Here is a 247485-nt window from a genome sequence, read left to right on the forward strand (position 1 = left end):
AGTATTTTTCTTCCTCTTCTGCAAAGTTAAGCTGACATTTTATTCAATGAGATAAGGAAACTTATCAAGGTCATGAAACCAATCAAAAACATTGGATTTATAGTTTCAACCTTTACCTTTACAGCAGCTGTTGTGATTTCAGAGTCTGTTTGAAGATCCACAAACCAGCCTTCTACACTGACTTTCAAGTAGTTGTTTCAAATCAAAAAACAATTTCCTGACTGAGTCATCAAACTAGGTATCAGGACACCTGAGTTTTATGCCTTCAGGCAAATTATAGCCTAATGTTTAGGTGTCATGCACTTTTTTAACTCCCACTTATCTAAAACAGAGTTGCAAGAGCTCAGCACCTCTGAAACTTGTTTTTAAATCATTTTGGCAATATCTTCTTTACAGATGTGTTGGAAAGCTGTTTTAGTGTTCACAATACATTTTGAAATGTTTAGTAAGAACATTACAGAACTGCAGTCATTACTAGCAAATGTTTCATTGAAACAGTCTTCTTGTTTTCTCATCTCAGTGAAGTACAGTTCAAGTACTTTTACTTTTTCAAGTACCTTTGAAGAATCTCACAATTAAACATTACAGTTCATTAGACAGAATAGAGCAAGAGACAGAAGGAGCATGTGATGGATAACAGGCTTTTAGGATGAAAGCTGAAGGGTGGAAGATGATGAGCAAAAGGTGAAGAGCAGGTGGTGGCAGAAGTAGGACCTGGCAATCACATAGGTTCCCTATGCTTTAGAACACCCCTACTGAAAGGATCCAGAAAACATGGTGAGAAAATAGAAATACTAACCCCACCTTTGGTAACATTAAGAAGCTAGACAGAGATCAGAACTCAATGGGTTTGCAGAGCTGGTCAAGGAATTAGCCAGAAAAATGAAAGTCCCAATTCTTTGTAATGAATTGCATTATATATTAGAGGTCTCATATCTTTTGGTTTACCAGTGTAGGTAGGCTTATTTGTGACAAGTAATATTTGTGTTTAGGAAAATTACATCAAGAGAAAAAACAACAGCTGTTGGATAGACCAGAGAGATTTGGGTCAGCCTGTTCATGAGTGTGTGGAGATGGGTGCAGAACAAAGGGTTGATTTTCAAACATGATTTATTTAGAAAATAAAGATTTATTAAAGGAGAGAGGCTGAAACTTACCAATAAATGTATCAAATGCAATAGTTAGAATAAATCCACCAAATCTATGAATAAGAAGTTAATTAAAATGATCAACATTCAGCAGACCCGTATCTACAGGATCCCTAATTAAGGTGACCATGAATCAAAACAGTTTTTACTGGAACCCTCAATATTACAAATATCACTTCATGCTACAAGAGTTAAACCAGGGTCATTTGTAAAACTGTTCAGCCAAGAGTGGGCATATGCACCAGACTGGTGAATTAAGCAAAAGGAGAAGTGATTGTTTTTCTTTTACTACCTTTTTCTGCATGAAAACCACCATGATAATTTTTGCATCCTCCCATTCCTAGCTTATCCAGCCCACTCTGCAGGACTTTTTTGACAGGGAAAAGAGTGCTAAATTCGTTTGGCCACTGTTTTTTTTTTTTTTTTTTCCTGTTTTCTATTCTTGCTGATTTGCAAAGCCTCAGGTGACTGAGTTATGAGTTGTTTGTCCAACAGCTCCTTTGTTCTCATCTGTGCTTCAGCAAAAACTGGAAAAACCTGTTCACTTGCTCTTTTTATTTTTTTTAATCTTCCTCTCTCCAATTGGTAGCTGCAGCCTGTACTCATGCAGACAAGGTGGTGCCTACCTTTCATGTGGAAAGCTGCCTTACAAAAACTGAGGTTGCATTTTCCATTATCCCAGAGTTTTTCTAGCCTCATACAGGCTTTGGTGGATGTTCCATGACCTAAACCCCATCCGTTCTCCACAAAATGTGTTTAGGTCATTATTTTATTTTTCTTCAGGCTAAGGGAAGGTGTTTGAGTGTGTCTCCAGTGCACTCCTTTTAAATAATAATTTATGAACTCTAGGAGATCTGCAGAAACCAGCCTTGCGAAATGTAGCTTTTTGGACACAGAAGCTTGTCTGCCTTACAGCAGCTGCACTTGGTGTGGTGTTAGCATCTGTAAGACAGAAGAAACAGTGAGGAGGCAAGCTAGTGCAAAAACCAGACAAATTGAGACGAAACTTTTCTTCCATCTCCTTCCTTTTCTTCTTGATTTGTGCTGCTGTTGGAACAAGAATGGGTCAGCTATGTGGACGATGCATGCAGCTCCTGCGGGACTTCGTAGGCTTTGTTCAGAGGATGTCCTCTGACTTGGTGCAAGGCGTCAAGGAATGCTTAACTCTGATAAGCAAGTGCTCATGCTTAAAACAAAACAGCTCTAAAACCAGACAGCTGTACAAGCCCATCCTACAGCCTCATGAGAGGGTGACAGCAGAGGAGTTTCTGCAGCATATTGAAACAGGTAAGAGGACTTGTCTTTTTCTAAAGCATTGTGAAAAAGCAAGGAGATTGATTTTGTGGGTTGAGAGCAGATTGCTGGCTGATCTGCTCTGGCATGGTATTGAGCAGCTTGGTGATAATGAGGAAAGGCCAGAGCTATAGAGCATTTTCTTTGTGTACAGGACTCCAAGGGCTCGAGTGGTGCAGCAGTTGGATCTAGGTAGAAATGGTCAGCCACTCTCTTGCTCTGCCACTGTTAATATATAACCCATGTAAATGTGTTTCATAAAAGTGAGTCCTTCTAGAAATTAAAGTTACTGCTTTGAAGTCAGTCAAAAGGAAGTGACCAAGCTGGACACAGGCTTTGCTAAGACTGGATGCTGAGCTGTGAGTGGGCAGATCATAATGTGATGTGCACAGCTGTGCACCTCTCTGTTGGCTGAACACTTTGACTTATGCTAGGAATGTCTGGGCTGTACATGGGGAAGATCGAAGTCACCCTGGGAGAAGCATTACTGTGCTCTCAGTATTCCAAGCAACTGTGCTTTTGTGCAATTGTTTTAGACATCAAGCTTAATCACAGTCATGGGATTCTGCTTGAACCAAAGTAGATCCATAACTCTTCATCTGTCTCCTTTGCTTTACAGGTTATCTGCCCAATTCCCCTGCTTTTCTATTTGTGATGTCCTGTTTGTCCTGTCCTAGGGTACATTATCAATAGGAAAACTTTTTTTTTTTAATTTCACTCCTACAGTCATCTTGGATGAATGTATTTTGTTGGTTGTCCAATCTAAAACCAGTCCTCATGTCAAGATAAAGGGTCATTGCTTGCTTGGTTTTGCTTTGTCTCACAACTAATTTGGTATATTGCTTTATGTTTAGCAGCTTTGGGCTAAAGCTACTACACAAAATTGCACGGGCTCCTACTTTCATTTGTGTGAAGGGTGTGGAACTACCATTTCTTTACTTGCCTCTTTGGGAACATGAAACAATCTTGTGAGGGGAGCCAGAAGAGACATTTTTCCTTGGTGTGACATGGTTAATGGTGTTTGAAATTCTGTCATGGAACAACCTTTGGACTAATTGCTGTGACGCTGGTTGTTGGGAACATGTGTGAATTAACCTCAGCTGGTGTTAGCTGGTGTCATTATCCAATGAATGTGGTGTGTCCTGTGCTGCTGAAAAGGTTCACTGATTGTTGCACCTGTAGCAGTGGTTAAATCCTGACATTCATATCCAGAATAGGGACAGATCTTTCAGCTTGTTATACAGTGGAGATCTTCCAGAACTGAACTTTTTCTTCCAAAGGCTAGCATGCTCCTGTCTCTATAGGAAACTGTCTTGTATCCCAGCTCAGTTGGTGGACGAGTTGTAATGAAGGGGAGGCCAGAATGTCCCCTTGTAGCAGTCACTGGTGCTCCCTGAAAAGACTAAGTGGATGTTTTCTTGAGAGATCCTTTCCTCTCTGAGATCAGTCTTCAAAAGACTGATCTGTCATGGATCCTTGGGAGTTGGGGTACAGCAGTAGGAAGCCTAGAGCTTCTCTGACAGCAGTACACAGATGACAATGTGGGCTTTCAGGGAGGTCCCACTCTCCACCACAGGACACATACAGCCCCCAGGAAGCAGAACCAAGGTTAAATCTCTGAGTGGCCAAATCTTACTGCTTAGACAAATGGAGGCAGGGAAGCCTCACAAAGAGAACCAAGACACATCCCTCTTTAACACTCACCTGCGTATTTTATTGCAAGAGGGAGCAAGCCTATCCTCAGTTCTGAACAAAATATAATAAGCAAGAAGACAGTATTTGGACAATTTGAGTGCAAGGAGAGACTTCATGGTTGATCATGACACTCATCTGTTAGCCAGGGCAGCAAATTTTGATATTTTAAGCAAGTGGAGATTTTGAGTGGTTTCAGCTTTATCACTCTCCCAAACAAAACCACAGATATGTGGAAGAATCAGATAGTCAGATTCAGGTTCAGATAGTGACAGGAACAGAATTAAGCCACATGAAGAGATTTTTGTTTGTTTTCTCTAAAACCTTGCATACACAGGTAACTCCTTCTCTTTGTATTACTAATTATTAAATAAAATTGATCTTTGTATGGAGCAGTTCTGTGATGCTCACTTTCCTAATCCTGAAGGTAGGAGTTTGCTAGTCTTGACATGTCAGCAGCTTCTAATGGCTTGAGATATTGGCTGTGTTTTGCACTGAGGCATGAAAGCTCATGCCCCTCACATCCCTCACATCCGTCCCATGGAAGGTAAAGTAGCTAGATATTTTTCATAGAGATATTTCAATCATTAATGCACAGCTGTTATCTATTGCCTGCAAATATATCTTATAATTGTGTGCTCCACCAGTCAATCATACATTACCTTTTTAACTCTGTTCATTGGTTCAATGTCCCGTTCATTTTCCTCTCTGCTGCTCCATTCCACATATTATATTGTACAGTGACTTATAGAAGTCACGCATGACTGCTATTGCTTGATGACTGTTTTTGAACATCTAGTTTATTCATAGGGGAGCTATCATACTCGAGAACAGGTAGACTCATGCTAGAAATTTGAGGCTGAGGCAAGCCTGTTTGCAGTCCATGTTGCTGTTCCCTTAAATCCTTTATTTCAATGCCCAAGACAGGAAACACAGCGAACTTCAGATGTGGTAAATTAGAAATATATACTCTTTCTGTGGTTCTTAACTAAGAACACTGTGTTCAGTAGATATATTTTAACAAAGATTCAGAAAAAGATAAATATTTTTATGGAGAACAAGAACACCTGCATTTATATCAGATAGCATAAATGTGTCTAAAGGTTATAATTTATCTTGTTTCCAATCACTAGCTTTGTGAACTTTACAAGAGGCATTGCCATGGACAGGTTATTCCCAGTTCATCTATTGCTTCTGCCCATGGAAACATGAATAAAGATAGATGGGCTTTATAGAGTTGTTGCAGTACAAAAACCCTTATGTGTTTGATTGGCTGTAAATTTTAATTTCTTTTTGTAAACTAACCCTTTTCAGATGTAATCGAGCCTGTGCTGTCATTTTATATCTTTAGATTTTGAAATGTCTCCACTTGGAAAGGACCCTCTGGAAGCCTTGAGGACCTTATCCTTTTCAGAAAACCCAGGTTTACAGCAGTCAGCTGCCCTCTATTACTTGCATATGAGTCAGCACAGTAAGTTATCTCAGTGCATTAGAAAATTTTCATGTAGTTATAAATAAAAGTATTGTTTCAAACTGTGAAACTCCTTTTGATTCATTAAGCAAGTTTTTATTTTGCTTTCATGCTATGTTGTTCCAAGGAAAATGGAAAACTGTCATTGCCATGTAGGCAGAGTCAGTTCTGGGTTCTGCTATAAGGAGATATCACTCATGATTATAAAAGACTGTTATTTATGAAATTGTTATACTTCTGTAAAACTCAGCAGAACCCAAAGTATTTAGAGTCAGTGTGTACTGAATCTCCTGAAAGCAACGCAGTCATATATGGTGAAAGGAAATGGACATAGTGACCAGTTAATATTTTATATTATATACTTTTTGAAAGAGGACGAAGCTCTAGAGGCCAGATTGTAGTGAAGATTTATGAAGGAAACGTTCTTCTTTGTTCCAGCTATTCTGTGGGAGCACTTGGCTCTTGAGGTAATTTGTTAATGGTTAGGAGTCTGCCTAGATATTCCAAATAAAATACCAGCAAGCGTTTGGATTCTACAAAAAGATATAAATACTAGCAACAAGTGGGTTTCAATTTATTTATCTACTTGTTTATTTTAATTTTATTTCAAAGAGAGTATTCTGTCACTTGGTGTGATAGCTTTATCCCATGTATTTTTTGCTGCATAAAAAGTGCAGGTAGCCACAACACAAGGACCTGCTGTGAGGCAGAATGAGTTGTTTGGTAGCAAGGCACACTGCTTCCCTTCCCGTGATGTTTTTGAAGTACTTGATTATTAAAAGCCTCTTCAGGAAACTTGCCCTGTTTGCTAGTAAAACTGGAATTTTAATGAAGATGAATACCACTCAGACTGTCTGTGGGAGCACCTGAGACTTAAGTCCATCAAGAGAAAAATGTGACTGTGGTGAACAATGGGACTCATGAATATTTCCTCTCATTCTTGCAGTGAACATCCCCCTGCCTGTGGAACATCTGGAACCCTTCTATGCTTTACTACGTTCTGCTGACCTGGAGGTGCAGCAGATGTCCTCCTTGTCCCTTGTCAACTTCTTGCTGGAAGGAAATAGTGAGTAATTAACAACACATCTCTCTTGAGGTGAAGAAGTATTTCTTCAGCCAGACTCAGGCAGAAGGAGGGCACATCTACACAAATCCAGATTCCTTTTTTTTGTTCCTGATAGGACAAGTGTGAGTCTCTTTCTGACTGCAAGCTACATAGCTTCTGCTGGCACCAAGATATATCAGATCCCTCTAGCCAGATTGTATCATGTGGCAAGAGTTCTTGGATCTGTGTGCAAAGGCTGATAAATTATTCCCAGATCAGTGTGGGAATTCTATTCTCATTCCTGGATCTACAGCCAACAGTTTCCCTTTCAAACAACAGATATAGCTCTTAGAAATAAACTCTGTGTATGAGACAGTGCTCATTTTCTGGTAATTTATGAACTGGACCTTAGTCTTAAATTGCTTGCAGAGAAAAAATAAATTTAAATTCTTAGTAGATTCACTTGCTTCTGTAACTAAAGGGGAAAATAGATTTGAGATAGAATCTGGGAGATGTGGAAGAAAAACTCCCTGATAAAGTTTATGTTGATAGACAGGGCATGAACTCACCACACCTCATCAACGGAGTCCTTGTTGCGTCTACTGCTGCACTCCTTGGCATCTGGGCCGCAACAAGTATTCCATCCCGCAGTCTGTAACAGCAGAAGACAGGGTCAATCTTCAGCAAAGCTGGCCTTTTTCATTGATTTTTTTTTTAATGATTTTGCTTCAAATAAGATCATGTCACTATTTACAAAGAAAAAATAATATTTAAAGGGTAGACCTCAGAAGAAAAAGAAAAGTCAGGGGGAGTCCTGACTAAACTGTGAAAGCTGCAGTTGCTCTTTCCAAAATTAACCTTATTTGGTACCTTCTGGCCAAAAACTTCTAAACATCTCTTACACTCTTTTATGCATCTGAAGAGGAATGAAGCAAACCAAGCTAGGGACTGAGAGTGGCTTTCAGGCTGTTTCCATCTTAGGTCTATTTTGTATTATCATAATGTGGATCTCCAAAGCAGTCAAGGGATGATGTATTCTTTCCACAAAATCACTAACTGTTTACTTTTCTATTTGCCCATTTTTTTCTTGAATTTATGAATAGTTGACAAAGAATTAGTTGTCCAAATGGGTTTACTTGAGCCAGTTCTGGATCTGCTTGAGTCAGAGGATCCCACTGTCCAGTGTAATTCCTGTGCCTGCGTGATGACTTTGGCTGTTTCAGGTGAGTGTTTTCTTTGCCTTTAATCTCTGCAGTCAATTCATTCAACTCTTCCATCATATTTTAAGATGAAACAACCTATTTGCAATTGGTTTAAGAATCCTAAGATGCAGCAGCAAGTTCTGGTATTCCCATATCATGAATTCAAGCTCTTGACATTCCAGTTATTTTTCCCAGTGTTTCTGACCATCTTGCTCTTATGATTACAGACCTTTTTCTGATTTACATCCTAAATGTATTCATGACCGGCTTGTCTTAATTAATGTCTACATTGGCTTTTGTTTCGGTAGTTCTGTCTCTCTGATGTTCACGCTGATGAAGTTCCTTCATTTTAACTAGACTGAGAAAGCCAAGCTCTTTTAAGACTCCTCTTATAAGTGAGGCTCTCCATTCATCTTCAGAGTCCTTCTGGGTGTAAATGATATGTTCCAGGAATGGAACATAGCACTTGCATGTACTGTATCATGATACCACAGGCCTCAGGCATTGTTACAGTCCCAAGATATAGATAAATGTTGCAGGAATTCTGTTTTGGATTAATCTCTTCTGAACAGAAGTCACCAGAAATGTGCAGTATTTCAGCTGGGGTCTCACCTGTGCCTGTTATTGTGGCACATAGGGAAATACGTTTTTTGGTACATCTTATGGTAACACTTGCAGATTTGGTGATTGTGCCATGGTGATGTTGTCATGCTACAGCTGACTTAATCACTTAGTCCTGCTGCTATTTCCAGCAGACACCAAGTAATCAAGGCTCTACCACAAATGTTTCCAAGTGCATATCCCTGCATTTTGTACAGGTTTCATTCTGTTTCTGTTGCTTCAGTCTTCTAACTTGTCTGTTATTTGTAAAATATTGCAGTCCTCCACTGCATTGACAGTTCTACATTCACATCTTTGTATTCACTTTCTGGTTCAAAACAAGTACAGACCAGCCCTCATGGAATCCCATTTGTACTTTCTTCCCAGGTGGTCATTCCCATTCAGCAAAACTTGCTGCCAGCTTGCATTCAGTCAGTTTGTAACCCATCACGTACTACTTTCATTTGTCATCAACTTCTGCTTAACCATGCATATTTCATATAATGATATTAATATTTTTCTGGTATCCAGACAGGTTAGTTCAGCCACAGTTACCAAAAGAAAGGTTATCATGTTAGTCTGTCTTATTCTACCTTGTGCAAACTTGTAGTTCTACAGTACAAATTGTGTAAAAATCTGTAGAAAAGCCATGAATAACATTTATTTCCCTCCCTGTTGCATTTATTCTGCCAGCTCTCCCTCTCCAGCATGGGAAGTTGCAGTCTGGTGTCCCAGAAGGCTGAGGGAAGCATGATGAAAGCATTAATTTCTCATTTAGGTATTTATGTTGCAAAGGGGGAGTGGATAAGCAGGATCCAACCACATGAAAGTGCTGATTTGCATTTTATCCCACCTTTTTGTTTTATTTTCAGGTTTTTAAACACTTTTCCCTTAGGAGCCTATTTTTAAACATTGTATATTATTACAGTCAGGTTAAGAATTCTACATACTACATAACTTTGTGTGGAATGCAAATTGCCTCATTTAAATGTCTTAATTAGGCATGGCATCACTAAAATTTTAGGTACCTGCCATTAGAAGGACTTTCTTTGTGTACAGTCAGTGAAGCTAAGTCCCTGAAGATTTATAGAGAGATGTCCTTTTAAACAGTCCATGGAGAAAGTGACTTGAGCACCTAAAGATGTTACTTAGTTCTGAAGACACTCTTACCCTTCTAGATGTCTTTAACCTGGAATATAGGGAACCCTCAGCTACTCCAGATCCAGTCCACCTTCATTCCCTGTGGTCTTCTAATGCCTTTGAACACTCCCTTAAGTGCAAATGTCCTTCTGAGCACAAGTACTCCAAATTAAGCACTCAAGGAGCTTTCAAAGCTGAACATAGGGTAGGCATTCCTGCATAGGCTGGGTTGCTGCCTGGAAAGCAGTGTTGAGGATCCCTGTCCCAGTTTAACCAAGATTTAAATGGGCTGGATCCATTTATTTGGTTTTCAGACTATATTTAGCTACCACAGGAATGAGACTAAAGCAAGAGGCAATTCTCCAGGGTTTATTTTAACTCACAGACTGGTATTTTTAAGTGTCTGCTTGAGAAAAGTATCCTGTTCAGTTATATCCTTCAAGATAGCCATTTATGCAAAAAAGATAGATATGGAAGCACAACCAAATTAGGAATATCCTTAGATAGAAGGTGACTAAAATTCTGCATCTAGGAATGGTCTCAATTCTGCTGCAACGAGCATGCAAGACTATGTGCAGAGTGAAGCTGTTTAGCGATGTTACTGTGGGTCATGTGAAAACTGTGTTGTCTTCCTGCTGCAATAGGGAGCTGAAAATAAGAAGAGCAAACCAACCCATTCAGATGAAAATTATTTGAAGGTTAGTTTGTTCCAACACCAGCATTTGTCCATGCAGCAAAAGGACACATGCATATTTGCAATTATCTGCAGCTTTTCAATCAGTGAGTGAAAGCAATCAGTTCTGGGATAAGAACTCAGAGTACTTCAGAACAGAACTAAATGTTCATAGCTTCAGGGTTTAGGGGGGCCTGAACATCTGCTTTAAGCTAAAAAAGGAGGATGCGCTGACTGTAAAGCACATTCAAAGTTGTTTTGACTGGGAAATCTTTAAGCACACAAATGTCAGAGAGTGGAAAGAAAGAATTTATAAATTACTGAGTTATTCAAACACAGCTTGAGTAGATGTTGTCAATTATCCCACTTTAGAGTAGCATCTGAACACATGGTTTCCTTCTAAAAGCATTCAAAGGGGCATCAGTGGTTGCAGTGGCATCAGTGGAAAGACTGCATTATTTAAGATAAACAGGTGGTCTGGGGAAGAAACATGATCTATCCTGCCACATCTCTTACAGAGATGGTAATAAAGTTACGCATCTTGGTGAGATAGATTTGCCCATCCAGTCTGTCATTGTAAACTGGCAAAACAAGTATTCAGCCTCAATATCTGATAGAAGAAAGAATTTGCCCAAGTTTTGTCCAAATGTTCGTTATCCCTTTTCTCAAATGTAAGATTCTTTTCCACATTCACAAACATTCATGGAGTGTATTGTGTACGAGAATAAAGGAAGCAGCGATATCTGAATCCTCAATCTTTTTACCTCTGTTTTTCACTCAGCAGAGTAGTTTGCATCACACCAGACTGGTTTCCATCAGTTGGAGCCATACAAAAGACTTTCTCCTTCTACTGAAGAAAACAAAAGAATGATATATAGGCAAATTAGATTAGAGAAAGGCTTGTCTACGAAAGGGACCTGAATATTTCACCAGAATAATAGCTTTCCACATGGAAAAGCTATTTTTAAATACATTAGTCTTCCCAGAACATTTATTTTTCTCTTTTTTTTTTTTTTTTTCCAGAATAAAAGTTACTTACTTGAGTATATACTCATAGGAAGACAGAAAATTACTTGCCCCGGAATATTAAACTGATACTATCTGAACTATACTTGAATAAATATCCTGGATAAACTGTTTATGTCAATTTCCACTAAATAGGCTCCAGGTGTAAAACTAACAGCTTTGTTCTCACAACTCTCAAAGTTAGTTAGCACCTAAAGACTTGACGTCATCCAAATACCTTTATTTTTTTGCTCTGTCTGCTTCGTGTTCCTCTCAGCAAGCTTCCACAGACTGGCCGTTGTTTAAACTGTCAATAAATATTGTTAATTTTACAGCATTAAGTGTTACAGTTTTTCTTCTTTTTCACCAGTTTTTCATCCAAGAGTCTTAAGGGATTCTGCAGATCTTTTTTGAGTTCTCCTTGTACACCAGGATATTGATTACAACTGTACAACTTAATACATTCCTTAATACAAGGAGTCACCACCAAATCAGAGAAGCATCATCTTTTCAAATTCCAATATTTAAATCAAATTCTGTCTTTAGAAACCTCTGCATTATTTATAGCAGTCAAGTGAATGACACAGGGACATTCCAAAAGAGAAACTGGCCCTGAATATACCCTACTAAATTAATTAAACCTTACCCTGCAGTTAATGATATAGCTTTTGGTTATCACACTGTGAGTAGCTTGATCAGACATACCAAAGGTATGAAGCAAGTACAGCACATTGTTAACCTGTTTAAAGGGACTTAAGGATATTTTGATTATCCTAGTCACAAACCAAAAGCATTAAACCAGCTGTGATTTATGGCTAATCTGGAAGTCATGAGTTGGTTTCTTTCCTGTTAAACTCTCTGAATTTTTAATAGTTTCCTTTGAGCATGCAGAGAAATCAGAGAAGGGAACACCAAAGAACTGCTCCTGCTAGTTGTCCTGCTTGTGGCTCACAGTAAGATGGCAGTAAGTATTTCTTTCTTTCTCTGATTCTTTTCTCCAGAGTCCAACCGAGAGGCTATTGGTGCTGCTAGAGGAGTTACACCGCTCCTGTCTCTTGCCAAGTCCTATGATCCCAGAGTCCAACAAAATGCAGTTGGTGCTATTCTAAACCTCACACAATCAGGTACTTTCAGACTAATGGTTTACCTAAATTGCCAAAAGAAAACTCACTGATAAAAAAATAATCCAAAAGGGTTAAGGCAAGAATAAAAGCATATCTGTGCAATAAGTTATTTCCTCTGCATATGGCATTCATGTTGGTACTACAGGCTGATGATTTAAGTTTAACTGATACAGGCCCTGTTTTGCTTAGTAGCAAAACAGGAAGACTTGATTTTCAACTCCAAGGGGCTAGTGTATGAATATTTAAATAATCAGTCAAAGAAATAGAAAAATAAAACCCCATTTGTTAAAGAAATAACTTGGCCTAAAAAAGTTAGCAGCATATTTGGTGTACTTTAAAGCAATCTCAGAAATTTATCCAACAAAGTCGAGATTTAGGAACTTTTTGCTTGTTCTAACTCAGTGCTGGAATATGCTAAGTATAACTATCATGGGTCAGACAATAAAGGCTACTGTAATACCTGCCAACAGGTTTGTCAAAAGCAGTACTTGGTCCTCTGCAGTTATATGTAGACTACCATAACTAACTCTGAAACAAACCAGCATTAAATCTCACCTACCAAGAAGATACCATTATTCCACAGAGCTAAATGATAAAGTCATGAGTAACATCTCTGGACTCTGTATTGTGGAAGGAAACAGTTGGCAAGAACTTATACAGTTAGCTATTACATTTCTGGTATTATTCAGAATATTTTAAATAATTTCTTTTTCAAACACAGAAATCATAGTGAAGATCATACCTGAGGCTTTTCAGCTTCTCCAGCAATTCAGATTCTCAGAGCAGTTTTTAGCATAAAACCATCAAAAGCTTAATCAGACAACCTGCTAATATTTTTGCTAAAATACCTGCATACTGCTGCATTACACAAGTTCTAAATTATATACTCTCCAGTCACACTGACTGGCATATATTTGGACAACATCAGCACTCCTTAGAACCCAAGGACTGTGCACATCCCTTTTGAATAGTGCTTCCAGCTGAGACTGAGGGAAGAAGGAAGACACTTTTACTTTTTCTTTTTAATGGCAGACAAAATCCAAGAAGTCCTATGCAAGGAAGGAGCCCTACCAGTTCTTGCCTTGCTGCTGGAATCTCCCGACTCAGAAGTCCAGGTATGACTAAAATAGGTCAGATTTTAAAATGGTAGCATTGTGACTGTAAGGAGAGCACAAACCACAGTATGCAGTAATGAAAATGGGGAGAGGAGGAAAGGTTTCTCTAATGAAGAGGAGAAATGTGTGAGAGCATCTTGGTGAAACTCAGCTCATTCAGATAATGTATATTAAAAGACTCAATTTATCTAACTCCACAGGAGAAAGTTATGACACAAAATTTTGTCTGCCAGCACACATTAATGCATGCACAGGGTTGTTATGTGGCTACCTTCTTGTGTCTTTCGGATCATCAGACAAGTTGCAGATATGTCTCTTCCTCGGGGTTGTGGTTTTTTATTTTGTTTTGGGGTGTTTTTTTGGCATACTAACTTTGATCTTCCACTCTGAGCAATGTTACTAAGTATTCTGAGAAGACATAACTTGAAAAGATCTTTTTCTTGTTGTTGTAAATATCTGCAAATCTTCCTATTTTATGCCTATTACAGACACCTCTTTGTGATTCTGCACACTCAGCAGAGAGCTCATCTTGATGCAAAAGTATGCTGAAAAATAAGCTATGAATTAGACTTGTACCCCTTACACCCTGCTAGATTGTTCATTCAGTCCTTTGAGTAGCACCGAGTTGTTTTCTCCATCAGTTTAATTATCTCTATTCAGATGTTTTTTTAAATGTCTGAAGGGATGGACCCTCTGGAATTGCTTTCTGCAAACTCTTTCAGCATTTTTAGATTTCTCTGAGATTCACCTTAAAATTTCCATCTCTGTAGCTCAACCTGTTTCTTCTAATTATACCTCCCTAGTAATAGATACTCTTGTATGTGTAATCCTCCCTAGCGTTAATGTTTAGATCCTTTGGAAATTATCTTTTGGCATGCTAGGGCAATAGCTACATCCAGCTTCAGTAAATAAATGTAAACATATAATACAGTAGAAGCAGATGACCTAACTTAGGTGCCAGCAGCAATGTCATTGCAGCAGCACAGCACATTCCCAAACAGCCAGGGTCCTAATGAGTTTGTACATGTCCCAGCAGGATGGCTGTAGTAGCTACAGCATGTTGTGTCTACCCCATAAACACCCTTAAGGTGAAAAAGCACTTTATTTTCATCAGTTTTAAATCTGAGCATTTCTCCAATTTAGTTATATTCTCTTCAATGTATCATTACTCTGACCTCTCTCTCTCATTTTTTCTTGGTTCTTTGCAGTATTACAGCTGTGCTGCCCTAAGCAACGTGGCAGCCAATGTTCAGCACCATAAAGCCTTGCTGAGACCCAGTGACAGATTCCTGCTGCAGACACTGATCTCTCTACTATCCTCTCCTGTGGACAAGGTAAGGCTATAGCTTTCCCTTTGTGAAAAGACTTAGCATCTGAGTAGAGCTATAAACTTAGACTTCCAGTTTTAGCCTCACATCATTCTGTTCGTCTACTGTTCAGGTACCTATGCAGCATCTTTCCCATGGGAAAAGATACCTATAATAGAAAACATATGGGTTCTACAAGGTCAATGTATGAAGAAAGCAAAGGGAAATTATTAAAGTTGTTCTACAGCCCTGGACACTTCCTTTAGACTAGGATGGCCTGTGTGCTGTTAACTTGAAACATCATGTGAGAAGTGCCCTGTCCAGGCTCTGTCTTTGATCATTGTGTCTGTGACAGAAGGTGTCTGACACATCTGTTATGCTACTTTTTTTTTTTTCTTTTTGGTATCTGGAACTTTTACTGTATGGCTTTGAGGAACAGCATCTTGAAAATTTGGCTTTGTTGGAAACCACATCAAAGAAACTTCGAGAAACCGCAGTTCAGGGTGGAGCCTAAAATTCTGTGTAGAAGAGAGGTGAAAAAAAGGCAAAGCAAATAGGACAATTTCTTTCCCTTCCTTTTCCTATAGCTTATCAGATGTTCTGAAATAACACCAACATTTGAACCCTATTCTTCATCAACAATATGATGATTGGTGCTAGGAGTTTGAAAAAAAATTCATCAAAACTTTGGAAAAAATCATGTGCCAAAATTTATTCTTGAAGATAATGTAAGAGCTTGCTAGTGTTGTCATGTTTATTTTGTGTGCAATAGGCAAGAACATGCATTACTGAAACTGCTCTTTTTCCTCCTCTCTCTCATTCTTTTTTTTTTTCCTTCTTTGGCACAAGCAGGTTTCAAGCCAGGCATGTGTTTGCCTAAGAAATTTGGCTACCAGTGGTAAGCAGTGTCTTGGAGATTGAAGAAACCACACTATTTCTTTCGCTCTCTGCCTTTCAGAGTGAGCACAGTGGGCTGGGAACCTTTCCTATTAAAAGCAAAGAGACACCCTCTTTTCTACGTTTTAACTGGATGTTAAGGGAAGAGGAAGGTGCAGTGCATATCCTAACTAAATCTGTCTTAGAGCTCCCAGGTAGCAAGGGGAGTATCTGGAGAAGGTGAGAGAGGCAGCAGAGGTGTTCTTAGGCTCAGAGCCTTATGAGTTGCTAAGTTTTCATCCTTTCCATGTTTCCTAAGCATTAAACCCAATTAGGACAGACTGTCTCCTGAAATTGCTTATTGAGTGGGGACCTGTCTTCTCCAAGGCATGATTCTGTCTATCATTAAATGTAATTTTCTCCCATGCATTTGTCATCCTCTTAAAAAACCCTATCCTATTAAATGCCCAAGATTCATTTCTATGACATATTCAGGAGATGGTGGCAGAGGACTAATGCTAAAGCCCCAGACTCCAGGGGAGAGTTATTCATCTAGAAAATGTAGAGGTGCTTTATTTTCAAGCAATCACAATTCTAGAGCAGCTGAGAGTGAAGGATGTGCTGTGCTGCTGCTTGGCATGTTTGAAACCCCCTGGGGTGCTTGACCTTTTAGATCTGCCACTCCATCTGCTGGCTGCTCTGGCACTGCCTTGTAGTGCACTCACTGAGGTTGCAGGGCCAAGTGGGGTATAGAAGCTCAGTGGGATGGCTGGTCTCTCTCCTGGCTAACCTAGGCTAACTGGGTTAACCCTGGCTAACTCTGTGAAATAGGTGGTGCTTGGGAGGTCTTTCTGTTTGTGCAGTAGAAGCTGCCACCTTCTTACCTGGTCTTATGCCAGTGAGGGGCTCAGAAAATTCCCCTTTTTTTTTTTTTTTTTTTTTTTTTTTTTTTTTTTTTTTGAGGTTCAGGTGTGGACTGAGGGTGCCCAAATCTACATTCTGCCATCAAGCTTGTATTAATCCCTCACCAAAAGGAACCACAACAAATGAGGGTTTATTCTTATAACCAAACATCTGGCATTGCCCCATCCCATGGAGATGGGGAGGTCCCCTTTAATTTGATTACTGAGGCAACAGTCAGCTGTTTGAGTCAGAGCCTAAATGCCTCCCTGCAGTGCTCTGAACCTCCCTGACCTCAGTTGTTTTCCCACACCAGCAGACATCCAGGCCGAGATGGTTGCTGAGAGTGTCCTGCCCAAGCTGTGCTCTCTCCTGGCCTCTGGCAGCGAGGATGTGCGTCGTGCCTCCATTGCTCTGCTCTGGATACTGTCCCAGCACCCTCCCAACCAGGTAGGGGAGGTCATTTCCCAAAAACAGAGGGGAAAGAGTAGTTCTGGCCACCACCTGGGGTAACACTCTGTTATGGCAAAACTGTCTCTGAAATGCATTGTGAGAATGACCAATAGACTCTGGGAGAATTCCCAACCCTTCTCTGTCCCACCCAAAATAACAAGGCTTTGTTTACTGCATCTGCACTGCCACTAACTACCTGAGGAGCCGTCTGTTGTGCTGAGTGGGATCCAAAGGAGAGACCGGTGAGAGAGTAGAGGGGGAGATGGGTGTCAGATTCATTGGATATGCAGATACTGCCTTACACTCCCTGCAACTCCCTCTAGTTCCCTCAGTTCCCAGACCACAGGTGTCTAGATAGGTGTATGAGGGGGAGGACATACACAGCACCATGAGAGACTGCCACCATGGGGGCAGCCGAGGAGGTTATTTCTTGGCTACAGAGCTTCTCCACACACTGAAAAGCAGAGAAACTAATTTAGAGCACACATTTAAAAATGCATAAGTGCAGAATAAAGGGTAAATATACATTACTTACCTGTATGGACAGTTTTATTCAAAAGTGCATTTGAAAAATACTAACATATTTTGAATTAGCATCAAAACATAAAGGGGGACTAACAGAATTCGAAATCCTGTCTATCTTTAGTTAATGCATTAGGACTTTCACTAGGACTGTGTATCCTCATGTCTTAAGTTATGGAATGATTCTTTTGCCCACGTTCAGGGTAAACACCCCCATTAATAGTGCAACACTAGCAAATACATGAAGAAGTCATGTATTTAGAAATAAATTTAGAAATAAATTACAGCAAGTACTGACAAATTACTCTTGTTTTTAAATAAACTTTTCTTTATGGTAGTTAAAGACATCCTTAAGAACATAAATGTGAAAGGTTTTGGTAAGAGTTTTAAACTAACAACAGCAATTGAAGGTAGTCAGGGGTTGGGTACATAGGGCAAAAATATGTGAGAATGTTTCCACATTGCTTCAAGCAGTAGTGACAGGGTCTGAGTAGCCTCAGGTGGCCTTAGGTGCTTCTTGTGCCTGAAATACACTCAGCCTGATTGGAAATTTACTCTGAGTATGGAAAGCTTGGTGCATTACAGTTCAGTTGCCTGTACACAAACCAAAATTGCACCTCCAGTACCTCTGGGACGTGGATTGAGAAAATGGGTGAGCTCAAGGCCTGCAAAGAAGCAACTAGCGCACAGAGCTATTTAAGGCACAGTAGCTGCATGAGCACTAAACATCCTCATTGCTTGTCAAACTGCCTCATACAATCAAAACACAATTTGCTCTCAGCAAGCTTACAATTCAGATGCATTAAGTTAGTTGAAGGCCATTTGCACAGTAAATATGTTATTCAGTATGCAACATTATGCTGGAACATGGTCCTCACTCACTTTTGCTTTTCTTGTCTCTGAACACCATTTACATTTTTTGTTCTCCCAGCAAAGATTATCCACAACTCCTTTTCTCCCTCGTCCTGAAACTTGTCTTTACCAGTGTTTCAAACCCCTGGCCACAAAGAGACATGGTCAGTGTCAGTGGGAACAAAGGCACTGGGAACTCAGCTTTGGTACAACAGTGGTAAAACAGCCCATCCTTCATGAGGGAAAAAGGTTCAGCAGCAGGAGGCTGGAAAGCAAAGCATCACCCTCAAGGCTTTATTCTCCAGTGAGAAGTATCTACATCTCTAAATTTGTTTTAGTGAGCAAACACGGCTGTCTCTGACTACTGAATGTTGCTGCTTTGTGCGAGCAAGCCCTGGGCACTCTGAGAAGAGGCTGACCTCTCCGTATTCATATCCTGCCTCTCCATCTCCATGCCTGTTCTGGCCTGTTTTTCAAGTCTTTTCAAGGTTTCTTTCTCCAGCTCAGGCTGAATTCTCTGTGAGTGAAAGAGGGACTTCTCCATGGGAACAACTGTTGGAAAACAAACCACTGAACAAAGCTAACCTTTACAACCAAGTCAAGTGATGCTTGAATTATTACAAATGCTACCCAGGATACAATGGGGCAGAATCCATCTGCCCTTTTGTTACCATGAAGCAACCCCCCAGGAATGCTTCACAGGAGCTCCTCGCGCTGCTTCAGCCCCCTTTTTGCAATCTCCTGATCAGGCTGTTGATGGGGATTCCCAGCAAGAGCTGGAAAACTTCCCTCTTGTGGGGGGAATTTTATTCAGATTTCCCAAGGACAGCCCAACCTTGAAAGAAAACAGTCTTTTAAATCAAATTCCTTTGAGCAAAAGACCTGGAAGTCAGGGTCTGTCTGTTCCAGGTGGTGCCACTGACTCTCCACTCCAGGTACAAAATAACTTTGCCTTCCCTTCTTGCTAACTGGTCAATGGGATAATATTTACCTTTTCAAGAAATCCCTGTGTAAGGAGTGTGAGTGCAGCATTACAACTGTAAGCACACTTGCTGCTGGAATGCTTTTGGTTTTTGGTTTTTTTTTTTTTTTTTTACTATTCTAGTCTTGGGAGAAGTTAGATCAATATCCATCTGAACCACTCAATCTATTTTTACTCACAGTTTTCTCGTGATTCTCTTGCACTGTACAAGAGATTGAGCCAGGAAACAAAATCTGGATCTATCTGTATTCCAGCCAAAAAAAGAAGTTCAGCAAAATTTGAGTACTGTCACTTACTAATGTGGGTCCTAAATAAACAAAAGATCTTGGCAGAGAAGTCATTATATATTACAAAGTTCCTTTATGATGCATAGAAAATTTCCTCCTCCCAGGCTTTAGCAAATCAAATACAAGTTTTGTAGTTGATAGGATTACATAGAAAAGAGGACATTTGGCCCAAAAGCATAGAGAACAATCAATTGTAATTTAATTGGATTATCTAAAACTATATTATTTCTTCCTTTAAAGAGAAGGAAAAATAAGACCAAGGAAAATTTACTGTCATGTCTGCATATAGGATTCTTTAAACGCCCTGTGCTTAGGCATAGCATTGCCCTTTCCACTTATTTTCACATTATATTTTAGGATTGCTGGTTGTGACAGTGCTTAGAGTGAACTAAGTGAAGATGTCAGCTGATATTAAAAGAAAATAAGATACACTTTTGCAATTTAACCTAAGTAAAAGAAAGATTCGAGTTTAACTAACTTTTAAAGACATCTGCCTTTCAACACTGCTTTAGTGATCCTGATATTTCACAGGTTTCAGAATAATGTGGTTTTTTGCAACTGTGTATAGGACCAATGATTTGTTTTATACTGAACTCTCTTGCTAATGCGTCTTAGTTTCCAAGTAGCACAAATAATATAGTTCATTGTGAACAAACAGAAGAACTGCATAAAAAACTCCTAAATTCTTATGGGAAGGAGACTGAAAGAAGAAACACGCCCAGGAAGAAATCTTTTGCTTTTAGCTGTAGGCCTAACCCAAAGTCTGTTGAAGTCAGGTTTCTCTTGCACACAGCAGTGCCCCCTTAATTCATATTGTTATTGAGGTGACCATCTGTGCAGTAATCCAGACTCAGATCTGATACTACAGGACAAGAGGTAATGGCTTCAAACTGAAAGAGAGTAGGTTTAGATTTGATATTTTTTAAAAAAATTCCTTACTGCGAGGGTGGTGAGGCACTGGAACCGGTTTCCCAGAGAAGTTGTGGATGCCCCATCCCTGGAAGTGTTTAAGGCCAAGTGGGGTGGGGCTCTGAGCAACCTGGCCTAGTGGAAGGTGCTCCTGCTCACAGCAGGGGGTTTGGAACTAGATGATGTTTAAGGTCCCTTCCAACCTAGGCCGTTCTGTGATTAAATTAATATTAATGGTAATTGGAGGAAGACTACATTCAGAGAGACATACCCAGTAAAGTACCTCTAAAATATCACCATACAGCAGAGATATGTGTGTAAAGAAGATGTTGCTCAGAACATACTTACTAAAGAGGTGCCTGATCACAAACTGATCTAAACATACAACCCATTGTTGTAGCCAGGTAAATCACTGAGGTACTCTAGGACACACTGCTGCTGCTACTTCGCTGTGTATTTCTGCCTTTCACACCTACCTTGGGCACCTCTCCTTCCAGCTGGGATCACACATCCTTCCCCTGACCAGCAACGACCCCAGTGAGGCATTTGATGGAAACAAAAATAAACTACAGGACCTTAAAGACTTCATCCTTCCATAGCAAGTGCTCTATAGTCAGTGCCAGTGAGACCCCACTTTAGAGAAGCAGCACTGGACCCAGCCACATCCTTGGTTTAAATAAACAAACTAGTGCTCTTCTTGCAGAGCTAAATTCGATCTCTCCATAGCTCACTGCAAAGTCGTGTTGTTTTGTCCATACTGGATGTAATTGGTTATGTAATTGATGATACTGGTTGCTCTTAGGACACTCTGGCATGTGCTGAGCTACTGCAGAGCCTGGGGACATTACTGGCAGCACATAAAACAGACCCTGTGATTGTCGGACATACTGCTTGCATCATCAAAAACCTGAGCCTTTCCAAAAACCATCAGGTAGGTACCCAATGTTTGTCATTGAACTATATGCCCTGTGAGGTTGCCATTGTGTTTATGTCAAATCAGCATTTAAAAACAAAAAAAAAAATCTGTGGGTAATTAATGTTAATGTAAAGTATATAGCAAATATGCCAATTTGCTGTATACTTTGCACAAAATTGAATGTATGAACAAAAAGACCATAATGAAAGGCAGTTTTATTCATATTTTCCCAATATGAATAAGCTAATTAAAATAAGAAATATCTAATTTTTGCTATAAGTGATGTGGTTACCTAATTTGACTGCAGCATAGGTATAAAAAGTTCTTCTAGCAAGGACATTTCTTATGAATTAAAGGAATCCTTCAGGAAAATCTGAGGTCTGTTGTGAATCTTTATTTCCTGGCTCTCATGTTTCAGCTGCCCTTCATTGTGAAATAGAACCCTAGCTACTGATGTACCTTTTGCCTCTTCGGCGAGATATTAGTTGTGCCAAAATTCTATAAAGATCTATCTTGCTGACTTTGCTTCGAAATCCATATGCATATATGCACTTCCTTTCTCCTTGCCTTTTAAAAGTACCTTGATCAAACAGTACCACCAGTAGCAATAAATACTGAGGGAAAAACCCCACCTAAATCCTCATTTCTGCTTCGTCCCACTTCCTAGTACACACTTTTCAAGACTCGGTTCTTTTTTTGATCTCTTTGTTCATGATCCAATTACTACTAGTTCCAGAGATTTAAACCAGCAAGAAGGAAAAGTATGGGTTTTTTCACTAAAAAACGAATTATATAAATTCCTAATAGCTGTGAAATCAAGTTTTGCAGGGAACTAGATTCCCTCAAACTCAAGGCCCACAGTAGGAGTAAAAACAGACCACTCGTTCAAAGTTTGACAAATATGGTTGTTTTTTTGAAGTATTTAAATTCTGTGACTTTATCCTGTTATCAGTTGAGAGCTGCTTCACCTTCATAAAGCTTTATAATATAGAGAGTATCTAGCTCTCACAGCATAAGTGAATACACAGACACGAGTGGGAGTGCCAGGTTTCCAGGGTCTATTCTAAGGAACGCTCCCTAAAACACTTCAGAGTCTTTGGTACAATAGGAAAAAAACAGTGCTGTTTTTATGCCAGCAGGACACAAACAGAGTGTGGGAGCTTGAAAGGTAGCAGTCTCAAATCCATCTTGGACCTCTAAGCAGTAAGTTAAAAAACTGCAGCATAAAATAAGTGAATACAAAAAAGGATACTCCCTTGTGTTGATAGGCACCTGAGCTCACTTTGGGAGCCATGAGCAGCCTCCACTGTTATGGCCTCCCAGAGAGCTGATGACTTTGTGATTCAAGTTCACTAGCAACCAGTCACCTCCAGCCAGCTCATTCAGAAGTCATTTCTTGGTCTCATGTGCTTTTAATCCAGGTCAGCACATGCTAAGTCTCCTATCTGTTTTCAACTCAGTCTATAAAATATTTATCTCAGTACAGGTGATCTCTGAACAATCCAAGGCGTTGTCACCTGCTTGTGGTAGATCTGGGAGGATCTACATTTCCATTATTGATGGTCTAGCCCTCAGTACTGTTGAGTACTTCTGAAGCCCCCAGACACCACTTAACCATAATGGAAGTGCTAAACATGAATCTCTCTCTTGTGGCAGAGAATCACGGAGAGCTGCTGTGTCGAAGGTCTCCTCCAGACCATGCTTTTGACTGACACTCAGGAAGACTCCCTTCATTATGTGACATCCTGCCTTGCTGAGCTAGCAAAGCAAGGTAGGACAGCAACCCTCCATGAATGGCTGAATCAGAGAAGTGCACGTCCTTTATTAACTCTAATAGGAGATGAAGCACAACTGGACACACAACCCAAGTCTTTCCCTTTAAATTCATTGTGTTGTAAGCTTCAAGAAAAAAATACAAATCACTGGCAGGACCTGTGGGCTTCATTATCTATGCTTTTGTTCAACTGCTTAAAATTCTTTTATTCTAAATTTTTTTGTACTGAACTTTTCTGCTGTACATGGCCTGTCTACTTCTATTTGTAACATTTCCCAGTTTCTTGGGGTGAAATAATTTTGCCGTAGCAGAAACTAATATAAAAAAAAAAAGACTAAAATACACAGTAACCCTTTATCTTGAAATTTTTTGCACACGAGTTTATCAGAGATACCAAATTGGCACTCATGAAAGGTACAGCACTCTTCATGGCAGAAAGGACGCGTGTAAATTTTCCCAACACGCCCCAATACTGGATATTTTCTGTCAAACAAGTCATCTCTTGTATCTGGTGTAATGGCTGCGCAGCTGGCAACACATCACATTTAATTTTGCAAGCGGTGCCTGGTAGCTGCTGGACAGTCTGAGCCCAAAAGGCCAAGAGTGTATCTTGCACATGAAGTGATTCATTCTTGCAGAACATAAAGCCAACAAAATATGAATCAAATCCACGGCCTTACCTTACTGAGAGCATAACCTCAGAACATGACCCTTTTTTACAACCTAAACGTACCTATTAACCAAGTTCAGCACTTTTTTGCTTCTCCAGTTGCATAAAGGATTCCCTATTTCAGCAGTTTCTGGCAGACCTCTCACCTTTATTTCTTTGACACTGGAGTTCCTGTTTACCAACTACTCTCTTACTTTTCTGCCTTCCAGAAGGAGCCATGTTACACATGGTCCAGTGGATGGATGAACCTTTGACAAAGTGCTTGGTGAGACTGGCTGGCCAACTGGAACATCCTGAGCCATCCTTTCATGCTGCCTCTGTCATCCAGCACATGATTGGTCACGGTAACTCAGGATTAACTGTGCTTTGAAAGAGGCTTATGGCTGTCTGGAGTAAAATTAGGCTTTTCTCAAAGGAGTTAACTGTCAGGCACTGAACAACCTTTAATATTCCTGTATCACCCCCCAGTCTGGTCTCTACAAATTTATTAAAGTGGCTACAGTCACCCTTGAAATAAAACAGTCCTTGAGTGCATGAGAAAGTCCAGGGATGAAAGTGGACCACAGATAAAGGTCTGATTCTTCAAGCACTGCCATTCTGCAGGGCTGGTCCATAGCCAGTGCTGAGGTCCTTAAAAACAACTTAAGTAGGAAGGTGGGAGACCATTAAGATACTACTCACCATGGGAGAGATGAGAACCTGTTGCAGACAAGGGTCACTTCAGGCAAGGTTACATCTTTCTGTTTGACCACCTTTCTCAGTATGTAAAATGTGATGGCATTCCCCACAGATAGCAGAGGTTATGTTCCAGAATTTTAGATTAACTCTGCTCCCTAACCAGCAGGAGAAAATCTCTTACTGAACCAAATCCTGCTTTTATGATTCTAGACTAAATTAGCAGGAGCAGTGAAGTAAAGTGGCTTTTAAGAATGTAGCCAAAACTTTTAAAGTTTCAATGTGAGAGAATAAAAAAAGCATTATTTTTACCTGTAGAAAACAAGCAGCTTTATGCTTAATATACATGTCCCATGAAGCTGAGAGCCTTTAGGACTTGCAAGAAAAGGCATTCAGATGATTCTTGCCATATTCTCTAGAAAGGTATGGTTAGATTTTAGACCTTAGACATAAGAAAAACTGAAATCTGTAGTGAGTCTCCAGTAAGGGTAAATGCAAATCTGTTTCGTTCTAGCATTGACGATTTGCAACAGAGTAGACTGTCTCTCAGGTAGGGAGCAGAGTCCAACAGCACAATCACCTCATGGAAAGGGTCGTGTAACAGGCCAGCTTGTCTGTGAATCAGCAGGCCCCTTGCACAGGGATCAGATTCCCAGCACAGCAGCCCACACAGCTTTTTATTTACCTAAAGTATCAGCAGTATTGTCAGAAGCTGTAGTACAGGGAATTCCCTTGCCAGTCTTTGCAGTAATGTTGGTTTTATCTGAAGATGGATGAGTCATTGATCTTACAAATGTTGTTACAAAAATCAGTTTTCAAAGTGTTTTAAAGGCTTGTACTGATCTCCAGTGGTTCTCCCGTTTATGCAGAAAAAATGATGCTTTTGTGGAAGCATCACATTGGAGAGATTCAAGCCTACCTCAAGAATTTTCTTACCCACCAGGAGGTCCGCTTTCAGCAGCTGGGCATCTCCACATTCTGCAGACTACGAGCAGGTACATCCTTCCTGCTGGGCTGGGCCCCCAGGGTGCTGCCAAAGCTGCCTGCACCCATCAGCAGCAAACAGGCAGTGCTTTGTAACAGAGATCACCGAATTATTAGGGTTGGAAAAGACCTCTAATATCATCGAGTCCAGCCACTGACAGTGGAAACTCCTCCTAGCTAGGGGACTAGCTCTGCTCACTTAAGCAAACAGAATAATCGCAAGGGTGGCTGTTACCTCACCTGTTTTAAAGCAGCTGTTTAAGAGTATCTCCCAATAAAGGCAAGAGGATTTTGTTTGCTTTAAAACGTAAGGCTTTCTGAACAGCAGGGAAATAGGACTTCAGGTACAGATGCTTTTATCCAATATAAGAATTTTTGGCACTAGATGCAACCTAAAAGTTTTTCAAATGGGATTTTAGTTTCTTTTGGTAAAGCAAGCAAATAAGGAAATCACATGATTAGCTGACATTAAAGCTGGGAATTCTCACATTTTCATACTTAAATGTCCATTCCTTAATATTTTTCTGGGTTTGGTTAGTCTTCTTGTCTTTGGATAAAAGTCGAGTATTTATGAGAGTTATAATGTGGTAGTAACTGTATACAGCACGTCTTTACATATGCAGAGCCAGAGCCAAAATCCTGCTATGACGTGATAGGCAGCTGCTGCATAAGGCTGAATTTGGCAACTGAGATTTATGCATCTGGATCATGAGAATTTAGCAGCAGTCTTGAATGGTTGTAGGGATGAAAACTGAATTTGTATCTGCTTTTTGTGGTAGAAGATTATTGTTCTGCCTTCCCTATAGTAAGAACCACCAACCAACTGTATCTGACCTGAAAAATAAGCTTTCTATGCATCTGCATTAGAACACAGGGAAAGACAGTGGGTTGACTAACATCTGTTATTCCTCTTCAGATCCAGAATTTTCATTAGCATTTGGAAAAAGCCAAATGGCCAAACTCCTTGAGCAAGTCCGTCAACAAACAGAAGAAACTCAAGAGCTCCTTAGGGCAGCTATGTGCTATGAAGACAGTTAATATTTGAGCCAAACTGCTTATGAAAATTTACCATATCCAAGGGCCTGAACTTTCAGAGGAAACAACTCTTTTTATTGGTTCCTGTAATTTTCCTGCTACTTGCAGTTGCATCATACAAGAGAGATGTCCTGATAACAAGAATTGGAGCAGGTCAAAACAGAATTCCTTGGACCATTTGGCTGGCTGCTTAAGTGTGCTTGAGGACATGGCTACACTGAAAAGCAGCCGCTCTGCTTGGTTAACCTTCCATGGTTTGTTTTTGGTTTCCTCAACCCCTCCTTCAGAAAAACTAGCACTGTATTAATGAGGTTTTATTCATGCAACTGGCTGATTCCACTGAAGAGGTATCTCTCAGGTATGCAGGTGACTCTGCATTCATCTTCATTCTGTTTCTGTTCCAAGTCCTGTATTTCAGAGCACACTCCAGGGACTTTAGAAAAGAATTGAATCAACCCATACTGTAAAGGTAGAAAACTACAAACAGGTTACTACAGAAAGTAACTGCTGAGGGACAATTCAGAAAGTGCAAGAAATTTGTAAGAAACAAGAATGGGTGAAGCCTTACAGCTGATCCTTTTCCACACTATAGGCACTACTCTCCAGCAGAAGAGCAAAGGCACATTAAGGCAAGCAAATGTTGCATAGAGCAAGTGCAAAACACAACAGGAAGCATGAATTATTTGTGTTTAAGTACAGAACTCTGTGTTCTGCAAATGTTAAATTATTTCCAAAGCTACTTGCAACAAGGAAAGAGTGAAAATATTTGGCAAAATTAGGATTTTTTTGTTATATTTTGAATTGATACTTCATTTTAAAAGGAGTTAAAGAACAATAAAGGTAGTCATGTGTTTAATTTAAACTCATTACATGTATACTTCCCATGGGCAGGCAGATGTTCAGCCGTCTCCAGGAAAGCTGGGTTCCATCATGTGTAATGGTTACTTGGGAAGACACACACTGTAACTTCAAACATCCCCCCTTTCCTCCTCCTTCCCCCAGCTTTACATGCTGAGCATGACAATGTAAGGTATGGAATGTCTCTCTGGTCAGCTGGGGTCACCTGTCCCAGCTGTATCCTCTCCCAACTGCTTGTGCCAACCCCAGGCTGGTGGGGTGGTGTGAGAGGCAGACTCTGTGTAAGCGCTGCTGAGCAGTAAAACATCCCTGTGTTACCAACCCGGTGTTCAGCACAAACCCAAAACACAGCCCCCTTCGAGCTACTGTGAAGAAAATTAACTCTACCCCAGTCAAAAGCAGCACACTGTCTTTTGAGGTGCTTCTGACCGTCTTATAACTCTTATGTGCATGTAGAGCTTTAGAGCTGATATTGGTCACAAACATGGAATAAAAGTGAGATTTTAAAAATAGTTTAAAAAAGTTATTCTGTCAGTTAAGAGCTCAATGTTCCATTTTATTGTGGCTCAAATCTGTGAGCTTAATTTTGGTACTTGGGGGAGGCATTTTTGATAATGATTTATTTTAATATCTGCAAGTTCTTTACAATGGTACTGTTTGGGAAAAAACAAAACAGCATACCGCCACCCCCCCCCCCCCCCCCCCCCAAACCAAACGAACAAACAAACAAAAACCATGTAAAAGCAACCAAAACCATGCTCAGTGCAGTAAAAAGGCCTATTAAAGTACAGGGTAGACAGAAAATTTGGATAAAGCGATATGGCATTTTCAATATTCATGCATGACAGGAACTTTGTTTTGAAATTTCATGTGACAAACCATGTGCTCAGCTTTGTGCAGGTGGACTTACTAAAACAGAAGACTGACTGAAGGACAAACCTAGGAACAAAAAAATCTCAATTTCAAGCCACCACTGTGGGTGTTTTAGATCAGTTTCCAAAAAGAAACAGTGCAATATTACGTAATGATATTAGAATGTGTCCTGTATCTGTATTCTTAGGTATTTAATCGCAAACATTGTTTCAAAGTCTTAGCAAGAAAGAAAATAACAAAGCATTCTTCATCAGGAAGGAGGAGATAAAAGGCATGAAGCAAGCACAGCTAATGGTGAGCAATGCAGCAGTTGTGATGTACTGAAATATCTTACTGAGCCTCATCCCTGTGAGCATAAATGCTCCGCTGTGGAGGCGTGAGCATGGAAATGAGCCTTCCCAGAGCACACAGCTCTCTGCTGGGGAAGGCCACTGCTCTGAACCCTCAGAACAGCTGTCTGCACCTGCTACACCGGCTACTTCCACCTCATGGAGTAGTTCCCCTTGCCCCTCATAGTAGAAACAACACAACCAGTTGCATAGCAGGCAGAGGAGCTGGCCTTCCTCCCAGACCGTATTTTATTGTCAAGAACAACACTCAACAGAAGAGAAACTATTTTCCCTGCATTAAAAGATGCTTAACCAAAAGATTTAAAAATTCAATATTAAATCCTTTTCTTAAAAATTCATACACCTACTTCCACTCTCAATTCCCTTGGTTTTATTTTGTATGTCAGGCCCCTGAAACAGGAAATTCTCTCTCTCATTTGAAGCAAACCTAGATTGACCATAACGATAAAATGGTTTTAATCCAGCCCTGTTAAAAAATTCAAAGCAAAAACCAAAGTACATATGAGAAATAAAGCAGGCCCATTTTTGCTGCAAACAGTGAAGGAAGTGTGCTGAAATCTCCCAGAAAACAGACCAGCGTAATTTATAACCAATCCTAAATAGCTCAAAATCAACACAATTTACACTTGATCCTAAATGAATCTTAAGACTTCAAACTGAAGCTAAATGTTACTGCCTGTTTCTTTGCTCTGTTTCTAATTGCAAGTGACTCTGTGCTGATTTTCCAGTAAAGAAATTAGAGAAAACCTGAAGCAAAGTTTTAAGCAGACCAGCAGTAGATAGAAGAGTCTTCCATCAGAGACTGACTCTTGCTTCAACTATGCAAGAAAATGAAAATATAAGTAGAAATAAATATTTCAAACAAGTTTTATTTGGTACTTACATGCTATATATAGTTTTAAAGAAAAACTACATATTTTGGACACTTCAAAATATTGTGGCTATGTACACGGAAAACTAAAGAAAGCAAGAAAGGAACCCAATTCATTTTACTGTGTCACAAGTTACTAGTGAAAGCACTCTGACTGAATGGCTGTTTTTTCCCTTCCATAAATATTCTGGCAGATGAAGTCTCTTTCATTTTATTTCCATTGCTTTTATCGCATCTCCTCTATAAGATGAACACTTGGCAGCAGCAGAAATTTCTTCAAAATTCTTCGGCTTTTGTCTCAGAGGATTTCTTCTGCTAGCACAGACTTTCTGCACAGCTTCCTAGAGGCCTCGCTCAGTGCTCACTAAAGGCAAGTGCAGGAATCTTAATGGTAGATTCTCTGTTAGCAGGAGCTGAGAGCCCATGAACCTCCATTTCCCCTACCCAAGGATCTTCTCACTGATTCAGACAGCAATGCCTCAAGCCTTCAGCGATGCTTCAAACTCAAATACCCAGAGCAAGCTTTGCCTCCAACAGCATTGTTTAGCAAAGCACAAAAATGTGCAAGATTTTACAGTTCTGCACAACAGCAACCAAAAGTGTGGGATGGAACAATGAATGACAATAGAAATCAGCATCAAACTAAAGAGAAAGCAACCTGCATCGTTCCTCTTACCACTCAAACCGCACTGCTTTATAAAAACCACACACTACATAAAAAGCACAATGACCATTTTCCATTTGCTCTGAAACGAGCAAACCCCAAAAATCCCAAAACCTGCGTCATCATTCAAAACTCAAATATTCCAGGTTTCACACAGTCTTCAATAGTCTGATAAGGCAAAGGAAAAGTCTTCCATCATTGGGAACAGCAGCAATTTACAGGACTCAGAACAAGGTATTTCCTTGTATGTGTGTGCACACATGTGCACATATGCATACACATCTTTTATAGTATTGTGAACATGGATGTAACTAAAAAAAAAAATCAAGTTTGCTGTATCTTTTTACCACATTTGTCTAATTTATTCAATTAAATTTCTGTACTGAGCAAAATTCATAAATACATCATCTAGGAGAACAATAGGTTTTCCTCTTGTCCATGAAAAAATAATGCTTTCAAATTTTCACATTTTAAAACCTGTCTTGTTTTGTGTTTTTAGAGAAAATGTGAGAAGATCATAGTGACGTCTCAATTTACAGAATGTCCCTGTAGGAATTACATTTACAAGAACCTGATACAGAAGCCTATAGTGTGCCCCCATAATTAGAGTTCTCTGCAATAACATTTAAACCAACAGGTTTAAATAAAACACCCCATTAACTCTACTTGTAGAGCAATGAGGCATTTATTTTTCAAGTATTAGAACCACAAAGTGTAAAAGATTCTTTGCCAATTTTAAAATTATGCCTTTTAAACCAATACCCACCTTTTTAAAAAAACAAAAAAAAAAATCAGTCCCACCACCCAAATCAGCCCACTACTTTCAGATTCCAGTGTCTTGTGTCTTAAGGAATGCAGAAATATTCATTTACTAACAAAAAAAGCTTGTTGGAAATAGCCATATTAAGTAATGCACGTGAAGCATGATTTTTTCTAGTGATGAAAGCTATTAGAATGGTGATCCAAGTCTATTCCTCTCATTTCTTCTGCTGGTTTTACTAAAGTCCTTCCAAAAAAGATATTCAAGAAATCTTTAAAAAACTGGAGAGAAAAAAATAAAACACTCCTTCATTGCATGGAAGAAACTCCACTGACTGCAGAGATGCTCATGTCACCTTTGGTTCTTCAGAAGAAACAATCAGATCACTTCTAAAAGAGAAGGTAAAAATGACAGGTCAGAGTGGCAATTCTTACTTCAAAATGTTATGTGCTTATGCAATTATTTTACTGTAAGATGATTTTCATTGCATTTTTAGGCCAGAGAAAAATAAAGTGCTATCCAATTTAATTTGCTAGATTAGTATTTGTTTACCAAACATTCTTGAAAAGTTATGATATAATTCAGAAAAATCCAGTGTCCTGCAAACCATCCCTCCATGCCTGCAAGAACTTAATGAAGAAAGCACATCCAGAATTTCAAAAAGTAGTTTTTAAAAAGTAGTAGCTCCCCTTCTGCATGTGCATGTCAAGCACTGCACTTGCAAAACTGGAACCCAGTGGCTGATCATAAGGCCAGAACAACAGCTGTCACCTATCACTTCTGTGTGAAAGTACATGCCATACCTTTCCAAGCAACCTCAAATGGCAGAAAGTAAAATATATGTGAGAAGCCCTCCTCCAGGAAAAGATGAGGCCTCACAGCACCATTTGCACTGCATCTATATGTGTTTGGCATGCGTAGCTTTAAAAAGAGGACATGTGTCCCCAAATAATGTGGAGTTTAAAAATGCTTAAATGAATCAACTTATATTAATTGAGAGCTCTGGGACCTCTGTCAATTACAACGCATTACAAGTGTTAGTGAACCACAGCAAACCTACCTGCTGTTTGATGTGTTTGAACACTATCTACCTGAGGCAAGAGAGTCCCCTTATCTTCAAAGGCTAGAATAGGATTCAAAGGAATTTCGGGACTATTGTTTCCATCATTGTTCATAGCATCCAGCCGGGATGGTTTAGAGCCAAGAGGCAGGTTCATGATCTCTTCAAAGTTATCATTCTGCATAGACATTCCATTTTCATTTGCGTTTTTCTCTGGATTGAGATTGCTGAAAGAGAAACATAGAAATTTTTCCTTACATACTTTATCTAGAACAGAAATTTAGTCATCCTCAAAGCTATAGTACAAATGTAAGAGAAGTCTTCATCAATCCCAAGCATTCTTTTAGCCAGAGAAAACAAAACTATGCTTCTACAAGAGTAGGAAATACTCTTTTCACAGCCAAGTACTTGGTATTCCTTCCCTCAAACCCACGGGATAGTAGTTACTTTTGACTACGTGAGAGCCAGAACTACAGGGTGCTCTGTCACCGCAGTCTGAGAAGTGACTGCAATGCGAAGCAGTAAGGAAACCCCTGCAGCACCACCACTACCTGGAACCATGCACATAATGCAATTTACAGCCTCTATCATCTTTTTCAGATCTCATAGTCTTTGCTGTACCCTTCCTCTTATTGCAAATCAATGTGATTGCCCTTGGATAAGATCACTGTAATTTTTATTATTTCTTGGATCACCTCCTGCCACCAGTTCTGGAGCAGCCTCTTCTATATGCCACTTATCCAGAGAAAAAACTCCCTTGTCAATGCAGTGCTCCTTTCAGTCCCTCCTCCCATACAAGCTCTGAGGGTTTATTTCCAAGACACTACACAGCTCCACACTTCTGTTGATCATGTCCAAGCCAAAAGCGCCTCCCTCCCTCCTCCTGTCAATCTGCACTTTCATTTCCCATCTCCCACATGACAGAGATGCCTTATGAGTGAGCTCTTGTACATCTCCCCCAGTCAAGAGCAGCACAAGCACAGACGCTCTGCTGTTACACGTACTCTCCCCTGATGATACTTGCTCATGTCTCGCAGCCTTGCTCCTCCTCTCCCAACCCCTTTATTAGGTGCTGCAATTGCCAAATCCCTCTCACTCTGCAGGTGGCATGTCCTATCCTGTCAGAGGGGAGAAATTAAGGTGCTACTTCAGTGAACAGGATGACAGTAATGGGACCATAAACTCCTCAAGCAAGAGCTAGTACTCAACAAATACTCAAAAATCTTATGATCTTTCACAGGTGCTTCTTAAGGCCCTGAACGGTTAGATCCTGAGAACCTTGAGTACCTATTCCCTATTTGGACCACATCATAAGTGTTCAGGTTGTTTGGAAATGTTTCAGTCACAAAGGCTCAGATGCAATTTTCCTAGATTGAAACTTGGCTATCAATTTCCTTAGGCCATTTCTCAGTAGGTGGCTTGGTTTCACAGGCTAATTTTCTCCTGACAGCACATTTACTAGTCTTAAAAAGAAACCTGCTTATAATTGGCATGCAGTATATTTTCATTTGCTGGCTTCTTTGTGTTTACAACTCTGCACCAACAATTAAAGAATCGTTTTACAGTATTCCCCAAGAGACAGAAAACAATCCTTGCTCTTTTGGAAGTGGCAATACTTTATCCAAAGCCCAGATTTCCTGTGAGAATCACATGCTGCTGTTCATATCAAGCCTTCCCAGATTTTTCAAACCATCACCAGTTCTTTCTCAGAAAGGCACTCCTTTTTTTTCAACTGTGGATATGCTGGGCAAATTTCAAAGTGAAAAATATGTTTCACTGCATTGAAGTTGGGAGCAGACACAGAAACCCTGCTGGCTGCCTGGAGAGCTCCTAAACCACATCAGCCTTTTGTGCCAGAGATCCACATATGTAAGACAAAGAGCAGAATCTGTGAAATGCTTTAGGTCTATTAAAACCTGCTCTGTAATGTACAGTCATTAGGTTATTATTCACTATAAAGTATCCTATTACTTATTTTATCCCCATCTACTGCCAATAACTGTACTAGAGCTAGGATAACATGCCAAGTTTGATGAATGGGGTAAGCAAGAGGTACGAAGAGAGCAACTGCTCATTCAGATAAATTAAACAGCACAGTAGTTCAACAAGTATTAGAGCAATGAAGAAGCCTCTTGCTTCTGCAAACAGAATTTTTCTACCCAATTTATCAGCTGACAATGAAAAAATAATTCTTCATATTTAGTATTTGTCATTGCACTGCCAGTATTACACAGAGTTAGAGCAGGATTCATTCAGACTTGAACGATGCCTTCTGAGACAGAGGAGTCTCTGCCATCACAAACAAGGTACAGAAAAGGAAATCAGGACTATAAATACTCTAAATTTTGTGGTATAAAATCTTTTAGATTCTATGCTGCTTGATCCATCTAATTGCTAGAGGAGCAAATTTAGACAAAACAAAGGAGAAAATAGAACAGTGGAATTAATTTCCACTGGACATCTTAGAGGCCACAAGCTCAAAAGAAGATTAGATAAATTCCTAGGAGATTGGTATGCCCTCCAGCTTCTGGTAATTAGCAGCTTAGGGACTCCTTGAGCCTATGGTTGCATTTGGACCACAACGCTTAGCAACCCTTCATTGGCCAGAGGATCTCCTGGTAATTACCTTTTTTTCCCCCTTTACATTGTGCTACAGGCCAGTAAAGCAAAGAACACAAAAAAATAAAAAAGGGCTTTTGACCCGCTACAGCTGTTCTTTCTGTCTTATGTTACATTCTTAATGTTGTCTAAGTGCCTAATGCAACACCAGAGATGTCCTTTTCAGGCATACAATTCTGCAGAAAGAACTGGATAATTTTGGCATTCTAATATATTCCATAAGTATGCTTGTAGCAAGACACTTATGTAATAGAGGGGGGGAAAAAAAGTTGCCTGAGTTGTTCAGAGTGCATTTCCAAACATAACAATCTTGCAAGCATCTGAAGGACATCTCCATGGCAGCTGAAAAGCATCTCTGCAGCTTCAGACCTGGACACATCAATATTAACAAGATAGACTGGAAGATGTTGAGAAAAAAGAAGCCAGTTTACTTAGAGGAACTGGAACATCCAAAAAATTTACAATTACCGAAAATTAAATCTGTTGTAGATAATTTTAGCCAAAACTCTATGTAGACACAGACAGAAATTAGAATTACAAGAGACTAAAAATAAAGAAAGAAGGCCAGAATTCAGTATATCTGTTTCCCACCATTCATCGGAATTCCTGAATAGGAAAAAATAAAATACAGACTTGCGGGCCTCTGAAAAATGCCAAAATATCTTCACAGCTGGTATTTCTGATCTGAAGGACAATCTCAGTCACCTCATTTATCGAGAGGATTTTTGAAGAGGAGACATAGATAGATATTAACAGCAAAACGGACGCCAGACTTTTGGATGATAAATGGTGCTTATTTTTAATCCACTGAGACAACAGCACTGAAACCAGCAATAAGGAGTTTTCTTTTCCAGGACAAGATATGAAGGCAATCACCCAGACCAACTGTATATTTCTAAAAACCGGTTATCTAACCTACCCAGACCCAACTCCATGCACACAGGATGGAGACATGAGGTGACTGCACTCACCGAGGCGTTTTGCACTGCATTGCAAGTGTTCGTAGGAAACAGCACAGAAAAGAGGAATTACAGAGTAAGTACCATAAGGAAAGTACTGTCAACATAAACCACTGTACTGAAATAACTTTTTCTAAGAAGTAGCAGACATGATCTATCATGGGCAAAGAATTAGAGAATGGAGTACAAGCAAAAATCTGCAAGTGGGCTATGGATTAGGCAGCTGTAGGATTCTGCATCACTCTGTCCTCTCACCCACACAAGCACATGACACCAGTTCCCCAGGAAACAGCTTTTTAACTTCTGGTCAGAAATCTCAGCACTCTTGCCCTTAAAAAATGATGAAGTCTTTTTCAGAAAAAAGCCAGATCTTGCTGAGGGCTGATTGTGAGTGAGGTGCTCACTCAGGAGACAACCTGCACCCGCTGCCCCCGTGAGTGCTACCGTGTCAGGTGTATCTGGCTGCCAGACAACCACAGCACACAAGTTGCAGTAGCAGTGGTGTTGGCATCTGTGGCTTTTACCATGTGACAAAATCTATGGGACACTACCAAGTGCTTCAGGCTTCACCTTCCCGGTTACTGTGGATGCACCTCTGAAGCAGACACATTCCAACCTGGCATGCCAGTTCTCCCTTCTACAACCTTACATGCTCTTCCTACTTTTGTCAGTGCTCTTTGATCTCATTTATTCATTCTTCACTGTGGGCATTCTGAGGTTCCTTCCACACAGATTATAATGGCAGAGGACAGCACTCATTAGCGTGGCACATTTTGTATTTCAAACATCAAGGTGCTTGTAAGGCTGGGAGTGATTAACATTTTAATAGCTGCCCAAGACAATTATGAGGCAGCTCTCTGCAGCTCATCCAATGTAGCTCAGTGTCACTGACAGAACTTCCCTCAGCAGGAGCATCCTTGTCAGCATGACAGCAGGCTGAGATCCCCCAGGCATATGGAGGGATCGAGAAAGGGCAAATTCCTCCTTCAATTAGTGCCAATCACACCCTGAAGCATACTGTCCATTACAGACTGCACAATGGCTTCCCACATTCAAGTTTTTCCATGCATATTCTGGCACTACCTGCATAAAACATGAAAGGACTGTGAGATTATTTGGCTTTCTGCATCACTAAAATTAAAATAACTGACAGCTCATGCTTATGTAACAGATGTCACTCGGTTCAATACTGAAGTTTCAAGTGTTTCGACAATTTCTCAAAGTCTGAGTGACTTGTTTCATGGCTACAGAGAGCTCCCAACATACAATATCTGCCTCCTCAAATACTCCTTATGAGGAATAAAGCTGTTTTCTTAAAAAGCATAACCAAAGTGACTAGTCCCGTATCTCACACAAAGGACATATCTACAGCAACACTTGCTAATACTTCAAGCAGTTCAGAAATCAAAACATCTAGGCTGAAAGCACAGTAGTCATTATTCCAATTACAAAAATCAGCAGTGCAAGCCCAGAGTGGGTTTTACAAAGCTTAATTCAGGGAAAGGAACAGAAAAAATTTCCCTTTCCATTAAGTTTCAATAAATGTAATAATTGCTGGCAAACACACGTTGTTCCAAACACTGCAAAGAACATGCTCTATTTTTTAAAAGTTTTTCCCTATCAGTTAACTGCTATTTGAAATATGACAAAGCTCTTTTCTGAAAACAGGACAAGATAAAACCAGGAAACAAGGCAGATTGAACAGCTGCCTCTTATTTAGTTAATGAACACATGGATCTGAATATAATTTATTACTCTAGTAGCCCTCATCCTCCAAACACTTCCCCTGACACTTGGCAATGTTTTACCTGTCCACATTTATGGGGGGCTGGTTTGGAACCAGCACGCGCGTGCAGGCGGCCGGAGTCCCATTGTGCGGAGGTGGCACTGCGTGCTGGAGCTGAGGCCCTGCTGCAGGCTCCAAGGGAGAGGCAGGACTGGCTGCGACTGGACAGAGAAAATAGGCTTTCATAAAACCAAGCAGCAGCATCTACCCTGTAGGTCAGGGTAAAATATTTTCTACAAAAGCCAGCAAAGCCAAGGAGAGTTACAGTTTTAAAAAATACACAGTTCCCACCTCCCTCCCCTCTCTCTCTACCCAACCCTATCTCCTTTGTCGAGTTTTTGGGCACATAAACCCTTTTTCAGGTCCAAACTAAATGTCACAGATTTCAAAGCCATAGCTTTGTGAACAAAAATAAACATTTTACAGTCATATGCACAATTCCAACACATAAGCCAGTGGACAAAAGAGGCTGATATCTGATAGAATGTTATGCTGGCACTTTTCAAGCAGCAATAGAGAATGGAATAGAACAACGCTGGGACATTACTAATTCCACACATTGGTATTTCTTGATTCCAGTAACTCAAAAAGAAATCAAGAAATAAAATCTCCATTGGGAAGGATACTTCTTTAAATAAGTACCAAATTACTACTCTAAAACATTGCAGAGAGCTACATAAAATTAGGTTATCTGTGTCCCTCGTGCTGAGACCACGTGATAAAAGTTTCTAGCCTGCCTCCTGGTTTCCTTTTAAAGTACAAGTACAGCCTTCTGCATTGTGTCTAGAGTCCCTCCAATTCATACACAGGTCAGTAAAAGGAAACAACTGCACCCCACCCATTCTAGCATCTGCTACAGTAATTGCAAGGACTATTCAGTATTCATTGGCTTGGACACATTTATACCCATTACCCAAAACCTCATCGGAGAAGCCCCTCCTTCAGCTGCTCTGTTTTGCTGTACTCTAAATGTTTGGGCTGAAGACTTCTACACCGAATGTCTTAGTCTGATCTTTGGCAAGTTTTTATATGGAAGATACTGGAAATAGAGATTTCTGTGCTTCTACAAATGGAATAACAGGAAAATATATTTGCTTTATTATTTAAAAGGAAAAAGCAGAAGCAAAAGTTGTTCTGCTTTAGAAATGCGAAAGAACCTCCTATTTTGAAGCAGAGGCCAAACAAATGACCAAAAGGTGATGGATTTTTTCATTGTATGATTTGGCCATTCCCATAAAGGTCTCCTCAGGTTTTGGCAAAGAGTAAGACTTAAGAAAAAAATTTTAAAACAATCTATTTGTGGATAGTCAGAGGTCTGTTAAAGTGCAATATGAAAACTCATGTGGCCAGAATGTGCCCATTAGTCCATACCTTTAACTCAGTGGCATATATAGATAATGAAAAGCCAAACAGTAGAGCAGGCCTGAGGCTGAGAGCAGTTTTCTCTTTATTCAGTCACTCAAAGACTCCAGCCTTCCCTTGGGCCTAGGGAAATGGAGATCCAAAGTCTCCTCTGCCTTAGGAAACTGATAGAAGACTACTTCTCTTCTATTTCTAGAGGGAAAATACTAGCCAAAGGTTATGGAGCCCTTTATAGTTTCAGGAATTATTTAAATGGCTTATAACACCTTCAACAATACCCACAGACAAAGATGGCATCCCAGATGAATCCTATATTAGTAGCTTGCAAACTTTTTGACCCAAGATACTATGTAAACAGATAACAAACACATGTAATGAAATCTGCATTAAAAGGTTTCCTGACAGTGCTAATTATAGTGTTCACTTTAAACATCAAGAAAAAAAATCATCCATCAGCAGTGCTGCTATCTTCCCTGTTACTCAACCCAAATACAAAGGAGAAAAAGATTAATGTAATTTAATTTGTTATACTACAATAGGATAAGCCATTTGATAGCGTGACTTCAGTAGCTTTTAAATGGTGCTAATTCACACCTGGCGATTGTTGAATATAAGCTGCATTTTCTTTTTCTTCCTTTATTATAAGTATTAAAGTCTTATATAGAAGATTGCCTAAAAAGAAATAAAGATAGACAGAATGGAGTAGAAGGAAAGCATAAGAGTGTGGGTGTGACAAGAAGACTAAGCTTTTGTAGTAGCTCAATTTTGTCAAAAAAAGAAATAAAGACCAAGTGAATAAGGCAGCAGGTGTGGAAGAAAGAAGTCACAGGGAGATGTTTAGAACAATGAACACTTTGTTTTGATGACTAAGAGCAAATAATCTTTTAAGCAAGTGAAGTAAATCTGCAACAACTACATATGAAATAATATAAGAAAGAAACTATAGAATTGGTTTCTTTTGTGATCCAAAGCACAAAATAATTTCCTTTCACTTTATAAATAATTAAACTTGTCTTAAACTTGTTAAGAAAATTTCTTTTGCTAAACACCAATGTGACAAAGTTGCTAAAACATTGGACTCATTTAGTAATGGCTAACTACCTATACAGAAAGGCTGAATAATTTATGTCTGCTAAGATTTCATTTATACTCCTCTCATAGTTTACTGCAATCAGCATGCCAAGTTTCAGAACTGTTTCTCAACTCCCTGTGCTCAGTAGGCACTTATTCACCTGTTGTGCTCAGGGCACAGTTAAACACAATACCTGCTTCTCCAGTGATATTTGCCTTTGCTATATGTCCATTTTGCTGGTCATTGGATTTCTACAAAGGAAGCACAGTTTTGCAAATTAAAAATGGCACTAGGGAAAAAAAACCGAAATGTGTTCAATATTTACACATGTTGAATAGCAGCACTGACCTTATCTACAGCTTCTACACGCCTAGTTCTCTTCATGATCTCCTCAAGCCTCTACAATGAAATGTAAAGGGGTAAAATAATGTTTGCTGGCATTAATTTGAATATCTTTCTCCCAAACCACAACTGCTTGTCATTTATCAGCTGTATCTGTTTATTGCAAAAAAGATGAATTATTCATTACTGTTGGCAATATTCCCTTCATTGTCACATCAGGCCAGTGAGGACTGCAGCTTTTATGAGAGCACATTTATATAATTTACTTCCCATTGCTGAGGTGGAAACAGACTGCTAAGGCAAAACCAATCACAGTTTCTCCTCATGGACTGAGTTACCTTCTTCCTTTCCAAGCGCTCTTGCTCTTCTCTTTGGAAATGTTTTTCACGTTCTAATCGAATCCGCTCTGCCTCTTCCCGCAGGCGAGCTTCCTCTTCTTTCTACATTGGTGGTAAAAGAAAAAGAAGTGGGGAATAATTTACTATTTGAGGACAGTTTTATACTCTATGCGTAATTATGCATATCTACAACACCCTGAAAAGACACTTTTGGGGTTTACAAGTCACCAAAAATCTTGTCAGGTGGAATTGCACATTTCTTGATTAATCTCCATGTTTTGCGTAGCATTAGGAGAGTGGAACTAAACAGCGGACATCATGTTTGGTTCTGTGCCTGTTCCAGAGCACACCAGATAACAAATAAGGAATAAATTTTCTAGCCCTCAGCATTAAAACAGCAGCCAGGAAAATATTAGAGAGAGCTACGCTTTGTGTGGTGGATGTTCTTGAGAGTAAAACAAATGCAGTAGAATGCTTTGTTTGGCCAACAGAGTAACTGTTTAATGAGACCAAGGGCAAACAGCCACAGGCCCGTTTGCACAAACTTTCCATTCCTGCTTTTTTAATTAAATGCAAAATTTGTCTGGAATATACTGTAGAGGGGCCTTGCTCCATGACAGTGACATTGTTGTATGATGGAACTACTACAACCAATCATTTGTTGCATCTGTAACATCCAAAAAAGCCTTGACCGTGTGCTATTTCTGAGTGCTGAGCTGAGTTAAGCCTCAGTTTAACATTTCAAAGAAAGTAGCACACATCTTCTGAAAAAGGCGAATGGAGCTTCTCAGCCATATTCACTACCACAATCCTTTGCCATCAATCCTTTTATTTATTATCAGAAGCATACATTTACACACCAGAAGAAAAACTCATGTCTACAAGGCAAATTGAAGTGTTGGATTGTGGAAGAATAAAGCACATGCAAGAAGTAAGAGGACATGTGAGAAGAGAAGAATCCTATCCAGAATGCTTACCACAGCCTCTCCTGAAGTCAGTCATTATGTCCATCAAAAATGAAAGTACTTGAAAAACTTAATTTTCATTTATATACTCTTATGTCTTTTGACTAGCTACTCTGATTTCAGGAAGACTGTGCCACATAAAAGTTCTCCTTGGTTTGATTAAATCTCCCACTTCCCACCAGCCCCAAAAGCAGTATTTGGCATAGGATTAGAACTTAGCAGTACTGTATCTCTAACACAGTGAATAGTTATCTTTGCATCTGGACTTTCTATAACTGTTGGGACAAAGAATTCTCTGGCATAACAGCATTTATCAAAATTCCCCAATACAACTGTATTGATTTTTTTCATCACAATTTATGAGGAGTAAGAAAGGATTTGTTCTAAATACATTGTAAAGGGAGAGGGAAAAAACGAAACCAAAACTCAACTCCCTATCCCATGGTTTTGTCAAGTAGAAATACCTCTACTCTTTGAACTACTCTATGGAATGAATTCTGTCCCAACACTTTTCAGATAGAATTTAAATTTTAGATATTGCTCTAATTTAGGTACTGTGTAAGAGGTGCTGCTTCACCCACTTCACTGTCAACTAGATTGGCCCAGAAATCCCAAGAGGGAAGCATACTTGTTTCTGAATGCGCTCCATTTCTTCTTTCTCCTTCTGCTCCCTCTCTTCTGCCTGGCGGCGCAGCCGTTCCTCCTTTTCCCGCTCCTCTGCATCCTTCCTTTGTTTCTCTGCTTCTTGTCTGCGAGCTTCCTCCTCTTCCCGGCGAGCTCTTTCTTCAGCTATCCTCTGTGACAACTCTTCTTTCTTTTGCCTGCAATCATTAAATAAGCATAAGAAAAACAGGTTATAAAAGTAGGGGGAAAAGCCAAACCACCAGATTCCTGACCCAGCACTGCTATCCCAACTGGATAAAGGGTGTACTGCTGTCTTATTCCTAAATTGTCTGTTCTGCTTCCCATAGGGACCAAACATGAAGCCCTATGGAATATAAAAAACTTTGCAATGCAACACCAATACTCCTCCAGCATACATCTGCCTGATCTATGACTCACATACTTTCTGAATCAGAAATAGTATCTTTGATTAATATATTTTGCAAAACACTCCTTTTTGCTATCTCATATAATCATATTTTGAAATAGTATGCACTTTTGGCACCCATCTCACCTCATGGCAAAGATTAAGAAAAAGTATCTAATTCTGCTGGTTTTTGAAGGTTACTTCCTAACCTTACTAATGGCCCCTCATCCTTGTATTATGGAGTGAGTAGCTTTTCCTCTTAACCTTTGATGTTTCCCAAATTATTTAGGACTTTTTAGCCTATCTTCCCAGCTGAAGAATCCTCACCTGTTTAGTTGATTTTCATATGGGAACTGTATGGTACTTGTGATCTTCCTTGATGTCTGTCTGCACTTAATTTTCTAGTTTTACTGATTTTACTATCTCGAAAAAATATAAAACTCAACATTCAAAATGTAGACTTATCTTGATTAGTTCAGAATGACATTTTCATTTTGTTCTTGTTTTCTATTAATTTGTAACAGTTCATTTACTTTGTCAACTGTGGCTCACCTGATACTTTCATATATTCAACCCCAGACAAAATCTCTTCCGTCAGAAATAATTTGGCCAGAGACCACCACCACAGGAGTCAAGTTAGGATTATTTCCTATACACATTCCTTTATGCTTATCAGTACAGCATTCCAGCTTCCATTTTGTATCTCAGCAACATAAGATATGTCTCTGTTCACAACTGACATATCACTGAAGACCAACATCATCTCACTGGCCTTGACTCCTTTCAATTTCTTTTATGAAGGCACTGCACAGACACTGGAAACTCCTTTCACTGTGAAAGCTGATTATTTTTTACTTTTTATTTTTGATCTTTCAGTCTTAGTATATATTCAGCATATTACTCTTATACCACAGCAGCTTTTTGTCTTTAAAACTCTTTTTGAGAGTGTTGGTATTGTGAGCCTTTTGGAAAGCCAGGATATTCTAACTGGTTCTGCCTTGTTCCTATCAGCAAAGTGGTTAAAGAAGTCCAACAAATTCCAGAGGTATGGTAGCCCTCTAAAAAGCACTCAACTTGTGCTGTAGCCACAGTCATAAGTATCCAGAAGGGCTACTCATTTGCTAATAGGAAGTGAGATGCAACATCAATTACCCTCCAAAACTGTTGGGAGGTTGGGGGGGGTTCTTTGTTTTAAATGAGAAAACAAAGAGGTTTAAGTCACAACAGTTGGGCGCCTAAAGCACCATCCACAATGGAGATCTTACAATTCAAAGTAAGAAACTTTGTGCCAATCACAAAGTTAAAAACAGCCATGCAGAGTTCTCTAGCTGGAACAAACAAGTATAGCTTTGTTAATCTCTGAGAAACCAATGAATCACAAATCCAAACAAGGATCTGCTCTCTCCTCCTGTCCTGTTTTAAAGCACTACTTAGAATAAGTTTTAACCTTACAGATCTGCTTAGGTATATATTGCACCAACTGAAAAACCCAACAGGAAAATACGGTTTTGGGGAGTAACTTGTACCTCCTGCAGTTCAGTGCTGTGCTTCATATATAACAGCAAAATACACACAGGAAGCTGCTAAAAATGTATATTCTCTACTGCAGAGAAGATATTACCTTTCAAGCTCTTCTCTCTCCCTCCTTTCCTGCTCCTCCCGTTCCCGCTGCTCACGGGCAAGACGCCTCTTTTCAGTCAGCAGCCTTGTTGCTTCTTCTGGGTCAGTTGTACCTGCAGAGGGCTTGGGGGCTGCTGGGGCTGGAGAAGGAGCTGGTGGAGCAGGAGGTAGGGATGGGCTGGCTGCTGAAACAGATGGGAAAGAAAATTAGTTTGTCCAGACACAGTAGCTGAGATGTCACTCTAGAAAGGAACAGAAAATACTTTTAAATGCACTGCAAAGTATTTTCAAGCTTATGTGTTTTTTTAAATGATTCAGAGGAGGAAGAGGTTTCTAGATGCTAGAGGTTCACATACCTCCAGGGAAGTTTGGTTTTACAGGGTATGTGAAAGCAGCTGCAGCTGAAAGGGTAAGTCAAGTTTTCTGTCAGAACAAATGCTGACAGGTGCTTAACAGGAGAGTTAGGCTGACTCAGCTAGTCCCTACCATCCCATTTCTTAAGCTTGCCCAATTCTGTTTGAAAAGCAGAAATGAAACATTGTGAAATTATATTTTCTTCTGTCTGATCATCTACATCTGAAGATCAGAGCCAGACTGTTTGGGGATAGTCACTTTTGGTGACTTGGTGATCTCAAACATCAACTGTGTGAAGTGATCTGCACCAAGGGTAGGACTTCAGATTTCATCAGTTTTGCAGGTGCTCCAACCTGAGGCAACTCATGGGACACAGCTTTTTAAATTTTGCCACTATTGGTGAACTGTGGCTTGTATTCAAATTGCAGTAGTGCCTTCGTATCGATTCTTTATTGAGGGCCAGCTTTGTCCATGTGACAGAGAAAATGTTACAGGTAACATTTTTCAAGTAAAGACTAGTTCATATTTCTGTAAGTTTGCCTGGCATTCTCTAGCACAGGTACGTCACTTTTTCTCTAGACACCAAGGGACCATTACCAACATACAAGCTAACTTAGGGAAGCATTCCCAGAGTAATCCCATCTGGGAAAGCAGACAAACAAGGAGAGAGAAGACTTTGAACTGTCAATGAAATCAGATTCTGACCGTAGGAATATATATGTAAAATAAGTCATAAGGAACAGCAAGGAGATTATTTTAAATCTGCATTTCCAGCCACCCACTGTGTTGTGACAATTTTCCTCACCTCACTAACAACTTCCAAAGAGGGGTTTCCTCCCTGATTCCCCCCCTTTTATACCTCATCATGTAAACAAACAAATTCAGTTGCTTTCTGTGCTTAATTCCCATCTGCTGACCTTTCTGCTCTCCTCTTCTATCAGCTAAAAACTACAGAGGTCTTTCTGTAACTGCTTCAGGGCTTTCACTGTGAATTCAAATTATATTTCTACACCAGTAATTTAAAGAGTGCCAGGGCCTGTTCTCTAACCTTGAAGTGAGCTGGCACAGTTTAGCACTAGTGCAATGGAGGACTATTCTCTCACGTTACCAAAGCAGGTATTCAGCCCAACCCCAGGGAACAGCCTGGGCCTGGGCTAACCTCCAAGATGTAGCTGGGAACTCAGAAAATTCTGGGATGTTGAAATATAAAAAGGTAGGCAATTTGATCACTCTAAATCTTGGGAGCCCTTTAGAGCCATGCTCTTAGTAGCCTTGGGGACAGTAGGTAAGAAAATGAGAGGCTGCAATTACAGCCTGGATCAGAAACATACCAGAGAGCCTTTGTAATTGTAAACAGTATAAATGACAGAGCTCCTGTGCCTCAGCCCTTTTTAATTTACTAACATGGGCCAAGGCAAGGCTGTTGCTTTGAAGGGAGCACAGCTCTGTGCTGCTTAGGGCTTGCTTCTTGCCTCAGGTGCTGAAGTTGACAGCATAACAAGTAGCTTAATGCACACCTGCCCTGCTGAAAAGATAACACTCAAAAGACCTTTAAAGCTTCATTGGTATTAGTGAAGTTGTGTAAGATTTGCCTGCAAAAGCTGGAACAGCTTCATCAGCAATTGCTACCTGCTGACCTCCTGGCTCCTATGAACACAGAGCTAGAAGGCAGCTGAGCCAGACCAGTGAAAGGCCAGTGCTGTTACCTGTAGGGAATGAGCTGTATTCACCTGCAACACAGTCCCAGGAGAATCAGCAGCATTCCTCTAGCCCCAAATGCCGTACTTGCACCTCTCTTGATACTTGAATTCAACCAGTGAGTAAGTTTTGGCATCTGGGGCCTCCATTGGCAGTACAAAGCCATCCTGTAACCTCACATCTAAAATGCTCTGTCTGAGCTCTCCATCTTTGGTCCCAACCACCACATCCTCTGGCTTTGGGAAAAGACATTCAATTTGAAGGGCTGCTCACCACTTTGACTGTAGTATCCTTCTCTTTCATTTGTCTCCACTTTATATTCTTGTTTGTATTTTTTGCTGTGAATAGAAACTTTTGAATACTTTTATCCCACAAAACCTGTTTCAATACTAAGAGACCTCATCACGAACTCAAATATTGACTGATGCTGCAAAGAAGTGCAAAGAAGTCTTCTTCCTGAACTAAACAGTCAAGCAAGCATGACGGTTTCTCTGGTCTGTGCCTTGTACTGGGGAACTACAACTTGTAAACACTTGCAAAGTTATCTCAGCAGTATCCCTGAAACAGTTTTAAAAGGAAGCTTTCTCCTCAAAGGGAAGCAGGCAAAAGATGGCAATTAAATCTCCTCTACATGCCTATGACCAGCAGATACATCCATTCAGTATTGTAAATATCTAGCTTTTTGTGGGGTTGCACCTTGTGTGGTAGGACCTGCGTATCAGACAGGAACTGCTGTAACAGAGTTTAATAAAAGAGAATAAATCAATTCACATGAGGTTTTTTCACAGAACAAGCCCAAACTACACCTGCTGCAGTTAAATGCAAGATTACTAACACTTAAAACTGTTATCTGAAAGATAACTACAGGGGAGTCTACGAATTTTAAGTTCAGAATCCTAACTAACCCAACTTGTGGATCCCAGTGGTCACATTGGCCTTTCTATGTCATCTGCAAGAGACAGTTTATGCCATATTTAGAATGAACTAAAATGTCTGCTAGAACAAACATATATTTTTTCATTTCAGATTTACCTTTTGCCCTTTCTACACTTTATGATCATTATTTTATTTTTTGTATGCATCCTTTTCTGCATTGCTGCTTTTCAGGGTTGGTACGGTTTGTTGTGGGTTTTTTGTTTGTTTGGTAATTATTTTTAATAACTCATTTTCCCTTAAAAATTCTCCCTATTCCTTTTTACTCTTCTCCTTGCTTTCTGCATTCCACTTTATTCTGCTAATCTCTCCTATGATGTGGTCCTCCTGTAATATTATCCATAAGCTAGCAGTGTTATCAGCACAAGTGCACTGTGTCTAGCAGAGCTGGACATCCTCACTGCTCACACTACCTTATGTGGTGTCTTCTGGTACCACTAAGTCTTCAGACCTTTATTATTCTACTTCAACAGTTTGTAAAGAAGCTATGTTATGATAAGGGGGACAAAATTCCAGTCCAAAAGGGCAGGGAAGAGTCTTGTGAAGCCCCACTGTGTGAGGCAGCTAGGTGTGTTGTTTTGACTTAGAAGCAGGAGGGCTTCAACCTGTCTACAATTTCCTCATAATGGACACATATCTGCAGCAGTGTTGTGAAGAATTCAGATTAACCTTTGACAGAAAACTACTGAAAGCTACATCATCTCAGAGAAAGGGAAGGGAAAATATAAGAGGCTCTGACCCATTCCTTATCTTAAAGTAGTATGTCTCCTTACCTTGAGTTGGCTCTGCTTGGACAGTGAGCTGTTCCTGACTTGCAGGTTCTCCAGCACCTGCTGAAGGTCCTTTACTCTCTTCTGTCCTCACCTCATTGGCCTTTTCAGCCTCCTTTTCTGGTCTTTTCTTCTCACCCTCTGGTTTGATCTCTTTTTTGACGGGCCGGATGTTGCCAGGAGAGGGAGGACGTGTCTGAGCAGAGGAAACTTTGGAGGAACCAGGTGGGGAAGTTATCTGCTTGGGTGTGCCAGGCAAAAAAGGCAACGACTTTGACGCATGCCTGTGTAATCAAAGAGTGACAATGCTGGTTTCCACCTATATGTCACTTCTACAACCACAGCAGCTAAAAATAAAACCACTTCTCTGCTTCTCTATCAAGCAGGACTGCTGGCACAACTAATTTGCTTTCATGCAAAATGCCTCTCTGCAGCTCTCCAGATGTGTGAGTACTGAGCTCAGCCAGGAAAGTATTTTCCTGCCCTTGCTCCTTCCCCAGAGTAGCAGCAAGATATTTTTATAAGCAGGACTGTCTTTCCTTTTTTTTGCAGAGAGAAAACATCTACATCATAAATAAGTTTGCCCTGTTTCACATTTAATTAATAGAACAATCAGAGCTGCCTATAGCTCATGTCCAGCTAAGCGTGTACTTGACTTACCAAACTGGAGAGGGAGCTGATGATCTAGCTTTGAGGCTGGAAGTAAAATGACCTCCTTTAAAGTTGGCTGAGAAGCTGGATGACAAATGGTCCTTTTCTCTTTTGTCAGTCTATAGCTCAGCAAACAAAAAGACAAAGTCAAGCCAGAGTTCACACAGCTAAAGAAAGCAAAGCAAGCTCAGTTAAGAATGAGGAGTTGGGGGGCTGAGAAAAAGCAGTGCTGAGTCAGTGGTTTCTACAGCTTGTTTAACAGGTTTTTTAATATAGCTCCTGTAACCTGACACCATCTTTGTCAGTAGATATACATTTGACAACAAGAATCCTTCTTAATCATTCTCTACTGTCCTAAGATGCAATGGGCTAATTTGCAGAGGCTTATTTTTACACAGGCAAAAAATTACCTTTTATAGTTTGATCTTTGCTGATTGCCACAGAATACCTTCCACTACTTCCCATAAACACAGCATTTCATTCGAAGAAAAAACAAAACAAACTCCCCCTCAAGTATGACTCAGCTCATACTTGGTCACAGTCTTCCTGTATAGCATAACATTTTGGGTTCATGCTTACAAGGGAACACCAGAGATGTCATCAAAGCTCTCAAATATGGTACACCAGTTATCCTATTCTTTCTTTTCTTGGATGATTTTACAGCACATAATTTTTGCCATTGGTTCTTATACATGAAAGTGATTTCCTTTTTCATTCTTTACTTTTAAAAAATAAAATCCTAAGTTGAGAAACATTTCTAACAATACAAACCAGAGCTATAACAGAACTACTGATTTAAGGGAACATATCAGAATTTAGGCATCTATATACTTCCCCTATTTAAGTATAGACTAAAAACTTCATGGTTTTGGAATAATGAGCTGAGACTCTAGGAGTCTGAAGAATGTGAATACTGGAAAGTGCACTGAGCTGCCATTCAGCCAGCATAATGCAGAGGCTGCTGCTCACCACCTTGGCTGGGGCTTAAACACAACCCCTGCAGCAGGTGTATCGTGAAGTGTGAGCGCCTCATCGGCTGAAAGCTGTGCAATGCTCGGCCCCTGAACTAAAAGCCAGGTTAACAACTGGAAAAGAAAGGCTGAAAACAACTTCATGAGCACATGATGTGCTGAGTTATCAAAATAAACATAGCCAGAATAAATGCATTACAATGAACAAGAGCTTTGGCTTGCTAGCAGTAACTCTCTATTGGATCTGCTTTATTAGTACTGAAAGCAGAGCATCAGAAAATTTTTCTTTATATCGATAAAGTAAAAAGCTGAATTCATACAGAAGTTTGCAGAAGAATAAAAGATTGTCCACATCATACAAGCTACTGGAAGCAGCTCTTAACTCACTCATTTTATATTAACAACATTTTTACATCACCTCCTCCACCAAAAAGTAACAACCTTTCTTCTTTTTAATTCAGAAGAAAAAAAAAAAGCCAAACCCCAAACCACTTGTAATGAGAAAGACTCAAGAGGAAGAACCAATAGGCCAGGAGACTGCAATGCACGTGCCATGAAATTTCTCTAGAGATACATCCCAGTGCTATGCCTTAGCTTAAACTTCAGTATACTACCCTCTGCCTGAAAGATTAAGTACTGGCTATGACCCATGCCACTTTGATTAACACTGCTTCCAACAAGGATGCCAACAGCAGCACTGCCTCTTGACCTTCTGCCCATCAGGCTGAACAAAAGTGCAAGCACTTCTTACACAGTCTTTTGCAGAGATGACTTCAACTCTTCTTGCACTCTAAACTAACTCAGGTTGTAGAGTACCAGGAAAAATATAACTGCTCAGGTTCAGCAAATGAATTTGAACTGGATCTGACTGCATCCCATTGGCTTGGAGCACAGTCAACATGAGTTTGTTCTACCTGTATCACATTCTTCTGATTTTCCTGAAAGCTCAGATCAGTACTGCTGCTAAATTGTTCAGAAGGAACAGAAACCTGTGGAAAGCCTTGCTTATAAACCATGCTCCTAAACCAACTTCTTCCTTCCCAATGAGGAAAAGTTTACTAGCCTGGTCTTCTAAGAAAGTACAGATGAAATAAGAGTACTCTGTGCACTTGTGTGTAGAGACATGTGAGGGCATGCATTCCCCCTCTTTATTCTAGGGGCTCAGCTGAATTTTCTAGAGGTCTCAGACAACATCAATTTCTGGAACCTTTGTGAAAACAGCCTGCTGGGAAAGACAAGTTCCCCTCTGAGGGAAAAGTGGCAACACCACCTTGGGCCTTAAAAGGCAAGAAAGAAGCCACTTGAGAACGAAGCACTGTGACTGCCTCTGTGAGAAGCTAAGGCATCTACTCCGCAAACATGGGTGTTTGGAAGACATCAGTGTTTTCCACATGGATTCTTTGGTGCATAATCAGGCTATGCCACCATGTAACATGGCATGTTTCAGTTAAAATCCAGCCAACAATGACACAAACTGGAGAGAGTGAGGACATTGCAGAGGCTAGGAAGCATCCCTGCAGCTATTCCAATCCTAACAAGCAGTGCAGTCACGTGGTCATGGCATGGGACACCAAGCACACGTGCCAAGCTTACCCCTGCAAGGTGTGTTGTTCTCCGACGTCCAACAGCATCAGTAGAAGCATAAAGTTTTGCTCGTTCTCCTGAATTCCTGCAGTTCATGGCCTTGTAGGACAGAGGACTGAGGGGGCTGCAAGATGCTGAACGGGGACAAACGGGGATAACTACGGTGTTGGTTGGGTTTGTTATTTATTAGTTTTAATTACAGAGTAGCATTGGAGAATTGACAGAGGAAAGCCAGCAGGAACGGAAAAGACCGAGAAAGACAGAAAAGAAAGAAGGTATTAATACATAGAGATATCACTAATTATCAAGTCAGAACCATCATTTGACACGTTAGCTTGGCCACACATACAGTAAGGATGCAAGTTCAGTAGGTGCTTGTGCACTTTTCCATTTGTAAACTAATAATTTCTTTTTTAAAAATTAAGAATTATGCCATGATAGTGGGTAGTAGATAGTATCAATATTTTCCTGTTAAGATTTTGTACAACTGATGGTTCTGAAAAAGCAATAGAAACAATGGCTGGTCTGACAGGTTAGCTTAGTATATGCATTGAAATGAGTTTCAATTACATTCAGAATAGAAAACAATCAAACTAAAATCAGAATGCCTACGAATTGCATTGGAAGTGAAGAAAATTTAAAGGAGACATACACACAAAGATCAAAACCCATTAACAACACAAAACAGTTTCAACTAGGAAATAAATGAAATTGCTGTCTACAATTTTTAGCAAGTGATTTGGTTTTAAAATTCCTTCCTTTTAGGATTATTTTAACTCATCATATTTCTTGATACTGCTAGAAAAACAACTTACTCAAATACATTCTCGACAGCAAACTATTTTACACATTTAAAAAAAAGCAGGCTGGCAACAACAAATCAGCTTGGCAATTATTATTTGAGTAACCAGGATGGTAGCTTTTGTTGGTTTGCACAAGGGAAAAGATTATTACCAAAAGACCTGACAATAGCAGATATCAGATATACAGTGTTCTGATTTTATCTTCAAAGAGAGCTTTAACTGCAAAACATAGCATGGGAAACTTCTTGCAGCAAAGTGTTCTTGGACTTTCTCTTGATTTAACTGAAGGAGAAGATTGGGAAAAACTATATTGTTACTGCAGAGTTTGATTTGTCTGCTCCTGTTTGTCTCTTCTGGCCATTTAATTGAGTCTTAGCACAATTATTATCCAGCATGTTACTTGATGAAAAAAAAGGGGCTCTATATAGTATCTTTCCTATTCTTTTTTTTTTTCCACATCAAAGAAATGTAAATCCTCTGCTTCCTTCATAAGAAAACCCAAAACAAACCAATATTTCTTGCCTGTATATCCCTCTCTGAGCACACTTGAAAGAAGGCAGTTCCACATACAGTTAATTCTTCTAGTCTTACAAAAGTACAGCTGCTGTTACAGGAAGAGCTCATAGACTTAACAGTACTAATGCTGCAAATTCTCCTGCACCAAGAGATTAACATTATGAATAAAGAGTCTCATGTAAGTGTTACAGCAATGGCACTAATGCTTGCCTTAGAGTTTATAGAGATTTATATTTAATGAGGAATTATGACTAACTTAAAAACAAGCAAGAAGAAAGAAAATAGGGATTTTTGTTTATGTTTTTATTTTGGTTGAGGGCATCTAAACCAGATAGGAGGCAGCAGCATAATTTATGTTTTACACCACTTAAAAATTTATGTGGCTTCTGCTCTGTGATTAAATTCCCCTCTGCATGCTAATTATCTGAAGTTACTACCAAGGATGACATCACAAGTATTAAAAGACAAACAGTTCATTTTCATTTGTGATGTTGCCAAACAATGCTTTAGGCAGCACTTCCAATGAATCATGTACTAACAGGATTACATCTATTCAGAGGAGCTTTTTGAAAGCCATTGAAAAAACATCTTGGTATTGAAGGATTTATTTAAAAAAAGATCCAGATGTACTCTTATGCTGGATGTCCCTAATAGCTCACTTAAAATTTAAGGACATGAATCCATATTTAACTCAGTTTGGATTTTTTACCTTGCAATTTATTTTTGCAGCCAAAGGGCAGGGTAATTTTCTAGGGAATAATGGCAGGCTGGGATGAGTGGAGTGCTCAGAGCACAACTGTGAGCCATTGCTATCACCTGATCATTAATCTCCAGGAAGCATTCTGTATGAAGGTGCTGAAGCTATTGCTCCTAGAGAATAATACCTGGAAAACAATGAGCAGCTGGATTATGTTTCTGAGGGGTATGGTTCCAGTTAGCATAGGGAAGGCATTTCAGGGAATCACCTCAGACTGAACTGACAAATCAGTCTTTCCTGCTACTTGTAGCCTTTCTCAATATTCCACTCAGTTTAGACTTTGTTGTTCAGTATAAACAACAGCAGTCACAAAAAGCTTCATGCTTGCTCCAGGAAGGTAATCACTTGCATGCTATCTTCTCAACTATTCCCTAAGGAAGAGCTGAATTTCCAATATCCTGCTTGGTAGGTGACATTAAATATTAATTTTACAAGGTATCATTTTCAAAGAGCAATAAAGAATTCTGTGCTTGTTAATTCAACTATTTGCAGAATATCATCCACATTTTTGCTCCTACAGCACTACCCCTGTGGAAATGTACTGCAGCCTAATTAGTTACAAGAGTTCTTAAGTGAAAGCTTCTTTAAAAGTAATCTTAGCAGATCTCTGTTCCTTCTTACCTTCTATGTTCTTTAATTAGAATAAAAATCCTGTCCACATCAGACAAGAAAGACTTGCCTAGACTTACAGTAATATATTGTTGCACGTGCTGTGTGTAATGGTAAAGTTCCCAGTGGATGATTATAAAACATCCTATTATAAAACATCCTATGATAAAAGAAGAGGCAGCTGTCACCGGCCTAAAATACATGATAAGCAAGTATCCCCTGGTTGTCTTTGCAATACAGTTTTGCCTGGGCCTTCAATTACCCCTTAGTAATATCATCACATTTCTGCACATTAATTTTCCCTCAGTAAGTACCATCAGGGAGCTGTTCTGGGGTAGGCAGACAACTTCACAAATATTATAACCTCACTAAACCTGCACATTTAACTTCGCATGTATTAAATGCACAGTAGCCAGGGCCTATCTTCATACAAGTCTAACTTTCTCCATGTGGGAAGTGCTCTGGTAGGGGCTGAAACTCTTTGGCAGCAAGCAGCTGACAGCTTTAGCAGTGGATGTGCTGAATCAGCTCTTTCCAACGAGGTGTGCATTTCCTTATACAGCCATGGTCATCGTGATGTTGTTGCCCTGCATGTTTTGTACTCATTTATTGCATTGATGAAGAGGCAAAAGTAAGAAAGAGGTGTTAGGAGAAAGAGAAAGAGGCATAGCAAACAACTGTACAAAGGAGCTTTCATGCTGTCATGCACACTAATCATGGATATTCAAGTTCATTCTGGGATGCTACCATACACTCATAATTAGATCAACGACTTTACAACATCCTGCAGGGAATCTGCAAAAATAAGTGTCTGAGACATGAAGCCTCTGTTTTTATAGGATTACCTGCATCTCCAGACAATGCAGCTGTGCTTTTACTCCGAGCCAGGAATGAGTGAGTGGGCGTCAGGAGCCTGCTAACGATGCTGCTCTCCCATGGACTGAGCTGAAGACGGCGAGCTGAACGTGCACCATACAAGCAAGATGTCAGATCAAACACTTCACAAATAACCACATGCTGCAGGAGTATTAGTACTATTTCCTCACTGCTGCATACCATGAAAATCTTGAAACTATCCTTCAGAGATCAAAAGCATACAATAGTTCAGTGTTTTGCATTTTATTATTACTCCTTTTTAGCACAAGAATTCCTATAGAAACATGTACATCTGAACATTTAATTTGTGCTACTGCCTGTGGCATTATGGCAAATTGTTACCAAACTAATACAGATATTTTGCACATCTGCCACATTCCGCGTTAGGAATGATAGGGTAATTTCCCTACTAGGAGAACAGTTGCCACTCCTAAATATAGACTTCAACAGAGATGTTTGTGTCCCAAACTCTTCCTACACAAAAGATGTATAAACCTTCCAGTTACACTTAAACACCTTCCAAAGTTTGCCAGCCTACCTAGAATAACCAAAGAAGGTTGCTTACTGCTATACAGAGAATTATGTCAATGAGGTTTTATTGAAGTGTTGCAAAAGGATAGTGCACCTCAACTGCCAATACCAAGCTCAGCAGCTACAGTTGTGTCAGTAATAGGTGAAGCCACAGAAAACATTAAATATATTTGATCATGAATTCTCTGCCCAAAGATCCTGCTAATGATCACTTTCCGTGTAGAACAGTAAAAAGAATCAACTTTTCGCATCGTTGCTCTGTTTTGAAAATGCACTACATGTTGACTTGGCTGCAATCACACTGTTGCTTTGCTTTTCCCAGTGTTGTCTAATGCAAACATAGCTTGTCAAGTAAGTCCTTTTATCTTGTAGGGTTTTTTAAAAAATACTAATTAAACATTTATCATGGTGAAGAATTAATCAGAAAAACTGTATAAGTTACTTTCTGTATTGAATTGGGTATTTCCTTGATATTCCAATACAACAAAATGTTTTATAATGAGCATCACAAGCCAAAACATTCAAGTAGTTCCCAAAGTAGTTCATTATAGCAAGCTTACACTATAGCAATAACCTTGATATTGCAAGCGAAATCACGTTGTCTTACATCTTAGCATTCATTTGCCTTAGTTTAGAGTTTGCAGCAACAAAACTGCAGCTTGAATCCGTAAGGCTCAATCTCTGTAACATTCATTGAAGTGACTGGCTGTAATAAACCTGACATTCATTTGCATTTTTAAAGGAAGAGATCCATCACTTTTAATAGACATAAACTCTGAATTTCTCTTTAATCTACTCCTTGCTGAGCCCCATGAAAAGACAGGCTGATCTCAATCTCTTCCTATGAAAATATAATTGCTTAATCTGCCCTCAGTGCTGTTTTGCACTTCTCAAATTGCTGCCTTAAATTCTGCTAACTCAATAAGGGGCATTACTATAGAAATATAAGACTCTCAAACACAGCAGGCTCTCTTCATGACTGTCCTTTTACACAATGTACTATTGCCAAAGCTTTTTGTGATTAATGGTTCCATTCTGCAATGGTACAGATCATACAGACACAGAGAATACCCTACAGAACCTCCATTACAGCACACACATTTATCATTAAGCTTGCAGTTTAACAATGAAGAAATCACAGAACTACCATTAAACTGGATGCAATAACAGTAAAGCCTTTGCTTCCTTTCATCTCCAGGCACCGTGCTCAGTATGATCACTGTTTAAAGCTACTGTTGCAAGACAACAGATTCTTTTTTGTGGTCTCAGGGTTTAAAAGTGAGGCTCACAGGTATGATTGTGTATCAGTATGGAGAAACTCTTCTACTGTAGTTTAACATAAAGATCACACAACTTCAGAAAGCAGTCCCTGATGTTTTAGGCCAGTAAACATATAAATACTATATATACCATTCATTTATTGGAGTTTATCTCTACATTATAAGTAAATGTCACAACATAAATATGTCCCTGTGGGGCAGCTGCAAGCCTTACCTCTCATTGAGGCCACAGAGAGGAAGTAATCTCAAGAGGACACAGCTAAGAGACTGATTATTTAGAATACCAGTCTCACCTGCCATGTCTCACATGTCCCTCACCCTAAAGATGAGTATGGCTTAATTATTTTTGGCCCTAACTCTGGGGAGCTCGTATCCTATTGGAAGCAGTCACGTATCCATAGCATCTAACTAAAGCAGTGAGGCAGTGTTTGGGAGTGAGCTAGCTGATACGCACAACAGTGAGCTAGGAGAGTCCTACAAAACCTTTCTTCTCCATATAAGCAATAAGCCTGGTTCAGAGTCGAAATAGTTTTAGCCAGGATCTTGGAGTGAAGTCTCCCTGAATCTCTATAACGAGTTTAGATTAGAGTTCTTTTAGATGCACATACTGAATTTTCCAAAGGCTCAGGTCCCTGAAGGCATCATACTTGACACTTTCAATACATATTTTATTGATTAGCACCACCATTCACCTAGAACAGACAAACTTTCACCCACTTAGTTCCGAGTACAAGGGTAGTAACACCTAAATGCATTGAACAGCTTCAGTTTGGTGTCCAAACCACGCTGGAGCAAAACTGAATACCAAACAAAGAGCATACCAAAATAACAAGATCAACTTTAAGACAATGAGGGCAGGGGTTCTTTTCTTGCTCTTGTTTTTAATGCCTCAGGGTGACATTTTCAAGTTAGTGTTTAAAACCATCTGACAGACAAGAGCAAGCAGTATTTTTTGTTCTCATCATGTGTTAAGCTATCATTCTGAGGGCTGTTTCATAGAATAAAAGAATGGTTTGGGTTGGAAGGGACCTGAAAGACCATCTAGTTCCAACCTTCCTCTCATGGGAAGGGACACCTTCCATTAGACCAGGTTGCTCAAAGCCCCATCCAGCCAGACCTTGGGCATCCACTACTTCTCCGGGCAACCTGTTCCACCTGTCTCCACCAACCTATCTCACCAGCCTCAGAGTGAAGATTTTCTTTCTCAAATCTAGTATCAATTACCTCTTGGCCCTATTACTACATGTCCTCGTAAAACGTCCTTCCCCAGCTCTCTCAGAGGACCCTTTTGCTGTAAAGTCTCCCTGGAGCCTTCTCTTCTGCAGGCTGAACAAGCCCAACTCTCTCAGCTTTTATTGCCCTGTTTTCACACAGGAAGCACATTTGTGGTAGGGTTGCTGATACAAGCAATTACCCTTACCCACAGCCATAAGCAGGTTATTTTTAACAGATTAAAGATCTTTATAACTTAACTTGTAACTAAAAATCACACAAAGTTGCAGGGAGCTAGCAAAAGTAAACTGGTTACAATCATCTGTATTTGTCTTCAGGATATACAACCTGAATACTGGAAAGTTGTCTTAGCAGCAACAGAATAATTTGCAAGTAAGCAAACAGTTGATTAGTTGTAGGAACAGATGGGAAGCAGGGATTTAACAGGCCTTCTGATGAGCACCACGAAGGAGACTCTCATTGATAAATGTGGTGTTTGCTTATACACATACACAATAAGGTGACGAGTAGATAGGGGAAAACTGCTCTTTCACCAGGAAACAATACTGGAATCCCTGAATGTATTCTCTGATGGTTGCAGAAAATGATGATGCAATGATTGAGACCATCATCTGCTTGAAAGAAAAATCACTGCAGAGAGGGGGATGAAAACAACTAGGGTGCAAGTTTTGCGAAACTTAAAGTATGTAACTCATACCTCATCAAAAGTATTATCCCCTTTCTAAGCTCTCCTTAAAGAGCACAATTGCCAAAATCTAGTGATCAACAGCAGTTTTCTCCACTTGAATATGTGTGTTTATGTTTTGTTACAGTTTCAACTATTCACTAACTACAGTTACATAAAAGCACAATGAGAAGCCTGTTCTAGCTGCCCAATTGTACAACTGTGATAAAGAGCTATATGGCAATGCAACACTTGAAATGCCATTAACCAGTCTTTTAGCCAATTAGTTAATGAAAACTTTTGTCTTTTGCAGCACCAAAAATATATATATATATATATATATATATAGTCCTTCAAAGGATAAAAATGTGCTGCACAACAGATGACAAGTTCTTGTTGACAACTATAAACCAATTAGTAGGTAAGCTTATCATCCTTATCTCCAGCTCATGGTTTTGCAGGTAGGAGTCTGTATTACAGCCAAAGTGTGATTGGGTGCCCTCTGGAAGGTGAAATGGAGAGCAGGCAGTCGCAGCCTTCCTTTAAGCACCTGCCCTCAAGAGGTTGAGGCCACTGGAGAGACTAGTGGCATTTCTCCAGATACATGGCTCAACTAGATTTAGGTATCTGACTTTGCATGAGAAAAAGCATTTTTAGCATTTGGATTTACTTTCTCTCTTGGAGTCTGTGAAAGTCACAAGAGACTCCTGAAGAGTTCTGTGCTGTTTTAGTAAAAATGCCAAGCAAAGAATGCCTCAGCATTTTGACATTGGGCCATCACTTCCATATTCCTTTTCTTTCCTTACCACTAGACTGCATAGTATTCAGTTTAACTTCTCCTGAATTTGAAATGGGTGGCAGAAGCTAAAACAGTGTGTTACAGTCCATAAGAAACTATTCTCCATACTTAATGCCTGCTGCAGTTCACCTGCCCACATCACCAAGATCCTTCCTCAAAAAAAGCATCCCCTGGCAAAGAACAGCAACCATCTGAAAAAAATATACACACCTGAAAAGCTAGTAAAGTTAAAACTGACTGGATTTCAACATTTGGAGCAAGAAATGACTGGTGTTTAGGAATAAATTATGTCCTAATGCAATACTGTATTTTTCACAAGTTACCAGGCTGTACAACTAGGTTAGCCCATTAGGATGAACATGGCTCATCAAATCAACCAGATACACATGTTCAAGCAAACTTGGAACTTAGTTCAGACACACAAATAATGAATCGACCAGACAACACAACTAGAAGTCCATTAAAAAAATTGTTTTTAAAAATAATTTTATGGATTGAAATGGGACAGAACTCATTCTCAGTGGAGGACAAAAAAAATCCCTACCAAGTACTTTACTATAAAGCTCTTTGCACAAGTTACACAAGAGACATTCTTTTATGAAACTTTTAAGCTCAATGCTTCAATCTTGTAAGTCCTCAGAACAGAGGCAGCAATTCAACTATGTTAATTTTTAAAAGCTTGATGGTTTATAATTTCTCAGACTTGTAAACACCAAAAATGTACACTGAAATGAAGCAATCTTTGAGAAATAACTGGACACAAAAAGTCAATAAACAGACAATATGAGAAACACACACACCTCTTCCATAAAGATAACCAAAACTGGTAATAAAAAAATTGTAATAAAGTAAAAATTGTAATAAGCTTGAAAGCTTCATGCAACATGTTCTTAGACATTCAAGAACTATTACCAGAAAAGAAAGGAAAACAAAATAATGTCAAAGTGGTCTAATGCAAATAAAAGGTCACACAATTGCATGCACTATGGAGTGATGTATTCTTTCAACAGTTGTACCTCATTTACTAAAAACCTGACAGAAGCACTGCTTTTATTATTTGCTAAAGTAGGATTGTTTAGGTAAGTTCTCTTGTTTTAAATAACAAGAATTCTTTGTTCTCACAGGAAAAAATGTTCAACCATTTACTTGTCACATTTGAAGTCTTTCCACTGCCACTTAGATGAAATGAAAATGACTTCAGAAGCTTGTTTTATGTGCAAAGTAATACCTCAGTATAGAAAAATCTTTCTTGCTACTCTTTTAATGCTTTTTTCCTTCAAAACTGTACCTCTGTCTGGAGAATTTAGTAATGTTGCAGATGAGGAGGAGAGCCGCTTGTTAATGACTGGATCAACATGTTTCGAAAGGTTCATTGTTGAAACAGACCGCCTGTCTCGATCTAAAACAAATGGAGATAATGCTAATTGACAGCCCACATGCAATAGTGCAAGTTCCTAGCTCACTAGTGGGAGGAGGAAAACAGGACTAGGTCACTCCTGCTCTACCACAAGAACTTCCAAAATAGAATGGATTTCTCAGCAGACGTTGTACAGGTGACTCAAAGACTGGGCACAACACAATTTAAGCTTCAAATGTGTAAAATATTCTGTTCATTGTTACTCCATGGGTTGCAATCTAATGACTTTCAATATTGTCAGAAAATCTTTGCTCATGACTTACAACAGAAAGCTTCAGGGAAGGACCAAGATTCTTGGAAACACAGTTATTCACAAAAAAACGACCTTGGCATCTGAATAAAAGGTGACAGGGTACTGTTACTAGGTAGATGGTCAATATTGTGACAGTGCAATGCTGAGAGATTAGGGAAGACTAGCACACAAAGGAAGTGAGGGTAAGCACAAAATAAATTAAAAGATTTAGTTAAAAATCCCGCAGTTATGTATAGGTGCTAAGCCACCCACTGCAGAGTTATTTTCAGTGTGCTGAGAATGAAGTCATAGTGAGTCAATCCAACTCAGCACACACCTTAGCAGATTAAAAAAAACAGCTTCTGAGGGAGGTACTTAAAATGCACCTACTTGGCATACATAACACAAAAGATTTATAATTTTATTTTAGTTTCTCTGCAGTTTCTCTAGCAGTATTACATCATTTGCACAACTGCTGCAGTTAGCATCTGCACCCTGCTGAGGGGGTGATGGTTATTTCAAGAATAGAGATTGCACACACTTTGTGCATATGCATGTCACAGGAAGTTTGCTATGTCCTTTCTTTTCTCTCTCTCTAAAAAAACCCAAACAGAAAGAGCTCCAAGCTCCATGTATCGACTACACATTCTCCATTACAAATTTCCATTTGTAAATCTGACGATCAAAAGATGCTGTGAGAATCAATTCTGCTCTTGCTTATGTTTTAGCATGTACTGAACATCAGCACTACTCAGCAAAGCACTCAACCATGCTGAAATTCAATGAGGCTTGAGCATATGCATAACTGCTCTGCTGATTCATATTCTGTGTGTGCAAAAATTTGTCTGTACACTGCTTTCAAAGCAGATACAAATTTAGGACAATGACAGCATTAAGGATGCTGCTGCTGAAATATTATTTGCCATTGTTTATTTATGACATGTATTAACACTGTATTTACCTGTTCTGTCCTAATAGATTAAATTATACTCACTGTGTACAAAAAAATTTCATAGAAATAGAGTATATGAAAAATACCTTAACTCTCCCCAGTTCTATGAACTATATAGGATGCACCATAACTGGTTAGACTGAAGAAAGATTCTCCCTACCCCATGTGATTATATGCAGGCTTTAATGTTCGAATGACTTGGCGAGGGCATAGAACTGGCAGACTGGATACTGGGAGGGGAATGAAACTCAGAAATGGGTTTTAAAAAAGGAGACATCTAAATGTTATAACTAAGAACAAGACCTCTGGCTGGCAAGATGATCCCACATTGATCTATGGGGTAAATTGGAGAATGCCCTGTGCAAGTCATTACTGGAGACACGATGCTCAGGCTTCCTGAGAACATAACAATATTTGTGGGAATGGGGTGGTGATTTTGATCTCATGTCTCATCTGCCACTGAGAATCTACATAGTGTATCAGTACAGCCATAAAGTTTCTACATATGGCAGAAAGGCTGTACTGCATAAACTGGCTTTCTGAAGATGACAAATGACAATATTGAAAATCACCTCTGCTATTAGGCAGGACAACATTTCTCATGTCAATGAACCTTATTTAAATGAATGACATTCAGCATAAGGATTTACATACAAATGTTGGCAATATGAATCCTATAAACGTAGAATAGGCCAAATGCAATCTATTGCCTGGAAAATTGCTGCTTGCTTTATCCAAAAAAAAACCCAAAAAAGAAACAACAACAAAAAAGGAATTAAAATACCCATGAGCAACAAAACGGCCAACGCAGCTGGTTATGTGTCTGTGTTCATGTGCAAAATAATTGTAAATCCTGCGTGCAGTATGCAAAAAGTGTTTTAGAAAATAACAAAATATTCAAATTTCCTCTCCTTGAATTCCAGTAGATAGAACATTATGCTTCATTTCAGTGAATTGTGCCAAATCTTTAGAGTCAGCCAGCAGTAACTCTCCACCATAAAAACAAACAATAATGAAAAATCTGGTACTAACAACAGTTCTAATCTATCAGCATGGTGTTAAGCATGCATTGCAACTACATGAGGGTGGTTTAGTTACTGATGATCTCACTTCCTGAGAACTAGCTATGGGTAAGGGAATAACAAACCACAGCATTATGTACCAGGTTTTCTAGCACCACCCAGAGATTTGAAGTGGTGCTCCAGGCCTGCTAAATCGAGAAAGGTGAATGATGATTCAAAAAAATAACCTAGGGACAGAATGCAAGACAATGATTTTTCACAGAAAATAAAATAAAAATCAAATAAGTTATACAAAGTTAAGCAAAAAAGTAACCTTTTATGAAAAATAACTGTTTATTGAATTTATATATGACAAATATTTCAGAGCATTCTTTTCTCAATTTTTTTTTTCTCCCCTGATGAAAGGTTGGACACATTGAAACTAGAATAGGAAGAAAAGAACTTTAAGTATCACTTTCTGTTAAAAGAAGTAAAGGAAAAGTTCTCTTTTTGTGGGGTTGATTCATATTTAACAGGGCATATACACATTAATGATTGGCAGATTAAGTTAGAGAAGATAATTCGGGAAAAAAGCATACAGCTAAAATTCACTTAAACTTAAATTTCCAATCTTTAAGTTTCTTTAGGGGAAGAAAAGGGACTTCTATTTCCCAAAATATCAGTACAAGGCACAGATAGCTTATCACATAGAACAATTTTTCTTCCTTGTGTCTATTTTAATCTCAGTATTTGGTCATTTCCACCAGACCTACTTTTTGAGACACACAGCTAGCATCTGCCACAGTAGCTCATATCACAAGATTGACACAGCACAAGCACACCCACATATACACTCACAAACAACAGCAAAGCAGCAGAAGCGAGAAGCTGCAGCAAGGGAGTTACAGAATTAGTCAACTCCTGAAACAAGCCGTAACTTTTGCTCAGATTTCTCCTTGTTATCTTTTTGCTACACAAGAATGTCACAAACATGCCATTGCTAACAATAATAGGACCAAGAGCAAGGAATTCAAACTAACATACACTGAGTCATCCTTCCTTTCAGAAGAAGAAAAGTAAATTCCAGTTAGCTGGCGGGGAAGGGAAACTGGCAGGCAAAGCAAGCCTCCCTCTTTACCTGTGTTATTAATGCGGTTGTGTAGTGCTCCTCCCCAGGACCACCTGGTTTGCCTTTGTTTTGGCTTCTGGCTTCTTTCAATTGTGCGACGTACAACGGCTTCATGTCGTTCCTTGAGTACAACGGGATAATACATTTGGATACTACTGGGCTTTTAACTGCATCTTCTCATCAAACCCTGCTACCCGCCATCCACATGGACAAAACCAAGCTGGCAGCATACAATTGTGTTTAAGCTTATGTGCTGCCTACTGAGACACACACTAGAACAAAATTAAGCAGCAAGTAAGCCATAAATACGTTAGAATGTTAACTGAAATTTTGAAAAGGTAAGATATTGTGTAGTGGCCCCGCCACTATACAAACATATCCTAGTGCTACTTCCCATCTACTAAATACCAGAGGAGTGGGAGAGATAGGAAACCAAACACCCACAAGGATGAGGTGACTTACATAGGATCACACTGCACGTATTTCCCAGCTTAACTGAGACAAATCAGCTAAGAGCATATTTCATTACACACTGATTTTTAAAAGGTTTTCTTAGAGCAACTTATATTTAACTACTCTTAAACTGAATGGCTAAGAATTTACAGATAACCCTACAAACCTGACCCAATTTGTGTTTTTCTGCATGAGTTTGCACAGTGCCATACACTGTAATCCAGACATGCTCAAACTTCACTGCATTTGATTCATAACAGAAGCAGTACCTGTGCAAGCAAGGCTTAAAATCCTTCCAACACACTCTGTCATACTGACCATGGTTCATGTTGCATTTTTTACAACATGACCCTGGAGAAGAAGATTGATAGTACTGTATCTTATGGCAAAAGAAGTTGAAAAGTGTTTTCATGACATTCATTCTTACCTTCTCCTCTTCTAGTTTCTGCCTTCGCTTTTCCTCTACGGCTGCTCGCCTTCTCTCTTCCTTTAGTCTCTGCTCTTCCAGCTTCTTTCTGCGTTCCTCTAGGTGTTTTTCATAATGTTGCCGTGCTCTCTCTTCTCTTTCTAACCAGACAGATTCTCTCGCAGCTGTGAGAAAAATCAGAAATAAAAGTGTTAACTTGCTTTATGCAATGAAGTCTTTAATACATTTTGAATAACCAAAGTACATGGAAAACCTTTAGAACTCATTTTCTTCAGACATATATAATATCCTTATCTCTCCTCCTGTATTAAAATGTACCCTGGCCACACATTGGTATAATTTAATCTCAATTTACTTATTATGAATTACCAACAGTTAAATTATTTGAGCATACAATTTCTTCATGGAAGAAAGGATTTTTTGCTAGCTTAAAATGCCTAAATACTGAAGTCAGATGTATGCAAACAAACTTCTGTTACACAAACCATGATAATTCTCTGTAGTATTTTACTGAAAAAATACCAAAAACAGAGAGATATAGCTATCATAACTTTCACCTTTACTGATCAATACAGATCTCTTATGATAGAAGTGGCTGGAATGAGAAATCTAGCACCTGGACCAACAGAAGGAAGGAAGTTATCCACCAAAGAAGTCTAAAGGTAAATATTAATCTATCACATGATTCCAATTCTTCACAGCTTCAAACAACATGTTTCAGAAGACCTAATCAAGACAAATCAAGAAGCCCTACACAAGATCAATTTTTCTCTGTATCAGGGTCTGAATTTTCATGAATTTTGTAGAACGCAGGCTTAAGCTGCAGTCCACATGAAACCATTGATGTAGGATAGTCTGGATCTCTCCCCACTGCTGTCTTGAAAGCTTTGGGGCCCAGAAGAGTGGAACTAGATTGTTCCCTTATGCAACATCATATGTTTGCAGTGTAAGTTAGAGCTACCTTCACAAAGGAAATGCTCCAGACTCTTACAGTATTCTTTCACCATAGTGGCTCATAAGTGAATAAAAAAAAAAAAAAAAACCAAAAACCCAACCAAAGCAAACCAACCTACCACAAAAAACCCCAAATCCAGCACACAGATCCTGTTACACAGACCCTGAACACGCTAAGTAACCCAAACAATGTAGTTGTTCAAAACTGGAATTTAATCAAACCATTTTGCAGAAGTTTTGAAAAATCCATTCTCTTTGAAAGAGCTAAGAGCATCTAAGAAGCATAACTGCATGTATCTCATGAAAATCCAGCTAGCTGCAGCATGTCAGCTTTTAATGAATAGTCACTTATGTACAGACTCTAATGATCATATCAAGACAAGCCACTGCTGTGAGCCACAAGACTTCCACAGCTCCTGTGATGAACTGGCTCTTTTGTGCCTGGAATCTTCTTATAGTGGCAACCTAGCACGAAAAAGCTCTTTGGTTGTCTGCTGAAAATTAATAAATTAAGAAAAGCAAAAAGAAGCCCCAACAGCTTTCTTAACTGATGTCACTGGAATATTAATTTGCCTATAAAAGACATGGAGATTATTTGTTCTTTCTGGTCTTAATGTAAATGGTTAGACTTTCTTGAGGCACTGTTTATGGTGCTTTCCATAGGTTTCAGTCTGTAATGCTGTTTAGAAAAAGTAATGAAAATAGAACATTTGAACTTTTAAGACTAAATTCAAGAAGAGAAAGGCTGAAAAGATATTTATGTATTCTTAGTGATGGTAAGACAAACTGGATGCTGGACCTCTGGGTAGAACACTTATCTTCAGTTTTCTGCTCCTCAGGGAAGGAATGATAAAAATCATACTTTTGTGATACAGCAAGACAGCTCAATAACAGAAAGACATATTACTGATGGATTAACCAAGCAAAATGGAAGTGTTCAGCTGGAATAATTTTTAACAAAAATATTAGATCTGACTCAAAACAAATACCAAAGCTATATCTTTCCCTCATCTTTAAGCTACAGGCAAAAGGCAGCAGAAAATATGTGCTCATCTACTAACATAAGGAAGTTACTAATTTTATACTTGGACCAAGTATTTAACAGGCACATGAAGGTATGATTTATGATACATCTGTTTGCTGAAAAAAGTGTAATATCTATTTTCATTAATTTAACTTTTTTTGAAGATAGAGAAATAATCTTAACTACTTAAAATTTTTTTTCAAGTATCAATTCCTTAATTTTATCTTGTTAGAGAATCAAAGGAGAACATCTGCTTTGTTTTCACTGCTTTCTATATGCACTACTGACATTCTTCTGTGAACTTAAGGGCTCAGTTTTTACCATCTAAAAGGTAGGTATGTACAGTGAGATAAGTTAGTGTCCTAAGATATATAAGGGTATCTTCGGGGAAAATAAGAAGTTTAAAATAACATTTTTATTTCATTCTTATGTTCCTATTCATGAATTTACAGAAATGTTTTCCTGCCACCCCACACAGAAATGAACAAATTGTCTTGTAGAATAAAAAGTTTACTCTTTAGCCCCCTGCTCTAACGTAAAAAATTAGGGATATATTAAGCTCTATTCTGGATACATAGGTGTGCTTCTAGAAGCACACCATCAAATACCTTGCTGATAAAAAGAATCAGCAGATGAGCCTACAGGAAACTGAAGGTATCTTTAAAAGGTTTCATCAACCTGAAAGAGCAGCCAATTTGAGGATGTGGAAGGGAAGAATACCAACTTTTATAATGGCAGGTACGGTCCAACAAAAAGGCCTTTTCTTGGGCCTGAGCATTAACAGGTTCATGATCCTTCTCGCCCTTGTCTGACAACACGCAAGATTCATTCAAGGAAAGTTTGGTCATCATTCAGATGGCACCTGCATGCTGAAAGCTTAAATTCCATAGGAACAACTACATTAAAGCTGTAAAGTACAAACAAAAGTCACAACCTGATCCACTTTCTATTTCATTCCTTAGTACAATCAATACATTTGAACACAGTCACGTGCTACAAGGACGTGCTACAAAAGCAGAGCATAAAAACAAGATTTAGAAACTGAGCCCTAGAAATGCTGTTAAATACCTTCCGCTTGTTTGCAAACTAGTAATGCTGGATTAGATTACAAAGCAACATAATTAAGGCTGTGTTTCACTTCTGAAGTGAATAACAGAGCAAGAGAAAACAAGGTCAATCAAGAAAGAGACACTCCAATATTAAGAGACACATAAGACTTGAAACCAATTAATTTTACACTGGAATTAACTAAGGTAATGTGGAAGATGTTAGCTGCACACCATGCATGTTTCTTTTTCGGAAACAATTTTGTAGCTTCTTAGCCCAGCCATCAACACGCAGAGCTATTCTTTGCAGGGGTTTTAGGCTGTGAGGGAAGGAGGAGCATGCACTAAGTGTCAAAGCCTTTACTTTTTGTGTATCTATGTGAAGTAAACAACGTGTCCCCAGATTCTCTTTTTCTGTCCCTTCTGCTGTCTCTTCACTACAGTCCTTTGTCTTCTGGTTTACTGCCTATATAAAGGCAGATCAGTCTAGCACCATGCTTTCTCAGTCTGCCTTTTGAATCCACCTCAGATGGACAGTTTACCTGAGTAAAGATCCTATAATCTTTGTCAATCTTCCCAGCCTTTATCTTTTCTAACTTTACAGCACTGACCTCAGCAATAGCTTTCTCCTCTGACCGCTCTTTCACCTTTGCTCACTGCCAGCTCTGCACCAAGGCCGTGATTGCCTCCTTGCTGCATTAGCAGTAAAATGGATCAGTGATGCTTTAACCATACCTAAAAATGGGGATGTTACACAGAAGTGGCTGACTGAACGAATCAGAAGGTGAACTTCAGAGCTGTAATTAAAGGTGAAGTTAATGTGAGATTCTCTAATCCAACCTTTCCCCAGTAACCATGCTCTGAGGGACATACATCACAGAAATTTTTAAACTAGTCTTCCTTAAAAATTGTTTTCTTGTCGTATAAACCCTTTCGACATCCAAGTTCTCCAAGTAGATCCCAAAATTATTTATATGCTAGGGTCAATGATTCGCAGTTTCTGTGGGGCTTCTTTCTGTGGAAATGTTGGATAAAGTTCTGCCCCCAAGTGCCAAGGAAGAAAACAGACCAGAAGGAATTTACTCACAGAAAAAAATTGTAATTTTTATTAATATTACTATTTTGCCAATGATCACTTTCAAATGGGACAGGAGTCTGCATGGTAATGTGATTTTTAAAATATTATTTTAATGCTTATGCCTGTAAGTATTAAGAATTTAATGAATTTAGCAAACTCAGACACATTCTAAGAACTAAGATTAATCACTCTTCATTTAAGGAGGTGTGCTAAGTCAAAAGGCAGTATTACCATCTTTTGTTCCCAATGCCAGAAATGAAATGAACCACATGTCCTTGTCAAGATCACAATAGTGATTAAAAAAAGGTCAGACTTCAAGCAGGATTACTGTAGATAAAACGTGACACTTAAAACTGTTTTCTCAAGAATCAGGGACCAAGATACTGCTAAGTAGTAACATGAAAATTCTTCTTCTTTGCTAGGCCACTACCTAAGGTTACCAGAATGAAACCTTTTTTAAAATCCCATTTACTTTTCCTGTTGAAAAACACATTTTGATTTTTCTTTCTGGTTAGGCAGGACCAGGTCTATGCTCTGGAACCAGAGACTAACTGGCATGGAACAACTTTCACCTCTACTACTAGACTTCTACCCTCCAAAACGGTGACAGCACTTAATCGGCACATGCAGAAAAGCCCATGGACCTTCCTTGCCAATTCCCAAACCTTGTCTGGGAATCAGGAAGCAGACAGTTAGTTGGCTGGAGCCAAAACCCTGCCAGGATCCATCATAATAGCTTTAGAGCAAGAACAATTAAGTTTTAGCACCAGGGAATGCTCTTTAGCACTGTTAAATTTGGCTGTACAGATACAATCATTATAGCAGATAAGGGTAAAGTCCACATGATGAAAAAGCAGTAGTTTTCAGTAACATTTTCCAGTTTGACCAGGCCATCTACCATGTTTGCCTTCATAGACAAGTCAGTTCCAACATGTGTGTGTCTCAGCATCCAGTGCCAGAACACAGCTGCTCAGCCTGACACATGTAAAGTGCGAAGCTGGAGCCAGAAATGTGATAGCTCCCTTTGCTCTGGCCTCTGGGAACAGTCCCATTTGACAGCTATCACTCTCACCTACCACTGCCTCTCTTGGGATTTCCATCTTGCACAATCCAAGAGGGTTAGTGTTACACAGAGAGATCTGATACCTATGTTTTAAAGGACAGACGTTAACTTTTATGCATAGGTGCTGTGGGAAAGGGCGCTAGTGGAAAGAGCACAAAAATGAAAACATGGTTACTAAAAAGCAAGTGACAGCACTAGAACCATTACTTAGACATTCAAGCAAGAGCGCCCAAATAATCCTTTAAATGTCTGAATGTGCATATCAGCAATACACACATTACCAAATGGTCAGGAGAATAAAAAGATTGAAACAAACCCCCGCCCCAAAATTGATACAACTTCAGTCACGCAAAATAGACTGCACAGAAAAATGTCAGAGAATTAATATTTTAGAAGTATTGGGATGGCATTACAAAAGCAATGCCTTTCCTACAGTGAAGGAACTAAAAAATCATTCCTTCTTGATGGCGTGATTTGCTGATTGTGTCCCTGTATATCTTCTATGTTATCTAAAGAAAGGCCCAAACCAAAACGTGAATATACTAAAGGTGAAAGGGGCATTTTTGGAGAAGCTTCTTTAATCTTTTCAATTAGGTGGCTCAACATGATCCTCAAGAAACAGCAGATACCGACAGTCCCAGCACATATATGCTATATATATCCAGACAACAAAAATGACAGCATTTCCTACTCTCTGAACTCTCATTAAAAACAAGAATTAGACACCCAAGTGTGCTAAGTAGGATAAGACTGCTAAAATACTATTTCCAGGTACAAGAAAATCTTCAAGAGTTCAGAGCACACACCAACCCACTTTACCACAGGAAAGCCAAATCTATCACAGCACAGCAGAACTTGAAAAAAATTAAAACTTGAGAATAAAAAAAGGGGGGAAGAAAAAGGTCTTAAATCATCTCTCCTGCAACATCAGAATATTGCCCAATAAATAAACATAATCCTTATTAAACTGGTACTCCACATGTTCTTAACAGAAGGGTCAAACGACTTAATTTTCCTCAAAAGGCTGATAACGACCTCCAGGAGTTCAAGCTGCTGAAAGTACAAAACAAAATTACCACCAGCTCTACACCTAGGGAGCTGAACACTGTCTTTTCCTTTTTTTTTTACAGCAAAGAATAATTTTACTTTAGGTATGACTGAAATTCTCAACTTCTGCTTAAAAAGAAGTCTTTTCTAAACCTGACAGATCCCCTGAATCAAAAGGAAAGGAATTAAGTTTAAATCCAACCTAATTCTACTGAAAAAAAAAATTCCTTTCTTCAGTTGCTTTACTGTTGCATGGCTGATGTCCCAGTATTAACAAAATCCAACTTTAATTTTTAGCAAGACATATTTATGTAACAATATTATACAACTTAATGTTTAGGAGCGACAGCTTAGGAACTTCTTTGCTGTGGTTCACATGACATGAGTGACTGATTATCTAGGTTCTGCACTAAAATAAAATAAAATAAAGTTGCATGCCAATGTAAAAATCATTGCTTTGCTGTACCGGAAAACAAATCTTGAGAAACAGCTCCTAAATCATAGTAGACAAATATACAGATGAAAGTACAATGCGACTTTCAATTTTCGTGTTAGTTCAAAATAATTCTTCATGCAAGAACACACAATACACTCATACATCATAGGGACATGCAGAACTCTCCCATTTGGAAATGAAGGATTCCATGTCAAGTTATAAAAACTCCTGATGTTGCTTTTATGTTGCTTTTAAAACATGTCACACAAAATGACACATTTCTCAACAGAAGTCATGTCCCTCTGGTAACAAATACTCATTTATCAATAGCTAGAAAAATCAAAGTTGAGTTAAATTCAAAGAAAGCATCTTTCTCTACATTTGAATAAAGCATTGTTATTACACAAGGATCAAACCTGAGAAAAAAACAAATTCAAGACATGGAACCAACATCTAAGAAAAATGAATTAAAATGGGCCAGTAACATCCATTTGCTCTGAAACCTAAAGAAACGAAGCCTACACATACCATCAACCTCAACTCGAGAAGCAGCTTTTCAGGGATTTGCAAACATCCTGTCATGTTACCCTTTGAGCAACCAAAACCAAAACTTTCCTTTTCCCCTCCAAAACAATCCTAGTGCATGGCTGCTGCAATGTTATAAGGTGCTGGAAAGGAGGGAGGATATAAACGCTATCAAGACCTAGGTGACAGTTAATCATGGCTCTTCAGGTTAGAAAAAGCAGCATAACTGTCTGGAGTTATAATATAGTTCAATAAACTTCCAGAAGTTAGAAATAGGAAAAAAAGAACTTCTGTTTCTCAAGTCCTATGAACAATTCAGCATTGAAAGAAATCAGAGCAAACATATAAAAAAAGAGGAAATACTTGTATTTCCCAATCTCCCAATTACCACAGAACTTTGTGGCAACCAAACATATAAATGTTGTTCAGAAAGCCACCACTTTGGCTTGACATAATTCTTAATTCTCTCACCACCATACTCAGTATACTGCCTGTCAGTAGCCACTTGTTAAGTAGCCTTCACTATTCACTTGAACTGTGTTATACATACTCAGGCACAGGTGACATAAGATATTGAGCACATCTATTTGACACCTACTAAAGGTTCGACCTGAAAAAAGTACCCCAAGTTTACATTAAAAAATCAAACCATACATTGGCAACATATTCTGCAATTCTATTTCATGGTATTCAACATTTTAAGTAGTCTAATCTTAATTGGTAAAATATTCTACAACTTCAAAATTCCATTTACATCAGTGAAGCTCCCCTGCATGATTTCATAATTAAACCTACTTTTCATTCGCATTCATAAAAAGGGTGAGAGGTATAGTACTGATGAACTAAAAGATCTACTTTAAAGATACGGTAGTGTATCTAAAATGACACTATTGCATATCTAGCACTATCATTTTGCTGAATGCCCCTAAAAGTAAACTGGCCACAACACTGCATGCAGATGATAGTCCATTAAAAACAAACAAGCAAAAATCAGAGCAGGCCTTACCTAGCTGTTTCTCTCGTTCTTCTCTCCGTTCTCTGGCAAGCCGCTGCCTGTCATCAACCTTTAGTACTGTTGGATGATCTACAAATGGAGGAAGAGAAGTATTAGGCACATAGCAGAAAATCAAGTACTACCAAACCCAAAATTTTAGGAAAATGGCTGTCAAACAACCCTATTTATTCTGCTAAAATAGAACATATTTTCAGAAATCCATCTTATTAAAAAACCCCAGAAAACTGACAATTAGAATGCACTCGTATTTTTAAGATGTACAATATTTCCAAAGAATAGACTAAGGTGTAACTGTGAATACCCAGCCAGACTACCACTTGTGAAAACCCAGGAAGAAGCTTTGTTTTGTTTCCAAGCCTAAAACAACTTGGCTGCTAGAGAGCATTCTGAAAAAATACTGTTTATTATTCCTGTCGCTCAGAAACGGATCCACAGGAAAGCCTACTATAATAAAGCATCATCTTTCCCTTGATAATGCCTCAGGACAACCAAGAATCCCTATTTCATGACACAAGAACCTCAGCACCCAAGCAAAACACTGATCTGGCTGAGTAGTTCTAAAGTAGTTCTGGCTGAGCCTCTGGAAACAGCATGATATTGATCTCAAAAGATGTTTGTGTGCACATGTGTTAAAAACTCTGGAAAATATCTTAAAGGCAGTGAGGGCATCACATGCATGGACTGGTATAATACCAGTTGAGTAAGATGATATCTTTAACTAATCTTGTAGATTGAAATTTAGGTACATGAGTAGTTCACAACTGTCTGCAACTGGCCACTTGGATCACAGCAGTTAGACTAAGATAATATGAAAAATCTCTGTCAGAGCCCAGGCTTGACTTTAAAAATTCAGGTTTGGTTGGAAAAACATCACTTGCTCAGTGATGATTCTGGAAGACAACAAAGTGCTGAACAGCTAGCATCCGACTTCCAGTCTCAGCAATGGAGCTGTTCCAGACAAAGGGAACAAAATCCAAGTTAGCAATTCATCTCAGCATGCTGCCAAAACTAATTTCCTACTCAGCCTGTTCTGTTAAACCTGGAAAGCTCTTAATTTTATGCTTTTTTCAGTAGCACTGAAAAAGTCTGCTTTGCATAAGAACACAATAAACAAAAAACCCACAGAAAAATAAAAAAGATTTCTGGATATAAATAAATGGTCTGGTTAATTTTAGTATTGAGGGAAACTCAGTTTTAAAGTATTTTAAGATAAAGAATTACCTAGAATACTGTCACCATTAAAATGCACAAGACAACAGAGTCTTTTCACTATTCACTGTGAATTTACATGTAAGCAACTTGTAAAAACATGCAGAGTCAGCCTACTTGTGTATAGGCTGCATACCTATGAAAAAAGTTATTAGCAAACAATACAATGGGTCACAAAACTGAGGTTAAAGATATTCACAAAAGTGAGGCTGTGCTAGACTAATTTTGAAGAGTTATTTGAATTAGATTAAAAAAAAAATCAATAATGTGCATTTCATCCCCTAACAGAAGTTTCTGCATAAGCATGACAGGATTTCTTGGGTGAACCAGTTCACTAACAGCTATCTACAGTTTAATTACTCTTGAACTCCAATCAGTGAAAAACTATTATCTCAACAACTGTCAGACTAGAGCCCCAATTAAGAGTGTTAACAGCAATGCAAAGTAACAGCTGCAAGGAGAAAGCCCATCGCACAGTTGGCAGGGAGAAACTTCAAACACGAAAGCCCCAATGAAAGGCGCAACAAGTGAACAGGTCACCAGCAAAGACAAAGGTAATCCATCACCCAGTTACAGGTCAAAACTTTAATGTTGGTTGACTAGCTCATGGTGCTGCCATTTATGACACTGCTCAGCCAGGCCGTGGCAGAGATTTGTCCACTGCATGGTGCACATCAGCATTCGGCTGATGTTCAGCAGTGTGCTGCCTCGCATGCAGTCCCTTTAGCACACAGGCACAGGTCAAAGGGGTAATAATATTCCTTCTCTCTTGTGACTGGCACACAAGATTCACAAAACATGAATTTCTGTAGCATGAGTAATTAGTGCTTGTGGAATAACGCACATTTCCCCTGGAAAACGAGGATTCCCTTCAAGGGCTGTCAGCAAAGTCAATGTAACATTGAGTTGACAGAAAATGATGAGGCACTGGGGAAAAATGTAGAAACCTGCTTCTTTCAGAATATCCTTCCAGTGGGGTTTTTTTTTCCCTTTCTTGAGAAGAGAGATTTCCCTACCGGGGAGAGGCAACAATTCTTCAAAGAGGCAGGAGGGTTACATGGACAGGCAAACTGAAAAGGTCTCCCTTAAGAATTCCTAATTATAAGCAAAGGAAGGAATAAAATAAATTTTTAAAGTTGCCCTCTGCCAGTCTGTTCGAAGAGATCCAATTATCTTTCCATATCACACACCTGAGTGCGTTCACACAAGAAGAGCCCCTCTCCCAACACCCCAGGATGTTAGAACAATCCTAAAGAATTCACATTAAGTTGCAGGCTATGCAGAGTGTTAAGTGTGTCTTCAGTAACAAGCGATTTTGCATAAATTTGGGATCACAAAGAGCTAAATCAATATTAGTACAAAGATGAGGGTAACATCTTTGTAGCAGACCATCATTGCATTTGCTCTGCTACATGCTGGAGCACATATTATGGGTGCAAGTCTTACACTGATACTTAAAATGTCTCCACTAAGCCTTGAAAATGATCCTTCATAGTTTGGCTACAAGCCCAACCTCCAACATTTGCATTCTGAATCCAGATGTTCTGCTGGCACCCCCAGTGCACAGCATCAATAGTTTCAAACTGTGGCAAAACAAGAGAGTTCACTGGGACTGCTCCCCATTTATTTTTCATGTCTCTACTCATTAAAAACCCACCAGGCAAATACCTGGGGGATTGACATTTCTTATTCAGTAGGAATACCAGGACAAACACACAAAGTACTTTGTACTCTGTCTTGTTCATATCCGTCATCAGACCCTAAGATTTAAGTTACTGCGAAAGGAGATGGGAAATATGTCAGATGCAACAAATCCTGCAAGAATTTATCATTTTTTAGAGAAATAATTACCAACTGGGCATATGCAAAGCCTAACAGACAACACTCCGGGAAGACCCACATGCTGCTTTGGAAGTTGCAGTCTGGTTATGCTGCAATATGTGGGAACTCACACTCAACCACCTATTTCCCTTCACTTATGTAGCAGGCATGGAATTAAGCATTTGTATGATGGGGGTGTTTGGAGAATAAATAAGCCATAGTTCTATAAAGGAGAAATTGATTTTGTACCTGCTGCTGGAAATTAAGCCTCTAAATTACATATGAAAACAGTATATGTCCATATATTTAGAACATTTACTGTGAGTTCAAAATCATTTTAGTAAGTTAATAGTTAATTTTGAAAAGGTTAGAAGCTGTGAACAGTATTTATTTTGCAGAAATTCAGCACTGAAACATCAGTAGGTTTTTGTCCCTAATGATATCAACAAAAGGGAAAAACAAGTTTTACAAATCTTCTATAGAACTGATACTCAATAAACTCTTAAGCACAGTTGATATTTGTAGCAATTAAGTTCCTAAATTAAAAATTTTCCTATGCACTTTGTACGTATGGCCAGTTTTTGTGGCTCATAATATCAGCTACACTCGGCCTTCCCTCGCTCCAGCCCCAAGAATTTTGGATTCCTTTCTACACCCCAGCATAGATGAAGGGAAAATTGGAAGAGTTAGGACCCCCTCCTGAGAAATGAAAACTATATGGATTAAACTATTGCAGAATAAAGGGAGTATTGAACACTGTCCAACATGAAGAGCTCTGGTTTTGCTGTGGAAGGAGGTAATGTTATCTTTATTTTCTCCTTTTTTTCCCACTGCCTATCTGGTTGAGAACAGCCGTGAATCCTGTGCTTTGTGCAGGACCCAGCATGCCTGGCAGAGCATGTGAGGTGTGGTCTGAACACAGACAGCGCTGGGATTCCTTCCCTCCGGGGACATAGGCCAAAAGTACCCAGTTTGGGGACAGAGAAGAGTCCATCAGTACAAAACAGTCACTGAGCTGCCAAGCTGTCAAGGAGTTGAAAAGGGAATGTTACAGTGTGCCTAGTCCTCAGCAACACAAGCACCTCTGCTTTCTCAGGCATCTAAGCAAAATCATTTTTAACTGCATCGTTTAATCTTGAGTACCTGAAATGCAACACAACCAGAATTCAGATATCTAAGTCATCTTCTGGATCTTGGTCTAAGCATGCAAGTGGAACAGACCCATGACACCAAGGACTACATTAAGCTTTTTAGTACATACGTTTTCAACTGTGTAAGCAAACATGAATTAAATCCACACAATGTACCCGTGAGGTATGGTGAAGTAATGAGAAACATTTGCCCACTGCATAGAGCCCATTACAGAATATGGCATGGCTTTGTGGTAAGTGAAGAAATGCCTGAACAGAAGCACATTTATATAAAGCTCCAAATCTTTGCCTACAGCACATAATTCTCATTCATGCACAGATGCAAATACAGTGGCTTCTGTTGTCTTTTCTCACTTCCCAATCCTCATTCCTAAGCTATTCTAAGTAGATTTTTCCAGTTTTGCTTCATTGCAAACAATCACAGATTCCAGCCTATCTAAACATGAACAGTCACTGATACCAGTTTTGACTGAAACACTAAGTGAGGTACAAAAGCAACAAACTTTAGACGTTTCTGTGACAACAGCTCTTTTCCATACACCATTGAGGCAAACAACCTTGAAACATGGACCATGTGGAATGGTGTACCTGGTTTAGTTCCAGAGTTGCTTTGTCCTGAAGTGACTTTCTTATCTTGTGTTTCAGAACCTTCAGTTGCTAAAATAAGGAAGAAAGGAAGATATTAATTAATGATTTTACTTAATAATAGGTCACTCACCTTATTATAATGAAACTTAAATATTGCTGGATTCCCTTTAAAATTACACCATTCGAAGATGTCACCTTAATGCCATTCTACATCATTTTGCATAGAAAAAAACACCAAAGGCTACACAGAAGGCATTGAAGCCACAACACAAGTTCCCGATTCAAGTTGAAGAAAGAGCCACAAGAAGATTGCATTTTAACAACATGTTTTAATAAGATGTATAAGATGACTTGCAGATCCCAGGTTTCTAAAGGTATGGTACAAGATACCGGTAAAAAACTTCTTTACAAATTTCTAACACACCCATAATGCAGGAATGAAGAGAGGACTGTTAATGACCTGAATGAAATCTAACGGAGGAGATATTCCCATTATTTGCAATCGACGTTTGATCAGGCCCTACCAGCCTAGAACAAGATGTAATTCTGGAGCTCTGAATGCCCTTTCAACAACCCTTTATAAAGAAAAAAACCCCAGATGATTCATTACTATTATTCAACTCACAACCATGTCCTTGGTTCAGCATCTGTCTCTAATCAAAAAACAAGCCAAGAAATTAGATGCCATGATTTTTTCATCTTACTACTCATCTCTGTATCTAGCAGTTCCACTATAGGAGTGTTTGAGTCCTGAACACACCAATCTGGGAACAGCCTAAAGGCAGACTGTAGGAATTCTGAGAAGCCTTCCACAAACAGCTTGAAAATATTTGCAAGCAAGGATAAAAAGTTATAAATACAGCTTAGGGGAGGAAAGACACCGATTCACTTGAACAAAAATATCACTAGAAACGAAAGTTGGAAAAAACCCTGATTACTCCAGATTTAAAAGCTAAACAGGCATTACTGTATTAGACCCACTTTACAAAACATAATTAAAACAAGTTTTCTTCGGAAGGCTCCAAGCGATTTCTTATGCATGTCAGCTTTACCGATATACACTCAGCACTTAGTACCTCAGTGAGTTCATTCCCTTCATGCCCTCACAGAAGTCTTTGTTTCCTTGCTTACCTCCTTCCACAAGTGAGTTTCAGGATTAATTTAGGGGGTGAAAGGTGGTAGGAAGAACCCGTATGTTCCATGTACTGTAGCTTTTTTGCAGGGGGAAGGTGGGTGAGGGAAATAGAAAAACAGTGTTATCAAATGTTTAGTGTTCAAGAGCAATGTTTTTCCAAGAGCAGTGTTCAAAAATCACATAATCTCACCAATAAAAATGTGTGAAATCTTAAATAATAGTCAGACACTCCTCTCCCTATCATCTGTATTGAGTCTCTTGCAATAAACAGAAATAACCACTGTTGAACTTAATAAATACTGATTCCAAATGACAATAAGAACTGTAACACCTTAACGGCAGCCCAACACAAGATTTTAGTATTTACCATTTTAAAGGCCTCTTACAAAAGATTAGTTTGACCTGTGGGTAGATGGATTGATTTTTGGAAGATAATTTGAGCACCACTGAACGCCTGCACCACCAGGCTTGGTAGGGTCTACCGTTATCAAAATCCATACCTGGTGCTGGAGCAAGTCCAGAGAAGGCCAACAGAGTTGGTGCAGGGTCTGGAGCACAAGCGCTGTGAGAAGCAGGTGAGGGAGCTGGGGGTGTTTATCCTGGAGAAAGGGAGGCTTGGGGAAACCATATCACCCCATACAACTCCCTGAAAGGAGGGTGTAGCCAGGTGGGGGTCAGCCTCTTCTCCCAGAACAACAAGCAACACCATGAGAGGAAATGGCCTCAAGGTGCCAGGGGAGCTTTAGACTGGATATTAGGAAAAAATTCTCCCCAAAAGAGTAGTCAGCCATTGGAACAGGCTGCCCAGGGAAGTGCTGGAATCACCATCTCTGGAAGTGTTCAAAAATTTGAGGATGTGGCAGCTGGGGCCATGGTTTAGTGGTGAACATGACAGTGTTAACAGCTAGACTTGATTTTAGAGGTCTTTTTCCAACTTTAACACTTCTGTGATTCTAAACTCTTTATATCTTACTCTTTATATCTTACCCTTGAAGGTATGGCAGTAGTAAAATGAGATTTTATCCTGCATGTATAAACCATTTAGAACACTCAGAATGTAATTCAGTGGGACTACATCACAGTTCCCATCAGTCTGGCCTAGGGCATCACATAGAAGAGGAAACTGTCATAAAATAGAAAAAATACTATTTCTAAGAGTTAGTGAGTACACTGATGTTCTCATAGTGTCAGCACAAATTTCTTTGCATCTTTCATACTGTATATGGGCATTATTTTCTTCAAGCATTGTGCCATGGGATTATGCAACTCTCCATTAACTTCAGAACAGTGGTTTAAATGCCATCCAGAAAATACACTTGCAAAAAAAGCCTATTACACGAAGTAATACTTTTTTCCCATATTTCCTTGTCTAACATTTCCTTGGAATATTTTGTGACACAGTTTGAATACACATTCATATGGCCACTCATGTGACAAGTGATGAAAAGAACAGATGGCACACCATGAATTTTAACGATGCTGGATATCAAACAAGAATTGGCACAAGTATTTAGTAACCAGTGTAGGTGTGCTCCCACATTAAATACCTATTGCTCTAAGATACAAACAGATTAACCAGACAACTAAACATCTAAAATCCACACCTAAATATTGACAACACCAGTTTCAATATCTAACAGATGCTAGAAGAGTTATAATTTAACTACCTAATACTTGCTCTGCTGCTTATCTTGAACCACTACCTTTACATAAGGGAATAAAAGTTGCATAAAAAAGTGTTAGAGAAGGATAATTTTCTGTGAAGCACAGCTCCTCTCTCTCAGCTCTGCCATTACTATATGGCACAGCATGGAACAGAAAGTTGTGCCTCAGTTTCTCTGTGTGGAAAGAGAGGAAAGGGGCGGGGGAGGAGGCAAGAAAAGATATATGTATTGTTGCTGAATAATATGCATTTGTAAATGCTGAGCTTCCAAGTAAAACCAGTTGCAGGACAGAATTTGGTATATACCAAGACAAGTACAAAATTGGCAGATTACTCCTAAAAGAGCAGTTTTGTAATGGAAATGAAATCTGTTTTAGAAATCTTTGATCAGTTACGATATGTCTGTGTTCACAATCAGACAGGTTTAAACGATACTTTTATTACCAGGATAAATACAAGCTCTAGAAGGACTGACAAGCAATTTCATGTAGGATGTCAGCTCACCCCATGTCTCATACAGCCATTATAATTATAGTCAATTCCTACAGCAGTTAACAATCTCTGTACCAAAGTTTATGTCCTAAAAGGGAAAAAAACCACTTTATAATAATCAGAACTACTTCAAAAGAGCTGTTCCATGATCAGTATCTGTCAGACAAAAATGCCTTTAATAACCTTACAGTCTAAGGTGTTCCTCTTGAAGTAACAAAACCAGTTATCTCCAGATTATCCAAAGGAGGCCTGTATGAGCAGAAGTAGCAATTGCTAGCAGTGGGGAGCAAAACAAGTGCAAAGAGAAATTCTATATTAAAAAGATTCAAAGCTGATGAAAATTCCCATAGAAAACACTGAGAAAGGAGGAAAACTGTAAGCTTTTAGTGCTTCTTTACATGCCAGGTAAGCTCTTGACAAAGACTAGCCTGAGAGACAAGATAATACATTCAAGGGGAAAAACTTAGTTGAGAATTATATCCCCTGGAAGGATGTGCTGGAAAGAACATTCACCCAGACCCTGGAAAAAGCACTAATTGCCAAACATTGAGATGGGAAGCATCACACTGGCATTTTGACAGGCTTTTTAAAAAACACAAGAGCTGTGCAGAATACAAACACTTGTTTTTCAGACTGCGGCACATCAAGCACATGTTTGCACGATGTGAACCAGCTATTCCCAGTGAGGTGAATGGCAAACCAAAGGCACCACAGCAAGGCTGAGGAGCTGGAAAGAAGATGCTTAAGCTCTGTTCCATTGAAGAAGGGAATCAGCCATAAGATAGACACAGTTCTATTTCCAGAAGGTCTCTACCCCCCGAAGTGTAATCCTCAAGAGATTAAACACAGTGTGAAGGGGCACTTGGGGACCACAAGCAAGAGGTGCTGCTCAGACCTGTGTCAAGGTCAGGATGTGCACAGCAGCCCCCCCAGAACTGCATCCTAGCACGGGTCTGGAAAGGGGAGCTGTACAAGGGCTGCACAGCTGTGGATGAGAGCACAAGCACAGGAGAGCCCCAGGCCTGCAGAGAGCCATGTGTGCCTGACAGCGCAGGCACACCTCTGGGTAAAGGGTGCTCTGAGCACCAAAGGGGAGAGACCACCCTCCAGTTTCCTGCTCTAATTCTACAAGTGAGAGAGAAATACTGAGAAGCAGCCACAAGAAAAAAGAAATAGCTAAATCAGAGGAGGCGGGATTACAGGGAAAAAAGAAGAAAATCTAGCTATTCTGTACCTGCCACTTGTCATCTAATCCCCCTGGTATGACTGAACAGCTACTTTTTTTAGCTGCCAAAGAGTGCTGGGGGTGTGTGTTGAGAGATAGGGAAGACATCAGAAATGACAGCTGGAACAAACTCATGCCTCAGTAAAAAAGCGCTGCCAATACATAGCTGAGGAAATTCAGCATTAAACTGGGAAATTTAGAACAGAGCTAACTGGGAACTGATATATTCTTTACTCCTTAGCATCCAATCCTGCTACCTCCAATTACTTCCTTATGAACACTTCTCAAAAAAAAAAAAAAAACAAACCCAAACAAAAGCCCCACTCTTAAGTTCATTCGCTTATTTTATACAGCATGTCACGCCTGACATGTACAATGTAAAAAATGCATAGTTTGAACTACTCAGAATTAAGCAGAGAACAGAGTATTCTAAGTTTGTAGAAGTAATAATAGAGAAGTGGGTCTAGTCTAGGCAGTTTTTCTAGCCCAGGCAGTTTTATCTAGCCACTGGGAACAGTGGCTAGATAGCATGTCAGTCAAGTCAGAGGTATTGCTGTGCTGGGCGGAGTGTGTTCAAAGTGCAGATACAGGTCAGAGCTGACAAAGTTTATTAGCTTAAATTCAGAAACACATTAAGACCAAAGTCCTGAGTACCTGACTCACTGTAAGCATCTGAGCCTTCAGCAACTGGCTGTTCTGTTCTAAAGCAACATCACTGAACTTTAAGACTAAAGAGTCTCTCTAATGGCAAAACTGGATTGTTTATCCTACAAGCAAATTCCCATGAGCCATGATCTAGAGGCTGAATATAAGGAAAAGCAGAGTTCAACACAAGTTAAAGCTTTTCCACTGCTTGTGACTTTTGCCTCTTCTTACATCCATAGTTTATTAATAAGACATGTAGAAACTACTCTCTGTATTTACAGAAAAATATATTTTTCAAGTCTTTAGCATTTTATATTCTTTGTGTTATCAATAGTGACTATATATATTTAGACAAACAGTATACTAAGTAATATTTTAGTGCAATTTATTGTTTTAGAGTTAAGTAATATGTTCATTAGATACTTTTACCCCATACTTACCTTTTACTTGCATTTTAAAATTGTAAGCTTGGGAACAAAGGAAAGTAATATTTCCAGAGATAAAGAGGTCTCAAAGTTCTATGGCTGGCCAAAAATTACCAAGATGCATGCAGTGTAGCTGATAGATAAAAAGGTAAAAAACCAAGCATCTGGATGTTTAATATTAAAACCTTCAGAGTAAGTCAGGACAAAATTCTGATCTGCTCTTTTCTTTAGAAGTGTTGGGGAAAATAAGTTGTAAATAATCCAATTTAAAAACTCACTTGTTAGAGGCTAGTTTGGAAAATCCACTTGTCAATAATGACTCTGAAACTTCCCCTCAAGAAGAGCTTGGGTGAGTTTTGGCCTGGAAACCTGTTCCAGCACAGTTGGAGACAATGTTTTCTGGTGCTACTGCACTGTACTGGACACTGGACAGACTAAATTTCTTATGCTGCTGCTTTTGCCATCTGTGTCTGAGCTGAACACTTAGTCAATGCTACTCCTCGCTGTCACAGTATAAGTACACTGGAGTCCTAATCTTGTTCAGGGCCTGATATGATTTTTCAGAAAATTATTATAAAACAGTGCTTTGAGTGAACCAAAATTGTACTGCCACCAACACTGGCTTTGCTTTTGTAAACTCCCATGCATGCAAACATAACCATTACCAAAGCTGAGTCCTTCAAAACCAGATAGGAAGGAAATTTTCACCTTCAACTAACACATGCTACAATGTGACCCTGCTGAGAGGCTTGAAGATGGATTGGAGACCCAAACACAACAGTTTGAACAAAAAACCAAACCATCTCCTCTCATCACCAAAATCCATTTGTAAATATGGCACAGAAGAGCTGTGTCCAAGACAGTTACTCTGACCCTTAAACCACGCAGGAGCACAGGAACTAAGCATCAGCATTTTATCAATATAAAAAATCTCCTCCTTTTCTCCCCTTCTTCAACAACTTAAAACTTCCCTTCTGTGCAGGAAGTAATAAATGGTGCCTTGTGGGTTACTGCTGGCTTCCAAAGAGCAAGCAGCCTGACAGCAGTCAGCTTCTATTCACAGACCATTTTGAAGCAACCTTCATCCTTTAAAGCCCTTGCTGCAGAGCCCTTCCTGTGTAGCAGATGTGCTGTCCTGGTAGTTGGCAGATGCTCCCTGAGCAGTTGCTGAGGACAGGAGCAAAAGGGCACAGTAAGAAACCCCTGCTCACATTCACTCAGGACAAAGAGCTTCCTGGTGCTTCCAGGAAGGTTCAGAGACCAGTTCAGCAGGGAGTTCAACATACAGGCTCAGAGCAGTGCTGGGACTGAGCTCAGGATGGGAGCTAGGATAGGAGCTAGGTTGCAGGAGAGACAAGGAGAGGCACAAGTTCAACATGCATTTTGCAGAAGCTTGCTCTCAAGAGATGTAAGCTTTCTAGGGAATGGGGAAACCAAGACACTGATGGTGTACTGCCCTTCTTTCAGGTTAATCCTTTGGGGAAGAGCATACAGATAGGAACAGAACTGAAGCATCAGCTTGGAAACTCTACACATATACTGTCCACACTCCATTCCACCCAAAAAACCCCAAGCCCTCTTGAAAGCACTGAACACCAGGTTCAAAGGAGGTACTAGAAAGATTTCTCTAACAGAGCTACCACTTCAGAAGCAAAATAGAAACACATCAAAACCAGCTCCTTCAGGCTTCTTAATTTAAATTCTTCAGAAAACTCTTGGCAGGATGGGTAGGGCTATACCATAAAATAAAAATCTTTTTGTAACAAATTTTTGTTCTAATTAACACTGATAAAATTAATTCAGGAGCTTTACAAGGTTTTCCCAACTACTACAGCAGTGAGACAGTAAGAACTGCACGAATTCTGCGGAAGGCTTGGATCTAATGCACTCCAGTGTTCTAAAACTAAAATCTAGATTTCTGTTTTGAAACAATAAAGACATGTACCTAATTTTGGTTAGATGTCAACACTCAGATTCTCTTGTTAAGGGAAGTAGGTTGAAGTGATTTCTGATGGAACTAAGGTGAAGCAAGAGTACTTCCAGACTATAGATCAATTTGCTTTTTTTGATGCAGGTAATACAAGTCTTCACAATTTCAGATAAAAACTTATAGAAATTTCCATCATTAGAAAATGGAAAATGCCTGTTCTTTTACAGCCTAAACAGCACTACTTAGAAAGTACTACTGCAAGTTAGAGGTTTGAGTCAGAAGAGAGACAGAATATGTTTCATTTCTATTCACTGAACCATGAAAGCAAAGTTCATGCCTTATTTAAACACACCTATTAATTAATTTTATATTAAAATATTTTCAATTCTTAAAAGCTCAATGCTTTAGTACATCTTTTCATACTTTCAACAGTGTGGAACTTACCAGTCTGGTTTGCAAGTATAAATAAATTATATGACACCAAGCTGCAGTGACCATACCAGTTCCTTTTGCTCTGGCACTCATCATAGAAGTCTACCATCAGAGTTGGTAGCACTGTTACCAATGTTCCTCATCTCTAATGTCCTGGCTGAGCAAAGCAGAGTGAAAACTCCCCCAGCATTAGTGTTTACTACTCATGGAATGGTATAGAAGTTGCCATTGTTTTCATCATATTGTAGACTAGAAAGATAAACAGATGATTTAAAACTGTCACACCTAGTTCAGCACTCAACTGCAAAACATTAAAACTAGAAGCATTAATAGATTTCTTTGGAAAGAATCCGCAGACATAAACCTGGATGATACAACTGGCTTTAGGGAAAGGGACAACTTTTTCTTTTTTTTTTTAAAGATTAAAATTGTGTAACTGTTCCATTTGGAAATGCATATTTATAAAAGATTACTTTTGGCTGACTATGTCAGCTTTAAAAAGCATTGTATCCTAAAATATTAAATAACATAGAAGATACCAAACCAAGTGCATTGGTAGGGAGAGTCTTAGAATCTCCTAAGGATGATAAAAGGAACACAGTGTCTGTAACAGCATTTTTAAAAAAGTTGACACTCATATCCTCTGGATAATTCTATTTCATCATCTTACTGCAATATTAAACAAGGATATTAACATTAAAGGATCCCTGGAAAAAAGGTCCCTGCTTTCTGCTGAAAAAGCCTGTGCTGTGAAGCCAGGTCTGCAGCTGACCAGAAGGCTGGCAAGCTCACCCAGATGCAGATGAGACAACTGAATGGAAGCTTTTTAATTACACATCACCAAAATAAAAGCTGAAATGCCACTGAAATGCCTGAGGGCATGCAGGACAACCTCAGTTCCAGACAACCAGCAATTTGTGCTGTGCAGCCTGTCTTAGGCCATGCGCTCTTCAAACACTAAAGGCAGGCAATGTGCAAGATGCAGTGATTTATTTGTGAGACTGTTACACAAGAGCAAACACCTTCAGCAAAGGTGCAAGAGTACCAGCTGCTTCTCCTCCTCAGATTTCTCACTGCTGCAGGCAGCATTTGCTAGCACAGTGTCAGAGAGATTCCCATATCCAGGATCAGTGACAGTGTATTGCTGCAGTAGTTGTACATAGAAGGTCACCTCAGAGATTATGAAATGGAGCACCTGTACAATTTTCTAGATGAAAAACTCTTCTGGAGTTCAACTAGAGATCATTCTTCAAACTATGAGGTAATTCCTGTGAGTAATTCCAAGTCACAATGAAGCTTACACCTACTGCTGAGAAATGGAGTTAGGCACAGACCAGCCTGCTTTCTATATCACACCGATTCCAAGGTGAGATTGCTTGAGCTGCAGAAAGCAACTCAAGTTGCTTGATATCCATTATTTGATATCCTTGCTCAGAGGGCACAATGATCAAAGTATATTGCAGCCTGTGAGTGTTAGTGAGACAGCAACTGCAGTAAAGTGAATGTGGGCATGGAGAGAAGGGGAAAATGGATACTTTGCTATACATTGCTCTACTGAGCAATTTGATCTTGAGATATAGTAATTTTTGAAAACAATGCAATCTCTTTGGTCTCAGATTTGCAAAAAGTGGACATAATCACTTCTCCCCACCAAAGTAAAATAAAACGAAACATTCTTTTGATGCAATACATATTTTAATTTAAATGAGTATGTCACAAAATGAACAGTATCTACCCATTAATTTAGGATACTCCCACCAACACAGAGCTTTCCAGACTGACACAGTGTTTTCTTCTTGCCACCCCACTGACATATACAAGTCACCACACCCCCGCTGAACTCAGTGCACACCCGTGCTTTCATCTATCCTTTCAACTCTACCGACTTAGCTCCATGTGCACTGAAGTTAATAGTTATCATCTCCGTGACTTCATGTTTTAGACAGAGTACACCCATAATGGTGGTACTTCTGCCACCACAGAATCACAGAATAAATCATAGAATGGTTTGGGTTAGAAGAAACCTTAAAGATCATCTACTTCCAACCCCCCTACAATGAGCAGGGACACCCTCCACTAGAGATCAGGTTGCTCAAAGCCACATCCTACCCGGCCTTGGACACTTCCAAGAATGGGGCATCCACAACTTCCTGGGCAACCTGTTCCAATGCCTCACCATCCTCATGGTGAAGAATTTCTTCATGCATGGCAGCATACTGATCATTCAAAAGCAAGGCACTACTGTTTTTCTGTGTCACAGTAATTAATTCCTTTCTACAGCAACCAAGTGATTCTGTTGCCTTGTGGGGACATCCCCACACATGCAGACCATTTTCAAGTGCAGTCTCAGTGTGCCCTGTGTAAGAGCAAACACATGTTGTCTTCACCAACATCCGAATGCTGAGCCTTGCCCTTGCCAGGTGAGGTTTAGACCATGGAAACAAATGAGGTTTTAGAACTGTTTTCCATAGGGAGAAAATTCAGACAGGTACTGGCTTTCTGGGAATTATATAGAAGAGATGGATTTCAGTCGATTTTTTTGCTTTCATAATCTCTCTCTGCTGTGTGTGCAACTGCAGGCATACTCTAAAACTAGGGCACTTCTAGCATTTCCCACACACACACACAAGAGCAGCTGCAAGAGGCATAAGACACTTAACAAATGAAGTGATATGAACTTTCTAAGCATTAGAAAGTTCAAAAATAGGACTGTTCTCCTTCAAAGCCTTCTTTCTTTGGTTACTCTGCACTGCCACCTTACACAAGTCTACAAGTAAGAGTACAACACAGTTCTCCCACTGCATTGCTTTTAGAATACATTCACCATCTCCCTGACCTTCTGGGTACCTCCAACCACTTTTTTTCTACAGAGCTTCAACCAACAGTACAGCAGCTCTCACTGGATTCCAGGTTACTAACCTGCCACACAAATGACAATTCCCTCACTACCCATCCCTATTAAAAGATACCTACAATAAATCTTAAGAGAAATCCATTATCAAAGATTTCCCCTCCTCTGCTTTCAATTACTTTAAACTCAGAATCACTGTGTCTGCTGAAATAAATGAACTCCTGACCTTCATCCAGTAACTGCTTAAAAGCATCTTCAGTCTCATCCTTTTGTGTCTATGAAGAAGATTGGGTTGCAAGAGTAACTTTGTTCAATTACCTTATTTGGGAGGGAATAAATGGGCACTCATCACAAGAAGAGAAACAGGATAATTTCAATCCAGCCTATTGATTCAGTGGCTATTTTCATTTTACAGTCAGCCATAATAGAAGAACATTTGCACAAACAGACAAGTGACCTTAGACTGAAAGTGTTTCATGCCCATTGTGGTTTAGTTTCACAGGCCAGCTCCCAATAAACTGCTCTGCACCGGCCCTGACAACTGCCTTTGGTGAGATCTTATCAAATCTTTTGCCAGAGAATGAGTAAAAATAAGGATGTTCAAAACACAAGAAGAGAGGATAAGGGGGAAAAGAAGTAGTATTATTTAACGCTAACAGGCTAAGGCACTTAGTGGTCCATGCAAAGGAACATGGGGTAAAATTTGCCATAACTAGCTACAGAAACAGCAGAGTTTTCTGCAAGATGCAGCTTCTAAATAAAATAATGAAGTACCACAACCTTGTTCACTAAGGAAAAAGTTCATTGCCATGTGGGTTTCAGCTCCTCACTTGGCACCCTGAACTGAACATGGGAGAACCATGTCAACACCAGACTCCACCGCAGAGCTTGACTTGGCTGAAAAGCTATGCTGCTCCTGGTACCTAATTATCTTCACACAGCAACACTTTAGGCCACTTAGATTTATGCCTGGCACATTTGCTGGGATTTCTCTTTCAGAGAGATAAATTCTAGACTACCTACATGTTAGTGAAATCAATACAAGTAACACAGGTAATCATTTCACTGCTGCAGGGTTTCCCGGGGAATGCTCCCTGCAGCTCAAATTTTGCAGAGATGTTCCAAGTCCTCCTTCCGGCCTCAGAAAAATAAAACATGAATAATGCCTGCAAGTTGCTATAGCAACAACCACCTCTCAACTAAAGACAGCAGGAAGATTCACAGAAGCCAGGCTTTGTTTATATAACCTACTCTGGACAGACAATTATTTCCGAAACAGTTAAAACTACAAAGACTCCGGGCTGTTATTTAGCAGTTGAGCTCCTGGATGCACACATTCAAGCCATTACTCTAATTCAGAGTACTCTTGCCTGAGGAAAACAGGCAGTTTTCTGGTAGCCTGCCTCTGCCTTGCTGGAAGGGATGCTGTAACTACTCAGAGCAAGTGCAACACTCCGTTTGCTGTTTCTTCTCCTGTTCTTTATATAAAAGACATAGCCTATGGACTCCAAGCTAAATAAAACAAGCACTTAGTGTGGTGCAAAATACATATATACAGAAACAGTGTAGCAAAAAGGAAGGTTTCCTACCACTGCTGAGCAGGGAACAGAGCTGAAACACTGACTTAAGAAAATGTGTTTCTGTTGCATGACTTATCCTTAATCACTTCAATCACTGTCAAAAATAAAAGCTGTGCCAGGCCTACACCATCATATTTAAGGAGGCAGAAGACAAATACAGCTAATAGCAGCCAAGAGCTCAAGAAGATTCTCAGGACACCACTTACAGGAAAACTTGTGTTTCAAAGTAAACATCATAGGAAACTGGAAAATTTATTTTCAGTTCAGGGAGCCGTTCTTTACTGCTGTCCAGCTGTCGGGAAATGGAGCTTCCTGAGGAGCTACATATTGCTTGGCAGAAAGGCAGCAGAATCTAATTGCTAATTACAACAGTCCATGCACAGAACTGAGTCTGCACAATCTTAATAATTCCTGAGCTCCATGTATTTGGAAAAATTATAATAAATGAATATGTGTTTAGAAAGGCAAGGATATTATTTCAACAGGAAGGTACTTGTATGCAATCTTTAAATAACACCAATGGTTACTTTTAAAAAGTCTTTATTATGAATACATCAAATGGTTACTAGAGCTCTTTGGCCTTTGTGTTATAAGAATAATTCATCACCAAAATTCATCATCAAAACCAAAGTATATTTTTTACCCAGGTTCTCTCTCGGACCTGAGGCTGAGTGTCACACCACTAAAAAGTGCATCTTGTCTTTATACACACCCCACACTGTCCACACAAACGCACCACCTGCAGAAGTCTTTTAAAAAATAAAAACTTGTTTCTCTATAGAATCTCCATGGGCAGCTGATTTCCCTCAGACACAGACCACTCTATTGGAAGCACAAACATTTGCCCTAAGTCCAGTACTACAACAGCTCTTCATACATCATAAAAGCATAAAACATTCCAAGCCCGTGCAGGTTCTCTTTTAGTTCCTTAAGCATTGGTGTGATTGCCTTTCCTAGCAATTGCTTGTTAGCTCTCTTGCTGATTTGATTGCCTGACTGCCATTATTTGAAGCTCTTAAGCCTTTGGAGACATATATTTCACTTTTTCCCCCTCTACAGTCTTCAGAGAAACCTTTTGTCTCTGACTGACTCACTTTTATTTTAAGGACATTCCACAATTTCAAAACCAGTCTGAGAGGATTCAGCCATATTTGGGTTACAAAACCCACTGAAAATTAAGTCCTCTGAAGAAAAAACACAAGTAAGAATGGGCTGCTACTGAAAATAAATCAAACCAAACATTTCTTGGTCTGTTTTCCTAACAGGAGCAACATAAGTCTTTCCTGACCTCCTTCCACTGCTTTTAGTTTGATATATATATATATATATATATATATAGGTAGTCTATATATCCAACAAATCAAAGAGGGTCTTAAAAAAAAAGTATTATTGTCATTGTATTTGATGCCTTAGTTATGTGGATAAAAGCCACCATGGTACTGTTTGGATTGTGTCTAACAGACAAAACATAGAATAAGTGTTGAAGTTGTTGCCTTGCTTTTCAGCTCTAATTTTTAATTGTTTTATATTATCTGATGCAACAGAATATGCAATGAAAAACATCTGAGTAAATACAGCAATATGCTATAATAATAAAAAAAATCTATTTAGCACCAAGTTTCAAGTATTCAAGAATAAAAACCAAACCTAGATACTACTTTAAACTAAAACCCTCCAGTGTTCAGTATTTTGCCTCTCATTCTTAATACTAAGACATGCACAAACAGCTTTTGGACTGTTTCTAGTAACTAAACTACAAACTCTCAGAAGATGTTTGAAGTTTCCATTAAGCTGTATCATCGCAGGGATGATCAGGTATGCAGCACTACTGAGATAGATCAAAGCCTGACTTCATTCACAGTTATTTAGCCTTACTGATGGGAGGGCTATTAATTTTCAATAACACAATCACATGCTGAATTATTTGATATTATGTCATGTATAAGTTGTATTAAATCAAATTGCAGGGTCAAGTTTCACACTAAGATTTCCTAACTTTTCAGTGCTTGGACTTGAAACCCTAAAAGTTAACCAAAAGCTCACATAATGCACTGACATGTAGCAATCACCTAAATTTAAAAACATACAAGCATTAAAAAAAGGTAACTTTACATACCAGCAAAATTCCTTTCCACTAGCTGCCCTCCTGTTCCTCTCATCCTATTGAACGATATCTTTGGACCCTTTCCTCATCTTACATCCCCCTCCATGTTTCCTCAACCTCCTTCTCTTGCTCCTGAAGCTGCTACACTGCAAGTCTCTTCTCTTGCCTTTCTCCTTTTTACCCCTGTAGTTCTCTGGGCAGCATTGTTCTAACCCAAACACATCCTCATGCCCACCTCTCCCTAGAGGCATCACATCACTTTTCCTGCAAACCCAAGCAGCAGGCACCTGGGCAGCACGGGAGAAAAGCAAGCCTCTACACTCCTAGCTGGTGCACCTGGCACCAAAGCTGCCTGCAGACACTGGGACTTTTTTCCCTGGCTGTTTCCCCTCAGACCCCAGAGCTCCAGGGAGGACCACGCTCAACTCGTTCCATGGGGATCATGAATAATTCGAACACTGATTGGCCCAAAGCCTTTGAGAGGAAAGGCTGCTGCCCCAGTTCAGCCAAAAATCCTGGACAGAAATACAACACTCAAATGCTGAATGCATCCCTGACAAGCATGAGCTAGCTGTGACTTTTTATGTCACTAGTTTGAATGGCTTTTCATAAGGTCAGGAGGAGGTGTAGCTCTAAAACCAGATTCATACTGTACCCAGTTTCAAATCTTTTCATTAAAGTATTGTGACCTTAAGCCATCCCTTGAGACTGATAGTAAGATTTTTTTTCAAAAAGCAAAAAGTCCCTATTGCTTTCCCAGGCCTAATTCTTTAGCAATTGGTCCATTTGCTGACGATGAACAAAATAAAAAAGGAGGGAGAGAACCTGGAAGAAGAGAACTAGAGACCAAACCATTTAAATCTATCAGACTTGTAAAGAGATTGAAACAAGACTCTTTAAATGGGAAATGTTATGCAACCTTTATTATTTGCCATCTGCCTTGTAAAATTCAAATTAAGCATGAGAAGGATAAAATTCTCACTTGGGGTTATTTTATTATCCAAAACATCTTGATTTTACAATATCACTGAAATGCTACATGGAATTACAGCTCTTTAATACAATAAAGTGTCTTCCTCTTTATTGCAGATTGAGAAAACAAAGAATGTAGATCTCTAAGCCACATACTTCATTGCAGTAGCCTAGCCTTGACAGACATACCAACAAAGATGAAAGATTCCAATCACTCTGATAGCAAAGCTAAACATTTCATTTCATGAAAGGTCTTTGAATTTGACCCCAGAAACAATAAGGACTTGTTAATGATATTTTAGATAGCATTTTATAACATTTAGAACATTCTCTATATATTTTATATATTTTGTGTCCCTGCCTTTAAGTAGTAAATGTTTTACAAGAATGGCTAGACTAAGCTATAGTGTATCAAGTATACCTCTAGGATTTATTTTGGTTTAGACCATCTTCTTGGTTCTGATTCTTGTGTTTGGTCAACCAAAAGAGAGAAAAAAAATGGACTGTGTCTCATTACAGTGTTTATTGCAAGTGACTTATGTCAGTGCAATACTTCAAAGTCAACCTATTGCTCTCTAATGCACATCAAATATTCCACTTCAGCAAATAAAAATAAGCCTCACAGAAATATATGCATTACACAATAGGAGAAGAAAATAGCTGAGCACCATAATGCTGCAATCATAGTATTGGACTCTATGCAGAAATGCATTGTTCACCATATTGGAGGTATATTTCTGGAAGTGCAGGCAGCCCGTGCTGGATGCCTGATAGCCATTGGTAGCAGGTCCAGTAACTTCAGACAGGCTGACCACACCTCCCTTCTTTGCCCTGAACAGGGGAAGTGGGGATGGAAAAGTGCTCGAGGCTGCTTCATCTTCAGGTAAGTCACTCAAGCACTGTCCTCCAGCCCTTCACTTTGCTCACAGAGACAGTGGTTGGGAGGCTGGTTGCCAGAGCCATTAAGTTTTCTTGTGTGCAACCACTGAACGGAACTGGCTCCATACCAACAATGCAAGGGTTCCCAGAAATTACCTGCAGGATCCCCACACTCTCCTTCCTGGCTGGACTAAATTATAACATTTTTGCTTATTTGGGAGACACACACCAGGTTTTGTTGCATAAACTTGGGACCACATAGATCAGTTACTGCTGGCATCAGGCTAGTACTAAGCGCTTCCTGGGCTCTCTGTATTGAACTGTGAAAATTATTTTTAGGATGCAAATGGACTTATCTAAAAGGTTATTCTTTTAAGCCTTGCCCATGTGCATTGCCATTTCACAGGGAGACAGAACTCATTGAACCTGCTTCAATCCTTCCTAAAAGTATTTTTAGAGGGCAGTGAATAGCTCACCACCAGTGAGGTTCCAGGCTACAAGATTATTAAAGCCCTATGGATGTGACTAAAATACATCATCCAAGTCCACCTTACTGGTTTATCTTCATTCAACACAATGAACGTTTCAAAGTCAATTACTTTGCAGCATGATGCTGCTGTGTAAGAGATCACCTTGCTTCACAGCCCTTTGATAAGCACAGCCAAGCAGAACATCATTGACCAGGCTCTGAACAATTAGGATTCATATCACAACTATACAATAGAGGACACAATAACAAAATGCACTCTGTTTCTGTCCAAAACACTTTAAAATGTTACTTCCAACAACTGGAGTGCCAACTAACTTATTTTCATCAGTGCTTACCTATTGCTGTGCCAGCTTTGCAATTAAAACAAACAAAACCAAAATAAAATTGTCAGCACTTTTTACTTCCAACAAGCACTTCTCCTGCTTTTAATGGAAGATCAATGCCAAAAAGCTGATGCAACTAGAGACAAACACTGCAAAACCAAGCTAGACAGCACTTTAAAGGTGCCCTCAACCTTTTCATCACCTACCAGTTCTTGTCTGTGAGCAGCAGGTCCAGCAGAGCGTGACTCCTAGTCAGTTCACTGATCACCTGCATCAAGAATTGTTTTGGAATGTGTTAAACTCCCCTCCTGGTTTCTAGCACCCAGCTGCATTTCCCTTCCAGGACAGTGTTTAAGAGACACCCATGAACCTGTGACTGAGGCTCTCTCCAGCTACCTGAAGGCAGCAGCACCAACATTTCTATTGGCTTGTCACCCACCCCAGGCCAAGCTCCAACCATTCAAACAACTCCTTTATTAGAAAGCACAATCCCTCCTCTTTAGACCCTGAGACTAGCTCAGTTGGTGAGAATATGGTGCTAAAAACACCAAGGTTGTGAGTTTAATCCCTGTACAGGCCATTCACTTAAAAGTTGGACTTGATGATCCTTGTGGGTCCTTTCCAACCCAGAATATTCTGTGATTTGAGAGCTGTCCACTCCTTTTTTGCTTTTTTCATCCAGTAAAGGGCCTGAAATACCCCTCAATGCTCTTCAGTTGACAAGTCCCATGCTATGCATGGCCTGACAACAAGCCTGGGGGTGGATTCTCTCACACAATGAGTGTTTACTCTGCTGTCTATAGTCTGCTTTGCAGCACAGATCACAACAGATAAGTGGGGAAAATGGTATCATACCTTTTAAATAGCTTTCTTTGGGAGTACGTTTGAAGGGGATCAAGAGCAGTTTTAAGGCCCAGAAAGCAGAAAGATACATTCTGGAAAAAAATTAAGCGACAAATACACAAGATCTTCTGCCTAACAACACCATAAAGCTGAATATGACTTTTTTATGTTGAAAAAAACGTGATCTTCAGAGAGGTCTTAGTAACAGAGTGATTGGGAACTGATTGCAGCCATCACAATAAGATGAATTATTATTCTTCTCAGTGTCCTTACACAATACAATTTTGGACAGGAATTAGGCTGCCTGTAAAGCATACAAAGCATCCTAACCACCACAGCTCTTCAACAGACTGATTTTTTTTTTCACTATTTATCAAGAGAATCGGTATTCTTTGTCAATTTTTGAACATCCACACAGCTTTCAAAATCTGTCAGATCTTGAACAGATCTCTCCTTGGCATTTCTACGCCACCTTGAACAACAGCACCTGATTCAAAGCAGCACCACATCAGTGCCACTATTCAAAGCCAGAGAAAAAGAGAATTACCCTCTATTTTTAAAGTTCCAAAATTCACTAACAAAAACCAACACCAAACCCACACATTTTCAAACTACACAAATGAACAGTAATTAGTGTCACAGTGAACTGATAGTCATACCTGCATAATTAGCAGTAGGTAGTCCTAGCTGTCATCTCCTCCTACCCTTCTGCAAATTAAGAGCTGTCTAAATTTAGCTATACAAGTTAAACCTCCTGCTATTGCTACATCTAGACTTGGAAGCAACTAAAAGTATGTATATACTTATATATATTTAAGTTAATTTGAAACAGTAGCAAGAAAAGAGATTAATTTGCACCCTTATTTTGTCTATTTTGTCTACATTTGACTTTATTTTGATGACACTAACAGTCTCACAAACCAATGAGAGTTGATCCTGAGTTGGGAGTTCAAAATCTTTTTCCTGAATTCTGTTGATAAATAATGTGAAACAATAATATTAATTAAGGAGTTCCAGCTTTTATTAACTTCTGATAAGCCAGGAAAATATTATTTTTATTTTGGTAGAAGACTAGACCTATGCAATTAGATTGTGCTAAACATGCAATATGTTTGCACTTGCAGAATTTATATCACTTCATTCTTCCCCTCATAGCTGTGCTGAATGTATGCTGGAATAAAGTAGTATGGTTTTAAAACCAAAACCATTGTCTTTCTACCTCAAAAGAATAGAAGCTTTATTGAAGAGGACAGATCACTTGTCAATTCCCTATTTGGAGGAAATACAGGTAACATACCAAATCACATGTAGTGAATATGATTATTCAGGACAATCATTCTGATAATATTGTAAAAATTTAAAAAAAAAAAAAAATAGGGCTGTAAATTATCTCCCCTTGGAAGAATTAATGTTATATTTAGATGACATGAATTTGTGTGTGATGCACTCAGATCTCTGCCAGAACAATAATCTTCTATGGATGTTCCAAGGAAATCTCTTAAGGACATGCTAGTGACTCATCTGGTCAGGAGCTAAAGAACACTGGCTGGCTTTGGAAACTATTCTTCCTCAGCATCTAATCTGGGATTAGATATTGTAATGATTAGGAGACTGTAAGCAACCTGGGAGAAGGACACTGTACTCCAAGTAGTTCACGCATCACGTGGTGCCACTGTGAGTCAGGCTATGCATCTCCAGTAGGAAGCTAAATAACCTATTTGCATATCTTAAAAACTTCTTTGCACAATAGCAGTACTCAAAGCTTCTATCCTATAAGCACTTCCTCCTATGCAGAAGATCTGCAACCCTTCCTTAAGCCAAGAGACCATTACGCATAAATTTAAGCCATTCAGACTCTTCATCGGAGATGGATCTGAACTGACTGACAAATCCCTAACTGCCACAGAACAGACTCCTATTCTAGGTCTGTATGACAAAATGGGAAAGTAAGGCAACTTACCAGGACAGATGGAACAGAAAACAACCAGATTCCTCTGAGCTAAGTACAAATCAGAAGGAACCATACTAGTTGAGCGGAAAGACAATGCCTCTCCAATTCTAGTACTGTCATCCAGAAAGTCTTAAATTTGTCCCAGATTCACCAGTGTCTAATTGCTACTGTAGGACAAGCCACCATTTCCCCCCAGAAAAGCTCTCAAAACAAGTCTTATGAGAGTTTAGATTCCTAAGCACATGAAACACTGGACAAATAATAAACTATACTGTTACATGTATGTTTTTCATCTTTATTCATAGAACTACTTTCAGAAGTATCCTGTATTTTTTTTTAACAGATACTTTGTGTGCCTGATGAGGTCTGAATCATACTGGGTCCCACGGACCACTAGCTATTAACAATTCCTACCACAAAGCATTCTGAATACAAAGAAGTGCTCAAGATATTCCTTCTCTGCCTCACGAAGCCCTTAATCCTTCCAATGAAGATATGACAGCCCCTTCCCCTATGGCTGCAGCAGCCTGAGGTGGCTCTGGCTGCTCCTGTTAAGAGGTGGCCACCCAGGCAACTGCATATAATTCTACACCATCACAGGCAGCACACCACCAAAACTCACTGTAACAAACCAGACAGCCCACGTTGCCATGCTCCACCCTGCCCTTAAAACCAAATGGTGGAAAATATTTTGCATTTGTGTTCCTCGTCTTCCTTTTGTCTAAACCATGCAAGTGACCTGAAATAATAAGCATGGGCTGATTAATTACTGCATGTGTTTCCTTCTGCAGAGCTGAAAGGTCAGTTGGGGTAAAAGCAAAGGGTGACATGATGAATAACTCTAAACACTCCTGTTTTTAAGCAGCCACCTTGTTCAATGAACCACACACAAACCAAGAAAGGGCTCTTTTCACTACATGCACTCAGTCTTAAATGGACCAGCTGAGAAATAGTTACTGAACTACTAACTCTGAAGATGGAGAAAAAGCCTTATGTGGGCCTCCGTCCCAAGGCCAAGAGCTTAATGGTGTATTAAATATGTAGACATCTTAGTGCAGATTTCTAAGGATTTCTCTGTATTTACATAACAGTTGGCAGCCCTCTCATCTGTGGTTGGGGTTTTTTGTTTGTTTGGGTTGATTTTTTCTTCATAAAACCATCTGCAACAGTATACTTGTTTTCACAGCTTTGTTTGTGTAGAAGATGTGTTCACAACTGCATTTTCTCTTACTGAGTGCCACCGACATCATTAGTACTCCTCTGAGTGTGAGGACAGCGATGTAACAAATAGCAGCAACTGTCCCGAAGTGCTTTAATCAGAGACTGCATTTTAGAGCCGATATCAACACTTTCTCTGATGTGACTTTGTTACATTATTGCTGTACTTGAGTGTTGAAATGCAGGCAGACATACAGTGTATGATTTTCAGAAGCCCTTCATGTGATACTGATTGAGGTCTGAAGAGGAAATCCAGAGAGATCAGAGCAAGGCAACACTGGGTTAAGTTGAAAAATTTAAACATTTCAACAAACAAGAAATAATTCGTTCTCCTACTCAAAAGTGGTCCTCCTATTTTAACCATGAGGTAGAGAAAATTTACTGTGAAGCAGTTTCAGCTCCATAAATCCCTAACAGACCTCAAAGTCACAAAAGCTAACACTGAGTCCATTCCCAATTTTGCCATCAATAATATCAGTCTTTCCACAGAGAAAAAGTAACTAGAGAGCAAGCAGGTGTTTTGAATCTAGCAAGATGATTATACAAATTAGTTTTTCAAGGTACATAATTATCAAATTCTTAAATCACTTACTTCAGAGACTGTAACAAGAGAAGGCATGCACACAGGCAGAGCTGTGTAGATTAAGCAATGAAAATGTTAATTAAGAAAGTTACAGAAGGGAAAGGGAATAATACACTTCCTCTGCATTAGCATGTGGAGCCCTGGGCTCAGTCACAACATGATGAGGAAGACCTTTCTAAAGGAAAAACTAGTATAAAGCAGAGCTCAGGCTTTAGAAGGGGAAAAGAGAGAGTCAAATTTCTTAGTGTTGTTTCCTGTCCTCACCCTTTGCACATCCTTCTGCATGCCCAGGGGACAGAAGTATCAGCCTAACAAAAAAAGAGGGCAGATGTTGATGCTAATACACACTCCACCAGCTCCCAAGGGGCTCTGTGGCCAGTGTGTCAGCCCGCTTCAAGACTGAAGCAGTGAGGAAAGACCCTTATAAATCGAATCTCTATTTCCCTGCTTTGGTTTTATTTTACAGGTGCTTCTGTTATTGCAAATACACATATTTCACCAGGACTAGACAGAATGCATAAAATGCTTTTTTCCAGGACAGATGAACAAGCTTCATAAACCATGGGCACATCACCCACTCCAGGCTGACAAACTAGCGCACAGAAGGCACTACATCATGCATAAGTTTGCAGGCCCCTGGGAGCCTGGGGACAAAGCTTCATTAAGCAAAAAGAGCTTGATAACGCTGACTGCAAGGCTTGGGGGACCGGGTCTCACTGAACCACTGTGAAAACTACAGAAAGTACAGAAAGGGCCTAAAGACTCATTGACTGCTTTGAGCGTCACAGCCTCCTTTACAGGTTGTTTAGGTCTGCTGTAGTCCTATGGAATATCACCTTTGCTTCCATGTATGCATTCAGGCTACTAAAGTGTACATGATTAAGGGCTACCTTTGCATTACATACAGCTGAGGGAAGGACTTGGTTATGATCTAATTAAACAATGTCACTGGAGTGCCTCCTCCAAATCTGTCCTCCTAAGACTACCATACCCCTCTGCCTTGGTACAAGTACAGATCAAAGCAGCAGAGATGTTGTATTTATCAAGGCACAAAACAATGGCATGCTTTAGCACAAATACACCATATTTTCCTCAGCTAAAAACACACAAATAATCCGTGACTGCAACAGCAGCAAGTTATTTCACAATAACCTAGTTTCTGAACTACTCATCTGGCAGATGCAGCAGCAGTACTTCTTGTTCAGAACATTCCTAATGGATGTAACACATTCAAACCACCTACTCCCTGTCCCAATATCCCTCTTCATACCCTTTGCTTGCTCCACAGTTTGATGCAACAGTCTAGCTAAAACAGCATTAAGAAATTGACAATAGGGGCATGTCATCAAGATAAAACGCTCTCTCAGTAAAGTGAGTAGAGTCGGAGAAAAAAAAAAATTACTGTGCCCCATCACCAGCTTTTTAAAGATTAAATCTAGCATGTGCCAACAGGCCTAACAGCAACCTGTCACTGAAGTCCAGTGAAAATCAGCTTCTTGAGTGACTGCATCTAACAGATGAGCTCTCACCTCCTACATGCCTTCTTAAGAATCACCCAGAGTTATCCTAAATTTTACCAGGAAGCAGAAACACTCCCAGAATACTAAGACATTTTCACATGAGTATGGTCTTGCCAAGATGCCAAAGCTGCTCTTTTCCAAGCACTATTTGCCCATATTAGAGCAATAAACTAAAAACACTAAAGCAGGCTTTGCAGTAGGAGCCTTAGAAAAAACAGATGCTGTGAGCTACCAGCTTGAAGGACTTATTTGGCTTTCAGTAAAGAATCTCTCCGACATCTCTTGAAAAATCTTCTATATTCTAGTATACATTTTATCCTTCAGCTTGCTAGGAATGACCTACACTGGAAACAAGGGGAGCCTAAGGAAGTTCTGAATGTATCTCAAGACATCACATTAAAATTATACATCCAAAAACCAGGCTTCACTACCCTACAGTCCAGGTCCTTTATTACCTGCTATCAAGCTGCTTAATATTTCTCTCTCTGTGAATACTCACACACTTGCAGCCCATTGAGTACTGCAGTTGGTAACAAAACTGATTGAGAAGGCAGGTGCAAATGCTTGAGCACTCGTGGAGAAGGGATGGCAGAGAACAACCAGGGCACACGTGCATCCTCAGAGTAGTGGGTACTGCCCAGCCGAGGCTATAACTTGGGCTGCTCTCCTCCTGTCCTGGCTGAACACAATATATTCTCTTGTGTGCACTTGATAAATAGAGAGTAGAACAGTCAGAACAGGGGTTTGTGTTTATTAAGTTTCAATACATTTTAGTGCAATTCAAATGTTAATTCAAGGAGAGGCTGTTACTTCTCTGTCTGTTGGCTCAAATTAATCTCTGGTTAACTGCTGGAATGCACCAGGGATAAAAATGTTAACTACTAAGTGACTTAACTGTAAAAACTTAAATGTGTGTCAACAATTTACCCTTCCATTAATTTGCCTCATTTTACAATGAAAAGAGTGCAGGAAACAAGCACACGGACAAAGTATGTGCTCCTTTCACTAATCACCAGCTATATTAAATTATTTCCAGTTATCTGGACAAGAACACCAACATTTTGTCATCATCTCTAGAAACAGTACTGTAGTTCTATAGGTAAAAGAGGTCACTGGCCTGTTAAAAAAAAGAAAATACATGCATGTTTTAGTTCTAGATAAGACTAATACAAACATCCTCCTCTTCACACCTCAGTCCTCTCTCCTAAAGGGTTCCTGGGTTACCCTGACAGAGAGTTACAACAAAAAATTTCAGTTGGAATCCTGTCTTTAGTTAGGCATCCCAAGTATTTACAGGATTTGAAGTTAAAGATTTTAGCTTCCTATTTTTCCTTTCTCACAGAAGGAAAGGTTGTGAATTTAGTTAACACCAACTTCCACATTCCACTATAGTCTGGAAAAGACAACACAAACTAAAAGAAATAAATCTAACAGCCAACTCAATATCCAAAGGAACTCCACAGTTCTCCACAGCCCTTTTTTTTTTAACAGCTTTGAAATAAGTTTTCACCTCCAAATTCAGTGATGCATTCCTGTGTCATGGCATTGGTTTCAGTACCAGGTAAAAACCGAAATCCTAGCATGGGATTTTAACTCGCTGTAGCCATCTGTTTCAAGAGGATTATATGGATTTTTTTAAAGTGCTAGACATTTAAAATAGCAGAGAGCTATTCATTCGTTTCATTTCAAATGCTTTTTCAGCTACCTGGTGTTAAAAAATATCACTTAAGCTTGAAAGTCCAAGCTACACGACCCTGTAAATTTGCTGTGTCTATTGATGTCCTCTGACATAACAGAAAACCCCAAACTAATAAAAGTAGTAGTACAAGCAACAGCTATTTATTATCATCTCCATTTTTATTATCCATGACTAAAGGAAGCAGGTGTAGTCACTTTCTAAGTCTCAGCTATCCTCAGGCTTTCATTTAATAGCATAATTATAATTTCAAATATGGCAGAACTTCAAACACTGCTTCATTTTTATTTTGACAACTTAGTGTTAAAATTTTCAAAACCAGGAGGAGAACAGTTCCAAAGAACATTTGTCATCAAATGTGAAAGTCCCATTTTGCTTCATGCATTGACTGCACACTTTCAGGAAACAAACACTGTATATATTTCAGGCAGGTGGATAAATGTCTTTTTCCAAGATGTTTAGTTGCTGGGCAATATGTTTATTTCAAATCTTTTACTGCCTAGAAAAAAAAACCACAACAATTTTGTTTGTTTTGATTCAGATACCTGGAGCTGATCTGCTTTCTGTCTGAGCCGGGACTTGTTCTGCATACATGACAAAAAGTTACTTCTATCCTATCTCCCTAGGCAGAAAAAGGAAACTTTCCATACATATTCTGATCTATGGATTTTTTCTTTTTCTTTTTACTCCAAGAAACCTGTGCAATCTTCTTTGTAGATGAAAAAAGAGACCAAATGAAAGAAGCATTATCATTTTTATTTGATCAAATAAGTTGTTCAGTTATTGGAGATGTATGATGAGCTTCTCATCCCAGTAATATCATAACCTCCCTAACCCCAAGCAGGAAGAACATAAGTGAAGTCATACTTCAATAACATGACCCTAGTTTTGAAAAGTCATGACAAACTTTTTATTTCATAGGAATGACACCTTTAGTTGTTCCTATTCAATGCCAACTTTCTGTTGGTACAGACCAGCTTTCAACTAGGCCAGAGGGGCGGGAAGACAGGTCCTAAGGATGTGCATATAGAAATGTGCCTGTGAATGTACGAGCTCCTCCACATTCCGTACCTTCCGTACCTCTCCCCCTTGCATCATTTTATGCTGCCTTGGCCTCTGCTTTTGTTTCCCATACAAATGTTGGTCACTGAACACAAGTTTTAAGAACTGTAGCAGCTCTGACTCTGTAGCACTGCTTACAAGTACATGACAGCACTGGATAATAGCAAGAGAGGTCAAAAAACCTCACTTGGTAGTATTTTCTTATTTTAAGTACTGAAGAATTCCATAGCAGCTATATATTCTTCTTTTCTACTAAAACAGCCTCAAAATATAGGAATTTCTTGTTTAATTTGGAAATTTTATTATTACATTTATTTTTATAAATAGCCAAGTAAAGAAATTATATCAACCTAATTTATAACAGCTGAAAGACTTGCCTTGTTTTCTCAGAATTCATTCAATCAAGGCCTTATAGCAAAATCCTGACTCTGTTCACATCCTCCAATAATGATTTTCTTACTATATTATACTTCCATTTCTACTTTCCAGTATTATCTGATAGCTGCAGAATTCCACTGCTTTGGTAACCAATATTAATATTTCAGACACATTAAATTTCCAAAGATTTTGGCAATGATACAACAGATTACAACAACAGCTTTTCACATCTGAAGTTCCCAATTATGTTTGAAATTAAAGTGAGGTGGGTGGTCTCAGCTTACTTTTGCTGCTTGTTACCCTCACAATGACTCCACAGTTCAGCATCCCCATTTTTCGCTTCCCTGAACTCTCCGTTCCCAAGAGAAAAAGCCTGCAATCTAAGATCAGGAATTTAAAAAAGGGAGAAATTCTTATAACAGTCAAGGAAAATAGTTAAGCATGAATGAACAGTAATAAGCCATCAGATAGTGCTAGCAACCCTTTATTTCCAGAAGCACTAAGTTTCACTTGCCCCACTTAACTAATAAATTCAAAACCCTCCAGATTATTCATCACCATAACTTCACAACATTACTTGGAGATTAAAGAACCTCATACTCAATTCACTTTCAGAATAATCCCAATACGATAGCCATGGTTCAAGCAAATGCAAGTTGCACACATCAAATGAGGATGCATTTACTAGGACCTCTAATTGTTCAATGAGCACAAATGCATCCTCTGCTGGGGCTGTGCCCTCTGGAATGGTACCGTGATGGGCAAGGGCTTACTGGTCACTGCTGTGTGCTAAGGCAGGCGCCACAACATAAGGCAACATCTGAAGGTGCTCATTCCTCAGTTTGCAGAATCTGTGTTGACTTCCACCTCTCCACATTAACTCTAGAGTCTGACATGCCAGACAACAATTGTTGGGGGAAAAAAAAAAAACACCACTGTTGCAGCTGGCACCTGGGGTACAGAGCATGATGAAAAGGACCATCTCTGTACAGGGACTGTGAGCTGTCAATCCGTGAGGGGAGATAAGGGTCAGATGAAAGTGTTGCACATAGGAAGCACGATAGCATCAAGCTACTATTCAATTTCAGGCTACTTCTAGGTATGTTAAGTAGCACTTAGAGCAAAGGAAGTAAAAAGCAATTAAGTGATTACTTCAGAGAAAGTTCATAGTAAACAGAAAGGACACCCTTATGATATAAACCAAAGTTTACAGAGTAAACACAGCAGACAACTACGAAAAAGTCAGACATGCTGAATGACAAAATGAGGCAGCAAAAAGAGTGCCTTCATCAAAAAATGGTTTCTTGTTTGGTTTTGGTTTTTTTAATATTTTTGCTTTTTTAAAAAATGTTTTTGCTGTGTTTATTCAACAGAAATAACCTAAATGGAGGTATAAGGGAAAATACAAAATAATGTTCTTGTTTTCATGCTGTGCCTGTACAAAGTTGAATAACTAAAGAGATTAAAAGTTACAAAAAGCACCACTAATTCACCCTTCAGGGAATAACTCTGGCAGTGCTTCCATACCATGGAACATCTTTTGCCAGTTGTCTGGCCTAGAATGGATGAAGGAAAGGAAATATTCTGATACAAAAGTTGTTACTACTTTTGGAATTGGGATGTTGCACTGCAGCTGTTTTAGCAACTGCAGGCCCTAGCTTATGTAAAAGACTTCATTACAGACAAACAGGCCCCTTCCTGTTCCACAGATTAGAAGTTACAACTAATTAGACGGAACAATGTTGTGAATAAGTAGATAACTGCACTATATATCAAGAGTATGGCTACTTACAACCAAGAAGTCAACTTTAATGAGTAATCTGGTGTTGTAGAAAACAGTTAGCAATGAATTACTTAGATATTAACAGCAAGTACTGCAGAAAGATAAAACCTTCACTTTCATAATCTATCTTGAAAAAAAGAAAATCAGATTATGAGAACATATCAGAATAATATATATGTACTAGCAGATTGCTCTTCTGCAACCCCTTGTATCATGTTAGACTCCTCATAGTTAATTATAAAGTGAAAGTACAAAGGAAAACCACTACATGCGTCCCACAACTAGAGATAATTTTTTCCATTTACAAATTGTAATTGGAAAGCTATTTAAAAGGTCTTTTTCTGGAAATACGAAGAGCAAGGTGCTTACCTATTTCATCCATTCTATTCAGTACTGAACACTCATTCGCACCTCAGAGGTCTACTGTGCATCCATAGCATGATCCACGTCACCCCGTATGCCTGGCTTCAATCTCCCAACATACATTTAAAAAATTCAGGCTAGCAATTTTGCAAACCTGAAGTAGAAAGGAGGTGGTGTCACAGGAGAAAAAGGTGCAGTTTCAGAAAGTGTGGAGAATGCATGCCGTCAAGATATCCTTTTGAGGTCAAAACTGACCTGCTCTCAGCATTTCTGGCCCAACATCTGATCAAAATGGAGTTTGTCACATCCACAGCATCATGAGATTATATGGAAGGACAGGGAGGGGGGAGAAGTCTGCGGAGCAGTTCCCCGTGCTCTGCGTCAATAGATTTGGGCTTAGCCTCTGTTAAGCAGCTCAAGCCACCGGTTATTGGTGCTGGCAGCTGTCTACCACACTGCCCCACTTCCTATTTCAAAACACACTGCCTAGGAAGGAGGCCTTGGTCAGCCAGCTCCAACCTGCTTCCAAATAAAATGGAGAAGTCAAACAGCGGAGCCTCCGTGTTTGCCTTGAACAGCCCTCCAATTGTTTAAAACACACCCTCATCCCCCTTTTCAAACAGCTTAATGCAAGCATCACTTACAGCAATATTAAAAAATCCAATAAGCACTTCAAGATCAAAAACTGATTTGAGATGGCACCTCAATTTTAAAGAATTTTTGCATGTGTACATAAGCAAATTGTTTACTTAGACATTTCCAAGATTTTAGTATTAAATATATTATTTGGCATTTTAACATTTTTTGGCTAATTCTGGATGTGTTTCTATTGGCTTGATAACACATGAGTCTTTTCAACAGTCATAATGCAGTCATTAATGTCAACATTTTGCTCAATATTATGGCAAATCAGTTACTAGCAAATTAATAGCAACTTTTATACAACTTCCCTCATTCCCCCCCCCCCTCAAAAAAAAACTGCTAATAGCATATTTAATCCAGATTTTAAGAAATACCTACACTCCAGGGCCACCTTCTCTATGTCATGTTGAACTTTACACTAAGACATAACACACATCTGTGTAATATGACCAAACATAATTCTCCCCTGCAATTCCCTCATTATATATTTTGTTATGAAACAATTAAAATCGTATTTGTCACATCAACAAAATCATGGCTACCTTATACCTCCCATTTCAGTACCAACAGCTAATAAACATGCTGGTTTTACACTAACCATTTGCTAAGCCATAGTAACTACTGTGCCCGTGTGGCATAAGGGCTTCTCCCACCCACTCTGCATGCTGGCCCATCCACACGAGCTTAAAAAAGGCAAAGTCCTGTCCTGGAAAAGCAGCCATGTCGCTATGATATAACCAGGGAGCCTGGGATTGAGCATGTGGTCCATTCAGAACCTTCCCATATACTCTCAGCAATGAAAATCCCAGGAGTGCTAACCGGCACTTATCCTCTCACAACTTGGATCTACATCTTGAGATGAAAACACTCCTATTCTCTGCTCTTTTTAGCATTCATTTATTCAAATTATTTGTTCTGATGCAAACATCCTCCCTCAGTCCTACAACTGGTACAACTGAAACCGAATTTTGCTGGGGGACTGGCTACCCTGTTGTAGGAACTGTAACTAAGGCTCTAGAGCTGCTCCCATGAAACTGAGCCTGACAGTTTTATGGAATATTAGGGAAGCAGATTGCTAAACATTATGTAGTTTGAGTTGCAAACTCAAAATAGAGTGTGTTAATTACCTTCGACTGCGAATGCTAAAGATTAATTATCATTAATTTTATTATCTTTGTTCAGATGATGAGCAGGTAACTTGCTCTGCAAGCGGTGCCCTTTAAGTACAGAATATGAAATATGGAAAGCGCACAAAAAAACCCCAAAACCCAGCTCACTCAGAACCTGTCCAAAAACACCCCACTGGTAGTGACTGCAAACCAGAATTAAAACCCTTGGGAGAGAACAGGTTAAACTACCAACACTCCTCCCTGCAGTGGTTCTAAAAGCAGTGTTTGGGTATTCTGATACATTCACACACAGTTCAGATCACATGGCCCGAGGATGTAAAAGCTATTCTATCACTGACATGTAGAGTAAATTAACTTGCTAATTCACTTTCTAACGCACAGTTCACTGAGCATACAATTACATAAAAAGGGAGAATAAAAACTCATGCAGCCAAGCATATTAAATTTGTATGGGTTGCCACACTATACAGAGTTGGGTTTTTAAAAATTCTGATAAATACATATACATAAACAAAACCACATCATTCACCTTTAAATCAAGTCACATGCACAGCAGTGAGCATATGCCATCCCTCTCTGCCAGACAAAAGCTACATTGCCAAAAATAGCCACAGAGTGTGCTGGAGTAGCTGCAGAATGCCCTAGATACATTTAGGCCATAAAGATTGAGCAGCACTAATGCAAGGAAAACTTAGGCACTGAGGTTCATAACAGGCCAGGGTGGAAAAGAGGGAGGAAGATGAATTTCCATCCTTGAAGCTAATCTTTAATAGATGTTATTTTAGCTCAGTTTAAAAGGGAGAGTTAAAAGGGAGAAAGCTGTTTCCGTGCAGAGCTGGAACATATGTGTACATACACAGAACATTACAGAAAAATAATGGATTAAAGCACTTGGTAGAGGTTTTCTTTGAAAAGACCAGCTAAAAGAAAAATGTGCTTTTTTTTGTTTTAAGAAAAGAAATACATGGAGTTGATGTTACAAGAGTATTGTCCCACGCTCTGGTAGATGTTTCCCCTAATCAGTTTCTGAATTGTTTTTAAAATAGGATTTCTTCCTACTCTTCTCTTTCTGAAAAGAATAAGAAAATTTAGCAGTCTTTTTCTAGAGCACGTAAAGTACTATAAGCTGAAAGAGGTAAACAAGTAAAGACCAGTGTGCTAAGTGTTTTAGATCAGTTTCTACTGCACAGGGCTTGCTGGCAACAAACAGGCCCTGTCTGTCTCAGGAGTAAGCAGGGATCATTGGGAGAGCTGTAAACTAGATTTGAAGGGGAATGGGGACATAGGCTCAACAGAGGTTGGGTGTAGGAAGGGGAGAACTATAGCAACCATCCTAGTAGCAGAGGGAGGCTAGAGGGAATACCTCTAGCCAGCACAAGCAGCCAAAGATGTAACCACAACACAGGAATACGCGGCACCCCTTGCATTCCCACAGGGATATTGACACAATCAAATAGTTCAGTAAGGTGCCTGTACACCAGTGCATGCAGTACAGGGAGCAAACAGGAGGAGCTGGAGAACAGCGTGCAGTCACAGGGCTTTGACCTCATCGCAGTTATGGAAACATAATAGGATAGCTCCCATGGGATGGGATGACTGGAACGTTGTCATGCAGGGCCATGTGCTGTTTAGGAGAAACAGAGCAGGAAGATGCACTGGTGGAGCTGCCCTCTATATGAGACAACACTTGGCACATATGAAGCTCTGTCTTGGGATGAGGACAGACCAGTAAGAGAGACTTTGTTGTGGGTGTTTGCTACAGGCCATCTGATCAGTAGAAGGAAGCAGATGAGCCCTTCTACCAGCACCTTGAAGCAGCCTCAAAGCCACAGGCACTGGTTCTTGTTGGGAACTTTAAGCACCCCGAGACCTGCTGAAGAAGCAACACAGCAAAGAAGAGAGTAACAGTAGAGAGGGTTCCTGGAAAGCACTGATGACAACTTCCTGTCACAGGTAGTGGAGGATCCCACAGGGAATTGTGTGCTGCTTGACTTCATGCTACCAAATGGGGAAGGCCTTGCTGGAGATGTGAAAGGTCGGGAGCAGCCTCGGCCGCAGCAACCATGATATGGTGGAGTTCATAGTTAGGTGAGGAAGAAGCAGGGCAGCAAGTAAGAATATAACCAGGGCTTCAGGGGAGCTGATTTTAGGCTCTTCAGGGACCTTCTTTAAAGAATCCCATAGGAACAGGCCCTGAAGGGGAGAAGGATCCATAAGAGTTGAGATCACCAGGCTGACAGGCTCAAAAATGATGCATTCCAATGAGCAAAAAATCAGGCCAACAGGGCAAGAGACCTCCGTGGATGACTAAAGAACTGTCATTACTTCAGCATAAGCAAATGTGATCAGAGTCATCTTCATAAACTTCAGCCATTTCATTTCAACAGATTTTGGATGCACTGACAAGTGTGTGTTTCTCAGTCAAATACTGAGTGTGACCAGAGCTAATCTCTGCAGTGGAGAGAGCAGTGTTCTGTCTTCCTAATGCTATCGTCCAAGTTACCTCTGAGGAAGAAAGCTCAGTCTGAGTGAAGAGATCATTGCCTATATCAACTGACTGAGACAAAATGGATTTCCCCAGATTAGCAGAGGATTGCCCTACACTGGCAGGCAAGGCTTCACCTTTAGGCAGATGAGCAGTAGAAAGACAAGAGGCATCTCTACACATGCCCTGCCCCACTTAATGACTTGACTCTCCGGCAGACCTTGTAAAATCGACTGTGAACCCCCTGTTGGTCTTCCCTTGTGTCTATAAATGTCTCCATAATAAATTAGCCTATTGGTTATTTATCATACATGATTTATTTTATGTATTAATTTATTTTATCTATATGTGTTTATCATACATGATTTATTCAATTTTTTTCCTGTTCTTTACATGTTAAACCGAAAAGAGGATATTTTAACTGCTTGCCTTCTGGTAGACAGGAAACAATCACAATTATGGGGCAGAAGAGTCTCCTGGCAGGACATGCTTTCACTGTAGATTCAATGTCCTCACAAAATTATTTTAGCACATCAACAGAAAAAGCTTCTGAAAATCTGAACAAGCAGTCACTTCCTTCCCCCCTCCTCCCCCCGGCAGTAATAACACAACCTAATTTTATTTTTTTTCTATAGAAGTCAATATTCACTGTGGCATGAGAATAAGCAGAAGTCAGGGTTCCTTCACTGTTCTGTTGGCTTGGCTCCTGGCCCACTGTGTGAATTCTGTCCTTCCAACTGCACACACAAGGGCAATGCCCCGATGCTCAAGAGGAAGCTAGTATATAAACATCAAAAAAACAATTAAATAAAAGTATTGGTACTGAGAGCAGATCTCACATTGAAAACACTCCCCAAACTCCAAAGAGCATTAGCTGAAAACAGCTGAGTGCACTGGCCTAAGACCAAGAACAACAATGTAAAGACCCCTTTTGAAAGCTCAGTCACTTCCATGGCTGTCCTGAAATAACTTGTGTAAAGCAAAGTATAGCTGGATGGGGGGGAACTGGCTGGCAGATGACAGATACCAGAAATGTTCCACAGTTCCCATTCAAGGAAGGGGAGAGAAACCCACATCTCACTTTGTGTCCTCATGAGCCATTTGCCATGAACAAGACCTGTAGGTGATCCAGGTAGTCTGAGACAATTCATTAGATGCTGAAAAAAAGCCGTCTTTCTAAAGCCCAACAATGTGATCCAAATGTGCAGAATAATTTTTATTCTTAACCCATAACTACACATTTGATTACACAGTTTTAGCAAAGGAACTTTCTTCAACTATGTTGTAGGAAACTTAAGATGCCAAAATGATTTCAAGTATTTCTTGTAGTATAAGTGTAGTTTATGTCACTATACACATTTGGACTTCAGTTAGGCCTATGTTCACAGAATCCATATTTTAAAAAAAAAAATCATCTATTTTGAACAATAATATGGTTATGAGAGAATTTACTTGAGGGTAAGATTTACTTCCCTTGTAACAGTGTCCTAGAAGAGGAGAGAACTTCAGAGTTATTCCACACATTTATGTACCTAAGCCATGATGTCTGATACACTCTTCAGAAGGAGGCCGACAGGAGGGTCACAGCTTCCACTGTTGAGCAAAAATAGGCAAGCTTCTGTCACAAGAAGTTAACATTAAGCAGCAGTGTATATAGGCTCCCTTAATAAGAAAAGGGAGGTAGAATCCAGAAGCTCGAAGTACCATAATTTGCAGTTAAGTAGCATTAAAGAAAGAAAAAAATATTTATCTTTATTACCATCATTTTGGAGCTCCTAGAAATACAGACTAAAGCCTCTAAAATTAGTTTCACTAGGATGTTATTGGTGGAAAGACATGGGAACTTCAACTAACAGTTCCAGGATAGGCCATTTTCCTTAGGAAGCACACACCTTTTACCAAATGCTTTAGTGTAGTGTCAAAGTGTATGCATGGGATGCATGTACCCTTTAGAAACACAACCATTCACTTTTTAAATAAGCACATCTGCATCTAGATGTGACTACACACCTACACATCTTTTTTGTGAGAACTGCCAGGAATTGCACCTTGCCTGACATGCTGGTGGCACCTTTCGTTCCAGCTATGTCCCTTTCTCCTAGCAGACAAAATGCTGTGGAAAGAACAGTCTCTTCTGCAGTTAGTTAAGCTGTATGCTTGGCAACTCTTTGAAGAAACTGCTCTAGACTACGGAATTTGGGGAACAGATTTAAAAAACAGAGCCATGCTATCAAACACCACAATTACTGAACAGTGAATAGAGCCTGAACAACCATGCAGCAGTTAAGTATTTGATTCAGTAGCAGAATAAGCAGTCTCATTAGTCCCCAAAGTGTTATTTGAGGGAGTTCATAAGCTGCAGCCAAATCCAGTCTTAAGGCAGCAGCCTTGTTAGCCCATGTTAAAGTACTAGTCACAAAAAAACCCCAATACCCAAACAAAGAAAAAACAAAACAAAAAACCCCAAAACAAACCAAAACAAAACCAACCAACAACAACAACAAACCAACCAAAACAACAAACTGAAAAAGCCTCTCAAGCCTCCAAAGCTAGCCAGTAACTTTTGGGACCAGTTCACTACTAAATAATGCAGACTTCAGAGACCACATATCAAAGAATTGAGTGTACCACTTAACTTTTTCTGGTGATAGTCTCTCTGAGGCACAGGCTAACTGTATCATTACAGTCACTTCTAGCTTTTGTGTTTGGAAATGCTGACTTTATACATCTTGGATGACAAACGCAATCCATCATTTTAACACCTCTCCCTCTCTCTCTGACTCACAATGCATTGTTTGCAATAAAATAAATGCAGGAGAGTTTAATTCAGTGCCTGGTCCCCCCAGCATAAGAAGTGCAGCAAATTGATCGTATGGCTGCAAAACAATCTAGACATTTACTGCCAATAGCATAAGAACAAACCCAAGGAATCTGGACCCAGTCCAGCTTAGTGTTTCTCCAGTTCTTGTAAATGCAGCTTTGATCTCTGGGAAGCTCTGAAGCACAAGTCAGATGAGCTACTGGCACACAAATAGACACTCTTCCAAGTAAACACACATTGCAGGCTTCTGGGAAGTCCAGGTAAGTAAACATTTTGATAAAATAACATGAAGTGTGATAAAGCAAGACTTCAAGAACAAAAATACAATTCAAGTAGAAGTAACTCTTCTTTATAATGCCTCTCTTCCCTGTGCCAGACGCTCTTGACCTATCTTCCCATTAAATCCTATGGAGCCCTGTTCTCTGATGAGTAGCAGGCTGGGTATTTCAGGACTGAAGCCTTTTGTTTCTCCATACAAGTAATACCAGGCTGTGCTGGAGCAGCACTGCCTTCAGTCCTGCCAGAATGCCTCAGCCCTGACTGAGGAGAGGGATGATTCAGACCATTCATTTTATAAGTGCCTTGCTCCAAACTCCCTTTCTGCAAGTTGCTTAATCGCCTAATAATTCCCTACTTGCCAGAAAAAAAAAGTTTTAGAAAGTAACTACTCCATTGCAAAATTATAAAACTTTTTATAGTTCTACTATTTGGAGATATGACTAGATGTGACAGCAGGACGTACAGACCCACCGATAATTCAAAAGATAAACAGATCTGGGATTCAAAGGCTGATGAGAAACTTGCACCAATTTCTTCAAGGTAACGTGAAGTACTATAGCTATGCCTGTCCTTGGCAGCTTTCTCATTCTTTGAAATGGATATTGTATGGTTATTTTTTTCAAGCAAGAATTAGACCAGTAATTGTTTACTTGCAAAATGCAGTTCAGTTCAATAAAGCCAGAAAGATCCAGACAGGGCAACAAGTGCTTTCAGTCCATTAGCAAGAGAAGAATATCAGTGTTTTAAGTGTGGTCAGATTCACTACTTTTTCGATTTACTTTGCTTCAGAAGAATGACAACAGGGAAAAAGTAGGCCCAGTCTTTTTAATGGTATTGCGCAAGTCTAAGCATGCATCTTCTTGCCAGACATCTTTAAAATTCCCCACACATAGCACCTCTTAGGACAAACTGAGCTCTGCACTACCCATGAGTTACAACTCCATAGGGCAGAATTACAGTTGTGCAAAACATTTGCAGCTCTGAAAAGAGTAAACCATTCAGTTGCAACTAACCCATGCAATATTTTAAATACTTCAAGGTCAGTAAGCCTTGTTTTTACCTCATAAACTTTTTTAATTATCAGTTTCTACTCCTATTCAGAGAATTCTTTTTAAAAAGACCTTTGGAAGAGGTTCCAGAAACCATGGGAAAGGAGCACACATGAACTCTAGCTTTTCCATGCTTATAAATGGAAGTACCTAAGTCACTAGGTACTTCTTAATAGGTGGACTTCAGATACCATGGGAAATCTTTCCAGTTGTGACAGCTGACTACAAAATTCAGTGTCCATCTATTTGTAGAATTAACTACAGCAGGTAATAGCAGGAAATAGCCAAGCTTTTTCCCCACTCTCTCAGAAGGAAAGTACTTGACACAATAGAGCAAGAACAGGATCTAGAATCACTGTCTACAAGCTTTGTGCTTCGTTTTGCCAAAGCCTGGGATGCAGTCAAAAGGGTAACCTCTTCTCACACTCCACTGGCATTAATAACATGCTTATGTCTGTATTTGTTTAAGGACTTTTTAAAAAAACCCCTCAAAACAAACCATACCCCATCTTCTCCATAGATAAGTGTTCCTGCTTTGCTTACCTGGGGGTAGAGGAATGCCTTAGCAATACTTACCTATTGTTCTTTCTCAAATAATCTATTTCAAGTATTGGAAGGGTTGTCAGTGATGCCTCACCTACATCATAGTATGAGGGTGAAGGGTAGTGCCCTACTTGCACAAGGGCAGATAAAGGGACAAAGGCTTCCCTTCACATCAAAAGCACTAAGCACTTAACCACAGCACTGCTCTGTACTTTGCCACAGCAGTCAGTAGCAATCCTTGCTTGGAAAGTTCTGACACTAAGATATCCTCCAAAAGGTACCCACAAGACAGTGGAAATACAAACACCACTGATGAAAAAATCTTAGCCAATAAACTTCACCAAAATCACAAACCACACTATAATATCTTAGAATGTCTTACCTGTGTAGGACAAGAAATGGAAATACTTTAAAATTTGTTATTTCCCAGGCTGACTGAGCAGTCCTGTATCTATAGCCTTTACCAAAAGATACTCAAACTGTTTAAAAGATTGTAACAACTGTGGTACATATCTACATCTCATGAAGTCTATGAATAGGCAATCCAATGCAGTGGAAGCAGAGCCAGCAAACCAGCTTGGCATGCAGTCTCCATTTCCATCTGCTTGGCCACCAGCGCGGCAGCACACACACACCTCTTGGTTCTACTGGCACGTGACAGGCAGAGCTCAGTGCACTGTGACCATCCTGCCATGCAAGTGTCCCATTAAAACAGCCCTGCTCTGCAAGCAGCAGTGTGTGAGCAGCTCTGACCAGATACAAGCCATGCCAGTCCGGCCCAACCAGGTCACCGAGTACAGCACCAGGAAGCAGCAGAAAAGGCACAACTGCCAATTAACATAAGCCGCAACGCTCCACTTACTCAGCAGTGAGTTGCATTCAACACAAATTAGCTTCTCTTTCAGTACAAAGTCCCAATTAATCTTAAAGGCATGCAGGACACCAACAGACTCCTGATTTTCCTCATTTTATTTTTCTCCCTTTAAAAAGCAAAGCATAAAACATAATCCAACATTGCACTACTTCGCAGCAGCACAAAATAAAGGTATTTGGAATGTGGCGTTAGCATTTATAATTGCACAGCAGTGTGTTATGTAACAGAAAAGTCAGATCTCATTGGATTTTCCCATTTAAAGATTCAAGAGTGCAATAGAGAGCAAAGGTTTAAGCATATGCACACAGTGATTTCACATCTGTTAATACTTGCCAGTAGCAAAGTCTTCTCAAAAGTTTACAGGCAAAACATTTTGTTAAAAAAGTATCTGTGATATATATCTCACAAACATATATATGTTGTACTACATATTAAATCCTTCTGGAGGATACAATTAATGCTGGTTTTATTTGAAGAACATTTAAGCAAAAGGAAAGTTTGACAAAAAGAAAGGGAGAAAACCCTGTGCAGAGAATGGGAAGTAGGTGCACTGTTGCTCAGCCCCAAGTAATTAGAACCTCTTTGGCTGACTCTTTTTCCACAGAGTAATATTCAATAATCCCTACGCAGCATGAAATATTTGAGTCAGATGGGAAAGCTCTCATTATAATCACTACTGTCAGGATGTTCTGCAAAAACAAGCTCCCTCTCCCCAGAGACAGAAACAGATATTGTTCCTGTAAATGCTACTAGACATTATATTTTTTCTGTAAGTCACAAGAATTTTTATGCTAAAAGGCAGTCTTTGAAGCACAGGTCTCAGACAGACTGCTAATCAATAACTGGTTATCTTTCAATAATAAGTCTCAGAAGACAGCAGCTTTAAAACTAAAAAACAAGCTTTCCTCAAGCGAAGAGCATGCCCCAGTTTTTACAAATATATTGCTATGCCATCTGGAGAAAAAATTTTCATGAGGACACGTAGTGACAGTACAAGGGGGAATTGGCTTCAAACTGAAGGAGGGTAGCTTTAGATTAGATGTTAGAAAGGATTTCCCGACTGTGAGGGTGGTGAGGCACTACAACAGGCTGCCCATAGGAGTTGTGGATGCCCCATCTCTGGAAGTGCTTAAGGCCAGGTTAGATGGGCCTCTGAGCAACCCAGTCTAATGGAAGGTGTCCCTGCCCACAGCAGGGGGGTGAGAACTACATCATCTTTAAAGTTCTTTCCAACCCAAACCATTCTGTGATTCTCCTGACTTTTGTATTTCTCGCTCACTCCCAGCCAGCGTACACACTACCTCAGTCCACCAAAGTGAGGTCAGGTTGGATAGTCTGTGCAGAGAATTTGCTGTGAGTGAGGATGGCAAAAGTCTTTCAAAAGAAAGCAAATTACTCCCCCTCTTCTCAGCCACACATTGCAACAGGTTTTATAACCACAGAGAAAAACTCAAAATCTTACTTTTGTTAAAGGTATTGGATTCTGCTTACTCCACAGAACATCCCATTTAAGAAATATCTTGGCTCACTTTAAGGACTGATAAAACATGTTACCAACACCAGAAATGCACAAGTGAACCTTCTCATGAAATTGCTCCCTATCTTATTTCTTCCTAAAGCTATGTTAGCTTATATAATTTCAAGAGCAGAGTGCTTATGTGACTCTTTGGATGAAGTGTGTCAAATCACACTCCTCGGAGGCATGAAAAGGGCATACAAAAGTGAATGGTAATAGGGAACATAACCTCTCTCCCTAACACAGACTCCCTTCCTTCTGAAAGCTCCTGGGAACTTACTAGGTCAGGTTTACAAACCCATATTGCTGTTTCACCGACTTAAAAAATAAAACAAAAAAAAAACCAACCACATCCCCCCACCCCTCTCCTGCAACAAAGCCAGAAACACAGAAGAGGCCAATGGCATCTTAAGAGTATCCCTGCCCAAGAGCTCTACTGAAAACTGGCTGGCAGAATTCAACATCAGCAAACTCTCTTGCCTTGATGTATAGAAAAAAAAGCAGCTTCAGTTTAACCATTTGGGACTAGATTTTAGTGATAAGAGCTTGCTACTGGCAATTATCTAGGTATTTTTGAAAAGAAATCCTAAAACAAGTGTAAGAAAAGTCCATAATCCAAGCCTGGAGTATAAAGAAAGACCAAACAGCAGCACTTTGTCAAAGTGTTAGCTAAATCTTTACCGAGATTAGTTAAGAGTTCCCTTAAAGGAAACTGCTAGTGGCAGCAAAACACACTGAACTGTTTACAGCCAGGCAATAGCAGGGCCTGTTTGCAGAGCTAAAATGAGCAAAAATCACCTCTGCAAATCTTGGGGCCAGGAGACTTTTCAGAACTGCAACACAATTATCATGGAGATGTCTTCATTTCTCAGGAAAGGGAGATCAAACCATCATACTATCACCTTAAATATTTCACTTCTGGAAGGTTGTTCATCATGCAGATGCCACAAATGTGAAATCTGGGAAGAATTTTTTAAAAGCCTAACCAAAAAAGGAGGCATCCACAAGCATCTCTGTGCTGTGAGCAGCACAGTCTGCACAGTACTGCTTTCCTTTGGGCCACATCAGCTATTGACTACAAAGATTTAAGTTGAACATACTGTAGTGAAAAGCCAGACTATGCTGCATGCAGCCTTCAGTGACATCGAGTATGTGAGGTACAGTTTACAGCAGCAATCCACCTAACTCACAGGGATGGTGAGGCTCACAGAAATTCCCTGGACACAAACTATGACGATTTTGTTTCCTAAAATTGAGAATAACCGGGTAGAGAAAAATACTAGCACAGAAGTAGATCAATACATTACAGAATAATTCAGAACAAACCAGATTGGAAGTGTAAGAACATACCAAAACACTGATAACCCAGGCACAACAAGCACAAACTGCTTGGTCTGCAGCCTGATTTTATTGCCAATACCTCACTCAGCAGCTGGTTATTGCTGTCCTTTTCTGGTTTACAGATAGCAACTGCCATCTGGTTTTTTTCTTTACCTCTTATTTTGCAGTTCAGACTGCAAGTAAACCCATCACTACCATAGTTAGATGGCTAGAGAAGGCTGTGTTTAAAAAAAACCCTACTTTTTCTTCCTTTGCTGCAGGGAATAAGAGTGAGGTAAACATGTTTTCATTTTTCTAGTGAAAGGGAATGCACATGAAAAGGGGAAGTAACATTATCCACAATTTGTATGGATTGCATGTCCAAGATGGGGTGTACATTCCTCAATGAAAGCATTGTTACAATTTCCAAGGAATGACAGGAAAGAAACCTTCTTTCATCGGATTGTTCTCCATCACACTGCCTCTATAAACTAGTGCAAACTCCGCTGACGTGACATCTCTGTCTTCAGAAACAGCTCAAATGTGTTCGGTGTGATTTGTGGTGTCTTAGCACACAGGCCAAAATTCAGTACTGTAATTTTCACCTGTGCATTTAGTCAGCATACAGGCAATGAGGAAATTGACTAGGAAAAAAGGAAAAAAACCCAAAGCTAGAACTGGCTGTGTAAAAGAATGACTTCTCATGTCAAGGGCGGGTAACTGGATAAACCTGCATTTCCAAAAGAGCTTTCAGAAAAGCTTCCTGAAGCAGAATTGAGAAACAAGATAGCTTTGTACACTAAGATACAACAGTATGAATCACGTTCTGTCAGCACTTCTACAATAAGCCTTGCCTGTGCAGGAGTTTAAAATGAAGCTGAAAAAGATCAGGAATTCAAGAATGAAAAAAACTCCACCCAAGTCTCTTCAGCACATTTAACAAAATGTTTTAGACTGTTATGAGACTTTATGTGGAGGACCTTTCACTGGACTTTCAACTGGTCAGACTGTCTGCCTAGGACATCAGCACTACAACTACTATTCCCAGCAATCAAATCAGAACTCAGGCATCCTACAGAAAACTTAGTTTTGAACGTGTTACTTCCTCAATCCTTTTCCTTATTGACTGCCAGGAGAAAGACAATAAAAATTCTTCCTAATTTTTTCTGTGTCATTGACTATCCTCAGATCTTTCAGGGAGCATCCCCGTTCTTGATTAGGAAAGAGCACATTTTTAGCACAGCATACCATGCAATACAAGGTGGGTATGGCACTGTGCTGCAGCAAAGCTCTTCCAAAGACAAAATTCCACCAGCTGGAGTATTTCCTGCAGGAGTGTGCAGTGGCACCAGCCTCATTCTATTACCCTCCAATGCTAAATAAAAAGCCAGCAGCACATCACAGAAGAGGTCTGTGAGCAGCTGTGCCTGGTAGGCCAGACTGTAGAAGGACAGTTGTTCCTATGTCAGCTTCACATATGAGAGGAAGACCCAGAAGAATGTTGGCTGTGAAAATAAATCAATAAATAAATCAATCAACCTCTATGTGAAGACTAGGCCAATTAGTAGGCCTGACTGGAGGCTCAGACTATAGTGGTATTAAACAAAAGAAATAAAGACTGATGAGCAACCAAACTACAAATTTAGTCTCTAAGTACATTGAGTCCCTTCTGGGAACTCCAGTACCTTGACCATTTCTCCTGGATTGTTGAGGGGTTTGGGTAGCTCTCAGAACAGGAGGCAAAGAGTCAGTTTGCCTAGGAGTTAAATAGATCTGGCCTCTAACATGCACTATTGAAGACACTTACTGAGATTAGAGACCAGCTGAAAATCCATAACTGTGACTTCTAACTGGAAACCTACTGCTTTCCCTGAAGCCATCTCTACAGACACTAGTACCAGAAGAGTGCTTCATCTAACTGAAATTTTGTTCCTGTGTGATAGGCTTCCACTGGAAGATCTCTATAATTTGGAATCTCTGCTACTTGCCACATTTACATCTCAGCAGATACCTGTGCTTGATTTGTTCCAGCTCTTAATTCCAAACCCAGTTTCCTCTTGTTGACAAGTGCACAGGTAAACTGTATAAAAAATGTGCAGAAATATAGCTAATCTCTGAGACATCTGAGTTTCCTCCAGAGAGCTGAAGAGCAAAACTAGGCTTCAACAGATCTGAAACAACTGGATGAAAATCTATTTGTCCAGAAAAAAGGGAACAAAAACTTCAACAGACATTAAAAGACAATCTTGTACCATCATCCTATTGAAGCTACAGAAGGTATTCATCTAATTCAAAACTACCCAAGAGTTCCCCAGCACAAACACACAGAGTACAGCTACAGGCCTGTGTCAGTACTGACAGAGCAGTTCAATTTTCCACTGGTATAGCCTGCTCCAAACCCCTTGTCTCCTCCACTGCTGCAGGGACACAATTCTACTTTCTGGAGAAACCTGCATCCAGGTTAAGCTGCAGTGACCTGCCTTCTGGAATTTTGTTTACTCTAGCCATTATCAGCAAGTTAATCATTTAAAGGAGAAAGTGAACCTAGCATTCAAGTGGTCCTCCTCTGAAACTGCCAGCATAAAAAGAAAATTTATACCATCTGCATGCTATTCCAAGTCATTCCTCTTGACTTGAACTTACTAAGCAGTTATGGCTACATCTATACACTAAGATAGGGCTTGGGACAATTTAGCTATTCAATGGTTCTCATAGTCAGACCTATAAACCGATGAGTTTTATGAAGAATTTGGTAAAAGTGATTCTACTCCATTGAAAAAAAAAATTTACTTCAAGCAACAAGACCTCAAAGTCCAAGTTCTAGAATACTCCCTAATGTAATTTCTGATATTTTATCTGCATTTTTATTTGCTTATTAACCATGGCCCCTTAGTCTCTCTTACATTCACTATACAAATCTGACCCACACACATCAGCATCCACTCATGCTTTAACTCAGTGTATCTAAAACTCATGCATTTCAAGTATTGCTTGGCTGCAAAAGCAGTGCACTGTGAGATGCACCTTCAGTGACTGAAGGCAGTTCATTAAAACAGAGCAAATTGCATCAGTCATTGTGGCATTTGTTCTGGCATATTACTGTTGTGGCCTGAGGTTGGGTAGACTAGATTAAATAATATCATCACATGTCTCACCAAACAAACAAAAAATCCCACAGCCACAAATCACTTTGGAAGAGACTTCTGATAATACCACAAGACTCTTTTGAGATGCTTTCATTCTCTCTTAATTCTCAAATAACAGTAAAACAAGATCTCCAGTTGTAAAGTACAGATTGAATTTAAAGAAGAAAGAAAAAAAATTTAAAAGGCACAAAAATTACTCTGTAGGTAGGTGAGAAAGCAAAGAATGCACACATGTGAGCTTGTGTAGGAAGAAAAATTATGTACTCCCACTGAATCAGCTGATCCTAGTAATACATAGAGCTCCATCACCACTCATGGCCAGAAGCAACTCTCTAGGCCAGTGCTCATTAATTTCTCTGGAGTTCAACATGACAAGCAAAAGTTTTTCCCTTAAAAATAAATCCAGACTGCTACGTACCCAGGTACAAAGCCAACTTAGGAGTGAACAGATACAGCAGTTCCTGAGCAAGCTTTGCAAACAGCAGCAAGAGCACCAAGACTCTTGACAAAAAAACACAATCACAAAAACATCAGGGGATCAAACTGCAACATATTTCTTTTAAACACGTGTGCTTAGCTATTGCCTCAATTTTTCATTGCAAAATAAAACATGGTACTACCTAGGCATGTGTAATGCAGTACAATAGGACACAGAAATCCATTTCTTCTTGCTGTCAACTTATTCCAAAGGCATGTTACTGTATAAAGTCCTCAAAAGAGTATTATTTGCATATTTTCAGGGAAAAAAGAATGCAACAAGACCTCAGAGAATTTCAAGATTCTTGGACAGATCTATCACTTTCCAGGTTGCTCTCTTTCCTATAGGAAATGGCTATGAACCTACATTCCCTTTACATGTATTTTCCACACAGATTCATATACCAAATTCCAGGTTTTTAAAGTTACAACACTTACAGAGGTAATAGTAAATAAGGAAAAAACTCCACTGCTTGCTATCAATCTTTCATGAGTGGTGTTTCTCATACAAAGCTTTCCTGAGAGTTATCTGTAATAAACTGAACACCAATCCTTTTGCAACTTCAACAAGCACCCTATCCTGCAAGGACAGTAGTCAGATGTTGCAGCCCGTTCCCACCAGGACAGTTCTGCTGAACACTGTATTATCATTCAGATCTTGGTTGAAATAACCCCGTTTACTTACAAAAGTTATTTTTCAAAATTCAGCCTTTCCTTAAAAGGGATTATCCTCAGTTCACATGCCAAGTTAAACTGAATGCACTTTAACAACTAATTTAAACTTTCAAGACTGTCAACATCCCACTTTTTTCTTTTACTTCTGCCATCAATGTACTCAATGTCAAGTATGGTCCCTGAGCACATGAATAGACCACAGGCTGTTTCACCCCCAAAAAGTAGTCATCAAAATAACTGAACACAATCCTCCAGAATCAGCAGTGGAAGCCTCTTCTCACAGAGCTGAGCTAGAAGTGTAAGATAATTCTTACCCAGCACAGATAAGCACTGTTAAGTAATCCCAGCACACACTTTGATGAACAGGCTGTGTTACAACACAAGCCAAGTCCTCAGACCTTCCCCTTTCACTCTGAAAGCTAGAGGGACTGAACAAATCAGATTTGCTCCACTGGTCTGCAGACATATTCCCTGCTATCCCCTAGACTTCCACATAGTCTCTTTGCTTTACTGCTAATAAACTCCTTCATGCTAGGATCTCTTTGTCATGGTTACAAATGGGATGTTTCCTGCTACCTGGCATCTTCAGCTGTGAATGGGGAAACCCTACAAACAGAGGCAGCAGTATCCTGAAAAAAACACAAGTTCCTTTTGTACCCCCAACAGCTGCACTGTAGGAAATGAATATAGGGCTTTCTAAAGAATGTACCTCCCAGATACTTTGGGAGTTGTTTTTAGACCTCATTGCAGTCTACAAATGCCTTGTGAGGGGAAGAGGAGGGGCAGACACTGATCTCCTGTCCCTGGTAACCCAGGATAGGACCTGAGGGAATGGCCTGAAGTTGTGCCAGGGCAGGTTGAGGTTAGAACCAGAAAAAGGTTCTTCACCCAGAGGGTGGTTGGGCGCTGGAACAGGCTCCCCAGGGAAGTGGTCACAGCACCAAACCTGACAGAGTTCAAGAAACGTTTGGGCAACATTCTTGCGTACATGGTGTGATTCTCGGGGATGGTCCTGTGATGAGCCAGGAGTTGGACCAATGACCCTTGTGGGTCCCTTCCATCTCAGCTTCTGTGATTCTGTAAATAAATGTCCAGAAGAACCACAGATACTTTTGGACCCCTCATCTCCTGGCCTTGGCTAGCAGAAAGAAGGTGCAGAGAAACATTAGCAGAACCCACTGGAATGTGCAGGATGCCAAACCACATTGTCTGGGTTCTCACCCCTGCCCCTTTACACAACCAGCATCGTAATGAGAAATGGTACCTTTCCTTCCTTCCATGCACTCTTTCCACTCACTTTGCCTCGAATGCAGATGGGCAAGATAAGGCTACATATTGTCACAAAAACCTCCAGTACTTGATTTTGGTGTTCAGCCTTTAACAATTGCTAACTGTTTTGCCCCAAACAAACCGGAGGTCAGCCTTCTGACTAGTATCAAGAGGCCCCATTGAGAACCACCATCCCAGGCAGTTTTGCTGGTTTAAAGTGTGGTGAAAGCCAGAGACTCAGCTGTCATTCTGGATCCTGCCTGAGGCACAGACTCTGCAGCGTGGGATAAAATTACACTTCCACACCCCATGCAATACCTGTTTTGTAAGTATACAGTTTCAGTTTCCAGGACTATCAGTTTAATGCCCTTGAAGACGCCAAGTTCCCTTTTCTTTCAGGTATCTGAAGTTTGCTTTGGGTATAGACACACAGTAACAGACAACAACTGAACTAGAAGTTAGACAATCTGAGTTTAAAAAGAAATACGTATTTCACTAATACACGCAGAACATGGAGACTAAGCACCCAAACAGTCATGATAGAAGAAATCTCCTCCATCTCTCTGGAAGGACAAACCTTTCATCTGAAATGAGCAATATGCACAAACATTACCAGCCACACAACAGTGGCAAGATCTGCTGGTGATCACTGACATCACTGTCATTCACAAAAGGACTGAAAAAAGCCCTTCTCTTGTTTTCAAGATGACAAAGAATCAGTGCTACTGTTCAGACAGCTAAGGCATGTATGTCTAGCTTTGTATTAGCAATACTCAATCAGCAGATTAGAGGTACCCTCCCCCTTGATCAGTTTTAAATAAGCAGGATGGTGAAGGACTCCATTGCTGAGACTTTTCATTAATTTTTCATAAATGTCAAAATTATTTCAGTTATTAAGTATTCAAATCCATAATCCAGAAGCATGAGCATTACTTTTCCAGCCTTGTCAAATGATAGTTTTAGAAACACATTATCAACAGTTGAGAAAGTCTTCCTTCTAAGAAGAAGGAGAAGAGGCATCACTTAAAAATTTCATAAAATTGAGTAAGGTTTTAAGACTACATCCAAGGCACACAGAATTAACAGAGCAGAGGAGGGAAATCCTGAGGCTTTTTGAATTGTTTGTGCCTGAATTCAAGGAATGTCTGAAGCTGAAGTTCACACACATAGGATGGATACCTGTAATTAAACACTAATCTACTCAGTCATACCTTTGTGATTTACATACAGAACCACATAAACACACTCTCTTCAGTCACAGAAACAATATCTGTTTTACTACACAAGTTTAAAGAAACACTGAGGCTGTTAAGTTCCTGTTTTTTCTGGTTTCTTTGTGAATATAGCTACAGAACTTCTGGAAAGCTGGTAACTAAACCAAAAATCAATTCAAGTGCAAAATAAGCTTCTGTAAACCAATAGAAATTGTATTTGAAGAGTGCACTATGTAGCAAAATTTCTGCATGTTATAACAAGAAAGGAGAATAAATACTGTTAATAAAGGTAAAAAAGGATATTCAAAGTAATTTTTATTTGCACTCCTCTACTACACAACAGGATCTCAAGACCCTGCAATAGTGGGTGCCATACAGATATATAACAAAAATGCAGGCCTCGTCCCAAAGCCAGGAGGAGGAAAGGAAGTTAAAATATTTGTTGAAAAAACAGTGAATGCAGTTCACATCAAAGGAAAGGAAGTATCAGGAGCACTGTCTATAAAGGTCACTGCAGGCTTTTAATACCTCCAGACTGAAAAGAAAAATCCTTAACATTGTCATTATTTGTTTACACTGGAGAAGCAAACTCATTGCCTACCAGACTTGTCCAATTTCAATGCAGACAGCCAGACAAGCAAAGGAATGGCTGATACCAAAATCGATTTAGAGAAAACCTCGCAGGTGCCAGCCACTAAGACCCACATTAATATTTGTTTCCCAGATCACAAAAACAACTCTCATAAAAAGTCTAATCAAGCCTTAGTACTCTGACAAGACCTGAACTATGAAAATATTGTTTATTTTAAACCTTGCAATGATATTCAAATACCCTTAATGGAGGAAGGAATTTCTTTACTTTGGAGTATCGGATCCATTAAAGGCCTCTTGGGCTTTGTACTGCTGTACCAAGACAGGTCCAGCATGATAACAGAAACTGCAGATGAAGAAAACATTTAGCCTGTCTCCCACAAAAAATGACACTGACTTAGAATGTGCTAGAGAGAGAAAAAATAAAAAAAGAAACATCTCAGCAGCTTCAGGTGCTTGCTGAGCAAAAATGGCATGTAAAGAACTAAGACAAGGCACACCCTGTAAAGTAGCAAGAGAACAACAAACACTGAAGATCCACGAAAGCCCCACATGGGTCCATCACCCAGTCAGAACTGCACTGGAGTGACCTTACTTGGTACCAGGTGAGAAGAACATGCATTCTCCATTACCAGGCATTCCAGCCTAACCCACCTAATGACTGATAACATTCAAATATACAAACGTAGCTATTTACCTACGTGTATCACTGTGCAAATGGAGTTCTGTTCTAGGGACACTATGAGCTATTTTAAGTATTTAGCAAAATGAAAAGAAAATTAATATAGTTTCAGAATATTTTGTACCATTTCCTATATTATTTCTCAGCAGGAGCAGTCAAGGTAAGCTGACAAATTTTTATCTTCTTAAAACCATGTGCACTTGTTTGCTTGCTAGCTGTGCTACTGTGCACATTCATCTACTTAATTTCACAGCAAGAAGAGAAAATAAAGGAATAATCAAAAATCAAATCTTGGTTAAAGCAGGAGAGACAAAGGATAAGCACATCTGTATAACTCCTGCAAGTAGAAAAGAGTAGCTAAGTCAACAAACTGTTGGGAAACTAGCAGGGCCATTGAACAAAACCAGGAAAATTATTGATTTTTGGCTTTATGGACTGTTGACTCTGGAAGCCATCCAGTGGGTGATAAAGGAAAGTAGTATGCTTCTTAAAACATTAAGAACTCAATAACCTTACACTAGAGTTTGGATCTCCATTTATATGGGCAGTTTCAAATACATAGAAGAGCAGGTAACTATGTACACAAGACCCTAACACAATAGGCACATTAACAATGATTAGCAATATACATTTTATCATGAAGCTCTAACCAGTTAAGTTTTTTGCCATTCTGAGGAAAAAAAAAGTACAAGCAAACTCAAAAAAACCCCAACAAACAAAACTTGAGTTCTGAATTTGTTTGTAAAAGCTACCAAGCTACCTTTTTTTTCTTCAGAAAAAGAAAATAATCAGTTAGCTGTAAATTATTCAGCTCTAATAAATACACATAGTATAAATTGGCTATTTAAATGCTTTCTAGCCTCTCCTGTTACATGGTAGAATGGTGAGAACAGAAATTTAAAACAGTGTCTTGAGGCTACAAACTAACATTTGTTTTGTAAACAAAAACTGATACAATCCATCCCTTCCCTCCCCCCCTCCCCCCAAAAGGGGTGCTCATACACATAGAATCACTTGAGCACCAAGAAAAAGAATAAAAATTCCAGTCACAATTGTAAGTAGCAGAATCCCTGCCAGAGCAAGAGAATTTAAACACTAGGATCCATGTGGGAAACAGGAATTACATGATACAGGACAGACAGTGGCTACACAGGCTTGACAGACCTGCTATAAATCACTGGCCATCAGCATCCCTCTGCCACCACTGCTTACCTACCTTAAGCACCATAAATATTTTTCTTTAACAATTTGTTGGTTTTGTGTTTGGGTTTTCTGTTTGTTTTGTTGTCAGACTTACAAAAGTCAGCATTTTCGAACAATGTATTTTTCTATGCTCTGCCAAAGGCACAGTGCCCCTCCCGCACACGAAAGGAAGTATAGACAGTTTCACATTGTCTGTGGCAAAGCTGCCTTCTATAGCAGGCAGGTATTGCATTCTGTACTCTCCAAGCCTACAACCACCTTGTTTTTAACAGTTATTTATCCAGACTGTAAACAGAAATCAAAGCAAACACACAGAAACTCACTGATATATTTCTGATGCAGGACCCTTATCCCTACCAGAAGATATGTAATTAATAACTAAAAAGTGTTTTTTTCCTCATAGCCAAAGCAGCTGGTTGCATAACAAGCCAGGGGATTTAAATACACCTATCATGCACAGCACATTTGTGAGTGCCAACATGAACTGCCAAGCTGCACCAGTCACTTACAGAGGCTCTGTAGCACACAGAAGAGCTAATAAAATACTGCTGTGCCTGCTGTGCAGCATATCCCACATGCAGCCCTGACCACACTGCAGAACAGCAACATACCTTTCAGTCTTTTGGAATTCCCATTTTTTTGCTGCTCATCCTCTTCATTAATGGTGAATAAACCTGGGGGACTTGGCCTGGGACTTTTCTTCAGTCTCTCTTGTCGGAGGGCAGTAGTTGAACCAGGCATGTTGCTGTTGCCTCTTGCTTATTAAAAGTAAGAAACTCCAGCCCCTGATTAGCCGCTAGCTGCAACGCTGTCTGTTCATTTGAGCACTTGTAACAGATCCCCTATGGATAAGCAGTATGCAAACAGCTGACAAATAACAACATCCAGTCGGCAGCAAAAGGCTTGCAGTCAGTCGTTACCCGCTTTGAAGAAAAGCCCTAATTAAAGGCACATTGCTTTGGATGCTGCTCTTTGCTGTTAACCTGTTCAATCAGATCCCAGCTCCAGGTTCCTTGCGGCAGCACCTTCTTCCCTGCCACCCTCTTCCAGCTACAGCACACTAAAATATTCAGCACGCAATACAAGAGGAGAAAATATGATACGCTGCTGTTAACAGTTGCCCTGACAACACTGACACATCCTAATCAAAGGAGGGTCTATGAGTGCTGTCTCCTCAGCTGCAGCAAGCCGGCCCTGGGAATGCTGTGTCCTGCACGCTCATGGAGAGCTGGAAGCACCTCGGCAGCAGGGGCTGCTCCTTCCTCCTTGCATGGCAGCGGGAGAATGGAGCTGTGGTTGCACAAGCAGATGAGCACTGAGTGAAAAGAAGCCTGGAAGGCTCCAGGCATGAACCTGCTTTTTGCTCAGCTGCTCTGCTTATTCATGTTTAGAAATTTCAGCCTAACCTAAAATAATGAGGATGAGTCCTCTTCTATATTTGCATGTCTTGGGTGTCATGTGTGCCACCACCTCCCCACCCCCCTTAATCACCTTCCTATGCAGTACATACCTTTTGCATTAGGAATGCATACACCCACAATTACAGGCGGGTGTTGGAACTTTCTTTTCCACATGTGAAAACGTGAAAATGAGAATTTCTAGCTTGTGTGGACAACATGGGACAACAAAATTCTGAATATTCTGTACCACACCATTAGTTTTACAGTTCCAACCATTGACATACACTTTGCAAAATGAGCAAAGTCCAAACAGCCTGGGGAAGTTTTAATTAATTGATTTCCCTTACATGCTGGAATTCTGGATCTTCTTTAGCCATTTAAAACAGAACGCTTGGTCACAAGTTTTGCAATCTGAATGTTCCATCCTTCACGGCTGCAAATACCACTACGTAACATGCTGGATGTTTCAGCTGAGAGACTCTTTAATCATCATCCACTTCCACCTCAATTCAGTGTGTGCTCACCATTTCAAAATGCTACTAAAAAAACCTGCCAGCTAGAATCACTCTATAATAGTAAAAGCACATTATTTTTCCTCACTTAAGCGTTGTTTTGTTTCGGCTGGTTTTTTGTTTTGTGGGTTTTTGGGGTTTTTTAAGAGAATCTCGATGTAACCTGATCAGCCACCACAAGATGGCATAGACATCAGCTGACAAGTCTGTAGGTGGCTCATTGAAAACTGTGAGTTATACGGATGTATATGATGGATGGTAGATGATCACCTCAACGACACGGGTAACAATATTGAAGAAGGGTCAGAGTTTATGACACAAACTATGTTGACTGTCACAGTGGCCTGGGATGCCCTTTACAGAGGAGTCCTGGATCATGCTCAGCTGGCAGGATAGCTCTGTTCTTGCATATCTCAGGCTCATGATCCAGGAACACAGTGGATGGAGAAGAACACAGCACCACCTGAAGGCTCAGCTGCACCGTTCTTCCTTCTCCAGCTCAGGCACAAAACACCCAACCAAACCAGAAGCATTTTGCAGGAGGGCACCATTACTCACCGAGCCCAGAGCCCACCTCTAGTATGTATTTCCTCCTAGCTACATCCTGCTTCTTGGCTACACCTTGGACTCTGGGCGTACACGGCAGCTGTACATGATGACATCTGTCCACAGTTAGAGACACTTTGTACTACAGGGTGTGGAAGAAGAGTAAGGAAAAAAGCTCTAACGCAAGCTGTTCTTTGGCTCAGCAATTTGCCTTCTGGCGTTTGTACAGGCACTGCTACTTTATTCCATAAAGAGAAACAACTTCATTCCTCCACCTAATGCCCATCCACCTAATGCCTCCCACAAACACTACATAACAGTACACACATTGCCACAGAAAGTGGACAGTAGTTAGTACCACCATTACTTTTCATATGTGCCAAGACTTGCCAACAGAACAAAAGTAACAGAAAACAATAAGTATATGATAACTTCATTAAATATTGCTCCACCCCGTTTCACTGCTTTAAGTCATTGAGTAAGGATTCCTACCCTTTTAAAAATTATGTTTAATCATCTTTGATTGCTAGACTCCTTAAATAGGCATTTCAAAAAATATAAGTATATAACACACAAAAATACACCTGAATGGAGTGGCTTCCCAGCTTAGAGGTATGTTGACTGTTTCAACATCTCCATTTCTTATTATTGAAGGAGTCATGCAGAACAGCTACAGGACTGAGGATGACTTCCTTGGTCCTTGCAGGATCTCCTGCACCCCCCCATAAAAGTGACTTGCCCTCTGTACAAAATGCAGTAATAACCGAGTTTGATGCTTCAGGGGCTGATGAAGACAGATTTGGGCAGTAACACACAGGCAACTGAGGTGTTGGTACATATTTCTTCCTGTTGACTTACTAATGCAGAGGTGACAGAGGAAAAGTATCAACAGCACATTCAGCTTACACAGCAAGATTTTATTTCAAGGTCCCTGTGGTTAAAAACTATGCCAGCTCACAACATGTTTCCAAATGCCTAACAAAATGTGACCTTTTACCTCCAGAAGACACCTATTATAATAAAAAATACCCCATAACTTTAGGCACTTGGGGATTTTTTTTTTTAATGTGAAAAACATTCCTTAAAACACTATTAAGCATACATTAATGGTACCAATACTGCATAAAAAAAGACTGTAGTGACAACCCCCCCTTCCTCAATCCACCGGTTTAGGGCAGAAAAAGAAGTTCCTGAAGTATCCCTATCAGGAAAGCTTTTCTTATTTCAGCATTGTCTCATCTACATGGGAGCTTCTATACAAAAACTGGGATGAAAGCAACATTCCCTTGAGGGAACAAAGGGGTGGATAATTTTAGTAACAAGACTGTTAAACTCTTTAAAAAAAAAAAAAAAAAGACAAAACAAAAGGAACAATTTTCTTACATAACCACTATTACTGATTTTTTTCCCCTCTAACCATCAGTCATCATATGTATAAAAACAATCACAGCTGAGCTCTCTTACTGATGGAGTGAGATTCTCTCAGTAGATGGAGTGAGGGCAACTGCATATCTTGAGGGCAGTGGGTCATTTTGGGGTTTTCCTTTTTACAACACCTGCAAACTCACTATCAGACAAACCACTACACTTAAACACACCCACTTGCATCCACTGGATTATATAGGTATAATTACCAGCACAAAACATCATCTGATAGGCAAGTCTTAAACAGCAGCTTGAACAAGGACTATTAGGACAATTATACCATGATATGGGAAATGTAAATATTTATGACAACATGCTGAGTGATGTTTCTGCTTTACCATCACATATTAAGACTTGATACCTTTACCCATGACATGAAAAGGAAGTTGAAGCCGGTCACTTGAACTGTAGATTTGCTATCCTCTTTCACTGACAGGATTGTTTCATCCCCTGTAAACTATCCAAACTGTACATCAAGCTATTACTGTGATTTAGAGTATAATGAGTTGCATGTAAATTTACATTCCACAGCCACTGCCCTGTGAAAGGTTCCCCTCAACTTACATGTGTTTTGTATCAAGAAATAGATCAAGTAAATATATTATTTTAGCATACATTCCCTTACAGATTCATTGTTATTTCTGATTTTCTTCTAACTGAGAGGTTCAGGGCAAGGTAGGTATATATCTTATATACTTATGAAAAGAAATTATATAGAATTTTGCATTTACAGTCATTTTTTCCCTGCATGAAACAATAGGGTTCCACTGGGAACTATGTTCCAAATGTTTCTTTCTTGGGAAAAAAAGATCAGAAAAATTCATTTAAAATCTCCCATCCTGCGAAAACATTACAACAAAAAATTTTCAACATACCTACTCATCAAAACACACAATCATATTTTGTATAGACATTTTCAACATTAGTCATCTATGTCAAAAACTTTTTCTAAGAACTCATTTAAAAATACATAATACAGGCACTGCTAGATCATACAATATCTCAAATTTGAAGGGATCCATAAAGATCATTAACTCCAACTCCCTATTCCTCACAGGACTATGTTGGAATACACATACATGAGCTAAAATTCAAACTCGATCTATTCTTAGTTTTCTTCAGGAGTCATATGTCTGTTTGCTTTCTACTTCACTAGGTTTTAAATCAGGAAGTCAGGCCTAAAGGATGGAAAAAGTAGGGCCTTTTTTTTTTTCCTCCTCGTATGAGAAAACAGCTATTTACTCAGCATCAGAGGACTGGAAAACTCCTTTTCAATGGCATGTAAATCCAAGACAAAAGAAACTAGCCTTAAAAAGACAGGCAGGATTCATCCCTACACCTGGTTTTGTGTTTTTTTACAGTTAACTTGGAAATAGCAAATATAGCCACTGTATCAGAAAAAACCACTTGCTTCCATTAAGTCAACCACTGTCTCAAACATCTAACTTTTTCCACTGCTGCTCTCTATTTTCTCTTCCTTCTACCTCTTATTTTCCAAAAAAGACACATAATAACCTTGTCTTTACAGAGGTTTCTAAGTTTCTCTTGAAAGATATCTGTAAGGCCTCACTTTTATATACAAGACAATAGAGGACCAGCCAATTCTTTTACTGCAGTAACTGAATTTTTTTAAACAACTTCAGTATACAAACATCTGATATAATAATGGATTTCTTCTTTTCACCTTCTTGGAAAAAAAAACCAAACATCCCTTGAATTAATCAGTAAGAACATGAAATGCTAGAGAATATTAAGGGAAATCTTCCCAGTTTGCTGTCCCTCTGACATGTGACAGTGCCACACACTGGACTAAGGGCTGTTAAGAGCTCCTCAGAAGTGACTAAACAGAAGGTAAGTGTTAACTCTTTCCCCTTCTGCCAAAGAAAACTAAACCTGTGTGCATTTCCATGCATAGGAAAAATTTAGGAGAAGGCTGGAAGCCCTGCCCTGTTTGAGTCAAACTCATTCATCAGCACAAAAAGGCATGTGAACATGAGGAGTTCATCAAGAACTCATCAAGAACTTAATCAAGAGTCTCATCATTCACAAACACTTTGCACACATACACACCAATAAAACAATCAAATACAAGACTTACATTAACAAGTGTGTCACATTTTTTAATTAAATTAATTTGCATAGTATGACTAATTATAAACATTGCACAAGGCACACCACGATGAATCAAAAACAGATCATTCTTAGTCAATGCTCTCTATTTATATGTAATAGAATGATATTGGATTACACCCCATAGTAGAACATACCACGTAACTCCAATCAATGGTCAGTTAAATAAGGAAAGGCAGCGGGGAATTGGGAGTTCAAAGGACAGTAGGAAACATGAATCTGGTAGAAGGCAGAAGTCACCAATTTTAATTGCTCTACAACTAATAGCCAGGGCAATGATGCCACTGCTTCTCTCTTAAAAAAAAAAAAAAAGCTTATTTTTAAAAATACCTGTGTTTTATATGTGTCAAGAGAACCAAGCATTTGCATAGCACTCAAAATTAAGAGCACTTATGTACATACAAAGCTTTTCAGTAGAAATGAATACCTCAAAGAAAAGGCTCCAAGCTTTTTCACAGAAATGCAGACATGAAATAAAAGGCAATATGCCAAGACGAAATTAAATTTTTTTTCCATTGTTGTATTACTGACAGTATCTGATGGATGGAATCCTATGCACTGTGTTAATTACCAGTGCTTTCCTGACATCTTAGTTCCCAACATGTTTCTTAGAAGATGACCAAGATGTCTGGACTTCTGGATAAGGGAGAACAGAGTTTCAGATAGAGAGATGAGGAATATTTGGAGATGTCAGTATTTTATTTCTCCCCTCAATAATCTAGTCTCACAATGACTCTCCTCTTGGAGCACAAATCATTCTGTCACCTCTCTGAAGAATCTCATTGTCAACAAGAGTCAGGGTTTCTAACTCCATTTATTTGAACAGTGAGGCAGCCTAGTGCTGTATGTCATCTTAGCAGACAACTTACGGTTGTTTCCGCTGAACTCTGACAGATCTCCTAGAATACAAATATTCAAGCTTTCTCCCTAAAGCCAGGGAGAGGGATATAAATATGCCTTCTACTTGTTTTCATGAAAGCAAGTATGGCATGACTCCAGAACCAACACTACAGGAGAGCTGCAGAATTAAACCTGAACCCGTTTCACAAGTACACCATTTCTCATGTGTGTGTAAGGTAAAAAAGAATATAATATACACATAACCTGTTCTGCCATAGTTCCTAGCAGGCCACTGCATTTCTCTAATAGAAGTCACATAGAGGGGATCCTCTTCCTGAAGGAAGGATAGATAAGCAAAGAGAGTCACTACAACAGCAGCAGCAGCACACTGGGGCTTGTATTGTGGATGTAGACTTACACATACTTTTTTCAAGTGGAAAAGAAAGTATGTTGTTGCAAGGTTATGCAGTATTTACATAATTGAGGCAATTATTGCTCTGATCATTTAATTACCTTTAATACCACAAATAATTTTCAGCTCTAAAGTATTAAATTTGTTTATCTGGGATAATAATAAATCATGTGAATAAAATACTGGCCATCTCAGAGTACTGTGAATTTACAACATTTTGCAGTTTGAAACAGCACATACACAAGTACATCTCTTTTCAAAATTAAGCCCAAGGAAAACAGCAATACATATTACTTTAACTAGATTAGTAGAAGTTCTCTTTCTGTCCTGGAAGTACCACATAAGCCAGGTGTTTGACCATCACTTAACAGGCCTGATTCTTCATGAACTCAGATTTTTTTTTTTTTTTTTTTTGTGGCAGGGTTTGGCTTTGTGGGTTTTGTGTGTCTGTGCGTGTGGAGTTACTTTGGGTTTGAATTTTTTTTTTGGGGGGGGGAATTTTTTTTTTTTTTTTACACACTAGTAATGCTGAATGCTGGGCATAGATGAGTGGAGAAAGCCTGACCCCCATTACACAATAAGCACATAAAAAGGCTTGTTCATACTTTTCCACAGTGTGCAGTCCTTGCACAGACATTACTTGACCAATGAGAGATACCAAGACACAGTACTTGAACAGCTTTCTAAAGCTGAGGGACAGCTGCTGTGAGGATTTTAACCTAAATTTAATTTAGTTGTTTCATTTTCATTCTACAAGATACTGATAAATCCGAGTCTCTGTGCATTCAGTACTGCCTCAAAAATTGTTAGTGTGGGACCAAAGATATAATCATAAGCTCTGATACACAATTTCAAAGTTCGAATAGGTTTTAATCAGAGGAGGGTGGCAATAGAAGAATCGCAGACCCACAATTTATATATTAAAAGATAGAAAGACTTCACAATGTACTAATATTTAGATGATCATGGATGGAAATTGGAGCACGCCTACCACACACGAGCTTCAGCACTCGCAGCATTGCGAGCACAGACCGTCGCGGCAGTGTACATTTGGGGCAGGTCCCCGCTTCCCCACGGCACCTGGCGCTCCCACAGTCCCTGTTTACGGTACGGGTGAGCGCAAGGAGCCGGCGCGGCGGTGACCCCCGGGCGGTGCCACAGCCTGGGCTGGAGCACCAGGACACTCCCCCGTGCCGGTGGCTGGGCACGGGCATAGTCCATCCCCTCCCCCGGCCGCAGCGACACGGGAACAGCAGCGCCCTGCACCCGGCAGCTCCCCTTTGAAGGAACATAAATCTCCTGAGCCTGCCACAGACAAAACCCATGTGTCACAACACACTCGTGTAAATCCTCCCCAGCAAAACACGTTGGCACTGCTGGGAAAGAGCCATGGGAACCAGAACACGCCTTCAGCTCCCACCCACTGTATGCTCTCTGTACTTTCGTGTTTTCACTAATAATTTATCTATTTGTCAGGAAAAAAACCCAAATACAGTAAGATGAAATTTGATTTATTCTCAGATGGAGAAAATACCAGGATAAGCAAGCAACAGATATGAAGTCCCATCAGCAATTAAAGAGCGAGCACGTCAAGTGTTCGGCTTTCACAAGCCACCTGGCACTAATATCATTTAACGTGCAGATTTGTTTTGCTGCAAAAAGTACAGAGTAATACTAAGCTCACTTAGAAGAGAGCACTAACTACAACAGTACACAAAAACATGGCATTAAAGCTTCTTTGCAACATTACAAACAATTGCTCTCTCTGGTATCCCAGATTTTAAGCAAATTGTTACCTGCGCACAGAGCTGGCCAAGGCAGCCCGGAGCACGCGCGGGGAACTCCCACAGGCAGAGGCAACGTTTATGGATGGGCAGCCGTAAAATGAGGTGCCTCAGAAGCTTCTCCGTGTGGTATTCCCCACAAGAGGGCCCCTCTCATCTCAGGAATCACTGAAGAGCTTGTTAGCGCTATTAGATGCTCGAGTAGCTACGACTGAAAAATTCTAACTGGTATATGTTAGCATATCCCCTGAGCACTGTACTCATTTTGCCATTTATACATTTATGAAAAAAAACCCCAACTCTTCAGCCTGATAATTAAACCATTTACCCAAAGAAAGCTAGTTAAATGCAGCAGACCATCTGCCAATACAGGGAGCCACTTACAACATCTCCCTGCAAAACCCTTGTGGTGATGTTGAAGCTTTCCCCAGGATCAGCCCTCAAAGTCCACGTGTGTAGCCACAGGAGGCAAGGAAAGAAACAAACCAGACACACACCACAACACACACACAGAGAGCTTTGTTTTTTGAACAGAGTCAATAGGTCAACCAGTAGGTAATTTCACTAAACACGGATGGGATGTTGCCCTTCCTGACAAGCCGGATCCAGACACAGGTGTTCCGCTTGCGGAGCGGACTGCAGTCAAAGCCATCTGCATAGTCCTCCCTGGGCACACACATCTGCTCATCCATGGATGGACCAAAGAGCCACAGAAGCAGATCCCTAAGTACTTTGAGGTTGTTCCTGTTTGTGAACGCCTGCAAAGCGGCCCCTGTGATAACTCAGAGGCGTAAAAGGATCTCAACAGACAACAAACAACGTCACAGAAGTTTAACTCTTAACATTTCACAGACGAGGAAGTTTCGAATGACCTTTAACAGCACAAAGCAATTTAAATTCAAAATACTCAAGAATCTATGCAAGCAGATCCTTCTGTCTACAAGTGTCCCACCGAGTAAAAGTTCAACACAGCAGCATGAAACTATAAAGCAAACTCTGAATAAATCTAGGAACATAAGTCCTTTTAAAACAGAACATACACAAAATATGTCACCTGTTGGCTCATTTCTAGTTTTGGTAAGTCATTAGAAAAAGACTGACAATCCAGTTAAAAAAAAAAAAACCAACACATCAGCAATTGTAAGGTAGACAACTCGAAAAGATTTTGTTAGGAATGGCTCCAAAAAACCAGTCAGTTCTTCTCATGGAAAGGGAAGTCAATGCAGTTGCAAACTCTGAAGCACATAGGAACCCAGATGCACATCGTTTCTGAAGCTGAACTTTAGAGTGATGCCTGGGAGTGACTTGCAAGGATTTCTGAGCAGAGCCACGGTATTTCTAAGTCTAATGAAGACAGCACTTGGATGGGTCTGCCCACAGTCATTGCTTGTGACTGCATGCCTGCATTACATAAAGTATGTATTAAAAATATTATACTGGGGAAACACAATCAATTAGCCAACAGCCATATGGCCTATTCATATGCTGTTTTGATAGAAAAGCACACTCTTTGATTTAGAGATAAACTTAGACATATGTTAGAGAAGGACTAGCAAAGGGTGAAAGGAATTGGACTGCGGAGGGAGGTAAAAAAAGGAAAAAAGGAGAGGGCTAAAAGTTGGAGGCAGACTTCACAGTCCAGCAAGCAGCAAAAACAAACAGCATCCGCGCCTACAACAGTGATACAGCGGTCGATCCGCTTGCGTAAGCCAAAATCTCCTCCCTGCACCCTCCTCGCCCTTAGGGCCAAAATAAAAGCGGGTTAAAACACTCTCGCAGTGTACATCCCTCCTTAGAGGAGACGCAAGGACATCTCCCCGCTTTCCCTATAGGAAATAAGGGCTTGCAGCAGCCCGTCGCTCGCACGCGTTTGAGGCGCAGCCAAGCCCCGGGGCCCCGCAGCGGGCCTCGCTCGGCAGGCGCCGGGGCGCAGCCACCAGGTACCTTGACCCTGCCGAGCCGTCCCTCCGCCCTCGCCGGGGCTCACCCCGTCCCCGTTAGCAGCGTGACCTTACTGCGGCAGGTCAGTGCTACCTCCAGCCCCGACCAAAGCCCGCAGCCCGGCGGCCGTCCCCTCCAGACCCCTTCCTCGCCGGACAGCTCCACACCCCGCGTTAGCCCCGCCGCCGTGAGGGCGCCCGGCAGCACTCCGAGCTAGGAACGAAGGTTCCGAAAGCACCAGCGGCGACCCGGGAGCGACAGCGTGGCCCCGCCGATGCCCCTGCGCGGGGTCGGGGAGGGTCTCGCTGCTACGACGGGCACGGTTCGGGCGCGCCGCCCCCACCGGCGCAGCTCTGCCCGCCGCCCGGGCCGACCCTCGGCTGCCCCCGGCCGGGTCGCGGTGGTGCCCTGGCGAGGGCAGCGAAGCCTCCGCAGAGCCGGGCGGCCGCGGAGCGCCCCCGCACCTGTTGCGGACGAGGCCGCCGCCGGGCCCCGCCGCGCTCCCGCTCCGCACGGCCGCCCGCGGCCGCCCGGGAGCGCAGGGTCCCCGCAGCCGCGGGCCCATCCGCGCCGCCCCCCTCTGCCCGACCGGCCGGCGGCGGTCGCTCACCTGCGGGGCGCTGGCGCCCGCCGCTCCTGCCCGCGGCCTCCGCCATGTCTCCTCCTGCTCGCCAAGCGCGGCTGCTCCGCCCCGCGGCTCCGCGGCCCGGGGCAGGTGAGCGCCACGTCCCCCGCCCCCGCCGGCGGCTCTGCCCGGCAGCAGGTGAGGGCGGGACCGGCGCCCGCGGCCCGGGAGCAGCCGCCTCTCGCGGGCTGGACGCGCTTATGCGGCGGCGGTGCGGGGGCGACTGCCCGCGCTCCCGGCCCCCTCGGCGGCCCGGGCAGCCGAGGTGCCAGTGTTCACACAGGTGTGATTATTATTATTTTTTTCTTCTTCTTCAGAGCAGCTCCCTCCGCAGTGGCACAGCTCGTTCGGTATCGGCGAGGAGAGAAACAACAGGTTTGGGGATGCTCGCCATCTCGACAGTAGGTGGGAGGAGTGGCGGCCGCCTCGCAAGCCCAGGCGGTGCGCCGCATCGTGTGGGAAAGAGCTGCACTGCTGTAGACTCGTTCCTGCGGCACGTGCTCTTAAACAGCCGGTTTTAAAGCTGCGTGCAACGCCTTGCTTCCAAAATAAAAACGGCTCTGTGAAGACCTGTCGATGTATCAGTCATTTCTGTAAAGGTCACGGTCCTGTTACCTTTCCTATGAGTTTGCCTTAACTTGCTTTATGCTCCTTTTAAGGGTCATAAGAGTGTTCCTCTTTAAAGTGTTCCAGTCGGCATTGAAACATCATTTAATTTTGTATCTGCTTGTAGGTAGCACCAATCATCAGAACTACAGTTGAAGGAGGGTGAGTGAATTGGGGAACTCACAGGATGCAGCTGTGGATGCAAGCAAGGAGGTGGAGAGGGGCAGCTCCCTTATTCTTGTGAGCTTGGACCAAGCCAACTTCAGCCACCATGCAGAACATCCTCTTTTCACAAACTGCTAAGTTCAGAGCACAAGGTTTTCTAGGGGAAGGGAAGATTAATACTTTGTTGCACTGAGAGCCATTTATGCTCTAAAAGAAGCAGTTTGGGTCTTGGGTGACAAACACGCCTTGTAGCTTGTGGGCGGGAGAGTGTCTGTAATAGAACAGGCTGGGCTCTATGATGAAAGGTGCAAAAGACAGCAAAACCAGCACTGCCTTGGTCGAGTTTTCACTTCTGTATTCTCTTCAGGGAGGTGTAAAGGTGTCTCTAGGTCAACCTGAGCCCTGGATTACAACAGCACTGATCAAGGGCCAAGAGGTTATCCAAGTTCAAACCCACTGGTACGCCCCATGGTCAGAATGTTGTCCTCAGTAAAATCCTGCCCTAACATAATCTCAAATCCCTCTCTTGTGGTGGTCCATGTAGGCATTTACCCACCAGCATATTCTGGGAGCCAGGCTGAAGAATCCCAGGCTGACCTGTCTGATGCACTCCACCCCAAAGTGTTTCCTCATGTTTTGTCTGAGGATGTAAAAAGTAACATCTGGTACTATTTATATGAAGTAGCCTGATGTAGGGATCTTACATAAGCTTTTGTGCACAGATCTATCACCTACATGGATAAACTGTGCTGCTCAGGGAGCCACATTCAGACCAGAACCCAATTGCTCAGGGAGCATAAGTGTACATGGCCCAGCCTGGACATGGATCAGACCCAACAGTCTCACCATGGAGAATACAGAACTGATTGCTGAGCAATGCTGCAGAAGCCACCTCGGGTCTGGTGAAGCCAGCAATGAACTATAGGAGTTAATTCCCAGCTGGTGCCAGGCTAGGTTTCATGGAAACATTCAACGGAAACCTCCATCACACTCCCTTCTCTCTTACATAGCTGGCATTTCTGAGCAGCCTGAGTCATAGAGAGCAGGCTGCATGCCTTCAAAGTAAACAGACCAGTGCAATTGCCTTCTAGTCATACTGCATGACACCAGAGGTTTTCAAACCTGGACCAATACAGGATCGTGCTTCACACAAAAATCAAATTAGGCAAGTTCATTGTCCTAGGGTTACTTCTCAATGGGTAGGTTTTTTTTATGTTTTGGGCTTTACAAGTCAACCTCCACCACTGGTCCTTCTAGTGTTTACAACTACCTTGAAAATGTATTGTTTTCTGCTGTAATAGCAGTAGGAATTGGTAAACAGTAGCCGTGTTTCTCATGAAATGTAGTTAAGTTTTTGGAATGAGTTGAATACATCTGTGCCTAAAAATCAGTAGAACCATCTTCAGAGTAAAAAAAAAAAAACTGACTAAAATTATTTAATCTACTGTTCTTTGTTTTTAATACATAATTGTTGCATTTTAGCCAGCAAAAGTTACTGTACACATGTTAGAACAACATGTTTATGTTTAAAAAAATATTTCATTTTCTTTGAAAATACCTGCTAGACCTGAAAAATTAAGAGCGTAAGTCTTTTACTGGTTACCAAGGCTTATGAAGAAAGAAGCAGCTTCTTGTCCAGGCAAGTCTTACCCACAATGGAATTTTTTGCAGCTGCCCCAGAAGAATCTGTTGATACCCAGTGTTAGAATAGTGGAGTGACAATGACAGTGGATGGGCAGGGAACATCCACCACCCTTTTTACATTACATGTGAGAAAAGAATCATTGCATAAACAAAAGCAGAAAAAGAGACAACAGGCCACAATGACTATTCAGTCCATGAAGGCAGGACTTTTCATTTCACAAGTCAAGTACAGCACCCAGAGAAGAATTTTGTTTGGTCTTGGCTTGTTAGTACAGGAATTAGACTGAATAGAAAAACCAAGAAAATATTCGATGCTATGGTTATCATACTCAAATCACAGTGAGTTTAGGATGTGTCAGAATGGTTCCCTTGATACTCAGTATGAGGTTTTTTCTTTTTTTTATTCCAATATTTTCCAGCTCTACACCGTTGCTATTATTTTAGAAGTCCAAAAATACAGGAAAAAGTAAGTCTTAGGTTATTTTTATTTTCAATTGTGTATGTCAGAGATAGCTTTAGAACAAGCTAACATTACTGTGGTTCAGATGTATACAACTGGTACAGTTCAGTAGTACATAAACAACTCTAAAACAAATGCACCATAGAACTTAAATTACCAAAAATAAACAATATTAAACTACGTAGAGCAGTAGGTAAAAACAATTACCTTTAGGTCTTGAACACTAAAAGAAAAATATCTAATTATGATTGAAATTATGAAGCTCTACTACAGATAGTATTGAGATATATTACAAAGAAATCAAAAAGTTGTTGTCACATTTTGGTTTTGTTCCAGTGATGTACAGTTACATGAAATCTTACATCAGTTTGTCATGAAATTAACATCTACTTATTTTAACTACAATATTTCATGAGTTTATAACTTTTGTATGTGTGTGTTTTCTAAAAATTTTTGAAAAACTTGTATGTAAAAACATTTAAAGTAAAATAATGTTGCAGGTTGTTTACAGATTCCTTATTATTATAGGATTATAGGAGTAAAAGCAGTCAGGAAGCTGCAGTGTTTTTAACATTGGTAAACAAATACTGGATTAAAGTGCAACAGTCCTTCTGACAGCACACCTGCTCTGGCTGAAAGGAAATCTTTTCATCTCTGCAGAGAAGCAAAGAAAAAGATCAGTGTCAGGCGTGCTTCTCCCGAAAGTCAGTGATAGCCTTCCAGAGTGTGCACAGCATTCCTCCTCTGTAAAGAAAAATCATAAAGATACTCAGGTACAAAGATACTCTCTAGCCTGAAAGCCTTCCAATTTAGGTGCTTTCTGATTTTCTTGCTCTGGTTTTGATCAATGAAATTCAGTGGGAAGGCTGACCAAAGGTGAAATTCAACATGCATTACTCAAATAGAGAACAGAGTCCTTTTCTGATTACAGAACAGGGCAATCTTTCCACTTGGCAGATGCCTGCTGCCTGGAATTCAGACTTTTGGTCCAAAGGACTTGCATAACCCACATCTGACTTCCAACATGATGCAATCTGGTGACCTACACACCTGGCATGATTAGGTGAAATATATTGCTACTTACAGTCCATGAGTAAAGTTTCTGAAGTTTGATGATGATAATAAACTACTGAAAGTTTTGCTAGTTCTACATTTTTATATAAAAGGCAAGGCACTAATGGGATATCCAGTGCCTCCAGTTGTAAGGTAATTGCTTTACCTTAATGTTTTGCTTTCAATAGTTTATTTAAAATTTAAATAGTATCAGCTGTTTGGCAGGAATGTATCAACATACAAAGGCATACTGGAAAGTGTTACTGATTTTAAATTAACACTACACAATGCAATAAATAGAGACTTAGTATCAGTTAGCTTTTCTTCCTACACAGCGCAGTTCATTTAACTGTGAAGCATTACCTCAGTCTCAAACATTTCAGATCATCTCGTGTAACATAGCAGAGAACATCCGTTAAGGTATAGTCTTCAGCCAAGAACTGCAGAAAGAAGTTTAAATGAACATTTTGTTAGAAATATTATTTTAATTCCTAAGCTCATCTTCCTAGGATCATCTGCCCCTAAACATAGGAGGTTACATTTGGGAGAAACCAAAAATCGGGCTAAAATGTGGTATATGTAACAGATTAATCCACGTTGCTTCTACAAATACAATGAAACTACTTAAATTTTACACCGTATACTCTGCATCGGCATACCAGGCACAACTTGAAAGTTGTAATGCTTTTACATCTACTCAAAACCTTTGTCAACTGGCAGTTCTATTGTTACCACTGGAATCTCAGAATCACAGACTTCACTGAGCAAAAATTAGACCATAAGTAATACCACATTTAACCCATGAGAAAATTAAAAGCAACAGTTAAGACCTACCTTTTCAAAAATGGCATCTGAATTTGACGTAATTGAACTTGGAGGAACCTTTGGTCTGATCCGTAGGAGTGATAACTACATGCAGGTATTCCTAAATTAGCTGAAATCCTCAACACCTCGAAAGTTACATAATTTACTGCAGAGCAGACTGATCTACTTCAGGATATTTCACTACAGCACAGTTAGCTAAGGGTGAACATGTATCCAGAGTATCATCAGCAGGAATGCTGCAGTGTGTAAAGACACTGAAAACCCAAGAGTGTCTATTTACCAGGATATTTTATTGCTTTATTCATAATCAGATATAGGAACTATTAAAGGTACCGTATATTTATGAAGGCCTTCACATTCATGGCTCTTTCCTATCCTCTGAAGACAAATTAATCTCTCAAAATGTGCTAAAGTAATCAAAAAGGTTTTTTAAACTGAGTCACAGAACAGAACTGCAACTGTGCCAGGCAGTGAATAGAATCATTGCTACCTTGTTTATCGTGGCCTCATCAGCTCCATGAACTCTCAGCCAGTTTATGAGATCAGGGTCTTCGGTCCCTGTGCCAGTGGAATGACGATGACAGACAGACAATCCAGGAATATCTGGAACAAGCATTTTTTAGTTTTGTGTTGCCAAAGCAACCTCTTGTCATTTTTGACTCTCAAGCACTTTCTTCAGTGAGCTTTCCCTTCAAGCTTAGAATACCAGTATCCCCATAAATAAATGCCAATTCACAAAGAACACACTTAATTACAATTTATAGACAGTTATACATTAATTTCTCTACTTGGTTAAAGGTACAGTTGAACTAGTGTGAACATTGATACAGATAAGATTTTCTGCTCTCTTCTAAGAATGACTTTACTAGTACAAGGCTGTCACTGTTTCTACACTAAGGTTTTTGATCAATTAACTGAAGTGTTCAGTGTAACTCATACAATTGCTGCATAGGCAATGCCTTAGACTGAGGATCAGCTGCTTTTGGGAAGCAACACTTAGAAGAACATCACACAGAAACATCAAACTGCATTAGCACTTCCACCTTCCTCAGGGCAGACACAGCAAACTCAGCTTCCTTCAGCAACCTTTAAGTTGTATTTGCATCTCACCAATTAGATCCTCTTGAACTTAAATTGTAACAATCGGAACAGTCTTTAATTCAAGGAGCACATACCTAAACATACTAGATTATCCTCTTTAGGAATAATATTTATTCAGTAGGATATGTGCCTTGTACTCTTCCATATAATCACAAACAAAAATATTCAAATTGTACCACTCCTTGTACTGTGATTAACAAATCCAGTAATTTGTTTCCACACTGTACATTCTTACTTCAGAGCAAACCCTGCCAGAAGCAGCACAAAAAAGCATCTTTGCTGAGACTGGCTCAATAAAATGAACAGATGTTTAGCTGGCACTTTTTCATCTGTAGCCAGCATGAAATTTTTCCTTAAAAATTCTTCTCACTTACCTATTGGCTGTGACCTGAGCTGTAGGTTCCTGATCTCTTGATCTTTTTCTTCTATAGCTTGATGCAAGAGGACTTGGAATTCTCTCTCCTTTTGAACCAACTCCTCCAATAACCTGTGAAGTAATGGGAACAAAGCACTCATTTCCTTAAGTAGCTTCAAATTTTCAGGAAAAGATCTTACTATACTTAAACTGGAAACCTTCCTGACAAAGACAAGGACAGACTTCTTCAGCTTTCACAGGTATATTCTTTCACTATAGATTGATTATGATCTATATCAAAATATAAACATTCATACAGAAGCCCCAAACACACCAGCTTCCACATAAACATTTCCCCACTAAACAAGTAGTATAGCACAAAATTTCAGTGAAATTTCTACAGACAGTGCTCTGTTTTAAACAAAACTGGAACTGAGAACAAATATCAAAGTGGTTCATAAACTGAGGGCTAAACCTTTGTAAGGAAAAATGCCAGTTCACATGTCTCCAGCAGACATTTTCAAAGGTATGGAAAGGGCAGAGCTGTGATGAAAATGTGGTGAAAATATATGGTTGCATTTCTTAAATATGCAAAATACATTCTCAACCACACAAGGGCTGTCCCTTCCTCACATACAAGGCACTTTGTTCCTGCCCTCCTAAGCTATATTAAGAGCAAGAAGAGAGGAGGAAAAATACTTCCCTACTCCCCTAAGCAATTACTTTTGAGAATGTCAAGCAGAAATAAGTTGGAACTTATGTTTGACCTCCTTCATAACACAAACCCAGAGAGAAACCTGGAGAAATTTGGTGGTCAGCACTATTTAAGCTGATCAAAAGAAAATAGTCAAAATATAATGAAAAACTAGTATGTAAAACTGCTGCAATTTGTTCTTTTAGAAAAGTGGTTTAGTAAAATGTGGGATTTGTGAACAATATGTTATTAGGAACAGAAATTGGACATGGAGAGCACACTCATAAACCTATAATTGACTTCTGAGTCTTCAGAAGTTCTGCCTTGGAAGGATTGCAGCACCTTCATCCCTTTCTTGAAACCTCTCACAGCCTGAGAACTATGCAATAACTGTTCCATTTCAGTGTGTTTCCTTTTATTTATTCATATATTAAATTTTTTGTGAATTTATAGCAGTTGAGCACTGCAACTTTTTATTTGGGACACTGAAACACAGGAATTCAGTTAGAAAATGTGCCACAAAAGCCCTTTACCTGCCTTTGCACAGGGGTAAAGTGAATCCCATATGATTGCTTTGTAAAAACATCTAGCCCTACTTTTAGCTTGTATACAGGCCTACCAGAAATGTATTTGCACTTGAGTGCTTCCACACCTGAGCTAATAAACCTTAACAAGTCCACCCTGCATGGGAACAGAGCTGCTTTGTGCAGCTACACAACCCCACAGCTTGGTTGTTCTCAGTGCAGACTGATATTCCGTCCAGACTGGTCACCTTTCAGTTAAATTATGCTTAGTCTATCTATTCTGGTTGAAAAAGGCCTTCAGGGCCATTATTTTCTCCTGATAACTGCTTGCTGCTTATGCCAATAAAGCTTTCATAAATATTCAAACAATTGTCTGTATTATTTATTTCAAAATTTTTGCATGAATGACTGGATGTGGTTATTTGGCCAAAGGCTTTGCATTTGAGAAATTTACAGAAACAAAGTGCTAGCAAAAAAGTACTAAAAAAGTACCTATGCAAACTAATAACTTCTGAGGCTATTCCCCGCCATAAACTTGTGAAGTAAAGTGAGCATTTCTTTAGGTATATCAATAAGACAGTTAAATATTTCTCAGTGGTCACAAGTAAAAAAATTATTACAGAAGGACCCCAAAATACTGATACTTTATTTTAAAAAGTACAGTCTAATGAATTGTTCTAATTATGGCAACCTTCTTGGACACATGTAAAAGTAAAGTGCAATTTAACATTTTAATTTCAATTGGAACTGCAGTTCCAAAGAATGTTTTATCAGCATAACAACTGTCCTAATGAAGACATGTTCTCTTTCTATCAAGGTCACATTCAAAATTTACTGAGGTCAGTAGGAAATCCAATGTCATAAATCAGATGCTTCTAAAGCTAAATACCTACTTCAACCAGACTATTTGGTGTATTTTAATGAAAAGAAAACAAAGTATATAGAAAATCATTTGGATAAAATAATGGAGACAGATTTTTCTCTGACATTTCTTAAAAGAACAATAAAACCTCAAAGAATCACTTTTCAGGTTTAAAGTGCAAGACGTATTTCTGAAAAAAATTACAATATCCAAATTTATGGCTCATTTCTTCTTTTAAACAAAAACACCTATTTTCCCTGTCTTTCTTTGATGAAAAGAATTTATTTAATAAAAAGGTAATGGCTGCTGGTAAGGACAGATCCTGCTTGCAGTAATTTCTGTGCACAAAACAAGTCTGAAGCGGTTTCCTTGTGGAGTTTCTGTGTGGCTGTCCTAGCTTGAGCTCACTCGCTGAGAATAGCTATAGAAAAGAACAGCAAGTTCTGCCTTTATGGAAACAAAACATAACACCATTCATCAGCCATACAGAGCACACCAAAGAGAGAAAAAGCAGAAGTTTGGCAGCAAGTCAGGTTTTTTCAGACCTTCCTTGAAAGGGCACCTGAAATCAAGACTGACCTTAACTTGCATCACTATTGTTTTGTTGAAATTAACAAAACTATGTAAGTGATCAGTCACAGCTAAACAAGGATCATCATTAAAAGAAACAACTTACACTGCTATGGAATTTTAGAACTGTCACTAGTATTCCAGCATATTTATTCTGAAAGCTAACCAATACATACTGCTGTAAGCAGGCTGGTGTCCCTGTCTCCCAATGTCCAGACTTACCTGTTTGTCTCTAATTTTAGCCTGCCCAGCTGGACACTCAGTGATCTGTGAGCAGCTTGGGAGTCATGGGACACCGTAGAGCTGAGTGTGCTTACACCTGAGGTAGCTACTGCATCCTCCAAGACAATGCAAGGCTGCTGGATGGTTTGATTCTGAGGCTGTTCATCTTGATCTTCAATTTCTATATCATCTTGATCAGCTGTATCACTTTCAGATGCAAGACTAAAATGTGGCCTCAATTCTATTAAAATATAAGCAAAAGAAAAAACACCAAAGATATTAAACATTAGTTAAATATTAAAACAAAAGCAGACCCAAGTGACTATTTACAGATCATCCTATAGCTTTGTCTACAGTGGACCTGAAATTTCTGTAACAGGAGAACAGACATTTTCTAGGGCTTTAAGATCACTCAAAACAAAACAGCACCTTGATTTAGGCAGATTATTATTCTGCCTATCCAATGTTCAAGAGCTGTAAAAAACAAACATCTGGATGAATATGAGTCCAGATTTGGCTACCATTTCATGTCAAATTGTGCTGAAGTATTATGTACTGCAGAGTTACTTTTGCTTAATTCCATTCTCAGTAGCTTGCATTTTTTTATGTGTCTGACTTGAAATATTTTATTAAACAAAAGACCATTATTTTTTTTATACCCAGCTATTCCTGCTGTTGCTGTTCCAGCATATTTAGCATTCTATCATTACAAGAATACTATGTTTACCAAAAAATTGCATCCAAAGATAGAGAGGAAATTACAAAAAGCCCCTCTCCCAACAATTAAAAGCAGCACACTTTCCTTCTACTTATCAGAGGGAACACTGCCTATTTTGAAATGATGCACATCCACAAAACTGTGAACACAAAGCTATACCCTAGTTTCTGTTGTTCCCTGTTTAAACTACCTACCAGAGCTTACCAGGTATGCAAGATATGTACACAAGATCTGACACTCCTACACAATCTATTACTGTAACAACATCTGTTTGTTAATTCTAACTATTTCATATAAATCTTTCTTCCTTCCTTCCTTCAATTATGGCTTCTTACTGTTAAGAACTCCCTCTGGTCTCCCCACCAAAATGTACTTTTTTTCCCGAATTACACTTGGTTTATGCCCTTTCTGCTGAGTAATTAACAAGTACATTTCTCTTCTTTACAAAAGAAACATTTGTTCCTTGATCTATTTCACCTTTTCATTTCAATGCTACATACCTTCTTCAAGGCTGAACATAAGATCAACAGAGCTGTGCTTCCTCTAAATTAAGGAAAGCAGATTTATTATATAGCAGTTACCCAAACATTGCTAGGCAAATATGTCTGAATTTGCTTTGAACTTCTGTTCTTATTAGCAGGATGCAGAAGTTTTTTACCATTGTTCACCACCAGGCAGGATAAAATTGGTTTTGTACCTTTCCTTAAACATCCCATAACTTTTAGAAGTGTTAAGGCCATAGATAAATCTCCACATCATAAGAAAAAAAATTAAGAAAAAAGAGTGAGACAAAAGCAAGGGAAAGCAATCAGAAGTAGGGTAAGGCAATTAGGGAAGCTGTAGATGATCAGTGCCTGAAAGCTACTGGGGCACAGAGGCTTTTGTTTAAGCTTGACCATGTACAGTTAATGCTGACACTGAGCTGTATGGGAAAGAACAGACTATTGAGGAATTCCACAGTTACTCCTATTACACAGCAATGAAGTACATGCCTGTTAGAGGTGTTCAGCATTCTAGTCAGAAGACAGAGCTTCTTTGTGACTTGAAAGTAACACAGAAACCCTATTTATATCTTGTTGGTTGTGCTACAGATATGGAAAATAAGGAGAATTGGAATAGCTGTAATTTGTGATGTAATTTTCAGATTCCCTTATTAATAATTTAAGACTCAACCCACTGCAGGAAACAGGAATGTAAGTATTCTGACTTAAAGCATTAAATGACATATTTGAAAATATCACCCTTAATTCCAGCATTAGAAGTTAAGAAGCAGCAGAAAAACTAACTTTGGAAATAGGTAGAGAAGTAACAGAATGGGCTACAGTTTTGTCTAAACAGATTCCTTCCCTCAGTGAAGCCATACATTCTAATTCCACATTCAAAATACAATGTACAAAGTGCAGGCACTGCAGACCTGCTTGTTTGGTTTTGGCAGGTTTCAAGTCAAGGATTTGGGGTTGTTTGGGGGTTTTGGGGTTTGTTTTTTTTTTATTTTATTTTTTAGACAGCTTCTGACCATAAGCAATAGGCAACATTTTGCACCGCAAAAAATCAGGTCTCAGAGCACCTTAATCTACTACTACTCACTGTGTTGCAGAATAATTTAGATGACACATTGTGGAAAGGTGCTTTCCAAAACAGCTTGAACAATACACAGATTAGTTTCTGAATTGCAAAACAGACAGTGAACAGGAAAAAGGCCACTGCTGGTTTCAAAATCTTAAGTGAACCATCATAATCACAACTCTGAAGCATGTTTGAAGAGATCAGCTGATAAACATTTGCTGAGTATTAAGAAATGACTCACCTGGGACCAGAATTGTAATAGCAGTCTGCACAGCTTTTCTGATTATGCTGTCCAGGGCAAACATCCAATGTGGCTTAATGTTATGATTTCGGAGAACTTTATTGACCTAGTAAGAGAAAATTCAGTTCAGATATTACATACCCCACAACTTAAAATGAGAATATATGTCATCATTACATAAAGTGTTTAAACTTATAGATGCTGTATCTGAGCAGATGATTACAATTATTTCTTGATAGCAACATTATCAACTTCATCCATTTTATTATAAGTCGTGTTAGGTAACTTTTGATGTCGGTGGTACTTAACCCTCATGGCTGTGGAGAGAAATTTCAAAAGAATGCAAGCAAGACAAATAACAAGGACTATGTTATGAAAGGTTTGTAGCTGAAACTAATTAACTTGTTACTTTTTTTGGCATCACCTTCACTGCTTGCTCTGAGCAACACTTGTCTATTCTAAAGTACAATTGTAGGAAATATCAAAGAACTAATGTAATGCTGCTCCTACTTAATTCTGAAACTAGTTAATTAATGTTAGTTTAAACAATTAGGGAACTTCATTTGTGTGCTGTACCATTTCCTCATTCCTTCTACTTCATACTTTGTACAATCAGTATGGTACATTACACTGGGTTGCTCCTAACTGCCCACAGGCCTGCTTTCAAACCACTTTTAGCCATATTCTCAGATGCCTCTATGGATGCTCCATACCCCTTGCACAAACATCTCCACCTCACGGAACTGTTTTCCAGCTCCCAAACGACACGGAAATGCCCAGCCAACAGTAAGCAGCAATAGCACAAAACTCAGTGCTGTTTTCCAGGCACAGAAGCAATCCAAAGCAGCAAATTCTGCAGGAGCAGAACTTAAACAGTTGCAGGAAGCAAAAAATATAACTGTGCTTAGAAAATTATCAACTCACAGCCTTATAAAAAAAGAAGCAACTACTGATCACGAAAAATGTGGCAAAAAGATACTTCACTCTTCCTAAAAAAGGGATCCCTTCAATTCCCTCATATTGTGATAATAACCTCTCTGTAAAAAACGACTTCAGTTACATAAATGATGCCTTCAGAGGATATGTAAAAGTTATTAACCACATTATTTTCACTGCCAAAAAGCAGTAGTATTCAGTAATGAAGTACTTTATACAGGTACCTGCACTGGGTTTGGTTGGGATGGAGTTAATTTTTTTCACAGCAGCCCACATGGTGCTATGTTTCAGACTGGTGACTAAAACAGCCTTGATAACACACGCATGTTTCAGCTACTGCTGAGCAAATCTTGCACACTGCCAAGGCCGCCTCTGCTTCTTACACTGCCCCAGCACTGAGGGGGCTGTGGGTGGACTGAAGGCTGGAGGGGGACATGGCTGGCACAGCTGACCTAAGAAATATTCCCTTCGATATAAGGTCATGATCAGCAATAAACATGGGGCTGCTTTTTGCAAAGGAGCTGTTGCTCAGTGACTGGCTGGGCACTAGTCTGCTGGTGGTGACTGACTCCTTTTGCAACACTTAAGAGCTTTTTTTTCCCCCTTTCACTTCTTTAACAATCTTTATTTTGACCCACAAGTTTTCCCATTTTTGGTTCTTCCAATTCTCTCCCTCTTCCTGTTGGGAGGGAATGAATGAATGACTGGGTAGGGGCTTTCCTCTACCTGCCAGCCACGGTCAACCCAGCACAGCAGTACCTACGTCTCCTCATTTCTATAGCCAATGGCCACGAGATGGCACTTGGACATTGTGTTTGGATTCACAGAGCTGTCAGTGGTGCCAGGGGAGCCTGCCCTGGGCCTGACACCTGGACAGCAGCAGACCAAGGGCCCTAAAGGCTTGCCCACTGCCCTCTGAGGCAGCAGAACTCCCCTGTGCAAGCGCTTTGTACCTCCCCAAACTGACTGTTTAGCTAAGTGCAGCTTTTTTGAGAACTGAAGGAGTGTAATCTAACTTTGTCAAGATTACAACAATCCCTAGTAATATGATTTAGTTATTTATATTACATCACAAAATTACTTTTTCTTGGTTGGTCTGATAAGGATGTTGTGATTATTAAACATTGTAACCTAAGATCACGTTCTTAAATCCCAAGAGCAAGGCAAATACTTTGCCTCACTTTTAGCAGTACCTCAGTCTCTGCAGCATCTGAGGTCTTGATACTGTCCTGGATTTCAGTGTAGTACTACAGAAATCTACTGTATGGCCAAAAGAATTAAGATTGCACACATATAAAGCAAAGCGTTTCTTCTGACTTTCTGTGGGTTTAGTTAAATAGAGAGATAGTAATGAAAGAGACATTTATCACTTAAAAACAGCAACTTGTAATGATGAAGTTAACAGAAAGTAAATTTTTTACTGATAAGAATACAACCCAGGCAATTACTACCAAACAACTGATGCCCAGGAACATCTCTATCAGAGCACAAATACAAGTATTTGTACTATTACCCCCTCCATGGTTTTCTTGACTTTGTATGCTTGGTTTTTTTCTTCCTAGTGTCAAAAGAGTATTAATATGAAGCTAAATAGAGAGAGTTGAAAGCATACTCAAAAGAATCAAAGAGAAAACTTTAGATTTGTAGAAAGAGCTCTTTCACAGATTCAGTTCACACTTTTTTTTTTTCATGAACAGCATCTAATTCTTGTTAGTGTAGTCTGTGCAGCAGTTTACATGCTATGCCATCCTTCCTGACAGCTCTTCTACTTGTCAGAGTGCCGCGGGTTTAAATTCTAAAAGAATCATCCACCTCAAATGCCTACCTGGATTGTCATTTCATTTCTACTACATGACTTCAGTCTGGACAAGTGATACTCAGCACAACTGCACCCTCCCATGTTCATTATTCATCTTAATCATCAAGCCTAACTGCTTGTGAACTACCATTTAAACACATACCTTAGGAAAACATTTGCTTTTCATAAACTAGCTATTTAAAGGCTGCCCATGCATGTGTTTGGTTGCTCAATGTGAGAAATGATAAATCTTGCAATCATTATTGATAGAAAAGTAACCATTTTAATTCCTCTTTATCTGGCTTATTATAAATGAAATGAAAATTTCTAGTTTGGCAGAAATCTGCTGCTAATCAAAAATACTACAATAAGAGTTCAATACAGTACTACAAGGTAGACAGACTGCTATAGGGTCTATATGCATTAGTTTGTAAGCTTATTAGTTTGTAATGCTATATGCATTAGTTTGTAAGAGAAATTTAAGAGATCTGCATTTATGTAGGATAAGCCTGACATTCATTGTTGGTCTTATTTCCCAGAAAACCTTCCAAAATAAGATTTTTTTAAAAAAGCTTTCCTGCTTTACTATTATGACACAATATTCACACAATTACGCTGAACCCTATATCTTTAATCAGCAAAACCTCAGTAGTGTTCAGGGTCTGTGTCCTGCCAAAGGATCACAAGGCAACCAAACCAAGTCACTGCTGTGGGCTCAGATTTCGCTATTACAGGTTCAAAGCCCTCAAATGTTATTGTTTCAATAACTCTGGGTGGAAGTTTAGCAAGTTCTGTTTGGTCCTAGTTTGTTTAGGTTTTTTTTTAGTTTAGGTGCACAAATTTCTTAGTAAAAATGACAACTTACAGCATCTTGAAAACCAAACAGCACAAGCTGCACTTGACTGATACCGTGGCTGTCAAAGTCTAACTCCAGCTTCAATTTTGAAAGCGTGGTTGCAATGATTTTGCGATCAGTGGACCGTACGAACTCTCTGAGGCTGGAAACGAGCGTTGTGATGTGCTCCCATTTCAGCTTGGGTTCTTCAGCTCCCTGACAGAAGAGAGAGGAAAAGAAATAGTTTTGATAGTCATCTTCTGAAACATATACCCAGAAGGACTTCAGCCAATAATGTCAGTTGGCAATACAGGTTTTCAGAAACTCTGCTGCTATGGTTAAGTGAAAGGTGCAGCTGCAGGTCAGGTACCGGTGGCAGCATAACTGCAGCAGCACAGAGCTCTGTGGCTGAGCTCCCTGGTACCACAGGTATGATGTACACCCAATGAACAAGTAGCTGACTTGATTTTACACCAGTTGCTGAAGAATATGTACACACTACAGTGTATATGTTTCTTTGTGCAGCAATGAAAAGATATGAATAAATACACTGTGCACTGGAAACTACAAATTGCTCTTAATTGCAAGCGCACACATATTTTGCAGTGTTTCTAATTTCTCTGTGCCCCTCAGAGACAATGTGCAAAGTCCTACAGCAGCATTTAAAAGAAGGGATTAGTCAACATTATGCAGGAGGCTCACAGAGGGACTGGTTGTTTCTTATGTAATTTCCTAATTTCCCTTAATACAGAGCTTCTACACTTAGCTGTTCTTAAAGCAGGTCTACAAAGATCTCACCTTTTTAGTATAAATATTCATATGCCTATTTTTGAAAGCTTTTGTGTTTTTGCATGAGCTACCAAAGTGAAAAGTTCATCAGAAAAACCAGCCTAAGTAACAAGGAAGCAGAGCACTGTATTTGCTCTCATAAGCAAAGTTATGCTGCCTGAATGCAAATTTCAATTCCAAATCCTAAAATTAAGACAGGGTTGCTGTTCAACATGAAGTATTAGATGTTTATTCTGAAGGAAGTTAAGTAAATATTTATATAGGCTAAGGATATCCAACATTGATTTCTGTAAGAGAAGGGCATAAGGTGTTTGGTTCTATTGCATTTGCCGGTTTTACGTCATGAATGTTATGGCTGGCCAGACACCAAGAACTCTTGTTTGCCAGTAACACTGAGCTTTTAACTACAGTCAGTTAATTCTGATCAGGATGAAACAAAGATAATTCGATTACTTGAGAAAGAAGCTTTAAAAAAAATCAAAAGTTCTAGAGCAAAGATACCACTGACTAAAACATCATCTGAGATAAAAGATCCTAACCTCTGATCTTGATCTGCTTTGGAGAATCCACCTGATGATTTTCTATATGGATCTCTCACAGTTCTGCAGTAGCCCATCTTCTTTTCATGTAAATAATTAAAAAGCCATTAGGGCAGATAGGTGAATGCACACTGTAGCCCTGGACTAAAAGATCCAAGTCCATCAAGGCACTAGGCACTATGGGGACAGGACAAGCAGTACGACTTGCTAATTAGAAACAGTGCCCCATTTTGTGAGGGGCATTCTCCTCCCCTAGCCATCACACCCAATGGCTTCGTCGAAACCTTTCTTGTGAAAAGCCTTTGTGAAGAGAAAAACTTTATCAAATCCTAAATCCTGATGAGGTCCAACAGGCAAGCCAGGCTTGTTCTATTAGTAATTTCTTGCATTTCTCAAGGGAGAAAACAGTCTTTGGGAGTCAGAGCTCTGCATCCTTTTGGAGGGCAGCCAGGCCCATGAACATGAGCTTTGAACTCTTTGGCTCTAAAATTCTGTCTCTGCTTCTCACTCGGGCTGTTCCAGCCCCAGCTGAGAAAGACATGAAACACAGAGCACATTGTCTGGGATTTGTGATTGAGTTTCAGCCTCTTATGATCATTACTTGCATACACATGCAAAAACTGTGTCTGTTACAGCAACACTCTTGCAAATCACAGATCACAGGTATCTCTCTCACTGCCTTATCTTTTAACACTCTCTGTAGTTACCAGGATAGCTGCAGGTTACTCTCTTCCCCCTCCCAAGAGTTAGAAGCTATTTTTATTTGCATGGTAGCAATTTCCAATTACATTAACTGTAGTACATACATAATAATCATATTGTTTTGCATCAGTTTCTAAACATTAGTATGTTTAGAAGATGAGTTGTTATGTTTTATACAAACATGTTTTAGACCAGCAATACTTCGCCTTGAGAATGAAGTGAATCAATTAACTACTAACACACACATAAACAGGAACAGGAACAAAAAATCCTGTCGTCCAATTATAGTGTTGCAACATGGAGTAGTGTGGTCATGACCTGTTATTTCTTCAGTGTTGTCCTGAACTGATACATCATCTTAATGAATCATCCCCACAAAGGAGTGCCAAAAGGTCATTCTGCAATTATTTTGTTGTTTGCTGTAGCTCTCATTACTCTATCTTCCCTCCATATGTGGTCCCAACTGCACTGCAGAATAGCTGCAATTTGTTTTCTCCCTAGCCCCCTCTTTCCCCTGTTGTGGCTGTTGGCTAGAAGGCAATGGTGTATCAATCAGCCTCATTCTTTCTGTACAATATTCTAACATAAGGTCAGAGCAGGCCAAATGACCCAAACTTCCCTCTGTCAAACCAGTCAGCCAGAACACAGAACTTTAAAAGGGGTTCAAGATAATCCACTCCTGGAGATGATCTACCTTATGTGAGTAGGCCTGACTCAAATTTGAAATTTGAGTCCAATTTGAAAAGCACTGTCAAAATAGAGTATCACGAAAACATGTTTTTCTGTTGTCTTCCCAGCACTAATACCCAGGTATATACATAGTAATTACAAACAAAAAAGGCAGATGTAATGCAGCATAAACAAATTCAAAGGCTATTTTTAATAGCCCAAATAAAACAGTAACTGTGAAAGCTTACATGGAGTATGCTTTCTAGTTTAATCAAAATTTATTTTTTAATTGCTTTACTATGTTTAATTTCAAGAGTTCCAGGTAAGTGCAGAGAAGTCTTAAAATTCCATAAAATTCTTGCTGCCCTCGAAATTACCTGCGTCAAAGCTTCCATCAGGTTCCTCACCACCTGCTCTTGGTCCTCAGTTAATATCCTGTGGAGGGTGGCTCTCCTTTCACTATCCTTCTTCAGCATGAAAAACCCAGAATCTTTCTCTTCAGGTGAAGGAGGTGCACTGTGATCCTCAAAATGTTCATCTGGGATGCTGAATGAAAGACACTCAGTGAAAAGAAACGTTATAAAAACCCTCCCAATGCACACATTCCTAATCTACTGTGTAACAAAAATGTCAGGTATCTCCTTACCTCAGAAAAAGGGACCGGATTCCCTTCCCATCTTTTTCTCCACAGGATTTGGCTCTTGTTTTGAAAGAGAATGGATCTATTTTTAATTCTGTATCAGGTGAGACAGAACCATACTCACTGCTGCTACTTGTATCTTCCACCAGAACAGGGACAGGTAAGGATATGCTCCGAAGATACTCTATTTGTACAGGAATATTCAGAAATTAGGATTTAGTAATACCATCAGAGTTTTGAAGTGAACATTATTTTTTCAGAGACAGAAAAACTCCAGCCTTCCTACACACCAATACAAAATATTAGAAAAAATTGTCAAAAAACTTTAAAGCTTATTTATCTGGAGTAGAGTTATCTTTCAGGTATGTTTTTATTCCTGAAAGATGGAAATGCTGGGCTTCTTGTGAGTTCACTTACAGAACTTCAACACTGAAGTGAACATGCATCTCCTGTCTTCCAGCATTAGGAAAATGTTTCTATAGAGTAAGTCGTCCAAGCACCTTCCAAGATCTTAATTTTATGGGTGTATATAAATATATATATATTTATATATACATTACATGTAAGTATATATACTATAACACATATAAGATACATTTCTTCATCAGATTAACTTGAGCAAATTTAATTAATTCATAGTCTTTGACTAATAACAATACACATGCAGTTAAGTCAGAACTTTTAGTTTTAAATCGAGAGCACACTTTATGGCTGCAGGAAACTACTCATATCTATTCCACATGTGCACATTTCAAAATGTACTTTGATACCAATTCAGCATGAAGGTAACTATGTGTGTGTTCAGTTCCCTTCTGCACTCTCCCAGTTCATTTCCTGAAAGAGATGAGTATCCTGTATCCTGGTCTGACAAGGGGTCTCAAATGCATTCTGATTTTTCAGTTATAGAATTCAGTCTAATAAAAATCTGTGTTCTTTTTCTCCACAAACCTTGGCTCTCTTGCTATTGTAAAGCAGCCAATGCATTTCCATCAAATGCCCCCATAAACAACAGCACAGCCCTTCAAGCCTGTATCACCCACCTGCCTGGGCAATTAAGCCACAGGCTGGTAGGATTAAAAACAGCAGCTCAGCTATGCACGATGAATTAGATGCTCCTAACAGACAGAGGTCACTTATTTTCATAATTGTGACCACTTTTCTCTTTCCAACTTTTTAGTGTTGACAAATTATACCAGAATAAGTGATAACTACAGTATCTACACAGGTATGTCTTTGATAGAGAAGTAGGTTAAAACTCACCGTTTGTGTTAGCTGAAAGGACTGTGTGAGAAAAGCAAAGAAAAAAAGAAAGTTAAATATGCTGAAATTAACCGAGAAAATAAGCATAGTCTAAAGGGTAACTTCCCATTTCTATGGACTATCTCAATTCACTTGTCTGCAGTCTCCAAAAGTGTAATTTATCGCAATTTAATTTTATTCTGAGGGGGTGGAAACCACATTAAAATTGATCATCTAACATCATCTCCCTTACCTGATATTTTTATTTAAGTATCATGATAAAAATATATAGAAGATATTTTCCTAAGTATACATCCATACACCCTAGAACATGTTATTCCTGCTCTCAAAACTCCTTTGCTACTTTCCATAATGCAGAACACTGCAGGAAATGAAGATTTCCTGAAAATGAAATTTTATGAAACAAAAATAATGCAGTGTGTGCACATTTTCTATGGAACAAAGATTATTTTGCTCATGTAGAAAACTACACTGAGGTTTAATAGCATGTTCTAACCTACACTAAATATACTGTATATAAATATTCTTTCAATGGAAACATATGCAAATTAAAAACCAGACAAAACTGAAACAAACAAAAAACCAACAACCATAAAAGCTGCACAAAATCACAGACTTTTAGAAACCTTATTAGAAATATTTACATAAATTGACTTCTGTGACAACATGATAACTGAATTCTGCTACAAAGGTGTTTCTGCAGTAAGCTGCTGGTACAGAAGGTTACAACTGAGCATTCACCTGGGATGGAGATCTGCTGTGTTCATCTGAAAGACTAAATCAGCAGCTTCAGGAAACAGTAACATGGGCAAGAGAAAACTGCCAGATTGAATTTAGCAATGCTTACCTGAGAGCTTTGAAGGAGACTTTCTTTTCTTGCTTGAAACCTTCAAGAATTCATCTACAAGCAGCTCATGAGCAAAAGCTCGTTTATCAGGATCAGGTTCAAAGCAACGCAATATGAAAGCCTTGGCTTCTGCAGACATGGATTCAGGAATTTCTGGGTGTATTTTAAACATCCCCACCTGAGACAAATAAAGGGAGAGACAATGGCCTAAACTGTTCTTCCCCCAAACACTAAACAACATCAAAAAACTGTTCCGATTGTAGAAGTGGTATATCATTCTCAGGTTTTTATACTAACTTTATTCAACTAGTTTATTAATTCAGAGCTAAAAAAAAACCAAAACCCATTACAAACGGCATAAGGGGTTACATTTAAAAACACCACAACTGTAAGTAGAGGCTCTCACAAAGCAGAAAACTGCTTCTTTTCTCAGTTTGGTGTTGTTTTTTTCTTAAACACCCAGGCTGCTGAATAGCTGCTATCTCTCTACTAATCTACTCAAAAGTACACAGCACTACTCCCTCTCAGTTGAACCAGATTATTGTTCTTAACATCCTCACAATTCAAGCACTTCCTTTATCTTCTTTTCTTGCAACCTCGAATTCCAGCTTCTCCAAAACAGTCGTCAGATTTCCTGTGTTTAGAAAAACAAGTCTGAGCTGTAAAAGGAGGATGTCTGACCTTAAACATGGCTGCTTGTGGTTCTCCCAGTTCATAAAACGGGGGTTTCCCTGTAGCCATCTCAATGATTGTGCAGCCCAAAGACCAGATGTCGGCAGCCTTCCCATAGCCACGTGGCCCTTTGTCTATGATCTCTGGTGCCATATACTGGAGGGTACCTGTTTAAAACACACTCTTTTTTGTTTACTTAGGTGTATTAATGCTGCAAATAGACAGGTAAAGGACAAGAGGAACAAAATGACTGAGGAGTGAGCAATAGCAGAAGAGTTTAAAAAATCCGCTTTTATCCCCAAAATCAAAAAACTTCCATATGCATTCTATATGAAACTCAAAATACTACTCAAGATATTACTTGTGATAAAAGCATTTGATACCATCTGCTGATCTGGATATCACTTTTCAAAGTCAATAACAATTATTAAATGTTTCAATGAGTTTTGGATCAGATGTAGCTTTCATTTATTTTTTTATATCTTAGGATTAAAATTTGGGAAAGCATTTTGAATTGTACCCAGAGGAAAAGGAAGGGAAACCTGAAACCTTAAGCTAAGAGAGTATGTGATATGAACATTTTCTTCTGAAGTAAGGGAATCAACCTGACACATCATTCTGCATTCTGTTCCTTTTACAGAAGAAATGGAAGAGTGAAGGATGGAATTAAAATAACAGTCTCTTCACATTTTACATAATTATTTAATGCAGTGCCACTGCATGATTTAACACCAAATCAAATTATCAAGCAGAAGGAGGAGCAACTTAATGACAGGTTCTGTAGATAAGCAATTCTGGAGATGAAGCCAGGATGTCCAAGAAAATCATGAAAGAAAAAAGACCAGCAAGATGAAAAAGCCATGCTCACAAAGGAGATAGACTCAAATAAAGCACAGGAGAGACACAGCTCTTCTGTTGTAGAGGACTTTGATGTCACAAGCAGAACATCCAAAATGGCATTCTCTTTGAATGGTGCATACAAGTACAGCATTTAGCTTAAGATCATATATCCAAAAGTTATTCTTCCAGTAACCTTTTATACTGATTTGAAGTCAATGAAAGTTCAGCATCTGTGGATTCTGACCCTACATACACAGTTCGAGTGAGGATAAGAAAATCTCCTCAGGGAACATACCAGTGAAAGTCTCAGTACAAGGATTGATTCCTGCAAGTCTCTTTGAAGTTCCAAAGTCCGAAATCTTTAACACTCCACTGTATGTGTTGATAAGCACGTTATCACCCTGAGGAAAAGAACATGCAGAGCAATTATTTTTCTCTGCAGACCCTTCATCTAAGACTTTTTGCATAACCTGTTTCTACAATGCACTCTTTACTAAGTGACTTCTTAACAGAGATGAAAGGGAAATCAGCAGTGTTCCTGCCTTATGCAATCCCATTAACAGAAACTTCATCTCAAAGTGAATTTCCCCTCTTACCAGAAGGAATTCAGTTAAAGAATAGTAAAAGAGGAAAAAAGGCTATTTTTTAAGAAAACAATCCAAACATTTTTTTTCATCTGCAATCTCCTTGGAAAAGAACTTGCTAATTATCCCATCCACAATCTTCTTCACTTTGATCAGATTTTATGAAAGTTCAGTCATGTCTTCAAAAACAGAAAAAAAAGTATCTACTTTATCACATTTTAAGTTGCTATATGTCAATTTTTCCTAAAATAAAAAAAAAACCTCAAACATATTTTGTTGGTGCAAATTGAAATCAACAATGGTTCACCTATCTAATCCATGGTTCAGAATAGCAGAGAGTTTTTGAAAAAAAAGTTTTTAAATTACAGGACAAATAAATGACTATGCAGTTACATAACACTATCAGGCTCAATTCTCTGCAAATTCTTACCTTTATGTCTCGATGCACTATTTGATTATCGTGGAGGTATTTTAATCCTTCAAGAATCTGCTTGGTGTAAAAGCCAATTGTCTGCTCATTATTTTTTAATGGTCCCCATTTTGATCGTAGAAGAGCAGAAAGACTGCCTATAATTTTGGAGAGCAAAAAGTGAGATTAAAAATCCAATTAAACTCTGCTTTCCTCCCCAAAGGAAAAAAGTAACAACAAACATCAGTCCCAATCCAAGTGTAGGCATCTCATCTATAACCAAAGTCCTCTCCAATCAAATGCTTACTTGCCTCACCACTGGCCTGAGCAATTAAAGAGTGTCAGTATCTCCACTGGCCTCAGCTGCAGCAGAGAAGTGTATGCTTCCTCAAGCACACAAACCAGAACCCATTTAATCAATATGCCCACCTCCCTCCTATGCCTGGAGAGAAGTTTTCTCAGGAATGTTGTAAAAGCGTGAAAAAGGGTGGATGTGCATATGTACATACACCAGCTCCACAGTTTCAGAAAAAGCTAAGCTCAAGAAGTGGGATTTTAGTTGTGTCTGGCTGCTGTGAGTTCTTTAGTCACAAACAGAAGCAACAATCACCGATCCCGTTTCTCGTGCTGTGTACCACTGGAGGCTGGCTACGGCTCTTCTGGTAGGATGAGCACAGATCATCTCTATTTGTGTTGGGTTTGCATGGAAAGTGTTTGGTAGCAGGTGGGCTGCTGGAGGGGATTCTGTGAGGGGCAGCTGGAAGCTTCCCTTGTGTCTGATGGAGCCAATGCCAGATGCTTCTGGCCACTGGCTGAGCCCATCAGCAAGAGTGGCAATGCCTCTGGGGTAACAGATGGGAAAAAAATACGTGCAACAATTGCAACCAGAGTGAGAAGTGAGAATATGTGAGAGCAACAGCCCTGCAGATACCAAGGTCAGCAAAGAAGGAAGGGAAAGAGGTGCTCCAGGCACCAGAGCAGAGATTCCCCTGCTGCCCATGGTGAAGACCTCAGTGAGAAAGAATGTCCCCCTGAAGCCCATGAAGGTCCCTGAGCTGGAGGAGGTGGTTGCCCAAAGGAGCCAGCCTGGGAGACCATGGGAAGCTCATGCTTGAGCAGGCTCCTGTCACGACCTGTGGCCCCATGGGGAGAGAAGCCCATGCTGGAGCAGGTTTGCTGGCAGGACTTGTGACCCCTGGGGGACCCACACCATTCCTGAAGGACTGCACCCCATGGAAGGGATCCACACCTGGGCAGTTCATGAAGAACTGAAGCCCATGGGAAGGACTTGCATTGGAGAAGTTCATGGAGGACTGTCTCCCTTGTAAGTGACCCCATCCATGCTGGAGCAGAGTAAGGAAGTGAGGAGTCCTCCCCTTGAGGAGGAAGGAGTGACAATTTTGATGAACTGACCACATTCCCCATCCCCCTGCACCATTGGTAGGAGAAGGCAGAGAAAATCCTAAGTGAATTAAAGCCCAGAAAGAAGGGAGGGGTAGGGAGAATGTGTTTCTAAGATTTGGCTTTATTTCTAACTATCCTACTCTGATTGGGTTGACAATGAATTAAATTTGTGTCCCCAAGTCAAGCCCATTTTGCCTGCAGTGGTAACTGATGAGTGATCTCTCCCTATCCTTATCATGACCCATGAGCTTTGTATTGTATTTTCTCTCCCCTATCCACCTGAGGAGCAGAGTGACAGACTAGCTTTGGTGGGCACCTGGGATGCAGCCAGGGTCAGTCCACCACTGATCTGTAGGTAAAAGGAGCTCGCTCACCTGCTAGAGCAATGATCTGAGCTTTATCTGTAGCACACCCTATCTAACTACTGAAGGAGATGCCTCTGTTTGAAGACACAGTTTTCCCCATTGATTTCAGAAAGAGACACTATTACATCTGTATGAAATATGTCTCATGGCCCTATTAAAGATTTTCATACTTTTAAATGTTAAAAAAACCAAACAAACCCCTCAACCACCAAACCAGTCTCCCCCAAAACTTACCACCTGGCACCTGTTCCATGAATATTTTGATGAAGCCATTCTCACTAAGAGAACCTAAATACTGGACAATGTTCTTATGTTTGAGATGCTTATGCAAAGCTATTTCTTCATGCAGAGGCTGGGAGTACCTGGAAAGCAAAGGAGCAGTTTATTCTTCATCTCCGTGAAGAAAGCCTTGAAACAGCTTACATTGAAAATGACTGCTACATACAAAAATAATATGTAATCATATCTAAATACAAATAACATATATAAAATATATATAATATTGTGTATTCATACACAGAAAATGTTACAAATGTACATAGAGTGAGGAAAACAAAATTTATGGAAAATAAACTCCACTCCAGTCTAACTCCAAGAGAATAAACAGTTGTGACAGTGGCTGGATTCATGTTGGTGCCAAAGTGAATTAGTAAACTATAAAACTAGTGTATAAACAAAAGCACCTCAATAATGAAAATGAATCACCATTTAAATTTTAATTAAAGTAGAAGTCTTTGCTGAAGGAAAGATGGGATATCACAGTAAGAAAACAGAAATCACTAATGGAGAGATATTTTGAAGAACAAACCAAAACTATTTCATCAAAGGCAATTTAGTCCAAGGCAAAGTATTTTTTCAGAGATAAGCTTTTCAAGCCAAGAAAGTTTCTGGAGTCAGGATCTTTCTCCAGTATGGAACACCACCAGAGCTCAGCAGCTGATGTGCTGAACCAATGCTGAACTGACGCTCTTCCTAACTTAGGCCTGCCCTAACACTTCCTCTTGGAGGTGGGTCAGCTGCCAGATTTTGTGTATTTTCTGTGTATTTCTGGCAAAATGTAGACAATATGCTGACAGTCTGGTGGCTATCTTCTCTAAAGCACTAACACCTGTGGCAACACTTTCAGAGTAGCTGAAATAGATGATGGACACAGACTTCTTCTGTCAGTCCAAATGTGAAAAGTAGTTGCAGCATTTGCAATTGAAGTTGTTATGGGAAAAGTACCTGTGACTTCCACTCCCTTTTAGCACAGGTACCAATCACTCCCTCAAAGAGCATCAAGCTACTAGTGGAGGTTGAACTCTTAAAAAAAGTGTAGGGGAAAGAAAAAAAAAAGTAGTCATCTGAAAATCCCACTGGAGAAAAACTGTTGCAGAAAATAATTATTTGGCTAATGAAAAGTATGATTATGTAACTCTGAGTCTGTTTACTAAAAACTAATTTGAGTTTTGCCTTACCTCTTTACATGATTATAAAGATTCTGACAACACAAAGATTGTATTCCTGAGTTCTGTTAATGAGATATTAATTCTGAGCAGCAGCAGCAAGACCATTATAATTCTTTTCCCTGCACTTTTAAAAAGCACAGTTGAGACTTGAGCAACTAAAATAATTTTGCAAATAAAATAAAGCCATCAGAAAATTTTTCACTATGATGAAGCACTTTTTATTTTAGAATTTAGTCACTAGGAGACTTTAAATGGTATGAACAAAAATTCTTAATCATCATCATAGAGTGCCTGGAGTTAAGGAGAGACTTTAAAGCTCCAACCATCCTGACATGGGCAGGGACACCTCCCACTAGACCAAGCTGCTCAAGGCTTTATCCAAGCTGGCCTTGTCAGTCACTCTTTCCCTATCTGCCACTGCTGTAACCCTGCCACAGAAGGCCACCAAATTTGTTAGGCATGATTTTCCCTTAGTGTTGCTGTGTCTGCTGTCACCAATCACCTCATTATTTTCCATGTGCTTTAGCACAGTTTTAAAGAGGACCTGTTCCAGGATCATATTCAGGATAGAGGTGAGACTGACTGACCTTTAGTTCCCTGGGTCTTTCTTATTCCCTTTTTAAAAACAGGGCGGGGGGGAAGAGGGGGTTTATTTCCCATTTCCAGTCAGTGGGAACACATGGATGTAACTCTTCACCATGGACTTGCCCATGTTCAAGGTCCTCAGATGGTCTCAAACCTGATCTTCTACAGTGGGTGGTTTTTTCTGGAGACAGTCCACATTTTCCCTAGCTTTCCTTTTATCACCATTGTACTTACAGAATCTTTTCATGATGCCCTTGACATCCCTGGCCAGATTTAATTCTATTAGGTACTTTAGCTTTCCTAACCTGATCCCTGGCTCCTCAAACCATATCCAATTTCTCTGTATTCATCCCAGGCTACATGTCCTTGCTTCCACTCTTTGTAGGCTTCCTTTTTGTGTCTGAGTTTTCCAGGAGATGCTTGTTCCTTCACAGAGGTGTCCTGGCTTTTTTCCCTGATTTCCTCTTTGTTGGAATGCAGAATGTGTCTCTGTAGTCTAACATTTCCTGACAAGCAAATTATTCAATAGCTTTTATTCAACATATAGCAAAATTGAAGACTCACCGCTTTTTGCACAGAAATACTTCAATTTCTAGCCCTGCTCTGACACAGAACTTAAATATTTTTTACAAATTCAAAAGATGGTAATCCTTACTTTTAAAATGATACAAATTAACTTCAGAGATTGTTTTCTTTCTATAGACTTCTTTCAAAGTGTGAAAAGATCAGGTTACAATTAACCAGAAGTGAATTACCACATTTTTCTTACTTTGCCATTAAAAGAACAATACTTGAAATTAATTCTGGAAGCCTCTAAACATTTTTGAGAGCTTAGATGAAAGACTGACAGCTTTCTAGTAATCTCTTTTGTGGCATGCTTTGCACACGGAACCTGAAACCTTTTCCATTGAAAATTGTTTAAAAATGTGTATTGGAGAAGAAAAATCTGGATTTTTTTCCTTATAGTAGTTACTGCTGTATTCAGGCTATCTTTCTATTAACCACAGTTGTTACAAACAAATGTCTTCTAACATACACAAAACTTCCAACTATTTTGAGTCAAGAGATTGTTTTATGTAATGAGGCCATATTTTCTGGGAAATTATAACGTATATTGAAGTTCAATTTGGAATAGCAATGTAGAGGATGGAAGGACGCTCCATAATCTAAGTTTTAGCACCTTTAATATATTATGAGAATGGAAAAATTATTAGACCACATATCCATTTGAACAGCCAATCTATAAATGAATTCCAAAAGATTTAGAAGTGATAATTTTTAAATGTCAAAGAAAAAACCAAGTCAGAGATGAATAACCAAAGGAAAGCCCACAAGACAGACCCTGAAAAAGAAACTGAGATAAGCCTGACAGTTTAATACAGTCAGTTTCACTTAAAAGCTCTTAACTTTAGATTTCATATCACTTTTATCACAATATTTGTGGAAATCTACATATACAAAATAGGGTATACTGGAAGTCTTCAGATACAAAAATACTAAGGACTCGAAGTGCCTGGTCCTTACATGGCAACCTTTGTACAGGAGAGAGAGTTACTCATACAGAAACTTTGCATTAAAAAAAAATAATTAACAAAGAGATAATTCTACCTGCTTTAGTCTAATGTTATGAGGCTTCAAAACGGTGCAAAAACAAGAAAGAAAAATGTCTTTATCAATAATTCAGGCCCAGAATTTTAAAGGACTGCACAAATCATTAATTCCAATAGGTCCTTTATAAGGACATGCCTGAGTACGTCTAAGTAGATAGGGCTCATCACCAGGTGTTTGAGAGAGATTCTGCACTTCATGGTTCTTTTTTGTTTGGTTTTGTTTTGTTTTAAAGAAAAAATACTAGTACCAAATCCAGCAAACATCTAAATTCTCATTTGTGATCACAATCTACTCCACTGCTTGGAAATATCTAGTTACAAAGATAGGAAACACAACTATATACCACAGACAGGTAATTTACTGGCAGCTTTGTAGAAGAGGCACTACTTGATCTGCAAATTAACCGACCACATTAATGATGAAATCATGTAATACACAAAATTTGGAATTAGCCACAGTTACTTTACCTGCTGTCTCTCTCTGGGATTTCTTTAATAGCAATTCTGACTTGATTGCTCAAATCTCGTCCTGCGTACACGATGCCGTACGTTCCTTTTCCCAGAATGACCCGCTCACCATTCTCATCATACTCATAATCATACTGCAAAGCAAACAACAACATGAATGGAACAGAAGGATAACATTTATTCCATCTGACCCTGCCACCATAACTAAGGCATCTAGGATGCTAGTAGCTTTCTGCAGAACACAGAGGAGAGAGAAGAACACTTTAAGACGACAGCTGGGATGCCGTGCAGACACACCTGTGTCTCCCCAGTGGCTTCTAAGGCAGCCTTTCCAGGGAGGTGCGCCAAGCTGGGCTAGGCTGGCCTGTACGCGGCCAGAGCAGCTCGGCTCCGCGCCCCAGCGAGCAGCGCCCGCAGCTCCCGGGCCGGCGCTCTGCAGGCACGGCCGACGACAGAGGGCGCTCTGCGCCAGGCGGAGAGCGCGGCTGCTGCCCCCGCGCAGGGAGCAAGGCGGGACACGCTTCCCTCCTCCCAGCGGCTCCCCTGACCTCCGCACAGCTTCCAAAACCAGCACAGCCTCAATTCTGGCGCTGCCAGGTCTGCCGGCAGACTGTGCCAATGGAAGTTAGTCAGGGCTGCAGTGCATTGAGCGTGGTTTCGGCTGAGCTTGAATTTCAAAGGGTTTAAGGCCAGTCCAAAAACATTTGTTAGAGAGATTACCTGATCTGTCCTCTTGTGTAACACAGACATATAACTTCACAAGTTCACTCCTGTGCTAAATCCAGTAGCTTAGGCCTAGTTAAAGTATTTTTTATTTTCTTCTATATAAAGATGGCTGTTTTTTAATAAAAGAGAGAACCCACTACTTCTTTTGTATCCACTACTTCTTTGTTGAATTCACTTCAACAATGAATTATTCTCATGGTAAAGTCATGCCTCTTAATTCAATTTTTTTGGTGTCACTATTTAATTACATTTTTATTCAACAGATTAAAGAAACCATTAGCACATTGCTATTCTTCCTGTAAAAATACTTACCCGCTGTAATCAAGTCACCCACTGCTTCTCTTCTTGCTAAAATAAACAAACAGGCACCCTAGGGTTCTCAATAGAGGCTCTTTTTCTATGCCACAAGTCACCCTGGTGGTTTCCCTTTGTCCAGTCTCCGATTTCAGAGACAGAATGTTATAAAATGTGTTATAAATGTGTTATAAAATGCCAACATCAAAACTGGGACGAGGACTCTCTGAATTCATTACACAGCACTGACTCTCTCAGTTAGTTATGGATGTCTCTAGAGCTTCGGAACACCAGATTTTGATGTGATAGGACAGGGGCTTAGGTATTCTATCCTGCTCCCTGCCATCTCAAAGAAAGCTTAAACACCTTAAGTGCTGCATTGCACCCAATGGCCTGGTACTCTCTTTCCAGCTACGTGTGTGTTCAGATAAAACTCCAGGTGAGAACACAGTGCACTTACAGTAGGGGCACCCCAAGCTTCAGTGGAAGTCTGTGGGCTAAGGGTATAAAAGAGACTCCCAGCAGCACCAACATCATCACCTGATTTGATTCTGCTGCTCACTGCTGTGCTGCCTACAGACAGTTGCTGGCCAGGACAAGCCTTCCCTACTGCAGTTATAGCATTACTTGTGCAGATAATCTGCCAATAATGGAAGTGCACACGATTCCAGTGATGCATGAAACAGACTTTAAAAACAGTCAGACAAACTGTCTTTAAAACTTAAACAGATCCTAGTGCTGCCTGACTGAATACACTCTGAAGTAACTGTTTCAAGAGCTGCTCTGAAGTAAGCACGACTGCAGAACTCCAAAGCTGTGTACCTTCTAAAGCCAGTTCACTAACTGAAATATGAGAGATTTAGCTATGCTGGTATTAAAAACTACATGAGGACCTTTACAAGGAAGCATTAATAGATAAACATTAGAGGATAAAATTGTGTAAACAGTAGCTTCACTAATTTCTCCTGGAAAAGGGATTAATAATTTACTTCAGCAAAGTGCTAGACTAGAAGCCCATAATTTTGTATGTTGGGAGAAAAAAAAGTACAAATACCTCTAGAGAGTCTCCATCACATTCCCCTTCCTCTGTAGTCTTCCCCATTTCTTCAGTGATACTGTTCACCATGTCAAAAAATCTGTACAAGAAAAAAAAATAAAAGGAGAGAAAAAAAGCAAACATACACTTGAGAAAATAACTGGAGACAGGATAGGAACAAAGTAATGAATGGACGAAGAGAGGACTTAAATACAGTAAGTATTATTTTATATAATTACGTATTATGCAATAATAATGTATATATAAGTATATATATAAGTGTTATTTATACAATAAGTATAAATTCAGCGTATAAGTTTGCTTGTCAGAAGAAAAATTTTGTTTGCATGGAGATTTAACCCTCAAAATCCGAAGTTTTTCTACTTCTTTTATATGTACAAGAAATCCATGATATCTGAAATTATTAATGGAATTAATATTTCAAAATCTACAGCTCGGTTGAAATTCTTATCCTATACCACCACTTCTTTATGTCCATTGAAAGAACTGAAGCATCATGAGAAGTGCCAGGAAGTCTTGCTACATTTGGAAGAGGTTTTGTAGTGTAGGAATGCTAGCTTCAAGTTTTTCCTTGAATGAAAAGGATGTCTATTTCATAACTTTTCATTTAAAAAATACAATTATATATGACTTCTATCCTTTTGAAAGAATGAAAGTACAAAAACCATGTTGTGCTAAGGTATTGCTTACTCATCTCTTAAGAAGAGCTTAGATGTAAAGGGGAATGAACACGGCAAAAGAACCTATATGAACTGGAATGGATGAAAGAACAAGCTGGAGACTGGGCTATGAGGTGGCCCCAGTCATTAATAGACAGTACTGCAGTGATTTTAGGTGAAGTTGCAGCCTTTTTTAGCACAAAAAGACGTGACATTTCCTCTGGGAATGCCTCCAGGATCAATTGAACACCACAGCCTTAAGCTTATGGAGCAGAAACACAGATTAGAGAAACTGAGACACCCCTAATTTTGCGCAACAAACCTTTGCCAAATTTCCTGCAGGGACACAGGCACAAACTTATGTAAACACCTGCTAATGTAAAGGAAATCAAGTGTGCTTCTTCGTAATTGTAAATAAAAATGTATTTACAGAGAAATCTTGACCTTGTTACTCCAAATGTTCCCACTTCAGAAAGTCCTCCTAACGTTTAGGATGCTTTGTTGAACTGAGGGCACACACTTTTAGTAAGCTGTAGTATCGTAAGTATTACAAAACTAATCCTAGAAATGTGTGTGTAAAAAAATAATTAGATTGATAATTGTATTTGTTTCTGATGTTTGCCTGAGCTTGCTCTTTGACCCTTCATACATCAAATCTCCGGAGTACCATCTATTAAGCTTTCACACAAAAGATGCTGATCACTGAGGACGCTCAGATCGACTTTCAGCATAGTTCTGAAACAGTCAGGCCCTGTTGTGCATGCAGACACCATCTACCCCATTACAGGCCATGTTTTTTTCTGAAATAACAGCAGTGACCCACCTTCTACAATGAAGTTCTGTGCAGAAGTAGATTTGAAAGTCATCTGAGTTGTGCAGCACGTACAAGAAACAGCATCGTTCTTCAAACTTTGAAATGCTGAAAGAACAGCCAAGAAAGTTACCGGAAAGATGCATTTAGACTTCTGCCAGCTTTGTAAAACCACACAGATCAACCCATTTAACATGGGAAAGCACCAGATTAAATCTGAGAATCCATAGTTTTTCCTTATTGTAAAATCACTCTCTTGTAACCTCCAAAGTTCACATTCGGATGCTCGCTATCAGCTTGCCCCTCTTGTCCAGACATAGCCCAAGAAAGAGTAGAGCAAAAAAATTAATAGGAACATTTCCAGTGACCTGTGACTTTTTTGTCTTCAGTGCATTTAGGTAAGGCCCTTAATTTTCACTCCTGCAGCCAGGATGAAACATCCTTTCAGGATCATATTAGAAAGCTGGACTTTGAACTGAAATAATGAGTCCTTCATGCTTTAGACATCAGCCACAGCTCAATCTTGAACACAAAATTTTCTGCTCAGTTCCTTGTTGATTGGTACCTTGATAGTATGTTGGAAAAATATTTTTAAATTAAGTCAGCATCTAAATATGAGGTGAATGACTTTACTACCCTTGCCCACTCATGTCTCCCTTCAGTTTTGGTTTTATCTGCTATAACTGCAGAATAAAGATAAAGAGGAGGAATGTATGCCATTTCCTTATGGATGCATAGATGTCTCAATGGAAAAACAGAAGAGGTACAAACTCTTGTGTGGTTGTTAGTTTTCCACCCCAAGTAGGTAGCAGTTCGTGCCAAGATATTCATTCACCAGAACTGTTTTATATGCCTGTCGTTGCTCTGCTCCTTACAGAAAATATTAAATATTATTTGAAATAGCTCTTTCTGTAACTTTTTCACATATTGAATGCCAGCTCTCAAGCTGATGCAGTATGCTTGATTCTTACCATATTGGAAAAGGGCGGGGGAAATGGCTAGGGGTGTTACAAGGGAAAATAATGCAGTATTTGAGAAACCAAGGCAAATTAAGTCTCCTTACTAAGCTTATTAATATACTGGACAATATCCCCAGCCCTAGTGAAATCAATCTATTTTAGTTGGATCAAGACAGCCATCATATCACTACTTAATTTGTAGCACAATAAAGTAGAATTATGTATTATATTGTGCCAAAGGATTGATGATTTGACTAACTTAATAGGGTTTTTTTAACTACAAGGAAATGGTTTGAATTTTCAACCTTTAATAAGTGTCTAAGATTGTCTGATCTTGCTCTCCTTTATAATTCCTCTATTGCAAAACCCTGTAAGTTTTGATAAACAAATTACTCTTTAGACAAGCTGGGAGGTCTGCCTTTCGTAAAGCTACTCATGAGAAAACTGAGTTTCATTATAAGAATATTTGTCTCTGGGTGTGGTGACTCATTTATTTTTACATTAGGAAAATTCATAAGTGCTAAGTAACGTACACATTTAGGAAGACAGTCACTGTCCCAAGCTTATAAACTAACTCTTATGTTAAGCTTTTCAAGCCTATAAGTAAACTCTCTAGATATGGAGCAACTGATATTAACAGAATTACTCATTCATTTCAAGTTCCACGTGCATTTAAACATTTTACTGACTGTCAGCTGAAAGCTGATATGCCCAGAAACCACTGACTAACACAGCAGTGAATAAAAGGCTAAGAATGTAGACTGTACACAGAGGCCAGGGCAATTCATAAATATTCAAGACCTTTAAGTGAGGGTTTACATTGCTTATATGTTGCTTTCCTCCCTGAAAAAAAATAAAAGCTCAACTTAAAAAAGGAACACCAAAAACCACCCAAGTTATAAAAAGAGACAGGATAATTTGCTCAGGAAATGCCTCACTCTAACAGTGCCCAAGCAGACATAGTACCCACTGACATCTGCGACAGGAGAACTGGGGCTGAATTCGCCAAACTCTGAAAACAAATAGGGAAGCAAGGCCTTGTGCCCAGCTCATGTACATCCAGAACTCCCCTTAGTCAATAAGAAATACTGCAAATGCTGTGACTACTGATTACCAGTACTTCCAGATGAAGCAGCAGATTAAACAGGTGAACACTGGCAGGAATCACAGAAAAGGAGCTGTGTGGAATTTCAGTGTGTTTTCTAGAAGTCTAGCAGTACAGGCATCTCTCATTGCTGTAATTAAGTAGTCTGAGTTCAAAGTTAAGTTCAAAGCACCAAGAACTTGGGATGGAAGACAAATATCCTTGTCTCAAGCTTGCCTAAGTTCTTAAGCTATGAAAGAAACTGGATCCAGATCTAAATCCAGTTTTCCACTGTTTCTAATGCTACTTTCATCAGGATGGCCTCTAAGACACTCTCCCCCCAAAACAGCAAAAGTAGTGGTTATTTCATAATCCAGAACTTCTCCTGAACAGTGAGTAAAAGCCAACTTGTAGTCTAGCAAACTTCAGTTTGCCACTTTAGTTTTTATTTTTCAGTTGGAAAAACACATTTCCTATCTTCCTGCCCATATGCTGTCAGCTCTCCAGAACCAGAGGAACTTTGCTCAATAACCTAAGATGCAAAGTGCCTTGGGGAAACAGCCATATTCCAAAAGCTCTGATAAATCCTTTAAGAATAACAGCACCTTCTGACCTGATTCAATAAGAAACATTTGCATTTAAGAGGTCAAGAAAGCATATGGCAAAAGCAGAGGTATTTACACTGGCGCACAAACTGCTAATCGATGAGTCTCTTACACTAAAGCCCATTCCTATGAATTTCTGCATACAGAGAGTGATTTAGCACTGTTCTGCTCAGAGTTCTACATACTTTCCAAGTTGCTTTGCAGTCCTTGAGAGCTGAACCCCATTACTTGAGAAACAAAATGCTGATTACACTGGCTGTTATACAGCAAGCAGAAGAAGTGACCCTCTGTCACTGCTATGAAGTATTTACCAAAAACGTGAGCCACTTCAAAGCTAGGTGTCTCTTCAGACCTGCTGTCTCCTTATGGAATGCCATAAATATTTATGGCGGTCTTTGTTGAAAAAGCCACCAAGATCATGTACAAAGACCTGCCTTGTACGTTAAGGCTGCATTTCTAAAGCTGACTCTTACTAGTACAGGAGAGCTGAGAATCCTTATAAAGCTTTCAACTCCCCCATCCTACACCTCTTTAAGTCTAGGAGCCTCAAAGTAGCCAAAAATAGTCTTGATACAAAAATAGATTAGAAGTAGGCCTAGTTCTGAAAGCTCACCCACTCCAAACAATACTTGCCGTCATAAAACTAGGAAAAAGCCCTGTAAAACACTGAAACATTAAATGATCAGAAACTTGCATCTAATTAAAAGAAGAAAAGAAAAAAAAACATATTTCCCCCTGCAGCTCCTCATGGAGGGAGCCAGAGAGTTCTCCACAAATCCACAGTGACTTTTGGCTCACTGTAAAGTCATCTGAGTTGTTTTGGACATCTGTTCAGATGAACAGATTGGAAAATCAATTGACAAATTAAATGATAATTCACAGTTTAAATAACAAATGCAGGAGGTTACACCAGAAACAGTACTGACCACAGCACGGTTTAATGAGGGGTAGGAGGAAGGAAAAACCAAAAGGACAGTAAATAAATAAATAACTTCTTTCTTCCCTTTTTTTTTTTTAGAAACACACAAAAACATACTGTAGCCAAAACCCCAACCAGACTGAACTAAGCACATCATTGCAATTTTTGCCTAAAATAAGCCGAATCCCACAGGACTGAATTTTTGTGCCTATTGATAGTTTGGTGGTTTTAAGTCACTTTTTGGAAGGAAAAAGAATCATCCATCTGTGCAAAAACGTCCTGCAGACATAGCAACAACTCTGTGTATGGAACAGTTATTATTAGAACAGAGCAACGACTATTTAAAAAATGTAAGTTGCTGAACTTTTTTTTTTAATTACACTGTAAGGAAAGTGGAAAGTTGCAGGATGACAAATATAGATAAATCCTCAGGAAAAGAAGAAAAATCTACAATGAAGAATAGAAGAATAGATGAGGAGAGGTTACAGAAGTGATAGAATATCACTGTCCCTCCAAGGTCCACAGCAGCAGCTTAACACAAAATTCATTCAATTACTCCTTTCATTTCAAAACAAAGAAGGAAAACAACTTACCTTACTCCCCTGATAGAAGCAGCACAGAAGTTCCACTCATGGATACCTTTCTGTAACACACAGTAAAAAATAAAAAAATAAACAAAATAATCCTTCTTCCATATGAAGGGCCAGTAGGCATATCTTCTAGAATGAAGCTCATGGGAATGGGAAACACACAAATGACAACAGTCTGTTTATTACCTGTTAACAGCTATTTTTCAAGGCTTTTTTTTTTTTTCACCTGAAACCAAAGCAACAGAAGTTCTACACAGAAGTTTTGGGTTATTTCTTCACTGTTTATGCTGCAAACACAATTTACTATTTTAGAAAACATTCAAAAGAGCAGATCAGAAGAGATGGCAGTATAGCCTCGTTTGGATACTGAATTTGGGATCACATGCAATACTCTGAAAAGGAGGGGGAAAATTATTCCACCTCTGAGAATAATGAGAGCTTGCTCGGTACACTCAATCCCTTAGTGTGTGGGAAGGCCAGGTAGAGAGAGCTATGAGTAGAAGTCTACTGCAGGGGAGCAAAGTGAGAAATTCTTGAAAAGTAGGAAGAATTGCTCAGGGAAGGAGCAAATCTGAAGGCAAAGTGTTCAAAGAAACAGGAAGGAGACTATTTGACTAGGGATTCAGAAGAGAGCAGTAAGAATGTACCAAAGCTGCTAAGAGCTGCTGGAGTAAAAACATGTCTGGAAGAAAGAAGCCACCCTATGAAAACACAAAGGGCCAGGCCTCACTTATTTTCAGATCTTTTAAATTTACAGCTGTCACATTCAGCAGAACTGAGTTCTCTGTAGAGAGAGAGAACTCTGTAGAGTTATATTGCTCTATGTTTATGTTCTAATAAAACTTTACTGCAGCAAACAGAAGCCTTTTGTATCTGCTAAAGAAAACATTCTCCTTTCAGGAAAAGGTGGAACTACACCACGTCACAGCCCTGGCAACACTGGGATCCCATCACAATGAGCCACATATTTGAAGAACCTTTGCTTTCTGCAGCTGAATTTCATTTGGCATTTTAGTGATCTGAGCAAGGGCATAGTGTCAAACAGACACATAATCAAATGCATTCCAAAAGAAGACTCGAAAATGTGTAGCTTACAAAACTAATAGTGAAATATACAGAAGTCAGAACAGATACACCGCCGAAATAGTTGCACAATGTGCAGGAGATGACAGTGGAAATTGCTCTCCCAGCTATAACAGCTTTCTATAAGGACCTACATCAACTTTTTCCACCTCTGTAATTCTTTCCTTCCTGCTCAAATCACATTAAAGGTTGTGATGCTAATATGAAATGCCTAACACAATGGACCAAAAATACAAGCAAACATCTTTCTTGATGCACAGGTTTCACAACTATTATAAAGTACAAAGCGGTAACTTCAATATCTCTTCCATGTTAAATGGGGTAAGGGGTTCTCTCACAGAGTGAGGAATAGGAGAGTAGTCTGATATTAGGAAAAGATGAAATTGCATCTTGGAATGGAAGTACTAACTGATGCTAGTTATGGCGTCTTTGTGAAACTGTTATTGAGTTGCCTGGTTCTCTTGCACGAAGGAAGATCAACTCAATCCCTATGCTAATGAGGAGGGGTTTCTGCCTAGTCTTTTACAATTCCCTTCATATACAAAATCTGCTAGTTTCCAATTTTCCATGCTTAGAAACTCTCTTCAGAGCTAAGCTATTGGTGCTTGTCCAATTCCCACTATTGGGAATAAACTAAAATCTAAATAAGTTAAAATACACATTCTGAGACGCAGAAATGCTCACAAAACATAACAAGAAACATTAGTATTCATTTTTTACCTGTCACCTACATGCAAGTAATCTCTTAAATTTTAATTACCACACAAAGTTCTCAAGCAATGAAGTAACATAAAAGTTACGTCCCTTCATGATCTTGCCAAGTTTTGAATACATTGGAGTAAATAGATCAGGCATGCTATCCAAATTCAGCATCTGTTCTTTGGTTAAGCAAAAAAATCATCAACTACCCAAAACAAAACTCAAAATGGATTCAGAAGCCAAAGCAAAACAGAGACAGGCTGTTCTATTTCAAACTTACAAACAGCACTGCTGCATTCCTCTAACCCCATGCGGGAATGGCTGCTAAAATTAGGGAACTGCAAGGCAAAGGTAATGTGCATTCTACAAAATAAAATGCTGTCTGATTTTTCTAGGCATTTGTTTATCTTAAACTCAGTATTATTAAAAACATAAATGTCAAAATACGTTGCTAAAAAGCAATAGAAAAGAAAGAGGCTACATTATTTATCCTACGACTGTCATTTGTCTATTTAGCACAAAGTGCCAGCTGCAGGCTCCACTGAGTTTCAGTTTGGATTTGAAATGGAAATTCAGCTTCTTTGTGCATGAAAGGAAGTTCATACACTTTGTAACTCACAGATCTTACTCTTGGATCACTGACTGAACTCTGGAAAACAAGTAGAACCATTAATTTATGTGCCAAAATGAACTGAAATCTGAAGCATGAATTGCTAAAGCTCTGACAGACCTATGGTTGGTAGACTGAACTTGGATAGATGAAGAAGTTTCCAAACCCAGCTAACATGCCCTTGCAGTAGAGATAGGTGTTTTTTCTTATTAATCAGCCCCTAAAATGCTTGTTTTCAGGCTACTAAGGATTAAAGTATGAGTCTCCTCTGGGCAGTAGACTGATAGATAATACATCCTTATCCTTCACAAAATCTCTTAGCAAAGACAAATATTATACTGGTTATATTCAGCAGAAAAAGAAAGTGGAGTCTCCAAATTTTTCTAGTCCCTTTTCTCCCTGTAAGGTTTTTGATGGATCCTAACGACTTTGACAAATTGCAACAGACTATAATTGTACAGCTGAAGGGGCAACTACCAAATTGCCCATTGCATTCTTTCAAAGGGTATGATGGCTCACAGGGCACAGAGCATCAATCAGATTTCTGGCTACTCAATAAGCTCATCACAGTAAGGATTCTGGCCAGAGCAAAAGTACTAGGGAGTGCACTTAATGCCTAATGCCAACAATTAACACTAGGACAGAAAAACAGGGAAACACTATTCTGCAGAAAATACAAAGACACACAGCTCACATCAGGAAGAAGGGGAAAATGGAAAGAAATGTATAACGTGCTATAAAGAAACACCTATCTTCTAAACACCAAACAGGTGTAGACTAATACATCCAAATCCTTCTCCCAACCAAAGGGTAACTGGGCGGTCATATGACACAGCTATGAAAAATGCCATTGCTGAATGTATCAAACAAAATATCCCAGTAGCTAAATGATAAATGAATGCACCATGGAATACACTTTTTGGAATATGAGTGCACATGCTCAAGTAAGGTTAACTCAAACTGGAACATGGGAAGTCATGGCAATGAGGTGCTATGTGTGGCCAGTACACCAAGCCTACTTGTTCTGCCTAAAAAGAAACCTACACAAAAACCCTACACTAAGAGATATTAGGATTCTCCTTAAAAATACTGTCAGGTAAACATCAGAGAGAAAAAGGAACCACTTAATATAAACACTGTTAGCAAAAGAACAAATGTGTATAAAATGTCAACAAATTCAGACTGAAAACTAGAAGATTTAAAGTAACTCTTTTTTACTTCACCAGCAATATTCCTCTCTTGGCTCTTCTAGAGTTGCGGTGGAATTCTCAAACCACTTTTCAGCATGGCTGCTCAACCGTGAAACCTATACTGATACTCAGAAAGAGCTCAATCACTTTATGTGAAACATTATATGGGAAGAGTGTCTGCAACAGAGGTGAAGAGGACTCAACAGTCCAGAAAATTCCGTCTAGTCCAACGTTCCTTCTTACACTACAGTCAAGCCACTTAACAGAAGGCAAAGTATTGTTTGGAGGTGAACTAAATATACACACAAAAAAGTCCACAAAAGAAAAAAAATGCATGTGCAAGTAGTCTCTAAATAGAATATATTCTGAATAGAGGAATACTTTCAGAACAGGTATTTTATAAGAGCAAGATTAAGTCTGTAGTTCTGAAAAATAATTATTTACTGTATGGTAAATTTTTATTTTGCCTAAGAATTACATAAATTTATTTTAAAAATTATTCTCAGAGGCTGAACCAACTTCAAAAAGCACCAGTCAGAATAAACCACAAATAAATAGAAATTTATTGGTCTAGGCAAACATTTCAGTTTGCTCTCTAAATATGCTGTTTCAGCTGCCATTTATGTTTTCTCATGAACTCACAACAAAAATTCTAAGCAGTACAGCCTCAATGTATTTTGCGTTCAAAAATGTTTCTCCTTTTAGACGACTGGCAGGAAAGCTGAAGATTGGACTTGCCAGTGCTAGGTTATTGGTTGGACTTGGTGTTCTTAAAAGTCTTTTCTAACCTAAATGATTCTATGATTACAGATTCTATGAAAAAAAAGGTCTTCATTGCCCTATCCTGCAGGCAAACAAAATGGTGCCATGGAAGAATGAACAGCTCTTACAAATCACAACATCCCCAGTGATTTGCCTCCAGCTGACTCAGTCTCCGCTCAGTCTTCATATACTCCTTCATGTTCCTGTGCTGACATCCTTCTCCAAGGTTCTATGACATGCTCCTTGTCTTCCCTCTTACCAACATTTTGCTTCCTAAGCATCCCAGACTGCAATAACCATTCCAGGTTTTCCTCTCCACTTCCATCTCCGGATTTTCTAAGCTCCTTTCCAAATAGGTCTGGCTATCTCACACCTTGACATATGGACATCCCAGAATTTTCAGTTTCTAGAGCATCTATCTATCCTTCTGCCAAGTACTTCTTTGGCATTTGATTGATTCTGCTCCCATTTTAACATGTCAGTCTCTATTACTTTCATATTAAAGGAGTATTTATCACAGCTGACACATAAAACTGCAAGTACGGGGAGATGATAGTTCTGGAAGAATAAGCAATTTTCTGCTACATTATTGGTATGATGACAGTAAATTGTAAATTACTTACGAAATCTTAAGCAAAAGACGTGTTGTATATTATACAAAGGCTTAAAACAACCTGAAGGAAGACACAAGTTATTTTGAAAAATGATGGGAAACAAAAGATCCATTGAAAACTGGGACAATCTTAAGCACGGCAATACATCTCAGCATCTTCCTGTGTGTTACTAAAACACTTTTCTACTTTCCAGAATTGTAATTAGATGCAACTGGTCACGTTACATGCCTTATGTACCATGCATACTTTTAAATCATGAAAAAAGTTGAAACTACAGACATACCTTGTCATCAGGCAGCACGTGCCAGATGGATACCGTCTTCTCCTCAGCTTCACTGTTGATGGAGAGATATGAGGGCTGATAGATTTTTGTCGGTTCTAATATTAAAACCTTGTAGAGAAAATAATTTTTAATACTTAGTGCAAAACCAGTAGAACTTCAAAAGGTATTGAAATCTGTTAAAACTATTTCTTTAGTCACACCATAGCAGGAAAAACAGGAGAAATAATGAAACAATGAAAAGCAAAATTTTAGGTACTAAGCTAGTTTAGTGTGGCTGACGGGAACTTAAGATTAAAAAAAAAGCCAACTTTAATTTTTTTATACAAGGCTGTTAATTGTCAATTGGTAGCATGTATCAATTTTGCAAATTATTTTTTTGAAAAATGCCAGGTTTTGAAATCTTTCTGTCACAATTCAGTCTCCTACAATGCTACCCTAGAATGTCTATCTCCCATGTGGAGAAGATCCATGGTACAACTTTATCATCTTTTGGTAGAAGCATATATGGGCAAAGCAGAGAAACAGATTAACCTAAACTGAACTGCTTTTGATTTAGACCACCGTGACCTGTAGCCAAAACAAAAGTAGATCAAATGATTTTCTCAAAAGCAACAAGAACCACTGCAAGAGGCTGACAGCTAAAGAGTATAGAAAGTGTAATGGAATAAGTGAAATAAAAACTAGAACTATAATTTCAAAGAGATGGGATGCAATAACGATTGACTAGAGCAAGTTGGTTTACACCTATTTTAAGATGTATAGAAACACTCAAGTAGAAAGTCTTGGAGAGAGCCATGGCTTAGAGTGATATCTAAGCCATAGCTCCTCCTTCAGAGTTGGTAAGCACTCAGATATACTGGAAGCAGTGCAGGGCTAAATTCCAAAAAGTACCTACACATTTACTCTGTAAATGATAACCAGTGTGAATTAAAATGTGTTGCTTGGCATCTCCAGACACTTACAATTTGTAAAATCTGGTTTAAGCCATCTCACAAACTGCGGTCTTTATCCTACAACAAGTTATCCATGCACTGTCCTTTCTTCCTCTAAAGGCCAAAGAGAGGATGATGACACTGATGCTACCAGAGAAGAGAGTAACTAACAGCTAAGCTAGTACCCAGGGACAGCGGAGCTCTTAAGTTCAAGCTCTCAGAACCATTCACAATAACGAAATATGAAAAAAGCTTCTTTTAGAATAAATTAATTGCGATCTGGGAGAAGGGAGGGAAAAGAATGTTGCTAATTTTCATTTTGTTGACTTGTTGAACTGTGTGATTTTCATTCTGAACAGGCACAAATAGAATTTTTGTATTATGAGAAATCACGTCTGTCTGCAACACCAGTGTAGTCACAAAATCACAGAATAGTCTGAGTTGGAAGGGACTCAGAAGGATCACTGGATTCATACAGGGATCAAAGCCATGACCTTGGCCTTATCAGCCCCATGCTCCAACCAACTTCCTGTACAGCACCATCAGACTGGGTGGACACTGGGTTTATCTTTTGGCTCACACTAATGCAGTGATCAGCTTTGTTTTGCCTCTTAATATTAATAAAAATTCAAACCATTTTACTTCGACAGTTTTATAAGTTAGAATCTGCTTTAAGTATCTAATTGAACTATTTCATAATCTAAAATCCAAAAGGATTATGGCCTTGTCTTGTACAAACACCAGAAGATTCAAAATATCTTTTGTCCCCCTGCAAAACTTTCTGCCTGTTCTCCTCAGAAAAGGAAAACCAGGCTCCTTAGACAGTCTCTCGTTGCCTCAAGCTCTTGCTGTTCAACATTGAAGTCTTACTTATGGTTTATTATCACATCTGCACGTGGAAGGTAAAAGAACTGTACAAAACAACCTGTATGCACTTTAACTATCTGGGAGGCAACAGCAATTGCTATTTAAAACAAAAAGCTGTTTTTGCTGATGGTTTGCTAAAAGGAATACCCAAGACATTATTTCCTGGACATATATAGCTGATACGTACAGCAAACATAGACCTTCTTACATTAAACTTTCAGGACATAGTACAGCACTGGGGCATCTAATAAAAATTCTCAGCAAAACTTTTGTGGAAGAAATCAGAAATAAACATATATATATACATACTTATAGTGCAATGTTGTTGAAATGCATTTTCTAGTAGCTGGAACAATACATTTTGGACTGTTTGGGCTGATTTTTAATCTCTAACAGGGCACAGTCTTAACTGGCAATAGAGTACACAAAGGCTGCTGAGCTAGAAAAAGACTGAAATTAATTAAATATCTTTCCTTCAAAGCATAGTATAGTTAATATATTACCACGTGGAATACACTGTAAATGTTTGCTTTAGAAGTATGGTAGCAAACAATAAAAAGCAAAATTCTATCTGACTTTTTTACTCATTACTTTTTTATGGAGTACACTGTGCAATCCTGTTGCACCCATATGCATTCAATTAAAATCAATCTAAAATGCAGGCCAAATACATTTCTTCTGGACAGGCAGTTTATTGTCTGGCCACCTAAACAGACACAGTGTTTTGTGCTCATTTCCTTTGCATCACAATTTGTTTAAAAAAAAACCCCAGACCCCAAAAAAACTACCAAAAAGTGTCCCCAAGACCCAAAAAACCAGCTACTTACTGGAAATCGAACTACAGTCACATCTGTCTTTGTGGCTTCAACAAGGAAGTCCATCCAGAAGTCCACAAGTTCCTGTTTGGCCGTATGTTGTTCTGGAGTCAGTTTCTTAAAATGCTGATATATCAAAATAGTCTCTACAATAGACTTCAGGTACCTGTGACCATCCAAACATACACAGACAGTAAATTCAATACAGTTTGTAAGCAGTAATGTCTCTGCCATTAATCACAACTGAACTATTCACCATTCCAACACCAAGTAATATTTTGCTTCTCTAGGATTGCTTTTCATAATAACAGTTCCCAATTAGAAACAGCTGCTACATGAGGCAACTGAAATATAAAAGAGTCCTGGAACATTCCTTCCTGCACATATTCCTGATACCATATAATCCTAAACCACGAAAACATTACAAAATAACTAAATCCTCTACCTAAGGACCAAACTGAGCCTATTTCCAACTTGTTTCAGTAGTGACCTATTTAAAATAAAAACTCTAGTGAAAAGTCCACTAGTTTAACTTTCTGCACTGTTCTATCTCCTATATTGTGTCTGTGTAGGCAATTATTTAACACAGATTTCTAAAACATGATGCTTCTTGAACTGATTATCCTACAAAGGTGACAACAGCTATGCTAAGCAGTCTTTCAGCATTGCTAGGGAAGGACAACAGCAGTGCTGAATGTTTTCCCTCAGTGCAGTTCACCACTCTCTCTGTTGTTCTACTTCCTGGGGCTGATTTATGGGGCTTGTTGATAACATTGCTTTCTCCTCGCATTTTTGAAAAAAAAGGTTGTAAACATAATTCACACAATTTTTATGAATACTACAGCAATGAGCTATACATGCTAAAAGAGGATTTATCATTGCTCTCACTTTATCACAATTAGGTTATTCATGGAAATGTTTGTTTGACCCTCTAGGCTATTCATGGAAATGTTTGTTTCACCCTCAGAGGGTCTTTAGTGAATATTTCCATAGCTGTGCAATTTCTAATCATCCTTCTTAGACCATCAGGACAGCTGGCCTAAGGTACTGTGTCTACTCCCATTTGCACTGAGTGGGCCCTGCTATAAAGCAGGCAACAGCCTGGGAAGGGATTGCTCACAGGAGAAATTCTTCATGAAGCACAAATGAGTGAGCTGTATTTTCAGAGTTTAATCCACAGGCTTAAACCCCAAAGGCACTGGGGTACATAAAATCCTGACAACCAGGGGTTCATAAACTCCAGAAAATTCTACCAGGAGACTTCCAGAGAGTGCTATCCAGCTTCTTAGTAAAATATACACATAGTAAAAATGGAAAACCTTGCAAATAAATACACTGTAAATAGCATTTATGAAATCCATTTTGTCAGAAAATTAGAGTTTTTAATTTTGACAGTTTCTGTGTTACATCAACACAGAAGTTAAGCATTTCCATATTTTAGCATCCATCTGATCACCTTCTGGAGACACATTCTATCCTTTATAAAAAGATAAGAATACATATGCTGTGATGTTCACTCTTATAATTAGCAGAGTGGCAACTTTTTTAGTCAGAAAGGAGTCTTGGTTCTCCCCAGCTAAGATGATCCCAGCCCTTAATGAGTACGCGACCAGTCCTTAAGTGCTGCCTATATCCAAAGCAGGTGTCAGGAACCTGCTGTCAGAGCACACATCTCTTGGCCTTTGCATAAGAGATGTTGAGTCTACAGGGTTGCCTTTAACCCTGGATTTATAACCTTACTGTTAATTGGACTTTGATTTGCAGTCTTCTCAATCGCTACAAGATGCAGCTTGCACCATACAGCTCATTTGTATTCAGTTCCTAAAACAACTGGTATGTGCCATATCCTTAACAGTATCTAAAAGTACAGCCAGGCCTCTCCAGCTAAGCTGTCTTCATTTCCCAAAACCTTCAGGCTGTTATGACTAAACTCACAATAGACTACCACTTCTCTTCAGCAATGTAGCTGCAAGCAACTCCTCCTTTCCCCTTTGCCCTGAGAAGGGCCTGAAGTCAATGGTGAATCTGTCCTTCTCACACATCAAATAAAGACCCATATCAGATCTACCCTTGAAAAAGGGCAAAAGGGGAAGAGAGTCCCTTCTCTGGATAAAAGTACAGTACAATGCACACACAGTAAAATCTGTTAAAAAACACAAAACATATCTCCTGACAGCTGAATACAGTGCCTAATGTGAAAGCTGAAGGAGTGCAGTGTTTTAAAATGTAGCAATGTACACAGCCTTGTTTATCACCTTACCATGCTGGTGCCTTTAGTTTAAACAGCTTTTCTGAAGCCTGGATCACTCTTATATGATCATTAGCCAACATACTGGCCCCCAAGAAAGATCCCACTTCCCAATAGCTTTGCAGTTTCTCCAAGCTCCCCTTTTTACCAAGCAGGCTGCTGATCTTTACTCCTGTAGCAACGAGAATAACAAGTCACAAGAATTTGTATTAATGCAATTTTAAAATAACCATTTCCCTTATTCAAAATTTATTAATTGCTTGCATTACTATACCCTCTCCATTTTGATAAAATAAGATGGAAATCATACTTACCAGTTAATGTTATAGGCCTTCCAAACACCCTAAGTGGTAGAAGATTTTTTTTCCCCACCCCCTCTTCCTACAGGCTTCTCAAGAAAGGAACTTTAAGACATCACTGTCAGGACAAGGCCACAGTCAGATTACCTATGTTCTTGCATGGACCTCATCTGTAAAGGTAAATTGGGGCCTTAGGCTACACAACATAGCTGCAAAAACTTAACAGATGCTGAATAAGGCACCTATTATGTTTTTTTCTGCTTTGTTTTTTTGACTTACAAGCCCCAAGCCCCAAACTTACCTTTATAGACAAGGTCCCATGCAGAAGGAACAGATGATCCACTGGGCTTCTTCCAGCAGTGATGTTCTTTTAACTGCCGCAAGTCCTACCCCAATGAAAGACATCTATTAATATTCGCAAGTCCCTCAGCAACTCAAGACTACGGAGAGCCTCAGGTTTTATTTTGACTTGCTAAGTTTGCTGAGAACTACAGGCTCCCCTGTGGCCTTCAGGATGAGTTTTATTTCATATGAGCTGCTACATATAGCTAACATGAGATATGCTACACCATCCCCTGCATAAAAAAACATTTGCAGCTTACACAACAAGCCTCTTCACTACTGTAGTCTTTAATTCACTTTTCCCACACTACTCCACTATGACAGTTTCCCTCCCACATCATCTTCCATTGTCCTTGATATTCGGGCTGAGTATTCAGAAGAAATTTCAATGCAACAGTTGATCTTGTTTTTTCCCTTAACCTTCCTTGAGTAGCTAGCAGACTAAACTTCATGGTGGAAGCAGCAATAAATATTATCAAAATGGGTATCGTTACATAAGCTACACTTCAGCCTACAAAGTTTATCTTGTTTTATCACATTGCTCACATTTTTATGACATCAATGTCAGGTAATAAAGGTTTTTAAAATGTGAAATTGTATTCAAGTGGCCTATAGCTTATTTCACATCTGTATTTCACACTTTGTGCTTTCTTGCTAACAAGAAATTGCCATGCTTGAGTAACACACAGAACAAAATAGTACTTTAATCATAAACAACATTATTTGCTTGCTTCTTGGGAAATAAGTTTTTGTTATTCCTGAAGAGAAAAACAATGCCATAGATGTTACAAAGTATCTCTGATCTGCCTGAGAAATGTTGCAGTGTACATCACCTCCAGCAACTCCACAAGGTACTGTGGTGACCATCCCTGCAAGGCTTTAAGACAGGGTGCTACACACATTCACGGTCAAAGAGACTGCTTGAAGGTGTATACCTGCACTCATCAGTGGAGAACAGGGAGGGGGAATTTGTGCTGAAAGTGTTCAACTTTAGCTGGTTTCTAGAGAACAAAACCTGAATGCTAGCCATAAAACACAGTAAATGGAAAAAATTAATCTCCCCCAGGACTTTAGAGTAACATTCCTCAGCAATATCTTCAAAGGCCACGGGGCTCTACTAGAATGTCTAAAGCATTTGCACGCGTGCAATAGCAACACACAAGACAGATACCTATTAACTTCCACTGGTTTTTAATGTGACTTCATCACAATGGATGTAGGGAACTGGTATCACAAGGATACGTGGATCATTTCAGTTGGATATGCCTCTGCTGAGAGGAAGGGGGAAGGGAGGAATTTAGCTGTGCACAGGGCCTTTGCTAAGCCCTGAGCGATGGCACACACAGCTGCAGTGGCCACTGACCAGCTATCACAAGCTATTTGTCACAGCAAGCAGCAGCACCAGTCTCTGGTTCACAGGCGGACATGCTCTGCCATGGTTTACTGCACCTGCAGGAAGACACTATCACAGCCCTTCCGTGCTCCACATGTGGGAACAGAGCTAAAGCGAGGTACAAACTGAGGGTGTGGGTTTGATGAAAAGTACAACTCACGTGGAGAGGGACTGGCATTACTGGCATGGCAGGGAGAGGTGTTTGTTAGGAGGGTAGGACTGGTGACAGCAACCATTTTGAGTCTCAGCTCAGTAAGGGAGACTTACAGGAAGATAGTGGGACAATGGATGGATGTGTAGCAGCTATGATACCTGAGGACACAGAGTTTGGGAATCATTACTGTTATGTAACTTGGATAAAATGGAAGTTTTACCCAAGTATTCTGTGAAGTGGATCCTATTACCTTAGAGAAGACAACATCACCCTCTCATCAAATTCTTCTGAGAAAGGTGAAGTACTTGGTGATAAAACTCGCCGTGGTTTGCTGACCATCCTCTGCAAAGCTAATCTACAAAATTACTCATCCCTGAAAGGCAAGTTAGTTATCCCTGAGATGCAGTTGCTGTGTGATGACATTAGCAATAGGTTCAAAAGACTGTAACTCCAATTTAAAGAACTTGTGGGGGAAGGATTGTTTTGGAAACTTGCAAAGTGAACCTTCAAGAATTTAATTCTGAATTTATGGTCTCCTTGTATAATTTCCCTTTTCTAAGTTTATTTTTATTTTACCATCTTTAAAAGATTTTTGAGAGTATAAGTAAATCTAGGCAAAGTCAAGACATTCTCTTCTTCCATGATAAACTTGGCATTCACAAGGGGAGGGAAAAAAAGCAGCAGCTGAATTCCAGTATATTTTATCAAAAATATTTTGCCTTTAAAACAAATGAGCCAAAATAGAGGAACCATTAATGCCAGAAAAGCCATTGTTTTTATAACACCAAGAATATACCCACAGCTTGTGACAAAAATGAGATACACTAAGCAGATATTACCAGCTAAATATTGCTATGAAGGCTTTATAAATAAACTGCTTTCCTTGCTCAAATATTGACAGAACAATTCACATTACAGGATCCTTTGTGTGTCAAAGTTGCACAGCCTGCAGAGATCATAACTGTCAATGCAGAACACAGCATTTCTGTTCTGGTCTCAAAGTCCTTTGTATGGTTAAGAAAGCAATACTACCTAGAAAATAGAAGGAGGGGTTTTATTAATGCTCCATTTGCTCATTTAGTTGTGAACTATTATCTGACAAGTAGAGGTAGGAACTTTTAGAAGGCAAATTTTCTGATCTGATGCAGATTGCTAAAACTTCTCTTGGATTTATTCTAACTTTTACTGGAGTTATTCCAATATTGCCAATGTAATCAGATATGCATCTCCTAATTGCAATCTCATGCACCCTCTGAAGAACTGTTAATGACTACATCCTTCCTTACACCTTTCCCAGCCTAGCAATATAATTTCCATATAACCTCAACTGAACTTGACCAGTTTGTTCTTGCTTCTCTCCTAATCTCCCACCAGAAAGCAGAACTTCTCTAATTTCTGCGTACTACAGATAATGCTGTGGGTGGACACCAAACAGAAAGCATTGCCTGGCAAATCTAACTACTGCTGAAAAACAGTCTTGTACACAGAGCTCTAAACAAGAGATGACATCAATGAATTAGACACGTGTAAGAGATACTTAGGAACAGAAAAAAATCAAAACATTTTCCCACACAACCCCTGCGATTTTGCCTGATTTTGTTTAAAACATTAACCCTAGACAAAGAAAATACTAAATTATCCTCAGAATCTAGCACAACTCAAGCCATCTGAAAAACTTTGTACAAAGACCATTGTAAGGTCTTGCACCTGAGAAAACATAATCCAGGAGTGCAACACAGGCTGGGATCTACTCCACTAGAGAGCAGCTCTGTGGAAAGGGATCTGGTGGTCCTGAAAAACAAGCAGCTGAATATGAGTGAACAGTGTGCTTCTTCAGCAAAGAAACCCAGCGGGGTGTTGGGATGTATCAACAAGGGCATCAATAGGAGAGATAAAGAAGCCATTTTCCCACTCTATTCAGTGCTTGCCAGAGCAGTCCTGGAATAATGTGTTCTGTTTTGGTTCTCACTATACACAAAAGATGTGGACAGGCTGGAGAGGGTCCAGAGAATGGCCACAAAGATGAACAAAGGACTGGAAGCCTGCCACATGAGGAGAAGCTGGGTTTGTTCAGCCTTGAGGAGCAGGCTTAGGGGAGCGTTATCACCATCCAGTGTGTAAAGGGTGGCTACAAAGAAGATGGAGACCCCCTTCTGACAAGGAGTCACATGGAAAAAACAAAGGGTGATAGGTGCGAGTTACTACTGGAGACTTTCCAATTGGGCATAAGATGAAAATTTTTCAAAATTTGAAGAATCAGCCCTTGGAATCATCTCCCAGGGAAGCAGTGGATTGCTGATATTGGACACATATAAGGTGCAGCTGGGCAGGGTCCTGGGCCATCCTGTGCTTTTGCAAAGAAAGTTTGTAGCAGACAATCCTTGAGGTACCTTCCAACCCGGTATTCCATTCCGTGACTCTACGAATAGTGACCACAGTCTTATCAACAAGAAATAAACTACCAATGACACACACAAGGTCTATACCACAAATGTATTTGAAAACGTGTTTCAAAATAGCTGAGTCAGTCTGAAACTAAAAGTATTTTGACAATATTCCCTGTAACAAAAAAGAAAGATGGACACCAGTAGCTAACAGGAAGGGTTGCTATATCAAGGGTTTCCAGCAGATACTAACTAAATGTTAACATAAGACAGGCAAACAAAAAAACAAACCACCTAAGGAACAGGATACTTCTGCACTAAATAATTCATCAACTAGGGATGGAACCTTATGTAATAATGAACACTAATTTCTGTAATGTTCTCAATACAAACAATAGGGAAAACAACACTGGACAAACTCATAAGAAGATGATACCAAAAAAATAGCACACAGATTTCATCAGTGAAATTAAAATTTGTACAAATCTAGTTGGCTGTAGCCTATACACAGTTGAGAAGTTTCTTTGAAACTGAAGGATTCAAAGTAAACTACACAAAAAATATAGCCCAGCTCCATTAAACTATCTGGTTTAAACTTAGGCCAGCTAAGTGAGTATTTGTAAATGCTATGTAATATGTAGAACATATATTTTTACCTCCTACACTGGCACAAGAATTTAAATCTCAGCATAGGATGACCAGGTTTCCCAGGGAAGTGAATGCCCTATTGATGGAACTGTCCAGGGTCAGCCTGAGCAACCTGATCTAGAGAAGGATGTCTCTGCCCACAGAAGGGGCTTGGACTACATGGTCTTTAAAAGGTCCCTCCAACCCACACCACTGTTATTCTATGATTCTATGAATAGAATTGAACATGAACATATGAACATTGAGAAACCTTTAAGAATCCATCAGAAGAGAAAGATTCTTCTCTCAACCCAACCCAAGCTCAAGTCAAGTGCATTTTCCTCAGTCTTAGGATGGACTTCCTGTCCATATTCCCTACAGTGGTTTGTGTGTGTTTGTTTTAAAGAGTGCTTAGCTGGAACTGGATTCCCACTTCAGGCATTCCTGTTTCACACAAATGATGCCTTTACAAAGAAACCTGGTTTTTACTGAACTCTGGCAACCATTTAAGACCTTGACACTGAAACCAGGTCTTCATGACAGCACTCACCTGCAGTCAGGTGGGATCAGCAGTGGTGTGAGAGACCAACTTAAATATTCATATCAAAGCTTTCATATACAACCATCAGATTTTCCCCTGTAACAGTGGGTGGTAGTGTACTTTCGCTATGCAAACGTGATTTCACCAAGATTTTGCAAGTTATAATTACCAACTTTCCGCAGCTCGAAAGAAGTATCAAAGCAATGTCCAGCTGCCAGGAGGAGTACTGCATAGTTAATTCCTGCTGGTAACGTTGGCTCTGACTCAAATGCCTTCCTGAACCTAGAAAAACAAACATTCAAGTTTACTTTCTAAATAATGCAATCTAGTTTGGGCATCATTACAGTTTTAGGTACTTTAAGAGCTTATCTGCTGTTTACACAGCAAGAATCCATGGAAGCAAAAATATTTTACTGTTTTCCACACATTCTTTGTGGTTATTTTTAGGAGTCTGTTATTTATACATCCTCCTCCCATTTCCTTTCCCCCCACACAACAAGCACAGACCCTAGTCATCCATCCCAATAAAGTTACAGTACCTTACAATATTTTCCTTCAGATCAAATAAAACAGAATAATACTATCAGTTTGTAAAAGACCTGTTTCACAGTTATATTTATTAATAAGCTCATTAATTTAATCTTTCATATATGAATTTTCATTGACTTGAAACCTCAGATTCTATTGTGGATCTGCTACAACAGCACACAGAGATATCAAAATGCTTAAGCACAGAAGCAAGTGATGTAAGAATATACCTCACATTTAGCTGTGATTTCAGCTACTCCAAATTTTATTCTTTACTGTCTTATTGACACTGTCCTTATAAATCTACTCACACAAAGAAGAACTATACTATATTTCATTCTCCTCAAGAGGAACTGAGCAATCAAGAGAAATGTCAGAGGCATTCACCTAGCCTCAATCTTGTCTTAGAAGAAGTGGAGGTGCTTCAAACAAACACAGCACACACTATCCTCATGCTAGCAATGCAAGTAGTTGTGACAACAGCAACAGCACATCTACAATGCTTTAAACTTATCCTTCAGAATAAGAATACCTTTGGTTGCATGTATATACACACATATTAACACCTACATAAGTAGGAAGTAAAGACTACTATTGTACATGAGTTAAGGAGCACAGGAGATTCAGTCAACACAACTCACTACAGTAAAAGCAAGGGAGTTTAAAATAACTTTCTAAAGGATGAGAAAAATACAGACAAACAAATGGAATACTCTACAAAAATAATTAAACAGGTTGTGAGATTAGTATATAAGGAAGGAAAGAAAAACAATCGATGCAAAACCTAAGGATTTGGCTTCTAGACCACACTTTGACAAGCAAGCAAAGCTAAGGCATTTTGATCTCACCAGGCCAAAAAGATGGCTGGCTTTAAATTTGTTTGTTTGTTGTTTTTTTCTGCTCTAATGATTCATGACTTTGCATCCTTTAACATAAGCTCTGCTCTCCAAAACTGTAAGACAGGCTTCTCTTCAACCTGTATACATATATGTATACATATGTATATACATGTATACATACGTATATACATATATACATATGTCAAAAGTATACATATATAAACTTTTTATACTCCAGTTGCCCACCTCCAAAGAACTTAATCATTAGACAAGTGTCTAGTCCTCTAAAAAAAAAAAAAGCAAGAGAAGCAGAGAGTACCAGATATTTTTCTTTCATCATCTGCAATTTCCTCTCATACTGCGAGTTACAACAAAGTGAGGAAGAAAGTACATACAAAATATTTTTGTCTCACTTAAAAAACCCCAACCAACACACACACACAAAAACCACCATAAAAACCCCCATAAAAATCTGTCAACCAAACAGGACAACACTCTCACTGATTCTAAGTATATACATCTAAGAGAAGCCCTTGAGCTAGTATTGTCTGCTTGGAGACATAGTGATGCTGGGAACGGGACTACCTTTTTTGCCCTAGAGATCTTCCATGCTGTAATTCTCATGCAATAAGAAAAAGAGAGAGCAAATATTGACAGAAGAAGAAGAAAAACCCTTGGAAATGAGTGGTTTTGTTCCAATACAGGAGAGACTGTACTTTTGGAAAAATGTTGCAGTTGCTGACATTTGAGAAAATGTTGCAGTGCAGACACTGAATTAGGGAGGTAGCAGTGAAAAGATATGAATAAAGACTTGGTAGCTTTGGTAAGTCTGATTCACACTGTCAGCGTGAAACAAGAAAGTGACAGTTAATAATTACTCTTCCATCTGTTCTCTCGTATTTATAGGAAAGATATCTTTTATTCTGCTTTCTAATTGTCAGAAAAGCACATTGTTGCTTGTTTTTTTTAAAAATTGGAATAGACCAAAGTACCTTGACATCACTAGTTGTTGCAAAGCCAATGCTTTGGTTCTGCTGCCAAATTCTCATTATCTTGTTCAATTCACTATACTTCTCTCACATCCTCATTTCTCTAAGACTGAGATAATAACCTTTATCTCAACATAACATAGCACTTCCATGGAGGCATTGTTCCTGCACACACCTTGTCCTGTTGTGGCCTGCTGTAGCACTAGAGTAGGCCTGCTCCTTTCTAAGAGCTTTTCACTGAGTTATGAGTCAACCTTTCAGCATGTCAAGCCTGCTGCATGACTAACACTAGAAACTCAAATCAATATCCAGTATAAAGTACAAACCAAAAGCAACTGGCCCATCCGGTACAGCTTCCGGCCAAACTCCAGCTTGACTCAACAGAGATCACCTTGTTCTGTGGCAGCAGGTGCACAGAGCATTCTGTCTTGGGTCTCACTTGCCAGAGGCTTCAGGGATTATTTAGGGGCTGGCTGACCAGCATCCTACCCTGTGCAGGAGCTATCAGCCTCTGTCCTTTCCTAAACTGGAAAGCCTGCAATCACTTCCCATCATTGGAGCTATGATTATCATGATTTCTAAAATGCATCTATTCAAAGTGTATTAAAATGGCTACACAAACTCACCACTGTTATAGGTATAATCATTCTTAGGTCAATTGTGTTTGACAACATCAAAGTTTAACTGTTCATAAGGCACTATGAACACGGAGAAAGCAAGATGTACAATAGCAAAAGTAATAAGTATTTCATTTAGCCTGTAATAATGCCTAAAATTTCTATACAGAACTACAGTTTTCCTTTTTATCTCATTCATGACATCAGCAAAATAGAGTGTGTACAAAAGACCCTGAAAGTTTTTTATAGGCTTTGCGCCTTACAGGAAATGAAACTTTTCTTTAATCCAAAATTATGCTAGGAGGGATGACAATAATAGTTTGCATTCCTGTTATTTCAACATCTTTTAATAAGTCCAGTAAAAATTGCAAAACTGTTAAGCACGACCAGAAGTTATGAACTGCATTTGTATTCTGAGGCCATAAACAGTAAACAATTTTATCTTATCTTTTACAAGAGACAGTTCTAAGCTGAAGTTTACTGAAAACAAGTGATAAATGAAAAAGGAAGAAGAAAGCTTTCCATTTTAAGCATTTACTTCAACGGGCAGCTGATGAGCACAAGACCAGAGCTAAGATGTGATATGCAGGACACATATACGCAGATTGTCTGTATCCTCATCTGAATGCAGAGAAGCAGCTCATCCTGACAGAAGTCTAGGATGACATCCCATGTCTTCATTTTTTAACCTCTTCCACATAACAGTGTTTTAGCTCATGTCAAAAGCACTTAAAAAACCAATATTCTTGTCTCTAAAATGAGGATAAGAATTTATCTATTATTGACTAGTCCATTGCATGCTTCTTTGACTACTGATGCTACTGTAGTCCACTGCTACAGGCATATACTATACAGTGAGGCTGGGGTGATAAAGCTTTTGTCAGCATAAGTTTGGAACAGTCATGTTGCTTGTGAGTTAAACCTCAGTACCTCTAAGCCTACCTAGCTAGTATCTATCCGATTCCAGACATGCAAATCAATTCATGACTGGTTACTCTCCAGCCCAGATTCCTAAAAATAATTCACTAAACAGGAGACATCATATTTGGGAAAACTGAGTAAAATACACTCTGATGAGATACCCAAATTTCAAGTCTCTGAGGCACTTCAAGAACTTTGCAGAATGAGATGTGCGAACAACATAAATTTCTCATTCTCAACAAATACGCAAGGAAGTTTAGAAGATTTAGTCTATCCCCTAAGGATGCCAAATATTTGGAAAGAAAAACTGTTTAAATATATTCTTGTTTGAGGAATATTTTACTAAAGCTAACAAAAGAACATAGACCAGGACAATGGTACTCACCAGAATGTTCCTTTGTCTCTGCTTTCTATATCTATGAACCCAGATTCCAAAAACATGTCCTTGTAAATTCGACCAACCAGACAGTACATATCTGAAGCTACTTGGTCTTCCTGTTCTACAAGGGGAATCATAATTTCTAGAGCTTTCTGTCTGTCTCCAGGCAGATTTCGCCTGTTGAAAATAAAAGTTTTGATTAAAAAACAATAAAGTTAAGAAGAAATACTTTTTCATGACCATATTTTAATACAGACATATGACTTCATCCATGTAAAATTATTGACAGACACAATGGACTATATTATGTATACACACCCCCTACTTCTTTTTCTTTTGTCTTTTCTTTATATCACAGGAAACCTTTATAAAAGCCCCCAAACATAATTTCTCTCTCTCGTGAAGCATCAGCTAGAGCAAAGCACTGAAAATAGCACCAAAGCCTCCGGGGAAATTCTTAGAAGGATCACGTGCCACTTCCTTATAAAATGGAAAAATATGAACCTTGATTTCACATCTAGTATTTTCTTTAATTGTAATTCATGCTCTAAAGGAAAAAAGATTCAATCTCATGTTTGTGATTTTATTTTTTATATACATTTTGACTGTGAAGCAAAAAGTCCAAAAAGCACAAACCAGATTGAACTCCCATGATAGGGATGGTTTAGGAGTAAAGCCAATAAGGCAATATTAAAAGAAGTACTTCAGACAAATAAACCACGTAATTGCAAGCATTCGACACTTCCTGGTGAGTCATAGTTTTGATAAATACATCATTCAGTATCAAAAGTTTAGAATTTTAATGTGCTTGTGTACTGAACAATCAAATTACTCCCTTTTCAACACTTCCAAATCTTGTATCGACTATCACTAATCCAGATAAATGAATTTAATGAGAATAAAACCAGTACGGCAAATAATGTTTTGCAACATGGATTATTTACACTTAGCTGGTCTTCAGAGCCAGAGGTCCCTACTTTTATTTCTGTTTACTTTTCCATCATCAATGCCCTCACACTTTCTTGATTTAGGTCAGACTAATCCTGACTAATTGAGCTGCTCCATCCTTCCGTACTAGTGACCTGGATTAGAAGCAAGAGACACATTTTTTTCACAGCAAAGATTCAGAAGCGCAGAGTATTCCACACCTGCCTTAGCTCACAAAATATCCTCTATAGTCCCAGTTAGGAGAAAGTTACAATTAGCCAAAGTAATTCCTTCTTGGCACACCAAAGCATGAATGTTTTCATGGCTGTCATGGCTTCTAGTTTAATGGTCAGCCTGGAGAAGAGAGGAATGGGAAAATCTCGTCTGGACTCCTTTGGAGCTACTGTGTAATCTTTTGTCAGATACTCTCAGAGGCAACATCTTAGAGTCACAGAAACAGTGAAGTATAAAGGTATGCCTGAAAAGATGATGCTGCAGTTTTCCAGGTTTTTAGGGCCTCAATGAACTAGTCCTGTTTTCAAAGGTGACTTTGTTTCAGAAAACAGTGTCCTTGAGGTCTAAACAACATGTTTAAACTCCAAGGAACACCTAGTGACCCTTGTGAAGGCTCTGTAGAAGTGGCAGATACATGCTGGACTATTTAATCTGCAAAACTTCACATATTTATGTCAAACTGGAAAAAGAAAGGGCAGAATATTTATATCTTCATATACCTCGTATAAAGGCACAAGAAAGGATCTGCACATTTTATTCAGACAACAACAACAAAAAAATGCCAGACAGCTGTTTTTATTGTTTTCTTTTTTTTCTTTCAAAACCAGGTTTATTTTTTCAAGTAATTACTTGTGACATGTTTTAACATCACTTTCGCATGATATGCAGTTCCAAGACTCCTCAGTGAACTTGAACTACAGAATTCAAATCTGTGAGAAGCAGAACCATCTGTAGATGTTTTCTATATTTGAGAATTTCGATACCTGCTGACACCTGGTCTACTCCTCTAAAAGTCAACAGCAAAATGTTCATTGTGGTAACAGCAAGGGAGCAGAGAACATCTGTAATTTCTTCTAAAAAAGCTCCCATTTTAGTCTCTTGCCTAAATGCCAGTATCGTAGAAAGAAAATCTAGGCTTGGCTTTTATTTAATCCATGGAAGCAGTGTATGTTCTCCATGTATCACATTTTGTCCATGTTATCAGAGAACGTGGAAATTAGTTTATCATTGTAATACAATAAAATCTTCTGATGGACTTTTCATGAAAGGTCTGGTTCCTTCTCCTAACATTACCAGAACTAAGACTTAAATGAGATGATGTCTTTGCTAGCACAAATGATGCAGCACTGTCACTCACACAGCAATGTTAAAAGTGTATTTTTCAGAAGGAAAATAGTTAGGTATTCATTTACTCTAATTTAGGTACTGAAACAAAAAGTAATGCAAACCTGTGGAAAGATAAATCAAACATGCTAAAGGAAAAGGAATGAAATTTGATAGTACGAGATAAAAAGAAGCTTAGATTTACCACAAAGCTCAGAGCCCCCAAAGATGCTTCAGTCAAAATCATGGGACTGTGCATAAAGATTCCAGTAGGGAACCTCACACAGGATTACTCATGCCTTATGAAGTTTGAAGTTTTGATTTCCTGTTCCACAGAAGAAGGAAGGGTAGATTCTTACCTGTTTAGTGCAAATGCATAATGCAACCTCACATGGTGGTGGGAAGCCAAGTCAAAAGTGGGCAGTTTTTCTAAAGTTTTCACCAATTTCACAATGGAATCATAATCCTTCCAAAAAGAAAGGAATAATACAGTTTTAAGTGGCTGTACTGAGGTATGCCTATATAAACTCCTCTTCAACCTAAGCGGGTATTATTTCATACTAAGAAGTATTTTCAGTCCATTGTAAGTTTTATGGATTTCAGTTTCTTCAGTCTCAAACTGTAAATAGCCTAGCACTAATCAGGAATGGGAATATGCACAGTATTTAGCAGGGAAGCACAGTCTGGTCTCCTGTGGTGCTTCAACATGGTTCTGTGGAAATTTTCATTCATCTGTTTCATGATTAAAGTTAGCTTCAGGAGTTGAACACGTATCAGTGTTCATATTGTGCAGACATTACAAAACTAAATGCATCTGAATTAAGGCATCCCAAAACTTTGAAGTAGGCATGAGCCATGAAAACAAAATAAAAGACTCTTTAATACCACAGTTTTTAAAGTAGCTTACTCACTGACATATTTAAAAAACAAAAAATAAAAAATCAAACTCAAACCACTTCATGATTTTTAAGGAGCGACAGTTGAATTTAAAAAAGTAAAAAATTACTATCATCATTCCAAAAGCTGAAATGCATATGAACTATTTATGTTTCCATAAGAAATGTCACAAGCTTTGGTGACAAAGAATTCATTTGCCTATCAATTACAGAATGCTATCATAGCCTTTAACTACAGGCTGTTCATCACACAGCAATGCTGAGATGGAGAAGAGTTATTATATGTCATGTACTTTTTAGGTAGTGTTATAAAACCCTTTTCTGCTACAGAAAGGCAAACAGTGAAACTGCAAAACAAAATAAAAACATCAGAGAAGACACCATTTTTACTACAGTGCTTTATCCACACAGTTTGTTGAAAAAATCTGTGCAAAATACACTAAAAATTTCTGTGAGAATGTAATTTAATTTACTACTCTTAGTAGTGTGCAAAACTCTTACCTGAATGTCTCTGTAGGACAGCAGCAAGTTTATTACAATGTCAGCAGACAAGACTTCAACGTTATCTACTCGCTGTCGAATCCTTGCCAGCTCTGCTGCAAGCTCTTTGCCCGTGTAAAGTGTCCGGGCCTTCCTGATGTCATTCAGAATGGATTCCCGGAAATACTGGCTGGAGAGGAACAACTTTGCATCAGCAACTGGGGACAGGTCCCTTGCACTTGTTTTTCTGGCCCCACAGCTCTCCCACAACGTGTATGCAGAACACGTATTGATAAAGCAGTATCAATAAAGAGATTTGGTCAAGCTAAACTATTAATTATCAGTTTGTCTGAACAGAGGCAAAAGAGCCTGAAATTTATCTTGCCAGCTGGAATATTTGCATTTTACATGAGTGTACAAGACGACAACTCACCTCGAACTGGCCTGTGCCACCTTCAGGAGCTGAATAAATCGATCCACCAGAGGTAAGCATATAGGCCCAAGCAGAGACTCAAAACCAGGTGGCATCAGCTCTGTGAGTCCCTTCACGAAACTGCTATCACAGCAGTACACCTTGTTATGTGGAGTTATCATATAAGGAACAAATATGTAGTTCCCAGTGCACATCTGCAGGGAAACAAGGTGCAATATTTAGGGCAGTTATGGCTTGACAAGCCAAAGTATGAAACAACTGCATCTACTACCTGCAAATTTCCACCTGTAAAGTCACAGGGAGACCTGCTGCTTACTTCAACAAGACTAAGTTTTGACTCATAAATTCAGTTTTCACATCACATATGATATACACTTGAAATGTATTCTTTCAGATTTCTGATCTGCTTCCTGTAAAATAAGTCTTTTCAGAAGTATCAAGCTGACGTTAAAATTGTAATTGGCTCAAAAGTGAAACAATTCTCAGGGCACACCCATGCCACCCTGAAAAGGCAGATGGAATCAAAAGAAGCTCTTGTACACCCTTTTCAAGGTGACAGATGATCAAAAGAGAGCAGTACAGTTAGGCTCACAGATACTGGAAACAGTAACACAATCTAGTTGGCTCACGACAGGAAAACCATAGAGAAAACTAATCCTCACATGAACTGCAAAATGACTCAACCAGTTTAGCATTCAAAAGCAAATGAAATTCCCTACTATGTAGAAAATATTCGTCAATGGGACTTAAAATCATACATAGTTCAGAATAATCACTTACAGAACACCTTAGCATTGATAAAGTGCACTGATTTTTATATATCAATGTATGACAGATAGTTTACAAAAAAAAAGGAAAAATTAGGTATCTTCCGAGGAAGAGGGAGGCAAGATGTCTGCTGACTGTGGTATGTGTGTGAGTACAGATTTATGTACAGAGAAGGTTGCTGAATATTTGTGGTTTAAAGAGTCTTAACTATGAGACAGAATATCAACAAAATTGGGTGGAGTTCCTCCATTCATATCTCAGAGCTCAGACTTCATTACTGAAGTGCCCAGCAGCCCAATAACAAAAGCCTTAAGGTAGCAATTCTTGAGACTCATCATTTTGGTACCCCTAAAATACTTCCAAGGTTAATTACTTTCTGGTCAGCTGCTTCTGCTCTCCCAGAAGTCAATACAACAATGCAGGCATCACTTTAGAGACGCCCCTGCTTTGCTGAGCTCCACGCATTGAGAGGGCAGTGACTGAATAGTTTTTGAATGCACAATACCAGCCATGTGAATAAAACATGCATTTTAACAGGCGTTATTAGATTTTTAAAACGTGGAAGGATTGAGGTACTCAAGTCTGCAAAATGTATGTGTACAGATACGTCAGTAAACACGTCTGTGTACAAATCAGAGATTAGCTATGAAGAGTAAAGGAATTATTTTTTAATTACACCCATCACACTATGAAATTGTAAGACCTCAATATAAAGGCAATCCCACTGCAACTTCTGAGGAGTATCGACGGACTCTGTAAAATCTAAAACTAATTGGTGTAGACATTTACACGAGGTCAATTAAGTTCAACTGACACAGAAGTTGTTTGGAGATTATTGCATACAGTGCCTTGCACAAGGGTTAGTTGTCTTCTTTCCCCAACCATTGCAAACTACTGCTGCTGAAAAGCTAGGGAATATTTTTCTCTATGTGACTGCAGCAATTCCAAAGGAAAGTTGAGAACTGGGAAGCATATGACAATTTTCTTAACAAATAAGTAAGGAGTGGGATGCCAGAACCCGAACTGGTTGTCTGTGCAACACAGAAGTGAACGGATACTTTTGTTCAAGAATATCCTAGCATGTAAGGCAATCACATGCTTTCAACAGTGAATGGATGAACTTTCTACCCTGTTAAAATCTAATGAGCCCCACCGTCAAAGGCAGAAGGAAAATTATGAATTTGCTGGAACTGGTTTCAGCAATTACAAGAGATGGGTACATAGTGACTGGCCTAAGAGCCACTATTACGCAGAGGCAGACTATTCTCCAACTTTCCTTTTCTAGATAAAGGAGAAAAGGGTTGGGATGTCAGAGTCACAAAAAAGGGTGAAGTAGCTATAGATATCTGGAGGCAAGAATTTTACTTCCTAATGTTTATTCAGTGCATTAAAAATAAATTCAAGCCTGTTTGCAGGAAGACCTTCTCAGACCTCTGGCACAATGTTCCAATGTTCAGGTCTTAAATAAAAATCAACTCTGAAAAAGGATGTTCCCATCTTTTGAAATTCACAGAACCCAAGGTTTACCCTTACAAAATTTTTAATTCTACCAGGAGGAAAACTGCTCTTCCTGCAGATGCCAAGTGCTCGAGTCCATGACTGAGCATGAGCTCTTAGAAACTCATCCTGAGTGCACCGTCTGTAGGGAGTACATATCTATTTCAGAGAAACAAGAGAGCCAGCAAAAGTTAGTTTATATGCATTCTTCCTGTTAGTTGAGGTGAGGAAAAGAAAAGCTGGTTATAATATAGAGCCTGGTATGGAAGACATGCAGACCCAAAAGTCTTTGGAAGCAATGGACAGGGAAGAACTTAAAAGTTAAAGACAGGAGAAAACACTGTGGGAAGAAAAGAGAAAAGAATAAATCAATTTACAGTTGTTCAGAAGGCCCCCAGGGATCTCAGGGAATTGTCTCAAGGTAGAATTTCATCCTGAAATTCAGTAGCAAGCAGTGTGAGAACACAGTGGCCTTTCCCTCAGCCAGGGCATTACTTTGGTTCTTAACTTAACCTAGATAGTTATCTTTTGTGGGAGCTCTGTACCTCTGAAACCTGTCAAATTCAGCTGAAGTTCATCAGACAGACAAACAGAGCAAATGTGGATGATGAAAAACCAGTACAAGCTCTTAAGTGTCATTTCCTTAGGAAATACACTTTAAAAAAAAAAAGTAGAAAGAGCATAGATGCAATAAAGCCAAGATACTCTGACCTCAATTTCACTTCCCTAGCTAACGAGTACAGCAGGTAGATATTTAACAGCTAAACCTAACAAAGGCAGACATGCAGTAGCTCTAGCATCAAAAGAAAAAAAAAAAGAATCAAAAGATATATATTATTTACTAAAGGTGGTGGAGGAAAGACAACAGTGATGGTGAAACTGCTTTTGTATAACAAAGTCTATAGTCCCCTACTGTGAAGAAACATATTGTGTCACTGTCACAAATCCGAATTGCAAAGAGCCCAACTCTAACTGCATTTGGGCTGTGATTAGGGTGGGAGCTCAAGAGGACCAAGCTGTGTGGGAAGCAGTTGTAGAGCTACTCTAAATGTCAGACAACTCTCAACCATTTTCCCCAAAGCAGAGTGCGTGCTTTCCTCATTTCCAGGTAATGCAACCTGTCTCAGTAACTTATATCTTATCTTTCTCATCTTTTATTGTCAAAGTATAATCTACACTAACTTAAGTCAGAAAGGATCAGGTGGTTTTTCTGACACACACTTCCCATCTGCTCACACATTGCTTTACATTTTGACTTAGTGCATATAACTAGACTTGGAAGTTTAAATATATTTAATTTATTCTATTAAAATCTACCCTGTAACACTCCATTCCAACTCTGATCCCACAAAATCTGGTATTTTTTCTAACCCTAACTGACTTTACTCCATATTCTAAGTTTGTTAAGTACACAAGACAAAATTGTTTTACTTTGATCCATTCTTGTGACTCACCGCATCATTTATAATGAAAGTAACAGAAATGGACCTTTCCATAAAACCAGGATATTTTTGAAGGATCAGCACCTTAAATCAAATTGTAATATTCTGTTATGTCAATACCATTTAAAAAACACGCTTTGAATACAGGGGCTTCAATGGTGGGTGGGAATAGACCCCTCAATCAAGAAGAGGTGCTGCAAGTTCCATTTTGCAATCCTCCTTCTTTATAAAGCCCTCATTATTTAAGGTTCAAAAGCTCAAATTACACTAGTGAAAGTTACAAAGGGACTGCAGGGCACCTGAGTGATATGTTGAAAGACATTGCTGAAAACACCCGGGGCTGGGAAGGTGTGCATGCAGAGAGTTGATGACAGTTACTGTGGTTCAGACTGATGCATGAGAACTCAGGACATTAGACAGGTAATCCTGGCCTGAGCTCTCAGATCAGATGAACTACTTTTATCTGGGAAATATGAACATACATATCTTTGAAGGCCTTGGGCCACCACACTCAGTACCTGGCAACATCAGGTCATCTTCTGACAGACTGTCCATGTCAGCCCATTTCCTCCCATCAGTCAGACTAATCAGAAGGCAGAAGTGCTGGTTGGTGCCAGCTATACACATAAACGCTTGCAACTAAGTGACAGAATCTGTAATTAATTTTTGCAAATGTTTTAATTGTTCTGTATTTTTCTAATGTCCCTTCCTCAATTACTGAAGACAAATCTAACAATTCCAAAGTGTGAGTAATTTCAGTTAAATACAGATGTAAGATCATTCTTAATAGCTCTATAATTACAGAAATTAAGACAAGGCTGCTTCTAGTTAGACCTAGTGGTCACTGGAGCATTAAGCACCTCTTTCTTTTTCAATATCCTTTCTCAGCTTCTGAGAGAAATTAATATAGCACCTATTTGTATTCAAGAGATAATAAAAATTAATAGGGTATACTTACTTAGGCATTACTTACTTAATGCTCACAGTAAGAACATAAACCAGCCCTTCTTTCAATATCCCTCTCTTCTATAGAACTCCTACTTGTGAAAAGGGCAGCTTTTTGAGACTTGAATGGGGAGACCACATCTTAGAAAGAAATATCATGAAAATAAGATAAACACTATTCTCTCCCTCAAAAATTAATCTGATGTAATACAAAAGATCTTCTGAAAGTTGCACAGATTAAAAAGACATGGTGCTAAAGACAAAGGAACATTTGAGTTCTGGCCAGTTAAGTCTCGTATCTTGACTTTTTCTTCAAAAAGAAGGGAAAAACTCTAAAAAATCCCACAGAGTCAGTGATGCTCAGTCCTTTCAATTCCCTAAGGCTCTTTACTAACACTGCTCTGCTGGGATTTAACAGTCAAATATCCACAAACAGGAAAACTGCCTTCAAAGACAAGTGTCAAAGAAAGCAAAGATCCCCCAAAGTAAAACCATGATACTTTAGCCATGGATGGTAGAATCTAGCAGAATCCCACCCACTTGCCAAAGCTTCAGGTCAGCATCCAATGTAACTTTAAAAAAAGAAAAAAAAAAATCAGCCGAAGTAATAAAAATAGTCAGTATCTTTCACAGTAGGAACTGTTCTTCCTGCTGACACTCCTCTAATTAAGAGAGCTTTTTTCTATTTCTCCCACTTGTCCTTTTGAGAAATATCTGCTTTTATTTCAATTCTTCTGGTGAAATTTTTAAGGTAATTCTTTGAGTGTGCATGGTCTTATGTGTAGCAGATGGCAAAATCGTAAACCAAGTTATTAAATCTATTCCCTCCATCCCCCAAACACACAGTAAATCAACATGCGCTGATGTTTTAATGAATACAGACTCGGTTTTGGTTTATTTTAAATCCCACTCACATGAATGATAGCCTTACTACTGATTTGAAAAGGAACTTAAGTAAGCCTCACGCCTCAAATGAACTGAAGCACAGAGACGGGATCTACGCTATCAAATACTTCCCCTTTACTTTGAGAGGATATTCTTTCCTTATATACCCAGCAATTGCATTCTATTGCAGCCATGTTACATCCTAAATGCTTGTTAAAAATCAGCTTACAGTCTATATGGTCCTTTCATCATATTCACACAGGAAAAGAAGTTACCAACTTTTTCCTAGGAAAGCACGTGTCAAATATAGTAGTCAAGAATTCAAAAAATTAAAGAACGAGAAAGAGATAGTGTTGTATCATAAATAATAAATACCACAGTTATCATTTTCAACAGAATATTTACTGAAGACTACATAGCATTTTTGCATACTTGGATATCAAAAATCAAACTGGCCACAAATCTCTGGTTGGCTGGATGAAGAGTACTAAAAATATTTACCCCTATTTCCATGGTGAAAGAAACCAACAGCTAAACATATCCTTCACTACAGTCTTTTAGCAGCAGCTATATGGAGATCCTGAGCTTGCAGATGCCTCTGGAATGCCTCATCCAGAGTCACAGAATGGGTCAGATTGGAAGACACCACAGTGGGTCATCTGCTCCAACCTCCCCACTCAAGCAAGGTCATCCTAGAGCACATGGCACAGGATTGTGTCCAGACAGTTCTGGAATATCTCCAATCAGGGAGACTCCACAATCTCTCTGGGCAATCTGTTCTGATGCTTGGCCGCTTGCACAGTAAAGAAATCCTTTCTCCTATTCAGATGGAATTTCCTGTGTGTCAGTGTCTACCCAATGCCTCTTGCCCTAGTCCTTGGCACCACTGAGAAGAGCCTGGCTCCATCTTCTCGGCACCCACCCTTCAGACACTTAAAGACATGGATGAGGTCCCCTCTCAGTTGTCTCTTCTTGAGGCTGAACAGGCCCAGCTCCCTCAGCATTTCCTTGTAAGAGATGCTCCAGACCTTTCATCATCTTTGTTGCCCTCTGCTGGACCTGCTCCAGGAGCTGCATGTCTCTCTTGCACTGAGGAATTCAGAACTGGATGAGGTCTCCCACTCACATTGAAGGAGCGCTACATCAAACTGTCTCCCAAGCTACACCTTAAACAAAAGGCAGTTAGGAAAGGCTATGGAATACCAGTAAAAACTACAGTCATAGAGCCATAGAATGGTTTGGGTTGGAAGGGACCTTAAAGGTCCTCCACTTCCAACCCCTGTGTTGTGGCCAGGGACACCTTCCACAAGACCAGGTTGCTCAGAGCCCCATTCAACCTGGCTTTGAACCCTTCCAGGGATGGGGCATCCATAGCTTCTCTGGGAAACCTGCTCCAGTGCCCCAGCACCCTCACAGTACATCATTTCTTCCTAATACCTAATCTAAACCTACCCTCTTTGAGCTTGAAGCCATTGCCCTTTGTCCTATCACTACAGTCTCATCCCATCAAGTGTTAGAAAAGCAAAACACTACTAAGGGTGCCCGGCTATACAACACTAACCCTGTTGTTTAATTGCTAACACCTGCAAGTCAGCTGCCCAAGAGAACAATTCCCATTGCCTCCAAGGGCCCTCCTGATCAGGAGCTGTACCGCAATCTCACACTCCAGGCAGCTCCCGAGGCGATCCACTACTCCAACCTGGTGCAAGCAAGCAGCCTGAACTGAAAGGTGTGCACTGTGTCAAGGTGTAACTTATGGCAGTGGGTTGCAAACCACATGTAGAATACATGCACATTAAACAATCAGATTCAGCACGAAGTCAAATTTTTAAAAAATTGAATAGATCTGCAACTTTCCTCCAAAGGTGGTAAAATTTAAACGGGGAAGAATTATGATGAAATAAAAACTGGTTAGCTAAAACTAGCAAGGTACAGTCATGAACCATAACCTTTATAGCTACATCTCATGACTGAAACTCTTTACTAGTAATTTCTAGAATGCCTCTGCTGCTTGATTGACCTCAAAAATCAGATAACAGCAAAAATTAAACTTGAGCTTTCAACCAGCAAAGTAAGTACCTCATGTTAAGGTATCACTCCCTGTAAAAATGTATGGTTTTGGTACTACTGGAACATTTGGAAAAGGTCCAACTAAATAGCTATAAAACCACATATAACAGGAAATGAGCCAATGTTATCTCGTACTGCTCTGCCCAGACAGGCTCCAGGCAGCTTATCCTAGCTATGCAACATTGTATTGACTAATACTAGGAAATACAAATATCCAGTCAGAAGAACAAAACAGTTGGCAATAGATTTTTTTTTTTAATCCCACTTCTTTTTAGGGATACAAGGTTTAGGAAAAGCAAACACAAGGCATTTCAGTTAGGCAGATATATATAGATACACACACACACACACTTGTTTTGGAACCTTTTTAATCTCCTGGTGCCAAGGATACCATGGTCCTGATATGGCTGATGTTTGCATGCTATTAAAAAACATGTTCTAAAACAGCAAGACTGAACTCCTTGTTTATCCATATGTGAATTTCATTTTTTTTTCATAATAGTAACGTCTCATGACTGTTTTTGTTAAAGGTGGGCATCAGAGTCATGGCTTCTCAAGAACAGAACCTCTGTCGCACCCATTTACCCAAGAATCTTATAACTTATGAAGAAACATGATTTTCATGAAGCAGGTATTATATTCAATAGTTAGGCATGCACCAATGTTGTGAAAAGTCTGCTTCCAGGTAATTTGGCTGACATCATGACGAAAAAATGAGGAAAAAGGAGACAAAATCAGTTACAGAGCTGCTAAATCCATTTCACTGACTTCCCTGTTCTAATCCCAGGGAAAATACTTCCTCCCAGAAAAGATGTTATGTGGGTGTGCTTGAAAACATCTGAGACTTTCAAGGAACACATTCTTTTTCTGGCATACACTGAAACATTTCTAAAAGTGATAAATGACAGTGTCACAGTAACCTATCCAAATTTAAATGGAAAACAGAACAATCCTTTCTGAAACAGACGAAGGCCAAGTTATCATACCTCTCCTTGAGCTTTGGGGACTGTCATTTAAAAGCAGGACAAGATGACATCTTCCCTTTATTCTATTGTACCAGTCATCTCCTGCTGATTTCCTGCTAAGAAAGCTCTTCCCCCTACCTCCCAGGATCATTACATTAGTCACACATCATTTTCCCTAGGTCCTGGGCCATCAGAACAAAAACACAGAATGTAATACATTCATTTACAAGAAAGGCCTTACTGTTCTCTTTCATTTTATGTAAAAGGCCTAACTGATCATTTCCCCCACTTTCATTAGAGACAGGCGAGAGATTTCTAGTCTAGCACATCTTTCACAGCCTTCTGTGAGTCTCTGAAAAGCACTTTTTGGTTAACAGCTATACAGAAACTCTATAGGAAAACCTCTTCGCTTTTTTGGTTTTTTAACCAAAAAAAAAGTCTGCAATTTAAATTGCAGCATTAGACCAAAGCTCACACTGGTTTTGAAGCCATCTTTAGAAACTCCATGCAGAGAAAAGGGAAGACTGTATCTTTTTCAGAGAGACATATTTCATAGTGGCAGAAGTAATTACTTAATCCATGAATTTCACTGTTAAATAAAGAAGTAAAATCAGGAATGCTGCAGTTTTCATGGCACTGCGGAAAATAAAACCTGGCCAATTTCTGAAATGAAATACTTCATCTGCCCCTTAGAAAATTTTATTCAAATATGTGGAATTGTACAGCATGCACATAGCACCTCAGGATATCAGTACAGCACTGACTAACCTCTATGAAATTATATATTAGCAAATGTGGCTACCAGTAAGTCACAAAGAGAAGCCAAGAACAACTCAGCGTGCCAGATATATATTCTGACATGACTGGCCCTGCTGCTCCAGACAAACCACATTGAAAAAGCAGTGCTCTCCCAGCAACAAGTCTGCCTCCTTTGAACTTGGGAGTGAAAAAGAGAAGGGAGAGTTGCAAGGTCAACCTCAAAAACCAAAGGGGTGCCAAGGTGCAGAAACCTACAGTTTAATGACTGGCAGTCAGACAGACCACCAGGATCTGCACTGCACTTGGACTAACAGGCTCCAGGAATCAACTTCTAGAAATAAATACACACACTCCCTCTCTTTATAAATATTTTATACATATACATATATATATACATATATATATACATACATATATATACACATAGATACATGTATATACACATATATATACATACTTTTTTTTTTCAGAGCTGTAGCCATGGGTTTCTAAAATGAGCAACAGTTTCCAAATAACTCTACTTTCTAATAGAGTTTTTTTAAAAAAACACTAAAGAACACTGTGCAGAAAAACACAACAGAAAAAAAAAAAGATAATCAAAATGACAAATGCAAATGGATGTGAAATAATGACAGACAAGTAAAGGCAGCAGAGAAAATACCACTGATAGATAGAGGCAAGGTAAGAAGTGAGCCTGGTACCTAGCAACCAAGTGATCTACACAGACTTGCTGCTAGAATTTCCAGAATTCTGCATCTAACTCTGTAAAATACAGTAGGAGAGTGCTAAATGATTCAAGTGGAAAACAGAATATAAACAACATTAAATGAAACAGAAGTTTGGAATGTTTATAATTCAACTGAAATCCATACATCATACTTACATTATTCTTCTGGCAGATAATTTCCTGAAATAAAAAAGAAAAAAAAAAGAAAATAATGTTGATAGCACTAGGAAAGACATCTGATCAGTATGACTTTCTAATATTGTTTGCACATATGACAAGAAAAAATTGGTTTAGAGATGTTTTCTATGCCTGCCAAATCAACATAAATGAGATATTGTCTTAGGAGAGACAAAATTACTATGGAACCAAGTAGATACATACAACTTAAATATACATAAGAGCATCCATACGGTCTGCATGTGTATATACAGATATACACATACATCCTTGTCCCTCCATTTATAAATTCACCTAGAGGCATGATGTCCAGAAGTTTTCTATTAATAAACACCTATTCATATTTGAAAAGTCAAATATAGTAAGTAGCATTTTGCTACCAGGAGAAGCAATCAAAAAGAATAGTAAAAGCAGTATTCATATGAGGTTTTAAAATATTCCAAAACTGCTTGAAATTCACTTGGCTCTAATAATCAGATGCAAAAAACACATCTTCACATTTTCAGTGTGAATTTTCAGAGAATTAGAAGCATACACAGATGGAAAGATCTGATTCCTGCACACTAAACCAGGTGGTACAGCGCAAGTGTAAACCACTTCTGAACAATGATCTGGCTTCCAGCAAGATTTGTCAGCCAGTTCTGATCCCAGGAATCAATAACCATAACAGATTTATCAGATAGCTATGCCTCTGCCTCTGGGACTGGTGAGCAGCTTCACCAGCACAACAGCATTAAAAACAAGCACAGTGTCAAACCAAGGCACCTCATACTTTCCATGTTGCTTAAGTCAGGCTTCAATAAAACTGCTCTTCTCCCTGTTGAGAGGGCTCCCTTCACACGACTGTTTCTAGCTTTCCAAGTGTGGGTCATAAATGTCTGGTCAAAACCCCCAGCATGGACAGGGACATCTTTGACTAGATCAGGTTGATCAAAGCCCTGCCCAGCCTGGCTTGAAGGTTCATACAGAAGAACATTTCACCATCAAAAGCTTACTTACATTGCTTTGTGCCCTGACTGAATAATGTGCTGCAGTTCTGTATTTCCTTCATTTTCAGTTTTTGAATTCCCCCCTTCTATGCAAGATTAAAACTGCACATGCTTTCCTGCATTGCTTCTACTCTTATCTGCTGGCTGTAACAAATACAGGAACAAACGCTGCCTCAGAAGGTGTCCCAGCATGCCCATAGCTACTTTTTTTAGGCAGTTACTAAATAGTATGGAAAGGGTCTTGCTCTTTGACAGCTTTCCTACAGACTGTCAAGAGCAGAAACACAGGCCCAGTTCAAAGCTGAAGGAAACTGAAGGGAGTCTTTCAAACAGCAGAGTACTGGTGGCAACTGTGACATCCAAACCTCCCTGCACAGAGCTGGGATGGTGGGAATCCCTGCACAGAGCCGATGCCAGTGGGAATCCAGCATGTGACTCAAAGTCCAGCCTCTAAACTAGTAGCCTGGTGCCTCATCCCAAGTGATTTTTCAGTGGGAGTTGGGTATTTGGCTCTTTGCCCAGTACAGTGAAATTCTGCTCTGCTTATACTGTAGATCATTGTACTTACACAATTGAATTCAATTCCCAGATACATCTTTTATCATTGGCATTATTTTTAGGGCTTTTATTTGTATACTCTTTGTGTGCAAAAAGAAAGGAAATAATTGGATTGCAAGTGGTCCAGTTAGCTGAGAAAATCTGAAGGGAAAAGCAGGGAGAAGAAACTGAGTTACTAAGCATGTCCCTCCCAAATATAGGGCCAACCTAAAAAAATGGGACAGAATCAAAACCAAATAGCCTGCACTTGCCAGAAGCAGTGGAAGCAAACCCTTCCTGAGAGGTGGTGGTGCCCAGACTGCAGTCTGACTCACCAAGCTGTTCATTGCAAATGCTGCTTCTCAGCAAAGCCTAGAAGGGAAGCGCAAGAGCATAAAACACCTCCTGAGCAAAGCCAATGCATCTGAGAGAGGGGAAGTAATTGAAAAGACTGCCATCCAAGTTGTCTATCCTTTCCCATCATGGAAGTTATTAAACCTTTCAGATAGTTGCAGTAGGAAGCAAGTATCAGCTCCTTGGCTGACACAACTCACAGCTCCATAGATTATCTTAAAACACCCTCTTGCCTTAAACCAAAGTACCATACTGTGCACTGAGGCATGAGTTTTGTTTTTACTGATTCCATTACACTGCTGGTAATCTACAGCAATCTTGCAGATACCTGATGCAAACAGCTGTAACTCAGCAAGACTTAGCAGAGGGTATCTGGAGGTCCCGTAAGTTTTGGCAGAAAACTGCTAATTTAGACAAAAGCTAAAACCTAAGGATTATTTTGCTGCCTACACACTACCACTCTCACAGGATCTTTATTACTGTAACAGTTTACCACAAACACCGGTAATTCCCTTGAATGACAAAGTCATGCATTTAGTTGCTCATCTCAGATTTGCCAAACTTCTGTTTCCATAAACAGCCATTTAACACCTGGGTATTTAACTGACTGTGATCAAGTAACCTAAATCTTTCTCTTTAGAAAACTAAACTGAGTTTTACAGCACTGCATTGTAGACAACTTTGCCAGGCCTCAGAACATTTTTGCTCTCCTGATCTGAACCACAAGTGGTATGCGTATTTCTAACAGAGAGAAACTATTTCAAGTGTTAGACTAGCTGTGACCTGCCCCCCAACCCCCTTTTTTCCACCCAGAGCTACCTTCAGTGACTGCAGAGACTCTGCATTTGTGTCACAGTAGAGGATAATGTTGTTAGCCATGCTGAAGCTCTCCCTGACTCCCAGGTGGTAGAACAAGGAAGGCTGACGGAAAGCGTCACTCATCTCTACAACAGCAATATCTGCAGAAAGAAATGAAAAACATTATTGTCAATGCCACACATTTCTGACAGTCAAGTACTTCTAGGTCATGTTTCTTCACACAGTTTAGTTTGATAGGAAGACTTGGCTTTAAGTAGGAAATAAGAGATCTGGAGGGATTTCCCCATTTTAGCTATTATGCCTGAATTTTAAATATAGTCAGCAGGATGTGGTTTAGGTTTTTTGTATTCCACTATTACTCTATTTTTTTCTTTAAGTAAGACCTTAAAACAGTAAGAAGAGATAAACCACTAATCAAGAAAAGGAAAAAATTTCATTTGCTGTCTTGAGGAATAAAATCCGCTTAGTAAATCTATACATGGTGACGGATAACCTTTGGTAAAAATAAAGGAAAAAAATTACATTTGATGTGTTTTTACCCTCTGTGCAAGTTGCAACAAAAATTCATGTAAACTATGTACATCACTGCAGAACATACTGTATAGATTCTGTACTAGAACTTCGGAAGAAAACAAACTGAAAGGTAATGTTGCAGTATAAATTACCATTCAGATCTATTTTGATTAATATAGAAAGATGAGAGATAGAATGAGAAAAGGACAAGGTACAGATGCAGAGAAGCAACAAGGAAGTGAATATGTAAAGCCAAAGAAATCCCCATATAAGTAAAAACTTTACTGTGCAGAGAATTCTGTTCATAATAAATTTTACCTGTGGAAATAAAATCAAGCACATGCACAAATGCTTACAGAACAAGGAATGTAGTCCACAATTTCTCTTAAACTATGTGATTCTCTTGACCAAATTCACACCAATATCAAAGTATAACAAAAGGCAATTAATTACTTCTGCTCTTTGTAAGATTTCTGTTATACCAGGCAGCATATTTCCAGTGCAGAAGTCTAGTAGAATCAAGAGAGCAAAGCAAGAAAACTGACTCATCTCTACCTCTTCCACAAACACCTTTCTGTCTTTTCACCCAATTAATTTTTTTCTTATCTTTCAGAAAAAAAACAAAAAACAGAAAACCAAACCCAACCCAAAGAAACATGCTTCTGTTAAGAGTAGGACAATAAAAGCAGCCTAGTTTCCAGTATCTCTCTATGCTTTTCCCTTCCTCTGGATGCTTTCATGACTGAAAATACAGATAGCAAGACAAGCTCTGTAGGGAAAAAGCTTATGTACCCTCAAGTTTCTCTAATTCATCTAATAAGAGATTCTACCTCTAACCACAACTTTTCACCTCACCTGTTTACTTAGATCATCAAAATTGAAATGAAGATATTAAATAAAATATAACCCTTGTGGCCCTGCTCTCAAATGGGAAAGCAGTGTCTCTCCAATTTGTTGAAAACTAGTACCTTTGAGACATCTACTCTTCAGTAATGTTTTCCTGTAACTGGCCTAGAGGCTTATAAATTATTTAAAAACGTGAAGGAAGGATAGATACACACAGGGGAAAGAGCAAACATTTGCCTATACAAGCTTAGGATCTTCAAGAAACAAGATTAAAAGAGAGGAGACTAATATGGTACAAAAAAGGATATTTTTTCACACGTAAAAATCTAGTATTAAATTATGTTTCCTAAAAGATTCATAATTTGTGTTCTAAGCAACCCTCTCTGTCCAATTTCACAAAAATATTTGCAGTATGGATTCCATCAAATTTGATTGAAGTAAACAAGGCAGTGTACTGCTAAGACTACACATACACTCACTTTCATTAATTTTAGGAAACTGAAGCATCACAAAAGCCAAACAAGAATGACAGTACACCACTATATTTTGGGTGAGATTAGGCTTTGTTTATTTTCTTCCAAAAGTTACCATAACACAAGTTATATTTTTAACTGCTCTTATTCACATAGAAGTCTAACCTTGAGCAACTCTAAATCTATGGTCTGTATCTGTTAACACCAAGCAGGAGGAAAATTTGCGCAACTTGCCATGACTTAATTCTGCAATCTTGCAAGATAATGTGCTCTCACTAGAGTTGCAAAACTAAGATTAAAAGAGAAATATTACTTTAGATGGAGCCTGATCAAAGCCATATTACTAAAAACACTTGAGAAATCCTATGTTAAAATGGCAAGTTCCTAGAATCATGAAGAAGCAAAGAGGAACTCAAAAAAAATGATGTATGTATATATACTACTGTCAAGCTGGCCAAACCCATTGAACACAGTCTGACTCAGGGCCACACTGTAGGAAACATTCTTGGGTCCTGTACCATCCCTATCACAGTAATAATAAAATAAAATAAACCCCAAACCATACAAAAACCTTGAGTTACTTATGCAGAGGAGGGAAGAACCGCAGGTAAAGAAATATTTGTATGAAAAATTACACCGAGATACTGGCATAAAATCTTCTGCGATATTTCTATTTCTTATGTAACTAAAGAGGATTTCTTTCCTTAGCATGTCAAGACTTCTATGAAATCCAGGTCTACTGGATAATCTCATTTGATAGATAAAGCAGTGTCTTCTTTAGAAGAGGTTCATCTTCTGTGAAGCTTTCCTGCTCACTCTAGCAGTTATGTATTTTAAGATAAAGATGTCACTCATGACAGAGTCCAGATTTCCAAAGTTCGGGTTAGGCCTCAGGGCTTGTATCACAATTTCCAAGGGGAACAACCCAAACCTTACCTGCAATTCCAACAAGCCACAAAAGGTATGTGCACTTTTGGGATCAGCTGTCAATCCAAATAAAAAAACATCCTAAATCAGCTCTTCTGACAGACCTGTTTCTGACTATCTTCTTTCACAACATCAGGAGAGAAACTCCTCTGACCAAAGGAGGGATCAGCATACTGAGCACTTGACAGGAGTGCAGAAGTCAAATACTGTATAGCAAATGGAAGCTTATTTGGGATAAAAAAAAAAAGAGAAAAAAACCACCAGAGAAACAGGAGTGGTAAGGATTCCTACAGAGCACCTGAAATGTACCATTGAGTACACCACAAAACAGACAAACACTATATTCAGTTACATAAAATATGATTGGAAGTTTAGCAAAGATGAGCAAGACTGATGGTTTTAAAGACAAATCTACATAAAAGTATACATACATATATCAAAATTCTCACCAGTTTGCAAGAGCCAGGGTTTAGCTAAACCCAAAAGAGCTGTTTTGTCATTGATACATAAACTGCCAGAATCCTGTGTATCTGCTTCTCACTCTCATTTTCCCAGATGAAATTAATCAAACATACACATGCAATAGAAGATAAGTTTTCTAAGTTTCATTGGAGAACACAGTTTCGTAAGTGGCAAAATGGTATTTCAGTAAAGGTGGAGTAATCAGCTCTACAGTTATATTGGAACTACCCCCTTACCAAAACATCTGTGGTTTGAGTTTCAAGGCAAGTAAAAACCTGATCAAGCACAAGAATCAGAGTAGAGCTCTCTCAACACCTCAGCCCTCAGGATGAAGCACTTTGAAGTGAAGAACTTACAATTCACTTCAAACACTCTTGCATACCTTCAGCGTTGCAGCAAAGAAAGTCTGTTCATGCTCCAGGGACTGAGTAGGGTGGGTATGGAAACACACTGCATAAAACACTAAGAAAAGACGGAAAAGTGCAAGAACTGCAATTCTTGCAACCTCACAGGTTACAAGAAAGTGAAATTTAGTTCTGTGCCCAAGACCAAAGTATGGGATAAAAGTTACTCTATCTCATGAAAGTAGACCTGGTGACAGATTGCTGATACTAAAGAAAACACGGATAGAACAGTCTTTACCTCTTCTAATCATCTTTGATATTACAGAAAGTCTTACAGTAAGTCTTGCAGTAAATTATTGTCTCTTGATAGTTTATGAGCAATTATGTTAAGTCTATATGTTCTCTCCCATCTCCTTCAACAACTGGCATGCCTAACTAGACAAGTGTATCATGAACATAAGACTACAGCTTCATTCACTCTGGCCTAGGTAGCAAAACCAGCACAAATACAGCAGGAGGCAGTTTAGTGTGCATATCCTAAATCACCCTGAGCTCTGCCTGCCTGCTGACAGCAGCCAAATTGCTTCTAATGAAGCTGCCGATGTACACATTAGCTGAGTAACCAACACCCACCCAGCCATCACAATCCATGTTATTAGGCTAACTAACATCCACACCAACAATAGCTTGAAACACACTGTCACACATTCAAGAGAACAAAATATCACTGCAGAGTAACTAGCTTCTTATTACCCTGGAAAACGAGATTCATGGGTTGGAATTGGAGGCAATTCATTTGACCCTTTTTGCCTGAGTACTGGAAAAGTACACATCTCTGTGAAGTTTGGCATATATTAAAACCATCTTACCAATCATTCTAACTTGTGATGTAAATCCACTTTATTCTCTTTAAGCTATCTGTGCAATTCTGAGAACCTTACACATAAAATCTCTAATTCACTTGTCTTAAGAAATGGTAAAAACTCAAGGGTATACACATTAACATGGCCAAAAACCAGTAAGTGTCCATTAGTGGATATAGAGCCCTTTGCTCTTGGCTATTAGCCATGCCTTTAGTCACCAAGACAGTGATAAATGAAATGCAGCGGTCAAAGTCCATCTCCTACTCATTATTTTAAATGTAACAGGGCAAAGAAGAATGTTTAAACAAGTGCTCTGAGATATCAGATATGTACGCCCTACTTTTTGATACTACCTGCTTACTACAGTGCTGCCAGGAAAAACAATGAATACAAACAGAGCAGCTATACAACAACGAATGTTTATGTTTGCTATTATCTTCTGATTAATTGGTATTAAATGTGATCATTGCCTTACATTCATTGTCCCACAATTAATCAGGGGAAAAGGAATGATGATAATGGCAACTTCTGAGACAGACCAGGATTTTGTGTTCTTTTCCACTTGAGGGTTAAAAGAGTAAGATACTGTTCTGACAGATATAGAAGAAAAGAAAGGAGGGCAAAATTTATTTCGGTGCAAGTCTGAACACCAAACGTATTTCATACTGCAGTAGCAGCTCTCTGTTCAGCCTTAGAACAACGATATGATGACACTTACTATTGGGCAAACTCTCAGAAACAAGCAAGGAATATCCTTATCTACTTCAAATTCTGTATGATTCTCTGTGCTTGGCATAGATATCTTCCTGTTTATCAGGGACTGCCTGCATGAGGTGGGAAACCTGCTTTGGCAATCCCAGCATGTCAGTACAGATTGGTATTTCTGGTTCAACTGTGCAAACCACAGTGCCACTGACTTGTCAACAGCACTGGAACCAGACATTTCCTGTCAAGAGTGTCTCATACGGCTCCAAGTCCGGAAACAAATGATGGGAGGCACTGAGGTGAAAATACCTAAACACAGGTGAATGGCTGACCTCCCAGGAAACCAGTCCAGCCAAGCCAGTCTGTTGGGAGACGCTAACCAAAAAAACCTCAGATTTTATAAGGGTGTCTGAGGCTTGAATATGGGGAAGGAAAAACAGGTAATGATGGTACAGGTAAGTTAAGTATGTCATATACTAGAGGAAAAGCAGGGTATTTGTAGAAGCTTGAATTGATGTTCGAAGTAGGCTTAAGGGCACCAAGACAAAAACATGTGATGGACATGAGCTAGTTCTTATCTAGTGAAAAGCACTATGACTTAGGAATCTTACAGTAATCCTGTCTTGAGCACTCTCATTTTTATGCAATGGAAGCAGAGATCCAGCATCAATGAAGTACAGATCAGAGCCTGTCCTGCAACCTACTCAAAAGAGAATTTCTGAGCACAAATTCCCAGCAGATAGAACACAAACCCAGCTGTCTGGTGGCTGGTCCCTTTCCAGATGCTGCATAACACAAAGTAGAGCTAGAAATAATCGGAACACTTAATACTTGGCCAAAAAGCATCAAGTTTCCTTTGGATACAACAGTATCCAAAGTATTTTGCCTTCATGCTGGTATTAAGAGTCCACTGTTCCTTGAATAGCTAAACTGAGTTGAGCTGCTCTTGAATTTCAAAGTGAATTTCTACACCTAGACTCACAAGCAAAAAGGTATGATTTCACTTCAGATAAACTCATCAAACAGCTGTTACTGTTAGGGGTGGTTCTGACCCTCTTCCACATTTGTATCAGATCTAGTGTGGTCAATACCCAGTGAGACAACTCAGTCTATCTGTTTGCTTGGAGGGGTGGGGTGTGTGTGCAGGATCAGTTGACTCCTGGATCAGTTAGATGATCTCAGTTTCCACCCACACAATCACTAAGAAGGCACCAGACACCACAATATCTGCAGGGATGCAACTGAGTACCTACTTACTTCTGCCTGAGAGTCATATATTGTTCCAATGGGTAAGTAAATTTCAATCCTCCATACAGACATGGGTGCAACACCCACTTGTTCAGGAATCCCATATATAATACCACAGGAAGAAAAGTTCCTTGAGGAACAATACAGAAAATAAATAAAAGCACACTCACACAATCTACCTCATGACATTAGGCATCTATAGCCATACTGATAGATTCTAAATTGAGTATGTGACTCAATTTAGATCTCTAGAAGACTGCTCAATAACAAAAATAAACTATCTAATCACATAAAAGCAATCTTTCGTCTTTTTAAATCATTATTAGTTTTTTATTTTTTTCTAGTTATGGTAAGAAAGAAGAACTACTTAAGTAAAAGGATGACAATGTGCAAGAGCAAATATAAGCTGTGCCTGTATAAATTTAAACCAGAAATCACAAGAAAGTTCATAATCTACAAATCCAAATGTCCTGGAGCACTCCCCCCAAATGTTTAACTGATTGGTCGTGATCTGTTACCACACTGCAAAACTTGCACCCTGCCCCACAATACGTCAAGGTGCTCCTTAGTAAAACTCGTGCAAATTTATTCCTGGCAACTTTTATAGCTAAATGGCTCAGATCATTCTCACAAAATCAGATGCGAGACTTCACCAGGTAGAACCATCAAAGCAAGGAGAAGAGAAAAACAAGCTACTTTTTTTTACAACAACAGTATTCTAGACCAAGATCCCCCAAGTGAAACTCCGGCCTTTTTGTCTGCACTATGCTTCAAAGATGTGAAGGGAAAAGAACCTCTTGCTTCTGTAATCAAAAGCTGATGGGAGATAAGCCAAAGGCAATTACCAAAGTAAAACAGCAGAAGCTGGCAATGAACTGGTAACACAAAGAAAGTTATAACAGATGTTGGAAAAGGAATGAGACAGGAAGATGTAGATGACAAACAATAAAGGGTTGTGTAGGAATTAACACGTCAAACTACACACCAAAACCTAAATCACTGTGTCAGTGATCTGAAGACAATTGAAACAATATAGAAAGGCTTCCAGATGAAGAAAAAGAAAAAAGAAGAAAGCGTGAGATTCAAAAAATCCACTCTTTCTTGGCCCAAAACAGGATTGTAATGTTATCACATGATTCCAACCCCCAATAATTCAAAAAACCCACTCTCGGCTTGATGCATGTGGGAGGAACTCAGCATTAGGCAAGAATAAAAGATGACAAGCAAACAAAGAGCCATTTATTTAAAAATAACCTCAATATGTTCAGGCTCACTGCATCTGTATCAATCCTAGTGAAACAGGCTCCCTAGTACCAATAACACCAAATACTAAAGACTACCTTAACTCTGAACTTTGTATCAGAAAAAATACTCAAGACCTCACCGGGGTAACTACTGAAGCTCAGCTGAAGACAGCAGCACACTACAGGGCTAGTGTTAGGATCTGTACCAAACATTATTTAAGCAATCCACAGGCACAACAGCAGAAGTAGTCAATGAAAACAAGGCAAGCCATAGCAAATCAGTACTTCTACGTTTGGAAGTTTTGTTCAGAATATCTTCATGATTGCAATTTTTTTTTAAAGAAGACCAAACGTTCCTTTTGCCTGGAAAGGATCTTAAGCAGGCAAAAACCCCCCTAAACAGATAAATAAATAAATAAATAAGGGATGTGGCAGTATTTGTGTGGTTATTTTGGTTTATGTTTCCATGTTATGTGTCTTTGAGTCGCAAGATGAAAGAGTGACTATTCATTCTCTGGAGAAGTGACTGAGCCTACCCAAGAAGAAAGAACTTGTAAGAACACAAGTGAGCCAATAGAAAAGTTCAGAGAAGAAAGGAGAGTCCTATGAAAACCAAACAGCTAGGTCTCAGGGGTGGTGGAAAGTTTTGCTAAAGTTTAAGTGAACGGTAGAGTTTGCTACAGCTCCAAAGCTGCAGAGATCATTAAACCAAGGTAGGAAACAACAATCCACCAAGGACAGGATGGGCAGGAGAAAAAGCTGATTAAAAGTTCTTTTTATTTCTGTCTTTTCTGTTCTGTTTATTTTTGACTTAATGACCTGAAGTTTTCTCCATCTAAGAAGCCTTCCAGCTTTTTTTTTTTCTAAAATCTCACTATTTTCACTTACAACACAGTTATATATTTGGTTCCTTTGTTCAGCTCACTGTGACAAAAATGTCTAGGCAGATCCACTTCCAAACTTCAAAGTCTGAGTTTCAAGTCTGAGTTTCATTGCAGCAGCTGGAGGGATCAGATCAAAACTGTTTAGCTAAGTATTTCTTCTCTGCCAGAAGCCAGCAGGCAATGTTGCAGAGATAGTAAGAATGAGCCAAGTAAAGACTGAGCTTTATTAGACAACAATCCAGACACATTTACAGAAAAATGCTGAGCTACCTAGAAAGCTGAATATCAACAACTAACTTAGTGCTCAATATTACGTGAAAAATTAGAGCTGCTTTTCTTCATTTATTTTACTTTGCATTCACTATCACTGAACTTCAGCTGTCCTTTACCTGCTCATTTGCCTGGTACCATAAAACTTTCTGCATTTCTTTACTGCCTATTCTTTAAAGTTTTGACAAGCCTGCACATTAGCAAACATTATCGCCACCCTTTTCACCAGAAAGAAATTTCCAGATCAGCTGTGAAAAAAAGCCAATTCAAAAAAGAAAGTTCAGAACAATCCTTTCAACAGCCTGTTTTTCTACTGGCAACCTTGCTTCATTGCAAAACTTACCTTCTGTTCCTTTCCTTTAAGAGTCCACTTATCTCAGGGTTATAAGGATGTCATCTCCAGTCATTTTTTCCCTTTAAGAGTATTTAGTAAAGCATCCCATCAAAAGCTTTTTGACAACTCAATATACTGTCTTAAATGGATTACCCTTAAGTAGAGGCTCATAAGAAGAGTGTGATTTCCTTGTACAAAAAAGCCACTTGAACTCCTCCTTGCTGCCAGATTTTATCCATTAATCTAAATGATGTGTTCTTTATTTATATTTTTAACCCATTTGCCCTAATGTAATACCAGTATAATCTCCCACTGCAACGCTGCCGACATCAACTAAACTCAGAAGTCACACACCATAATTAACATCTCATCTTGTTTCAGTCAGAGCTCCTTGAGAATTTCTGAGTCATCTTCCCATACTTCCTATGGCTTGTTCATTGCCTTGATGTTCATTTTATCAGCTTATTTTAAAACATCTTCTGGCAATTTAAGTCTGAGGTAGTTCCTCAGCCTTATCCGTTTAAAGAAAGTCCTTACAATAGTATCAGGGAAGTTGCACTATTCTCAACTCTTCCTTTTCCACCTTGACTGCCTAGGATCCCTACTTTGCTGCCTGTTGATGAAGCATTCGAGAAAGACTGAAAAAACCCAAACAAACAAAAAACAAACCAGTCTTCAGCAAGTATGACCCAACTCTTTTGGAAACTAAGTAAACTTACTAAGGCTTACATGCATTTTTACACATTTTTTAACTTGCTTCCTCACCTGAACAGGAGTTCTCCTTTCAAAGGTCATCATTCCATTCCTTCATCTTCTCAGCAACTCCACCTGCTGTGGATTACTTTATAATTTCTGTTGATAAATAGCACAAATTTTCTGGAAGGAATTTTCCTTAGGATATCTTTATGCCATCTGAAAGCTCTTCCTCTTTACAGCTAATCCTTTCAATTTCTTGTTAAGAAGCTTGCTCATTTTTACATAGGTTCTACTAGAAATGTGGCCTGCACCAAGAGGAGCTAAATGTCTAAGACAGACTGTAGACCCTTCTCTAGAAGGCCAAAGCCATGTCCATTAAGCCACTGAAAAGACTCTGGAAGTGTTTCTAATTCAAAGATGCAGAAATATTTCTTATAACATAATTATCAAGTCATGAGAGTTAATGTTTTCCAACCCAGTGATACCAAAAATGGTTTAAACTTAGCAGACTCATGAGCAGCAAGTACAGACTGAAAAATAAATACAAGCATTTGAAGATTATGATGAACAGCATCTGGAATGCCTGTAAAAACTGGGAACCTTCCTAAGCTTCTGAAAACTTGGAAGCAGATTTTTTTCTAAGAGATGTAAACAAACACATTTGTTAAATGTCTTTACTTAGTCATGGAAATACTTCCATTCTAAAAAAGTCCCTATTTTTCATAAATAATACAGCACTTGAGAATTTTAGACACCAAGTTTCATCATAATCAAAAAATATACCTACCTCTCCTGGCTTTCGCCACCCTCTCCACAAAAATCTCTACATTGTAGCATTTTCACTGCTACGCCCAATGTTTTCCCGTGAACAGAAAGGCACTGAGAAAACTAATTGCCTGAAGACTTTGGAATTCACATGCCATGTTTTCTGATAAAAAACACCATCATCTCTTAAAAAGGTCACAATCTTCCCAAAAAGGAAAAGGAAAGGAATAGCAACTTCAGAGCCACATGGTACATTCTAAAGCATCTGAAAATTCAACAGCCTGAAGAGTTTCCAAGTAATTTCATGTGCACACAATACATAATAGGTCTTAGCAAACCCATCCCTCAGGAATGTTAGTCCTTTTGAAGACTATTTAACTATATCCTTGTATGGAAAAATGCTTCTTTTAGCTTCTTCTAAAGCTGCTCACAGATAAGAGTTAGAATAAAAATGAGTTATTACTCCTTAATAAATTTTTCCTTCCATTCCTGATTTTAAATTCCCTTTGTTTTTCTTCTGTAAAGACCCTATCTAGTCAGCCTCCATCTGCATGGAAACAACTCCATGAATGATTCTGATAATCCATTTTTTCCCTTGTCTGTGTCTTCCACCAAGATACAAATTCAGTTTTTCAAATGTGATGAGCAAAGACGCATGTAGTAAAGATATGACATATCAAAGATTTATACAGCAAATGACTCTTCTGGTTTTTCCTTTCTTTCTTTCCTTGTGACTCCTGACAAGTTTTATTTATTATTCCTGTGAGGTTTTCAGAAATTTATTCACAACAGCTCTAACCTCTGTTAGAAACCACAATAGATTAAAAAATAAGCATACCCTGCAGCATTTAGTAATTTTGTGTCTCCATCTCTTCATTTGATTTTAAAATTGGTTCAGTGACTGCAGTGACCAATATTTCCCAAAATAAACCTGTATAAGCACTAGTTTATCAGTTGTTTCCTTGCTCACAGATTTCTAGGTAGCAATGCATGTTCTTTTCCTATGAGCACACAGCAATGAATTTATTATTGCTAGCACACAAATTTATTATCATTTATTGTCTATTTGCAATGTACTAAATATTTGTTGCTTAAATTTAAAAGATTATGTCTACTTTTCCCATACATCTGCATCTTACAAGGTCTATTTATGTCCTATCTCAAAGAAATCCTTGAAAAAACAGAAAGTCATATCAGTATCTGCTTCCATACCTAATATAACTTATCCATCTCCAGCTCATCCTTATTAAAAAAAAAAAATAAATAATAAAAAAAAAAAATTTAAAACAAAAGAAACCACCAGCACTTTCTTTCAACAAAGAAGGCTGTAGAATTACAGTTAAGCTGCTTTTTCCACTTAAGGCTTCACAAGTCAAACATGATTTGAAAGCAGGTAGGACACCTTCATAGGGCTTAGTCAGACCTTAGTGATCTGTAAGTCACAAGTACAACATTTACACACAGCCTTCCTTGCAATTCAGCAGGAAAAAACCCAGCAGCACTCAACCACTCAAATCAATTTACTTCAGTCAACACAGGTGAAGTGCAGAATAAACAACAGGCAACCAAATTTGAAAGATCCCCTGGGCTGCACCAAAAACACTGCAAAAAAGTATCAACTTCACACAGAAAATAAAGTCTTAAATGTAAAGATGAGACTCTAGTTTGGAGTATTCAGAAATTTAAAAAGCAACCCTCCACCAAACCAGACATATGTCACTAACACAGCACATGGCACTATAATTTTCTTCTATCGCAACAATCCACAAAAGATGGAGCTGGAATCAGTGTCCTGCTTTGCAAAGCACTCTACGGTGCAGACTTACGTGATCTTGCCCTGTAACACAAAGCCTCAAATACTTATAAAATTTAAAGCACCCTGTTAGAAGGTAACAAGGACAAGGCGTTTATACCCAGCAGAAAGAAGCAAAGTTGCAGCCTTGTATACAGTTGCAGACATACAAGTTACAAGATTACACTATGGTTGCCAAGTACAATAAAGTGTGGAATGGGTGTCCTTCAGTAAACTTCACCTCTCACCAGCTCCCAAGGACAGCAATTACAAAAGCCTAGGATAAAAGTTCAGACAGAAACAGATTCTCTGCTTTACATAGCTTAAGTTCATCTCTGTTTTGCACAGACCAAGCTTGAAATGAATTTCACAATTTGAGCTATGACTCTTCGCTTTAGCTTACTGGAGAACAGATGCACAGACCAGAGCTACCCCTCACCTTCCAAGACTGTCAGAGTAACAGTGAAAGTATCAGTAAAGGGGAGAGGAGGTGATACACAAATTATTTTTATTAAGGAGGACAAAACCTCGCACACTAGTTTTCTACCAAAATAACCACGTGTGCACATAAGTAGTTACTTGGTATTTAAGTTACTGGAATATCACACTCAAAATTCCTGAGAAGCAACTACTGAGTTGCAAATTAATATGGAAAATACTACTGCTCACACCACCACCATCTGCCTCTAAGGCAGCACAGACTGCCCAGCCTCACAAGTAACTGCACTATTGCATCCCACAACAGAAAACGGATATGACTCATCTGAGTTAAATTCTTTAACGCTTGACATGATTGCTGCTAATTCTTGCAAAACGAGATTAAACAGATCTGATAAGCATTTGGCTTTGTCAATGGTAACTCCAGGTGGCCTGTGATAGCTATGATTCCATTCTCATTCAATTCCATTTTACAGCAAGAACAGCCTTGGATTACTGCTGCTTCTTACTCTCTCTATTAATTCAAGATGCTCAAACTTTACTTCCAAAGGCAACCCATCTCTGCATATGATTCCAATACCGAAAACTACTTTTATACAGCTACAGCACTAATTTAGAATTACTGCAGTACAATTTAATATCCAGCCACTGTGTAAGAGTGTTTTAAATTTCAGATTTGATGTTAACTATCTTGGATATTCTTGTCTTCTTAACAGAAATGAGTCATATCTAAATCACCAGTGATCACAATAGCAGCACATCTGATCCAGCCAGCAGCTCATAAACTCAGGAACACTGAGTTCTCTCCTCACCTTTAGCTACGGTCTACTGGTGAGTCATTTACTCTCTATCCTTTTGGTTTCATTCTCCTTAAAATGATGAGATGGTCATCTGTTCCCTCCATAAAGGGCTTTAGCATCTTATAGATGAAATCCTTAAGTAAATACATTACCCACAAAGGGGAAGGGCCAGCATCACAGCTAGCAGAAGCAAGAAAAAAGACTTCAAGATAAAGCACTTGGAGCACTGTAAATGTTGGATTCCACTTTGAAGTATTTCTATATGGACATTCTCCAAGCTAGGACAGCGCTGAACTCCATGTATAGAAAAAAAAATATTGTACCAGCAGCACTTTTGAAGCAGAACTAGCACTAACAAATGAGGTTATAAGTGACTTGCATTGCATCATATTTTTGAGTAAGAACAAGGACTCCAAAATAGAAACACAAGCAAACATTTTACTGGAGAAAACAGTCTACAAACAAATCCATTACCTATATTTCTTAAATCACAGTAGACAGCAAAACCTCATGCTAGCCAGCCCACAACTGAACCAAGGAAATTATACTAGAAAAACCTTATGAATTCATCAATTCCAAGTGCCTATATCAGTGGGGCAAGAGAAAGTTTGATGACTGGCATAGGCTAGTAGAGCCAAAATGGCAGGAACTACCATTTGCACATATAACAGGTGATTTCCCTAATCTTATACTCCCATTCCTTCTGTATTCTACGTACACGTAAAAATGTTTTCATTCCAAGTAACTTCTGGAATACAGTTAATATTCTAAGTGTTCTAGTACCAATTAACTAAAATAACTCAGTATACATGTTCTCACTGTAATATTTAACATAGGCTTCAACCACCATTCAACCTGCAGTGCTGAAATGGTAAAGATAACAGCCATTTATGTTAAAAACAGAATTCTTTTTTTTCCTACAGCAATTATTGATGCAAACAGGAAAGCTACATGGATGTAAGTCTGAATAATTGCCATCAAAATAGATATTCAGCTTTACACAAACTAAATAACACACACAACTGGTAGGAAACCTAGCTCAGTTTGCATTTGAAACATATAAACACTTAAATTCTCATGCTTCAGGCTCTTCACCTTCTATCTACAGAAGAGAAAAATAAATATTTAGGATTAAGAAAGACTTGAAATACTGGGGAAAAAGAAGTGTAGCCACCACCTACTCACACACTCATTTTTAACAGAGGAATCACTCTTCCACAGAGATTTATCCAAAAATACTTAAAGACCAGCAAATTAAAGCACAAACTCTAGGAAACAATTTTCCAGCATAAACCAAGTCATTTACATTAACATAAGTCAAAAATTAAGCTCCTGAAATTTCATTTGTTTCTTTTGCAGCCAACCTTCTTCATTTACAACACTGAAGGCTTTTCAGTATAACTGCAGGGCAGTACATTTAAGCAGAAACTAATAACTGAAAAATATTATATTTTTTATCAAAAAAAGGAGCTGAGATGTGCTGAGTTATGCATTAGAGTTTGACTGAAAAATCAAATGTATTAAAATGGAAAATGAAATTTTTACATCATATTCAGTTGTAACATTTTATACATTTAATGCAGATACAAAGAAACTGATGATCCATGCTGGAAAAGACGCCCAAATGCTGTACTTGCAATCTAGTTCTATATGGTGAATCTGAAAGATTCTTTTTCAACAAACAGCACATATTAGCAGGTTATTTGCTGAATGGCTATTAAGGCCTAAGACTTGCAATAGCTACTCACTGCCCTTAATTCAGTTTAAGGGCCTCAAGAAGACTGTCAACTTGGAAGCTAAGATAGCTGCTGGAATTGTGTGTTCACAAATGCAGTATCTTTAACTCATCTTCCTGAACAGATACAGCACTGCAACCACACTTCCTCAGCTCTGAACAAAAGCTTCAAAGAAGCACACTTGTTACACCCAAACTAGGAAACCAGTAAAGTGATGCTGACTGATTAAACATGCCCCAGGTCCCACTTCTGCCTCGGGACCAAGTGGCTTGGAATGGTTTACATCAGTCTTAAATTCTCCTAGCCTCAGGTTGCTTGCTACAGACAGGCCACTGGGAATGCTACTGAGGCTCTATTCATTGGCACAGACCAAAAGCATGCCAGAAGTGATAACAGCTTAACAGCATAGGCCACTGAACTCTGGTATCCATGTGTAGAAGCCTAGAAGATAAGGGGACTAATGTGTATGTCTCCAAACACCAATAGCTGGATAACTGTGGAACTAGCCAAGGATTGTTGTGAGAAAGAACAGGATGTGGCTGGAGAAGGGGGCCATATAGAGATAGGGCAGCACTTTTCCAGGACAAACGTCCTTGTTCTGGCTCCTGGAGAGAAGCACAACACAGTACAGTGCAAGAGCAGGAATGAGGTCAAGAAGTGGGCATAGACTATAGAGGGGGATCAAGACCACCACAGACCCCCTAAGCCCTCTGAACCATTTCCAGAAAGGTCTAAAAGAATGGACTGAGCATGATAACTAACTTGCATAGAAAATGAGAAACTTATCTCTGGGGCAGAGAAAACTTATCTATAAAAAGGTACCCCCACAAAGTCCAAGTGTGGGTGCACCCCAGGACCTTGGTCACACCATCATCTGGATCAACACTGGAGCCAGGACTGCTGATCTCTCTTCCTTTTTCCCTCTCTCTCCCTCTTTAACCTATCTCTCTCTCTCTTCCTTTTCACTCTACCACTTTATCCAAAACCCACTACTGTTGCTTATACTGGGAGACAGTGGAATAACATACCAATTTCCATGGCAAGTGTATAATCTAATGAAACTTTGTAAGCTTTTGCAGACCCTCTGACTTTTGTCACTCCTTTTGACCAAAAGCACCTATGAATCTTGGGTGCTCCCCTTAAGAGTGGGACATCACAAATACTTATTTGCTAGCAAAGATGTAGTCAGAATTTCAATTCAGGTGGCAGAATCTTTGAACCTTCAGATGATGAGAAGTTCTCGAGTTTTTATTGTAATATAGAGCAAAACTCAGACAATGTTTTCAAACCTTCCTGTAAACTGAAAGTATCTGAAAAACATCAGACTGAGAGAACAAACAGCTGGTACAGCCAACATGAAATACATTCCTTAGCCACCCTGACCGGAAGAGGAAAGGATATGAGGCAACCCACAAGGAGACAAGATCAAGAATAACATGAAACCACACCTTTAGGCAATCTCAACACAGGTTGCTGCAGTCCTGCTTTTGGTTTGTCCTCTGGAATGCATGCTCAGCTCACAGAACTTACTCAACAGAAGGCTAACCAGCAGGAAGTAAAGGAGTGAGTTAGCAATCAGGCCAGCTCCATGACCTACCTCATCACGTAATTCTCCGAACACTGGTGAAGCACCAGGGAGAAGTGTGTTAGTCTAGCTTCTCATCCAGTTAAGCTGCCATGGGACTGCATCTCAAAGGATACAATGTTCTCAACTCTTCCAGCAGTCCTACTTAATGAAAGTGCACAGAAAAATGGATTTTATGATCTTCCTACCCTACTTAGCACGGCAGCTAGAGTGAGGCAGCAGTATACTCCTAGCAGGAGGACAATTCTCTTTTCTGATATTGATATGCACATTGCAGTAACTGTCATCTTGCTTGTATTTATTTATTGGCATAAAGGATTATTTGAAAATGAGCCATTCAGGCCTTTCAGTGTTAGAAGTCTGAGACAGTTCGACTGCAAAAGTACTTGACATTACTATGCCAGTAGTTCTAAATCACAGAATCATAGAATGGTTCAGGTTGGAAGGGACATCAAAGTTCACCTAATTCCAACCCTGCTGCTTTGGGCAGGGATGCCACTCAATAGATCAGGGTGCTCAGGGCCCATTCAAAGTGGCATTGAACACTTCCAGGGATGGGGCATCCACAACTTTTGGGCAATCTGTTCCAGTGCTTCACCACCTGCTGAGTGAACAATTTCTTCATAACAGCTACTCTAAACCTGCCCTCTTTCCATCTGAAAACCAGTTTTAACCTTTCAGTTTAAAACCATTCCCCCTTTTCCTGTCACTATCTGTCCATATAAAAGTCCCTCTCCCTCCTTTTTATAAACCCCCTTAAGGTACTTAAAGGCCACAATGAGGTCTCTGTGAAGTCTTCTCCATGTTGAACAACCCCTGCTCTTTGTGTCTGTAAATCAGTATTTTCAATTCATAATGAATAAGGAATATATAATTTCTTATGAACTGAATTAAATCTTGAATACAGGCATCTGCCAGTTTGCCACCAGCCACAGCATAAACTGAAAGCCACTAAGGTTTGGAATGTCTGCCTACCAGGAAATTTTTCAACTGAAGCTACTGTTAAAGAAGTTGAACAGAGAGAATACAGAGACAAGTATCAGGTTGTCAACTCACTGATCATTCAAAGCAGAGACACTTCTGGGATGCTGCACAAAACAGACCAAAATGCAAGCAGTTAAGCAACAAAATGGACTGGAAATTTTCCAGTTCACACCCATTTGGCAGGGCTTGCTGCAAAAACTCTTGCTTTAGTTTAGTCCATTTTCCCAGTGCTTTTATTGCATTTTGGCCTTCTTGCATCAGCTGGAAAAGGGAGATCATGGTTTCCAGTAACAGAATTACTGGCAAGAATCCTCATTTTCTTGTTTCTTTTGTGGAATGCTTTTAGAACACATACATACTTTTAAGACTTTCTCCATTTACCTCAGAATTGTGAAATACACCCAAATGTGTTGAAGTATTTAACCCATGTTAAATCCACACTTTAATGGCCTCCACAATGGCCTTTGGTGCTATTAAGCCTCAATGAAATAAGTGTATTTGAGTAAATCTTCAATATAAGCTCTTTGAGTGGCTGCTAAATCCAGCCTGAGACACTTCTCATCTGTAAACAGAGCATTCTGCAATACACCTCGAGACTGATCCAGTAAAAAATCTGCTAGCACAGCTGGGCTAGGCTGCACCACAGTCTCAGCTCTAGACAGTGCTGCCCATATAGGCTCCAGCCTAAAAGGCTTGTCCAGAACCAAGTATATGACACAAGTCCCCAGCTCTAGCCAAGGCCAAAGGGCTTCCTTCCTCATGCTGAGAGGTTGACAAAGTACTTTCTCTCCAGCTACAGACCTGGGCTCTGCACAGCCATGGGAAGTTCAGACTTCACCACTGGAGGTGGCCTTCTATGGCTGTAGTAAGTCAGTGTACTCCCATGCTGCCCTTGGCCTGTGGCAGCAAGCAGAAGAGGGAAAAAAACCACCTCTGTTCACTCTGAAGTAGGGGTAGGAAATAATGCCTCAAGAACAGACCAGAATTGGGCGCTGCTGCAAGACCCCAGTGCTTCCTCAAAGAGAATAGCATTGGTCTCATCAGGCTGCTCTCATGGCAAAGGTAGGGCCTTTTCTCCCCTCCTTCCTTTAGAATCACATCACTAAAGAACATACTGCTTCCCCCCTCTACAGGTACTCTTTCAAAAAAAATAATAAAACCTGCTTTGTATAGCAATAATATAGCCGTACAGGATATTTTGGAAGGGCTACTTTTTTTCTGGCTTGCCCTGCAATGTCTGCCATACTTCATATGTGACATGCTCACTATACACAGAGCTGTTGCTCCTGGTCAATAAATCAGGAAAATTCCCAAAATAATAAAAACACTGAAAGACATAAAAGGAAACTAGAACAACCAAGGTTGTGAGTTACAGTCTCAAAACAAACAAACAAAAAAAACCCTCTTTGAGAATCCCTGTTTCTCTTCTAATTAACATGCAGTCATAAATATAGCTGTGGAAATTGGAGTCTTCACAGTCTTGAAAGGTAAATAATAAACAAATACTGAATGAATTAATCACGGAACTTTACCTCCTGAAATAAGTTTCATCATAATAAGCAAAAGAAAATAGTTTTTGCACAGCAACTTGCATGATTTGCAAGGTCACTGAAAACCCTTGTAAGAGATTACGTATTGAAGGACTCCAAGTATCAAATGAAGTATATTTATTTTTATATGAAGGAACAGTGAAGTTCAGCTCTGCAGAAAACAAACTGAAACTGATCTCAGGGAAACAGAGAACATAAATACACAGGACTTCATCTTATTTACACAAGTAACAATCACTTCTTTTCTACTGAAAGAGATCAGGATGGTGTCACTGAGCTTTTTGCAATTGCACTTGACCTGGGAATGATGACGACATTCAGAACGGACAAAATTCCGCTCCCAAGAAGATTTGGAAGGATTCTCTGTTCTTCACACCAACTGCCTGGCAAAAACTTCTCATTTCCAACTGTGATCTGGAAGACAAGGGTACATTCAAGAGGCAAATGGGTTCTGCCCTTCTCCACAGATGCCACATGTCACTTCCATTGATGGCAAGAGCTGCAAGGAGTGAGTGAAGAGATGATGCAGCACACAACCAAAAACCTGGATTTCACTATCATGCCACATTATTGAAAGCATAACCAGTAGTCAGCATGCATACATTCAGGTTAAAGTCAATCCATTTTCACTCAAATCAGCTATAAGGTTCCTGGAGGAAGGTCAAGAAACCTTATCTGAGATACTGTATTGAAAGGCAGTAATAAAGCAATAAACACAAAATTATGGCATACATCTAGTGTGCTTCCCTTCAGAGACATTCTTCTATAGAGAAAAGGCAGTACTATCACGCTTTAAAAAGTATGTGTAGCTGCAAAAAATCATACTGAAGGTGGAGCAGTGGAAGTAGGAGCATTTAATCTTATGGGTGTGCCCCTACGGTGGAGTTAAATGAAGCACTTTGCTACTGTGTCAAGATAACTGAATAAATTTATCCCAAGCAGGAGGGGCCCAACTTCAGAACCATAAATGAATTCCTATGGAGGTACAACTGTACCTTTAATTCTGGTATATCATTGAGTCTTCCTTGTTCATCCAGGGCTTCCTGTGGTACAGTCAGATGACTTGTGCACACTGCAGAATAGACCTCTGCCAGAAGTTTAACCTGCATCTTCACACTTCACAGACTGCAGGTCTCGGTCTATAAGTCCCTAATAAGCCAGAAAGACTGTTTTGAAAGCAGCATTAAAACTGTATCAGACAGGTATTGTGTGAAGGGGAAGAAAACCATACAAATTCTGCAAGAACTGCAGATAACTCTTCTGTGGAGATATCACTGAAAAACTGTCTTCACCACTGAAAGCACCAGCTGCTTACTCACCCAGAGTGCACTCTCTGCAAGAGACACCCACTGACACAATCAGCAAGCAAGTCCCAGAGCAACTCATTTACTTTATTACAGTACGGGAGAAATCCAGAGCCAAATTTTTACAAGGGTGTCTAGCTCTTAAATCAAAATACACGTTTCTTGTGGGATTTGAAAGAGCACTGATTCCCGCTAGCTTCAAATGATTCAGGCTGTGGAAATCTTTAAGCCCCATGCTGCATCTAAACTCATCCCAATGTTTATGAATAAAGGCAGACACAATTTAGAAGAGAATTCAACTCTGGCATGCCGTTGTTAATAGTTGATCAGAAGCTCTTCATAACTGAAATATTATACCTACATCACTCAAGGCATAAATTTGGTCTCAGAGGAAAAAAGTAATATAAACCAAAAAAGCAGCCTATGCTTGTATGTCAAGCTCAGCCTGAGGTTCATGTTCTCTTGGAACACAAACAATTACAAACTTCTTACAGAAATCTACCCATCAGTAATTACCGGAAAATCCCCCATTGTCAAAGCAGATTCTTCTGTCATCTGTCATACACACATGTTCTGCTGTATGAGATGACTTTGCTGACTGCTGCAGATGTTTATCTCATTCTAACAAATGCTGTACTTCTTAGTGTGTCTGTATTGCTGAGTATAAACCCCCAGAGAAGCCATACTGAAGTAGTGGTAGGAGACTACTGTGGACAGTGGATGTTTGGGGACAATCTAAAGCAGGGAGCCCACAAGGAAAGATATGAATCCCAGCAATAACTTCCATTTTATTATCCACATACTTGCAAAATCCCTGTAATTATAGAGCCACTGAGGTTTTTTAATTCCTTTGTGTTTAACTTACAAATAAACTTGCAGGTTATCTATACATGCAAATACAACAACTCCAATAGAGACTGCTCCAAAGGCACTGGGGAAAAGAGGAACAAGTTTTAAATTATCAGCACCAGAGAACACACTCAAAATTCAGCTGTTCTATACCAAGACAAAAGAAAACAAACTGCCATAAAAATGAAATTTTCACTTGCTTAACTTATTTTCATTTAAGACATAACAAAGGGTGAAATTACTGAGGACAATGGTGCTAAAGGATGCGTGTAAGGCCTTTTCCACTTTTCACTTGAAACCTTTAGGCTTTAACACAACTTGTTTCAGCTGTTGTCTCTTGCAACATTTACAGTTTTTCGTATTGTGCTTCTTTACTTTGGAAAGATACTAAAAAAAGAAGTCAAATTATTATCATGACTTCAGCAAATTCAAGAGTCATTTCTTTATGACACATCCTGTTCAGAGCTACAGAAATGCAAACTGCAGAAAAATCAAGCTTTCTTCTGCATTACTCAAAAAGCATTCATCTAGCTCCATTCAGCATTTTCTCCAGTGGGGAATATACTTAGATAATGTCTGCTAATACAGATGCCCCACAAGTTTTGCATCTTTACTGTAATTTAAGACAGCCTAATAATTTCATAACCTGCATTCCTCCCACCACTTCAAATATCATGAAGTATTTCTAAACTAGCTCTATTGCCCTGATGCACTTAAAAGAGAAAGTATCATTTCAAAAGCCTAACTTCTAGTAACTTCCAGCAACTTCTAAATAATCCAACATAAGCCTTCATTTGGACTCTCTAGCTAGCTGTCTCACTGATAGCAGCTCAGTAAATAAACACTGTAAGAGCATACTTTTAAATGTTACTTATGTTACAGACATGGCTGGAAATTCACACCCATGGCAGACTCTGCACAAGCCTCTCAGCCTCTCAGCTGTGGGAGAGACCCCAGGAAGCTCTTTCTGCACAGCAGAGCTACAAACTGCTGTGACAGGCCAGTGACAGAGTCTGAAAGAGAACCAAGGTCTCACAGCCCACATACATGGAGTGGGTGTATCTGCTGCGCTCCTCCTACTTCAGACAGAAGCTGATGGAATTATCAGTTTTCCAGTCATCTATTGACAAGTAGCCTAGTGAGAGTAGTGCAGTACAATACCAAAATTGGAATTTGGTTATAATAATTTACAGCTGGTCCAGCAATGGAAATATTTGTGAATATGTTGTTTCAAATCCCACAACTTTTTCATAAATTCAGAAGATCTCCACTAGCACTATGAGCACACAAACTTTGTATCAGGACTACAGATTTTTTTCCAGACTCATCATTTTTGTTGTAGATGACATTCAGATGCTTTAGAATTAAATACTCTTCTGGGTTGAAGATGTGCCATGAATTTGGTTTAGGTTTCTAATGCAGATTTCTAAGAAAGTCTGGAATCAATGTACAGAATCAAAACGAGCTTTATAACCCACCCCACCTAAACATTACAATACATGCTGTGCATTCCGACACAAAGATTCTGTACTCATAATACTTAGCATCCCTGACTATAATTATAGTCATACTCTCAAGACAGACATCAGCTCAAGTCTGCACACCATTATTAACCTACTTGGCACCTCTTGCTTCAACTCATCACTTGCATCATATTGCTGCTGAAATACAGAATTTTTCAACATGATTTCCACTGACAGTGGGACTAAACTTCTTTTTATTCTTTTAGTAGTTGTCTGGGACTCTGAAATCGGACAAGAATAATGCATCAGGATAATTTCTCCCACTACACTAATAAGAACTATAATTTGATTCTCCAGTCATGATGCTATAGAAACAGTAGTGGGGATACAGCAGCGCCTGGGGCATGAGGGGGGTGTCAAAAAGAAGTAAAATAAGATATGAATGTAAGTGCTGCACAATCACAGGAAGTATGTGCAGTATTTCAAGTGTTTGACAAAACTCTGTCAGTGAAATTAAAAAATATTAATCAGGAGGCACAGATAAAGAGGTGGTGAAAAACACCTAATTGTTCTGACAGACAATGTGGAATAAAATAAAGCTTGTGATTATTCTCTCTGCTAGTGAATTTTTTGCTCCTACAAAGATTCAATATGGTAGGACATGTGCTGTTTTTTACCACAGTAAATATATATGCCAACTTCTAGAATCAAGAACATCAGTTTTGAATAGAATATAACCTCATTTGGGTTTAAGAGGGAAGTTTGCATTAGTGTGTCACAATCATGAACTTCAGGAAACTTATATAAAGGCATGAATCCCACTTCAAGAAAAATAGCATCATAGAATTTATCATATTTAGAGGAAGAAACCACAAGAATGCTGTTGAGCCCTGGTACTGTTTTACTGCACTTCTGTGTGCCTGTAAATGTTTCTAAATTGCACAATCTGCAAACGTCCTGTAGAATCTGCAGAAACAACGTAGGTGTAGAACATCTTTGAAGTAAAGTTCACCTTCACACAAGTGACTGTACTAGTTCTCTGAACTTTTTGTCATTTTTGATACCAAGAGTCTTCCCAAGAACATAGCACACTATATTTCCAAGCCCAGGTAAGCCAACACTGTCAATCTCAAGCCCAAGCCTGCATGAATTCTGAAAGCAATAATGCTGAATTCCAGAAATGAAGATAAGATATTAAACCTATTTTATCATCTCTTATTTGATGAACTGTATTTTAGTTGATCATTGCTGTTCTGGAGAATTATCTCAATAGCCTGACACAACAGTGTTAGTAGAAAATGCTATCTATCCTAAGGGCCATTGACGGCCCTTTGAAACGAGCATAAGAAGCTTATGAAATTGAAATAAGATAACATGAAAGTTAGAAGGACAGTTTTATATGAAAAGCACATCAGTCAAGCTGTTTAGCATGAGAACCAACCTAAAACAAGTGACTGCACAGATTAGAAAACCCATATCCGCCTCAGTCACTGTGTGATCTTTATCTTCCACCAGCCCCTCTGAGACTGTATTTAAAAGTCAGAATGCCCAATACTGTGCATCTAGCAAATTACCATACAAATCCCTGTTTAATTCTAAAAACGTGTGAAGAAATTACCTTGACTTAGAGCACCTCCCTCCCATGAAGAGCTGACTCAGATTGCTGATTCATGTGACTTTTTTTTACCATACTTTTACCTATTTTGTTTTTCTCAAACACTTTGTTCAGCCAGTCCTTGATGCACTTATGTAACACAAAGTGACTGTGTAAAAATCTGCTCAGAAACAGAATCATTCTAATTTCATTTGCCAAAAAAAGATAGGAAAAAAAATAAAAAAGAGGAAGAATGCTTACCTAAGCCAAACAAACTCTAAGTACTTTACACTCATTTATGGCTGTTTCCAACAGAAACTGAGCAATTAAATAAACAGGATATGCAGATCTGGTCATTAAAATTTAGAGAAAATTCCATTTAATTACAAAATCAATGGTTTCAGTGACTTTTAAAATACCATGATTACCTACTCACTGTAGAATGGTGTCTCAGATACATTTTGGCATATTAAAATATTCCTATTAAAATATTTCTGAAGTATTTCGAAATTAAGTTAAATTTAAGGGATACCTGTAATTCACCCTCACAAGCTTAAAATTACTGGAGAAAGAAAGACAGAAAGACAGAAAGACAGAAAGACTCTCACTATACTCTCTTTACAAAGAAAAAGAGTCCTTAAGACAGCTGATCAAATCCAGATACATCAAGTTTTGCAAGAAATTGAACTACATTTTCCTCTCCTTACCTTCCTCTTTAAGTAGAAGAAAATGTGATAAATATTGAAATCTCTATTTTTGTCAGACACTGCTACAGTTTTCAGGGCTCATTTGACACTTGCTTCTCAAGAAATAATTTTTTTTGCTGAAATCAAGTGGAGTTTAAGCCATGCAATCAGAAATGCTAGACTAGGCTCATTCTTAATATTTGGTGCATGCATGGTTCAATTATACAGAGCTGGAACCTACTCACTAAATATGCGCTGCTAATTATGTCTCAGCATTTAAGGGCCATAGTTGACTGCAGCTGGCAGAAGGAGGATTATTAGTAGGCTAATCTACATTTAGAGCGGATGATGAGTATTTTCATCTAAGATATTTTACTTAATACTCCTTCAGGTTCTCTTTGAAGCAGTGAAAGGCATGAAGCAAACATGCATCAGAAATCACCAAGACTTCAGATTATGTTATACATAGCAAAAATTAAGATATTTAAAAGGGAAGCCTTAACAGTGTACAGGTATATCCTACTGTAGGTCTATCCCTGTAAATCACAGTTAATTTACATGCATTACAAGAGGTTTTGTTTTGTTTCGTTTTGTTTCATACACAGTTATAAGTTTGATTTTCCCAACCTTCATGAAATCACATCATTCCTTATTCTTGTAACTTAGCTGGCCTTTACAATGAATCCAGGAAGACTTCATACCCTGAATATGACCAGTTAACTGTCACGTAATTTCACTGCTGAATTTTTATTTCATATTTAGTCATGCTGTGCTATTTTCATACACTATTCTTTCTAAATAACATAGTGTGCAGATATTCTTTATGGTAGTACTAATACCACGTTTGACCACTGAAAGCACACAGCAGAAGAGGACAAGAAGGATAAGAGAGAAGGAGTTTAGGTCACCTACAAATACTCTGTCCCACCACCCTGTTAAAGCAGTTAAAAAAAAAAAGATCTGTGCAATAGCTACACCCTCCATGGCTGTTTTGGTTTTGTTCCCTACACTGTTCCTCATTTGTGTTTCTCTACTACACAGCTTCTACTCTCTAATGTTGTTCCTAATCTGAGAGAGATTTTTTCACTACTTTTAAGTTTCTGGAGAACAAATAATTCTTAAAAATAGAGAGAGTGCAGAAAGTGCAACAGGGATAAAGAAACAAGTATGAAAATCCACAGATCCCTCTAGACCTAAGACCAGCAGCATAATGCAGGTTTATCACTGGTCAGCTCAGGCAGTACAGAGTATATGTGGAGCAGACACAAACTTCTACATCTAAGTGTCTTCAGTCCAAGCACTGGAGGTGATCAGCTCTCCTAGTTCTTTACAGGTTTATGGACTTTGCTACTAAAGCAGAATGACAAAGTATTTTTTCTGGTTTGTAACACTTCCACTAAATTCCAGCCAAACAGGATGAAAGAAAAAGTAATGTTTTCACATTTACAGTTTGCTGAAAAGCCATTGAAATAAGCAAATTATATTACATAAGCATGCAGTTATGTAGCACTATATGCCAGACGCCTACTGCCAGAATTAAAAGGGGCCCACTTCAAGTCAAATCTCCCATTACAAGAAAAGCGTCCATGAACTATCAAGACCCCGCCTACTGAACAGCTCAGAGTCTAAAAATTAACCAGTGTAAGAGGCACTGAAACATCAGGGATAATTCAGCTTTGTGAGCCTCACTACGAGACAGCTTCCACGACAGAACCAAAAGAGATCCTCAGGTTTCACCTGCCCTGGAATGAAGAGACGTCAGAGTGCTTGAAATCTCTGAGCTGAATGCAGAGAATATAAGTCTCTGTTCATTATAGAATGCAAGAGTTTCATTCTATAATGAAACTCTATGGCCTTCCTATTTCCACCTGTGAGGACAGCTCCTCTGACTTCTCTGAATTGTTACTTCTAAGGACAGGGCTCTGCATGGGGCAGAAGGAATAAGCTGTGAGTACACGCTTCACAATCGCCCACCTCATTGAACTGAAAGCAGCAGTCCATGAGGCAAAGCTTGCAAAGTTTCAGAGAGGTGACAGCATATGCATACCTGTGCTGAAGAGTCTTTTGTGAGAACTGGTTACAATACTGCCAGGAGGTTTTTGTTTGTTTGTTTGTTCGGGGTTTTTTTCCCTTTTTCTTCACCCCTCCCCAGGAGAGGAGGAAATTACAGTATCTGACAAAACTTGCTAAATGCTTATTTTTAGCATGTATTTCATATACACCAAAGCCACATCACACAATAAGCTTAAAATTGCAGGTCAGGTCAATTTCCTGCTTCTGATTTTTTTAAAGCAAAAAGCCATTAATTCAGTACTATAACCTTAGTTGTATGAGTCTTTGAAAATATAGCAAGCAGGGGTATTTTTTATTCTACATTCATGCTATGTATCTGTCAGTAAGATAAATAGGTGGGGGAAATTTTTAGTTATTATTTTTACAAACGAGGCCAAGTACATCATAGCACAGAACGTCAAGCCACCACACCTTCAACGGAGGGTGCTGTACTTTTATCGCCGTGCAGCTGGTAAACTGGGGTGAGAGGATGCAGCCCTGGGTACTCTCGCCAAATAAACTAGATCAGTGTGCGCAGCTCTTTGTTCCAGTGCATCCATCGTATATATTTATGCAAGCAATATCAAAAGCACAAACACATGGAGCGTCCCAGAAATCGTGTCAGCACTAAGAAATTGTCCAGCCACACGTCTGGTGTCAAATCTGCTTTTCAAAGCTCCCGTGGCCTGGCAGCTCCTGCCCGTTTCAGCCCGCACTCATCGTACTAGTACCAATTTGCGTCCCTGCACTCTGTTAGGACACCGAGAGAAAATAGCCAGGGCACATTTAACCCGCTGGTAGCAGTCACAAGCGCTGATTCACAGCACGCTTGCTGACATAAGAGTTTCTTGTCCATTAGCGCGGGAGACAAAAGCGGGCTCTGGCGCACTTTTGCCTCCCCACGTACCCGCCGTGGCCACCCGGGGGGTGTCACTGCAGCCGGGAGCCGCGGGGCACCGGGGGCTCAGCCCCCGGAGGGGTCGGCGGCCGGAGCTGCTCTCGCCGCCGCGCGGTGAACCCGGGGCGGTGACGGCGAGCCCGGGTCGAGCGGGTCCCGCGGCGGCGATGATCAGCCCCGGCTGGGCAGCCCCTCTCACCTGCGTTGTAGAAGCGGTCCAACACCGCCGTCTCGCCGAAGTCCAGCTTGCCGAAGTGCAGGGTCTCCAGCGCGGCCCCCACCGCCTCGCACGCCTCCCGCAGGCTCTGCAGGGCGCCGCTCTCCGCCGCCAGCAGCGGCCCCTGGCTGGCCTCGTTGATCACGTAGGTGACCGCGGTCCGCCGGCCGCCACCCTTGGCCCGCGCGGCGCTGCTCGGGCAGGCGGCGGCGGCGGCGGCGTCCTCAGCCCAGAGAGCGGCGGGCGGCGGCGCAGCCAAGTCGGGCGGGAGGCTGCGGGCGCCGGTCTCGGCCCCAGGCGCTCGCCTGCCAAGCACCTCCTCGCAGGGGGTCCCGCCGCCGGGCGGGCCAGGCACAGGCAGGCTGACGATCCCCTCGCTGCTGTCGCTCATCCCGGTGGCGAAGGAGCAGCCCCGGGCTCTGTTGCGCTGGCCGGGGTTAGGCGGATGCCATAGTGCGCCGCCCGCCCCGGAGCGGTCCCGCTGAGCTGCTGGAGGGGAGAGGCGGCCGGGCTGAAGCAAGGAACTCCCACTCGGGCTCTAGCGAAAGCTGACGGAGACAGGGAGGCGAGCACAGCCTCCCTCCGTGCCTGCCGCCGGCACCATGACGCGCCGATCCCTTCTCCCCCGCACCTGCAGGGACTGCCCGGCGCGCCGACCCCCGGCAGCCCGGCCTCCTTCTCCTGCCACCCCCGACAACCCGCTCTTCCTTCGGCCGCTTCGCTCCTTGGGCGAAATTCCTCGGCCGCGCGGAGGAACCACTTGTGGGATCGCTCTCCGGCGCCCCAGCTCTAGCCGAGCGACAGCTGCGGAGCCACTGGCAGCGCGGGCTGGGCCGGCCCCAGCACCGGGCGCCTCCTCCGGCCCCGCCTCCGGGCAGAAAGAACCTTTTCCGCCCCCCTGCTCGGCGTTCCGGCCGTGTCCCGAGTGGGAGCTCTCGAGGAAGAGGAGTCACGTCGTGTCCTCACGGGCCTGTCAGCCTGGAAGGGCACCGCTCCCTTTGGGAAGTCCTGGCCGCGGCACCCCGGGAGGGGACGGCGGTACCGGCTGTTGGAGAGGACCGAGGGCGGCCCTTCCCTGCCGTCTCCTGCGGGGCTTTGCTTTGTAATATCCTCCCCCCCAACACGAGCCCACGGTCGCGTTTCAAATCTGTGGGGTCAGGCTGCGCCTCTCCGCCGCTGAAACGACGGGGGCCCTGCCTCGCCCCGGAGCCTTCAGAGGTGCTTGGGGTTCACCTGAAGAAGCCTGTGTTTGCAAGAAGCCAAGTCCTGTGCTCTGAACCTAATCCTGCTAAAGGGATTTTTATCATTCACTGCTTTTCTTGTTTGTTTTTAATGGCACAGGTATTCTAACTAGCGTGTCAGGAGTAAATGCTTTGAGTGTTTGCAGTGAGTTGAGAGCAGTGTCAGGACTGAGTAATCATTTGCCTTCTACTATTATCCGCCGCCTAAACCTGCCTCGCTCTGTGTTCCCGAACGGCTTCAAGTTCACTGAAGGGTTTATGGCTGCTTTAAACAGGATCAGCCTCACACTTTGCAAGTGCTGCACTCGAAAACTGGAAAACTACCCCGTATGTTGATTAAATATGACGGTTTCTTGCATTCACCTACAATTTACTTGTCAAGAATAGTTGAAATCTTGATAATTGCCAAAAATATTACTTCACAGAGAAGGAAACTAGTGGGATATAGCCAAAAGCTATGCTAACTTTTTATGGTATAGTACCCAGTAGAGGAAGAGATCCTTTTTGGCATTTGAAATAATACATCATATGAAGACAAGTTGCCCCAAAATTTCAGATTATTCGCAGCCCAAGAGTGACTCCGTGGGGAATTCAAAATGGATTTGAAAAGAAAATCATGTTGAGACTACTGCAGTCTGGTTTTGGATATAAATACTGTGAAAGTTTGTGATTTATCAAATGTTGGGGGTTTTTTTTGGGGGGGGGGCTTCTATTAAACAGGTAGATGAGAGAAGGAAAAATAGCACTTATTAGCTTTGTTTATATATCAATAGGTCCCATCCTTTTAAAATTGATGTTAAGACTAATCCACTTGTTGGCACAAAGCCTCCTCCTGTATCATTGTTTTCCATTACTTCTGTAGACAGAGGATCAATTCCAGAATAATTAGAAAAATTAGTCACTGCAGTAGCTTCAGTAGCTCTGTTTGCTTTTGCATTGAGCAGTCCCCTTTTCCAACAAGATATGCCTGGCATTTGCTTCTGCTGATAAGAAATCAGTAAATGGGGTGGGAAGATGACAAGCAAACTAAAGACTAATTTGCAGGGAAAAGTTAATATTTGCTCATCTGCCAGATACAGTAGGTTATTGTTTCTTGCTATAGTCTGAATGGCAAAGTGTTTTTCTAAATTACGGTGTTTTCCACAAAAATGCAGAATTGGTGTTAATCCATTCAGCATTGCAGTTACATCACCTTACAGGAAGCAAGAACAATATGTTTCTGTTGTTCTCGAGAACAGCCCATGTTTGTCAAGTGCAGAAGGAAGTCACGGACTGAAAGGAGACGGAAGAAGCATGCTATTCCACTTAGCATTACTGACTTGTGAGGTTTGCTTCATTGTTAGCACCATGTCTATTCCAAATACAAGTTAGTTTTTCTACTGATTTGGCTGTGAGTGAGGTTGAGCGCTAAACTGGGAAAAAAATCAAAATACTGTTGAGTAACAAACACAAATGGCTGATGCTTTTATAAAGTGAAAATATATCTTTTACTCTGTTAGCTCTCTGAAGCAAAAAATCAGGAATTTAGGAGCTCTTGTGTTTTCATGTTTGATTAGGCAATAATTCCAAGGATTTTTTTAAAAACTGAAATAACACCCCATTTGTTATCAGAAGTACTCTTACCTTGTTCACTTGTTTCTCAAGGGCTGTGAAATTAACATCTTTAACACCAGATGGTTTGTGTATAATCACGGTTCAGTACCATCCTGTTCCAGCTCTGTTTTTTCAGAGACAAAACGGACTAAAATTTGGAACAAGCAGTTGACTGTAGACTTGTTGAAATAATGACCCTCTCTTTTTTATATATTTCTACAGCTATAAATCATTTGCCTCTGGTTTTAACCATAATTATAATTTTAACATCCGAGAGTTTGCCAACTTGGTTAGTTGCAAATATAAATGCAACTTTTGATGAGTTACAAACAGCACATGACAAATGCCACAGGCTTGATTTAGATGGTCCAACCAAAAAACACAACTCAAATGTATCCTGATTTATAGAGATTAAATTAAAAACATAACTCTGTCCAATTTATATTTTTCATGTATTGTGGCCATCCATGTCCAGTAGAGGGAGAAAAATTATTTTAGACTAACATGCATTTTGAATTTTGTTTATGGTAATGCGGAGGGAATTCATAGAATAAACTGAAATCTATCTCCACAAATACTGGGTTTAAAATGGATGTGAAATTTCACTCATCATTTAAGGCCCTCTTATTTAACTACAGGATAATATATAGGAGTGAGAGATTGGAGATTTGCGGTAAATTCTTCACTGATAAACAGGAAAAAGAGGTCTTTCAGGAGTCCAGCATGCTTCAATTATGAGTGTTAAAAAAAACTCGAAAGAATTTAAAGAAACTTGGAGATACAAAAATTTGAATGACATATTAAAAGTTCATAGTGTGATTTTTGTAACCTTTAGGCCAGAACTGTCACAAGCAGTAGAAACAGTTAAACTGAAATAAAAAACCCGTTGTTTCTAAAAGCTATCCTTAAAAGTTAGTATCACTCTATCACTATTAGAAGTAGCTTTAAGTTCAATAGGGAGAAGGCAGTATTTTGAGGCAGCCAGCTGTCAATCTTTGAGAAAAGATACACTTATGAACACACTGAACATTTAAAACAATATTTAAGTAGATGGAGGGACGTAAATAGGGACTGGTGGCCATAGTGTAGGGATGCAGCTGATTATGGAACAGTAGTAACATGGGGAACCTGCTTACCAAATTACAGCAAAACCAGACTGAACAATGTGGGTACATCATCAGGGATGGATATTTCACCAGTCAGGAACATCGTTGTAGCCCTTTTCTTGTGAGCATGGTGAAGATTGTGTGTTATTCGTGCTTCATACTCTCTTCCCCCATAATTCTTACATTTTTTTCTAAATCTCCATGTCTAAATCTTCCTTTACTCCAGTGTCTTTCTCTTTCTCTCCTCTTGCTTCTTTTTTTCTTTTAAACCTCCAGAAAAGCCTCCATGCTAACAGCCTCTTCCTTCCAAATGCCATAACCCTCAGTTTCTCCATATGAGGGGAGCCTTTTCCCTTTGCATTCATTCCTGCAATCCCCTTGGTTACTTTTATTTGTTTATTTTCAATGTTGCCAGTTTTTCAATCTTATATGAACCCTGGGATTCTAAATGCTTTTTCTAAAGCCGCAACACATTCAGCTTTATGGTGATATGGGGATTTCAGCTGGAAACATCTCTATGTTTCTTTAAGTTAATAAGCATTCACTTGTAGAAGAAAATCTTGATGGCATGGAGCCTAGTGAATGGTTTAATAGTTAAAAGACAAAAATTAACTGCAGTCCTTGAATGTTTTCAGTGTTTTAAGCTACCTGCCCTTGCACATGAGGAAATAGCTCACATTCTACTTTCTCTGGTAGAAAAGATCTTTTTGTAAGTTGTTCAAACACTTGGACTTGAGCCTTTCTGATTACTGTTTCTGCTGACCAGCAAGGGTTTTGGAAGGATTTATGCATACAGCAGCGATGGTTGCCAGCTCAACTCACACCTAAGCTAGCTGGCAGCTAGCAAGCTGAGGAAATGAGGGACATGTGTTTGTAACAGAGCAGAGCCCTCGGGACTGAAAGGGTGGAGATACTGCAGTAAGCATCTCAACCACCCATTCTAATGCTAACGATGGGTATGGCTTCGAGCTGAGCGTAGAGAAGTCACAGCTGCATAAAGATAGCCTAAAACTACATACTAAGCAACTTTCCCTTTTTTTATTGAAATTAGGTTGTGTTAGGAAAACAGCAATATAAGTGTAGTTAGGGATTTTTTTCCTTCAACCGAAGGCTCTTGTTTTTTGCATGGAACGTGGCTGCCATCTATTGATTCATGCTGGATCCGTCTGTTCGGAAGAATCCGTTTGGATTCTTCTGCACTGGTGAGGCCACACCTCGAATTCTGTGCCCAGTTCTGGGCCCCTCAATTCAGGACAGACATTGAGGTGCTGGAGCAAGTCCAGAGAAAGACAACAAAGGTGGTGAAGGGTCTGGAGCACAAGTCTGAAGAGGAGTGGCT

At 39.5% G+C, this 247485-nt stretch overlaps 3 protein-coding genes across 6 annotated transcripts; 1 reads left to right on the forward strand and 2 right to left on the reverse strand.

The window, feature by feature from the left end:
• Positions 1 to 1814: 1814 nt before the first annotated feature.
• LOC138108189 (uncharacterized) lies at positions 1815 to 28203 on the forward strand. Of its 2 annotated transcripts, none has more exons than XM_069010482.1 (14): positions 1815 to 2435; positions 5485 to 5604; positions 6551 to 6670; positions 7753 to 7872; positions 12271 to 12393; positions 13426 to 13508; positions 14717 to 14842; positions 15665 to 15713; positions 16908 to 17041; positions 21399 to 21527; positions 23169 to 23283; positions 24166 to 24300; positions 25501 to 25626; positions 26532 to 28203. In XM_069010482.1, exons 1-14 carry the CDS (start codon positions 2210 to 2212, stop codon positions 26651 to 26653), a joined length of 1728 nt encoding a protein of 575 aa, XP_068866583.1. In that variant the 5' UTR covers positions 1815 to 2209; the 3' UTR covers positions 26654 to 28203. The 2 variants fall into 2 exon arrangements, with proteins under 2 accessions (XP_068866583.1, XP_068866584.1); XM_069010483.1 differs by having other exon boundaries at positions 15668 to 15713.
• Positions 28204 to 29580: 1377 nt separating this feature from the next.
• MAP7 (microtubule associated protein 7) lies at positions 29581 to 139912 on the reverse strand. Of its 3 annotated transcripts, none has more exons than XM_069010479.1 (18): positions 139836 to 139912; positions 77777 to 77845; positions 72999 to 73076; positions 64820 to 64983; positions 63949 to 64060; positions 60497 to 60607; positions 54671 to 54784; positions 51150 to 51274; positions 48595 to 48704; positions 47938 to 48218; positions 44181 to 44361; positions 42158 to 42350; positions 40565 to 40666; positions 40233 to 40283; positions 40078 to 40135; positions 37473 to 37611; positions 32087 to 32313; positions 29581 to 31415 (listed from the first exon to the last, which is right to left on the reverse strand). In XM_069010479.1, exons 1-18 carry the CDS (start codon positions 139879 to 139881, stop codon positions 31405 to 31407), a joined length of 2172 nt encoding a protein of 723 aa, XP_068866580.1. In that variant the 5' UTR covers positions 139882 to 139912; the 3' UTR covers positions 29581 to 31404. The 3 variants fall into 3 exon arrangements, with proteins under 3 accessions (XP_068866580.1, XP_068866579.1, XP_068866582.1); XM_069010478.1 differs by having other exon boundaries at positions 44181 to 44364; XM_069010481.1 differs by lacking the exon at positions 60497 to 60607 and having other exon boundaries at positions 44181 to 44364.
• A 2820-nt stretch (positions 139913 to 142732) lies between these two features.
• MAP3K5 (mitogen-activated protein kinase kinase kinase 5) lies at positions 142733 to 243013 on the reverse strand. The gene is made up of 30 exons (XM_069010477.1): positions 242189 to 243013; positions 213685 to 213824; positions 210965 to 210988; positions 200751 to 200944; positions 200339 to 200507; positions 199301 to 199407; positions 196683 to 196853; positions 192573 to 192685; positions 186676 to 186835; positions 184428 to 184581; positions 181802 to 181909; positions 176564 to 176613; positions 172416 to 172511; positions 170931 to 171012; positions 168857 to 168990; positions 164980 to 165107; positions 162998 to 163134; positions 162279 to 162384; positions 161153 to 161310; positions 160472 to 160649; positions 159625 to 159645; positions 158371 to 158548; positions 158102 to 158270; positions 155056 to 155241; positions 151457 to 151562; positions 148932 to 149172; positions 146079 to 146191; positions 145094 to 145206; positions 144142 to 144218; positions 142733 to 143469 (listed from the first exon to the last, which is right to left on the reverse strand). The coding sequence occupies exons 1-30, from the start codon at positions 242595 to 242597 to the stop codon at positions 143409 to 143411; spliced, it is 4083 nt and encodes a 1360-aa protein (XP_068866578.1). The 5' UTR covers positions 242598 to 243013; the 3' UTR covers positions 142733 to 143408.
• Between the last annotated feature and the right edge of the window lie 4472 nt (positions 243014 to 247485).

This window comes from Aphelocoma coerulescens, chromosome 3 (assembly GCF_041296385.1).
Source record: "Aphelocoma coerulescens isolate FSJ_1873_10779 chromosome 3, UR_Acoe_1.0, whole genome shotgun sequence".
NCBI classification, from domain to species: Eukaryota; Metazoa; Chordata; class Aves; order Passeriformes; family Corvidae; genus Aphelocoma; species Aphelocoma coerulescens.

Bases quoted from the DNA above. Each gene is read 5' to 3' on its own strand.
- MAP3K5 (XM_069010477.1), bottom strand. From the start codon at position 242,597: ATGAGCGACAGCAGCGAGGGGATCGTCAGCCTGCCTGTGCCTGGCCCG. The intron at 186,836-192,572 runs GTAATTATAACT...TCGTTGCTACAG, and splicing joins TTTCGAGCTGCGGAAAGTTG to GAGTAAAGATCAGCAGCCTG. The intron at 184,582-186,675 runs GTAAGGTGATAA...GGATGGTCACAG, and splicing joins AAACTAAAGGCACCAGCATG to GTACCTGAAGTCTATTGTAG.
- LOC138108189 (XM_069010482.1), top strand. From the start codon at position 2,210: ATGGGTCAGCTATGTGGACGATGCATGCAGCTCCTGCGGGACTTCGTA. The intron at 6,671-7,752 runs GTGAGTAATTAA...ATTTATGAATAG, and splicing joins CTTCTTGCTGGAAGGAAATA to TTGACAAAGAATTAGTTGTC. The intron at 13,509-14,716 runs GTATGACTAAAA...GGTTCTTTGCAG, and splicing joins CTCCCGACTCAGAAGTCCAG to TATTACAGCTGTGCTGCCCT.
- MAP7 (XM_069010478.1), bottom strand. From the start codon at position 139,881: ATGGCGGAGGCCGCGGGCAGGAGCGGCGGGCGCCAGCGCCCCGCAG. The intron at 60,608-63,948 runs GTAAAGAGGGAG...CATTTGTTTTAG, and splicing joins CAACCGCATTAATAACACAG to ATCGAGACAGGCGGTCTGTT. The intron at 54,785-60,496 runs GTACAGTTTTGA...GTGCACGTTCAG, and splicing joins ACTAAATTCTCCAGACAGAG to CTCGCCGTCTTCAGCTCAGT.